The sequence below is a fragment of the Arvicola amphibius genome, chromosome 6 (assembly GCF_903992535.2).
Source record: "Arvicola amphibius chromosome 6, mArvAmp1.2, whole genome shotgun sequence".
Classification (NCBI taxonomy): domain Eukaryota; kingdom Metazoa; phylum Chordata; class Mammalia; order Rodentia; family Cricetidae; genus Arvicola; species Arvicola amphibius.
Window position 1 is genome coordinate 147,872,424 of NC_052052.2, and position 250,947 is coordinate 148,123,370.

The 250,947-nt window shown below is 45.7% G+C and overlaps 4 protein-coding genes and 1 non-coding gene across 10 annotated transcripts; 4 read left to right on the forward strand and 1 right to left on the reverse strand.

Moving 5' to 3' along the window:
• Positions 1-16,812: 16,812 nt before the first annotated feature.
• On the forward strand, positions 16,813-29,365 carry S1pr3 (sphingosine-1-phosphate receptor 3). Its single transcript, XM_038333997.1, has 2 exons — positions 16,813-16,982; positions 26,437-29,365. The coding sequence occupies exon 2, from the start codon at positions 26,580-26,582 to the stop codon at positions 27,708-27,710; it is 1,131 nt and encodes a 376-aa protein (XP_038189925.1). The 5' UTR covers positions 16,813-16,982; positions 26,437-26,579; the 3' UTR covers positions 27,711-29,365.
• Positions 29,366-38,370: 9,005 nt separating this feature from the next.
• Positions 38,371-161,328, reverse strand: Shc3 (SHC adaptor protein 3). Its single transcript, XM_038334321.1, has 12 exons — positions 160,852-161,328; positions 109,940-110,010; positions 85,204-85,267; positions 82,283-82,402; positions 78,441-78,494; positions 73,250-73,301; positions 69,727-69,853; positions 62,714-62,864; positions 61,623-61,710; positions 60,612-60,770; positions 56,571-56,866; positions 38,371-38,499 (listed from the first exon to the last, which is right to left on the reverse strand). Exons 1-12 carry the CDS (start codon positions 161,326-161,328, stop codon positions 38,371-38,373), a joined length of 1,788 nt encoding a protein of 595 aa, XP_038190249.1.
• A 57,428-nt stretch (positions 161,329-218,756) lies between these two features.
• Cks2 (CDC28 protein kinase regulatory subunit 2) lies at positions 218,757-224,821 on the forward strand. The gene is made up of 3 exons (XM_038334068.2): positions 218,757-218,913; positions 222,929-223,056; positions 224,496-224,821. The coding sequence occupies exons 1-3, from the start codon at positions 218,855-218,857 to the stop codon at positions 224,546-224,548; spliced, it is 240 nt and encodes a 79-aa protein (XP_038189996.1). The 5' UTR covers positions 218,757-218,854; the 3' UTR covers positions 224,549-224,821.
• LOC119818142 lies at positions 221,722-221,858 on the forward strand. Its single transcript, XR_005286051.1, has one exon. It is a non-coding gene; the product is annotated as a small nucleolar RNA SNORA2/SNORA34 family (small nucleolar RNA).
• Positions 224,822-226,089: 1,268 nt separating the features above from the next.
• Secisbp2 (SECIS binding protein 2) lies at positions 226,090-249,799 on the forward strand. Of its 6 annotated transcripts, none has more exons than XM_038333915.1 (17): positions 226,103-226,210; positions 226,999-227,147; positions 228,609-228,855; positions 229,115-229,256; positions 231,443-231,672; positions 233,672-233,747; positions 235,535-235,737; positions 239,280-239,402; positions 240,715-240,804; positions 241,705-241,837; positions 242,236-242,402; positions 243,257-243,395; positions 244,499-244,655; positions 245,472-245,692; positions 247,706-247,860; positions 248,373-248,562; positions 249,033-249,799. In XM_038333915.1, exons 1-17 carry the CDS (start codon positions 226,175-226,177, stop codon positions 249,134-249,136), a joined length of 2,562 nt encoding a protein of 853 aa, XP_038189843.1. In that variant the 5' UTR covers positions 226,103-226,174; the 3' UTR covers positions 249,137-249,799. The 6 variants fall into 6 exon arrangements, with proteins under 6 accessions (XP_038189846.1, XP_038189843.1, XP_038189844.1 ...); XM_038333916.1 differs by having other exon boundaries at positions 235,538-235,737; XM_038333917.1 differs by lacking the exon at positions 226,103-226,210 and adding an exon at positions 226,264-226,492.
• Positions 249,800-250,947: the final 1,148 nt, after the last annotated feature.

Consider the following 250,947-nt stretch of genomic DNA (forward strand, 5'->3'; position numbering starts at 1 on the left):
AAGAAAGAAAGAAAGAAAGAAAGAAAGATGTAAATAGAGAAGCCAAAGAAAAGAAATTAAATTAAAAGAGAATGTGTTGAGTGGTGTGTGTGCTCAGGTACCTCTCCCCCCAAATATCAAATAGATAGGCAAGCAGACAGATGGCAGAGACCTATGTGTCGTATATATGCAAACATGGACATTAGATTGATGAAGTTTTAAGAACACTTTGGATGGAAATATTTACTTTTTTATTTTAGTTTTATTTTATTAATTTATTTATTTTTGAGACAGGATCTCACTCTGTAGACCAGACTGGCCTAGAACTCACTCTGTAGCTCATATTGGCCTGGAATGCAGATTGGCCAAACTTGTAGTGATCTTACAGCCTAAGTCTCCCCAAGTGCTGGGCTAGGGGTGTGGATCACTCCACGTACCAGTTACTCTAAGATAAGGCCACACACACACACACACACACACACACACACACGTCTAAGGGGGCCTCGGAGTCTGTACAGGATGCCACCAGACACCAATTCTCAGCACAAAGGAGATTTATTACCCAAGGGGACAAGCAACCAGCACCTCTAGATAGGACAGAGGCAGACCAAAAAAAAAAAAAAAAAAAGCAGCAGGTAATTTTTTGCTTTTTGGTTTTTCTGTTTTGTTTTTTGTTGTTGTTGTTGTTGTTTTGTTTTGTTTTTGTTTTCCAGGAGTAGACTTTAAAGGAAAAACAGGGAAGTCTGTGCTAGGATGAGTTGGTAAGTCCTGATTGGACAGGTTAGCCAGTGTAGCCAAATAATGAATTTTGATTATTGGACCTTGGTGTCTAGTCTCAGGAATTAGTCAGTGACCAAATAAGGGAATAGACCTTGGGGCCTAGCTTTAGGAATGTAATCGAAAGGTTTGAGCAAGGGGGAGAGAAGGGGGTGAGCAAAACTTTTCTGCAATGCTTGGGTCTCTCAAAGATCTCTTCATGGAATATCTCACACAGATCCCCTGCCTCTGCCTCTCAAGTGCTGGAATTAAAGGCATGTGCCACCACTGTCAGGTTCAGATATAAAATATTTTATAGACACAGAGATATCCTAGAAACTAAATTTAAAAGGCAAAGAGAGGTTAATTAAATAAGCAATAAAGGAAAACAAAATTATAGAATAAATATGGAAACTCAACATTCTGGAAGGAAACAGAGGGGGAGGAATTGGGCCTGACCAAAATACTGACAAAATCTCACAGTTGACATCAGAGCATCTCTTAGGGACCGAATGAGGAAAGACCTGAACGGCTTTCAACAAGAGTATGCTCAAGGGCAGGAACATGGCTCAGTTCACAAGGCACGGCCTCGAAAGCACGGATTGCCTTTGATCCCCAGCACCCACGAGCAAAGCCAGCCACGCCTCCACACACCTGTAATTCAAGAGCTAGAGAGGTGGAGACAGGAGGATCCTCAGGGCTCACTGAGCTGCCAGTCTAGTCTAATCCATGAGCTTCAGGTACAATGACAAACTCTGTCTCAAGAACAACTAAGGAAGACACTTGATGCCATCCTCTGGCCTCTACATGCACCAGAAACACACACACACACACACACAGAGAGAGAGAGAGAGAGAGAGAGAGAGAGAGAGAGAGAGAGAGAGAGAGAGAGAGAGAGAGAGAGAGAGAGAGAGAGAGAGAGAGAGAGAATGTAAAACTCATGACTTGTGCCAAATCTGAGGAAAATGGATTTTACTCTGGAATTTGACACCCAGTCAAATGGTCAGCCAGGTCTGAGGGGATTATAAAGATGACCTTGAACCACACAAGAATTCCGTGAATTTCCCTTGGAGGTCACTGTCCTGGAAAGTCACTTATGAAGGAGTAACAGAAAGTGAGGGAATAGCCATGGGCAGGAGAGGTGAGAAAGCCAAGCCTGATGCCCAGGTGGGTCACCCGAGAAGGATTCCTAAGGACGCTGGGCTATGTGAGACGTGCACAGATGACCGTTTCTTCCTCCTCCTCTTGACAACACTGGAAAACTTGAAGGGTTCGCGCCATCAGCTTCCTGTCTGGGCTGTTCCCACTGAGTCTACAGGGCCACATTTACAAACCACATCAAATACCACTGTCTCCTGGGAACGGGATAAACATTGTGGTTAGCCGGGTGGAAGAACCAGAGAATGGAGGCCTGGTGAAGAGGAAGGGTGTGGGGACAGAAGAGTCACTGGTGCCCTGGCTGGAGAAAGGGCTCTGGGGTAAAGGTCTCGTATTCCGGAGAGATGCTAGATTGAAACATGTGAGATGACCCCCCCCACACACACACACACACCATCCTTAATCATTAAAATGATCATTTTGCATGATTAATGATAATGAAAGTATTGCTAAGTAACCCGAGATGGCCTCTGTTTGAGCATGCTCAGTCACAGCCCCTCCCCACTTCCTGCCTGCCTCCAGCTTCTTCACCCTTGCCCACTTGGGAAAGACAGTGAGTGAGTGACAGAGCTACTCGAAGGCTCCGGAAATCTGCTGCAGGATGAAAGCTCAGTCTGAGTAAAGCCAATCACAGATTCCTAGACACCTGCTCCACAGGCTGTGGTAGCCTTGGAATCTTACAGTCAACTAACAGCAGGCATTACGTCATAAGCTAGAAAACAACTCAGGCCCACAAAGTGTTAACTGTTGTCCAAAGCCGCACAAGTAGTGGACTCCTCTCTGTCAGTCACTTGACAAGATTCTTGGGCATTCGAGGAACTCAACCTTGATTCAGAGCGGGGCAGATTCCATTCAACCAAGGCAGGAAGAGTGAGCACACACGGACTCCACATCTCCCAGGGCGTACCCGGACACTTCAAGATGAATTAGCAACCTTATCAGCATTTTGCTTCTCAACTTTGATGCTTAGGCTAAGCAAGAGGAAATGAGTGGATAAGCCCAGGTGGAGGCATGCCAGGTGGGAGCCCTGCCTGCGTCTCAAGGTGGAGTCACAGACCTCCCTCCGTTCCTCTAGCAAAACATGGCCATGTGCCTTCTGCTTGGAGCACTGCCTTTGGGGTACCAAGAATCTGATGCCCACACCTTTCTTCTGGCTTCCTGGGAGACTCTGGGATCCTGCGTTTTGCTATATGATTGCATTATGAGCTGTCCCGCATGGTTTGCAAAGAGGTTATTTAGAGTTCAAAATTTTCTCGAGACCACAAGTGGCAACAACAGCAACTCGCTTCCAGAACAAGTCCCTGGGATATGCACGCGCGTTTTTTGCCACCCACCAGCCTCATAAGAAACGCCAACACTGCGCTACTCACTGGAATGTGTACACACCATCTGCCGAGATGCCAGTAGGGTGGAGCATCTCCTCAGACTCCCAGTGGGACAGAGGACTGTCCCTTGTGAAGTCTCTTGCCAGAAGGAAAGGTGGCTTTCCTGATTTTTTTTAAATGGGTTAAAAATTCTAACTCTCTTGAAACAAGTGTAAGTTCACAGGAGTTTACAGAGATAAGAACACAGTGGAAAAGATCTGTCTGCCTTTCACATTCTACGTAATTTTAGTACAACACCACCCCCAAATCAGGAAGCTGACAAGATAAAGCACATGTATGTGTGTGTGTGTGTGTGTGTGTGTGAATATGTGCATATGCACGCATGTGTGTATGCATGTATGTGTGACTGTATGTGTGTGTACAGTGTGTGTGTGTCGTTCCTAGACTCTCACCACATGTGTAGACTCTGGTCACACTACAATGAAGACACAGAACTTGGACTGATGAGATAGTTCAAAATGACAAAATGCTTCCCTTGGAAGGACGAGGGCCTGAATTTTATCCCCTGAAACCAAGTTTTAAAACACTGGATTCGGTACCATGTACTTACGATCTTAGCGCTGGGGGCAGGGTGGTGGTAGGGATGAGCTGGTCCTTGGGGGGGGGTCACTGGTCATCCAGCTTAGCCTAAGCAAGAAATTCTAGACCAATAAAAGACCTTGTAACAAACATAGAGGTGGAGGATGCCTGAGGAACGACACTTGCGAATGACTGCTTGCCTCTGCACACATGAACATACACATACAGTGAGGCAGAACTATCTCCAGGTGCTCACCCTTCATGGCCACACCCACTCCTCCCACCATCAGACCCCAGTTCCAGGCCCTGGAAATCCAACATTTCTTCTCCCCACAATATAAAACTAGAAATGCATATTACAGTGAGTGCCGGTTAGAGACAGGCTTTTCCACATGACATGACAGTCTAGTGCTCCATTCTTGTGGTATGTGGCGAGCCCATCCTCACAGCCTGGAGACCAGCATTCATTTAATGGTTCTCCACTGGGAATGTCTTAGCTGTTTCCAGTGTTGGGTTTCTGTGCGACCAATCATTTACAGGGCTTCAGGTGGGCATTCCATGAATTCCCCTGGGGCGAGATTGATTTTTTTTTTTTTTTTTTTTTTTTTAGCTCCAAGTTGCCTGCTCCAGAGTTCAGTGGCTAGGTTGCCTGGCATCAAAACTATGTTTTTATATTTATTATGTTTTTAGGAAACTGACCAGCTGTTTTCCAAAGAGTCTGTACCACTTGCCATTCCCACTGGAGAAAACCAGGCCCTCTGCTCTCTCTCCTGCAGCTGCCAGGCCGTGTTCTGTGCTAGCCGGCCTCACAGTTCACTGCAAAGGCGCGTCTCTCATGACTAGTCATGAATCCATTTCCATCCATGTGACCCCTCTGCATATCCTGCCCACATGTGATTTGAATCTTCTTGATTTTTTTTAATGAGTTCCTTATATATCCTAGAGAGGCGTGCCTCATTAGAGTTGTGGTTTGCAAATATTTTCCTCCAGGCTGTAGCCCAGCTGTTTGCCCTCCCAAGCAGGGGTTTTTCTGCTGAGCAAACCTTTCCATTTTGATGAGTTTTGGTTCATTGATACACACACACACACACACACACACACACACACCTTTATCTTATCACTCTGCTCCCAGATCTAGACCATTAAGACACTGTCCAATGTTATCTCATAAATGTTTTAAAGCTTTATGCTGTACTTAAATCTATGATCTTCTTTGTGTTGGCTTTTGTAGAAGATGTAAGGTTTAGGTGAAGGTTTTCCTGGGGTGGGGGCTGTGGATCAACTGGTAGAATGTTTTCACCTTGCATGCTGAAGCCCTGGGTTCAGTCCCCAGTGGTGGTGCATGCAAGTATGCACACACACACACACACACACACACACACATACATGCACACACACATATGGTATGTGGCACATACTTGAAATCTCAGCACTCTAGAAGCACTCTAGAAGGCTGTCTACACAGTGAGTTTGAAACTAGCCTGGGTTACGTAAGACACTGTCCCAAAAACAAGCAAAAATAAATAAACAAACAAAAACAAGAATGCTTGTGTCTGTATTTATAAGAACTTTTCTGTTTTGTTTTTGTTTTTCGAGACAGGGTTTCTCTGCAGCTTTGGAACCTGTCCTGGAACTAACTCTTGTAGACCAGGCTGGCCTCAAACTCACAAATATCTCCCTGCCTCTGCCTCCCGAGTTTGGAGATTAAAGGTGTGTGCCACCACCTCCCGGCTTGTGTCTGTATTTATGAGGGGAGTTGAGTGGCATTTGTTCACTCTGTATTTGTGTGATTCTGGAGTAAAGATAGGCATTTTTTCATTAAGAAATATCCCTTTCTCTTTTATAGAATTGCTGTGAATTCTTTGTTTGGTATAGTGTTTTAGATTAAACACTTCCGGACCTCAAGATTCCCATTTCTGTTTTTTGGATGTTTGTAAATTATTAATTCCATTTCCTTGATAGTTGTAAAGACTGTTCACTGTGTTGTTTCCTGTTGAGAGAGAGGCAGCCACCCGGTAGTCTTCACTTGTTAATAGACTGCCCATCTCGCCAAAGCTATACCAGGGTGGCTGTTCCAGGAGTCCGTCCTCTCTCATCTCTCTTTTCTCAGCTAATCAATATTTCCATTCTATTGTGTTTCTCACTTTTCATAATTTCTGTCTCTTTATTGGCTCTGGTTTTTTTTTTTTTTTTTTTTTTTTTTTTTTTTTTTTTTTTTTTTTTTGGTCTATGGTCTCTGCTGTCATTCATTTTCTGTTCTTCTTAAAGTGGTGATTTAGATTACTAAACTGGTTTGAGATTCTGCCCCCCCCCCGCCCCATTTTCCTCAGTTTCTTTAAGGGGTTGTTGTTGTTTAGAGTAAATCCGTGTGTGATTTCCAAACAGCTAACACTGAAGGGAAATTTCCTCACACATGTTTCTGTATAAGGTTTTGGAGTTTCCATGACACTAATTAAATGCCCAGGTACCTAACTTGGCATTCACGCTGGCAGAGGATGCTGACCCACAGAGCTTAAAGACTTGGAGTGTCAGTCAAGAGTGATGCAGACAGGATGCCAGGGCTCTCCTCCCTGCAGCAGCTCAGCCTGCCCTACCACCCTCAGGGTCAGGGTTCCATCTAGAATCTCCTAAGCCAGCCTATGCTTGTCAGAGCTCAGAGGCGTAGGAAATGCCAAGATCCAGGGTCTACCGTGCCCCCCCCTCCTCCTGTTCTCCCCACCTCTGCCCTCCAGGGAACCAGCTACTGTCCTTATAGCTTTGACAAAATACCTGGCGCTTAAGAAAAGAAGGGTTTCGTCCATCATGGTGGAGAAAACATGGAGGCAGAAGCGTGAGGAGGCTGGTCACACCGTCCTATAGTCTGGAAGAGGGGAGGGGCGAGTCCTGGCGCTCAGTTCTCCTCTCTGTTTTATTCATTCTATACCCCCAGCCCAAGAGGTGCTCCCTACATTTAGAGGAATTTTCCCACTTTAAGTAGCCCAAACTAGAAACTACCTCACAGACTTATCCAAAGGTGGTTCTAGATCCAGTCAATTTGGCAACGTTGTTCATCATACCAGGTACTGGTCATTCATGGAGAAGGATCAGTTCATGTGTTGCAAGGAGGTTACAATTCACAAATATAGTTAAAATAGATCCAACAACAGCAACTGGACCAGAAAGGAACTGTAGCGCAGTTTTAAGGGCCAACAAGGAAACAGCTGCGCAACTCTAGCAAAATCGATGATTCTCTCTGGGTCTCCTTTCTTAACCTGAAGCTAGGGGTGCGTGCGTGCGTGCGTGCGTGCGTGCGTGCGTGTGTGTGTGTGTGTGTGTGTGTGTGTGTGTGTGTGTGTAACTCATTAGAAAGGCCCTGCCTACACAGGCACCAGGTTGGCCTTGGCTGGTGCTGGCTCCTGTTGCCTCATCAAACCCCCTTGTCCTTCAGTTTGTCATCCACAGCCTTTGATGTTGGAAGAGGGAGGAAGCTGACAACTGCTACTCAATTAGTCTCCACCCTCCCGGTCCCACCACCACCACAAACCAAACCATTTGGTGGCCAAGAATAAGCAAACTTATTCCAAAGCCTTGCAGACACTTGTTCAGAAGCCCAAGGGCGCAGTGGGAGCGTACACCAAACTAGTCTCAGCAGGAGACAGGCAGGTTCGCTCCTGACCAACCTATCCACCTTCGGTTGCTCAGCTCAGAAGCACCACCGGGCATTTCCGTTGAATGACGCAGTTTACCTCCTCTGGGAACTGTCTGGAAATGAAGCGTCCTGCGCCAGCCAGCCCCCATCACGATTTCCCAGGTGTAGCATCCACAGAGACACTTTGGGAGGATTAATTTGACAGAAAGCACGCAGGCTGCTGAAGTCTGTACTGCTTAGTGACGGCATTCACAAGCAAGGGCTCCAGGTGTGGGGTGGAGGGTGGGAATCCAGGCCACCCCCAACCAAAGCAGGGTTTTCCAGTCAGCATCCGGAAACATGCGCATGCGCACAGTTCTTGGCTGGCTTCTCGGTTCTCTATCCGCTGCCAACCCGCCTCTGAAAGCCTGAACACACTGCCGGCTGAAAGTCCCACTTCGGGTGTCAGAGAAGTTAACTGTTTCCCCCTAGCCCTAAGGTTTCGCTGCAGCCGGCATAGCCGGGCACCCCTTGTCCCGAGGATGCAGGGACGCTGAATCTCCGAGTTAATGCCCCAGGCTATTGCTTGTTGAGACAGTTTAAACCTGCCTTTCTCCTGAGCCTTTCCTGTGCTAGTTAAAAAGCTCCTTCCCAGCAGGATCGCTGGGAAAGGGCTGTCCCCAGAGGAACAACCAGGGCGGAAGCGAGGTTATGGTTATGTGATAGTCTGTTGGCTCTCCCACTATGCCTGCGTGGCTCTGAGTTCCCCTTTCTGAGCCTTGTTTTCACACTTCGAAACCACTGTGATGTTTCTGTCTCTCACAAAAGGATGTCTGAAGCCATTCAGCTGTCCCCAGCACCCCAGCCCACGGAGTGGGTGGCAAGTCTTCCTCTCTGCGCTAGCATATCTGGGTCTTTCTCTTAGTGCATCTATGCTTAAAAGAGCTATTGTTTCCTGGGCCTTGGAGTCCTATCTAGAAAGCATTTCCTGAACCAACACCTTGAAGCGTTTTTCCCATGATGCCAAATGTATTTTAAACGTTCAATATCTTTAGTCACCAGAGGAATGGAAAACAAAACCTCCAGATTCCATCCCACCCAGGTCACAGTGGCTTTCATCACAAACAAACAAACAAAAAGTGGAGCAAATGCTTGCTGTGCACGCACAGGGAACTAAGCGGACGCTTGGAAATCCCTTAAAAAGCCTGGTGTGAGAGTGAGCATTTATAATTCCAGGGTTGCAGAGGAGGAGACTGCAGGAGTTCCTGAGCCCACTGACCTGCTCCCCCCACCACACACACACAGCTGACTCTCCAAGACACAGGTGAAAATGGAAGACAAACAAGTTATAGAGAGAATGAGAAAGACCTGAGGGTGTGAAAACAGAACCACACACACACAGGCCTGCATGCTGGTCCACGTAACACACAGGAAGGAGGGAGAGGGAGACAGACTGGGGAGACGGTTCAGTTAGCAAAGGGCTTGCAATGCAAACAGGAGGATCTGAATTCAGATCCTCACACCCACATTGAAAAACAGTTGCAACTGAAGCAGCTAAAACATTGGTCAGCTACCTTAGCCCAATGGAAGAGGCGATGGGTTGAGTGTGAGACCCTGTCTAAATATATGTGTGTAATATTATATATATATATATATATATGTATATATATATACATACATATATATGGTGTAAATTTAGAGGACAGTTTAATATTAGGTCAATTTGGAAAAATAACAGCAGTAGGTTCACCCCTAGGGCCTGTGAGCACCTTAACCACAGGTTCTTGACCAGGTTTGCAGCACCATGCATGTGTGTTTCCTCCTGCAGAGTGGGTCTGAAATTGAAACAAGAAGTATTTGGTTACTCCATAAACAGTTAATGCCACTATTTTATCCATGGGCCTATCTGGCCATGCCAGACATTGTTACAGTTCACAGGGTTCATGGCAGAGCTATCAATGACATCGCAACACACACACACACACACACACACACCCCTCACAAAAATAACATAAATGAATAAATAAATGTTTGTGAGATATGGGGTGTGGTGATTTGCATAAGTATGGCCCCTATAGGCGCATATATTTAAATCTTTAGTCATCAGGGAGCGGTACTGTTTGACAGGATTGGAAGGACTGGGAAGTGTGCCTTGTTGGAGCAAGTGCATCATTTGGAGGATTTGGAGGTAGGCTTGAGGTGTCAGAAGCCCATGCCAAGCCCAGTGCCTCCCTCTCTGCCTGCAAACCAGGATGTAGCTTTCAACTACTTCCCCAGCACCAGCCTGCCAGACCTGCTGCCATGCTCCCTTCAACGATGATAATGGACCAAGTCTCTGGACCTGCAAGGAAGCCCCCACTTAAAGTGCTCTCTGTTGTAGAAGTTGCCCGGGTCATGGTGTCTCTTCACGGCAGCATTTCGGCAGGAATGTGAAGAAGTGCAGATGCTATGGAAAAGAACTGGAAATAGAAATAGCCTATGATTCAGCTGTCCTACTTCTGGAACTACAGCCAAAGAAATCCCTGCATGGCATCATGTGCAATAGGAAAGGCAATCAGTTCCGATGCCCAACAGCAAACGGACAAAAAGAAAATGTGGAGGCCTAGGCCATGACCTCCCTTTCTCTTTCCTCGGCCTCTTGAGAGCTGAATTACAGCTGTGCCCACCAAATTCAGTCTGCGCAGTGTTGGGAATGGAATCCAGGGCCTTGTGCACGCTAGGCAAGCACTCTACCGACTGAGCCACATGCCCAGCCCTGCCCTCTTCTTTAGATCCCCATAAAGGCACTGAGGCACAGCTGCAGACTGACTGGGTGCTGGGTGGGGGGGGGAGGGGTGATGAGTACAGCACAGCAGAGAACATGGGGGAAGTTCTGTCATATCCGGCAGAGCAAACTCCAAGCCCAGCCAGCTCCGCCCACAGGCTGCTGGCACACAGCTGTGCGCCATTACTGTAGGATAAGGACTTCAAGTTTAGGTTTCGCTAAATGAAGCTAATGTGTGTGCATTTCAAACAACTCAAATTCGAAACAAGGAATAGAAAGAGAAGGCACCTGTCCACACCAATAATAGTGTTCCACCAAATATGCCGTTTTCTAGAAATACCCTACTCAGACTTACTGGGCCATTTTAATAACTTTAATGAAATACAGTTCAGACCACTCACTCCTCAGAGAAATGGGTACAACCTAATGGGTTTTTGCACATTCACGGGATGGTATAGCTATCACACTCTATTTTAAACTCTTCTCATTGGTCCTCAAAGAAACCCCATGTTGGGGCTGAGGAATGGCTCAGCAGTTAGAGCAGGCAAGTACTGCCCTTGCAGAGGACCTGAGTTTGGTCCTCAGCACCACCTCATGAAATTCACATACACCTGTAAATCCAGCTTCAGGGAATCAAGGATTCCAGTGCCCTCTTCTCTGGTCTCTGCAAGCACATGTAAGTACACACACACATACACACACACATACACACACACACACACGTACACACCTTTGGGCAGCCATTTCCCATTTCCTCCCAACCTACTTACTTCTCAACCCCAGGTCACTGCTCATCTTCCTGCTATTTCATCTTACTTCCTACACTAGACATTTAATACGCATTCAGCCCTCCATATCCAAGGGGGCTGCAATCACAGATTTAAGTAGTTACGGATTTAAATGTTAAAGAAAAAAAACCTGAGCCCATGCTGAAAATGTACACATGATTTCTTGTTATTCTTCCCTGAATCTTAGAGCATATGAACTATTTCATAGCACTTACACCATACAAAGTATCATGCAGAGATGCCCAAAAGACTAGGGGATAGAGAAATGACTCAGTGGATAAAGTGCCTGTCACATATGTGTGATGGCCTGATTTTTGGATTCCCAGCACCCATATAGAAGCCAAACATGTTGATCTACTATGGTCCCAGAGCTGGGAAAGCAGAGTCATCAGGATCCCTGGAGCTCTGGCCAGCTGGTTTAGCCAATTAGCGAGCATCAAATTCAGTGAGGGACCCTGTCTCAAAATAAAAAAGAAAGAAAGAAAGAAAGAAAGAAAGAAAGAAAGAAAGAAAGAAAGAAAGAAAGAAAGGAAAGAGAAAGTAAAAAGAAAAAGAAAAAAGAAAACCCATGGTGGTAGCAGAAGACACCTCAATGTCTGTCACTGGCCTTCAAATGTGCACACACAGGGGCATACCCACTCATACACACATTCACTTGCACACATACTGTGCACACATGTATTCACAAAACAACAACAAACGCAAAGCCTGTGGGAGACCAATTACAGGCTGAATGCAAGTTCATTTTGACTTGAACACTTGCCGGTGTAGGCATCTGAGGGGCTTCTGGAACCATCTATGTGGCTTCTGAGGATGACTAGATGGGGAATCACTGTGTGACAGGCTCACACAAATTTACAAAAACGGACAGGCGCCTTCCCTGCCATCTTCAAATGAAGGACTGGCAAAGTGTCTTATCACAAGAGTGCTAACACACCCACAGACACGCCCCGTTCCTACTCACAGTGCTCAGGCTCAGACTCAGACTTTTCCCTCTTGAATTTTGGGCAATTCTATGACAGTATACATCTTGTTGAATTTCTCCAATATAAGCACAGGGTAACTGTCTATGATAAAACGCGGAGGGGGCTATGAACTGTGGACGCTGAGATGATTACCCTGCAGACACAGACATGGGGAAGCCCTAGAGCCTGGAGGAAATGAGAACCTGCAAAGCACAGACATGTTAACCTGGGAGAGGACTCACTAAGCTCTGCTCCCAGCCAGACTCTCTGGGGCTTGGGTGATTGACAGCATGAGAAAGCTGCAGAACGTGGGAGAGGATCCTGGAGGAGGTGAGGGTGACAAACATCCTGGTGACAGAAAGCAGGATGCTCACTTCCTCCTTGGACATGGGCTCCTTCAGCTGACTACGAGGGACACTGGGGGAAGCCCTACCTTGGCAGCGGACCCTGGCGCCAGAAGGCAGGGAGCAGCGACTGTTTCTAATCAGGGTCTCGGTAGCTGTTTCCACCAAGGAATGCATCATTCCAGCGCCGATCCGCTCTTTGTTTCTCTAAAGCCCATAGTGCCCTGCTGTTCCATGCCTAGAGCTAGCGAGGATGATGTGGGTTCTGACCCCCCCCCCCCACACTGTAGGCAGTGGTTCACGTTTCCACCCTCGATTTCAGAGTTCCTCAGAATAACTCCCCGAGTCAGGAACGCTTTTTGTTCACTAGAATAATGGCTTGTCGCAGAGGACACAACTCAGGACCAGCCAGATGAAGAGCTGTGGCAGGGGGCAAGCAAGGTTGGCAGAGCATGTGGAGCCCCTGCCCCTCCTCCACCTGCTCACCCTTCTGGAGCTCTCTGACTCTGGTGCAGGTCTTTGATGGAGCCTACAGTGATGCAGTCAACGCCATCACTGGCTTCTGACCCCAGCGATGCAGTCAACGCCATCACTGGCTTCTGTCCCCAGCGATGCAGTCAACGCCATCACTGGCTGCTGTCCCCAGCGATGCAGTCAACGCCATCACTGGCTGCTGTCCCCAGCGATGCAGTCAACGCCATCACTGGCTGCTGTCCCCAGTGGTGCAGTCAACGCCATCACTGGCTGCTGTCCCCAGTGGTGCAGTCAACGCCATCACTGGCTGCTGTCCCCAGTGGTGCAGTCAACGCCATCACTGGCTGCTGTCCCCAGTGGTGCAGTCAATGCCATCACTGGCTTCTGTCCCCAGTGGTGCAGTCAACACCATCACTGGCTTCCGTTCCCAGCGATGCAGTCAATGCCATCACTGGCTTCTGTCCCCAGTGGTGCAGTCAATGCCATCACTGGCTTCTGTCCACAGCGATGCAGTCAACGCCATCACTGGCTATTGTTGACAGGACTGTTCCAGCCCTCCCTGCTGTGGAGATCAGGGGAGAGGTTGAAGGCTTCACACCTCTAACCCCACGGTTGACTGTTTTATATTTGGACTCCACCCTCACACTAACCCTCTAGTCATCTTGCTAGCATAAAAAGGAGAGTCAGTCTCAGGAGTTGGAAGCTCTGTCACGGGAGCCCCACAGGCTAAATGTCAATCTCCTTTTAAACTTCAGGGCACTTGTAATTATCTTCCATAAAGATTTAACACATTTCCCTAAGCATGCACCCCCACACCCCAATACATACCACGTCTATTACAAATATCACACACATAAACACACAATATGCAGTATACCTATGTCATATACAAACTCACACTGTATACTCACATATCACTACAGATACACCACACAAACATGTACATCACACACCTCAGAAACATACGCATATACACCATACAAACACACAATCACATACAAGTTCACACTAGCACACACATATCACATACTACATGAATCACCACACTCACACACAGAGACACTACTCATTACAGATACACTGCACAAACACACACTATTCAGGCATGCCCAAGTACAGCACATTACACACTGCACAAACACCACATCTCACACACACTTTCTCCCAGCGCTCACACCACAAGGACATGGTGTATATGAGTTATGTCTCTGAAGGCCATTAACTTCTTTCTAAAACATGAACTGTGAGAGGAATGGTTCCCGGAACTCCTGGCTGACCTCAAGGATGACGACAGGGGACGGAGTAGGAGGGTGGTGATGGGGACAAGGTGCTGTAGTCACTTGGCGTTGGCAGATGGCTGTCATGAAATAAACTCCCCCCTGAAGGATGTGGCAGTGAGTCAAAGGCTCACCGTGGGTCCAAATAGGGTTGTGACATGCAGGGCCATGTCCCTTTCTGCAAGCAAGCCCACATCCAGGTCTGAACATAAAGCCACCTCTCGCAAAATCTGTGCGGTGCAAGTCAGCAGAGAGGAAGTGGTTTGAGGTTGTCTATCAAGTTGCCGAGTGACCGTAAGAGCCACGTCCCCAACACAGCCTCAAGAGAACTTTTTCTCCAAGGGTATCTATCTGTAAAGAATTCATCTTTTTTTTCTCTGGGACCATGATTCCAGTAGTCAGCGTTCTCCAGAAAAACAATCCAATGGAATATATACATGTATGCACACACATGTAACACTAACACACCTGCCAGGAGAGACTGACTCATTCACGAAAGTAACAAACGCAAACTCTGTGGTGCTCATGTGCCAACTCAAGCCTGAAGCCATGCGCACTGTTGTGGACAAGTCAAAGGCTATCAGCGGGGGCTGCTCTCTAGCTGGTGGGGAGGGAGATTGGCCTTTGTCTTCGGGACGGTTAGTCATGCCCGAGGGATTGGGCAAAGCTCACCCCCCACCGACCAGTCCTCTGCTGTGGCAGCCAGGTGTTCTTCTCACCTAAACACCCTCACAAGCGCCTGGAGAACATGCTTGAAAAGTGTCGGGGTACCCAAGGCTCAGTCTAGAGGCCACAAAACGATCTGACATCTCCACAGAAAATGCTGCTTCCTTTTCAGCACACTGTCCCGCACACTTTCACCTAAAGGTCTCGCTTATCCAACTTTATCTTTTCAGGGATGGTCGCAGAACAAGAATTCCCTAACTCCCCCGTTCCTGCTGAGCTTGTGAGCTGGCTTTCTCTTGTCAGCCAGCAATACACAGGGAAGACTTTCAGTCAATAAACCTGACAGGAGGGCTTCTTTTCTCGGGAGACTCAGTCAGAGAAGTCTGTCTGTAGTGGGATCCATGAACCTGGAGACCCATTATGAGAACTGAGTGTCTGAGCTTTAAAGTCCGGGTACAGAACAGCAGAAGGGGTAAGTAAGGTCTTTAGCACAGTAGACAGAGAAAAGGCCTCCATCACTGCAGAGTGGGAATTCCATCAGGCCTGGACTGGGAAGACAGTTACTTCCAGCTGGGAATCTCTGGAGAAAAGACCCTTCATTGAAATACAGATGTCTGCGATGCCTCGGGGATGTTGCAGGTGAAATCACTCTTAGGAAAGCCTGTTGTTAGCAGGAAAAGCTTGGCACCTCTGAGGTTGCGGGAGACTGATTTCTGAGGCTGGTGTTGGAGGAACTGTCACAGGAACTCAGGGTCACCCTGTCCTATCAGGAACAAGCACCGCTTTCCTGGGGAATGGAAACACAGATGCTGTAAAAACCACACCTCTACCAGCCATGGCAGTGATGGTGACACAGTGGAAAACAGTCAGAGACTGGGCCTTTTGGTAGGCCAAGACACAGTGGCCAAGATGCAGCGCTCTTGCTCTGGCCGCAGGAAGTGGCTGTAGTGGCTACAGAAGCTATTCTTTAATGGGATGTTGTAGGAGTCAAACACACCGAGACACACTCATTCCCATTGCATTTGGGGGAGAGAAATAGCTTCCAAGACACGAAGCAAATTTCCAGGGCTCAGGGGAATCACGCTACCACTGTGCAGCCAAGGCAGGGCTCATGACCCTGAGGGCTTGTGTTTCTCACCAGGCAACAGAGAAGGCCAAGGCCAGCCAAGTTCTGCCTTCCCATGCCAGCTGAATACCAAGTAAGCAGTTTCCTGCTCCAAGTTCATCTTCTGTAGGCAAGAAAGCACTTGAGAGGAGGTAAGAGGGACCCTGCCTGCTCAGAATTTAGCCATGCCCTGCTTCCTCTCCTCTTTCCCTCCCTAAGCTGGTCTGGAGATCCTTTGCATTTCCTTTGTAACTGGCAACTGAGCGGTGGTTCCCTTCCAAAGATTCTCCTTTCTTCCCGCATGGCGGGGTGAGACTTGCCCAGAGCATAGGAGTAGGCTGGGGTGTGATAGAGATAAGAGCTACTAAGGGCAAGACACGGGAGCCAAGACACGCGCACAAGCAGCTCAGGGGTCCCTTCCTTAGGGCTGGTAGAGGGATGTGGTGGGGTGGGGGTGGGGGGCGCAGAGGACCAGAGGAGCTTAGCTTATGAGCTCAACTCCGTGGACTGTCAATTTCAGACTATTCAGACAATTTCCCTATCAAGGCAATGATACTCTAGTCACCTTGAGGGGAGACACAGTATTAATACCATCCGATCAAATCCTGCTGGCCACCTAGGCAGGCTACCCAAGCCCAGCTCTGCTTCCATTTCGGTGTCTGCAGCTGCTGGGTCCTGGAGCACGGAGAATTTGCGGGATAGAAGGAAGACCCTGGGTCAGGATCCAGGTTTTTTGTGTGTGAGTGTGGGGAGGGGCGGGAGAGGGAGTTGGTGGAGGAATAGGGGCACGGGGAGTCCTAAGGGGTGAAGAGACCCAGCCTCGGGTCCTGACAGCCCGGGTGCGGCTGACTGGCAGAGAGGCTGGGCGGGGACGTGGACCGGGGCGGGGACGTGGCTGGGGACGCGATGTAGCAGGGGAATAGCCGACCAAAGCTTGGGTTAGGGGCGGCAGGAGGCGGGGTGACTCTGGGCCCCGCCCCGGAGGGCCGTTGCAAAAGTTTGCCATCGGATCCTCTGAGGCAGAGTCTGGGTGAGAGAGTTTTGGGGAAGGCGACATGGTCCGGGTGCTGAGCGAGGTGGCCGGATGACCCAGAGGGAAACCTGAGACCACGAGCAACCTCCGGAGCCCCTAGACTGGAGTCTTAGCTAAGACACCGCGGGATGCCGCCAGTCCAGATGCGCTTTGCAGACTGAGGTGAGTGGAGGAATCCCGCCGGGGGTTGTACAAATTCTAGTTGCGGGCTGAGCGGCTTCGGGTCCACCCGGTCCACTTTTCAGATAAAATTCCAACTAAGTCGGGGCACGATAGTGACCCGGCTCGCGAAAGCTTCATATCGGGCCACCTCCTCCTCTTCTCCAGGTCATTCACTCCGGTGACCTAGCCGCCTCCCAGGGCTGGTGGAGGGGTATAGGATTCTTTTAAATTACAACCAGGTCTTTTAAAATGTAAACCCGGAGCGTAGGGAGCGGGCTCTCCAAGTTCCCTCGCTTTACGTGGCTAATACAGAAGTTAGATGTCCTCATGGGGAGAAAACCTGGGGATAGGGGTGGCTGTAGTTTTTCCCTGGGCGGGGGGAGGGAGGGTGCCCTTCTTTTAAGTTTTATTAGCTACAAAATTCTAGTTTTCTTAGCACTTTTCAAACTAGGCAGTTGGGGGTGTCAGTCCTGGAGCTGGGATACAAAGGTGTCTGCAATGAGATGAGCTTCCCAGGGGAAACTGGCACGCCGTTCTTACCTGAGATAGAATAGAGGGAAGGGTGGCTGTTGGCCCTATGCCTGCTTGTGATCTCTGTGTCCCCGTCTCTCTGGCCTTGGCCATTCCTGATGCCATATTCCTTATATTTTGATATAAGAGGGACTTCTTGTCAGCTGTTCAGAGGGAACTGCTTTGCTTCGAACGTCACAGTAACATCACTCTGAACGGAGGGCTCTTTCACCCTGTGCTCAGAGACCTCGGGAGTCCCTGGTCCTTCTAAAATCTGCAGTCAGATTTAAAGTCTACGATGTTGCATATCTCTATGCACAAAACTTATCTAGTCAAAGTTCCTTCCTGCATAGGTGAAAACCAGGCAGAAGGGGTTAAGAAATTTTAATTCCTAGAAAGTGGAGCCAAGGGTTACATACTGCAGGTAAATGGCTGGCAAGTGTGGCTGTGGTCAGGGCTGTTTTGCTGAGGTGATGGTGGTGGTGGTGGTGGTGGTGGTGCTTTATGTGTATGTGAGTGTATGTGTATGTATGTATATGAGAGTGTGTATGAATATGTGTATGTGTGTGAGATAGTGTGATCATGTGTATGTGTGTGCAAGTGTGTGTGAGTATGGGAATATGTGTGAGAGTCTGTATGAGTGTGCGTATGTGTGTATGTGCGTGAGTGTGTGTGCTGTTTGAAGAGCTATAGAGGTATCTGGATCTGTAAGCATCTTATGGGGCGCAGAGCTTAGTGCTGAGGTGAGCTATGTTGCCATAGAATCGCACATTGGGTCTTCCCATCTGCACACATCCGGCCAGTGTCACTCTGCCTCCAGACACACCAAAGAGTCCACCTGCAAAGCTCCTCCCCCACCCCCGGTATGGGGAGAATGCCATTATAACCACTCGGCATCTATTCAATGTCATTTATTCTCTATGATTTTTTTCATACATGACCCTCCTTGTTCTCTACCATATTTGGATGTAGGAACTCTCGTTTCCTGTGAAGGTTTATGTACTGGCCCGATGACCTGCTTCCCATGAATCAGGCACTGGTTCTTTCTCTGGAAACCATGATCCTTTGTTCCACGGATCTCTTTTTTGATGCCTACAGCTTATGAAGATATTTTTGCTGCAAGAACAATAAAGATTTGAGTGCGTCACAATTTTGAAAATGTTGGGGTTCCCTTGTGGTAGTTGAATCCCCCTTTTCTACCAAAGACTGAAGGCTACTTTTAAACAAGCTCTTTGTGTTAGCTGGGATGTGGTGCTCGGGTCCCTGAATCTTATCATCATGGCTACCCTCACGACTGCATGTTTATCAACTTTGGATCCAGGTCATAGTATTCTAAAAGATTTTCCACAGCGCTTGGAAAAAGTGTTCCTTGGCTTTGGGTGTCCCTTCCATTCTCTTGTCTTTAGAGTTATCCAAACACTCCACCAAAGCTCCCAGACTGGCATTCCAGTAGCTTCTAGCAATTGGGCTGTAAAGGCACTTTGGGGGCTCTTAGCATCTCCTAGTTAAGGGACCTATGACAAGTGACTGACTCATAAAAAGCTTATCCCTGAAGGGATGGGCGGGAACAGATGCCCTGGCATCCAGCCTGGCCAAGCTCTGTACTAAGAAGTCTTGATCCCTCCCAACCTCAGTTTCCCCAATGTCCATTCAGAAACTACACGTTATCTTGGGAACTAGATGCGTCATGGAGTGACCAGGATAGACGTCCTGGGCAGGATACCACATGTTTGTGCATGCTTTTAACCTTCTGATGAAACTTATTCCCATATATCTACGTTCATTGCCTGGAAGTTTGGTGGTAAGTTGATTCCCTGCCCTTACCGAGAACAAGCACTGTAGGGAAAATTTGAAATGACTGCTAGGCAGGCAGCAGGCAACGGAGGAAAAAAAATACAGATCTTGCATCATAATCTGATGCCATCTTACAGATGAGTCTGTTGGCTCAGGACATTCACAGGGGACCCAACGTTCTTGGGACACGACCTCCACATCTGGGATTTCTTGGCCCACATCTGCATCTGTAACACCATCTTATTTGCTAATAAGAACGCCATGTACAGCAGACAGTAGGCCCTGGAAAGCCCCAGCAGGCAGAGGGACTCGTATGTATCCGCGCTTGCGGGAAGAACAGTGGGAGCCATGGGAAGCCTTCATCTGGCTTTCATCTGTAATTCACAGGGCGCTCACTGATGAGCCTAGTGTGAGGCTGTGTGCGTGAAGCCTCCATTCTGTCCTGGGCTGACTGTCTCTGGAGGCAGAGTGAGGTCAAGGCAAAAAAAACCCACCAGAGTGAGGGACTCATTAGCAAAGGAACTTTCCAGGATTGGGAGCCCGCTGGTTATTTCAATTCTCGGTTCTTTTAAATGAAAAAGAAAGTGAAGCAAACTCCGGCTTTCCAAGAAATGTTGCTCACTGTCAAATAGTGGATGTTTTAATTCAATTTGGATGATGAGGTCATTGATGTTTCTGGAAGGATTTGTCTTTGCAAACATGGAGTCCTTCCTTTGACCAAAGGAGATTTCTTTTTCTCTGAGACGGAGGGAGAAAAGAATAAAAGAGAGGAGAAGGGAGAGAGGGAGAGAGAGGGAGAAGAAGAGGGGGGAAACACTAGACAGCAGAGATATTTCCCCCTCCTTTTCCTTCTTTTTATAGTTTGTTTACTTTATAACTGACATATGGAGAAAGTGAGTCGCTAGAGTAGAAGGCACATCTGGAATTCATCGGACCCTCTCCCAGGCTCGCTTCCCCCAGGGAATACTGCTTTTGGATTGGGGGCGGGTAGGCATGCCTAATATTGGTGGGGTCTCGTGTGGGGTCACCCACCGTGGAGCCATTTGGTCAAGGCGTCTCCTTCCTTCTTGGCAAAAGGAAACTATGTTGGTGTCAAGAGTGCTTCAAGGAAAACTGTGTGACCCCAGCGTCCTGGGGCCAAAGTGAGAAGGTTCAGGTGACCCCTGCAAGGACAGTTCAGATGTGAACAGTGGCTCCCACTAAACACAGAGTGACTGATGGCTCCAGTTCATTCCCCCATCTGATCAGAGGGGGCCGGGAGTCTGCAGGGGTCAGGGTGCTTACTAGTGCACATCTTGGGAGTGTGCTGAGGAGCATAGGCAATAGGCTGCAGGGGGATCTGCTGAGAGACCAGTGCTGCTGAGGGAGTCCTCTACCCTAGGGCTCGGTGAGACCTCCCCATCTATGGAACATGCTAACAGTTTAACAGTTTAGAAGACACACAAACTAGTCTGTGTATGGCCACAATCTCAACATCAGATTTATTTATTTCTTTCTTTCTTTCTTTCTTTCTTTCTTCTTCTTCTTCTTCTTCTTCTTCTTCTTCTTCTTCTTCTTCTTCTCCTCCTCCTCCTCCTCCTCTTCCTCCTTTTCCTTCTTCTCCTTCTCCTTCTCCTTTTTATTTGCTTTGTTTTGTTTTGCTTTGTTTTTCAAGACAGGGTTTCTCTGAGTAGCTTTGGAAGCTTTGGAGCCTGTCCTGGAACTCACTCTGTAGATCAGGCTGGCCTTGAACTCACAGAGATCCATCAGCCTCTGCCTCCTGAGTGCTGGGATTAAAGGTGTATGTCTCTACCACCTAGCTAACATTGGGTTTATTTTTTTAAAAAAAGTCCTGTGTGAAGTATGTGTGTGCGCGCGCTAATGTATGCCAGTATGTGTATGGAGGTTAGAGGACAACCACAGTGTCAATCCTTGCCTCTCCTCTTGTTTGGGAGAGAGTCTTCTTTGTTGTTCATGCCTATGTATCCCAGGCTAGCCCATCTTCTGGCAAATCTGGTATATCTGTCTTCCATCTAGTGTGGGAGTGCTGAGATTTCAGAAGTGTACCATCATGCCTGGCTTTACAGGCCACCTGGGGACTCAAACCCAGGCTCTCAGCCCTCACAGAAAGTGAAGGTGCCTTACCCTCTGAGCCATCTCCCCAGCCAAGAGCATCCCTTTGCTCCAGGGGAAAGGAATCAGCAGTCCAGTTTCCAGTGCCTTTGCTTCCCCAAAGTACAATGCAAGACTGCCTCACACATCCTCCTAGCCTGCCACAGGGGCACCTTGGGCCATTTCACAGGCCAAACTGGACAGCTATGTGCCAGAGAGATCATCACTTCCGAGTCATGGTTACAGCCCACCCTTTATGCCAGCGTGCCCCTTAGAAACCCAAGGGTGGCCAGCAGAGATGGAGGCACCTGTTCACCAAAAGAAACAGCACTTGGCTGTGGGAGAAATTGCCGATGTCTGTAAGTCAGACCTATAGAGGGTGATGGGCAGACACGCAGTGGATTGAGAGCAAGAAGGATTTGGCTCCATCCACAAGTGTGGCTCACATGAGCATCCGGGGGAGGGAAAGATACCAGATGTGGGGTATCCCGTGTGTTCATTTATATACTGGAAGAAACAGGGTAGAGGGGGTGGGAAATCCAGACAGTGTTCACTCTGGTGACAGTGATGACCAGTAGAGACCCCTGGTGGCCTGCTGCTGATATGAGTGTGGTCTCAGGGTGTTTTGGTTGTCTCTCTGTGTGTATGTGGCTTCCTGTGCACTCCTCTGCTTGGCAACTGTACTGAGACATCATGCCTAGTCCTAAGAAGAGCTTACTGGTACCCAAAGCTCAGACTTTCTTTTAGCAAAGTGGAGATCTGTGGGCGGCAGCCCTTGGGAACAGAAGGAAGAGCTCCTGGGACCTGCTTGGGCCCAGGCACAGCAATATCTAAATGTGTCCCAAATCATCTGGTATTTAGTTCAGGACTTAGCTTCCAGGATGCGGCAAGCCTTGTGAGAAAATATATGTTTAGGTCCCAAAGAAACAGATAGCTTCAAATTGCAAATGCAGAGAATCTTATTTAACAAAAGATGCTCTGTAAAATCTCAGTTGCTTAAGAGATGTGTTTTAATGAAGGGAAACGTTGTCCAGGCTTTAGTGACAAAGCGGGCTAGCCTGCAGGCCTGTGGCCTCCACAAGTCCTGGCACGTCTACTCTCATTTTTACTGCGGTTATTTAATTGCTAGGTATTTGCTTTTATTGCTCCTCTGTTTTTCTTTCACCCCTGCTCAACCTTCTCTGTGCGCTTCCTGAGATAGATCCCTGCGTTTCTTTGCCTTCTGTTCCTCCGAGAGGGAGTCCAGATTGGCCGACTTAAAGGGGCTCTTTTCCCCTCTGCTCACACTTGAGGCAAAAGCCCAGACTTTCCAGGAAGCAATGAGGTGTGTCAAGTGCTGTGGGAGGTTGGGAAAGTGAGACACAGGAGTCATGCCGAGGGCTGGGGAGATAGCTCAGTCGGTAAAGTGTTTGCCTCTCATGCATGAGGACCTGAGTTCAATTCCCAGACTGCATGTGAAAAAGATGGGCGTGGTGGTACAGGCTTGTAACCCCAGTGCTGGAGAGACAGAGACCAGAGGGATCCTGGGCTTTCTGGCCAGCCAGTCAAGCCTACTAGGCAGGTTCCAGGCCAGTGAGAGACCTTGTTTCAAAACAAACCAACAAACAGCCTCTGAGGACCACACCTGAGATTGACCCCTGGCTCCCACACATGGTGCACCCAATACATGTGTACCCACGTACACACAAAGGTTAATCTAAGTTTATTCATCTTCTCCAGAGAACGAGAAACCTGGAGCTGAATATCAGTTCCCACCTGTGCTATGATCCAGGGCTCCAGGGTTTCAGACACAGTGTCCATTCCTGGGACAGAAACCCCTGATGGCAGAGCAGATAGCCCAGGGACATTTTGAGACAAACCTGGGCGTTGTGGCATTGCCCATGGCACACACAGCTAGTCACGTGATGGGGACAGAGCATGGTGTGGGATAGTTCCCCCCGCATCTGGAGGAACTGGAGGAACTGTGACAGCCTCTATGACAGGGGTCAGCCCCCACAGGACATGTGGTTGGACACTGGTCATGATGACGACATTTCCTGCCTCTTGTGTCTAATCTTGACTATCAGCTCAATGGCATTTAGAATCGGCATGGTAACAAACTTCTGGGCAAGTCTACTTTCTAGATCAGGTTAAGTGAACTGTGCAGGCAGCCCCGTTCCATAGGATGGTCCCAGACTGAATAAGAAAGCCAGCTAAACACCAGCATTCCCCTCTCTCTGCTTTCTGTGACTGCCAGCCCTGCCCCACCACAGTGGACCGCACCCTTGAACTGCGAGCCAGATAAACCCTTCTTTTCAGAAGTGGCTTTTGTTGGGTATGCTGCCGCATCTCAGAAAATTGTGGCTGCTTAGAATTTCTCGTCTTCAAATGAGAGCTTGCAAGATTTTTCTTAAAGTGATGTCAGCCTGGAAGAAAGGGCATGGGGGCTGCCCCGACCCTCGAAGATACCAAAAGATGAGTAGGATGAGACAGACAGACAGACACACAGACAGACAGACAAGGCTTAAATAAAAATCTGGAGGTGACTGTTCACTTAGCATTCAAGAGGCTCTGAGTTCAAACCCCAGCACTGCATAAAACTGAGTATGGTAATCTCAGCACTTGAGAGGCAGAGGCGGGGGGGGGGAGGGCAGGATGGGTTTCAGAGGTTCAAGGTCATCATAGCAACTTCTAGGTCAGGCTAAGTTATATGATACCCATTGCCATAAAAGGAGGAGGAGAATCATTACCACCACCATCACCACATCAGCGGTATCACCACCATAAGAAGAACCACTAACACCACCACCACCACCACCACCAGCAGCAGCAGCAGCAACATGGCTAAGAATAGAAAGGGACTTGCAGAATTGTCCTACCTGCCTCAGGGAGAACATTTCAAAGCCCAGTGGGGAACCTGGCTGGGTAAGAGGAGGTCTCAATGGATGACAGGGGCCCTGACAGATGAGCCCTGTGTCACCGCATCTCATCCTCAGAGCTGCTCTTTGAGTTTGAACGAAGACAGCCTAAAGCGTTCTGCTAGCCAACAGGTGGCTGTCAAGCTGAGCTTGACCCATGCCCCCTGCGATCCCAGGCAGCTCTCAGCTGGACTAGGCCAAGAGCCATTCCACATAGAATGTAGACACGAACTCAGACAGTTCCTGGGGATTCCAGAATAACATGTATCTCTGAAGGCCAGGAAGCTAGATGTCTCTGCCGAGAAGCTATGGGCCTCCTCGTCCCAATGTCACCAACTCTAAGGCCTCCCAAGAGACAGAGAAAGGAAAGACTTATGCAGTACCTGCTGCTCCTAGGGGGATCACAGGGTGCAGAGCCCCTCTGGAGTTACTTTTTCTTCTCAGCCCCCCCAGCACCACCCATGGAGGGACCACTGGTATCCTTCAGGGATTAAAGTCCCTACAGACCTGTGGAAGAAACTCCTGGTGGTTGGGCGAGGACCTGCCATGTTGGTCCTTGTGTCTAGGAGCCACATTTAGGGCTGGAACTTAAACGCTGTGAATAACCCTCACTGTGTACAAAAAGTGGGCTGTGTTCAATTCACCCCACTTGGACCTAATGTTAATTTAAACTAAGTGAGTCTAGAAAGGGGGTGGGAGGAACAGAAAGAGGTTACATGCAGCTGGACAGAGGAATCCATTCTATAGTTTGGCAGCATGGTGAGTTGGCTTGGGTTCAGAACAATTAAGAATTCAAAGACAGGAGTCTCAAACTCACAAATGTTTAAGGAGGGGAGAATGCTACTGGCTCTGCTTTGTCCGTGCCCCGTGGTATACACGTATCACCACACTGCACTCACAAAGACATACAATTATGTGTGTCAACTACAAATAAAAATGAATGGTAAATCTGTGGAAATCGAGCCTTCACAGCTGACCTGCTTAGCCTCAGAACCAGAGTCGGATGGAGATGTGTCACGATCCGGGTTAATGCATCCAGGGGCCTGTGCACAGGACTGGGAGGTGTCTGTTAGGGAAGGGCTTGCTATAGGAGCATGAATAAGAACTTGAGGTCAGGGCCCCCCAGCACCCAAGTGGAAAGGAGGATCCCTCGAGCTCAGTGGTCAGCCAACATGGCTGTATGCCTGAGCTCCAGGTTCACTGACACACACATGCGTGAGCACACATGTGCATGTATTTGCATCACACACACACACACACACACACACACACACACACACACACAATTTCTTCAGGGCCTGGTTCTTGCAGTCAAGGCCTTTACAACAATCCTGTGTGTGTCCTTTCTATCCACGGGCCTTCTAAGGACACTAATTAATACTCCCAGCCCAGACCTTTGCCTTTCAAGCCACACTTAACGTTCTTGTAATTTCCCTCCCTCTCCCCTTCTGCCTTTAACCTCAGTGGCAGCTGATTCCGGGACAGTTTGCAGTCCTTCCTCTCGGGGTTCTGCTCAGTGCAGTGGCCTCAGGGTTCTTGCTCAGCCTCAGACTGCTCTTCCTGCCCTATCTGTGTGGTCAGGCCATAAGGCTCTCTGCCAGGTGGGCCAAAGGCCCATACAGACCTCAGGGGAACTGATCCAAGAAATAAGGGGTGCTTCCCATGGTGTCACTCCAAAACCCCTCAGGGAGGACTCAGAACCCCTTCTGACACCATTCCCCCTACTGAGTCCTGTTTTTCTCTACCCCTCCTTTCCTACCTCTTATCCTCCCCTCTGTCCTTCCTTCTTCTCTCTCCTCCCCTCCCTTTTTCTCATCCTGAGAAAAATCCGATTCCTCTGCAGCTGGGAGTAGTGGTTTACCAGTTCCCACATGGTGGATGAGAACTTGCTCAGTGTTTCCGGGTGCTTGGAGGTTTCCAGGTGGAAGCTTGCTCGCGTCTTCTACCTTGCTTTCCCGATTCTCAGATTGGCACATCACATCAAGGTTTCTTCTGACAGCTACGGGCCCCTAACAGCTTTCCCCGACCTCTATCTTGGAAACTTGGCCTGTGTTCCGAGCCCTCTCTGCACATCCTTCCAATGTGTTTGCGTTTTCCACACGGAGGGTCAATTAATGGCGATCACTTGATCCAAGGTTTCCTCTACTTTCATCTCTTTACAGAGCCTATTTTCAATATTCTTCATGGATCCAGGTCTGCAGCCCTTCCGGAATCCACCACCACGGTCCCAATTGTTTCCTGAAATGAACGTTCCTGGAGCGCCCTCTGGTGGACTGTTGAGATAACCATCTGTCTAGAGGAAGTCATGGCAACGCATGCGCAGAGCCACCAGCCCATCTTAGGGAATGATACTCTCCGGAAACATTACGATTATGTGGGGAAACTGGAAGGCAGGCAGGACCCCCCTGACGGTGGTACCCACACCACTACCATCCTCTTCTTGGTCACCTGTAGTTTCATCGTCTTGGAGAACCTGATGGTTTTGATTGCCATCTGGAAAAACAATAAATTTCACAACCGCATGTACTTTTTCATTGGCAATTTGGCTCTCTGCGACCTGCTGGCCGGCATAGCCTACAAAGTCAACATTCTGATGTCCGGTAGGAAGACATTCAGCCTGTCTCCCACCGTGTGGTTCCTCAGGGAGGGCAGTATGTTTGTAGCTCTCGGTGCGTCCACCTGCAGTTTATTAGCCATTGCCATTGAGCGGCACCTGACCATGATCAAGATGAGGCCCTATGACGCCAACAAGAAGCACCGCGTGTTCCTTCTGATTGGGATGTGCTGGCTGATTGCCTTCTCGCTGGGCGCCCTGCCCATCCTGGGCTGGAACTGCCTGGAGAACTTTGCCGATTGCTCTACCATCTTGCCCCTCTACTCCAAGAAGTACATCGCCTTCCTCATCAGCATCTTTACAGGCATCCTGGTGACCATCGTCATCCTGTATGCGCGCATCTACTTCCTGGTCAAGTCCAGCAGCCGAAGGGTGGCCAACCACAACTCCGAGAGATCCATGGCCCTGCTCCGGACTGTAGTGATAGTGGTGAGCGTGTTCATCGCCTGCTGGTCCCCCCTTTTCATCCTCTTCCTCATCGACGTGGCCTGCAAGGTGAAGGAGTGTTCCATCCTGTTCAAGAGTCAGTGGTTCATCATGCTGGCTGTCCTCAACTCTGCCATGAACCCTGTCATCTACACTCTGGCCAGCAAAGAGATGCGACGAGCCTTCTTCCGGCTGGTGTGTGGCTGTCTAGTCAGGGGCAAGGGGACCCAGGCCTCACCCATGCAGCCTGCTCTTGACCCAAGCAGAAGTAAATCAAGCTCCAGTAACAACAGTAGCCATTCTCCCAAGGTCAAGGAAGACCTGCCCCACGTCGCCACCTCTTCCTGTATCGCTGACAGAAACAGACCACTTCAAAATGGGGTCCTCTGCAAGTGACAAACTCCTGAGAGCCAGCTCTGCAGCCACACTTATTTATTGCATGCATTACCCACGTGGGCTCTTAGAGACCTTGACATTGGAGGTCTGCTTGGTGTGGGCACAGTGTGGGCACCTCCTGAGGAGGGGACCCAAGGAATCATCAACATTTCAGCCTTGACATGGATGTGCCTTATCTGTTGAAGGCTCCATCCTTCTGAATGTACCAAGCTGCTGACGTCATCCACTGCCTCTGGCTGCCACTTTCCCCGGTCCAGGGAGAGGGCAGGTGGGGATGTGCTATGCACAGTGCACCTTGGGATGATGTTTCATTCTTTTCACACTACAATTATTTCTATCATAGAATGGGTGCTCATGTATGTGTTTGTCCGTTCCTGTGTGGCGTAGAATGTGCACATCAGGTTTTTCCAGGTGGAACCCGCAGGAAGTATCGGTCCTCCACATATTATGTAACTGTCTCTCCAAACCTGCCCCCACTGCTGTACCAGGTTCAAGGTCACCACCAAGTGCAAAGGAGATGTGCCCCTCTAGTCCTCTTGCCCTGGTATTCTTGCGCATAGCAGTAAAACGTTACTAAGGCTCTGTATTCTCAGAAGCCTCACCCAAGAGATGCCCAGATATGTGGGTCCCTCTCTCTTGTGTCCCATGCATAAGCTTACGCACATGTGAAAGCCAAGTTATGTGATAATTTGGGTATTTCTGAAAACCACTGAAAAGCCAGCCAGAATCTTTCAGAACCACGGTAGACCACTAAAGAGTGAGCCCATAAGGGGAGGCAAAGCGCTCTCCACCGTGGGTCACCTTTCCAAGGGACTGGAGTCAGTTTGCTGCAGTACGGTTTGCAAGCCAGCCCTTCAGCTGTGCGATGCTGTTTGATTCTACATAGAAAAGCTGGATACAAACATCCCCTTTGCTGTCACTGGCAAGGAGCCGGAGCTGTCAGCAAAGCTTCTCAACTCCTGCCACGCGTGCCCTGAACAGGACCGTTCCCGCGAGAGGACTCTGCCAAGCTGGGAGGTTTGCAGTGGCCATTTGCGCTTCCTTCAGAGAACCATTGTGTTCCCATGCAATGGATGCTCCCATCACCTGGACCTGCATTTTCTTTGCCCTCCTTGTAAAGGAAGTACTCAGAAGGTACCTCTGAACTGACCTCTCCAAGGGCCCCAGCCACAGGACACACAGATAAAAAGCATCTGGGGGGTCTAGCCAGCACCCATGCTCCCAGAGAAGCCTTCAAAAGGACTCTCACCTGGGGGACCCTCATGTCAGAGCTCCCCGTGAGTTGATCAGTCTCAAAGACCATCGCCTTACGAACCCTGCCGTTACATACCAGGGACCTTTCGAAAGCTGACTTTACTCTGGATGGTTACCTGATGGCATTTGCTCTTGCTTAGGGACTTTTTTGTGGATTCTAGGTAACCATGGGCTGACTGACGAGAGAGTCTCCTTCATGTCATTCCCAGTGGCTATAGTACTGCCGAGAAGAAGATGTTCTGCTGGGGCGTTGCTCTGCTCTCTTCTCTACATCACTGAAAAAAAAAATAACTTATTTTCTTGTCACACTGTGTTGACAAAACCCAAGGCATCTCTGGTAAAGTGTGAAGGTTCTGGGTTAAGGAAACAAACAAGCAAAAAAAAAAAAAAAAAAAAAAAAAGAAAAAGAAAAAGAAAAAAAAGAAAACAGACCAGTGTGTGTGGGGGGGAGGGGGAGGCGGAAACAAAAGGGCTTGAGGACATACTCTTTCATAATTGGAATGCTTTGAGGCCGTGCACCTGGGTCACTCATATTAATAACATTTCCCACGACCCTGGCTTGTGATGTCCACCTAGGTTTGTTTTCATTCAGCAGCCCCTGGAGGGGGAGCCACGCTCACCGCCCCCACTGGGAGGCAGCATGATAGACTTTGAAGCGACTGAAATAGAAAATACACTACAACAGCTGTGTTCACTTGATATACCCAAAGCTGATTGCTGGTCACCTGTGATGCCGGTGTGTACTGCTTTCACCAGCCACCAGCATTCAGACGCCGAGTCTGCCCAAACCCTCACCCTGCCAATCAGAAACAAGTGACCCGACACCAGAGAACTTGGGGCCCACCCAGGGCTGTGAGCAACCTTTACTACTTTCAGTTTATGTTTATTAATAATAAATAAGAGACTTCATATAAAACCCATTCTTGGGGTCTGTGTGGCAGACTGTTATTGTTTCACTGTGGTGGTGAGCGCGTGTGTCTGTGGTGTATGCATGTGTGTGCACACGTGTGTTGCTGTGCACGCAGGAGTAGAGGCCAGAGGTTGAGGTTGGCTGTCTTGCTCTGCGCCTCTGCGCCTTATTTTTTGAGATGGAGCCCTCACTGAACCAGAAGCTGCCTGCTTGGTTAGATTAACCGGCCAGCAAGCCCCTGGGATCTGCCTTCCTCCTGCTGGGATTATAGACACAAACTGCTGAGTGCGGCTTTTACATAGGCACAGGGCATCCCCAGGGAGCCGTTTCCCAGCCTAGGTCCCATGTTTTTGGAGAACGGTAATAGCCCCTTTATGGGGGAGAAATTATAAAAATAAAAGCCTTGTCCATGCAGAGGGCATCAGACTGGGCGGCCTTTGTCCGTGCTATGCAAGACAGGTAAGCAAGTAAGCGCCAGCCCTTGATACTGGTTCTCTGCCTCTCAAGTTCTAACTTTCAACCTCTAACCTGAATCCTACACAAAGAGGATCCATGTTTGGCCCAATGCTCCACTGAGTACAATTGTTATATCCTGTAGTTAAAAGTCCCCTGGGCAACCTTCCCACTGTGAGCTCTGACCTGCCCAAAGCCATCTGTGTTCCAGATCACAACACTGGTGGGAATCTTTGGAAGTGTTTCTGCCAAGTCACCCTTTTTTCTTCTGAGGAAAAGCAAAACACCTGCTTTCTAGAGAAAACTTCCAATCTACCCTCCTGTCTTCTATGAAGCATTACAAGATCCATGGCCGGGGAGTTGGCTTGCCACCAAACTTGATGGCCTGAGTTAGATGCTCAGGACCCACATGCCAGGAGAGAACTGACTCCCACAGGCTGTCCTCCAACTTCTACACAGGCATGTATGGCACCGTGCAAACGTTAAGTTTCGTCATGTAGACAAGAGACACTTTTCACAGTAGCCTTTATTGCCAACAGACTCACACCTATAGTCACTGAAACAATGAACTATTTAAAAATGGTCGCTTCTCTCCATCTTTGAGCCGTGGTTATTCTGTGCTGGGAAAGAGCCGTTCACAGAAATGGAACAAGGTTGCGTTTTATAGAAAATGTCTAATTACATCACTGGTTCCATGCTTTGGAAACTGGACTGGCAAGTGCAAACTTCATCACCCAAATGATTTCAGTGTCTAGGTCAGAGGTTCAGGGGGGCTGCTATGGAAACCGAAAGGTACGGATGGCTGTCCAGATGATGAAGGCACATATCCCAGTACCTAGTGATAACAAGAAGAGCAGCATTGTCTAGAGTAGTCGGCCTGCCCCCTGCCATACCTGGACCATAAGGAGGGGATGCTATACACGGAGTCCACTTGGTTATCCCAGAAGCTTGGGTGTGGTGTGCCAGGCCCGTGGTGAAGGACATGAGACACCAGTCCCCAAAAGAGCAAAATGGAGTCCCTAGAGGTAAGGCAGTTCAAGCCAATTACCTTTGCCTGTTGTATCTTGGGATCTCCAAATGTTCACCGAATCACCTACATTTTATCATAGAAAAGTACTAGAAAGCTTGAAATTGATTTTATATTTCTGCTCCTCGCAGGTGACTTAGGAAGTCAATTCCATGCCGGTATCAAAGTAGAAGGATGTGGGTTGGCCATAAGCCCAGACAGATCACTGTTACAGTAACTGTGTCTCACAGAGGTTAACAGAAACAAAAATAATTCCAAATATTCATATATCAATATGTATGGTCATCCAAATGCTTTTGAAAAACTATTAAATACCTTGTTATACAGTACATTTATGCTGAGCTGTCTCCTAATCCGGGGTCTTTAAACATCAAATGTTTAATTCTGAATACAAAGAAACACTCATAATTTTACAATCCTCTGAAACAAGTTATATCCAAAAGTTGTTGAACAGAGAACAGTCAATTTGGCAACTCACACATAGTGTTAAAAAAAAGAAGAAGAAACTCCTCGCCCAAGCCTGGTTAGTCCACTCTTCCCTGCCTTCTGAGTTGTCACTTGACTCCAGTGTTAGTGGCTTTGGTTGTGGGAAAGTGTTGTGGGTGCAGTGTGAACCGGGGTCCAGTGTGAACTGGTACCTTGGGAGGTTCACTCCACAGGATGGTTCTCTATGCATGATTGGTAATAAAGCTGTTCAGTTCCTGTGGTTTCTCTCTTTTACCCTAAGACAAGAATCATATGAATGTTTTGGGGAAGTCTCAGGGATTCACTTACCTAGGGCATCTGAGAGAGAGGAAAAGCAGGCTCTTAGCCTGCCCTCGACATCCTGCTGACATCAGCAGTTTCCATGCAGGGTTCCATCTTGAACCTTTGCATCCTTTTCTGCTTCGCAGGCTCCACAGCGCCACTTACTGTGCAAAGCCTTCAGAGCCCCCAGCTCAGTCCTCTGACCCTTCTTGGTTCCTAACTGGGTGTGGGCCTCCCACACTCTCACACTCCCTGCTGTGTGTGTTAGAGGTGGGCTTCCTATTAAATTATAAACTGGCAGTTCCACCTGTTTCCTTCTCTGTCCCAAGAGTTCCTCCAGGGCCTGTTGCATAGGACACAATGTACAAAGATGGCCAGGAAGGCTGGCAAGCCAAGTCTGGTTGTGCCTGAGCAGCGCTGGAGCCAGGAAAGATGTGGGTCTGCAGGTGTTTCATCTGCTCTTCTTTTTTCAATCTAACATCTGCCTCTTCCTTATCTTCTGCTGACTGCTCTCCACCCTCTGTTTAGTTCTGTTGAGAGATGGCCTGATATAGCCCTGGGTGGCCCTGAATTTCTGATCCTCCAGCCTCTACCGCGCAAATGCTGGGATTCCAGACATGCATGGCTATAGCTGGCTGGCTCTCCCTCTGCCTTGGCCCACAGTGACACGCCTCCCTCGCTCTCCTTGCAACCCATTCCTCCCCTTTGTGCACCACAGTCTCACAATTCCACAGCACCCAGAACCTTGCTTGTTCCCTGGGTCTGCCGAGAGCCTATTAATCCCCGAGCTCCTGATGCCATTTTGACTTACAGTTGTGCATGTTAGAAAAGCCCAGAGGATCAGGACACCCAGTACAGGGTTGAGCTGGAGGCGCACATGCCATCTGAATTGAGGGAATTTTGTGTCTGTGTATAACACGCATGCGCAGTTCACACTCGAAAACCCTGGTATAAAGTTGCGAGCTGTGTTTTTTCCTGGCTGCTATCAGATGTGCCAGTTTTCAAACAGTGCCTTTGCCGCTCGCAAACTTATAAATATGCATAAATCCCATTATAAATGCATCTTGTCGGGCAGATGGCATTTTATCTGCCAGCCACGCTTGCAGGGGGTTACAAGTACTTATTAATTCTCCATCTTTAAATTCACAGTATGGACCTGGGATCTATGGCACGAAATGGTGTGGAAAATTCTTCATAAAGAGGTGGGGGTGGAGCAGGGGAGTGGGGGGCCACCGGTAAGAGTCAATGAAAGGTTGGAGACTCTTGCCAGTCCCTGTCAAAGCCGAGACCCCTAGCATCGGCACATCCTCAAGCTGAAAAATTCAAGCATGCACCCCACTCTAGGCCCACTGAGTGGGGAGCCCGAGGGGCAGAGCCTTGAAATCTTTGTGTGGGCTAAGCAGCCTGGTGCTTCAATATCTCTGCCTTCTGCTCTGAGACTCTTTATTGTAAACACCAGCCTCGGCCCTGCGTGTCCCAGCTTGCAGAGCTTGCGTGGGTGTACACTGGGCAGGGCAGAAATCGCTGGAGATAGCCTTCCACTCGTGTTGGCTGCGGTGGAGCTCCTCCCCGCCCTCTCCACTACTCAGGTCCAGTTCTGCTCCCAAGGCTCAGCAGCAGGTAGATGCCCCGGGTGTACACTTTGTCGAAGCATGCTCCACAATGCAACCATTCCTTATTAGCCACTTCCCTCCCGACTCCTGGGATCATTTCCAACATAAGCTATATGTACCCAGAACCCCTCTGATGGCTCCTTTTGGGAGAACACCAGCAAAGTCGCCAAGCACCAAAAGTCCTGTTTCTCGTGCGAATGGCTCAGTCCTTCATGAGTTTTTGAAATGTGAAACATGAGGCTAAATGGACGGCTTGTTGCTTCCATAGAGTGAGCTACATGTTTGAGCCTCAGGAGGCCTTAGTAAGCCCTGGGTTCTTTCCTAGATCTAGCCCTGACCACTGCCATCCACTGCCTGACTCAATTTCTTCACTTGAAAAACAAAGCCCCTCCAAGACAGCTGAGCTGCCTTGGAAACCTGCCCATCATCCCAGGCAAAGCCAAGAGTTTTAGGTTATGTTCCGGGAGTGGGGTTTATCTGAGCCTTCTTGGAAAGTGCTTCAAAGGTTTCCTAAGAACTAGCATCACACAGATTTGTCTGGGCACGTGATCTCTTTTGCAATCCTTCTAGCCTCCTCCCTACTTGAAATCTGGCTGTCACCATGCACAGAGCTGTTTATAGAAGGCATGCCGTCTCTGGCCTGCGGCGGAGAAGAGAAATGTGTCTTGTGAATGAAGAACCCCAGGAAGTCACCTTCCGTGCACTTCTCTCCATTCATACCACTCTTTGGGGGAAAGCCCTAGGGTGTGGCAGGAGCTACAGCTCAGGGAAGCCACCCAGCAGCCAAAGCTACACTGTTCTAGCTGTACTGGCCCTGAGCTTCGCCGATGTGGCCCCTGCTGCGTCATTCTCGCAGCAAAGCTGGGTTTCTACTCAATTTACTCCCTCAAGAAGAAGACGTGATACTGGCTCTAACATGGAAACGAGATGTCCACTCTATGGCCGCTCCCCTAAGGAAGCCTCCTGGCTGTCTGATGCTGCCAAGGGGAAAGCTTCCTTTTGGAAAAGTGGGCATTTTCAGGACACCAGGGTGGACATGGAGCCTGGACACCTGGCAACTGTGACCTGAAGCCTACGGGCTTTGGGGAAGTCATTCTCCCTTGTCCTTTCCTCCTCCCCAAGCTAGACTTTCCCCTCCACTCATGGTTCACCACAGCCTTCGCTCACAAGTGCCTCTGTTGCCAGGAGAACCTCCCAGTTGCCACACGTGGCCTATTTGGCATCAATCCATCTGAGACGGCCTGTAACAGAAAGCTGCTCATCAAGGCTGAGCAGGCACCCAGCTCTTGGTCCTTTAAATACAAAAAGGACATGTGGAAACGTTAAGTGTAGATTTCAGATTGAGCTATTTAAATACGGCATTAGCAGACTGCCCACCTTAGGGTGGAGGGAGAAGTTCAAGACTCAGAGCCAACCTAGACCATGATGAGCAGCCCCATGGGAGGCCCAACAAGCCTTGACAGTGTGGAGAGGTTATTTGAAGCACAGCTGACTCTCCTAGGAGAGCATGGGAAGGGGGAACTAGGCGGAGGCTCCAGGGCTGCTGTGTAAGAGCAGACACACTGCTTTAAGGCTGCCGAGCTCCATCATGCACCACTAATAATAGATGCAGAGTTTTGTGTGGCGTGGCAGGATGCCCGTAGAAGGAGCACAGGATCCTGGCACACTGTGCATGTTCACACCTGGTATAGGCTCAGCCAGTGAGCCTGGGAGTCAAAGGCCTGAGCGCACAATACAGTGCTGTTCTGCCTGGAGTTGCTGCTGTGTAGCCTGTAACCCTGCCCAGGCAGATATGGGCTAGAAACCAAGGGAAGAGGAGCCCCAGCTCAAAAAAGAGGCTCTTTTGGGTTTGACTCCAAGCTCTGGCCTTGAAGCACAGGCTAGCAGACAGCTGTGCACAGAAAATGCTGAGTGAGCAGAATGGTTCTGCTGTTAGCTGACCAAGGCACCTGAAGTGAGCCTCAGTTTCCCCGTGTGTAAGTGATGTTTGAGGGAATGTCCCATCACATACACCATGTTTGTAGAAGGAAATAATAAGCCTGTGTGACTTCTGGCATGCTTCACATGGAATACAGGTCAGACTATGGCTGCCATGTATACCCTCTACAGCCTGCCCTGTGTCTGAAAGACTTCCCTAAGCATACGTACATCCAGTTCTGTAATCTGAGATCGAAATTACATATTTTGAATTAAAGTGGAAAAGAAAAACACTGGTCCCAATACTTTAAATTTTCTAAATGGATTCCTATAAATCCTATCACCCTGACTTCAGAGAAAGCAAATGTAACTTCTGAGTGCAGCTTTTTAACTTCCCTGGAGAGGGGAATAAAACAGTGGAGGTGCCTCGCGGTCTGGAATACTTTACAGGTGACTTGAACACAGGCATTTCAGCCTTGCACAAAGTGGAATTCAAGAATGGGGGGAAAGGGCAATTATACATATTTTTGTATGTAGTATATATTCATACACAGGAGCAGCAAGACCTGTATGGAGGTGCACAAGGCATAGCCTCCTGAGAGGCAGAGTGCAGGGTGACTCTTAGGAGTACCCCAAAGCCTATGTGTATGGTAACAGGGCAAGAGCCTGAGCCAGGGGCTACCTGTATATCTTCTCATCTCCAGGGCTTCATCCACATTCAGGTCTCAGTAGGATGGTGAGTATTAAAGCCAGGTTCCCCAGAATTCTAGTTCTAGAATATTCTACTGCCAACTCAGATTCAGTGGGCCCTCAAAGGGTAAAAACTGAAAAGAAGTTTTTGTGTACAGAGCCTGGGATCTTCTCCACCCAGACTAACCCGTTAGCACCTGACTACACAGCAGCAAAAGCAGGGTTCACATGCTTAGCATTAGAGCCATGCAGAACCCTGGTTTGCCTCCTGATTAAGTTTCCCCTTAACTACTTTTTAAAAAATATTTTTACATGTATGGGATTTTTTTTTTGCTTGCAAGTGTGTATATGTACCATGTGCCTACTTGGTACCTATGGAGGCCAGAAGAGATAGATACCTCAGGATGCAAGTTACAGTTGTGAGCTGCCATGTGAGTGCTGGGAATTGAACTTGAGTCCTCTAGAAGAGTAGTCAGTGTTCTTAAACACTAGACATCCCTCTCTCTCCACCCACCCACCCATACAAAATTCTTCTTAAATCAACCAGTTTATGACATCCAACCCTAAAATGTACAGAGTCCTAGTTTTCTGGCTAAGGGTGCCACACACATGGGATCTCACGGGGACCAGGGGCCAGGCTGTAGTCTTATGAGGAGGTACCAACCAGCAAATGTATCATCTACCTGTGTTTGCTAAGTCACAGACTGATCACACACACACACACACACACACACACACACACACCTTTTTTTAAGTCATTGACATAGCCAACTTTGAAACGTGAAATTACCCATCATGAATCAACAGCTTCTGAGCTGGTAGAAAGAGGGTCAAGACAGAGGGCCATGGGCGTGGGTACTTTTCATTGGGCTACTGAGAAAATGTGGAGAGGAGAGGAGATGGCTTACCATCCCTCACTCCATCTAGTACCAAAGGCTTTGGAGCATGGTGCCGAGCACACACGGAATCGGGGAAACAGACAGTGGGTGTGTCTCCAAGGTTCAGTTCTGGGCAGCAGCTGGTACCTGTCTTGCAGGGTTCTTACCCATGCCTTTTGTTCTACTGAATACAAGAGGTAGGTGGGAGGCCATCCTACAGGCACCTTCCATGCACAGTCTGTGGCGAGCACACTGGCTTGAAGGACATGCAGACCTGGAATACATTCTATACCCTGCCTTCCACAGACTTTCATTACATCACTACGCTGATGAAAGCAAAGGAAGCATCTGTCAACCAGAGATCTTAAGTCTTATTGTGTACCATATTGGACCTCAAATAAATGAGCCAAATACACACACACACACACACACACACACAAAACCAGGGTCAAAAGTGACAGGTCCCCATGACCCAAACAACATGGGTCAAACATGACCTAAAACATGACCCAGAAAAAGAGGCAGAGTACCACTTGCTTTGGAGTGGGACTTCAATGGGTCATCATGTGACAGAAAACTCACTTTCATGGCATCTATCTGGGGCATGGAAGGCAGCACCCAGCAAGCCAGAACTGGAGGAGGCACCTCCATCTATGAGCAGAGCTGCAGCCTGGAATCAGCACTCACATGGAGCTGTAGGGCAGGGGCAGATGTTGGGCAGCATGCTGTCATATTTTATCACAAGTCTGCGTGTCCTGGAGCTGCCAGCTCACCTGCATTCACCTTGTGTTGTGCTTATTATATAGAACTGCAGCTACACCTTCCTAGCATGGCTTCCCAGTAGGCCAGTTGAATTCAAATTTTTGCCTGAACAACTATAGTCAAAATTTGCCTCTCGCTAAAAACATACAGCATAGAGCATTCATCTCACATCTTTCTTAGTCTTAAAAAATATAAATATAGGGGCCATTTGTACAGGATGTGTGGGTATATACACCTCTAATACGCATCTGGGATGTGTGGAACATGTTTATGAAATTTGAACTCCGTTGGGGGGAGGCTTTTTAAAGGGTGATGAGCCCACAGACGGCTGCCCCAGTTCCCATAGGCTGAGAGCAGTGGAGCCCAGGTCCCCTGACCTGGCACAGCATGGGGAGGGCTCTGGGCGAGGTCAGTGCTTCCTCTCCACAGGTTGCTGGAGGCAAAGCTCACTCCCCGCAGAGATGATGGGCAGGCTGCTCTCCAGATGGTAGTGGATGAGGTGACTGATGCTGTCAAAGACCCTGTCCTTTGTCCGGATCTGTGAGGAAGAAATAAGCAGAGCTTGAGCAGGTGTCACGAGAAGAGAAGAACACATTGTGGTAGAGGTATCTGGACTTCTGACTCTACCCAGGAAGGCAAGGGGAGGAGCAGGCTTCTTGGACCCGAGGACTCCCCATGCTTCAGAGATGATTTCTGTACAGACCCTGGTCACTGACAACAGCTGGTCAGACAACAGCTGGGCATACAACAGCTGGTCAGCAACAACAGCTGGTCAGACAACAGCTGGGCAGACAACAGCTGGTCAGCAACAACAGCTGGTCAGACAACAGCTGGGCAGCAACAACAGCTGGTCAGACAACAGCTGGTCAGCGACAACAGCTGGTCAGCAACAACAGCTGGGCAGACAACAGCTGGTCAGCAACAACAGCTGGTCAGACAACAGCTGGGCAGCAACAACAGCTGGTCAGCGACTACAGCTGGTCAGCGACAACAGCTGGTCAGCGACTACAGCTGGTCAGCGACAACAGCTGGTCAGCGACTACAGCCGGTCAGCGACTACAGCTGGTCAGTGACAACAGCTGGTCAGTGATAACAGCTGGTCACCAACAACAGCTAGCCAGCGACAACAGCTGGTCAGTTTAGTGTGCCTCATCTACCTGTCCTTCTGAGGCAATTTTTGAACATTTCAATCCACTGCCCTGTGGACACTGCCTACCTCATTCCTGCTCTCCTTGGCCTCACTGGGACAACAGAAAGGGAGTCCCAAATAATAAAAACAAGAAAATATAATAAAATGTAGTTTAGGAAGGAAACCAAAACTGCCTTTGCTTACATACTCCTGCATGGCTATGATATGGAAACACCAACGGTGAAAACTATTCTTGATCTAATACACCATTAAAGTAAATTTCCAAGATCTGAAGTTAATATGCAAAAGTCCATCAAAGGCCAGTGAGATGACTCAGTAGGTAAAGGTGACCTGAGTTCAAACCCTGAAACTCTTGTGAAGGTGGAGGAAGAGAACCAACTCCACAGAGCTGTCCTCTGAGCTCCACACACACACTATAGAACACGTGCCCTCTTACACACACACACACACACACACACACACACACGCATACACACACACACCACCTAAAAACAAAAAGTAAATAAAAAAATTTAAGTCAATCACTTTCTTATATTACTAGCAATGACTACATAAAATTTGAAATTTAAAACAGACTATCAATTACATTAACATAAAAAGGTTGGCTACTCAGGCATTCAATGAAATATTTAGGTATAAATTCAATCAAAGAAAGCCACAAAAGCCTGATGAAAAAAAAACAAACAAAAAATTCAATGAAAAGAGAAATATTCCTTGTACATGGATAGCCAGACTATACATCAAAATCTCGGTTATTTCCAATCCAGTCTTTAGATCCCATACAATTTTAGTCAATGCCTTTGCAAACTAAGTTGTTGCTACAAATAATTTTTTTCCCAAAGTTTATGTGAAGAAGAAAAAGATCCGGTCAGCAAAATATGGAAGAAAAGAACAAGATTAGTTTCATGGTCTAACGGCTGGTGCTCTGGACCCTGAAAGAAAGGAGTAAATATGGAAAACTGTCACAGCTTCAGGACTTTCTGTAAAGCTATAGGAATCAAGACAAGGAGGGGTCAGTGGAGAGACGGACAAACGCCTCCATGGAACAGAATAGGGAGCTCAGAATGGACCCACCAGATAACAACAACTAAATTTCAATGAGAGATAAAGTCATACATTGAAGAAAAATGTCAGGTCTAGCCGATGGTCCTAGAACAGTCAGACATCCATGTGAAGAAAATGACCTTCTATCCATTCAAACATTAACTCAAACGTATTAAACAGAAAATCATAAAACTCTTAGAAGATGATATAGGAATAAAAATGTAGACAACTAGGATGTTAGATAAGAGAGAATAATGGCAGGTTCACAGAGAGGATGCAGGAGCTCACCCTTCAGAGGGGTTTATTAGGAGGACGGCTCAAGGCCACAGGCAGCCATGATGAAGCCTTAGAGAGGCAAAGTATTAGGACACAAAAGACATTGAACTGCCTGCAATTCTGTCTGACAGAATTCTGACTCATAGGCCCTCCCTTCCGAGGGGGCGCAAGGGAGGTTCAGTGTGACCAAGCCAATGTCAAGAAGGTACTGGTAAAGATCATCTACTTAACAATAGATAGATAGATAGATAGATAGATAGATAGATAGATAGATAGATAGATAGATGATAGACAGGTAGATAGATACATGATAGATAAATAGATAGATGATAGATACGTACATAAATAGATATATAGGTAGATAGGTAGGTAGATAGATAGATAGATAGATAGATAGATAGATAGATAGATAGATAGATAGATAGAGATAAATAGATACGGGAAGTATAGCAGTCTCTTGGTATCTAAAGAAAATTGGTCCCAAGGTGGTAGTTTGAATGTAATTTTCCCTGTAGGCTCATAGGCAGAGGTACTATTAGGAGGTGTGGGCTTGTTAGAGTAGGCGTGGCATTGCTGGAGGAAGTATGTCTCAGTTTACCTCCTGCTGCCTGTGGAGCAAGACACAGAACTCTCAGTTCCTTCTCCAGCACCATGTTTGCATGCATGTGTCCGTGTTTCCCACCATGACGATAATGGACTAGACCTCTGAAACTGTAAGCCAGCCCCAGTGACATGTTTCGCTTATAAGAGTTGTCGTGGTCACAGTGTCTCTTCACAGCAAGAGAAACCTAAGACAACTATAGTCATCAAAATCTGTGGAAGTTCAAGTCGTTTATATAGAAAATGGTTTATTTACCATTTACACGGTGTACACACATCCCACCATAGTCTCGAAACTTACCTCCAGATCTCTTGTTGGATCATGGGCCAGAGGCTATCCCTCCCCGCTCAGGCTGTATGCCATCCCCCACCCCCACCCCACCCCCATAGCTCTCTTTCTGGGACAGAAGGTGATAAAATTGCAGCCCTCACAGGGAATTCATTTCTCTCCCTTCCACTTGCAGCTGTGAACAAGTCTAGCCTCTAATCTCTGGACCAAGGACAACCTTGAATTATAGCCTCCTTCTTATCTAGTGCTTTCTTGACTTCTCATGCCTGGCATGTAGACCAGGCCAGGCTAGGACATAATACGGAGCTAGCCTCTGGGCCCCACACTGAAATCCTATGAGATTCAGAAACCCCCAATGTCCTTAGGGATGGAAGGGCCCTTCCTTCATGCTCTATGTAGTATCTTGTCTCTTTTGATGCAGCTCCCTTAAGGGCTTTGAAGGTGCCCTCTCCCCACTCAGGGCCTCATCCTGATGCCTCTGGACCAATGCTCTCTCTCCTGATGCTCTATTCTCCCATGTCAAGGTCCAGTTATGGCTGCCCATGGTCCTGAGTCTCTCTCTCTCCTAACAAAAGGGAATCCCATCTCAGCTTCCCTTTTCTACAAAACCTGCTGTTCTCCCTAATATTTATAAAGCCATAGGCATAGTTGTGCCCCTGCTGTCTGATTCTAAGCTCTGAGTACAAACAGTTTTCTTCTGAAGTCACAGATAGCCATAGAAGATCCTGTCACAGACAGCTCCACCTTGAAATGGTATCCCAGGGGCTCTGTAGTTGGAGACAACACCAGTCTCTCACCCCAAGAAGATAACTGCCTTCATTCTGTGTCCCCCACAAAACCCTACGGCAGACCTTACCCCACCTATTGGAGCCCAGAAGACCTTAGAAGTACCCTGTCTCTGTGAGGCCTCTGGAGTTGGGGTGTCATCTGACCAGTGGCAGAAGAAACCACAGGGTTTTTTCTGTGACCAGTGGGGAAGTTGAAACCACTAGCCACAATGTCTCCAAAGCTGTCTCCCACCACATTCTCTGTCATCAAAGACAGTATCAGATCCACACACACAAAAGGGAGGCCGCCCACAGGGAACACAACTGTTCCTATACCTTTGGGAAACTCCTTAAGCTCAGAGTCCCACTGAAGAAGAGGAAGTGGCCACTCCCTGTAGCCAGGCTTGCCTAAGGAAGATTCAAGACAGGATGCTAGCCTGTCTAAAAATGCTCCTTGGTGAAGCACCTCCAGAAATTGTGCCTTTATTGCCCCCTTGTGGCCACAAGTACACAAAGTTAAGGAACTAGAAATTTTCTAAGGGAAAGGGTTTCTTCACCACAGTGTGGTGTCTGGAAAAGAGTTTGCTCCTGGACAGCAGCTCTGTCACTCAGAACTCTATATGGATGTCACACTGTGCAGCCCAGGAAGAAGCTGAGGGGCAGGCCCATAGCACGCCAGGAGCTCCATGGGTTTTTTTTCCCAAAGAGGGACTGTTAAATGGTCCTTCTCACCCAGGACCTTCACTGACAGGGAAGTCACACCAGTCCAGGGCCAGAAGTGACTTGCATAATCATGGTGGGTGGCACCTTCATTTCTGTATTTCTGTACAGTGATCTAAGGATTGTCCCCATCACCCAGAAAACTGAGCTAAGCCTTGAGCCATTGTATCCAGCAGAGATACCAGTCTCTGCCACTCTCAGCAAGGATAGTCAGTACTGGGCCTCCAAAGGAATATCTAGGCAGGAACTTGGCTAATGTTGGTCAAGCACCTGACAGCGTCTGTGGAGGTCAGAAGCTGGGAAGAAGATGCCCCACAGCACGCTGACGGGACACACAGCCTGGAACACCTGGTAGGGGGACAGAGACCCCAGCAACCATGGCCTTCATACAGCTTTACTTGTGGTTTGGTGGCATGTCCCAGTGACAGACAAGTGTAGAAGCCATCCCTGGCCCGGGCTTTGCAGCATCAGGACCTGCACTGACTTTCCCAGTGTGATGGGATTGTTGCCGGGGGAACTCAACTCAGAACCTCAGAACTTTCTCTGGTCTGTATGGAGGCCTCTGTTGACCTTCAGTCCAGTCTGCCCTTCCTTCTAGACCTAGCTTCCCTTCCATTGCTGGTTCCAAGGGAAGGGACAGTTGGGCTGTAGACTGGGAACACACAGCCCCCATCGGCACCCACGAAGAAAGGAAACACACCCTCTGTAGAGAACAACAGAGGTAATAACTCAGGACCGTCTGAGAGGCACTGACATTTCAAATCTCTTCTCCCTCCCTGGGTCAGACACTCTACTCCATGGGCTTCCATCCTCTCAGCCTGATGTCCATCTCCCTACCCCAGATGTCAGGGATAGATATCAGGAAGGAGAACTGAGCTATCGTGATGAGGACACCAACCAGCACAGCCCTAGATACCGCCATGAGCACATCCTGAAAACACCACATCACAAAAAGAACAGACCAATTCCACCTCAGAAGATAAACCAGATACCAGGAAAAAATTTAACTCACATCTATAACATAAAAAACAAAAGAATCACTACATCCATTAAAACAAAATATATGAAAAATAACTCAGGGGATAATAACTCTCTTAGAAATTGAATATACAATTTGTAAAAGCGTATAAACATATGTTTGTATGCCATGGAGAGACAATGTTGAAAGGTTAAGAAATGCTCCAAAGAAGCAGAACCTTGAGGGAAACATAAGGTTTTACTCCTGCAGCTTTCCAGAAAGTTCCCCTTTAACGTACTTAATGGCAGAGGTGCAGCCTGATGGCATTTATAAGCAAAATGACAAGGGGTCAAACAGAAATACGCTGCAAAATATTTAAAATGCTTCTCCCTTCCCTTAGTTCCTATTCTTTTTCCTTCCTGGAAAATCAATACAAAAGACAAAAAAGGTACCATGTCAGAGGGAGTGGGGGGTAACCACAGAGACCCAACTGGGGTCTCAGCACCTGGGCTGCAGGGGGAGAACGCGCACACAATGGTGATCTAGTACAGGTGTCAGAGTGATGTGTGAGAGTCTTCTGTTTGAGTTGATTTCATTGGCTAATAAAGAAACTGCCTGGCCCATTTGATAGACCGCCCCTTAGGTGGGTGGAGTAGACAGAACAGGAAGAGGAAGTGAGGTAGAAGGATCAGTCAGATGCCACACCTCTCCTAAGTTAGTCAGACCGCCGTGCCTCTCCTCAGAGAGAGAAGCCAGATGCGATGGAGCCAGCCGCCAGTTCAGACATGCTGAATCTTTCCCGGTAAGACACCATTCGTGGTGTTGCAAAGATTATTAGATATGGGTTAATCAAGATGTGAGTAAGAGGCTGAAACTAATGGGTCAGGCAGTGTTTAAAAGAATACAGTTTCTGTGTAATTATTTTGGGGCATAAGCTAGTCAGGAGGCCGAAAGCAGGGCGGTGGGAATGCAGCCCACAGCTCATCACTACAGAATGGCACCCAACGTGGATAACTGAATCCACAGAAAGCTTGAGAAAGCTTGGGAAAGAATAGAGTAAAGCATGTTTTCTTGGTAGCAGCAATTTCTCAGGTCTGCTCTGCTTGCTAGAGGCAAGCGAGCACTCTCATCTAAGCGAGGCTTCCTGACTCAGCTTTAGCTGCAAAACCGTGCAGCTCTTTTAAGAGGTCCTGCCACAAAAACTTAAATGGTATTGATGAAAAGCTGAACGTGTGTTTTTCGGTTTTCAGACATAGCAAAAAAAAAAAAAAAAAAAAAAAAAAGCTGTGCTGTTTTAAAATGCCGGCTTTCTGGGCCGTCCTGTCAGGGCAAACTCTGACTCTTTCAAGCAGGCGGTCCTGACTATGGAACTTTTGATTGTTGTTTAATACTGTTGCAGCTTGCTTGCTAGCAAGGACCTTGAAACGCCACAGAGTTGTGGTAATAAAAATGGCTCTAGTAAGTACCTCTGCCATGAGGCTGGAAAGCTAGGGAATGGGCTGGATCTAGCCGCCAAAGTCACGGCTTTAGTCCTACTGATATTGTTTGGTAAATTAAAGACTCATGTAGTCAGAAAAAGAGATATACAGTAAAAGAAAGATTCAAAGTTGAAGAAAACGTCAAAATGGTTTACAATGTGTTGAAAATATATGTAGACTAAAGTTAAAGTTCTTAAAAGTAAAAATAGAAAGAGTAGTTTGTTGTTGTGGTACACACCTTTAATCCCAACACTTGGGAGGCAGAGGTAGATTGACCTCTGTGACTTCAAGGTGTGGCAGCACACACCTTTAATCCCAATGCCTGGGAGGCAGAGACAGACAGATCTCTGTGAGTTCAAGGTGTGGTAGCATACGCCTTTAATCCCAGCACTTGGGAAGCAGAGGCAAGTGGATCTCTGAGAGTTCAAGGACAGCCTGGTCTATAGAGTTATTCCAGGACAAAGATATACAGAAAACCTGTCTCAAAAAATAAAAGTAAAAATAAACGAAATAGAGGTTAAAATAAAGCCGTACAAAGATGGAAAATATACGGAGAATCTTGATACTGTATACTATTATACTCTCTTTGAATTGTTTGAATGCTGAGGAAGAAGCAATAGCTGCTAAAAGATATTTGTTTACAAATGCTGCTGAACTAATCCAAGATAGATATTTTGAAAATACCTTGACTTCAGAATTTAGATCTAAGGATATGATGCTTTGGAAAGGAGTTTCTTTTGTTTTTACAGAAAATGAGACCGTGTGGATTGCTTCTATCCCAATATGGTATGATAGACCACGCCCTCCTGAAAGGTTGCTGTGAACACCTTCAGAAAATTACTTCACCCAACTGATGACTGAGATGAACCTGGCACACAGGTTACACCATGAAATATCTGATTAACAGCGTCCCCATTCAGCAGGAAGCAGTTTGGAGAGAAATAACTACGTCCATGTTCCCAAATATTGTTTATAAGTGTTCTTTTACATTTAAAGGGGGATATGATATAGATATGAATAATTTGCATTGGTAAGGATTTTAAGGTCAATTTTGTTATATGTATATGTATTTCTAATCTTGATTAAGGTATTGTGATTGTGTAGTTCATTTTAAGAATATAATGTATAATTAGGAAATATAGGTTGCTAATGGATAATCATTGATAATAGTAAAGCTTATAGTCATGTTAGTTAGATTTTCTAGATATATAGAGATATATTTAAGTTAAAAAGGCATTCTTCATATCTTTCAAAGACTACAGAATATTGCATTTTAAATGTTTTAATAAGTTAGGACTGTTCATGACAATGAGACATGTCTGCTCCTGGCAGCACCAATCTACTTCAAGAGGAAGATGGCCATCAAAGAGGCTCCTTATGGAGTTTGATAACCATTGGGCAAGAAACTGCTCTTGCTTGGACTGTTGCATAAACTGGACACAGAGAACCCACAGAGAGGACTGCTGAACTTGCCTAAATGTGAGATGATTCTTTGTGGTTCCTGACTCATGAAAGGGTCTGTGAGACATTCTGCAGGACACAGCAGAAAGTGACTGAACTGCCTTCGAAATTTCCTGCTTCGTGAAAATGTCTGCTGGAAACTACGGACCTGAAGGCTGAAGATGGATGCCCCAATGGTACAAAAGAACTTTGGGTGACTGTCCAGGTAGCAAGATGTCTCTGTGATTTCTAGAGTTTTGGAAGTAGCTTACTTCTTGTTCACCTAGGTAATATTATATCCTTCTGGAGTCTTTGATGGAGTTGAAGAATAAATAGATAGTTATAGTTTTCCTTAGTTATGATAAAAGATAAAGTGGATATAAATATTGTAACTGTAATTCTTACTTGATAACTGTTTTGTTATATGTAATTTTACTATGTTAAAGTTAAAGCCTTTCTTTTTTGTTTAAACAGAAAAAGGGGAAATGATGGAGGGCTCCCATTGGCTAATAAAGAAACTGCCTGGCCCATTTGATTGGCCAGCCTTTAGGTGGGCGGAGTAGACAGAACAGGAAGAAGGAAGTGAGGTAGATGGCTCAGTCAGATGCCACGCCTCTCCTAAGTTAGTCAGACCACCATGCCTCTCCTCAGGGAAACAGACGCAATGAAGCTCCAGCCCAAGATGGATGTACGCTAGAAACTTCCCGGTAAGGCACCACTTTGTGGTGCTACACAGATTATTAGATATGGGTTAATCAAGATGTGAGTAAGAGGCAGAAAATAATGGGCCAGGCAGTATTTAAAAGAATACAATTTGTGTGTTGTTATTTCGGGGTAAAAGCTAACCATGTGGGAGCCGGGCAGGATGAAAAGCAGGCCTGCCCGCAGCTCCACACTACATCAGAGAACAGTTGGGGACCCAGAAAGCCCCAGTGACTGCGGAAGTATGCCATAGTAGAGCAACTTGGTATGTAAAAGCCCTTGTGTGTACTTTGAAACATGCTAGTGGCTACCTGAGTCAAGCCTACAGAGGACCTGGACACGGGAGCCATAGTGGTTTCTCCTAACGCAAGCACGGTGTTCACCCCACCTTGCTGGCCCTGCTTGGCCAAAAGGATGAATCAACTGCGAGTGACTCGGGATAATTTTAGACACACACGGACTGACGGAATGATTCAGGTGCCGATTCAGGTGCCGAGAGCTCCGTCTCTCCCACCACCTCTGTCACCAGCTCTCGTCCATGCTATTTTAGAGTCCCCTTCTTCAACACCCCACCACAGAGACTCAGAGCTGTGCTGGGTGCCCTCCTCTTCGGCTTCCCAGTGACCTCAGTGCACAGCGAGAGAGCTCAGAGGCTGCTAGACGCCGGAGTAAATTTAGACTCAGACCGCTTTTCGCATCCTCCTTTCTCCGAGTAATCTAACTTGCCAAGCTTCCCCCTTTATAGTCAGGGACCAGCCAATTACCATGAAAATCAGATGAATAAATATTGAAGAGAACGTGTTCAGTGTCTATTTCAGTGTGCTCACAGCGAGGAGGAACTTTACATTTTTAATTAAGTCTTTCATTTCCATCTCCTTTTCAGCTAAAGCTATCCTCTGTAGGATCAATTAAACCGGATAATCAGATCCAGCTAAAAGCCCCCCAAAAGAATAGTCATCAGTGGGTATGACTTAACAAGCGTTCTTGATGGTCCCGTGAATTCCGCTCCAGAATTGAAACTATATGATAGCACAGCCCCGGGAATCAGCTCCCATGAAAACCTTATCACAATTCTATCTCCTCGTTTTCTGCACACCTTGATACTGGCTTGTGAAAATGTAATAAAGTATTGTTAGCAGGGTGTAATGATTGGTTTCGACTGTTAACCTGACACAATCGCAGTCACCTGGGAAAAGAGTTTCAATAAGGAATTGTCTAGATCAGATTAGCCTGTGGGCATGTCTGTAGGTGATTATCTTGATTATGATAATTGATGTGGGGGGGGGCACCCACCCACTGTGGGCAGCACTATTTCCTAGGCAGGGAATTCTAGGTTGGATAGGAGTAGAGACAGAGAGTGGGGCCCAAGAATAAATGCACTGATTCATTACTCTCTGCTCTTGCCTGTGGATGTCTTTTAAAACAATTTGGAGGGGTATAAAGACTTAGAAAATACATTTAACTGTCTTTGTTCTATGTGATGACGTACTCAGCTAGGCTTTTTTTTTAAAAAAAAAATCATGTTTTTAAGTACCAATTTTTCCACGTGAAATATTTATAGTCTCCCAAAATTTTTGAAGGTTTTTCTCTGCTATTTTCTCTTTGATAACCACAACTGAATTGCTGCAAGGCCTATGAAGGAAGAAAGGACTCCAGGATGCTTCTACTTAGGAAGTCTTGCTTGTGGTTCTACACCTGTAAAAATTCACCATAGGTCCAAATTAATAGTGTTATATTTGCACACTTACATACCTATTGAGGGCCGAGGTCTTCATGCTTACAGATAAACACTAAGGAAGCCAAAGGAAGGCTAAGTCTACCTGTTTTCCTCCCAGAAAGCTGGAAATGGATATAGCTTCTAACCCGGTCATCTCTGCTGTATGTAGCGCCAGACCTCACCTGAGTCCACCAGATTATTATGCTTGTCTATCCAAGACTTGTCCCCTCTAGATCTTGAGCATTACTTCCCACTCAGTCAGACCCACCCTTATGGGAGATGTCACTTGTACTTTACGACATCCTAGGTAATTTCTGAGTTATCTGTAGGGTCAGGCCAATCCTGACTCCCACAGGGTATCTTCTACAAGAAGCATACTGAATGCCAAATGGACTAGACCAGAAAATAAATTCCCCATAACACACAGTAATCAAAACACTAAACATACAGAACAAAGAAAGAATATTAAAAGCTGCAAGAGAAGAAGACCAAGTAATACATAGGGCAGACATATTAGAAGAATACTTGACTTTTCAATGGAGACTCTAAATGCCAGAAGGGCCTGGATAGATGTTCTATAGGTTAGAGACCACAGATGCCAGCCCAGAGTACTACATCCAGCAAAACTTCTTTCATAATAGAGGGAGAAAAAAAGACATTCCATAATAAAACCAAATTTAAGTAGTATTCATCTGCAAATCCAGCTCTACAGATAGCACAAATGAAAACTTCAACCACATCCAAGAAAACACAAGGAATAAATAACATCAGACCAGCAAATTGAAAGATGGGGAAAGCCCACACCACTAAAATACAGTAAGAGAAATCAATGAAGAGTACTCATTGACAACTCTCAACATCAATGGTTTCAATCCCCCAATAAAAAGACACAGACTAACAGATTAGTTACAAAAACAGGATCCATCCTTCTGCTGCATCCATGAAACATTCTGTGATGGTTTGAAAAAAATGGCCACCATAGGCTCTCAGGGGAGTGGCACTACTAGGGGGTGTGGTCTTCCTAGAGTGGGTGTGGCTTTGTTGGAGCAAGTGTGTTACTGGAGGCAGACTTTGAGGTCTCAGATGCTCAGGTCAAGCCCAGTGTGGACTATTTCTTCCTGCTGTCTGCAGATCCAGATCTCAGCTCTTTCTCCAGCACCATGTCTACCTGTGCACCACCATGCTTCCCCCCACTCCATGATGATAATGGACTAAGCCTCTAACACTGTAACCCAGCCCAAATTAAATGTTTTCCTTTATAAGGTCACCATGGTCATGGTGTCTCTTCACAATAATAGAAACCCTAAGACACACACCTTACCACCAAGGATAGACGTCACCTCAGAGTAAAAGGTTGGGAAAAGATATTCCAAGCAAATGGATGAAAGAAACAAGCTGATGTAGCCATTTTTATAACTGAAAAAATAGATTTCAAACCAAAACTAACCTAAAGAGACAGGGAAGAAGTCTAAAAACTCATCAAAGGAAAACTCCACCAAGAGACTATTGCAGTTCTGGACATAATACACCAAATACAAGGGCATCCATGTTCATAAAAGAAACACTGTTTCAGCTAAAATCATGTGCCCCTCACATGGTGATAGTGAGTGACTTCAATACCCCACTCTTGCCAATAAACAGGTCATCCAGACAAAAACTAAACAGAGAAACAATGGAGCTAAATGATGTCACAAATCATTTTATGGACCTGACAGATAAATTTAGAACATTTCACCCAGACACAAAAGAAGATACCTTCTTCTCAGCACCTCATGGAACTATCTCCAGAACTGACCACAAAACCAAAAATCAAGTCTCAACAGATATAAGAAAACTGAGATAACACCCTGCACCCTATGTGACCCCTACAGATTAAAGCTGGATATGGGAAACAACAGAAAGCTTACAAATTCATGGAAACTCAACAACTCACTATTGAATTAAAAATAGGTCAAATCAGACATTAAGAAAGAAATTAAAAACTTTTTAGAATGGAATGAAAATAAAAATATAACATAACATATCCAGAAGTTTGGACACAATGAAGGCAGCTCTAGGAGGAAAGTTCACAGTGCTAAGCGCCTCCATTAAAAAAAAAAAAAAAAGACTGGAGAGATCTCAAAAACTTAACAACACAACTGAAAGCTCTAGAGCATAAAGGAGAAATAAGGAAATAATGCCCAAATTGAGTAGGAGACAGGGAATAATCAAACTGAGGGCTACAACCAAAACAATAGAACAAAGACAGAAACACTAACAATCAATGAAACAATAGCTCTTTGAGAAAATCAGTAAGCTTGACAAACCCTTAGCCAAATTAGCTAAAAGGTAGAGTGAGAAGATCAACAAATTAGAGGTGAAAGGAGAGACATAACAACAGACACAGAGGAAATCCAGAGAATCATCAGGACATACTCTAAAAACCTGTACCCTAACAAGTTGAAAATTTAAAAGAAAAAGATGATTTTCTTGATATACGCCACCCACCAAATTAAACCAAGATCAAATATGCAATTTAACACTCCTGGCTTCCTCATGGCACAAGTGCACACATAATAAATAGATGTAATAAAAAGAAATGTTACTAACAAATGTCGTATCATTTATAAAATAAAATACAAATCAAAAATAGCAAAGATGATTTGTATAAAGGAAAATGAAAGGGGCAGAAATCACAGCACCAGATATTGGGACAGCTTCAAAGCCATCCTGTCTAAGACAAGGCAGTATTTACACATGGATGAATGAGCAGTCAGTCTGAACATAACCACAGTCTGGAAAGAGAGCCCCAAACAGAAAGCACACATGTTGTAGGAGGCGGCTCACTGTGGCACAGAACACACAAAACATATAATAAACGGTTACATGGAAACATGCTCGCTTGTTTTAGAGACTTAAAGATATTGGTCCTCAACTTCCTATTGCATCTAAAAGTCCCTCCAGAGAGAATTTAAATAATTGTGACATATAAAACTATGGGGCAAACTAAAGAAAATATTTTTAAAAAGAGCGGGTTTGTAATTTGTGGGTGAAGAAAAGCAGAAAACTCAAAACCATGACTCTAGTTGGAAAAAAAGTCCAGATGAATCATTCTGAAGAAAGAGACTTCTACCTGTTGAGAAAAATCACAGATCAAACTGTCAGATAAGGAAGGATAAGTAAAAGAATACATTTGAAGATTCCATGTCTGAAGAACAAAGCACAAAGGCCAGGTAAGAAAGTCAGGCTCACCCACAGGCGATGTGGAATTCCCCTCTGTATGCTATGAGCATGTTTTTATTACCATTAGTTAATAAAGAAGCTGTTTTGTCCTATGACAGGGCAGAATATAGGTAAGTGGGAAAACTAAACTGAATGCAGGGAGAAAGAAGGTGGAATCAGGCAGATGCCATTTAAATGCAGAAGGAGAAAGATGCCAGAACCTTATCAGTAAGCCACAGCCTTGTGGCAAAACACAGATTAATAGAAATAAGTTAATAAAAGATGCAAGAGCTAGCTAGAAATATGCCTAAGCCATTGGCCAAACAACGTTGTAGTTAATATAGTTTTTGTGTGATTATTCGGGTCTGGGTAGCCAGGAAATGAAAATGCAGTTTCAGCTTACACACAGGTAAGCCAAGAGCATCAGACTTAGAAGAAATGCCTGGTCATCTGCTAGTGACATTTACTTAAAGAAGTGAGAACCAGATAACAAATATCCCCTGATGTCACCCCACAGATCAGCCAAGGCAGACAGACACTATACAGAAAGAACAGGAAGGAGAGTCCTTTGGGCTGCTAACCAGGAACCAAACATCAGTTTTAGTGAACTCAGATATACAGATTTTCTCTGACCCCAAATCTCCCATTCCTACCACCAGTCCCATACGTACTGCCCCCTGTACAGAGAAAACCATGCATCAGGGACCGTGACAGCATAGGCACCCAACTTCTCCAGAGGGCTTAGTAAGCGGCTCTCAGAGTGTGTGCATGGCAGATACTGGATAACCAAGTAGGAAGCTGTCCCATCTCAAAAGCACACCTTTGGAGCTGGAGAGAGGGCTCAGTAGATGAAGTGCTTGCTGTGCAAGTGTGAGGACCCGAATTTGAATCCCCAGAACCCACTTTCAGCCAGAGATGCTGCACACCCCTGGAACCCAGTGTTCTTAAGGCAAGACGGGAGGTGGAGGCAAGGGAATTTCTGAAAGCTCATGGATCTGCTAGCTTGGTGTTCACAGAGGTAAGCAACCAGTGACCCTTCTCAAACAAAGTGGAAGGTGAGGACTGGCACCTGAGGTTGACCTCTGACCTCTACACATACTTGCCATGTATGTGCCCACACTCACAGTTGAATACATCCACACTACATGCATATACACATCAAGTCTGCAAACTTCTAAAAACCACAACTACATAATATGTGTTTTCTCAGAGGTGGTGTATGTTTCAAAGAAAAAATAACCTTCACAGGAGACAAGCAAAGGAGTCGCTATGCTCACTATGTTACATACTTGGGGCCGTGGCTGCCCCATAGTGACAGGTGCTTTAAACATGCTAAGGGCTCTGTGTGGGGGCATCTCAGTTCAGGTCCCTGAATCACATCAGGTGACCCCTACCTTCATCTGTCTCCAAATACACAATCCAACCAAACACTCTGCTCTCATTCCTACCCACCCGTCGCTTATCTAATTCTGTTAAGTAATTCTACCTTGCCTTTCAGTTTTCAGTGGAGAAGAGGTTTTAAAACAACAGTCTTGGCATTTGTTCAATGCTTAAGTTGATTAAATTGCACTTACTGAACTTGGCAATTATTGGACTATGCCCAGGGTAGAGTCAAATACACTTATTGATTGGCAGACTGATGGACAAGTCAGACAAACCCACAGAATTACTCGGGCAGAATTGGACTACCACCCCGGCGTCAGAGAGGCTGTACCTCTCTGACCAGGAAAACACAAGGCTAATTAATGGGGGTTGCCTACTGCCCAGGACATTTTCTAACCTACAGAAAAGCCTGGGGGTGTTCCAGTTTGGGAATTATTTGGGATAAATATGAAAAATCCGGTAGACTTTAACTTCCATGTTCACTGAGAATATTGTAGGAAGGAATGGCGCTGTTGTTATTGCTGTAGCGTGTGTGTGCGTGTGTGTGGGTGTTTGCACTCATGTGTACAGGTGCCTTTGGAGGTCAGAAGAGGGCATCAGATCCTCTGAAACTAGATGACAGGCAGTTATAAGACACCTGATGTAGGTGCCAAGAATGGAACTCAGGACCTCTGTAAGAGCAACAAGCTCTCTGAACCTCCGAGTCATCTCTCCAGTCTCCAAAAATGTTACTTTGCTAAGTCTTTCCTTCGTAGTTATCTTTGTATTTTATATTCTACGTTTCAGATCCAAATGGCGGTCCTTTCCCATAGAATATAAAACAGGGATAATGTTTTAAGTGTGTCCACACAGTAAGCTCTTATTGTGTGTGTGTATGTGTGTGTGTGAGAGAGAGAGAGAGAGAGAGAGAGAGAGAGAGAGAGAGAGAGAGAGAGAGGGAGGGAGAGAGAGGGAGGGAGAGAGAGAGAGGCATGCCATCGTGTGCAGGTAGCCTCAGGTGTCCATCCTCATCTACCTTGTCTGAGGCTTGTTGAGGTCTCTCATTGTTCACAGCTCCCTGAGTCAAACTAGCTGCAGAGAAGTTTCTGGTCTCTGCCTCTGTGTGGCATTGCTTTAATGTCAACCTCCCACAAGATAAAGTCATCTGAGAGGAGGGGACCTTAATCAAGAAAATACTTCCCATATGATCAGGCTGTAGGCAAACCTGTTTAGGTCATTTCCTTAACTAGTGATTGATGGGGAGGGTCCAACCCATCACTGGGCTGGTGGTCCTGGGTTCTATGAGAAAGCAGGCCAAGAAAGTCATAAGGGGCCCGTAAGCAGCACTCTTCCATAGCCTCTGCATCAGTTCCTGCCTCCAGGTTCCTGTGCTGTTTGAGTTCCTGTCCTGACTTCCTTTGAGGATGGACGGTGCTGTGTAAGTCAAATAAATGCTTTCCTTCCCAAGTTGCTTTGGCCGTGGTGTTTCGTCACGGCGAGAACTACGTAACTAAGGCAGTCTCCCATTTCACTGTGAGAGCATTAGATGTATGATGCTACTATGCCTGGCCTTCATGTGGATTCTAGAGATTCACACTCAGGGCTGCATGCTTGTATGGTGTAGGAGTTTGAAAATGCCCTCCATAGGGCTCATTTGGTGATGCTGCTTGCGGGGGTGGGTGGGGTCATGGGACCTTGGGGAGTGCAGCCTTACTGAGGAAGTACGTCACTGGGAGTAGGCTTTTGAGAGTCTTCAGTCTCACCCCACTTCCAGTTCACTCCCCCGTGTCCGTCATGTGGACAAAATGTGACCAGCCGGCTTCCCACTCCAGTTGCCATGCCATCTCTGTGGTGAGATTTTGTTTGTGCTTTAGAAGCAGAGCAGCTAGCCACAAGTTCTTACCTCTACCTACTCCTCAGACCGAATGGTCGATCCTGTCTCTACAAGTCCTCAGACTGAATGCCATCTCTACGAAACCTCAGACTGAATCCTGAGCTCTTGTCTCCTCCTGCCTTACATTCCTCTCTCTGCCCAGCCACATCACTTCCTGTCTCCACCTCCCTAGTGCTTTGATTAAAGGTGTGAGCCACCACCACTTGGCTCTGTTTCTCTTTTAGACTGACTCAATCCCGTATAGCCCAGGGTGGCCTTGAACTCACAGAGTTCAAGAGTTGCCTTCTGAGTGATGGGATTAAGGGTGTGTGCCACCACTGCCTGGCCTTGATGGCTAACTAGTGGCTTGACTTTGCACTCTGATCTTCAGACAAGCTTTGTTATAATAAAAACAAAATATCACCACACATCTCCACCATTACGAATTTCTTCCTCCTGAACTGTAAGCCCAAATAAGCCTCCCTTAAGCTGACTGTGGCCGTGGTATTTTAGCATAGCAACAGAAAAGCAACTAATATATACAGCAAGCTCTTTACACATGGAGCCATTTCCATAGCTGCTATTTTATTGCCTTTTCATAAAAGATTGGTCCTTAAATTTTTAATTATCAGTGTGTATGTATACACATGAGCATGGGTGCCCATGGAGGCTAGAAAAGAGCACTGGATTCCTCAAGGCTGGTGTTAGAGGGGCTTGTGAACCCCCAAGTGTGGGTGCTGGGAACCAAACTTAGGTCCTCCGCAAGGGCAGTAGTACCGAAGCCACTGAGCCATCATTCCAGGCCACATTTCTTTATCTTAAAGGGCATGGTGGGTGACCAAAGCTTTTATCCTGGGCTATGATCATTTTCCAAGTTTTATAACTCGCTCAGATCACTACCACTTTCCACAAAAGTCTCCTGTCCCTGGCAGGCACATACGGATAGAGAAGGCAGTGTGGACGTGGTCCTATGCAAGGTCTAGTAAATAGACGTGGTTAAAGGTAGTCATGATACCAGTGGAAGGTGCTCACCGTGCCTTCCGGGTCCACCAGCAGCAGGTGCTTGGCCTGGCCATTGTGCATGCCCGTGAGGACAAAGGAACCAGGATTGGTAGTACTCTTTCTGACTAGGAAGTCTCCATCTTCCTGCAACAGTGCCTCTGCCTCCTTCCTGCTCATCTCTCCTTGGTACCAGGGTTCAGCATCAAGCTCCTCCAGCATCTTGGCATCTGGGGCTCTGGGTGAAACAGGGCTAATGCACTCCACAGACGCTGCTTTGCTCAACATGGGCCCCAGGTGCTGGTTCTTGAGAGCATCTTCAAAAGGCTCTGTCAACAACATACGACAGCAACAAATCAATCCCCGGAAGAGAGCAATAAAAATAGAGTGAGAGATGAGAATTAAAATGTAACTCTTGACGGAGGCTGGCAGCAGAGATGGATAGTCGGAACTAGAATTTAAATGCACCGCCCAAATGTTGGCATGACTCGCTGGTGAGTCTACTTTCCAGACAGCTGGGGGTTGTGCCTGGTTCTGCAGATATGAGCACATACTTTATCTAGCAGGATAGGACTTCAATGCTGCGCACTGCAAGAAGGCAGGTACAGCTTGCCATTTTGCACCACCTCCCTTCTCTGAACCATTAGTCAGCCTCCTTAAGACACCTTGTCCATTCCCACCTCACCCCTCACCAGCTGCAGCATTTGGGAGAGCAGGCCCTACACCTCACCTGGGCAGCACAGTAGAGCTGAACCTGTTGACAGGGGCACTGGTGAGCAGCCAAAAATGTGAGCATAGGGGACCTGGTCCTGTCCCTCATCTGCTATAATTTGGAGTGGGCGGGGGAGAGATGCCACCTTCCCCATCCTTTGACACCTGTGGCAGGTAGGAGAGCTGGCCCTGAGGCCATGAGAACAGGAGAGCTGTCCCTGCCCCTCACCAGCTGCAGCACTCAGGAGAGTGACCCCTGCACATCACCAGGCAACACAGTAGAGCTGGCCCTGAAGGCATAAATGTGGGTGAGCCAACCCTGAGGTCATGAAAGCAGGAGAACTGGCCCTGCCCCTCACTCCTTGCTATATAGGGTGAGCTAACTGGAGCGATGCTGGAGTTCACCCTGGTGGTGAGCACAAGAGATAACTGGCAGGCTGACCAACCCTGCAACCACCCAGGCTCAGAAGCAGGGCTACAAGTTGGCCCACCCCAGCATCCACCCCATCTGTGATCTGTTGGAGCACATGAAGAGGCCAGTCCTGCAGACCCAAAGCTGCAGAATCTCCATGACACAGTGTAACAACAGTGTAACTCCAAGAGGAGTCCCAGTGAGGGCCCAGCATTGATAACATAGCAGAAACCAGAGGCCTAAAGCCAGACCAATGGCTCTTGGCTGTAAACAGTCTTTGCAAGTAAAGACATATGAACTAAAGGATTTACTGTGTGATTCATTGGGTTGCACTACAGTTTCCACAATGAGATTTCTCCTTTCCTTTTTACTTTCTTTTCTCTCTCTCTCTCTCTCTCTCTTTTTCTCTTAAATCTTATTTTATTTTGGGAGAAGGATACAAGGGCAGAGGGTAGATATGAAAGGATGGGGAGATGACTGGGATTGAGATGTGTGATGTGTAAGACACAAGGAATAAAAAGTAAAAAGAAGGAGGAGGAGGAGGAGGAGGAGCAGGAGGAGGAGGAAGAGGAGGAGGAGGAGGAGGAGAAGAAGGAGGAGAAGAAGAAGAAGAAGAAGAAGAAGAAGAAGAAGAAGAAGAAGAAGAAGAAGAAGAAGAAGAAGAAGAAGAAAAGAAAAGAATACAAACTTGTCAATATGAAAGGGAAAGACAAGCCACAGAACTCTGCTAACACACCACAGATTTCTTTCAAAATCCCTGGCCTCTTGTGGACTTGCTCCAAGGCAGAAATTCTGCTTTGCCTTGACCTTCACTGCTATCTGAGTATTGTCATCACACTTGGTTTACTCTGCTCCGGAACAGACTTCTTACTGTATAGCTTATCAGTGAGTGCTCAGTCGGCTGTCAGTAACAACACAGATCAGTGGCAAAGGAACTCACTAAGAGCATCCAATTAAACTTCAGTATGTGATCTTCCAGTATGATGGGCACTGGAAAGGGGTACATGGTGCTGGGTACCTGCATGACACTGTGTGAGAACAAGAAAAACTAGAGTATTCTCTCTGGAACAAAGCTCCCCACATTATTTCTGGGATACCCACTGGACCTCTACTCAAGGAATGGTGCAAAATAAGCTGAATCTGGTAAAATTTAGGAAAGGATGGGAAAAAGAGAGGAGAGCATGTCAAAGTAAAATTAAATCATTTTGAGAATCACTAAATCTTTTACAAATGTGGGGCAGAAAAGTGGTTTAAAAATCATTAGATAAAAGCTAAAATGATAACTCTGGTTCTCTCTCTCTTTCTCTCTCTCTCTCTCTCTCTCTCTCTCTCTCTCTCTCTCTGTGTGTGTGTGTGTGTGTGTGTGTTTGTGTGGGTGCGTAATGCGTGCATGCTTGCTTGCATGTACACGTGTGTGTTTACATATGCATGTGCGTCCTTGCACGTGCAGACCCAAGAGTGGTGCTGGGTGTCTTTTTCAGTTGCTCTCCACCTTATTCTTTGAGACAGAGTTTCTCAGGACCCTAGAGCTCCTTTGGGTTGGCCACCTAGTCTCAGGCATCCTCCTGTCTCTGCCTTCCCCAGGGCTGAGATTACAGACATGTGCTGCCACACCTGGCATTTTCACATGGGTTCTAGAGGACCAAACTCAGGTCACTGTACTTAGGCAACATGCACATTACTGATAGAATTACACTTTCTTGCCCCCAGTTCCTGGACTTTCCTTTTACCCTACTTTTATTTTTTATTTTTTATTTTTTTTAAATATTTATTTATTATGTATACAATATTCTGTCTGTGTGTATGCCTGAAGGCCAGAAGAGGGCGCCAGACCTCTTTACAGATGGTTGTGAGCCACCATGTGGTTGCTGGGAATTGAACTCAGGACCTTTGGAAGAGCAGGCAATGCTCTTAACCGCTGAGCCATCTCTCCAGCCCCTTTACCCTACTTTTAAAAGTCTAACTATCTGGAGTACTAGAAATCTGTACTCTGCTGTTTCTGTATCATCACCACCTTGCTATCTCCACCATCAGTCGTCATCACTGCCGTTACCAACACTAGCACGCCCCATCATCACCATAGACACCAGCATCACCACCACCATAATCAGCAGCAGCAGCATGACCCTCATGGCTAACATAGCCATAATAACTAAGATCAGCAGCAGCATCACTAAGACTACCAACGTCATCCATTACTGATATGCCCAGCATCCCTATCTCCATCATCACTAACAAAACCAGCATCCCCACTTCCCTAATCATGTACATCACCAGCAGCATCACCCTCATCACTAACATCCCCAGCATCAGCACCACTATCATCAATAACATTGCCACCAATACTGCCCTTTAGGAGCAGTGTTTTGGGATATACAGACTCAACGGCCACACTTCTAAATGACGATGATGTTTTGACCTGTTGTCTACTTTCTATCGTCATTTCCCTTGTTCTGAGACCAAGAATAGAAATTAATGAATGAGAGTAAATGGATAGGGTGGGGAGGGAAGGGCAAGCAGAGAGGGAGAGGGGAGAGGAGAGGAAAATTGGTGGGAGGGAGGGAAAGAGGGAGGGGGAAGGGACGAAGGGAGGGAGTGGTGGCAGAGGGAGGACACTGTAAACAAGGTACATAGCCATTTCTCATCCCAATATTCTTACTGACAGGCTGAGATCGCTGACTATGGCCAAACTATCTCTGTACCCTCTGAAATCGTACAGCAGCTAGCACAGCATCGTCAATTAATATTCAAATGAGCACACATATTTGTTTACGTTGTTGGTCTTCAAGAGGAAAACTAGTTTCCCCAAAAGAAAGTCATGTAACCCCAATATGTCACTTGAATCCAAAGTCCAGCAGAAAATCCAGTAGTAATATGGATATCAGATAAAAGAGAGAGCAATGGGCACTGTTCATGTCAAAGACATCATAGGGAGGGCAACGGGCACCTACTCATGTCAAAGAGGTCCTTCCGTGGGCTGCTCTCGGTGCTGCTGCTTGCTGCTGGCCAAACCTGTAGAGGGACTGGCTGGGTGTTGACATAGGTTGGTGTCTCTCCTACCAAAGCCATGTGCCCTTTCCCTTCCGGTGTGCTGTAGATGTCCAAGGAACCTGCACCAAAAAAGTGAGCCCTGTTACCTCTTACCATGGCAACACTCTTCCAGCCTCTGTGTCTGAAATACCTGGAATTACACAGAGCCATCCTCAAGCCTGCTGGTGAGAACATTTATTTCTGGTTAACTGTCTTCTAAGCCTGTCAATACCCAGTCCCACTTAAGACACTGCCCAGTTCTTCATGTCAAAAGAAAAATCTGCCAGTCAGGGTGAACACGGGTGGTTAAATGCCTTGCTCAATATGGCTGACCAGGTTGTTGGTGCTCCAGGACCCTAGGAGCTGAGCATTGAGTAACAATGTGACCTCCCAGTGAGCCAAAGGGGTGCTGAGGCTAGACCTGGGGGGTCTCGGCTGTTTTGTCAGAGGTAATACGGAAAGTGCTACCCAAGAGCACCTGCTTGGGTCACTCTTCCTGTGTGTGACCATCTCTGCTCGCTTGTAGAACAGAAGCCTTGTTAATATTCACTAGGAAGGATGGTTACTGGCAAATAGATGGATAAATTCTCATTTGTTCTGGAGAGAGCATATCTACCAGTTTCAATAAGGTCTTGAAGCTGGGTGAGTTGACTCATGCCTGTCATCCCAGCTCTCAGAAGGCTACAGCAAGAAGATCACAGCAAGTTCAAGGCCAGTCTGAGCTATAACTTTGCATCTCCAAACACTAAAACAAACTTAAAAACTATAAGAAAAATCACATAAGAGCTTAAAACATACTGAGCTGTGGAGTCTTGGGTGCCTGCCGAATTTTCATGCTCCTGATATCTCCAGGGACTCTTGCTCCTACTCACGGGAACCAGAGAAACCCACGGTCAGTGCATCAGCTGTGTAGAGCAGGCTCTGCCACTTACCCTGCCTGGTGGGTGCTCGCTGCCAGTCCTCACCAAAGACATCTCCTAAGTGTCTTCCCTGGTAGTAAGTTTGCTCTTTCCCTGCAAACTGGAGACAGATGCAGATACTCAGAAAGAGGGAAGTGTCTTCTCATTCCTCATCTTTGTGAGCCACGGGTGGTAAAAGGGGCTTTGGGGGGTTGATTCACCCTCTCTGACACCACCTTCCCCATGCCTGCCTCACAATAGCCTTGTATTCGACAGATAAGCTTGCATGGTTGTTAAAAAAAAATTCACAATCTCATTAATGTTACAACACTTTCTCCTTGTTTTTGTGATCCCAATAATCCCTCCCAAAGGCGACAACAGAGAGATCTTGGGCCAGCAGCTGTCCACTCTCTGAGGAGCACACTCCTGAGAAGCAGGAAGCTGCAGTGCCACAGCCTCCATGTTGGTGCTGTCCTGGCATTTTTATGGGTACCAATAACCTTATTATCTCCAGGGTTGGAAACATAGCTCAGCTCACCAAGCATATGACCCCGGATTTCATCCCTAAGCACCACAAAAAAAAGAGGGGAAAAAATCTCTTAAGCTCCCATAAAAGATGAAATATAATAGTTTTAGAAAGCAGGGTTGAGGTGAAGGTTGTTTGAGCTGGAGGATGTGATAGTTCACTCTAAGTGACAACTTAATGCAACCTAGAAGAGATAGACCTGGGAAGAGGGTCTCACTGAGGGACTGCTACATTCGGTTGATCTGTGGGAATGTTAACAGGGGGGATTTGGCCTTTGAAGTAAGTTGGAAAAACCGAGACCACTGTGTGTTGCACCACTGCCTAAGCAGGGAGACCTGAGCTGAACTGGAGTGGAGGAAGTGAGCTGAGCACAAGCGAGCACGGCAGCATTCACGCACACCTCTTTGCTCTTGACTGTGGTTAATTCACGCACACCTCAAACCGAACCCCTCCCTTCCATGTTCTTTGTGATACTGGTGGAAGAAAGCCTGCGAGGGATCGTGTCCAAAGCTAAGTGGAATATTAGCCAAAAACAACACCTAGGAAGATAAATGCAAATGGGGTCATCTTTAATCCAAGGAGAGAACCCCAAACTTACCTGGGCTGCGTCAGGAGCGTGGGGTCTGGCTTTCAATCGAGCATCAAGAAATCCCCCTGGAGGGGGCATCTTGCTGGGAACGCTGTTATAGTATGGGTGATCAGGAGCATCTCCCTCCTCTTCAGTCCACGGCTCATCTAGACTCTGCATCCTGTTAAAAGATTGTCAGTGACCTCACCCAGAATTGAGCATACAGGCAGACCTAACGACTCTGACATCAGTGCTGTCTATAGAAACCAAACACTGAGTATGGCTTAAGTGTGGCCTCAAACACACACAGGCTCACAGGCTCATGTTTTGAAGATTTGGTCCCCAGGGTGGTAGTGTTAAAAGGTGATGGGATCTTTAAGAAGTGGAGCCGCTCAGTCACAAATGAGACATCTACATCAGTCCGTCAGTCACTACCCTCCCCAGCCCTCCAGTACGTAGGGGTCATGCAGAAGAGCAGGGTAGAAATATTGTAAGCCCCGAAGGTTGGGGAGGTGCAGAGCAAAACACTGTCTCCTGGACAAGATGGGGCCACTATACTCATGAACTCACCTGCAGAAGATCAAGCCAGTAAACATTTTAACATGAGGGGGCACTGAACAGCTACTGACAGTTAATGGCTTATGGGGAGGAGCTGTCAGGTTTTTTATGGGTGTAGTCCCTAGTAGATCTCCTGTGTTCTAGTGGATGGCCCCATACCTATGAGCTCATGGTCAGCACACACTGGAATCATCAGGTTGTTTTAAAAGATAAAACAGAGTGTAGGAAGTTGGGAGGGGTGGGAAGTAGATCTGGGAGGAGGCAGGAGAGTAAGCAGGTGAATATCACAAAATATATTGTGTGAGATTCTCAATGAGTTAATAAAATATTATATTAAAAATATGTTATTAAAAAAGAAGTGGAACCTCGTAGAAGAACGATAAGCCATTGAGAACTGCCCTTAAGAAGACTCACACACCTGCTCTTCTGCAATGGCCCCTAAGTACTGGAGGGATGGGGAGGGTAGACTGATGGGTTGATGTAGATGTCTCATCTGTGACTGACAGACTCCAGTCCTTAAAGATCTCACCACCTTTTAACCAAGGCCTCAGTACAGCTGAACGTATGCCAGCACTGTGTACTTGGCTTCACAAGGAATGAGTTACATAAACCTCTTTTCCTCATAAAGTCAGCCAGTTGCAGGTATTTTGTTATTATCCTATATTTCTGTATATCCATTTCTACATATTGAGACAGGGTTTCATGTATCCCAGGATTCTCCTGAGCTCCATATGTAGCCAAGGAGGACCTCGAACTTCTGATTCTTTGGCTTCTACCTCCCAGTGCCTAAATTACAAGCATAGGAAACCATGCCCAGTTTATATGGTGCTGGGTATGGAACCTGGGGTGTCCTAGGCAAACACTTTACCAATGAGGCTACATCCAAGCTCTCGCTATAATACTGAGAAATGGTGAACACTACACTTATTACCAAGAAAGAAATTCTGTTCCCTCAGCCACCTACATCTTGGGCATCTGTGACAATGAGGTGACTGGTTGGGCTAAACCTGTCTTATTCAGAGATCTACTCTTGAAATATGCCAGCCACAATTATTAATAGAAAAATAAATAATTTATACCTAAAGAGCACCAATACGCATGTATGCATTTCGGCAAGCCATGAAACTTAAATAAAATCATATAAAAATAAAGATTGCCTCACAAAACATAGCAGAGTGTAGACCTCTGAGATTATCTTCCATACCAAAACTGGCCAGAGATTTTTGGTTGGTCTGACTCAACTTTTTCAGAACTCTGGAATTAACCAGCAGCGTGCAGCATCCCAGAAGGTATTAAAAACAAAAACAAAGAAATAACAAAAAAAAAAAAACCCTATGAAGACTGGGAAGAGAGCTCGGTGGATAGGAGTTCTACTACATAAGAAGGAGGAATGAGTTCAGATCCTGAGTACCCATCTAAAAAACTGTTACTGCATGTTCCTGAGACTCCAATAGTGAAAATAGTGATCTCCAGATTCAGTGAGAGACCCTGCTTCAAGGGAATAGAGAATGATAGAAGATAACCTATGAAGTCTTCCTCTAGGCTATTGCACTTATTAGTACACATACACACACACACACATACACACACACACACACACACACACACACACACACACACACACACAATGAGGTTAATGTTAACTGTCAAGTTGACAGAACCCACGATCTTCTCAGAGATGATCCCTTGGGAATTTGCATTGGGCATCATTTTGATTGTGGTTTGATTAAGGCAAGATGACCTGCCCACTTGTGCGTAGTACCATTCCCTTGGCAGAAGGACATTGGACTGCGTAGGATGGAAAAAGCAACCTGAGCACTGGCATCTGTGAATTGCTCTCTTATTGTTGTATGTGACAAGCTGCATCAGCTTCCCTGCCATGGTGAACTGCACCTTGAGTTGAGAACCAGAATAAACCTTTCTTCCTTAAGTTGCTTTTCTTAGGGCATTTCATGAAAGAAACAGAAAAGAAACCAAGAAAAACACCTACACTTATCACACACCGATAGCACACACAACTAAAAAATAAACATTTTCCAACAATGAAATAAACTGTAAGATCAGTACTGTTGCGGTATTTTAAATAGCCCTTTTTGTATCCCTGTGGTAGCCTTATAAGCTACCAGCTATCAATCAATGATAAACATCACCCAAGTAGTCACGGATGGGACAGGACAGTTCTGAGCCTCCTTCAAAAGATGGTTCCCAAAAAAATTATCATTATTTTCCTTGTCTGTGGTGGTATGAAAGAAAATGGTCCCCAAAAGGAGTGGCACTATTAGGAGGTATGACCTTGTTGGAGGAAGCATGTCATTGTGGGGGATGGGCTTTGAGATCTCTTTTGCTCAAGCTTCCCTCAGTGTGACTATCAGTTGACTTCCTGTTGTCTGAAAGATGTAGGACTCTCAGCTACCAGCTGGACATTTGCCTGCATGCAACTGTGCTCTCCACCATGATGATAATGGACTGAACCTCTAAAATTGTGGGTGAGCCACACCAATTAAATGTTTTAATTTGTAAGAGTTACTGTGGTCATGGTGCCTCTTCACAGCAATAAAAAACCCAAGACACTGAGTGTTCCTTTGAGCACTCAGTTCCCCAAGCTGTCTTTTAAAAAATTTACTTTTAATTATCACATAGTAATTTTGCACATTTATTATGGGGTGCTGTGTGCTAACTTGATACATTTATACAACACACAGTGACCAAATTAGAGTAATTAGCATTCCCATCTCCTTAAGCATTTATCATCTGTTTGTGTTTGCCAAAGCCGTCTTTATTTAACCTGATGCAGAGCTTGCCTGGGGCATCTGTCAAAGATATTCAGAGGCAAATGTTTATCATGTGGCCCACATGAAGCTGGGAATAACATTTGGGTCAAAGAATTTTTATTAGTGGAAGTGAGTGAGAAAGAATATAGAGTTTATGGAGTTAGAGGGGGAAAAGCCAACAAAGAAAATAGCCACAACCAATGATAATCACAAGCCTAAAATAAGAAGCTGGGGTGTTGATAAACTCCCACACATTTATCTAGAAAGCTACACACATTTGCAGGATTCAGCTTGTGCTCATGCCACAGGGTGTGACGTGGCCCTAAATTCGCACTTCTGACCTAAACACCTCACAAATAGAAGGTGAGAACAAAAAAAATAATCAACTGATTCACCATATGTTGAAGGAGTATACCAACACACACATACACACAGATATACATATACACACATATATAATACACATATACATAGAAGGCATATGCATACAGATACATACATAGGACACACACAAACACACATACATATACACACGCACACATATAACATATACATGTGTATAAATATACACGGATTCATATGCACACATACATGTTCATATATACATGCACACACATGTAGCCCTTCAGTAAAGACTGAGAGGCTAAATTGTTCAACATTCAAGGAAACCTCTGCAATTGTTAGTGAAGGAATGTAGCTAACCAAGTGGAGACACCAGTGGACATAAATGACAAGTGTAGATTATAGAATTTATAGAATTAATTAAGTAAAGTCACTAAAGCCACCACAAACATTAATAATATATATCCTGGAAAGAGAAAATATATGAGTTTCGGTCTTGCAACCTTCTATTACTTATATTTTTAGTGTCAGCAAAAAAATTATAAACTATAAAAAAAGAAAGGATAGCTCATATACAGGAAATAGAAGTCAGTAGACAATGTCACAAAGAGATCTCAGACTTAAGGATAAATAAAAACTAAATATGTTCAATCGGTTAAAAGAAATTACTCTAAGACACTAAATATGAAAATTGTGTCTCACAAAGTGGGGCTTACCAGCATTCATAAAGAAATAAAAATAACAGTAAGTTCTAGGATTGAAAAATTTTACCATCACTGCAAACAGTTCACTTAAGCAAATAACAGGTTTGGGAGGTGGAAGAAGAAAGATAATATTTTAAAATAACTCAGCTGAGATGAACCAGTCTGAGGAACAGAGAAGAAACTACTAAAAGTGCACAGAGCCCAAGAGAGCTGTAGAATACCAAGAATGCCAACATGTATGTAGTAGTCCCTGACACAGAGCCTGAGAGACCTGTACCAAGAATGCCAACATGTATGTAGTAGTCCCTGACACAGAGCCTGAGAGACCTGTACCAAGAATGCCAACATGTATGTAGTAGTCCCTGAAGGAGAGCAGACTGAGGAAGGCAGGGAAAATACTGGCCTCATTATGGTACAAATCTTCCCAAATTAGCTAAAAAAAAATGTTGTTCTATAAAACCAAGAGGCTAGCTAAGAAGCTCAGTTTAGATAAACTCAGAGAGTCTTAGGCACCCTAATCTAACTATTTAAAGTCAAAGAGGGCATCTGAGGCCATCCAAGGGAGCTGCTCAAGAAAACAAGGGATCCTCATGGTATTAATAGCTGATTTCTTCCCAGACACAAAGGAGGCCAAAGGCATGGGAAAGGAAGGTTTCCTGCCATGAAGTCCACATTTGGCAATGCTGCCAAAATGAGGCAGAAAGCATTCCAAGGGCAATAAAAGCAGGAGAAATCCACTATAGAAAATATTCTCCTTAGGAAATACTATAGCAAGTATTTTAAGCTGAAATTAAGTGAATAATCAGTAGAAATTTACAATCAAAGGAAACAGCAGAAAATAATGGCAAGTCTATCTACACAAAACTATAAATTCAGTGTTGTCTAAAATTTCCTTATTCTTCCCTTCTCATTTAAAAATACATGAAGCAATGTGACTGTACTGATGAACACACAATGAATAAAGATTGAGTTTGCACGACAATAACAGCAGAATGGAAGAACTGGAGAGATGTCACAGTGGTTAAGAGCACACCGGGCTCAAAACACAAACAATCCATACCCTTTTGTGACTCAGTCTCTCCACACCATTATAAATTCTGAGATTGTGACCTCTGATGTCTGCGCCCTGTGTGGCTCCTGGAAACCAACATCTTCAGGCACATTAAAAATGAAGAACTATGCTGACTCATTCTCAGGTCAGAGGTATCAGGGCTGTGACCACTTCCTTCACACCTCCTCCAGCCCCATCCTGCCGAATTCATCAGCCTGGACAAAGTGAGTCCTTACAGGAACAATGGATGCCTTAAAGGGAATTTGCCAAGGAATGACGAGGGAACAGAGCAGATGCCAGCTCCACAATGCCACAGAAGGTGGCTTTGTGGGTTTGAAGTGAGTAAGAAGTAAACCTAAAGGAACAATGTTTGTTTACAGTGAGTACACCGATAGAAAGATTTTCCTGTGTACACATGTATATGTGGGCACACCTACATAGGTGTCCTACATTTGTTTATGTGTAGGCCAGAGGTCAACCTCAGGGCTATTTACATTGCTTTTAAGAAAGGGTCTCTCACTAGCCTGGAACTCACCAAGAAGACAGGCTGACTGGCCAGTGAACCCCAGAGACCCTTCTGTTTCCACTTCCCCAACCTCTGTACCTGGCTGGTTTTGTTTTTAAACATAGGCTCTAGAGGTAAAACTCAGGATCTATGCCCACAAAACAAGTACATTACTGGCCAAGCCACCTCCCAGCCTATAACAGCTTTTCATTATGAAGTTCGTCAAGGACAGAATGTACTCAAGTTCAAGGACAGAAGACCACTGAATGCCTCACATGCCCATAGTGCTTTCCCGCTTTCTACATCACAGAATATTCTTGCATCCTAAGGAAACTCAATAGCAGACTCTCCATTTATTTATTTATTTATTTGGTTTTTCGAGACAGGGTTTCCCTGTAGTTTCTAGAGCCTATCCTGGATCTAACTCTTGTAGACCAGGCTGACTTCGAACTAAGAGATCCGCCTGCCTCTGCCTCCCGAGTGCTGGGATTAAAGGTGTGCGCCACCACCACCCGGCTTCTCCATTTCTTTTTAATTATCACCTAAGTAGCCTACATTTGGTGTTAACAATTGTTCTCCATTTAATAGTAACAAAACTCTCCAGCGATTCTTATCCCTATTTTCCAGATGAAGCCATGGTGACTCAGACAGTTTAAGGATCTTGCCCAGAGCCATATGGCAGATGAACAAGCCCCTAAGTTATTAGGCCATGGAAGCTGTTAAACAAAAATGATGCTGGCAGCAGGTGGCTTTGGCTAACTGTGACAACAGAAAGATGAGGAACAGACCTGTGTGGACACTGACCCAGGGAGGGGAACTATGGAAGAATCAAAGGGCTGAAGAAGACACAATGTGACCTAAAAAGATTACAATGAAGCTGTTTTTGGTAACCTTGTCTACTGTCACTATAACTTCCAGAAATGTTTCCTGCCCATTCAGAGCCATATGTGAGCTCCCATCTGCTGGTGTTCCCCACCAGCCAGGTGTCTGTGAGTTCTGGGAAACCCCGCAATGATCTGGGTCTGCCTGGAGCACAGTGCTGGGAGCTGGTTTTAAAGGAAAGTTTACAGACTCTGCCTAAATCACTGAGAAAAGCAAGCACAGCTACTCACCGGTCCTGCAGAGCAGGAATCTTGGAAGGACACTGCAAATACTGTTTGAATCGGAGCTCAAAGGCTTGTCCGATGGAGCCAATGACATCTTGGGCTAGCCCATCACAGCATTCTAGAATGTGGCAAGCTTGGAGAGAAGGGGACACACACTCATTAGACAGTGCCAGAGCTCTCTGGACCCCTTGACAAAGATTCCCATCTGAAGTGCAGAGAAAAAATGTCACACACCTCCCTCCTGACATGTCTCTACCAACCCACAGTCTCATCTCTGTGGGCATAGATAACTCCTACAGTGGTTATAGACATGTGAAATTCTTAGAAGGCTTGTCTGCAAAGGTGAAGGTCTTATTTCTAATACTCCAAGCACATCTTTCATTTTATGTGTGTGTGTGTGTTGCCTTCATGTGTGTCCATACATCTCATACATGGAGTACCTGAAGAGGGTAGAAGATTCCACTGGACTGGAGTTACAGGTGGTTGTAAGATACCCTGTGGTTGCTGAAAACCCAACCTGGGTCCTCTACAAGAGCAGCAAGTACTCTTAACCACTGAGTCACTTCTCCAGCCATTGGTCGTTCTGATACTCTCACAATCTATAGACCAATGGTTCTGACCTCCATAGGGAAGCAGTGTTTAGAAAGAAAACTCAGCTCAAACTGGATCTTTCACAGCCAGTACTCAGGAGACAGAATCAGGAGGATCCCTAGAGTTTGTTGGCCAGCTATAAGTCTCCTCAACAAGGTCCATGTTACAGTGAGAGAGGCTGCTTTAAAATCCGGTGGAGAGAGTGACTTTTGCCTTCCCTTTGCTGTGATAAAAACATCCTAACAAAAGCAACTTAAAGGAGAAAGGTCTTTGGCTCACAGTTCCAGGATGCAGTTCACAACAGTTGGGGGTCAAGTGGCAGAAGCTTGAAGTGTGAGCTGAAGCGAGATACTCCGACTTGGCTATTGCACGTAGTCTGTACCTCACACTGCTCCTCATAAATAAATATAGTTACATGTTGATTAAACAAAAACTAGGAAGACCACTCACTGGCTAAGTGCTTGCCCTGAGAGCATGAGGACCTGAGTTCAGATCCCCAGGACCCTGTGTGCAGGGATGCATATCTGTAAATCTAGTGCCGGGGAGGAGAGACAGGGATGGGCCCGGTGCTTAGTGGCTAGCTACATTAGTCAAATGAATGAGCTCGTGGTTCAGGGGGGATCCTGTCTCAAAAAATAAGATAAAGAGCAGACAATAGAGTCATATAAACTATGACCATGTTGCATGTGGGTGCATGTCGCATGTCTGTATGTGTATGTGGAGGCCCAAGGACAACCTCAGGTGCCATTCCTCAGTGGACACTCATTTTGTGTTATAAGAGAGGGTTTCTCATTGTCCTGAAACTTACCAACTAGGCTAGGCAGGCTGGCCAGCAAGCCCCCGGATCCTCCTGCCTCCACCATTCAGTGCTAGGGTTACAGGTTTTGTCAGCACACCTGACTTTTCAGGAGGACTCTGGGAAATAATCTCAGCCTCTAAGCCTGCACAGCAAGCACTTTGCCAACTAAGCTGTTTCCCCAGGCCCCAAAGAGCTAGCTATTTAACCACATTGTTGCCTGGATCCCATTCTCTCAGACCTGAGTGCTAAGATGTTTTCATAAGGCTCCTAAGTAACTCTCGAGTGTAGCTTATTTTGAGGACCATTGACCTGGACCTACTAAAGAAGTCTGAAAAACAAGATTGCCTAAATCACTTGCCATTAATTTGAAACAAACTGAAATGGAGACATGAACTCCAGCTGCTCCTGCTTCTAACCCAGATAGAGCTTGGGGGAGGGAGGCAGTGCCTGCAGAGGGATAGCCTATGCCTCCCCTCCCCTATAACCCTCCTTGATTTCAGGGGAAGCTAGGATAGTTAAAGGGGATGGTTTATGCTCTGGGCTCAATTATGCCCCTGTTTTTGTTTTTTGTTTTGTTTTGGTTTGTTTTTGTTTTTGTTTTTGTTTTTTTTAAGTTATGCCAAAAATCCAGGACCTCAGAAGGTGTCCTTATTTGGAAAATGGCAGTTTTAGATGTAACTAGTTAAAATGAGGTCACAGTAGGATAGGAGGGGCCCTGAATCACCATGAATTGTCATCTCTAAAAGCACCCATGAGCAGTCACAGACACGGGGAGTACACCCACCTCCAGAACTGTGAGGCAACATGTCCTTCTTGTTTTAAACAACTTGATCCATGTTCGTTGCCTTAGACACTAAGCTGAGTTTCTAAGCCTGCACCAAGAGCTTTTGCTCACATCTCTGGGTGGCAGTCCCGACTGCAGCAGATATAACCCTGCTCACCTGGGGCCAACCCTGGCTTTATACAGTCACCCGAGATGACAGGCGAGTGTTAATGGATGTGCAGAGAGATGAATGCTGGTACTCAGCTCACTTTCTCCTTTCCTTTATTTCAGAATTCCAGCCCATGGAGGGGGCCACTCTCAGTTAGGGTAGGCCTTCCCATTTCAATTAATCCAACCCAGGAACTCCCTTACAGCTTGTACAGAGGTTTATCTGCTACGTGGCTCTAGGTGTTGTCAAGCTGACAATTAGTATTTAACCATCACATATGGTATCCACTCAAGAAAGACAGCAATGAAGAAGGGTCTGCAGAAGCCTCTGCAGCTAAGGCAGAGCGCCCCAGCCTCAATTAATCTGCCCTTGTTGGTTGTCCTGAACGTATATCCAAAGTGCAGGTTTGGGAAGAGGGTGGCAAAATTGAGTGTTGGGTATCATGTGCATTGAGAGGTTTTGGTTGTTGCTGTTGTTTGTTTGCTTTTTATAAGAGAAAAAAACATGTCTGAGTACGCAAGCAAAGTTTAAAAACCAGCTGCTGGCACATAGCACAAAGGCCAAGAGGAAGAATGGAACCAGTCTGCAGCGGAGGGAAGTGCCACTCTGCATGGTGACAAATTCCACTGTTGTTTTTGCCAGTGACTTTTCATGTGTAACTGTGGCTGGAGTCTTCGGGAGCTGCCTAGTGTCCAAAGGTAGTCACTCTGAGCCCACCTTCCAGAGTGTATTATTATCCACTCTGGTTTTGTACATGACACCCCCTCCTCAGCCTCTGTCTGTGTTCTCAGACGCTCCAAAGGGACACGAGAAAACACCACACCCTGAGCTTAGGTGCTGGGCCCAGAGCAGGAGACAGGACAGTGTGCACACACGGGGTGATGCTGGTCAGGAGGATGAACAGGTATAGAGTTTCCCAGGCATAGCTGAGGCTGTTACCAGAGCACGGGGTGAGACAGGTGATGTGTGAGTGGGGTACACCGAATGGCAGCCATCCTGACCCAGGTGCGAGTTTGGCACTCAGCATCCAGTAGGTTCTCTCTCAGCCAGGTGACAAGCTACCCTTGCAGGCCTCAATTATCCTTAATCACGTCACGTGACATGAGCTCATTTGCTAAGGGAGCTGAGATAATGAGGAACATCTGGTTCACAGCATCAAGCCTGGCTTCACACGAGTGAGTGATTAAATGGGTCGAGCATTGCTTACCTCTGCGATTAACAGGGTCCTTAGCGACATAGGCAACATAGTCTGTTGTGTCCTGTGGAAGGAAAAGGAGACGTTTGTACTACCCATCGCAGCAAGAGGGAAGACCAGAGGGATGCAGGGCCCAGTGGGGTGAGCATCCATCACACAGCCAAGAATCCGCTCGGAAGGAAAGTTCATGGACCAGTGCTTTCCCCGTGTGGGAGGCCCTGGGTCTCCTCAGTCCTGGGAGAAGAAAAGAAGGGAAGGAGGAAGGGAAGCAGAGAGGAAGGGCCAGATAGATACTTTGTACAAAATGGTACAAAATGGGCATGGTTTGAGGCATGTCCTCAAACTTGGATGGGGCTGGAAATCCCTGGAGATCTGAGTGCAGACTGAGCAGAACCTGAGGAATCATGAGTGGCTGGTGCACATGTCACTAACCAGTTGCCCTGGGCGTGTATGCTACCAGTCCGTGACCATACTCGGAGCAGCCAGTGTGACAAACACCTGACCTTCCCATGGTGGTTCTTCTGGGAGGCTTTCAAAGCTGGTTCTTGTGTACCGTTGGTTCACCTGACTTAGCGGGTTTGGACTTGAGACTTGACCATGAAGACCTTTCAAAAGCCCGTAGACACACTGGTGTGAACCAAAGTCCTGTTTCTTAACAGGACTGTCAGTAAATGCACGTGTGTGAACTGTCCTCAAATTTGAATTCCTGTGAAAATCCTGTAAAGGCTTAAGACGAATAGTTGGCCTGTACCTCAGTTTTCCATCTGGACCCCCAAACCAGATTGCTGACAAGTTCCAGCTCCCATAGGGTTAAAGACCATACTTTGAGAACTGATTGCTGGGGGAAATACTAGGGTAGGAGTTTAAGGACTGGATCCTCACAATAGGCAAGATTCGCAATTAGCCCGGCTATCCTCCACCAAAGGAGGGACTAGAGAAAGCACGGTGTAAGCTACACAGTGGAGTTTTATGTAGCTTATAATTAATTCCAGGTTACAGTTATCGCCGGGAGTCAAGGCAAGCTTTACATCCACAGTCAAGAGGAGTGAGAATAAGTGTGTGGCTCCTTCCTTGTTTCCTTCTGCTCAGCTTGACTTCTCTCTTAAGCTGTTCAGGAAGCTTGCCTAAGGAATGTGCCACCCACAGTGGTCTGCCTCTTCCTATCTCACGGGCTAATCTGTCAAGAGAGACTCACTATCCAAGTGATTCTGGGTGGTGGCGAGCTGAGGGTTAAGATGAACCCAAACCCACAAGCACCATGCCTCAGAGAGCAGCTTGAAAGGTCAGCCCGTCTTTGCGGTTATTTTCCAGAGTTATGCTCCAAAGGCCTTCACGCTCATCCACTGCTCCTGTCTGTGTGGCAGTGGTCTGTGCTGGCCTGTCTGCTCCGTCCCTGAGGAAGTGTCCTCTCCTTCTTAGCAGAGATCCAGCAAATACAGCTGGGAGAGTGGAGGGGAGGGGTGTGGGCGCGGGGAGGGGTGAGTGGGCATGGTGCCCTTCAAGACTTCCGGAGAACAGAGGCATGGGGACTTTTCCAGCGGTGGAGACAAAAGAACCCTTGTCTCTAAGGCTCATCTGAGCAGAGTCCATTTCCTGGTCTTTAATATTTCACAGGCCGGCGAGAGAAAGGACAGGAAGACTATAAAATGGCCTCTATTCACTTCCGCAGAGGCGAATCTTCTGAGGATTTGAAGCTGTTGGCAAAAATATTACAGTTCTTCACTTTCCTCCCAGACTCATGGGATGTGGGAGTCGCAACTGTCCTTCAGAAACGTCAGGAGCGTCTTAGCCAACAGACGGGAGCCCTGGGGCTTTAGAGCCCTGGAGCTTTGGAGCCCCGGAGCTTTGGAGCCCCGGAGCTTTGGAGCCCCAGAGCTTTGGAGCCCCCGGAGCTTTGGAGCCCCCAGAGCTTTGGAGCTCTGGAGCGTGCTCTCGAGCACTTGTGTTTTCTTTCCACAGCTTTACACAGCTAGCCTGAGAACCTGGGATGGTCTAGAAAGCCACCATGACCTTAAGTGGGTTCTGGGTGCAGTTACAGGGTCAAGACTGAGATTCGCAGACAGCTTTCCCATATTATAGGAACCGGGGTATTCAAGAAGCCGAGCGGATGGTGCCTTTGCCCCAGTTGACCCAAACTGCTGTCACTTTTGTGCCTAAGGATGCGTGCTGAAGGTTGCGCTTGAATAGAAGAAATGAGCAGAACTGAATCACCTGGGAACCGTAGTAGCCGATCCCCAAAAGACACTAGCCGCTCTGGCATCCAGCTCAAAGATGCAAGGGGGGGGGGGGATGAGAGTTGCTTTTAGTTTGACAAACTGTCTTTGTGGTACATTAATATAAACCTGTATGTGATCAGCTTTCCAGCTTTCCTTTGTAATTTCCAAATTTGAGGGGCATTTAGAGTTAAGGAAACCAACCGTACAAATATGAGGAGTCTATTGTTTGATTTTTGCACATAACCAGATAGCAAAATTAACCCTAGTTAGCCCTGGTGGTTCATTCAATAAAGTCCTTTTTTTCCCCCTAGGGGAATAGTTCTTTTTATAGTCTAAGAAACTACATTGTGACTGGGGAAGGAAGGCCCGGGAAGATATGATATCCATCTCTCAGATGGCTCATAGCCAAGCTAAGAAATAACCATTCTGTTGTCAGTCCTGATCTTTACCTGGCATCCTTTCCTAGTGTATCAGGATTCAGAACAGTGCTCCAGGCAGTGTCCAGGTCTGCAGTGGACACACTAAGTTCCAGAGAAGAGGCAGTGGGATCTTATTCTGTAGTAAATCCATCTCTGTTCTCAGTCACCAAGACCCCTCTGGGACAGGCCTATGTTCTGGCATCCTCTTGGGTTCTTATGTATGTGTGCAGGGAGGTGGGGGTGATGACAACCTCCTCAGGTGTCAGGGGAGGTGGGGGACAAGCTCAGGTGTCAGGGAGGTAGGAGACAACCTCAGGTGTCAGGGGAGGTAGGAGACAACCTCAGGTATCAGGGAGGTAGGAGACAACATCAGGTATCAGGGAGGTAGGAGACAACCTCAGGTGTCAGGAGAGGTAGGGGACAACCTCGGGTATCAGGGGAGGTAGGAGACAACCTCAGGTGTCAGGGGAGTGGGGGACAACCTCAGATGTCAGGGGAAGTGGGGGGACAACCTCAGGTGTCAGGGGAAGTGGGGAGACAACTTCAGGTTTCAGGGGAGGTGGGGGACAACCTCGGGTATCATTCTTCAGGCCTTTATTTTGAGACAGGGTCCTTGCTGAAATCTGGAACTCACCAATAGCCTGGCTGGGATTCCGCCACACCCCCCTCCCCTGCTGCCCCCAGATCTACCTCCCCTGGGGTCCCTCTGTCTCTGCCTCTCAGTGCCAGGATCACAAGTGTACATCTTTTCACATGGGTTCTAGAGATCTGAACTCAGGTCCTCATGCTTGTATTTACTTTTGGTAATCTCTCAACATGAGGAATCAGGGTACACATTATCATCGTCGACATGTTCCTCTTTGGAGAAATTGTCAGTTAAAATAAGCCTTTTCCCCTTTAAGTGGCTTTTTCAGGACATTTTATCCTAGCAGCCGAAATGAACCTAGGACCGATGGCATCATTGGAAGGTGGTGGGACTAGGAGGTACAGTGAGAGGGAGCAGGTCACTGGGGCAGGCCTTCAAAGGGTCTGCCTTGCCTCCATCCCATTCTGTTTCTGCTCCCTGGCTGTCATGAAGTGAACAGCTCTTGCTCACATAGCCTCTCTGGGATACCGCCCCCTGCCTCACCTCACTCACAAAACAACAGACCCAGACAGTGGCAGGCTGGCACTTGGAAGCCAAAATGATTCTTTCCTCCATTTAAATTGATTTTCTCACATATGTCTGACAGTGACGGGAAAAAAGAAATCTGTCAAATATAGATATGATCTTGAGAAATGGGTGAACACACAGGAAGATTTTCACCTTCTAAATCTACATCTCACTGAGAGAGTTTATGTTTCAATGAGATGTAAAACTCAACACTAGGAAGAATAGAAAGGCATAGCCAGGGAAGGATGGAGCAAAAGGAAAAGCATTGTGGGAGGCTTTGGAAACAATATTCTACGTGTGAAAAGGGCCCAAACCACTGGCACCAAGTAAAAAGGGTATCTTAAGTTACAGAATTTGCTTTTTGTCGTGTGAATGAACTTAGGTTTAAAAATATCCCTCATCTTATTACCCCACTTTTAATTTTTTGGCCTTTAACCACTTAACCACAATAAAAATTATTGTGATAACATTTGGAAGGAGCCGGGCCCATTTCCTCTCCTCCCTAGGTGTCTTGCTCCCTGGCGTGGTTGTCTGCCTGTTTTTGAGGTGGTTTTGGAGATGTCGCAGGGAACAACCGAGGAAAGCAAGCCTGGCAAGATGGTCAGACATGGGGGCTATCACGGAGGCCATGCTTCCCGAACTCCTGATAATTTATGGCTGAAAATGAATGGTGGGACCTGGTCACAGGTTACCCTCCCTCACCAAAAGCAGCTCAAATGACAGTTGAGAGGGCTGTGATGTAAGCAATACCTTGCCAGAAGAGTGCTTGCTGACCCTTAGCCCCCTGCTCGGTCTCTAATACAGAGAAATGAAAGGAGAGGAGAAGAAGAGAGGGAGGGAAGGGAAGGGGGGCTTGGGGAGGGAAGACTTTTGCAACCAAGAGGGATAAATAGTTGGGATCACAGCTTCAAGAGCTGCAACTACTTTACTTGCAAATTTTTTTGTTTGTTTTTTTGAGACAGGGTTTCCCTGTAGTTTCTAGAGCCTGACCTGGAACTAGCTCTTGTAGACCAGGCTGGCCTCGAACTCAGAGATCCGCCTGCCTCTGCCTCCCGAGTGCTGGGATTAAAGGCGTGCGCCACCACTGCCCGGCTTTTTACTTGCAAATTTTTATTGATGACTATTTTATCTTACAATTTACTTCAGAGAAATTCCCCCTTAGGGTATAAAACCTGTTTTTCTGGGTGCCCTACAGCTGTTTCTGAGCACATGCACTGTATCAGAACAGAATTTCCAGACTGAAATTGCCCTGATCCTAAAACAGCTGGACTGCTATCAGAATAGTAAATTGGGGTTTCAGTAAAATCAGCATAAAACACTCTTGTGTCGCCTCTTCAAGGGGCACATCTTTAAAGCAAGGGCTTTGTCTCAGAAATTTCCAGCAAGAACGAGAGAAACAAGCTGAGGCCACTCACCGGGTCTCCCCCCGAGGCGAAGGAGATGGACTGCATGTGATGGTTCGCTATGATCTGCCAGGGTGGAGACAAGAAACGAGAGGAGCCGTTAGTGCTGTGCCACATCCTGCAGAGCCCACATGCTAGCAGGTGAACTGACCAGACGCCCTGAAAACTGCCCCCAAGGAAGATGACAACTGCCACACGCTGAGGAGGTAGGTCACCTGCCCTCACTGTGCACAGCCTGATAGCTGCCATCTTTTTGGTTGGCTACTCGAATGCCTCATTAAGCCTCCCAGCAGCTGAGGAGTGGGAACTGGGGGCAACCCATTTTATAGGCACAGAGCATGAGCCCAGAGGGGCCACGAGGCTTATCCAAAGAAAGAAGTGAAGTAAGCTCAGTCCTGTGAAATCAAGGCTCCACCTGAGGCCAGGGTCTCAACAACTGGACTTTACCAGGAAGGAAAAGGTGGATCTGGGGAGATGGCTCAGTTGGCAAAGAGCTTGCCTTACAAGCAGGGAGACCTGAGTTCAATGCCCCAAACCCATGTGAAAAAGCACTGGGTGCGGGGGGAGGGAGGGGGGGCTACAATCCCAGCACTGAAGAAGAGACAGGTATATCCCTGGGGCTAGCTGGACCAGCAGCCTCGCAGAATCAGCAGGTTTCTGACCAATGAGAGAGCCTGGATCAATCAGCAGACACAGCCTGATGAACGATAGCTGAGGTCACCCTGTGGCCTTCACACATCTGCACACATACGTGCATATACACACATGCACATATGTACATGTCCTCCACACAAACATATACAACACACATATACACACACGCACACACACACACAGAGAGAAAAAAATACATTGCACCACAACATTACAACTTGTATTCTCTGCTTCCCCAAACACCAGAGCCAGGACGGGAGAGTGTGGCCTGTTTCACTCACATAAGAAGGCCAGCATCCAAGAACTGCAGCCCTCTCTTAATCCCCTGGCTTAAATACCAGGGGCCCTTCCACATTTGTCCTAAAAATGGAAGCTTTTCATCAGGTTTATAAGCTGTGGCATCCGTGGAATTCAGTAGACACAGAGTGAATTAGAAGCTGCCCTAAATTCTAAAAGCTACGCAAGTCCCCTCCCTGCTATTTTTATCTTTTTAAAGACAATGGAACAACATTGAAGAAAAGTTCCTGTGTGGAAAGGAGCTCCCAGCTCCATCCTAACCCAGCCAGGTTCATTACTGAGCTGTGCCCTCCAGCCTTGTCCCAGGCAGACAATGGTTCACAGAACAGCATAGAGTATATACTCCTGAAACCTCGAAATAAAATCTCACTGTAGGATAAATTTTTAAATATTTTTAAATGCTGGCTTTGGTTGTTGATATTTGCAAAACCTCATTCTAGATAAACCCGAGGGTTTGAGAGAACACTGGACGGCGAGACTGTTGTTAGCCTATGCCTAAGCCCCAGGCGACTAAGAATAGTTGCCCTAGGATCCTGCTACCTGTGGACAAGCAGATCCTGAATGAATGAGAAGGCAACGAAATTCCCAACAGTAAACTAGAACTTCCGTGTCTTGTAGCCTGGCAGTGGTTCTCAATCTGTGGATGAGACCCCTAGAAGGGTCGCATATCAGATAACCTGCATTTCAGATATTTACATTACAATTCATAGCAGTAGCAAAATTACAGTTATGAAATAGCAATGAAATAATTGTATGGTTTGGGGTCACCACATCATGAGGAACTGTATTAAAGGGTTGCAGCATTAGGAAGGTTGAGAACCACTGGTGTAGCGTGTTTCTCCTCTGAGGGATTTGGCTCTGTTCCTCTACTTAGATGTCAGCATCATGGGGTGCGTGCTGTTTGTCTGCTCCCTGAGTGGAGGAGGAAGGGGCTTTTGCTTTCTCAGTTTGCCACAGTGGGGAATCTAAACTCAGGAGACAGGAAAGGCACAGCCATATGCTCTACCTATGTTGTGGACTATCCTGTATCACCCTAGCTGAGAGTCCCTGGGTGTCGGGAAAACTGCACTTACCAGACATGGCAGGGGAATGAGAACTAGACAGCTAACTAGACCCAACCCAGACCATAGCAAGGTAGAACAGGACAACAGAGCCTCAAGACAAGCTGTCCTAGAATTATCCTTCCTGGGCTTTCTTTTTAAGAAGCGAATGACCTCATCAAAAGTATTCAGCCAGACGGTGGTGGCACACGCCTTTAATCCCAGCACTCGGGAGGTAGAGGCAGGGGGATCTCTGTGAGTTTGGGGCCAGCCAGGTCTACAAGAGCTAGTTCCAGGACATGTTCCAAGGCTACGGAGAAATCCTGTCTCAAAAAAAAAAAAAAAAAAAAGTATCAAATTCTTGTATCTGGAGGTTTGATTGTATAAAAATGTTTGATTTTAAAATCTGCTGTTTGAGTTGCTGACTTGAGTTTTTAATTTTAATAAAAATTGTTAAATGAATTTTGGCTTAAGACCAGGACAGAATTTTCAACCATTTCTGAGATGGCCTTAAACATACTACAAAATGGCACTCTGAGCATTGGCAGTTTCAAAACTAAAGTATATATCAACTCTGAAAACCATTGGCAGTATTCTGTGTTCTTCAGTATTACTAAATGCTTAGCCAGGATTTAACTCTTTATGTAATATTTCCTCTCATTGGCATGCAATTTTTCTTCCATTGTTAATAAATTATAAAATCATATGTTTTAAAAAAAGAAGAGAATGAGCAAGGAGGATGGAGAGTTACAGCCTCGGGACCCCTAGAAATGAACGGTCCATGTGCACAGAGGACAGATTTCAGTTTGCACTCCTGTCTAGAGCCTAGTGTGCCAGCCTCTATGAGCAACTAGGGCTCAGCTTAAGACAGCCTGGGCAAGGCAAGGCTGACTAGACATCCCAGATCCACAGTCTCAAGGACTGCTAAGTCCTTAGAAAATAATAGAAAAGGACAAGAAGATCTCGGTCTCTGGAAGACAGAAGGATGGAATAAGATGTAGTCAGTTATGTCTCAACAAAGCCTTGAGTTATTTCTCATTTATACATTAAATCTAATTTGTCTCTACATCTTAGGGATTGATGATAGACAGACAGACAGACAGACAGACAGACAGACATGATAGTTGGACAGATAGACAGACAGACAAACAGATAGACATGATAGATGATAGATAGGCTGGACCAAAACATAGTCAGCACACAGAAATGCGGTCATCCTGCCTAGAATTTGCTTTTCTAATGTGTCCGTGCTGCCTTGGTCACGCCACTGTCGTTGTCTACACTGTAGATATACACAGCTCGTCGGCCCTGAGGTAGAATGGACTATAAGAGGCTCCAATATAAGAAGCCATAAGTAAGCCGGGCGGTGGTAGCCCACGCCTTTAATCCCAGCACTTGGGAGGCAGAGGCAGGCGGATCTCTGTGAGTTCGAGGCCAGCCTGGTCTACAAGAGCTAGTTCCAGGACAGGCTCTAAAAAAGCTGCAGAGAAACCCTGTCTCGAAAAACCAAAAAAAAAAAAAAAAAGCTCCTGTCTATTAAACCCCAGCACATTGTGCCTTCCAAGCAGGATAAGATTAAAATGTGACCCACAAGACCAATAAAACATGGGCTGTAAAACAAGGGCAGACACCAAGACATTTGCACAGACATCACCATTTCTTTATATCACAAACAGACCAACAAAACAGACAGCATTTAGAGCAGAGTTCCAGAGAACCATTTATCCATCTGTGGCTGGACTCTCAACATGGCCCAAGTCCAAGGTCCAGCCAAGCAGGTTCTGCATGGGCTCGGTAAACTCTGAGGAGGTAGCCCCAGGGATGTCCACCCTCGGGCCCAGGGAGGCCTGGGCAACCTCACACCTGTTTGGAGTCGGGAGTGCGCAGATTCAGGCTGGCGGTGGAGATGGTCAGGGAGATGCTCATCCCTGCGAACTGGAGGTTGCTCTTCCCCAGAATGTTGGACAGCATTTTATTCGGAGGCTGTGAAATCCAAGGGGGGGATAGATTAGCTTTAGATCCAGACTCTGGCTGAAAGGGTCGAGGCAGAGATGTCAGTATACCCCCACAGACACTCACTGACTGCTCCTACCCCACTGGGGTGCCAGAAGACAGACAAATGTAAAATGGGGGAGCTGGGAAGATAAGAGCTCTTGCCAATATGCACTCTCAGTAAGTAATATGAGGTATGGTTTCATAAGTGCCTAATATGTCAGTTCTGGGGAGAATTGCTGGTCTTCCTGGCTGCCTTGACCATATGCTGGTGTCTCCTGGCTCGTAGATGCAAACTTACAGAGACCTCACAGCTTTGCAGACATGCAAACCTTGTCTCAGCACACCAGTGCTCAGACTTTCACTTACAGGAGTGAAAAACTGGATGGCACCTAGGCTCAGGAGCAACTTCAGAGGGTCCTGAGGCTCTCTCCCGAAGGGAATCTCTGTTAAGTGCTCACATGGACAGTCCTATTAGAATCTGACTGCCTAGAGCCTGGGCAGGGTGGGAGAGAGGCTGCTGTGGCCAGTGTCTCCCTCACCTGTCAACGAAGTCCTTACAGAGATATGGAAGAGCTTCAGTGTCCAGCCAGGCACTGTCAGACCCCTGGGCACACACCGAACCCCTCTCCTGCTCACTCTTTCTGTTTGGTTACAACATCCTCTGATCACTCTGCCAAATAGCCCCTGAGCAGAGGCACAGTTCTTTAATCCACTAGGAGAGAAAATGCAGCAGCTAAGGCTGTCTAAAGTGGAGCCAGGAAACAGGGAAGGTCACATCCCTCTGCTGAAGCTCATACCACAGGATGTTCCTGTGGCTCAGATAAGAAGCCAAATCCAGACCTGCCGGCCTTGCACACCAACCTCTCAGTGGGGAGTAGCCTAGTTAATGGACCAATCAGAATAGATTTGCAGTTTAGGGTGTCTGCCTAGCCAATGAACTGTCTTCAAAGACAACATTTAATGGAAATTCTCTATTTTAAAAGAATAAATCTCTGCTGAACTTACCTCCAGGGGTTGCCCTGGTTTGGCATGCCCAAACTGCACACTTTGTTTCCCAGATAGATGCTATTTCCTTTAGGATCCCTGCCATGACATTTTTCCTTTTTCTTTTTATTTAATACTTCAAACGAGCCCTTTAGAGAACCGATCTCCCCTGTGTGAGAGTCAGGTCAAGTGCATCTGGGCACAGCCTAGAAAGTTCTCATTACTTCCATCCCTTCCCACCAAGAGAAACATTAGGGGATCACAGACCTGGTAGGACCACTTGTTCTGAGAGACGATAGTCCTCCTTGCTGTTCCCAAGGGACACCTGGCCTCCTGTATTCACGATCTGGGAGCTTTACTTGGTTCCCAGGACTCCCAGAGGACTGGCCATCACATAACTTGAGCTGCAAAGTTCTGTTCCCCAGACCCAATTGCCCTATAGGTTTACAAATGTCCCCAATTCTGAAGACAGAAGTGACTTAGAGGCAAAACCATCTGGAACCTGAAAGCTCAGCCTGGAGCAGATACAGGGCCCTCTGTGGTATGTTTTCCCACAAATCCCTTCTAGGTAGATAAAAGTCATGATTGTAGGTGCTGGGTTATTTATACTGTGTGTGTGTGTGTGTGTGTGTGTGTGTGTGTGTGTGTGTATGTGTGTGTAGATGTGTGCACACATGTAGAGATGGAAGGTCATCAGGAGTGTTCCCTAAAACTCTCTTCCTTATATTTGAAAACAGAGTGTCACAAAGAACATGGAACATAGCAATTCTGCAACCCTGGCTAGCCAGTGAGGCGCCAGGATCGGCCTGTCAGTTTCTCCAGCACTGGGGTTGCAGGCATGTGCTGCCATGCCAGGCTTTTTACATGGATGCTGGAGATACAGACTCAAGTCTTCATGTTTATGCAACAAGCACTTTGCCAGCTGAGCTATCTCCCTAGCCCCCAGGTATTCCCCCTCCTAACCATATACAGGATGGAAGACTCCAGAAATGTAGTTGAACACCCAGTCTCTGAAACAGGTTGACCATGGCCCCAGCTCCTATTCACATTGTGACTTCTCAGCCCAAAGCCTCAATTGTTGTCATCTATAACATGGGGCTTTCCAGTGACATGGCTGAACCAACTCAGGAAAGCCATTTGTCATGCCTTTCGAAATGTTATGAGCTGACGCCTAAGCACAGCTATTACTGAGAGTTAACTTATACGAACTCACAACTACATAGATGGTATCTACAGATGGTGAAATACGTCTTGACTCCTGGCTGTTTTACCACCTGGTCCCATACTATGTGAACCTGCGCCGTCAGGTCCCATCTGCTGCCCCTGGAGGAAATGCGACGTGATGACGAACTGCTGTGTGTCTTCCTCGCTCTTTCCAGGGACCTTGTGTTGAAAGTTTGAACCACATGGATGTATCTACACCATAGTAACCGGCATCCTTACAAATGCAAGGTCCTGCTTCTCCCTTCCAACCCCAGAATCCAGTTCTTAAGCATTAGCTAGCGTGTACTACTGGGGTAGCTGCTACATGAGCTGTTCGGGGCAGATGAATTCATGTTATGTAATGGGCTTAAAGGGATGCTTGGTCAGGTGTTGATTGTTATCCCTGTCTCCAGGGTTTATCTACAGCATTGCTTGAGAGAGACAGGGCAGGGATGTTTTGGCCTTAGCTAGGTACTTTCCCTTAAGAAAGACAAGATCCAGGTCCTGTAAGAAGACAGGGGACAATTATGTGGGTGAAGACCTGGAGTGTGCCCTGAAAGGACATGAAGGTGGAGGCAGACACACAGCGAGAGCCACAGTACCTTTCTCTTCTTGAAGGCTCCTTTGGCACCTGGCACAGCTTCGCAGACACGACTGATGGCTTCCCTGAGGGCAGGGAGAGATTCATTTTATTACATGCCAGTCAGAGTTATGCAACTCAGAAAGTCTGCACTCAAAGGTCCAGAGGAAATAACCGCCTGCTTATTTTAGCATAGAAAATTGGCCCTCCAAGTACCTCTCCTCCAACAAGCAGAATTAAGCCAAGCACCGGCAGGTTATCTTAAAACTTTTTGCCATATCCTACCTCTTTCTTAGTGTGGTGGCATCATGATCAATGCCACATTTCCTTTTTCTCTTACAATTAACTAAGATTTCATATTCAAAATCAGCACCAGATATGCACTCTCCCCAATGTGCTTTTCATTAGGTCAATCACTGTGCCTTTAGAAATGTCCTAACATGGTTAGAGCACCAGGATCAAGCCTATCCAGCCACCGCAGCTCACGGAGATCCTTCTGAAGCAGGTTCGAAGGTCATTGGAGGAAGCATGATGCTCATTCTTTGACTCCTAGCTTCTGCAGTTTTAAACACAGCCAGCAAGCTGGGGCTATAGCTCACCGGTGGAGTGCTTGGCCAACCCTTCTAAAGCCCCAGCCCCACATACAACCAGGCTTGGTAGTACATACCAATAATCCTAGCACTCTGGAGGTAGGGAGAGGAAGGCCAGAGGTTCAAGGTCATCCTCACCTAAATGGTGAGTGTGAGACCAGCCTGGGCTACATGATACTATGTCTCAAAACATAAAACTAAATAAATAATATATCACTCAACTTAGGGTTTTCTGGCTTTTTGGTAGTATGTAGGTGATTCATATTCAGTAGAAATCATACTTTGAATTTTTTATTCTAATTTTTTTCAAAGTTCCAAGTTCTAAAATATCTTATTTTTGGTAAATATGCATTTATATCATGGTATGTAATCAACATATATCCCATAACATGCACATATCAAGTCCAGCCTTCCTTGATCCATCTTCATGTATCCTACACCCCCCCCCACACACATACACACATCTTCCCTGACGCCTGGTAATCACTATTCTATACACAAGTCCACTGTTTTCAGCTTCTGCATATGAGAAAGATAGTACATGGTGCTTGTCTTTCTGAGTCTGGCTCACTTTGTTTACCATAATTCCCTGATTCCATCCATAGGACCTTCTCTGAGTGCTGAGCATCTGCAGCAACCCTCAGCTCCAAGCCAGCACCGTGACCAGCAGCAGAAACCACCGACACTAAAGTCCTCTGCTGCTAAACTAGCATGTTCTAGCACATTCTACAAGTTCAGGATTTTCCACAATCCTTTTGTTTGCAGTAGGTTTAAACGTCAAGGAACTGCTGTATTTAAAAAATCCAGAAAATTGAAGAGGAGTTAAGGAACTTCATGACACGAGGGTGAGACTGTGCACAGGGCAGATGCACAAGACACTGTCGGTTGAGCAGTTCTACATGCCAGGCTTTGTCCTGAGTCAAGGGATGGGGGACACTCATAGGGTCCATCCAGTTGGGCAGGAGTCCTATGCACTGGTCTTAAGCTATGGGGGCTGGAGAATTTGAAATAAAGAAGAGTCCAGACAAGGAGGCTATTGCAGGTTCAGATGCAGGTATGGCAAGCTATGAAGGCAACTCCAATGACCTTGAAGGCACCCACAGCTCAACACTGCAACTCACTGTCTATGAAAACCACTGGGAGAAGGGCTCAAGTTAGGAATGCCTAAAGGAGCTGGGAAAACTTCTCAACTCCCACATAAAGAGGGAGAAAATATTGCAAGAACATGGAAAAAAACAAACGGCCAAGAGATGGGCTGGGTGAGCATGAAGACAATGGCTCTGTAGAGACAGACAGACAGCTTCCCCAGTGGACTACTCCTCACGGTTAATGAAAAATTAATAGTTGAAAAATAATCACAATCACAATGCCACTGCATTGTGTTAGATGTCCTTGTCAAATTAGGGCAGCGACCACGGAGGCCAGCTTCACGTTTGCCATTCAATGCATTGTGGAGAGAGGGGAGGAAAATGGGTTTCTGACGGTTCAGGCGCCAGGAAGCCTGCACAGAATGAGTCATCCTGACCTGGAAAACTGAAGCCAGAGCAGATGTTTGGGATGACAACGCTGCTCCGATTTATTGTATAATAGCCATCTAACAGTGCTTCTACCAAAACGATCAAATACGTACCATCTAAAATCTGCTAAAAGCAAAGCCCTCGTTTGCTTTCAGAACATGAATGTGCTGTCCTTTTGAACTAATGAGTTAATCTGTGTGTGTGTGTGTGTGTGTGTGTGTGTGTGTGTGTACATGTATATGAATGCACACACTCCTGTGTACATGCAGAGGCCTGTTCTATAACTCTTCCCCTAATTCCTTTGATGCAGAGCCTCTTACTGAATCTGCAACTAGGCTGGCAGCCATTAAGACCCAGCAATCCTCCTTCCTCCACACTTCCCCCTACAGCAAAGGTGTTATAGGCATATGCAAACAAGCCTGGTTTTGTTTAACAAGTGCTGAGGATTTGAACTCAGGTCCTCGTGTCTGCACAGCAAATGCTTTATCTGCTGAGTCATTTCCCCAGCACCTACGTTGTCTTTTATAGAAGTCTCAGTATCTGTTTTACCTGTTTAATATTTTAAGGCATGTTTTATTTTTAACTATGTGTATATAGGTGATGGGAATATGCGCCTATGTGAGTGCAGGTACCCTCAATGGCCAGAAGAGGGCAATTGAATCCTCAAGAGCTGGAGAAGGAGGTGGTTGTGAGCTACCCAGTGTGAGTTCTGGGAACCAAACTTGTGACCTCTGCAAGAGAAAGATGTGCTCTTACCTGCTGAGCCATCTCCCCAGAACCGTTCCTAGTCGATTTTGCATGATTATGTGGATGCATATGGAGGCCTGAAGTTAGCCTTTGGGTGTTGTTACTCAAGATACTGCCTACCTTGTTTTCTGGGACAGGGTCTCTCACTGGCCTGAAATGTACTAATTCTGAAGACTGGTTAATGAACCCCAGACACGCTCCTGTCTTCACCTCCCCAGCACCAAGACTACAAACATAGGTCACCATGCCTAATTGTTTTTATTTAGTTTCAATTTTATGTGAGCATATGTTTATATGAGTGTGTGTATGTGTAACACATGTGTGTAGGCACCCACAGAGGCCAGAAAAAGCTGTCAAATCACCTAGAAGTTCTGCATTATATTTGTTAAGTCAAGAGATGGTCTTAGCCCAACAAAGTAGTTAAATCTTTGATGGTCTCAACAAGCTAAAGAGATGATATGTACAGAACACCTTACCTTGGTCATTCTTTTAACAACCTCAGTGATTCCTAGATTTTTGTGCCCACCAACATAGAACAACATAGGAAGTCAAGAGTTTTACAAACAGTTCTCCAAAAGGACTCCCATTATGAGAAATCTAACCTAGTCAGCTACAAGCCATTTGCAAGTGGTTTCTACTCCAGGGAGAGACAAGAGGAGCTCAGTATTCAGAAGACAAGGAACAGCCTGACACATTACAGACAAAAAGTCCTCTCGGGGAGACCCGTGATGTTCCTAGAGCACAGTCACAAGCACAGTAGTCACAATATAACTTCCTGAGCTCACACACTCAGAGTGAGCCCCAAGGATACCCCTGTGAGCTCTCAGAATTTCTGAGATCTTCAAATCAACATGATTTTCAGAAAAATATGTGATGCCATAGAATAGCCACAGATCTGTTTCTAATGTTCATGTGATCACATGTGACAAGTCCTTACTTCAACCAGAGATGGTGTGTATTTCTGCTTGAAACAGAAATGACACACCATTAAAAAACAGCAATATTTAGATGTCTGCAATTACTTGCTTTAACTCCAAGGTCTAATTTTAAATGTTGCTATTCTCAATTTCCTTCCTGGATGTTTTAGTGAGGAGTACTGTCTCAATTTGCTCATTTAGCAATAACTTAGTTTGGTATAATTTCATTTAATTCCTTTTTGGAACCCAGGTACCAATTTTGCTATTTTTTAATAATAGAGATTGCTTCTTAGCATTCCACTCAGTACAACTCCATTTCGAGAAGCTAAATCCTGACCTCAGCGCTCCACTAATATGAAAATGGAGCATTTGGCAAACACAGCAGTCATCTGAAAGCAACCAGGGACAGCCCTGCCAAAATGCTAACCTTGGGTTTACGATGGCGCTGTACTCCTCCACCCAGGCCTGCATCCTCATCCATAGGGCAGATATCTCTCACAACTGAAGCTTATTCTTGCCAGTGCAGAACTTTAGGACTAGACTTTGCACAAACACTCACAGCAGGTGTGCATATTTGCACCCACATGTGTAACAGGCACGTGTGCATGCTTGCACAGACACTTTTCAGAGTGAAACAATTAAAAAAAACAGTAGAACAGTAAGATAATTTATTCCCGCTTCAAATTATACTTACATAGGGGGAAGAACAACAAAAATGAAATATATAGAGCAGTAAGTTTAAGTTCACACACACAAAGTGATAAATAGCTACTCAGAGGGAAACTTAGTTTCTAGTGCATGCCTCAAATGTAAATTAATTCTTGGTGTGTCACAAACAGAAGCTGTTGTGATTTTAAATAAGAAAAGTATTCAAGAAACTCAGGAAGAATTATTTTTAATGATCTTTGAATGGAAGGTTGATATGAGAGGGATATATCATAAAGGAAATACTAATGCAAACAGTAGCATCAAAACAAAAATGTAGGCAAGTCAAGAGACAATCATCTCAAAATAAGTCAAAAAGAAAACCATCAAAAGCCCAGTGGACAAAGATAAGACTACAGACAGAGGGATTTCAGGCAAGGAATGACAAATGGGTCCTGAAAACATGGGAAGCTTCTCAACCTGATCTCTTTGGTTGGGCATGTGCCAGGTCAGCAAGTTCCACAAGTAGGGCAGGAGGTGGGTGTCATAGCTGTGAATGATGTGAGTGGTCACAGCAGGAACCTAAACTCAGAGAGCCATGGATGCATCTACATAAAAAACCTCCCGGGTGAGAAAGAAGAGGGGCCATAAACAGGTTTGTGGATATCCCATCAAAAGGAGGAGAAAGGTAAGGCTGTCCTGACCGAGCAGAGGATAGGAGATACTTGACAGTCGTGGGACAGGCAATGGTACTCACTGACGGGTGTGCAGACAATATCCTACCAAAAATGTCCTAAGAATATTTTCAGTTAATTTTGAATGCAACAGCATAGGGGCATAAAATAAGGAAGAGCTATGTGGAGACAGGACGGGGATGGGAGGCACAGGAGGATTCCAGAGGCAAGAAGAGGCTGTTAAGGCTCAGAGGCAGAGGGCGGGATCACTGGGGTTCAGGCTGAAAGTGTGGACCCTGGGTGGTGGACATGGTGTGTGTGAAACATGAAGTTCCGTGGCACTGTGGGTTGAAGGCAGCCTGGAAAGAAGAGAGCTGTCCGGGGAGGCTCTGTCCAGGGTGCTGACAATCTTCTGCCGGCTGTCAATGCCAGTCCTTATCAGACAACGAAACCCCCTTTTGCTGGCACCTGACTAAACACAGAATCTTCTCCCCTGTGTTCACTCTTCTATGCAATGTGGCAGCTAAATGATGCTGGAGACCTCCAGGAGCCAGGGTAATTGAGACACCCCCACTGTCTCTCCCTTCCTGCCTTTGTCCACAGCAAGTCTACCAATGGGTTTCCTTTTTTCATTTCTGTATAGAAACACACAAAAATAGGCAGAGGTCAGAGATGAGGGCAGAGCCAGACCATACAGCACAGAATATACCTAGCCCTAGTTTTATTTCTGTTGCTGTGATAAAACTCCCTTACAAAAGCAGCTTAGGGGAGAAAAGGTTAATTTTAGCCCACAACTCCAGGCTACACTCCATCATAACAGGGAAGTTAAGACAAGCAGGAACGTAAGACGGCTCATCCCATCACATCCACAGTGAAGACAGAGAGATGAAAGCATGTGTGTTTACTCTTCAGCTCACACTTCCCACTCTTACACAGTGGAGGACCCAAGCCCAGGGAATGGTGCCACCCACAGTGGGCTGAGTCTTCTCATGTAAGTTAGCATAATCAATTAATATATTCAAGATAATCCTTTAGAGACACACTCACAGACCAATGTATCTAGACAATCCCCCACTGAGACCGTCTTCCTAGGTGGTCTAGATTGTGTCAAGTTGGCAATTAAACCAACCATCGCATATATGGAAGGGGGGATAAATTATAAACTGTAAAGTTCTGGTATCTGATTCTGGCTCCAGACATCACATATACTCATAACAATTATAATTTGTTAGATTACAGAATATTATCCCAAAAGATATAATCTCAAAAAAATCATAGGAAGATAGTAGTAGATCCACGTGCAGGCATAAGTTACTGAAAGAGACTACACTGATAATTATTATTTTCCTATATTAGTTATGTGACTCAAAGCTGCAACCTAACACTTGAGAAGACACAACTCAAGGAGAGAAGGGCTTATTCTGACTCATAGATTGAAGAAGGGATACAGTCCATCAACGTAGGAAAGGCATGGTGGTCAGAGTCTGAGGCTGGTGGGCCACAGTGTATCCACAGTCAGGAAACAGAGAGTAGATAGGAAGTGGAGACTGATTATAAAACCTCAAGGTAGCCCAGAGCGACCTACTTTCTCCCACCAGGCTCTGTCCCTCTAGGACAACAGAAGCAACTGGATGCCACAAAGTGCTCAAAAGCAGGAGCCTGGGGGTAGGGAGATTATATATTAGTTATATATAAAGAGCAATTATATAAAACAGCACTGGAGATGCTGTAGAAAGGTTTTGGGGTGACCCTGAAGCTCCTCACGGCTCCACTGTAAACCTACACTTTTCCAGGAACAGGGACACATGCCGGTACACCAGTGGTTCCAGACATCCTTATCTTAGCTGTACAAACCCTCAGATAGTCAAGGACAGAACCAGAATTAGAACTCAGTTTTCTCAGGCTGGAGAAATAACTTGGCAGATATGTGAAAGTACTGCTCTCATAGAGGATCTGAGTTTAGTTTCAAGGACCTGTGTCAAGGTGACTCACAACCACCTGTAACTCCAGCTTCAGGGAACCCAGGGCCCCTGACCTCCACAAGCACACCTGCTCATGTGTACATACCCCCCCCACACACACACCAATTAAAAATAAAATCAATCTTGAAAACAAAAACAAAAATCCTACCTTCAATAAATATCATGACCAAGGCAACTTGGGAAGGAAAGGGTTTATTTTAGCTAACTGGTTCTAACTCCTCATGGAAGCCAAGAAAGGAATTCAAGGTGGGAAATTGAGGCAGAAACTATGGAGAAATGCTGCTGACTGGCTTGCTCCCAGGCTCCCATTCAACTGTGTCTTTTATGTAACCGAAGCCCACTTTCCTAGGGATGGCACTGCCCACAGTGTGATGGGCCCTTCTGCATCAATTAGCAGTCAAGAAGATACCCCCACAGAGATGCCCACGGGACAGTCTGCTGGAGGCAATTCTTTAACTGAGTTCCCTTTCTGCAGATATGTCAAGTTGACAACCAAGGTTAGCCATCACATTCAATAACAACAACAACAACAACAAAATCTTTAATATAAGAAAATGAGGCATGGTACAGTCAGCAGAGAGTTATGCATCCAGTAACGTCAGAAATGATAAGTGGGGAAGGGGACCAGAGAAGGTGGAAATCAAGGAGATGCAGGGACCATGTCACAACCAAGGTGTGGGACAAAAAGCACCGAGACAATTCTGAGGGCACCTGAAGTCCACAGATTCCAGGTGTGGACCCAGCAAGGGCCTCTGGAGGCAGCCAGCATCTGCAAGACAAGAGATAAAGTGCTGATTTATTCATTATTCATACACAGCATCAGCAAGTCTCCCAACCATCTAAGCCTGGTGGCATTTATTTGGACAACACTATTAACAATGTGGAAAGTTCTAGAGCCCTTTCACTACAGTACCTGTCTATCATACCAGGGTGTGCCTCCGGTGAGGGGTGTGGCAAAGTCCTGTGTGCCCCCCTCCTCACCTCTGACCTTTCTGTCCATATTTGTGCATCTCTATGTGAACATGTAAGGGAAGTGCCACTAGCTGAGTTGGGGAAGAAAGGGACAAAGGGAACCTTAAAGGAAGCTTAAATGGAATTCTAGAAAATGTCAAATAAACTTTCCAGGAAGCTCACTAGAGAGGGTGACCTGTGAAGCCGAGTTGTGGGGGGGAATGGACATCCCCATAGTGAGACGCTACCCTGACACTACATCCTGGCTGGACCTCTATCCAGTACTGCAGGGTGGAGGAAAGCTGGGAGCAGGGACTCAGAGAGAGCCTGCATTTATACATCATGTCCCTGACCCTCAGGCCTAGAATACCCAGGACACAAAGCATTTCAATCAGGAAAAATAAACTCAAAAGGACTGAAACACAAGGAAGGTTCTTCACTCTTTCTCTAACCACGCAATGTTGATGGAGTCAAACTAAATGTAGACCCATCCTCCAGGACTCAGCTTTTCTCGGTCCTGAAGATTCTTAAGAAGTATGGGGAAAGGTCAGACCCTGGAGGAAGTGACCCTCCTGGTTCACGCATCCACATGGTGGCCAAGGAGATTACCCCATGACCAGCCTCTCCTTTAGTGAGGAAGCAAACAGTCCATCTTACCCCAGGTCCACGGCAAATGGGAGGGCAGCCTGGTCCAACACCCAATGCCCATTTGGGATCTTGTCCAGGCACTGCAGTGTGCAACTGACCAGGGTAAGCAGCGTGCTGAGAATGCACTCAGCGAGCTTCCCCACTCTCCCCAGCTCTTGAGGCAATACTGAACACCCACGCCTTGCCTTTAATCTAAAAGCCTTTCTCAAGTGCGAGGAAGGCAGCTGGGCTGGTAGAGCCCTTGCTAAGGATGCACAAAGCCCTAGGTTCCGTCTGCAGCACCACATAAAACTGACTGTGGGCGGTATGTGCCTGCCAGCTGACACTGAGAGGATGAGGCAGGAGGATGGAGAGTTATATTCCTGCTGCATAGTGAGTTGGAGGATAGCTTGTGTCCCTGTAGGGAAGTGAAAAGAGAGTTGAAGCTACTATCTATCTATCTATCTATCTATCTATCTATCTATCTACCTACCTACCTACCTATCTATCTATATCACACAAACCACACACACACAAACACCCCACAACACACACGGACCCTGAGCATCCTCCTAAGGACCAGCAGGCAGCATCTCTTTTCACATCTCTGATGGTACCAGGTGCAGAACTTACCCCATCTCGAGGTGCATATCTATCTATTGCAGTCTATTCCACTTTGCCCTGAAGGCACAAGGAGGTCCAGTCCTTTGGCCAAGACCAAAGAGCCAGCTCTTACACTAGTGTCAGCCTACACCCGGCCATCCACAGCCATCCAGAGTACCTTAGAACTTTTCAAACAACATGAAGACATTTTGAAAAATAGCAAGAAAGAAAATCAAGGGGGAGTGCATTCTTCCAGACAATACACATGGCTGCACAGTGCCAGAACTGGGCGTCACTTTGTATGAGAGACAGATGCATGGGTGGATGGAAATAAAGGGTGCAGAAATGCAGCCAGATATGCATGGAGTCTGGTAGATGAGAAGGTCTCCTTTAGAGACAGTAGGGGATTTGAGTCTCTGATTGGCTGATTACAGATAATTAAAAATCCCAGTGTGGGCCTGGGAACAGCTCAGTTGATAAGATGCTTTTGGCAGAACCAGAGGCCCTGAGATCGATGCCCAGAACCCATATATAAGCTGGATCTGGTGGCATGTGCCTGCCATCCCAGTGCTGGGGAGACAGAAACAGGAGGACACAAAACAAGGTGTAAGGCTGGCTGTGGTAGCACATGCCTTAAATCCCCAAACTCAGGAGGCAGGGGCAGGTGGATCTTTGTGAGTTCTAGGCCAGCCAGGTTAGCCAGGGCTACATTGTGAGACCCTGTTTCAAATTAATAATAATGTGGAGAGAGACAGGGAAGACACTTACCTCTGGTCTCTACCTGTATGTATATACACATGCTTGTGTATATATACACATTAAATAAATAAGCAAAATATAATAAAAATTTAAAAGAATTGACATTAGTAATGGTGGTACTGCAAGGCTGAAAACAGGTTGAACAAAAGCCATCCGTGAGCTTCCCAGAATGGAGGGCAGGCTCAGGCTCACTGTTCAACCAACACTGTGTCTCTCTCTGATCATCGCTTCAGTATTAAGGTGCATTTAACTAAATTATAGGACATTGCAAATTGGCTAATTGAATAAAATTATCAGTGTGCAAGGATTTTCCTTCGGAAAAAAGGTCATTAATGTCTTGCATTTCTTCAAAGTTGGAAAAACTTGAGGGAAAGGGTATTCTACCAAAATACCAAAAGCTGAGTTTCCTAAAGGTATTCACTTCCATACTGCCAAACACGAGTGGTCTCCTATATTCATTTTTAAAATGACCCTGAGGCAGAATAGAAGGGAAAATAATTTAATGTAAAATCTGGTCTCTTAGCCAATTGTTTTCTCTTGATTTTGAGTCATTACCATAAAAGCCTGAAAACTTAAGATTTTGCTGTGTGCTTCACTGTGGGTCCTTGTGAAGGTGAGGATCAACTGGGCACACTTGTGAGGGACCATCTGGATTACAGCTAGCATCTGGGGATTCTGGGAGGGATTTGTCTTCATCACCTTATCAACATAAGAAGGTCTAATTTAAGTGTAATAGGACCTGGAGTGGAGAAGGTGAGCTGGATACTAGCACACACACACGCACACACACACACACACACACACACATGCACGCACACAGGCATGCACCCACCGCTCTCCTAGTCTGATTGTGGTTGTCACGTGACCAGCCCCCTCAGGCTCCTGCCACTAAGCATCCCAAGCTATGATGGGAACTGAGAACTGTGAGCCCAAACAGACACATTCTCCTTAAGTTGCTTATATTCTGGTATTTCATCACCGCAACAGGGGAAGAAACTAAGGCATTTCTGGGACATTCCTATCACCAAGTCTAGTCCATGAAGGAAACCCAAACCCTCAAATTAAAAAGCTCACTGGGCTAAGACTGATTTATACTTTAAGGGCTATCAATGAGAAAATGCCGTGATTTCCTAGGCAGCACAGATGAGTTCAGCATTTTATATAGTATAAATATAAATGTGCCAACAGTGAATGCAGAAAATATGCAGTCTTAGCTGGCAAGATGGCAGGCAGTAAGGCACTTGTTGTCAAGCCTGACTGCTAGAGTTTGATCCCCGGAACCCACACGGTGGAAGGAGAGAAGTAACTCCTACAAGTTGTGCTCTGAGCCCCACATATGTGTAGTGGCATGTGCATGCATGCCCCCTAATAAATATGGCTTTAAATTATTTTTTGTTTCTAAATTGACCTTTGTCAGCCTAACAAATACAGTGGATTTATGTAGTTTTTCTAAACTGCTATTCTTGGATCTTCTGTGTAGCCTCTTCAGGATTGTAACATAGAGGTGAAGACGGTTTATTTTACTTTGTCCCGTTGGTATGGTCTTTTTCTTTCTTGTTGTATTGCACTGACTGAGAACTCTCTGACTGTTAAATAACTGTGGTGAAAGCAGTGTTGCCCTGCCCCCAGTTCTTGGAGGGCAATGTTCCCACCACGCACGGATGCTGGCGGTTCCCACCACGCACGGATGCTGGCGGTTCCCACCACGCACGGATGCTGGCTGTGGGCTTTCGGATGCCCCATCACTGCTCTGAGAGGTTTTTCTCTTCCCAATGTTTTCAGGTTTTTGTTGGGCACCTTTCCTGCTTCTGTCAAGCTGTTCATATAATTTTTCTTTTCTAGTTTGACAATATGCAGAATTGTCATTTTAAGTATTAACCCCATTGTATAATCCTTGTGAAATACCTTCAGAGTGTGATATGTTATCTTTCTGAGGCATCTTGGATCCCATTTGAAGTTTCCTGTAGAGCTTTGTGTCTGTGAGGTGTTCTGTTTGGTTGCTTTCTCTGATGGTCTCTGTCTGGTTTTAGTTTCAAGATAACATTGGACTCATAAAACGAATTGGAAAGTATCCCTTCTGTTTGCTGGAACAGATTGTGGAAGCTGGTGCTACCTCTCCCTAAAGTGTTTGGAGCCATCTGGCCTTAGAGTTTTCTCTATGGGGAGGTCTTTAGTGATGAGTTTCATTCAATAGATACAGCCTATATAGGTCACCTACTCTTCATTCAGGGAACTTGGATAGTTGTACCTTCCAGAAAATCGTCCATTTGGTCTAAGTTATCACATCTGCTGGCATAGCTGCCTCATTCTTATTATGCCCTCAGTATGCAGAGTCCAGTAGAGAAGGCATCCAGCCTTCATTCCTGATGTTGGCTCTGTATTTTGTATCTCTCTTCTCTTTGTTCCTTCCTTTCATTCCCTTCCCTTTTCTCCCCATCTTCTTTCTTCTATCTCTCCATCCCTTCCTCTCCCTATTTATCATCTTTAGAGACCTTTTGTGCTACAGTATTATTGTTGTTGTTGTGTGTGTGATGCAATATGTGTGTGTGTGTGTGTAGGCACATGCACACTATAGCACAGGACAGCTTTTAAGGACCAGTCCTTTCTTCCTACTGCAAGTCGCTGAGATCAAACTCAGATTATCAGACTTAACACCACTTAGTCATCTCTCCATTCCTAATGATTTTTTTTGGAAGTCACTGTTGCTTTCTAATTTTTATGCTTGTTCTGAGTCCACTTTGATCATTCCCAGTGCTCCTGAAACTCTGTAAAGGATGAGGGCACCTGAGAAGAACCTGGCAACAAGAACTATTAATCAAGAAGTGACTCGGTGCACTCGGGATCTAAGTGTGACATTTCCAAGAACATTTTCAATCATTTCTTTTTTCTTTAAGCAAGGTCTTGCGATTGCTCAGGCTGTCGATTCTGCACTCTGTATTGTGTGTCTGTTCTCTGCTCTCTGCTCCTTATGCTCCTCCTACCTCATCCCTCTGGGTGCTGGGCTTACAGGCGTGTGCTATTTCACTCACAGGAACACTTTTTAGTATTGCTGTATGTTCCTCAACTGTTATTTTAATACCAAACTTGTCTACAATAATCCAAAATACAGTTTTCACCATGTGTTCCCAGACTCTAAGTGACACAGGACATTGTGTCTTGTTTAACGGGGTGGGAGGGGGGTTAGCTAGTGTTTATGAAGAAACAAAGTTTCAGAGTAGACCCAAGAGAAGGGGAGCAGGTTTGGGAGGTGAACAGAGGAGATGGGGAACTCGGCCCAGGCAGGGCAAAACTCTGAAAGTTGATAATGTTCCCCCTGCATCCTGCAGGTGGCACAAACATGGTGGGGTGGACCAGGAAGTCCTGTTTCAGTATGTTGATCCCTTAGCAGGAGCACAGAACTGAGGAGATGGAGAGAAGGCTCCGGGGGTAAAGTACAAGTGTGAGGAGCTAAGCTGGATCCCCAGACATGGCAGTTCACAGCTGTAATACCGACTCTCCTACCTCGAGATGAGAAGTAGAGAGGAGAGAATGCCCGGAAGCTTGAGAGACAGCTAGCCGGCTGTACTCACGGAAAAATACTAAGAGACCCTGTCTTCAACAAGGTGGAAGGTGAGGACAGACAACTCAGGCTGTCTCCAACCTTCACATACAGGCCATGGCATATGTGCACTGGCGCGCGCACACAGACACACACACACACACAGACACACACACACAAATAAATAAAATGCTTTAGAAAGAGAAGAAAATAGATTCTGAACCAAGCTAACTGAGCTTTTTTCTGTGTTAGAAGATAACTAAATGCTTTTCAGACCTCAGCTCAATGGATTCCCGATCCTACATAGGAAGGGATACTATCACACTGCAGTGCTGAGGGACCTCATGAAATAAATGAACTAACACCAAGAGCACAGGGTCACTCTGCTGAGCCCAGACTTCCTGGCTCCTAAACATGCTCGAAAGGCTGCCTTTGACAAGAGCTGAGAGATCCTTCTGGAATCATCTATTTGGGAGATTCTTACACTCAAAGACAGAAAATGAGCAGTAAGAGAGGTACATCATGACACAAATGTGCTTCTGGCATGCGGATTATAAATACACACCATGCCAGATGGTCCTGACAGAGAGCACGGGGAGGGATGCCACGGATCTGTGCTATGGATGCTATTTAAACCAGGTTCAGCCACCAAGTCCTCTGTGATCTCCATTTTTAAAATCCCTGGATGAGTGGGCTCCGTTGGGGGAAAATGGATTCATTTCCAAAGCTGTGGATTCATGGACAGTCACTGCAAATGGTTCTGAAGTTAAAAACACACTTCCCAAAGAATTAACAAAAATAGTTTTCCATAGACTATAGAATAGTACTTCCCAAAGTATGTTCCTGAACATTATCAGGACCTCGAAACACGTTAGAAGCTGAAGTTCATGTGGTCTACCTCATTCCTTCCATTACACATATGACTGCAATGTGGGCCTGAATTTGAAAAAGAGTGTTCTAGAGACAGAGGGGGTCTGTGAGGTCTCAGTCCCAAGCAGAGAGCCTACAGCCTCTGTGGCCCTGCTCTGTCCAGACTGCTTCCATTGATTTATTTACTTGTTCTCTCTCTCTCTCTCTCTCTCTCTCTCTCTCTCTCTCTCTCCTCTCCCTCCCTCCCTCCCTCCCTCCCTCCCTCCCTCCCTCCCCCTCCCTCCCTCTCTCCCTCCCTCTCTCTCTCTCTCTCTCTCTCTCTCTCTCTTTGTGTGTGTGTGTGTGTGTGTGTGTGTGTGTGTATGTGTGTGTGTGAATGTGCCAGAACACATATGCCACAATGCACATGCGGAGGTCAGAGAACAACTTTGGGAGTCAGTTCTGGCTTTCCAACTTAGAGTTTCTGAAGCCCTCTCCATTCCAGGCTAGCCTCATACCTGTGTTTGCTATGTGGCTGGAGTAACGCTGATATTGCCCACTACTACATCCCTGTTTGTGGCTTCTGGGGACCCACACTCCACTCGTCAGGCTTGTGAGACAAGCAGTTTTCTTCACTGAGTCATCCCCACACCCCCAATTCCTCCTTAAACTGGGTCAGGAGTCCCATCCTTCTGGTGCCCTTCAGCAGAAAGCAGGAGTCCCATGGTACCTTGCCTTCATCTGGAGCTAAGGCACAGAGGCCCTTGGGCACAACCTGACACCAACCCATTGCTACTGTTTGCATCTCGAAGTCCCCCAAGGCACTGTGCTTGGTTCTATCCAACCTGGTGTCAGTCATTAGGAGGTGGGCTTCTCAGAGGGCCTTAGGCCAGTAGGAGCATGCCTTGTCCCCCCCCCTCTCTCTCTCACACACACACACACACACACACACACACACACACACACACACACACGAAAAACACTCTGCAGTCCATTATAACAGAGATGACCTGAGAAAAACTCATGGTATCAGGAGTGTATGCCAGAGATTCTTCGCAATGCTGCCAAGGCAACAGGCCAGAACCAGGAATGGGTACAACCTTCAAAGTCTAGATGCTCTGATGGGCTTCACCCTTTCTCTGCATGAACATGCCCCAGCCAGCCACTCTTCCTCTTCTGGTCTAGCAGCGCAAGCTCACTCAGGTGCCAACACTCAGGTCAGTCCAGGGATCCTGTTCCACCCACACATGTACATCATAGAACTGCTCTGGAGGTGGGAGGGAGGCTCACAAGGATCAGGAAGTAAACAACACTTACCCACCCTTAGGTTATATAAGCAGTAAGTGTTGCTAGGGAAAGGATCCTCTAGTCAGCCAAGCTGCCTGGACATTGTATGGGAACTCCACGACTCGGCTTCCGTGGGGCTGTTGGCCATTCTCCTAAGAGCCTTGCCATACTATATCTTGGAATCTTTTGGTGATTTGAGGGAAGTATACCTATTATAAACACAGGCAGCTTCTGGTCCAATCAAGGTAACATCTTGTGGGTCCTCACTATCTGCCATGATTCTACTGGACTTTGCCACACAATATAATACCCAACTTTCACAAATAAGAAGAATTCGGTAGCAAACATCAAGGCATAGGGCACACCGGATGCAGTGTACCCTGGTCTCTGGGGCTGACTCACATCCTCACTGGGTACCAACTGGAAGTTCTGCCTGGTATGGATTAGCACAATCCTGTGTGGCCAATGAGGGTGGTTTGATGAGTGAACCTGTCCCCATCCAGCCACCATGTTCTCTCTTTAGTGAGACTGGAGGAGAAATTTGCCAGTGTTCACAGCTCCTTCTTCTAAGAAGTGCTCCTGGACTCAACCCCAACAAGGAGAAACTCTCTTCCATAATTCCCAAATTAGCATCCTCTCATATACAGCCCATTGTCCTGAACCCTGGACCCCAGAGTCCCTCCACCACACTCCCTGGACTCGACACACGCTTCAGTGCAAATACTGATTAAATGGGAGACCAGGGAAGCCTGCTGAGGACCAGTGCACCAGTGCCAACTGAGTTTTATTCCAAAGGTAGAGCACACACACGCACAGGGGACTTGGAGAATCACACTGAGCATGAAAACAACCAGGTCCTCCCTGTGTCTTCTTGCCCTCGGGAGTGTTGTGAGACACACAGGCTGGAAGCACATCTTGGAACAATCACATATAGAATGAGCAGGTAGGGCTCAAATTCAAGGACAGCCATTCTGAGCTGCCTGAGTATCCGGAGGCAGAGAGGACCAGTTCACACTGGTGTTCGCTCTCCTCATTCTGAATTTCAGAGAAGCTGTAAAAGTAGACTCGCTCCTTTCTCTGGTTCATCTAACTGAAGTCAACATGGGACCTGTTTGTTTCATAGTGAAAGGGAGATCTGGGATACAGGAACAGACTAGCGTACTTGTTAGGGTCAAGTATGAGTTTTTCTCAGACCTAAGGGAGCAGGTGAACAGGGGTCTCCTCCATCAGCTGCACCGTGATGGGCATCCAAGTACATATCATAACATGCTTTGTGCGATGTGTTTATGAAGACAAGACTCCCTAGCATTTCCTCACCCAGGGTTTCTCAAATGAGAAAGTCACCCTAACCCAGTTAAGGCCCCGTCACCATGGCTTTGGGGGCATGAAGCCCCTGTGGAAATTCCTGCCCACTTAACCGAGTTGGTGTCATTCACCTCCAAGAGAAAATAATTCACAGGAGGCCTGAATAAACAATGGTCACCACCTCCCAGAGGTGTCATGGACCCACAAAAGCTCCAAGGTTCCCACAGGTCTGGGCCTTACCTGCTCTTCTTCTTGTCCTCTGTCTTCCACTCACAAACCTACTCCTGGTGAGGACGACACTTGAGGAGAGCAAACCCACTGCAAACAACATAAATCTCCTGTTAGTAAATGTGACCCTCTCCTAAAACACACCGCACTGTTTGGGACCCAAATGAGTCTGTGAGTTGATGTCCATGAGACACAAATAATGAGAGGCAGCTGGCAGGTAGCAGAGCACATCACGAGTTGGGTGAGCCCTCAGGTCGGGACGGCTGCTGTGCAGCCGGCCCCGATCCTGCCCCCCAGGTGTGCAGTGATGAGAAGGGGCAGAGTGAGGGTGGAGAGGTGGGGTGGGTTATGGGGATGAGAATGCCCAGACTCACAGATCTGAAGTGAATGGAGTAACAGTTTTACCTGGAGTCAGAGAAGGTGAGCACCCAGAGCCTGAGCTTTCCAGGTGACATCTTGGAAGATGGAGTGGCAGCACCACGCTGGGATCTGGTCCAGCACTTCCTCCTTCAGCTGGAGAGGAACGGCCCCATGTAGGCAAATGCAAAGAAGGCACACCCACACAGGGGCAGGTGTGAGGAAGCCACGCCCACAACAGGGACGGGTTGAGGAAGCCACGCCCAAGTAGGAGCAAGTGTGAGAAGGCCACGCCCACACAGGGGCCGGTGTGAAGAAAGTATGTGCATAAAGGGGCAGATAGAAGTGGCTATGCCCCACCCCCTACACACACACACACACACACACACACACACACACACACACACAGAACGGCCATTCTTCAAAACACCATCCAGGCCTCTGTTCCCTTTTCACAGGGCCATGGCTTCCTTGCTCTTTGCACATTCAAATCCCTGTAACTAGCAAGGGTGTATCTTTCGGATCAACACCATGTGTTCTAAGCCATGACCCTCACATGAGAAGACTCTACGGCCCACCTTGTCACCAGATCTGTCAATCATGGCTGACCGTGTACCTTTGGCTGGCTTTACTGCATGTTTTTTGGTACCACACCCAGGGACAGTACTTCATACACCCATCGACATACATTAGCACCCAGAGGAACGTCTCTGAGACCCCAGCCAGTACCCTGAGCAAGGACAGAAAGAAAAAAAAGAAAGATACTTTGCTTCTACAGTTTTTACCAGAGTGGAGATTCTCTGAATCTTCCCATTCCAAAGCAAAATTCCTGTATGCACAGGACTGGGGCATCACAAAGCCCATGTGATGTAGTATGTCCTTCTGAATGTGTGTTGTTACTTTTATTGTTTAATGAATAAAGCTGCTTTGGCCAGTGGCTTACTTAGCAGAGTAAAGTCAGGTGGGAAATCTGGACAGAGACAGAGAGAGACACTAGGCAGAGTCAAAGGAGATGCCATATAGCTGCCTAAGAAGTAATATACTATACCTATTAGCCACAGCCTCATGACAATAGACAGATTAATAAAAACAAGTTAATTTAATAGTTAGAGCTAGCCAGTAAGAAGCCAAACAGAGTAGCCAAACAATTGTAACTGATATTAAACCTCCAAATGATTATTTTATAAGTGGCTTCAGGAACAGGCGGGTGGAGAAAAACAGGTCCAGGGACCAGTAAGATGGAAATACATCTAGCTACATCTGGCACCCAACATGGAGCTACAACACATATCCAGAAGGACATCCTACATCATCACGTGTGTTATCTGTTGATAGCCACATGCAAAACTCTGGACCTGACGGGAGTCTGTGGGCCCATTTAAATAAGGGACACAAAGAAGCTAAAATGCATCCAATGGTTTCCCTTTCCAGAGTTCAGAGATGCAGGCTCCTCCTGGGCCCCGAGCAACGTTTCACCAGTCACCTGCAACTCATCCAAGACTTCAACAAGCTGCACATGACTGAGTGCGAAAGTGCACAGGGTCCAGAAAGGAAGCAAACTGGACAGCTAAGATTCATCCCAGCCTTGCAGGGAGTGGACTGGGATCCTTCGTGACCAGAAAACCATGTGTGACTTCTGTGAATATTCTTGAGAAGATAGGCCATCATTGCTCTAACCAAACACCTAACTAGAACCAATTTTAGGAAGTGAGATTTGTTTGGGCTTGTGGTTTAGGAAGGGGTACAGCACAGTCCACTGCGGTGAAGATAGCACGGCAGCAGGCGTGTGCAATAGCTGGTCACACCGCAGCCACAGCCGAGAAGCAGAGAGAGAAGAACACCGGTGCTCATCTCAATCTCCTTTTCATTCAGCCTGGGACCACAAGTCATGGAATAGTGCTGCCCATGTTCAGGGTAGGTCTTCCCTGCTCAGTTAAACCTACCTGGAAATGTTCTCATTGTCTCCTCCAGAGATGTGTTTCCATGGTGATTCTAAATCCCATCGATTTGAAAATGAAAATGAACCATCACACCCTGGATGCATGAGAGGAATGAGGGAAGAAGGGAGACGCTTGCTTCAGGCGAGTGACCACCCCTCTATCTGCTGTCCTGTGTATCTGGCTCAGGGCCTAAACAGACACCCTTGGCATGTTGTGCATCTAGGGTATGATTTTGAGCAACAACTGAAGCTGAAAATCGAGATTAAATAGCATTAGGACCTTTGTACTTTGACTGGGGAAGTGCTGCCTCTCTGGGAACTCCGGATTTAATTGTACAGTGTAGATATTCATAGATTTCCACTGTCCAAAAATTGGCATTGGTGGGGACCTCCAGTGACAGACAGAGTTGAACACAATCATGACTGAGGACATTTCTCATCTCCTTATAGATTTCAGCCAGCAGGGCTAATCTAAGAAGACTCACAGCTATGCCATGCATGAGCTCAAGCCCAGACTCCATAGCACCCGCCTAAGGAGTCCTCACCAGACGAGGTCAGGGTCCCCTGACCCAGGAAATACTGTTATGCAGTTCTAGACTTATAGATGGGGTAATCATAGCTTTGACATCAGCCTTGAGGACAGGGCCAGTGCCCCATCTTTGTGGTCACGGTGATGCCAGTGTGAAAAACCTAACAGCCTCACTTAGATAAATGTGGAGGCCTCCGATGGACCAGGTGACATCAGTCCTAGTTCCCATCCTAGGTCCTTGAGTTCTTTGAGGGTCCTGCAGAGCAGGCAGAGATCATATCACAGCTGTTGGGAGTGGAAGGAAGTGAGTCATCCGCTTGCTGAGCTAGTTTTATAAACCTAGAAACAAAGTTTCACTGCCCGCTACAGTGGAGCTTCCGTGTTGCCCCTTTGACACTGCAAAATGCACTTCTCATCCACAAATACAGTGAGTGAGGGAACCTGCCTCATTCTAAGCTGCACTGGACACGGTGACTTTTAGAGAAGGGTGCAGGGCTTGTGCTCTCTGAGCCTGCTGAGAAGGAGCCCTGTGGGAAGCAGTGGCCTCAGCAGAATCTCCCACAAACTTCCACAAGCCCTGAGGTCCTTAGCTCCGCTGTGCGTCCCATCCACACGGGGTCTGGGGGAAACAACACCTCCTGCAGCTTTGCTGCCTCTCACACTGTTGGCGGTCTCTTGTAGTCCTTTGTCCACTGTGATGAAAAAACTCTTAGCAATCAGACTAAATAAACTCCAACAGGAGCCCCTATGACCAGGCTTTGTCCTGTATAATATACAGACATTATTCTGGTCCCCTTCTTACTTGGTGTCCAAATCCAAAACAAGCTCACTGTTTCAGGTAAGAATTGGCCTGGCAGAGATAGGCCCTGCAACCAGGCCATGTTCTCAGCACAGTGGGCAGAGATTAGATTGAACATATCACCAAGTCCCCTAAACCAAGATATCAGGAGTATAGGATTTTTGACAGTCTGAGCCACTAAGTCTAGAAGCAATTAAATGTACATTTTGAAAGTTATGTTTTAATTGGAAAATAGTTAAAAGTTATCTTTTGGTTGGAAATCCATGCCTACTATTACTGAAAAGCAAACAATAAACAAGCTCACTTGCCATGAAACAGAACAAAACTAAACCTATCTTGAAAAACCATGTGATACCACTGTCAGTGCCTCCAGACAATTTATGGGTAAGAATTTTAAGTTATATTTTAAAATAAAATAAAAACAAATTCTTAGAGGTTATTGCTTACAAAAAAAGGATTTAATTAACTAAATATCATGACTGAAATACTTTTAGAAACAAGTTCACCTAATATCTGCATAATCTGACCATACTATGTTTCCCTACAACCTCCCATGAATATCTTTGCTATATATAAGTTCTGGAGGAAGCATTTCATTAGAAAGGCAGGCACGTCTAACACCTAGTTACTAGTGAGGCCTTTAAAGCCCCACACTGTGCGGAATCTACAAGGCAGGGCAGAGTATTCCTCTGGACGCACACAGCTTCTTTTTTGTGTTGATGTGTCAAGTTGTTTCGTGTGAGTGTGTTCCAGGAACTAACTTTAGTAAGAAACATGTCACATAATAGAGATGATGCAGGGATAGAGAGTGTCACAGAGAGCAACAACGTAACTTTCAGGAGTCTAACGAAACCTAAGGCAATGCTGCTGCAATAAGAATGTAGCCCCACCTTTTCTGAGTCCAGGATTGACAGTCCTCTTGCCCTATCACACTGAAACATTTTTATACAGTGAAATGGGACTGGAGAAAGACATTCAACCTCTGTCCCCACCAGTGCTGGCTACACCTGCTTTCTTTTGTGGTGTGAGGGCTTCTGTCCTTTTAGATTCCATCCACAGGTTCCTAAGAGAAAATCCACACTCGAGAGAAAATAATAATCATTTACTTGTGCCCCTCTAGGTCCCCTTACTACCACCCCAGAGAAGCAGGGCTCAGTCTATGTCCCTTAAATAACCCTCAGACATTTATGTCATCTGACTCAACACTGGGCAGCTGGGCAGAGCGGAGAGCCCACATTGCCCAGCAGCACAGCAGATGGCAGAACTTAACAAATACGTCCATGGCACAAAAGTGCCTCAGCAGTCCGAAGAGAAGACACAGTGGAAATGATTGTAGTCGACTTTATCCCTTTAAAAACAACCGCCACACCAGAGAATGTGAGACTCGAACACGGTTCCCATGCCCATCGGCAGTGGCACTCACTCTGCACTAGATGCGACAGTGTATACCTTGTCGGTGAGAGAAAGTGAACATGGCCATTGTGGTTTGCATAGGAATGGCCCCCATAGGTTCATATACTTGACTGCTTGGTCATTAGAGAGTGGTACTACTTGAGAGGGATTAGGAGGTGTGGCCTTGTTGGAAGAGGTATGGCCTTGTTGGAGGAGGTATGTCACTCAGGTGGGCTCTGGGATTTCAAATGCCAGGCCCAGTCTCTCTCTTCCTGCTGCCTGTGGATCATGATGTAGGACTCTCAGCTCCTCCTCCAGCGCATGCCTGCCTGCATGCTGCCATGCTTCCTGCCATGACAACAGTGGACTAACCTCTGAAATTGTAAGGCAGCCCCAATTAAGTATCTTTCTTTACAAGCCTTACCACAGCCATGGTGTCTCTTCAGGGCAATAGAACACTGACTAAGACGCCCGTGTCTTTTGTCTTGAAGGCAGCCCCACTCCAGCCTGAATGGGTCTCTCCTTCCTCTGATTGTTTCCCCAAAGTCACCACAGATACTGTTCCCGCCCCTCCTGGCTTAACCATTGATACTATCCACCCTAACCCACACTTCTGAAAAGTCCCCAGCCCCATGACCAAGTCCCTCAGAAGCTCTAGTAAGAACCGTAGCCTGTAAGTGAAGCTCATTCTGCCTCTCTCGCCTTCTCTCTCAGCCTGATAAAAGCCCCTTCACCCTTCTATTGCCCTTGCAGTTGTCAGCAGTGAATGAATGAGTGACCAAGGAAACAGGCTTCCCTTCAATAAATGAGCACTTTCTTTAGAACGTAATCCCTCCTTCTTTGGTTCAGAACACCAATGCTGCTGTGTTCCCACCATGTGTCTTGAGTTGCTTTAGGGAGAAGAGAAATGCCAACTCTTGACCACAGATGGCTTCGGGGAGGAGGAAATGGCATCACCACAGAACTTAGGACAGCAACACGGACATGACAGCTAACGCCTCCACGTGAGGACTTACGCCTTCAGACTTGGTTTCCTGACTCTGAGAAGCACAACACGGTGATCTGGATGAAGCAACCAGGCATCATTTTCTGAGGAGGGTGTTTGAGCAATTTCACAACTATCAGTGCAACAGATACCCTCCCCACCCCACCCCACCCCATCCCAGCTACAGAGGCTCTACTGTGTCACAGCCTCTGTCCTCCTCTGCAGCACAACTGGAAATCAGCATTTTTCTGAAAACTCGACTCTTCCAGGAACTATATTTTGCTACACTGTTTCATGGAAAAGTGCTTCAGTCCTGCTCCCTGGGACACTTAGAATGTTGGAAACACATATAAAATATTTTAAATTATGTCATTTGTAGGGAAAAATATGGAACCAGAGATCACTGTGTTAAGTGAAATAAGCCAGGCTAACAGAAGAGAGAGAGAGAGAGAGAGAGAGAGAGAGAGAGAGAGAGAGAGAGAGAGAGAGAGAGAGAGAGAGAGGTGTGGTGTGTCTATGTGTCTGTGTGTGTCTGTGTGTGTGTCTGTGTCTCTGTGTGTGTGTCTGTCTGTGTGTGACTCTGTGTGTGTGTCTATGTGTCTCTGTGTATGTGTCTGTGTGTGTCTGTGTGTGTGTGTGTCTGTATGTATGTGAGTATGTATGATGAAAATGGAAGGGAGTATTATACCAGGGGAGGGGGTAAGTGGAACAAGAAAGGGCAATTGGGGAGAAAACAAAAATTGTATGCTTTCTCTCATGTAGAATAAAGATCTAAATATATGCAACATGAAAGTAGAAAAAACTATTTGGGGAGAGAAGAGGACAAGAGGAAGGGAAAGAGGGAGAAAAGAATGGCAGGAGGTGAATGTGAACACAGTAAACTAGCATGCGTGTGTGAAAGTATAGTGAAGTCCAGTATTTTATACTAAAATACTAATAAAATCAAATCATATGTCATAATGAAACCCAATATTCTGTATACTACCTAAAATATTAATTGAAAATAAAATATTTTTAAAAAATCAACCTCCTTCCTAAATGATTTTCCCCATGAATCTCATGAAATTTGTTCTCTCTATGCACTGTTGGAAACTCACTCTAGATATCTACATCTAATCTCATGAAATTTGTTCTCTCTATGCACTGTTGGAAACTCACTCTAGATATCTCAATATTTGTTTTTCAGAAAGAATACAGTTTGGTAATTTTAGTATTGATCTTGAATTAGGGGCTCCTACATTGAGGAAACAAACATGAACACACAAGTTATCCCTTCATTATGATTATGTTTGCAGCTTAGTTATAAAAAGACCCCCAGAAGGGTCAAGGGTTCATCAGGGTGCTCCTGATGGGAGACATATCTCTCCACACATAGACAGGTACAACTATCTTTTAACACACTGTGAGTTCTGCCTCCATTACCAGCCTCCAGTGTCAGAAGGGCCAGGCTTTCTTCTAGAAACTCCTAGGATATAAGCTTTTGTGACCCTTTCCTCTCAGAGATACAACCCCAGGAGTCTACTTTCAAGAGAGCTTACCTGGTAATCTGAGTTCTTGTACTGAAGTCCAGAGACCTCATTGAGCGCAGAACTTCAATGCATCCCAAGTACTGCAAAGGGAGAAAATAGTTCATGAGTCCTGGGAGGGGAGACAAGAGAAAAGCACTAAAGAGATGTGTCAGGGGCTGGGGAAGCCATACACATCCTTACATCACATTGTGCCTTTAAGGTGAAGGGAAGGGGCTGGTGACACGGCTTAGTGGTTAGAGGTGTCTGCCGCCAAGCCCTGTGCCCTGAGTTTAGTCCCCGGGAGCCACAGGATACAAGTAGAGGCAGAGCTCCCGCAAGCTGTCCTCTGACTTTCATATGCACACTGCTAAGCTCTTGCTCTCTCTACCCTCCCTATCTCTCTCTTTCAGAGACAGAGAATAATTTTAAATATAAAATGATTTAAATTCTAGGTATGACATGTTTTTATTAAAACCCTAAACCTAGACATTTCTCTATTAGAAAATGTCCCAAGTGCCTAGATTGACAGAACCCTTGACTTTTATAAAACCTGTGAGCATTGCCATTTTCTTTAGATGTGTGTTTTTCAAAGTTTTTATTAAATTCTTTAATATACCTTATATAATATATAACCTTATATACTGTAAGATGTGAAAATCTTAAATGTTTATGTTAATGCTATTAAAGCATATTTTCAATAATAACGCTCCCCCTCCACCCAAACATCATATTCCTGGGTCTGTACAAGACTTCTAAAGGTTCTTAAATAATAATATTTTGGTTTTTTGAGACATGATTTCTCTGTGTAGCTTTGACTATCCTGGAACTCTATAGACCAGACTGGCCTTGAACTCAAAGATCCACCTGCCTCTGCCCTCTGAGTGCTGGCATCAAAGGCATACACCACCACTTGCCCAGCTAGGTTTAAGAAGAAGAAGAGGAGGAGGAAGAGGAGGAGGAGGAGGAGGAAGAGGAGGAGGAGGAGGAGGAGGAGGTAAAGAAAGAAGGAAGGAAGGAAGGAAGGAAGGAAGGAAGGAAGGAAGGAAGGAAGAAAGAAAGAAAGAAAGAACACTTTCACTAATGCTAAACCTCTGTCTTAGTTAAGTTTCTATTACTGTGATAAAACACCATGACCAAGTAGCTTGTGGAGGAAAGGGTTTCTTTCACCTGACAGTTCTATGGGGGGGTGCTGTTTATGGTCTTGCTCAGCCTGTTTTCTTATACACCGAAGGACCACCTGCCCAGGGGTGGTACTGCCCATAACAGGTTGGGCCCTCACTCATCAATCACTAATTAAGAAAATGCCCTTCAGACTTGCCTGCAAGCCAATCATATAGAGGCATTTTTTCACAATTGAGAGTCCCTCTTCCCAAACATCTCGAGCTTGTGTAAAGTTGACATAAAACTAACCAGGACACCTACACTGTCTAATAGATACATTTTCGGGGTTGTGAGTAAGCTACAGAGCACTGCAGTTTAGCAGAAAGCCTTCTTCACTGTTTACCTCACATCTCCAGAAACTCAAGGGCACACATTGCAGTGTGGAACTTAGGTCAGTCCCTCTCATAAGCAAGAGCAGGTGGACAGTCATGGCAAGGGAGGCAGTGTCTGCTCTAAGCCCTGGGAGAGCTAGAAGACACAGGCGCCTTCAAACTAGACTGCATGAGTCTTGTGAAGTCTCATAATGTGATGCAAATAGCAGTTTGTTTGCATTGTACAGAAAACCCAAGCCTGGGCCTGGCTTTGCCCTCTATTGTTATGCAACTTTATGTAACACTTGACCCACTTCTCGAAACTGAAAGTCTCTGCACCTACAAATGTGGTTGTTCCTCCCTCCACCGCACCAAGGCCAGCGTCAAGGTGGCGGAATACTGCTAGCCCCATCTGAACCGTGTGAGTTCTAAGGGCAATGATAGAACTCTATTCTGCTAGACAACCCTGCTGATGGATCATTTGGTCTCCACCACAAACACAGCTCTCTGGGCTGGGAGATGGCTCAATCATTAGAGTGAAAGCCTTCTAAGTACGAGGATCTGAGTTTGGTTCCCCAGATCCATGCACGATAAGCCAAGCATGGCAGAATGAAATTTAATCCCAGTTCTGAGAATGCAGAGACACAGGATCTCTGAGGCTTGCTGGACAGCCAACACAGCTGGATTTATGAGCTCCAGGTTCAATGAGAGACCCTCTCTCAAAAACTGGGGTAGAGAGTGACTGAGGAAGACACCCCAATCAACAAGTTTTCTGCACACATATGTATGTGTACATGCACCTGCAGACACACAAGAGTAAGTATACACATATGCATACTCACATCTGCACACCTACTTCCACACACAATAACTCTCATCCATGAGTAAAGCATCCTGAATTCCTAGATTGGCACCACATTTGACTTTTCTAAAACCTATTAGCATCATCATTTTATTTAGATGTACATTTTTCAAAGTACTACAGAATTATATAATGACAGAATCCGACGTTCCTGTGATGAATGGGCCAAATGTCACACGCTTATGTGATAACCACCATTATCAAAGTCAACACATCCTACACTGCATTTCAGAGTTCTGTGAAAAGCATGCCCAGTATCCAAAAGTTAGATGAACACAGTCCACTACCCAAGGCCACTGTGAATGCCAACTTCACGGATGCCCTGAGACCGAGGGAACATAGTGACCACCACTGTGGTGACGTTAATACCAGGTCTAACACGGAGGAGCTGTGAGGATGTCACAGGAAGCAATGCAGCACAGGTGCAGAACACTGACTATCACTTCTGTTACCATGGGAATCCCAGCTAGTTCAGAGGCTGAGGCAGGGGAATCACAGGCCTGCCCAGCAACACATGCCTGGCCAGACTGTGCCACAGGGAAAGCCTTCCTCAAAAGAACGATTGAACGGGGGCTGGGGCTGTAGCTCACAGACAGAACACCTGCCTAGCATGTGTGAGTAAGGCCTAGGCTCAACCTCCAACACCATAAAAAATTAATTTATTAATTAATGAAATAAAATGTTTGGTGATAGAGACAGACCATGATGTTGGTATTTTCTCAAAGGAAATATGAAGAAACATTCATTCACAAGTACGTGGTACTAATAGGTTCACCTCAGGAGAAAGAGCTTCCAAGAGAAGCATCCTAAGAGCTTGTGGACAGCATCGTGTGGAGTGTCAGAGGTGGTCTCATGCCCACTAAGGTCTGGGGAGAGGTGAAGATGTGCACTTTAACCACTGCTGTCCAACAGAGAGGTAGAAGTCCCAGTCAGGGCAACCAGCAAGACAAAGAAATACAACACACTGGGGTTAGAAAGGAAGAAATCAAATTGCCATGTCTGCATGTGTGCGTGTGTGTGCGCACACACCTATTAGAATAACAAATTAAGAATAATTAATATCAATAACAAAATCAGCAAAGCGGCAGGATGCAAAATCAATGTAATAAAATCAGTATCTTTTCTCCATGCCAATAACAAATTACCTGAAAAAGAAATCAAGAAAGCAAATGTATTTATAAGTTACCAAAAATAAAATTCAAAAAAAAATGTTAAAGAGATGAAAAAAATGGCTACACTGAAAAGGATAAAATGCTTACGAAAGAAAGGGAAGAAGATACAGAAAGGCTGAAAGCCAGCCCCTGTCTGTAGACAGGAGAGAAAAGTATTAAATGTCAATACTGTCCACAGCAATCTTCAGCTTCAGCGAAGTCCATATGAAACCAGTTGCATTCCCACAGAAGAACATCCTAAAATTCATAAGGAACTATCAAAACAAACAAACAAACAAACAAACAAACAAACAAATAAATAAAACAGCAACGTCGTCATCATCAGTGAAAAGAAAACAGCTGTAAACATCACCATATTGGACTACTTCAAAGTATACTACAAAGTTAAAACTGTTCTGGCTAGTTTTATGTCAACTTGATACAAGCTAGCATCATCAGTTAAGAGGGAACCTCAATTAAGTGCCTTCCCAAGATCAGGCTGTAGGCAAGCTTGCCAGGCATTTTCTTAATTAGTGATTGATGAGGGAGGGCCCATTGTGGGTGGTGCCATCCCTAGGCTGATGGTCCTTGGTTTTATAAAACATAAGCAAATAAATAAATAACTAAACAGGCTGAGCAAGCCATGTGAAGCAAGCCAGTAAGCAGCACCCCTCCATGGCCTCGACTTCAACTCCTGCCTCCAGGTTCCTACCCTGATTGAGTGCCTGCCCTCACTGCTTTTGATAATAAACTGTTATATGGAACTGTGACTAAACTCTTTCCTTCTCAAATTACTTTGGCCATGGTGTATTGCTATGGCTGCAGGATTATTCAGCCATCATTTCATGAGGTCAACCCATCAGAATCAAGGACTCTCTTAGAGGATTAAAACAAGACATAAGGTGTATTAGAGTTATTGCCTTATGAATGAACTGGCTGTTGCTGGCTGCAGATTTCTCCCATAGCTCACTCCCATCTGTTAGAAATTTGGGATATATCTCCCATAGTTCAGCACTTTTTGATCATTCATTGGACACGATTTCCCCTATGCATTTGGGATATATTGATTAACATCTCCTAGGTATGTGTAAGAACAGTCACACAGTCAAAAAACCTGTTTCCCATAGCCAGGTGCCTTGCTAATTGGATTTTAAGATAAACTATCACCAAAAGAATACAACCTTATTTACTAGGACATGTAGCCAGATGTAAGATTTGTTGAGCCAAGGTAAACAGTGCAAAGTACCAAGCTGCAGTAGCAGGGACAATAATTAACTCTGCACAGATTCCTAACCTCAGTGTTATGGCCTTTGTTCAGAGACACCATGGGATAAGTTCCCTGACTGGCTAGGATTACCTACAAAATATAAACTAACGTTACAGCCCCCCAAAAGGCATTACAAGCTTCTCTTTCTGTGGTAGGGTTACACACTGGACAGGAAAAGATATCTTAAGATTTGAGATGCTTCTAATGTCACTGAGCCTTGGGGAGTGCTGTATGGGCTCCTCTGCCCCTCGCCCCTGCAGCTCCAGCTGCTGCTGCACTCTCTCTGGGGACACACTTGTAAACCAACCAGTCTCCAGCAGAGAAAACCCGGCCTTTACATCCACTATCCACAAAATGTTAAAGATGTTTTATGCCCTCAAAAGAATAGACTGTAATACACGATCTCCTTATTTCTCTTATTAGTTTAGTTGGACAAGGCTCCCTCTATTGATGAGGTGACAAAGAAGACTTCTTTCACATCGCGGTTTGCAGCCCACGAGTTCGAAGCCAACTGGAAGAAAGTGCTCTTTCCTCCCTATCTGGGTTTACTGCACTGTGAGTCGCTGGAATGATGCTGTTTCTTATCATTTACTTAAGACACGGTATGTGACCTTTAGGTGAATGCCTGAAAGGTTCTGTGGGTCCGTATAGCTGAGTAGAACAAAGAGAGTAAGGAGAAGCTGGCAGAAGTGAGCAGAAGTAGGAAAAAGAAGAAGAGGAAGAAGAAGGTGGTGGGAACAGAGACTCAGAATTAGAACTGAGGCAGAGAATTAGAGCTAATAAATTAGACAGTTAGGACTGAAGAATTAGAATAGAGGCAGAAGAAAAGGGAGAGAACAAAGAGACGTGCTGAGGAGAAATCACGTGTGAGTAGATTTGTTTCTTTACCCTTGGAATTTTTCCCTCGCTGGCTGTGACACCTTAGCTGGACCCTGAAGGGGCCTGAGGGGCGAGTACCCCAAAAGATCCTGTTTGTGTTTCACCACGGGAATAGCAGCCCCAACGAAGATAACAGTCATCAAAACAGTAGACAGAGGAACAGATCAGAGACAGTGGAACAAAACCCAGACGCCTACAGCACACCAATCTTCAACAAAGATGCGAAGCACACATGGGAGAAGGAGAACTTTCCTCAATCAATGGTGAGGGCAAACTGCAGAATGAAACCAGAATCCCATCTCCCGCCATACACAAAAACCAACTCAAAATAATTAAACTGAGACTGTGAGGCTAGTATTAGAAAACCCAGGTGTAGAATGTTTTGTATCTCAGTGGTGGGGGTTTGATAAGACACCAACTACAGGACACAGACGCAAAACATAGGAATGGAATTCTTTCTATTTTTTTTCTGGTTTTTGTTTCTTGGGACAGCGTTTCTCTGTGTAACAGCTTTGGCTGTCCTGAAACTTGTTTCGTAGACCAGGCTGGCATCAAATTCACAGAGATCCACCTGCCTCTGCCTCTCAAGTGCTGATATTAAAGGTGCGCCCCACAACTGGGATTATTTCAAACTGAAAGGCTTTTACAAAGAAACAGGAACACTCAGCAGAAAGAGGAGACAGCCCACCGAATGGGAGAAAACATCTAGAGACTGTACATCTGATGACGGCTGATAACCTAAAACACATGGGAACTCAAACAATTTCATGAACAGGAAGTCAATAAAAAAAAATATGATTTTAAAATGGGCAATGTACCTAAACAGACATTTCTCAGAAGCATGCACATAGTCCACGGGTATATAAGCAAATGTTCAATGTGAATAATCATCAGAGAGATGCAGATCAAGACCCCAGTGAGATCATTTTATTATTGGAGAAACAATGCCGGGGCTAGTTTTGTGTCAACCTGACACAAGCTAGAACCAAATGCCCCCACCAGATTGGCTTGCAGAAAAGCCTATAGTTCATTTTCTTGATCAATGATTCATATAGAAGTGAATCATGAGGCCCATGCTCACTGTGGGCAGTACCACCCCTGGGCTGGAAGAAACTAGGCTGAGCAAACCATGAGCAACAGGTCAGTAAGCAGCACCCCTCCCTGGCCTCTACTTCAGTTTCTGCCTCCAAGTTCCTGCCCTGAATTCCTGACCTGGCTTCCCTCGTGATGGACTTAAAAGCAGTAAGGTAAAATAAATCCTATCTTCCCCAGGTTGCTTTTAGTCATGGGGTTTCATCTGAACAATGGCTGGATAGATGGCTCATTGGCTAAGAGCACTTGTTGATCTTACAAAGGATTTGAGTTCAGTTCCCAGCACCTACATCTAGTGGCTCACAAACATGTGTGACTCCTGCTCCAGGGGATCCAATGCCCTTTTCGGGACTCCACAGGAAACTGCACTCTGTGCACACACACACACACTCACTCACACACACACAAACACACACACACTCACTCACACACACACATACACACACACACACACACACACACACGCCCGCACAATTAAAAATAAAATCTTTTTAAATGTTCAGCCTCACGAATCATCAAAATGGAAATCAAAGGCCAAACAAGATATCACTTCATCCCAGTTACAGTGACTATTATCAAAAATAATGAAAAGCAACAAATGTGGGCACAGATGTAGAGAAAAGAGAAGCACTTATATGTAGTTAGTGGGAATCTAAATGAATTTAGATGTTGTTTTTAAAGGCTACATGGAGATTTCCCCCAAAATAAAACTGCTATATGGTCTAGTAATCTGGCCTATAAATATACATGAAATTAAATCAATATGCCAAAGAGACATCTCCCATGTGTTTATGCCACGATTCTCTGTAGCCACAGAATAGAATGTCAGCCCAAAGGCCTGTCAAGTGATGAGCAGTTACAGAAAATCTGGGATGTGTACATAATAAAACATTATTCCACCATGAAAAGTACGAAAACCTGGGATTTGCAGCCTGGACCTGGAGATGCTGTGTTACATGAAATAATCCACATGCAGAGCAGCCAGCGCCATGGGATCCATTCATGGAGACTGAAAATGTCGGGTTTGGAAGTACTGAGCAGAACTAGTTACCAAGGCTGGGGAGAGCAGTGGGAAGGGGCGTGAGACAAGAATGGTCTGTGGGTACTAAGGTATATTTAGTAGGGATAAATCTTAGTGTTGCTTTGAGCAGTCGTGGTAAGTACTGAGTTTTAAGAAGCTGTCAAGATGATGATACACTCCTGTAATCCCAGAACTTGGGAGGTGGAGGAGGGAGGATTAGATGTTCAAGGTCATCCTTGGCTACTTAGTGAGTTAAGGTCAGCCTAGGTTCAATGAGAGCCTGTGGATCAGTTGGCAGAGGGCTCGTCCAGCATGCACAAAGCCCTGGGTTCCATCCCCAGCACTGCATATACCAGGTGTGACAATGGCACGCTCCTGAAATCCCAGCACTCAGGAGGCAAAGGCAGGGGCACCAGAAGCTCCAGGTCAAACTCGGCTACATAGCAAGTGCAAGACCTTGGATTCAGGAGACCCTGTCCAAAATTGCAAACACCCAAACAGAAGAAGTTAGAAGAAAGAATTCTAAATGCTTTCAGCACTGAGAAAACCGTTTGAGGCAATGAAGGCATTTGTCTTCACTGCAACACTGTGTGCATCTCATGCCCCCCGCAACTCGTGCAGTTTCTGTGGATCAAACTATAATTTTCTTCTGAAAAGGTATTTCATGAGGAGGAGGAAAGAGCTAAGTTTCTTACAAAGAGATAAAGCCTGGCAGAGCATTGAAATTCTTCCAACACCAAACACAAGAAGACACACCGTAGCAGCATCATAAGCCTGAAGATGAGAAGTACCCAGCCAGAACATGGTTTCCGCCCAGACTACCACTCAAGTGGGAGGGGGAAAGGGAAGACTCCAAGAGAACCACCCACAGACACTTGCTGTAAGGAAGAGTCCAGAAACTTCATGAATACAATGAAGAGGAACGTGTGGGCCATGACAAGATGAGGGGAAGAAAAAGCGACAGAAACACAGGTAGAGCGTGTGCCTTGATAATTACACACAACTTTAAATATGAGTTTTGATCATCATGAAATGGATGCAGATAGAGCAGAATGGGTATGTTTAGGATACGGCTGTTATCTTGATTATCTTAATTTAAGAAAGGTGCGAAGGTAGGCAGAAGTGCCCTGTGTTTGGGGTTCCAGGCTGGGTAGAAACAAGGAAGGAGCTGATCTCTCCCATTGTCTGTCTCTGCTTCCTGGCTGTGGATACAGTGTGACCAGTTGCTGCAAGTGCCTGCTGCCCACGTCTTTACCATGATGGACGGTACACTGAACCTGATGGATGTACACTGAACCTATGAGTCAACATAAGTCCTTCTCCCTCAAGTTGCTTCTGTGAGGGTATTTTATCTCAGAGATGAGACACAGAGCTAATGGAGCCCATTTGCTTTATTGTTCCATCGGACAGCTTCCCCAGGTAGGGCTACTTAACTCTCAGGCTGGCGTGGTAAATTCTAATGAGAAGACGAGAATAGACCAACTCCATTTCTCTGCATCGGAGCATCCTTGCGGATGTAGAAATATGCTTTTAAATTGGTAACATGAGTGCTGTAAAAATTCCTACATGTACTTATTAAATAGATACAGATATTGTCAGTAACTATAATTTCATGATTGCTTTGATATTTTCAGTTCTTTCTTGGGTGCAGAGATTGAGCTGGTGTCCTCTCTAGCTCAGACTGGCCTGGCACTCGCTGTATGGCATAGGCTGGGTTCGAAACCCCAGTTCTCCCATACTGGATTGCATGTGCACACCTCCATGCTCAGCCTTTGATGGGGGCTTTGGGGATTAAGTCGCGTTCTTCTGCTTGCCCAGACAGCACATTACTCACTGACTTTTCTTCCTGTCCCTAACCATATTTTTTATTCACAGTCTAGAAACGAGCACTTCCGGGCTAGCCTCTGTAGTGTGGAGCTGCGGGCGGCTTCCCACCGCCCGGCTCCCAGCCACCGGCTAGCTTTACCCGAAATAACAACACACAAATTGTATTCTTTTAAACACTGCCTGGCCCATTAATTCCAACCTCTTACTCACGTCTTGACTAACCCATATCTAATAATCTGTGTAACACCACGAAGTGGTGCCTTACCGGGAAGTTTCTAGCTTACGTCCATCGTGGGCTGGAGCTTCATTGCATCTGTCTCTCTGAGGAGAGGCATGGCGGTCTGTCTAACTTAGGAGAGGCGTAGCATCTGACTGAGCCATCTACCTCACTTCCTTCTTCCTGTTTGTCTATTCCGCCCACCTAAGGGCTGGCCAATCAAATGGGCCAGGCAGTTTCTTTATTAGCCAATGAGAGTCCTCCATCAAGCCTCCATAAAACACAGCCATTGTGGGACTATGGGTCAGGTTCACGTGCTGATAGGCAGCTGCTTTACTGACTGAGCCACCATCCCTGTTCTCGCGGGGATTTTTAAGAGCTCCAGGCCTCTGTAAGTCCTCCAAAGCCCAGAGGGTTCAGTCATTACTCACATCTGACACTTGTCTACGTGGAGACCAATCTGAAGTCCCAAGTTTTCTTTTCTTTGGTATGCCCTGGCTACAGAAGTCGACATCTCCCACGTGTTTGTTTCAACCTTACTTCCTTTAGGATGTCTGTCACATTAATCCTCTTTGAGATTCTGTTTAGTTAGATGAGAACCAGGGAGGAAGGGGTCAGAGAAATGGCTCAGCAGTTAAGAGCACATCCTGCTCTTACAGAGGACCTGAGCTGGTTCTCAGTACCCTTGTCCAGAAGCTCACAGCTACCTGTTACTCCAGCTCCAGGAGATCCAATGTCTTCTTCTGGCCTGTGAGTTCATGTCCACAAACCACCTTCAGACAGACAGACACACAGACACACATAATTTAAAATAAAAATAAAATTTTCTTTAAAAAATTAATTGAGGGACTGGAGAGAGAGAGCTCTGTGGATAAATGCGTGTGGTGCTCCCGCAGAGGACCCGAGTTCAGTTCCTAGCACTCAGGTTAGGTGGCTCACAACGGGTAACTCCAGCTACAGGGAGGACTATCTGATGCCCTCTTCCGGCTTCACAGGCGCTGCACCCCCCCTTCCACAAACACACACAGCTACACCCCCAATCCAGCTACTGAGAGCTTTTGCTAGGAAATAGAAGGAATATGGGCAAATGGCACTGCTATTAAAAATAACAATTCAAGGGCACCAGATGAAATTGGCTTTCTGAATAAAAACCATTAAAGGGAAGAACACAAAGAGGCGGGGACGGTTCCTGCAGCAGAAGCAGGTTGACAGAATACAGCGAGCTAGCTTGCTAAAGCAACAAAGTAACAAGGGAGGTGTGGAGGCAAAATAAAATGAGAGCCATCAAGGAGAGGGGATGCTGTGGTTTGCAGAGATTCTAAAAGAAAAACTCGATTTATGGGGAGCGAGAGGAGAAGGAAAAAGAAATACTGCTCAGAAGGCAGGGTTAACAGCCAAGAACTGAGACACTCGGGCTTGGGAGAGTCCAGCTCTAGACCCAGAGCTGCAGCTGTGAGCCTGGGAAGGGCAGAGAGCCAAGCCAGTGCTGGGAAGGATGACTCACTGTGGCACTGTCTGCAGACTCCAAGGACTCTTGCCTGGTCTGGGTAGCCCTGTGCTGACCCAGAGGTCAGCTGTCACTGTGAGCAACCTAATGGTAAGGGTTACCACAGCAAATCTGTCCTACCATCCCAAAACCCCCAAGGATGAGAATTATAGAAGCTATTGTCAGACTTGAGAAGTTAGGGAGGAAAGGACCAGGGTCTAAGAACAAAAGAAAGGATTTTTGTGTTCATGAGTTATGGCAAAGCCAAAAGTTCAGAGGTTTCTTTGGTGTCCAAAACAAATATCTCAAGGTTAAGACTGAGTTCACTTTTCCTGTTGCTTGGCACCTCCAGAGACCCAAGTCACGGAGGCCCTTCTGCATTAGTGCGACAAACTGATCTGTAAACCACAACACACCACTCAAATTATAATTATGTTCCTCCCGCCCCCAAGAGTGGGGTAGCTCTGCATACTCAGGCTAATGGGGCATGTCCAGTCCCAACAATATCCCGCACTGTCCCTGAGGTGATATTAGTGATATTGTTTATAGCGGTAACAAAATACCCGAGACAGGCTAACTTGAGAGAGAGAGACAAAGACAGAGACACACAGAGAAAAATCAGAGACAGAGAAAGAAAGGAGAGAGAGAGAGAGAGAGAGAGAGAGAGAGAGAGAGAGAGAGAGAGAGAGAGAGAGAGAGAGAGAGAGAGAGACTGGAGAGCTGGGCATGGGGCAGCTGCTCCTGACGATCCTACATTCCGGTGTCATCTCACGGCAGATGGCAAAGCTGGGAGAACAGGTAGGGAAATCAGCTCATTTTAGAGCAGGGTGCCAGAGAGGCTGGGATTCCTTTACCCTTTTTAAAAGCACGCCCCCTAAGAACTCCCATCGGGGCCCACTTTTTTTTCCTTTTCTTCTTTTCAGAAGTGTGTGCAGTGAGCATGCATGTTCTCATGTGTATGAGTACATGTGTGGAATGGGCACATGCTCATGTGTGCATGCAGTTTGCGGCACCCGACACTGATGTCAGGAATCTTCCTGTTTCACTCCATCGTATTCTTGCCATGAGGAAAGTCTCACATTCAAACCGAGAGCTTGCCTATAAGGATAGTGTTACTAGCCAGCCTGTTTGGGGGAGGAAGGAGGAGGTAGTGAGGAATTGCCTGGCTCTACCCTCTATGGTTGGATTTACAAGTGAGTCACCATGACCATCCAGCATTTTTTTAAAAATTTATTTATTTATTATGTATACAGTGATCTATCTGCATATATGCCTGCAGGTCAAAAGAGGGCGCCAGATCTTACTACAGATGGTTGGGAGCCACCTTGTGGTTGCTGGGAATTGAACTCAGGACCTCTGAAGAGCAGGCAGTGCTCTTAACCACAGAGCCATCTCTCCGGGCCCCTAACCAACATTTGCACAGTTCTGGGAATCTAAAATCGGGTCTTGCTTGTATGGCAAGTGCTTTGGCCACTGAGCCATCTTCACAGCCCTAGGACTCCCCTTTAAACGTCTTGTCTTTGGGGCACAGACACATTGAAAACAAAACTCTCAATGCGCCAACTTTTTTTTTTTTTTTTTTGATTTTTTTCGAGACAGAGTTTCTCTGCAGCTTTAGAGCCTCTCCTGGAGCTAGCTCTTGTAGACCAGGCTGGTCTCTAACTCACAGAGATCCGCCTGCCTCTGCCTCCCGAGTGCTGGGATTAAAGGCATGCGCCACCATCGCCCGGCTCAATGCGCCAACTTTTGAGGGACACGGTAAATCAGCACTATAGCAAGTGCTCGGAAGTGACACTATGGTCTCTTGAGCCCTTGTGTTTAACCTTCAAGAACTTATCACAAAAAAAAAAAAACCTTACCACAAGTTTTCAAGATGAAGTTCCAGCCACAACACATCATATTTAAAGAAAGAGAAGTCGCTGGGCGGTGGTGCACGCTTTTAATCCCAGCACTCGGAAGGCAGAGACAGGTGGCTCTCTGTGAGTTGAAGGCCAGCCTGGTCTCAGAGTGAGTTCCAGGAAAGGCTCCAAAGCTACACAGAGAAACCCATCTCGAAAAACCAGAGAGAGAGAGAGAGAGAGAGAGAGAGAGAGAGAGAGAGAGAGAGAGAGAGATCATAGCACGTTACAGTACAGTTGTGTGGTTAGACAGGCGTCCAGCTGGAGCTGCACACACCACTGAGAGGGGCTCCAGAAGCACAGGGCGAAGGGAGACTGTGACTTTTTGACTATTTCTCTGTCTTTTACCATTAAAATTTTACACCCTGAGTGTATGTGTGCATCACACATACAATCACAAATAACAGCAAAATTAAAGTGTAAATAAAATCAACTGATGTCTAACACTGTGGCTCTCAAACGTGAACATGGCTCAGAATCCTCTGGAGGGCTTGCTTCACAGTTCCTCCCAGAGCTTAAGTCCTAGGCCTGGGCGTGGGGGTTGGGAGAGTCTGGTCAGAGGCCACACCAGGCGGTTGTAGGAAATGGTTCAGTGAGGCAACCAGAGCAGGATGGGAGAAAGAAACAGGCACCACCATGAGAGCAACAGGTTAATATAAGCACCCAGACGAGAACTGTCTCCTGCTGAGCAGCCTCATCCTGGCTCCTCTGCCAACCATTTGTCCATGAAGGGTATGGAATGGCAAGGGCTCAGCAGAATCAAGAGCATCCCACTAGGTGGTACACAGTTCCCCGAGGACAGCCTTGCAACACAACACGGAGGAAGAACCTGGGCCATGTGGGATTTTCCAGACAGCATACACGGAGTGTAAGATTATTCCACAAAATGGAAACAGAAGGAGCATTGCCTAATACATATAATGAGGTCACAGTTACCCTGATACCCAAACCACTTACAGACCCAACAAAGAAAATTTCAGACAAATTTCTCTTATGAACATAGATGTAAAAATATTTAATAGAATACATGAAAACCAAATCCAAGAACACATCAAAAAAAAATCATCTATGATGATCAAGTAGGCTTCATCCCAGAGATGCAGGATGGTTCAATAAACAAAAAAAAATAAAAATAAATGTTATCCACCATATAGGCAAACTGAAAGACAAAAATCACATGATCATCTCATTAGATGCAGAAAAGGCCCTTTACAAAATCTGACATGCCTTCATGATAAGCGTCCTTCAGAGATTAGGGATACAAGGGACATATCTGTCTTAGTTGGGCTTTTCTATTGCTACAACTAAACACCATGACTGAAATAAAGCTGGGGAGGAAAGGGTTTGTTCAGCTCACACTTCCACATTGCTGTTCATCACCAAGGGAAGTCAGGACAGGAACTCAAGCAGGGTCAGAACCTGGAGGTGGGAGCCGATGCAGAGGCCATGGAGGGTGCTGATTACTGGCTTGCTTCGCATGGCTTACTCAGCCTACTTTCTTATAGAATACAGGACCACCAGTCCAAGGACAACACCACCCGCCATGGGTTCAGCCCTGCCCCATTGAGAAAATGCCTTACAGCTGGATCTCGTGGAGACATTTCCTCAACTGAGGCTCCTTCCTCTCTGATGACTCTAACTTGTGTCAAGTGGACACACAAAACCAGCCAGCACAATACCTAAACATAATAAAGGCAATTTACAGCAAACCTATAGCCAACATCAAATTAAGTGGATAGAAACTTGAAGCAATTCCACTAAAATCAGGAACGAGACAAGGTTGTCCACTGTCTCCATACTAATCCAATATAGTAGCTGAAGTCTTAGCTGGAGCAATAAGACAACTGAAGGAGATCAAGGGAATTCAAATAGGAAAGGAAAAAAGTCAAAGTTCGTTATTTGCAGATGATATGTTAGTATACATAAGTGACCAAAAATTCAGGGTGGGGGGCCTCCTACAAGCTGATAAACACTTCAGCAATGTAGCAGGACACAAAATTAATTCACAAAACTCAGCATCCCTCCTATATACAATGGCAAATGAACTAAGAAAGAAATTAGGGAAGCAATATCTTTCATAATAGCCTCAAAAATATAAAATATATTGAGGTGACTCTAATGAAGCAGGAGAAATACTTATATGACACAAACTTCAAAAATTTGCAAAAAGCAATTGAAGGAGACCTCAGAAGATGGAGAGATCACCATACTCATGGATTAGTAGGAGTAACATAGTAAAAATGGTAGTGTTACTGAAAGCAATCTACAAATTCAGCATAATCCCCATCAAAAGTTCAATACAATTCTTTACAGACCTTGAAAGGACAATTCTCAATTTCATAAGGAAAAAACAGGCTAATTAAAACAATCCTGAACAATGAAAGAACTGCTGGAGGTCTCAGCATCCCTGATTTCAAGCTCTACTACAGAACTACAGTAATAAAAACCACATGGTTTTGGCATAAAACAAGATGCACTGATCAATGAAAACAAATTGAAGACCCAGACATAAATCCACACACATGTGAACACCTGATTTTTGATAAAGAAGCCAGAAACACACTGGAAAAAAAGACAGCATCTTCAACAAATGGTGCCGGTCTAACTGGATGTCTGCATGTAGAAGAATGCAAATAGATTCATAATTAATACCCTGTGCAAACTTCAAGTCCAGGCCAGGCAATGGTGGCACACACCTTTAATCCCAGCACTTGGGAGGCAGAGGCAGGTGGATCAGTGTGAATTGAAGGCCAGCCTGGTCTCGGAGTGGGTTCCAGGAAAGGCTCCAAAGCTACACAGAGAAATCCTATTTTGAGAAAAAAAAGCCTCAGGTCCAAGTGGATCAAAGACCTCAACATAAATCCAGATACACTAAACCTATAGAAGAGAAAGTTGCCTTGAACTCATTGACACGGGAGAAGACTTTCTGAACAGAATGTTGATATATTGATAGCATAGGACTAAGATCAATAATTAATAAATGGGACTTCATGAAACTGGAAAACTTCTATAAGGCAAAGGATACCATCATTTGGACAAAGGGATAGGAAAAGATTTTAAAGATTTTTTTTTTACTAATTGCACACCTGATAGAGAACTAATATCCAAAATACATAAAGAACTCAAAAAAACTAGATATCAAGAAAGAAAATAACCCAACTAAAAGAACTGGGATAAAGATCTAAACAGAGAATTCCCAAAAGAAGAAGAAACTCAAGTGGCAGAGAAAGACTTAAGCAAATATTCAACATCTTCAGTCATCAAGGAAATGAAAGTCAAAACAACTCTGAGATTCCATCTTACACCTGTCAGAATGGCTAAGATCAAAAACGCAAGGGATGGCTCATGCTGGAGAGAATGGAGAATAAAGGGAACTCTCCTCCATTGCTGGTAGGAGTGCAAACTTGGACAGCCACTATGGAAATCAATATGTCAGTTCTTCAGGAAGCTGGGAATCGATCTACCTCAAGACCCAGTTATACCACTCTTGGGAATATACTCAAAGGATGTTCAAGCCTACCACAGGGACACTTGCTCAATCACATTCATTGTTGTTCTGTTTACAAAAGCTAGAAACTAGAAACAATCTAGAGTCCCTAACAGAAGAAAGGATACAGAAAATGTGGAACATTTACACAATGGAGTATTACTCAACTGTTTAAAAACTGACATCACCAAATTTTCAGGCAAATGGATGGAACTAGAAAAAGTCATTCTGAGTGAGATGATATAGACACAGAAAAATAAATATGGTATGATTTACTTACTATATGTAGACATTAGCCATTAAATGGTCTAAGGAGACACATGGATCTCCCTGGGAGGGAGAAATAGAATAGATTTTACAGGTGGGCTGGGTGTGGGTGGGGATGGGAATAGGAGAGTCAGGTAGGGAGGGGGAGAGGATGAGAGATAGGGTAGAGGGAGAGAGTGTAGGCTGAGACAGCTGGAATTGAGGGGTATTTGAGGAATGATGTGGAAACCTAGTGTAGTGGAAACTCCCTTAAATGTGTAAAGGTGATCCTAATGAGGTCCCCTAATAAAGAGGGAGACAGAGTCTCAACTGGCTATCTCTTGCCGTCAAACGAGACTTCCAGTAGCAGGACCGGGTTGTATTCAGTTGAGTTGTTGGTCAAGGGGGTCTGATGAAAATCCACAAACAACCCATGCTGTTGCCAAGACAATGGAGTCCTCTCTGCAAATGGACAATAGCTAACATTGCTAAAGACAACACCCACACGACTCACTGAATGTGGAGAAGTTGAACCAATGCCTACATGGAGCCTTCATCCCTACATTCTAGTGTCTTCAGTGCAGGAAGTTACCCCTTCAGGCTGCCAAAGAGAAATATAAATGCTAACTCAGTCCCCAAAACCTTTGACTTACTATCTGTTCTGCCTGCAAGATATGCAAAGACAATGGTGGCACAGAACAGCTAACCAATGTCTCATTTGGCTTAAGGTCCACTACATGAGGAGCCCATACCTGACACTGCTTGGGTATCCAAGAACCATAGACTAGATAGTCCAGAGACACAGGGTAAAACCAGAAACTATTGGTTTAAAAAATAAAATCAATAAAATGATTTCTAATGATATTCTTCTATACCCATAGGTCAGTGCCTTTTTCATCCATCATCAAAGAAGCTTCCCCCTGCAGCAAACAGGAACAGATGCAGAGACCCACAGCCTACACAGAGAGAAAATCCTTGGAACACACATCTCTAAATAGGATGTCTCCATCAAATCCCTCCTCTCAGAGCTCATGGAACACCATGGAAGAGGAGGTAGAAACAGGATTAGAACCAGGGGGGATGGAGGACACCAGGACAACAAGGCCCTCTGAATCAACTAAGCAAGGCTCATATGAACTCAGAGAATGAAGCAGCAAGCACAGGACCAACCCAGCTCTGCACCAAGCCCTCTGCATATATATTATAACTTTTATGTTTATAAAAACATAAACTTTATAAAAGTACTAACTTTCAGTTTAGTACTTTTATGGGACTCTTGAGTGTGTGGTTGAGTGGGTCTCTGATTATTTTGCCTTCTCTTGGGGCTTTTTTCCTTCTGCTGGGTTGCCTTGCCCAGCCTCACTGTGAAGGTTTTATCTTGTTATATTTTATTTCGTCCTGTTTAGTTGTTATCTCTTAGAAGCCTGTTCTTTTCTAATGAGAGACAGAAAGGGAGTAGATACAGAAGGGAGGGAGTGGGGATAACTTGGGAGGAGAAGAGGGAGAGGAAACTACAATCAGGATATAACATATGAGAAAAGAATCTGTTTTCAATAAAGATAGTATGGGAAAAGGAAATGTAAGATACATGGAGGAGAGAGCCAATTATTGCCCCCAAATAAACATGGGTTACAGAAGTCAGACTACCCATGAAATTAATAAAGAAAAACTCTTGCAGAACTGAAGATCCAAGTCTTCATTTGAAAATTTATACCAGATGAGAAAGACAGTTAAAAGGATGGAGGAAGCCTTTAATCCCAGCACTCGGGAGGCAGAGGCAGGCGGATCTCTGAGTTCGAGACCAGCCTGGTCTACAAGAGCTAGATCCAGGACAGGCTCTAGAAACTACAGGGAAACCCTGTCTCGAAAAACCAAAAAAAAAAAAAAAAAAAAAAAAAAAAAAAGGATGGGGGAACAACAAAAAATACCCTATGTTTTGACACACTATCAGAAAAACCATAAAGAGAAAATCATGAGCAGTTTGGAGAGGGGGTATTAGACTATTTTTGAAAGAATACGAAGCAACTGGGTGATTGGAGACTTGGGGATCACTTAATAAAAGTGGACTAGCTGCGAAAAAAATGGTTTAAATAGTACTGTATATTTTACCACTGTATGTGTGCATGTGTATATTAATTTTTTTTAAAAAAAGAATGAGTATTTGGCTAACAAACTTAGCAACAACTTCAGACTGAAAGGAAAACAGCAACAACTTGTGATTCCCAAAGGAAAACAGACTTTGGATCTAGACTTCAATGTTCTCAAAGCTGCTGTATGGTTGAGAAGTATAAACCTAGGCAAAGTTTTCACAGATGCAAACTCGGAAAGATGCCAGGAGCTCTCTCCAAACAAACTCTCAGTCTCTACGCAAGCAAAGATTGATATAAATTCAAACTATAAAAGATAGGGAGAGAAAAAGAGGGAATAAAGGAAGGAAAAAAGCAGAACAATAAGAAGCTGGGCACAATAGTGCATATCTATAATCCCAGATAGGGCTGAGGTAGAAGGATCACTAACTAGTTCAACACTAATTCAAGCCCTGGCTGGACTACTTCACAAACACAAGGCCAGACTGCACAACATAGCAAGAGTTAATAGGTGGTTATCCAATACCAAATGGTCAGCTCTAAAAATATATGCATTCAAGTAATAAAGAAATAGAATGGGTTGTATTTATGTATTTAGGAATCTGTGTGTATGTGTGTGTATATATACACACCTATATATGTAACAAAAATTAAAGAAAAAAGAAGCTATAAATAACAACATAGCAAACAAAATTCCTACAGAGACCATACTCCACACCCAGCAGATGGCAAAGGAGAAATAGAGCACCAAGCATGAGGTAAGGGCACGGAGCATGGTGGCTCATTGACGGCTGGAATACAAAATGAGAAAAGCTCTGGAAAATGGCTTGGCATTTTCTCCCGAAGTGAAACACAGACATGACTCAGCAATTCCATTCCAGAAGCGAGGAACCCAATGTCCACTGAAAGAAACGTACAAAGATGTTCAGAGTAGCACAACCCATCAAAGCCTCAAGCTGGAAACCAGAAACCGTCCGTCAGCAGGGTCTGAGTAAGCACACTGTGGCACATTCATGCGAAGCCCAATCACACAGCAACTGGACGGAAGGACCTCACCTACACATGACAGCTTTTGTTCTTCTTGAGCCAAGTCCCTGCCCATATTCCTGCGAAACCGAATGTCTCACGCCAGTCCTGGCCCTCACTTCTGCATATTGAGTTTTCCTCCTGGAGTCTTCTCCTCCTCGCTCCATCTCTCAAATCCTTCCTGTAACTCCTAAGAACCACATCGAACATCACATTGCCAACAATATCCCTGGTCCCTGAACTAGCCACCTACCCTTTCTGGGAACACAACCCTCAGTGTTCTGTTAACCTGGTCCTCTCTGCAGCTCACATGAGGTCCTGCTATTTTTTTTTTTAATCATGCCATAGCACTTGACACAGACCATGTAAGATAGTCACATTGCCATCATTCAAAATAAAAGAATTATTAAACTATCTCTCCATGCCTGCCAGTATTCTGCCAGCCCAGCTCATCTCCCAGACGCCAAGCCAGAGGCCTGCCCTCAGCAGCAGTAGCCAGCCCAGGCCACTGTTTCCCATGCACGCACCTCATCACGATTGCTGCAGAGTTTATCTCGGTCCTTCAGTTCATTCCTAAGGACTCCCCACCCCCATGTAAAGCAGACAAAACAAGTGAACCTAAAGATGCTGCTGGCAGCCCCTCAGCAATGTAGAGTCACAAATCATAATTTTTCATAACCTTTTATTTCGCTTAAAAGCATCAATGTATATTAGTTTTCCTGAAGTTATTCTGAGATCTGGTCATATTGTCACTAAATAAACAGGACAGGCCTTTCCCCTTCCACCAATGAAGTAGTCTGTCTGACTGAGAGGCTGATGAGGTTAAAGAGCAATAAGGGAAGGGGAGCAGCTGAGTTTAGCAAAGGAAGAAGAGGGAGATGGAGACGGGCTTTATATTTGTAAGTTGCCGGGACTCGGTGATAATCCTGAACTAGAAAGGATGTTAAAACTGGACTGGGGGTGTAGATCAGCATAAAGTGTTTCCCTAGCATGCAGTAGACCTTGCATATGAACCTTAGCCCCTTGGGGACAGGAAGAAGACACGTAGCCTAGAGCACGACTGTGATGAACACCAGCATTTCCCTCAGCTCATCCAGGGGTCCCTTTATCCCTGTCTAGCGCAGCCTCCCAAAAACAAATGTGGGTGGCGTTAAACCTTGCCTGCAGGTGCGCTTCCTGCAATACCAGTAAATCCACATTCTCCAAACTGAATCACATACTTAGAGTTTCCCAATGATTAATGATAATGCTAAGGTGGATTTATAGCCTCTGAGCTAATGAACAGATCTCTGGGTATGTATGTGCATTACTGGCGTGTGAACTCACAAGCTGAGTGTGCCACAGTTATATTGCTTGACATCTGTTAAACACTTCCATATCCTGAGCACTCAAGAATGGAAAAAAGAGGGCCGAGAAGGGGTGTGTGTGTGTGTGTGTGTGAGAGAGTGAAGTTTTTCTGTGGGAGAGTGAAGGTCTGAGCTAGGATCCCCAGCTGATGTAGGTGTGTCTTCTATCTGATGATTTCATTGGATAATTAATAAAGAAACTGCCTGGCCCATCTGATAGACCGGCCCTTAGGTGGGTGGAGTAGACAGAACAGGAAGAAGGAAGTGAGGTAGATGGCACAGTCAGATGCTACGCCTCTCCTAAATTAGACAGACCACCGTGCCTCTCCTCAGAGAGAAGCCAGACGCGATGAAGCTCCAGCCCAAGATGGACGTATGCTAGAAACTTCCCGGTAAGACACCGCTCATGGTGTTACACAGATTATTAGATATGGGTTAGTCAAGATGTGAGTAAGAGGCTGGAAGTAATGGGCCAGGCAGTATTTAAAAGAATACAGTTTCCGTGTAATTATTTTGGGTGTAAAGCTAAGCATGTGGGAGCTGGGCGGGACGAAAAACAGGCCTGCCCGCTGCTCGCCACACTACAGAATGGCGCCCACGTGGATAACTGAATCCACAGAAAGCTTGAGAAAGCTTGGGAAAGAATAAAGAATGTTTTCTTGGTTGCAGCAATTTCTCGGGTTTGGCTCTGCTTGCTCGAGGCTAGCAAGCGCTCTCATCTAAGAGAGGTTTCCTGACTCAGCTTTAGCTGCAAAACCGTGCAGCTCTTTTAAGAGGTCCTGCTACGAAACACTTAAACGGTGTTGATGAAAATTAACTGCGTGCTTTTCGGTTTTCAGCCACAGCAGGAAAAAAGCTGTGCCGTTTTAAAATGCCAGCTTTCTTGGCCGTCCCACCAGGGCAAACTCTGACTCTTTCAAGCAGGCGGTCCTGACTATGGAGCTTTTGAGTGTTGTTTAACACTGTTGCAGCTTGCTTGCTGGCAGGGACCTTGAACCGCCACAGAGTTGTGGTGATAAACAAGGCTATAGCCGGTACCTCTACCATGAGGCTGGAAAGCTAAGGAATGGGCTGGATCTAGCTGTCAAAGCCACGGCTTCAGTCTTACCGATATTGTTTGGTAAATTAAAGACTCATGTGGTCACAAAAAGAGAGATATACAGTAAAAGAAAGATTCAAAGTCGAAGAAAACATCAAAATGGTTTACAATGTGTTGAAAATATATGCAGGCTAAAGGTGACAGTTCTTAAAATTAAAAAGAAGGAAGTAGTTTTTTTGTGGTGGTACACACCTTTAATCCCAACACTTGGGAGACAGAGATTGACCTCTGTGACTTCAAGGTGTGGTAGCACACACCTTTAATCCGAATGCCTGGGAGGCAGAGACAGACAGATCTCTGTGAGTTCAAGGTGTTGTAACACACACCTTTAATCCCAGCACTTGGGAAGCAGAGACAGTGGATCTCTGAGAGTTCAAGGACAGCCTGGTCTAAAGAGTTATCCCAGGCCAAGATATATAGAGAACCTGTCTCAAAAAAGTAAAAGTAAAAATAAATGAAATAGAGGTTAAAATAAAGCCACACAAAGATGGAAAATACACAGAAAATCTTGATACTGTATGCTATTATGCTCTCGTTGAATTGTTTAAATGCTGAGGAAGGAGCAACAGCTGCTAAAAGATATTTGTTTATAAATGCTGCTGAACTAATCCAACATAGATATTTTGAAAATACCTTGACTTTAAAATTTGGATCTAAGGACATGATGCTTTGGAAAGGAGTTTCTTTTGTTTTTACAGAAAATGAGACCCATTGGATTGCTTCTATCCCAATATGGTATGGTAGACCACGCCCTCCTGAAAAGTTGCTGTGAACGCCTTCAGAAAATTACTTCACCCAACTGATGACTGAGATGAACCTGGCACACAGGTTACACCATGAAAGATCTGATTAACAGCATCCCCATTCAGCAGGAAGCAGTTTGGAGAGAAATAACTACGTCCATATTCCCAAATACTGTTTATAAATGTTCTTTTACATTTAAAGGGGGAGATTATATAGATATGAATAAATTTACATTGGTATAAATTTTGCCTTATTGATAGAAATTTAAGGTCTATTTTGTTATATGTATATGTATTTCTAATAACGATTAAGGTATTGTGATTGTGTAGTTCATTTAAAAATGTAATGTATAATTAGGAAATATAGGTTGCTAATGAATAATCATTGATAATAGTTAAGCTTGTAGTCATGTTAGTTAGATTTTCTAGATATATAGAGATATATTTCAGTTAGATAGGCATACTTCATATCTTCCAAAGACTACAGAATATTGCATTTTAAATGTCTTAATAACTTAGGGTTTTTCATGACAATGAGACATGTCTGCTCCTGGCAGCACCAATCTACTTCAAGAGGAAGATGGGCATCGAAGAGGCTCCTTATGGAGTTTGATAGCCATTTGGGCAAGAAACTGCTCTTGCCTGGACTATTGCATAAACTGGACACAGAGAACCCTCAGAGAGAGGACTGCTGAACTTGCCTAGAGGTGAGATGATCTCTTTGGGTTCCTGATTCATGAAAGAGTCTGCGAGACATTCTGCAGGACACAGCAGATAGTGACTGAACTGTCTTTGAAATTTCCTGCTTCATGGGAAACTCTGCTGGATACTGTGGGCCTATAGGCCGAAGATAGATGCCCCAACAATACAAAAGAACTTTGGGTGACTGTCCAGGCAGCGAGATGTCTCTACCATTTCTAGAGTTATATGGAAATTGCTTAGTTCTTATTTACTTAGGTAATATTGTGTTCTTCTGGAGTATTTGATGGAGCTGAAGAATAGATAGATAGTTATAGCTGTTTTCCTTTGTTATGATAAAAGATAAAGTAGATATAAATATTGTAACTGTAATTTTTGCATGATAACTGTTTTGTTATATGTAATTTTACTATGTTAAAGTGAAAGCTTTTCTTTTTTGTTTAAACAGAAAAAGGGGAAATGATGTAGGTGTGTCTTCTATCTGATGATTTCATTGGATAATTAATAAAGAAACTGCCTGGCCCATCTGATAGACCGGCCCTTAGGTGGGTGGAGTAGACAGAACAGGAAGAAGGAAGTGAGGTAGATGGCACAGTCAGATGCTACGCCTCTCCTAAATTAGACAGACCACCGTGCCTCTCCTCAGAGAGAAGCCAGACGCGATGAAGCTCCAGCCCAAGATGGACGTATGCTAGAAACTAAACGGTAAGGCACCACTTCATGGTGCTACACAGATTATTAGATATGGGTTAAAGCAAGAGATGTGAGAATTAGACAATAAGAGGCTAGAAATAATGGGCCAGGCAGTGTTTAAAAGAATACAATTTGTGTGTTATTATTTCGGGGCATAAGCTAGCCGGCGATCAGGAGCAGGGCGGCAGGAAGCTGGCCCGCAGCCCCTCACTACACCCAGCAGCCATGTAAATGGGAGGTATTGGTAAGCCCGGTGCTGGGGAGGCAGAGACAGGAGAAACCACCGGTGCTTGCTGGTTTACCAGCTTACCTGTGAGCTTCAGGCTCAGGGAGAGAGCCTGTCTCAAAATGCAAGGTGGAGAAGCAATCTGGAAAGACACCATCATTGACTTCTGACCTCTACATACATATTGTATACACAAACACATGCACGCACACATGTGTCCATACACACACAGGATAAAAGAACAAAGGCAATGATATCAAACTTCACTCTGCTTTGTATTCTTTCTAAAGTGTGGGACTTCACATGCAAAGTATGTGTCTTTTCCCCTTGGGCCACCAAATGATGAAACCCTATGGAATTTGCATGGATTTTTGTGTAAGACAGGAGCAGACCCTGGAATCCTGCAGGGATTCCTGCTCTCCACTTCCTCCCCCCCCCCCCCGCATCAAAGATTCACTCCATGGCTAGTACACCTGTGTGGGCTTTAGTAAACACTGACCTTGTTGCTTCTCCCTCTGCAGCATGCAGAGGAGTGAGGACCTCCTGAGATGGCGTGAATCTCCGACACAGGACCTTACTCTGAGTGTGAGGAAAGCGTATAGGGGCCCAGGAGGCGTCTGAGCTGGTAAATTGCTGGCTATGCAAGCATAAACACCCAAGTGTGGTCCTCAGAACCCAGCTAAAAAATCCAGGTTATGTGCCTATAATCTTGATGCTGTGGGGAGGCAGAGAAAGGGGTGTCCCTGGGGCTTGCTAGTCAGTCCAGCCTACTGGGTAAGCTCTGTGTTCAGGGAGAGACTCTGTGTTTATAAAGAAGGGGGGCTACACCTGATGGAGAATGACACCCAATATCATCCTCTGGCCTCTATACACATGTGCATGTGCTGGCATCCATGTACACACACACACACACACACCAAAGCAAACTGTTAAAGTAAGTGCTAACTCCATCATAAAGTCTCTGCTTTCATGATCCATCACTCCCCCAAGGCCCACACCTGCTAAAGCCATTGGTATCAGATTTGAGAGAATAGATTTTAGACAGAGAGACAAACATTAAAACCACAGCAAAAAGCCAAATGGAAATACCAAAGCATGCATGGCATGCGGACAGTCAGTGTAAGAATTCAGAATGGATAATTTGTTTTGGGGGGTGTGTGTGTGTGTGTGTGTGTGTGTGTGTGTGTGTGTTCATATTTGTAACTTTTGGGGCATTCTGTAGTTTGAATGTGTCCTCCAGAAGCCCCTGTGTTGAAAACACACTCACACTTTTTAAAGAGGAAATAATTTATAAGAAAGCCACTGAGAACACCTTGGTCTTGTAATACATGTTGGGTGAAGCCTTGTTTAAAAGGCTGTGTGCGAGGTAATCTCTTCATTCACCCTCAACCCAACACTCACATGAGACGCTTCAGCTCCCAGACACCAACCCACAGTCACCATGTCCACAGCTGCAGAGCTGCCTTGGGTTACCATCTTGTCCTTTGTTACCCATGATAGGTATCATGTGCTGTCCCTGCTTTGACTCATTTTCAGGACCTGTGAGGGAAGGAATTGAAGTCCCAGGACAGAGACAAGTCTGGGACTTTCAGCTTCCTCCCAGTGAGTCTCAACCTCCTGTCCACCTTGGTAGGCTGTACTGTACTGGCTAATTTTATGTCAGCTTGACACAGCTGAAGCCATCTGAAAGGAGGGAGCCTCAATTAAGAAAATGCCTCCATAAGATCAGACTGCAGACAAACCTGGAGGGCATTTTCTTACAAGTGATGGGTGGAGAAGGGTCTGGCCTATTGTGGGTGGGGCCACTCCAGGCTGGTGGTCCTGCATTCTATAAGAAAGCAGGCTGAGCAAATCAGTAAGCAGCACTCCTCCACGGGCTCTGCATCAGCTTTGTCTCCAGGTTCCAGTTGTTTGGGTTCCTGTCCTGACTTCCTTTGATGAGGAACAGTGCTGTGGAAGTGTGAGCGGAATAAACCCTTTCCTCCCCACCTTGCTGTTGGTCATGGTGCTTCATCGCAGCTAGGCACCCTGACTAAGACAGTGTCCATTGGAAGAACTAGAAGCCTCCATGAAAGTGAGCTGGGGAGTGTGTCATCCTCATTACAGTGAGGAAGCTGAGTCACGGGGAGGAAGTATGACTGGCTAAGAGGAACTGCTGTGCCGAGCCTAATCTGAAAATTAGCGCAATGAACATCTGCTCTCCGAAGTCAAAGGCAGGGACGCAGAAGGTTCCAATGGAGGAGAGCTAAGCACCGACACTTGCTCTAAGCAGCCAAGTTTGTTCTAGTATCTTCTGTTGACCAGCCTAGACCTCCCACTAACCTGGGGCTTAAGGTTAGAAAATCCATTGTCTTCCTGAAGAGTGTTTTTCTCCGTTCTTCCTCTAAGTATGATTACTGCCTGAAAGGGCCCCAATATAACCAGTTCAGTTGCTCTCCACAGCTGAGGAGAAACCCCAGTCAGCACCTCAGTCCTCTCTCTGGTCAGAGTAAACAGCTTGCCTTGGCTTTTCTATGAGCCTCTTACCCTGAGACCACTCTCTTAATACTGACCCCTGGGACACTGGTTTTGGCTCATTTTGAAGCCTGGCTCACATTATACCTTGAGGTGTGGCCCTTGGGCTCTCAGCCATCTTCTCTCACCTTGCTCCTGAGGGACAACCGTTCACACAGGATCTGGTGCGGTGACAAAACAGAGCCAGCAACCTCTGAAGAGCCACGGTACTGACCTGGTTCTCTCACTAGTCTCAGTCTGGTCTGTGATCCCCCAGGGCATGATTTTTAAAAACCTCACCTTGGCAGGGTGGTGGCGGCACATGCCTTAATCCCAGGACTGGGGAGGCAGAAGCAGGCAGATCTCTGTGAGTTTGGAACCGGCCTGGTCTACAAAGTGAGTTCCAGGGCAGCTCGGTCTCGAAAAAAAGAAGGAAAGCAGGGGGTGAAGAGGGAGTGAAGGAGGGAAGAAAAGTAAGAAAAGAAAGAAAAACCCCACCTGACACCCAAACCTCATGGAACTGCTCAGTAACTCTCCTCTGGGGAAGTCATAGTGGCCTTGCCACCAGCCACTGTGTCTGAACTGCTGCTGAATCCAACAGGGCCACACCAGATAGCCACACTGGGAAAGAGATACAAGTTGCTGGCTCAGGTCTACAGTGTGGACCCTGAACCACAACAGGCTTCCAACCCATCTACCTGTTCATCCCCAAGCTCTCACATGTACACACACACACACACACACACACACACACACACACACACCCCAGTCCCTCTTGAATGGAGCCAGCTCTGGGTAACTTGACCTGGCATCTGAATGAGACTTGTCCGCTGTGGCTGTACAAAATGTTCAGCCTGGCTCAGGCAGCCCATGCTCCATTGTCATAAAACTCTGCATTCCATCTTCTCGGCTCAGTGGAAATGCGACTCTCTTTCAGGGGCTGGTCCTTCCCAGTCTACAGCCTATGACAGCATGTATGTATCTGAGGTTCCCTGGCAGCCCTGCACTTACAGAATCCTTCCGTGGCTGACACGCATGACTAATGGAAATGAGGGAGAATAACATGTGACTTCCAGGGGTAAGATGACAAAGATAACACTGCTTTGATGACAAAGTCTCCCACGGGGGACTTCCTGTCTGCAGCCAGTGCCATTGCCCTGTGAATGCTAGCCTAAAGTAGATCCTTCAGGGACTGGAGAGATGGCTGAGCAGTTAAGAGTGGTTATGGCTCTTCCACAGGATCCATGTTCGGTCCAGCACCCACACTGGGTGGTTCACAACCACTTGGAAATCCAGCTGCAGAGGATCTACTTTGGGGAGGTGCCATTTTCTGGCCTCCATGGACAATCACATATACATGCACACGTGTGCACGCGCACGTACACACACACAAAATTAAAAGCAAAAGTAAAATGGCTCTTCCAATCTTATGCAACCTAGCACCTAGTAATCTCTTGAGACACCCCAGACTGGAACTAAGCCAAGCCATTCCTGGAGGGGAGAATCAAAGTTTTAAAACTCTACATGTGACCTTCCACCTCAGCCATAGGTGCCTAAAGAGTATGTCTGTTTTTCTCCAAACTCTTGTGTTAGCTACCCATATCTTTGCTGTGACAAAATACCTGAGAAGAAGCAGTCTGATAGAATGAGAGTTTACTTGGGCTCACAGTTCCAGAAGATACAGCCCAGCATGGGGAGTAGGGGTGGAGGGGGATAGTCATGGTTGCAGGAGTAGAAGGTCACATGACATCTACATTTGGGAAGCAAAGAGAAGCACGCTAGTATATGGCTCACCTTTTCCCTTTTTTCCAGTCTAGCATGGTGTCCAGTTCATGAAATGGTGCCACCTCCATTTACGGTGGGTTTTCCCACATCAATTAATCCAATCTAGAAACTGCCTTACAGACATGTTCAGAGGCTTGTTTCCATGGTGATTCTAAATCATCTCAAGTTGGCAATTAAGATGAACCTCACACTGTGTTTTGTTCTGGGGTGTCATGGAGCCCAGTGATGCCACCCTAAATACCTATATTGTTTCCAATGTAGCTCTGTCTGCTAAAACTGTGGAGTCCCTAAGACTCTGCCAACATCTACTGTGGTTATGATTTTTAGCTTTCTATTAAGACTATCCTATTCTGATAAGCAACTTAAGGAAGTGTATTGATTGATTTTTCTGTTGCTATCATAAAACCCCATGACCAAGGCAACTTCTAGAAGATATTTGGGGGCTTACGGTTCCAGAGCAAAAAGAGTTCATCTAATGGGGAGGCATGAGAACACGCAATAAACGTGAAAACAGGACTAGGAAGCTAAGCGCTCACATCTTCCAACACAAGCACAACGCAGAGAAAGCAAACTGGAATTTCGGCAAAGTTAGACTCTCTCAAAGCCTGCCCTCAGTGACCTATTTCCTCTAGCAAAACCGTGTTTCCCCAACCTCCTCAAACAGTGCCGTCAACTAGGGCTCCGGTGTTCAAATACCAGAGCCTATAGGGAATATTCTCAAACAAACCAGGAATAAAAGAGTTTATTCAAATTACAATTCCATATTATAACCCACCATTTCAGGGCGGTCAAGGCAGGAACTCAAGCAACTAGTGACATCATATCCACAGCTACAGCAAAGGGAAATGAACGTGTGCGTTCTACCAGCTTGCTAGATTATTCTCACCTAGCTTTCTCCTATCTGTGTAGTTCAGGATCACTTACCTAGGGAATGGTGCTGCTCACCATGGGCTGGGTCAGCCTACAACAATTAACAATCAAGACAGTCCCCAACAGGCATTCTCATGGACCAGAATGATCTAAATAATCCCTCAGTTGAACCCAGGTATTCTAGGTTGTGGCAAGTAGACATTTAGAAATACCCAGGCCTGGACCAATGGACCACTGTGTCATCAATTCCTATTTCCCCTATGATTAAGCATGTTAACAATCTCGTGGGTTTGTCTGCTTTTTGATGAAATAACTTGAATGCTTTTGTTCATTTCCTGACTAGACTTTTTTTCTCTTATTATTCTTTTTCTGCTTATTTCTTATTACTTGTTATTTGACAGCTTATGACTTCAAAGTTGTCTTCCTAGCCACATAACAGGTCCCTGAAGAACATGTCTTTAATTTGATACAATCCAATTTATTACATTTTTCTCTTATACAGTGTACATTGGTATCAAGTCAAAGGATTCTATGGCTGACCCGAATCTCAAATATATCCTCTTTGTTGTGAATTATTATTTTAACGAGGCAAAGATGTGTTACATTTGTTTCTGCTGCCTTTGCTAACAATGTAAAGATGTGTTACATTTGTTTCTGCTGCATTTGTTTAATTATGCAAAGATAGGTGGCATTTGTTTCACCTTGCCTGCCTGAGGCACCTGATTGGTCTAATAAAAAGCTAAACAGCCAATAGCTAGGCTAGAGAGGGATAGGCAGGGCTCGTCAGCAGAGAGAATAAGTAGGAGAAATCTAGGCTTGAGAGAGAAGGAGAGAATGAGGAAGAAAGAGAAGGACACACCTGGGACCAGAAGCCAGGAAGCTGCCAGCTGCCAGATAGACATCAGGAAAGTAAGATATACAGAAAGAAAGAAAAGTAAAAAGCCTGAGGCAAAATGTTGATAAAAAGAAATAGATTAAAATAAGGGCTAAGATAAGGCTGAGCATTCGTAACTAATAATAAGTCTCTGTGTAATGATTTGGGAACTGATTGGTGGCCCAAAAGAAAATCTGTTAACACCTCTTTTTTTCTGTTTTATAATTTACATTTCTACTCAAGTCTATGGTTTATTTTGAGCTATTTTTTGTGTAGTCAGGAGGTTCAGGTCAAAACTTATAGTTTTAGTTACAGATGTTCAATTGCTCCTGGGACACTCATTGATGATGCTCCCCCTCATTCTTTTTTTTTAATATTTATTTATTATGTATACAATATTCTCTCTGTGTGTATGCCTGCAGGCCAGAAGAGGGCACCAGACCCCATTTCAGATGTTTGTGAGCCACCATGTGGTTGTGGGAATTGAACTCAGAACCTTTGGAAGAGCAGGCAATGCTCTTAACCTCTGAGCCATCTCTCCAGCCCCTCCCCTTCATTCTTTGAACGGCTTTGATGTCTTTATAAAAAAAATGGAGGTTCCTTCAATGTCTGATTGTTCTGTATTTCCCGTCCTTGCCTTACCACACAAACTAGCTTTAGTTTTTCAAGTTTTAAATTATGTTTTTTGTACATGCACCCATGCACATACACAAGCTTCATGTTACAAATGTGTCAGTCAGAGAACAGTTACCATGTGGGGTGCATGGATTGAACTCAGGACGTCAGACTTGGTGGCAAGCACCTTTACTCACTGAGCCATATTTCCTGCCCTCTAGCTTTAGAATAAGTCATAGTATCCAGCAAAGTTACTCTTCCCACTTTGTTTTTTCATTTTAAAGATATCTTAGGTATTTGGGAATCTGTGGCTTCTGTATATATTTTATCATATATAAGCTGTGTCTATTCGAGGCTTTATGGGAGTTTTGATGTGATTGCATTAAAACTACTGCCTAATTCAAAAAGAATTTAAGAGTTACTATTTTAAGTCTTATTCTTGGAACATGATGGGCATCTTCGCTTACCTGAATCTTTTTTTATGTATTTTATTAAATTTTTAAAAATATTTATCTTATTTTTAATCATGTGGGAGAGGGGTATGAATGACATGAATGCAGGCGCCCACTGAAGCCAGAAGAGAATTTGGATTCCTTGGAACTGGAGTGAGAGACAGTTATGAGCTGCCCAATGTTAGTTGTAAGAACTGAGCTCAGGTCCTCTGCAAGAGCAGCAAATGCTCTTAGCCACTTCTCTGTCTCCCCAACCCCTATATTGTGTCTCAGTCTTACGTGTTTATTTGGGTCTTCTTTTATTTATTACATCAACATTTTAAAATATTTTACTCATGTTGTGGCGGGTTCATACCTAGAGATTTTATTTCCCTGGTGGAATTGCAATAGGTATGTGATAATTTCAGTTTTTATATGTTGCTTTTAGTTTTTAGAAGTTAGATTCGCTTTTGTGTACATTTGTTTTGTCCTATAACCTAGCTGAACTAACTTATTTATTCTAATAATTTTCTACAGAGTCTCTAGAATTTTCTACTAGATGATTGTATTATTTATATCTTAATGTTCAGCCTCTCTCTGCTTCCTGACTGTAGATGCATTGTGACCAGCCAGCCTCCTGTTCCTGCCCCCATGCCTTCCCTGCCTCCCCTACCCCTCGTGAAATGTATTTCCTCAAACTGTGAGCCAAAGATCATCCTTCTCCCTTTAAGCTGCTTCTCTTGGGGGTGTTTGGTCACAACAAAGAGAAAAGTAACTGATGGGAGGCCTTTCCTGATAATCCCAGCTCTCCACTGACCTCTTACCAACACATTTTATAGCATTTTTTTCTTGTTATAACTGAGGTGCTTACCTTATCCAAAAGGAACATATGTCTAAGAACTATACCACTGTGGTCTGTTTGCAGTATGGGGTGCACTTAGAGCTCATATAAGAATCACAGATGACAGGCAACACGAGGCTCCTGTCTTCCCTCGCTAGCAGCTGGCACCTGCTTGCCTGGGCATTTTTTGTTGTTGCTGTTTGTCTGAGAATTTAAAAGTTATAGGCAGTCTGCTACATAACTGAGCCCAAAGACCAGAAAAGCAAGAAATTTTCAACCCCAAGGTGGATGGGGAGTTAGGAGAGTTGGGCTACTGAAAATATTATACTTCCCTGAAGAACTGAGCAAGTGAGACATCCAGGAGGCAGGGCAGTGAACGCGGGAATATAAAGACAACAGCCTTGAACCAAATGGAGCACACCAGCCATCTCTGCCTGTTCTCTGGGTTGATGCCCAACTTGGCAAATTCGTGAAGTCAACTGCCCTGCTTTCACTACTCTGACTCTCCAGCACTTTCGATATAAAGCGAAGATAATTGGTTCCTGCAATTAGCCCCTTAGGAAGTCACCCTGTGCCAGCTTTACCACCTACCACATTCTCCACAGGACCCAAAGCATAACCGAGCCATCAAAAATAAAAAGATACTTGTTGATCCATTCACTGCCCTCCCCTTTTCCTTTTCGTGAACCTGTGTGTTTTAATCAGAGGTGGGTGCACACAGAAGGGTTAGAGGATTTAGCTTTCTGTTTGGGAAACATTCTGTCTGTGCAACATTTTCACTTAATAATGGTCTCATGAGGCTCTCCTTAAAGCTCTCCTTACACTGAAGCCCTCCTGTGGCTCGCTGCAAGAAAGAAGGGGAATGGAATTCATGGGTGATGGCGTAAATCACAAACAATCCCACACCAGTTTAGAATTATGATTAATAGAATGGTTATTTATTTAAAGGGGAAAAACTTACAGATCACCATCCCAGACAACAGCCCTCTGCGCAACCAGGAAGGGAGCCTAGTAGTCAGAAGCAGAGCCCGAAGCCAGAGAGCGAGCGGAGGGAAGTGGCCGCATTTTTAAAAAGAGAGACCACGCCCCAATGGGCTGGTATCTCAGCGGCTATTGGCTGAAGGAGCAGAAGGAGCTCCCGCAACACATGGGTGTGCTCATATGCTTCACATCTATATGAAGCCCTATGAAGGCGTGGGGCAGACTGTGACATGCATGTCTTCCAGCTCAAAGAGGGAACACGGGTGGAGACCAAATAGAGCCAAGTTCTAAGTGTGCTCTTTGGAATTACCTTCATAATTGTGTGGTGTTTGTGCCATGTGTGTGAGTGTAGTCTGTGTGTGTGTGTCTGTCTGTCTGTCTGTGTGATACACACACAATGGGTGTGGAGATGACTGTATCTGTGTCATGAGGACCAGAGGATGATGTCAGATATCCTCCTGTTTGTCTTTGCCTTATGGCTTTGAGACAAGGTCCCTCACTGAACCTATAGTTAGGTAATCGGCCAACAAAATCCAGCGATCTTTCTGTCTCTGTCCCCAGCAGCATTAGGGCTATAGGTGCCCATGGCCATGCTCAGCTTTTTATGCGAGTTCTAGGTTTCAAACACAGATCCTCATGCTTGAACAACTGCTCTTGGCCACTGAACCATCTCCCCAACCCTCGGAGTTACTTCTTTCTTTACTTTATTTTTTAAAGATTTTAGTAGTTGTGTGGATGTGTGTGTAGGGAGGGTTGTCTGCATTGTCTCTGTATGTATGTATATGTATATACATGTAAGTATGAATGTCCATGGAGGCTAGAAAGGGGTATTATATCCCCTGGAGGTGAAATTACCAAGTTATAAGCCACCCAACGTTGGGTGTTGGCAACGGAACTCAGGACCTCATATGCACTGTGAACCAGAGCAGTCTCTCTAGCCCCTGGCATTGCCTTCCTAATGCCCTTCTCCATCAACCTCTCAAACAATTGCTTTTGCCCTCTCTCTCACACACACACACTACTGCAACCTCTGTCACTCTGTCCTTTCATGTTAGCTGCCCTTTGCCTGTGAGAGGCATGGGAGACGATGGATGTTGCAGTTTGTGTATGGATCGTCCCCTCTGAAACTCAGATCAGGTGTTCTTTGGTGATGGCCCTGTTGAGAGACATGGTGGGCCAAGGGACAGAGCACTCTGGAATGGAGCAGAACCAGCCAACAATAAGGAGAACATCCTCACTGCCGCAGGGCTGCTGTGATGTCGAGAGACTGCATTCCTCTGGAGGATGATGGCATTGCGTTTTGCTTCTTTTGAGCATGCCCGTTTACCCTGCGGCTTCCATCCATCCCAGCTTGGTCTCTCAAGTCTCCAGACTATGAGCAAAGATAAACTTTCATTTGTAAATTACCCAGTCTCAGCTGTTCAAAACAGAGACAATGGCACCTGGATGACCCCTTTCCCACAATCCATGGCTTCCTGCATCCCTTACCTAGCCAAGGTAGCTAGGACAAACACCCCAGACTACAACCTGGTGTCTTAAACAGCAAATGTGTTTCTCGTGGCTACAGAGGCTGGTATCCCAGGGTAACGTGTCGGGGGAGCCAATATCTGGTGCAGAAATGACTGTGATGGTCAAGGAACTCTCTGGTGTCCTTTCAGGAAGACACCAGTGCCATTTACACACTCAGGATCTAATTACCTCTGAAAGCCCCTGCCTCCTTCTGTCGTTGTCCTAAGATTTCTACATAGAAATTTTAGAGAACACAAGCACATAACTCTAGCACATCACGTAAGCCATGGCCTCATATCATGCACGGAACAGTCCTCTCTAGATGACCATTTCCTTACAAGTGGTCATTGTTTAATCCACTGGGGATTCTCGGGGACCCTGGACTAAGCACTGGGTACAGTCCCCGTATGGTCTGAAATGGCAGGTGCAAGGATAAAGACTTAGAGCTGTAGACACCCAGACAATGAGCGCCAGCTGCTGGCACGAGGGGCCAGGGAGAGCGCTCGTTAATTTGAGCAGAGTCTCGGAAGCTTTAAGGGCATTCTCTCAAGTTGAGATGAGACGGAGTGGAGGCCCTCAGAAGGGAGCAGTCTGAGATCAGCCCAGAGAGACCAAGGGAAAGGAGGTTGTTCTGTGTAGATGGGGTTCAGGGAGGCAGGGGATAGGAGGTAGGGCTCAGGCTAAACTGAGCCAAACTGAAATTTTTGTTCTCATATAAGGAATTTTAATTGAATTCTGTAACCAAGGGGAAAATAAAGAGCTTTTGTTTTAATTAGGGCAATGAGAAGATAGGCAGGAGTTTCAGAAAGATGGATGATGTGTCGCATTAGCTGAAAGTGATTTTTAAAACTTGTGCTTTACCTTTTATTAGATGCTGAGGGGGAAGGCACGGGTGAAACTCAAGAACCATTCCAGATCGTGTTTGTCAACAGACAACTAGGGAAATCCCCGCACTTGTGAAAGTGGCCTCTTGCATTGGAACACAGCCAGATTCGTGGTGTAGGCTGGGGCACAGTTGTGGCCCCCATCTGATCACCACAGCCAAAACCCCCACAGTGGTGAGAACAGGAAAGAACGTGCCACACACATGGGCAAAATGCTTCTGAGGGCTAGGCAGGGGTGGGGAGATGACTCCGCAGGTAAAGTGCCTGCCACACAAGCTTGAGGACCTGAGTTCATGCCTCAGAGGTGCCTACCTGGAACCCCAACACTCAGGTAGCGGAGCAGGAAGATCATAGAGCTTGCCGGACAGTCTACTTAGCCAAACTACAGTGAGAGAAAGGTACCAAAAGTCAGCTTCTCTGGCCTTCATATGTGTCTGCACAGGCGGCAAGTGCACACACACACACACACACACACACACACGAGAGAGAGAGAGAGAGAGAGAGAGAGAGAGAGAGAGAGAGAGAGAGAGAGAGAGAGAGAGAATATCAGATCAGTCAGGCAGGGCAGGGAAACTTGGACTTTTTGCTCTGTGGATCTGGCTGCTATGCACACTGGGAAACAGTCACACTTTCCTTTAATGAGGATAATGGCTCCCAGAGCAATTGTTAGCCACGCCCAGGAGTGTTTGCAATAACCAAGGCATGATGAGCACATGAATCAGGATGAAAGCAAAGGACAGGAAGAACATTTGAAGCATCGTTAGGCAGAAATAACAACCGTGTGCCTGAACAGATGTTGTGAGCTTGGGGCAGGAAGTATTTGGGGATGACTCGGAAGTTTCTGATTTGGAAGTGGGGTTATCGTTGGCACACTGACAAAGAATAGAACTGGAGCGAAAGGCTGTCGTTCAGTTTGAAACACTGCTGCTCTTAAGAAGCCCATTAGATAGCAGATGGCATGCTGCTCCCACAGCGCCCAACACACACCGAGGCTGCACCTCCACCTTTAGCCTATGGTCCAAGTTGCCCTAGCTTTCTTGAGGATGGGGTGGGGTGCATATACACATGTGTGCACATGCTTGTGGAGGCCAGAGGTCAGTCTCAATGTTATTCCTCAAGAGCTGTCCATCTTATTTTTTTAGACAAGTGTTTTCATTGTCCAAGGTCTCTTACTGACTTGGAACACAAGTGGACTAGCCTGGCCCGACAACGAGTCGAGTCCCAGGGGAATCTCTCTCTCTCTCTCTCTCTCTCTCTCTCTCTCTCTCTCTCTCTCTCTCTCTCTCTCTCTCTCTCTCTCCAGCTCTGCCATCACAAGAGCACACTGCCACAAGCAGCCTTTTCTGTGCATGTTGGAGATTCAACTTAGGTCCTTAGACTTGCACAGCAAATACTTTACCACCACATCCATCCCCCGGTCCTCCCCAGCTACCTCTCCACCTGCCTCTTCTTTCATTCCCACCTTTCAATCAGTTCTCCACGCACAGGATGGAATCGACTTTCGGTCTCCAGTGGTTTTGTGCTACACTTACCGAGGCCTAGAGAGTTCCAGGCCTGGCTCAGCCCCATCAGCCCATCATTCCCCTACATGCCACAGCCAGGAGACCGTGCTCTGATTCTGTCTCCTTCCTTGTATTGCACATGCACTCTTTCTTCTACTCCCCTCTCTTCCTCCTCTTCCCTCTCCACTCCCCCATGTACCGGCTCCTATGCGCACATACCCCATCATCTTCTAGATTGTTTCTACAACATCCCTCAGAAGAACCATTCCTTTTTTTTTTAAGGCAGAGTTTCTCTGTGTAACGGCCATGGTTGTCCTGGAACTTGCTTTGTAAACCAGGCTGGCTTCGAACTCAAAGAGATCTGCCAGCCTCTGCCTCCTAAGTGCTGGGATTAAAGGTGTGCACCGCCGCCACCCGACAGGAAAGCCCTCCTTGATCTCAGCATTTCCGGGGCCAGTATAGGCCCCTGGCATTTCATTTCCTCTCTCCACTTGATATGACAGAACAGAGAGCAACTCTAATTCATCAGCTTATACCTAACTCCTAGCACTGCCTCCCCACAGAGCGGGAGCTGTTTAAGTATCCACTGAAGTGAAAAACTAATTTATACATTGACAGAGCAACACAGTGATGGGTAGAAAGAGAAAACTGATAAAGGAAAACTACAACCCCAAAAATGAAACAGAAGGAAGCCGACCACTGCACATGGATGTGAACAAGAGAAGAGGTGGGGGTGAGGGACCCAGGAGGTGGATCAGCACAAGGACTCCTGCTCTACAAGCCTGAGGACCTGAGTTCAAATCCCCAGCACCCACACAAAAAGCCAGGTATGGGTGCCTATGCCTATAACATCAGCATTGAAAGGGGCAGAGACAAGTGAATCCCAAGAACTCACAGTGAGCCTAGCTCAAAGGGCAAACTTCCAGTCCAGTGAGAAACCCTGTCTCAGGGCCATAGAGAGTAATGAAGAAGACATCTGCTCTCCTGCCCAGGAGTGTGCACGCTCACATCCCGATGCACTGGGATGACTGAGCTTGGTTATCAACTTGACCAGATCTGGACTCCACTAAGGGATAAGCTGTTGGACACTCTCGTGAGAAATTTTCTTGATAAGGTTGTTTGAAGTGGGAAGAGTCTCCATAAATGGGGTCACACCCTGGTGGCAGTCAGATAGAAAGGTGCAGAAGGAAGCTTTGCTTCTCGTCTACCTGCCAGTTCAGCTACCCTGCTCATGAGCTACCTTGCCTCTGCTGCCACCACCGCTGCTGCCACCACCGCTGCTGCCACTGACGCTGCCGCTTTCCTTCACCCATATCAGAACCCAGCAACCCTCCAGGAATGTTCCAGGACTTCAGTGCCAGATAAGGACTACTAAAGCACCCAGCATCATGGACTGAACAGCTACCATGTTCTCAGCCTTTCCAGAATGAAAATAGCCATTACTGGACTACTTGGACAACACCGTATAAGCTGATCCTTAAAATGTTCTTTTAATATATTTTATTTTAAGAATCCTTAATACATGCATGCACCACATACATACAACACACAATACAAACATACTCAAGTCCATACATTCATATACACTCACATATGCCACACATAATACACACAACCACACACAACATACAAGCATACACAAGCCCATACACACATACACACATGCACACCACACAGAATACAAACATACACAAGCACACACATGCATACACACACATACAATACATTAATTAACACAAAGCACAATAGAGCATATACAAGCACATACATGCATACACACATACAATACACACAACACACAATACAAGCATACACAAGCACACACAAACAATACACACAACACACAATACAAGCATACACAAGCACACACATACAATACACACAACACACAATACAAGCACACACAAACACACACATGTATACACACATAGACCATACACAACACAACAAATAATACAAACATACACAAGCATATACATGAATACACACACATAGACTACACACAACACACAGTACAAGCATACACAAAGCACACCACACACACATACACAGGAATGGGAAAAATACAAATAATAACGGTGGCTTAAAGGGAGAAAGGGCTTAAAGGGACTAGAGGAAGGACAGGGTGTTTAGAACAGACTGACAGAGGAAACCAGCACATCTGTATGGTGACATGAAAAGCAAAAGCGATTGATAGTGGACACCCATCATTTCCCGGCCACTGCAGTGCATCCTCCTGCACCTCGGGGTGAACCTATCATGGCTGACTCTTCCCATCTCTCCACACAGCTGCTCACGCAACAGAAACAGAAGTCAACCATGGCAGCTTTGTTCTTCTTACTAGCAAACCTGTCTCCAGACTCCTAACCAGAGACAGCAGGAGGATGATCAGGACAGCAAAGGGTTCGGTGATCTACAAAGGGACATCAGAATTCTCCCAGATGGGCCAGTTCCACAGGAGGGATTCAGGCCTAGTACCATAAATCTGACTGTGATGGCTCTTCTTTCCAACTGGCTAACATCCGGAATGAGCTACAACCCAAGCTACTGTGCACACCTGTGAGGGATTTTTGCTGATTGGATCATCTGAGGTGGGAAGACCTACTTTAAATCTGGGCCACAGCCTATATAAGGGACATGGAAGAAGGAAGAGCTTGCTCTTTGACTCCTTGCCCCAGCTCTCACTGGCAAGTCCATTCATTCACTGCCACTAGAGCCTACTTCTTCAAGATTCTGGTGCATACTGAAGACCAGCTGAGACATCCAGCCTCGTGGACTGAACAACTATTTGGTACTTGGACTTTTCATTGTTGGATTAGCTAGACCACAGCCTGTAAGATTCTCTAATAAATCCATAGATAGTTAGGTGGATGGATGGATAGATAGATAGATAGATAGATAGATAGATAGATAGATAGATAGATAGATGATAGTCATTTATCAGTTCTATTTCTCTAAAGAATCCTATCTACTAATACTCTGGTCAAAAGTTCATGGTTCGGGAGGCTCTAGGCTCCAGAGGGAACCTACCCCTACTGTTTTGTTATTTACGTTTATACTTGTAGAACAGTGCCACTCTCAACCTTGGCCAGAGAAACTTCTTTTTACACGGGGCAACAGTTGATACAGAGACTCATAACTAGTTAAGGTTTGGAGAATAAATGACTATCAAGTTCTTGGACCTGAGTGGGACATTTGTCTCGCTCCACCCAAGGTCCCTGGAAATGTTACAGAAGAAAGGGAAGAAATCTTTGTAAATGCCAGAAGATGGGAAGCAGTGTTGTGAACGCTGTCCTCCGGACGTGGTCATGGTAGTCACAACCCACAGCAGCTCTGCTGCTCTGCACCCGAATGCATCCACATCCCGGTGTGAATGGGGGAGGGCTGTGTGGCTCCGGCCCTCCCCGAGGGACACCTGGCAGTTTGCCTCGCTGGGAAATGGTAGTCATTTTCTTCACTTCTCTTACACTGCCCTGGCTCCAGCAGCTCACCCGCATCCGTAAGGAAAACAATCCTCCCACCTGAGTTAATATGTCACTGTGCAAAAAAAGGTTACACTCATTACAGGAGGTGTGACTTCCGATGAAAAGAACCACAGCTTGGTTCTTCAGAGAGAGCCGCCAGCACCTTCTCGTACAGAGGAGTCCTTAACCACAGCAGTCCTTCCACCTCTGAGACCCGTGAGGACCCAAATCCCCTGGCCTTAGGAGAGGGTGGAGAGGGCAGAGCAGGCAATGGGCCACCAACTTCCCTCCTACGGATGGGCATAGACAGTGGGAGGTAGGTAGACATTTCAGCATCCAGGACCCTGGCCCCCCTCTGACTAGTCCCACTTTCTGCTAGTGCTTACTATCTGTTGTTTAATTTGGTTAAAGTCAAATAAGAACACCCATCAAAACCCATATTGAACATTCCATAAGAGCACATCATGTGTGCGTGCATGTGTGTGTGCACGCACACGCACGCGCGTATGTGCATGCATGTGTAAGTGTGCTTATGTGTTTGCAGGAACATGGTAGGGAGTTGTATGAAGACCAGAGCTCGGGTGTTCTTCCTCAGGCACCATCCAGCCCTGTTTCTGGTGTTGTTTGTTTGTTTGTTTTAGGTCAGGTCTTCCACTGGCTGGGAAATCACTGAAAAGTCTAGGCAGTCTGGCCAGCAAGCCTCAGGGATCCCTCTATCTCTGCCTCCCTTGCACTGGAGATTACTAGCACATGCCCCCATGCTTGGCTTTTTTAGTGAATTCTGGGTCAAATTCGGGTCTCTGTGCTTATCAGGAGAGATACTTTAGCAACTGAGTCATCTCCAGAGTGCCACTAGCGCGAATCTTAAAATGCAACTTCATCTATAAAGTATCGTTCTTATGACTATTTGAAATTCGAGGGAAAGGCCATAGTATTTCCATTTTAGTGGTCACACACCTTGGCAGAGAAACATTCCTCTTTCCTGGGTGCCTAGGGCAACCCTGTCCCTCTGACACATGTGATGTCATGTATCCTGCTGCTACACTTGCTACTCCTTGTGTGGCGATGCCAGGAGGGACATGCAGGCTGCTCCAGGTGTCAATAGCCATCTGAACCTTGACACATTCAGGAACTGAGGACCCAGGCCTCTGGTTCTGTAAAGACCTTAGAACAGTGGACTGGGGAGACAACACTTGATAAAGTGTTGGCCATGCGAGCATGAGGAATGAAGACCCGAGGCCAATACCCCAGATCCACATAAAGAGTGGGTACAGGAGAATGTACCTGTAATTCTATCATTGTGGGGGTGGACTCAGGAGAACCTAGGGCTTTCCTGAAGAATTGGCAAGCTCCAGGTTCATTGAGAAATCCTGTCTCAAAAACTAAAGTGGAGAGCAATTGAAGAAAATATCTGACATTAACTTCTGGCCTCCATGCGTATGTGCAAACATGCACATACACACTCACGCACGTACACACACACACACACACACACCACACCTATTCACAGTTTCCTTTGCATGTTAGCCAGTTTCCCCTTACTATGACAGAACACCTAAGCGAATCTACTGAAAAGAAAGATGTCACTCACAGTCTCGGCAGCTTTTCCATTCATGGTCACTCAGTCCTATCACTGCGAATCTACCGTGAGGCAGCAAACACATCAGAGTTATTCTGATATTTAACGTATTTTCTTTAATAGGAGCCTTCTATTTGGGATAGTGGCAGTAGGAATATTTAATGTTTGCAAAGTAAAAGGCGATAGTATTAAAGTTATCCTCAGTAGGTACCTCTAGACTGTTAAGCAACTGCAGGCTCTGTGCCAATGGAGTTCCTCAGAATGACCCCAGCAGAGTGTGGCTGACGTGAGGCCAGGTGTGGCTGACGTGAGGCCAGATGTGGCTGACGTGAGGCCAGGTGAAGGCCAAGCTACAGAGACTGTGCAAACCTGGGGCAGAATAAACTTCACACCTGGAATGAGGACCAGGATACTGCTCAGATGGTAAAGTGCTTGCTCACAAGCACAAAGACCAGAAGTTGATTCCAGCACACACAGTAAAATAAAAACCATGTAAGGCAGCATATACCTGTAATCTCTGGGACTGGGGAGACAGACACAGGTGGATGTGGGGCTCACTGGCCAGCTGGTCTAGTGGTGTTAATGATCTCCAGGTTCAGGGAGAGACCCTATCTCAGAAACTAAAGTGGAGAGCAACCGAGGAAGACATCCATATCTCTCTCTCTCTCTGTCTCTCTCTCTGTCTCTCTCTCTCTCTCTCTCTCTCTCTCTCTCTCTCTCTCTCTCTCTCTCTCTCTCTCACACACACACACACACACACACACACACACACAAAAAAAAATTTTTGAATGGATTCTTTGCTTCTTTTCTACCACCTTAACAGGAAGAAGAGAACATAGACTCTGTAGTGTAGGTTTCCTCTTTGGAACAAGAACACACTTCAGAAGAGACCTTTGTGTGACTTCACATCTGAAGCCTCAGCACAAGAACAATGAGTTATCTAAATTTTTTTTCCTCAAAACATCTTGGCTTTGAGTGGTTTCCATTGTATTCACGTGGCTACCAGGTGATCAGAAACCCAGAAGCTCTCATGGATACTGCAGGGCCCCTTCTCAAGCTAGCTCTTTGAAATGCTTCTTCTGAAGGTTTGGGGTGTGGGGGCAGTTTCTCATAAGATCTGCAAGTCACAGCTAGAAACCCAGACCTCAGTACCTATGGCACCCCACCCCAGAGTAGCATATTACATCCCTACGCCTGGAATCCTGGGAACAACGTACCGATGAATCTGATAAGCGTACTGATGAATCTGACAAGCTGCTGCTTTCAACACAGCAAGTTCTGAATATTGATCCCTTGAAGAGGCACCAGCTCGGAACCAGGAAGATGTGAGCTTCCAGAGAACAGCAGCAGCCGTCTTCTGTGGGTGGGCAGGAGGGTCAAGAAGCCCCCAGACGCCCCTAGTAAGCATGAAGATACGCTATGCAGAAAGTCAGATTTCAGTCCTTGAAACATTGCTTGCAGTCAAGTGATCCAAAGGAGATCCTTAGTCCCCCCACTCTGGCTTGATTAGCACCATTCATAATTATTCCAAAACTCAGAAGAAAATGTGAACACAGGTAGATGTACCTAACAGGGGTCTTTGTTGGTGTTGTGGCTTTGGTGGGAAGAAGGTGATAAGAAATCAAAGTAGAACAAAATGAGTTGTTTTCTGCCACTATAGGAAAGCAATAATTATAACCTGGAACCAGTAATTACCAGAATCACATGGGAAGTCATGTGCATTCACCACACATGTACAAATGCCAAACATATTAACAAACAGTCATATTTCATGGTCAGCATCTATCCTTAGAGTACAGCCATACACACTCCAGGGTAATTATCTATCCTATAGTACAGCCATACATACTCCAGGGTCATTGTCTACCCTAGAGTACAGTCACACACTCCAGGGTCATTATCTACCCTAGAGTACAATCTCTCTCTCTCTCTCTCTCTCTCTCTCTCTCTCTCTCTCTCTCTCTCTCTCCCTCTCCCTCTCCCTCTCCCTCTCCCTCTCCCTCTCCCTTTCTCTCTTTCACACACACACACATACACACACGCACACACAGCATTCAGTCTTGAGTAGAGTAACAAACATTCATTCTAGTACACAGTTACACACACCCCATGGTCAACATCCATTTAGTGCACACACACACACACACACACACACACACACACACACACACACTGTGGGCAACATCCTCCCACTCTGTAGTCCTGTTTTCAGTGTCTCCTACCTGACCAGTATTCTTTATCGAGCACATGTCAAAGGTTTTATGTGGTAATACGTTTTATCCTCCTCTTCAGATAGTATGTACACCCGGCCATTTCATTATGAATTAAATGATTCCACATTTTCCTTATCCACTTTTCATGAGTGTGCTGGCTCCTCCTTTCCCCTCTCATCCCTACCATACTTCTTCATCCACGCTGGCACTGGTGTCTGCTCTGGCACAGCAGTCCAGCCCTCTTCCTCCCAGGCCAGTGCCCTTCTGAAGGTACAGTGCCTGTCACAGATCCATCTTTCCAATTAGGCTAGCTAGCGGAGCCAGAACCCTCCCAGTCATGACGTCAACATTTCTACCAGTCCAGCCTCCTGGCTTTAAAGACCACCAATGATATAACTTCCAAAAGCAGGCACGGTAATATCCAGAGAGATGAACTACCATGCAAGCCCATACCAAGCAGTCCTGCCTCTCACCAGCTAGCCTCAGACTCTGATGCACTATAACCCAAGCCAAGGCCACAGTTCAGCACAGCTTGTGAGACTACCCATCTTCCCTGTCACCAGGGCTTTGCTTAAAGGGTATTTAACATAGAACCTTTCAAAATGAGGCATCTGAGTAAAGGTAAAACCCGGTGCAGGGGACTGCCTTGTACAAGACAAAGTCTTGCTGATAGCTTATTGTTCAGGGTGACTTTGTTCTTAAGCCTGAATACAAATGAAACATATGAGGTCATTGGGCATTTCTAGAAATGAGATGTTTGCTACTTTCTAACGAGAATGAAAATAGCACCAATTTAAATACCATTGGTTGCTCAGCTATGGGTTGCAGAGGCAGAAAGGGGTTTGTATGTGTGTGAGAATATGATACAAGGGGGTAGGGGTATGTATGTATGTGAAGTCTGCAAGTAGGGATATGAATTTGAGTATATGATGTGTGATGTGTTGGACTGTGCAGTGTATTTGTGTATGTATGGAGGGTGTCATGTGTCTGTGTGTGTGTGTGTGGTATATAGCATGTGTGTATCTATGCAGGATGAGGGTTATATGTTTGTGACATGTGCTGTATGTATGATTAAGATGTGGAATTTGTGCATATGCAGTGTGTGTATATGATATGTGCTATGTGTGTATGTGTGCAATGTGCAGCATGTATATATCTATGCAGTGGGAGGGGCATGGCATAGTGATGTGAGATATGAGTCTGCATGTAGTGCATGACATGTGTGTATATTTATATGGTGTGTGTGGTGTGTGAGATGTGTATTTATGTATGTGGTGTATATATGTGTGTAGTGAAGTATGTGTGTATTTCTCTGCAATGTGTGTGTGAGAGAGTATTATGGAACATGGTGTGTGTGATGTGTACTTGTGGCATGTATGTATAGCTCTGCAGTGTATGAGAGAATGGAGATATGTGGACATAAAGTGGTATGTGTGTGGTATGTGGCATCTGTGTCTATCTGTGCATTGTGTATGTAAGATATACAGATGTTTTATATATGATATGTGGTGTGTATGTGTGTATGTGGTAATTGGTTATAATAATGTGCGAGTTTGTAATTATATGGGGCGTGGGGTTATACTCTGTATGTGTGGTGTGGTGTGTATGAGTATGTGTGGTATGAGTATATATCTATGTAGTGTGTGTATGTATGTGTGGGGGGGGATGTAGAGTATATATGTATGTGATATGTGTGGTGTATGGCATGTGGATATATCTTTGCAGTGGGGTGTTAGCTATGGATATGTGGCAGGGTGTGTTCAGTTTACACATCGACACCTACATCACATGAGAGAGGACACATTTTCCAGATGAAATTAAGAACTTAACCAGTAATGCCATGAGAATTTCTAAAGATATTGTTCAAATGTTTTAGGCAATGTTTTCGTGCAAGCTATACATTACAAGGTTATTAAGAGACTTTAAGAGAAAACAACTTTTAAAGTTCAACCCATCTAGAACTAAAACAAAATTCGATTGATTCCACTGCCTAAGGCATCATGGACACACTTAAACGGACTTGCAGTGACTGTTTGCTATGAACTTCAGTCACAGTTACTAAAAAGGAGCTGGAAGAAAGGAAGTCTTTATAGATGAGTCCAATCAAAATTTAAGAACAAATTTCGGGATAAAATTAGTTTATAAAAATATCCATAATGATAAATAGAAGATTAATGAATAAAGCAGATGGCTCACACACCCCAGATGTCATCAGATTCATTAATCAGAGAAATAGAATTGTTTTAAAAGAGTTTATAAAAAAATAAAAAAACAAGCCCTTTTTCCAGAAGAAAACCAGTCCCAAATACCAGGGAATGACTCCTCCTTCTCGGTCGGTAAAACCTCCTCTAGTCCTGGAGATTCCATGGTAGAACTCTAGCTGAGCATGTGTTGGGCCCTGGGTTCAATGTCCAATACTGGGGGAAGAAATTTCCAGGCAGCTCATCATCTTCATTCCAGTAAAGGGGTAATACTCACAGACTGAAATACGGCTATCAGCAGGACCTATGAATAGCTTAAGTGCCAGCTCCCTGAGTGGCAATCACAGTATGCCCAGCTCTGCACAGGAGCCTTAAGCTTTAGTTCACCAGTTGGATTGTATTATTTTGGCCGTTGGCACTTGGGCCTGCCCTAAATGTGTTCACTGCTCAGCACATCAGCCCCTCTTGGCCTTTTAAAGTCTACATTCTAAACATCCCTTCTTGTGAGGACCACACTGGAGTCGCAGACTGGCCTGGCCCACAGTCTCACACCCAAGGACTGTAGTCTCAGCCTCTGCCAAGCAGTTCCAAAACCGGACCTGAGACCTGCTTGTCTTCAGAGGTTCTTCAGGGCCAGGCTCAGACTGACTTTCCTTCCTAAAGTCTCCTTAGAACCAGGGAGGAGAAGGAGGAGCAAGCAGCCTGAACGATCCACAGGGCAGTCATACCACACGCAGGTGAGCCTCTGCTGAGCAACCCTCCTTCATCCCCAGCATGTTACAGACCGTCACATCCAAACAGAAAGCAAACTTTAGACAGACGTGTAATGACACTGTTCATGGTTCTTTGCTGTTAGGATGTTCTGCTCTGTCTATCTGGGATGTGGTTTCTTGTTCTTTCTCTTTTATGTTACCACAATTGGAACAAATGCCTGGGCTACTTCGAGGGCTACAGTGTTGGCAGTGAAGCCTGGCTCACGCTAGCCTAAACCTGAGCCCTCCTGAGTACATAAGCACTTGCCCTTGTTTAACAGCAGGCTGGGGCTGTGACTAAGTTGACAGAGTGCTTACCTAGGGTGCTGGAAGCCCCAAGTTTGATCCCCAACCCCAGGGGATCTCCATGAACCAGGCAGGGCTATGTACACCTGTAACTTCCATGCAGAATTAGAGGTAGTAGGATCAGAAGTTCACGGTCATCATTGACTATATAGTAAGTTCAAATCTAGCTTGGAATACTAAGACCCTGTCTCAAGAAAGGAAAAAAAACTTTTTTTAAAAAAAATGGAGGGTAAACTAACAGCAGGCAGGGATAGTTGAAAATACAGGTTAAATGTGCTGTTAGCTTGGAATTCCGCTGGTCGAGAACTTTCTCAGTTTCATTTTTCCATCCTTCACTGGAAATGTCAGCAACTGCTGAAGAAATGCTTTGATGTTGCGTCAACAGCCAACACCCATCAGGCTGCGGTATCTACAGTACCCCTGTCCTGTGGCCGAAGTATCTGAGTCTTACCACTGCTGTGTACAGCATCCCGTGACCACCTACCCTTAGGTACCTCTTGCAGAAAACCTGTGATGTTGCCGTGTAGGAATCGTCCAGAAAGCTGGAAAGCATCTGGAACTGCCTTTAACTTGGAAAGCAGAATTTTATCAAATGGAATTAAGCAGTTTTGCAAACTACAAACCTTCAGATTTTAGAACTGAGTTCCTGTTATAAAATGCAGGCTTTTGAAGGCATCAGAAGAATCCTTCACTCCTCAGTAACACTAAATTAAGAGATTTTCAGTTTTTCAAGAAAACAAGTCATTTTAAAATTCAGCATGGCAATGTGGGGAATCTGCTTGCATGTGCCAACAGAGGGTCATCCGATCAGTTGAAGGCGACATGCACACAGAACTGCACTTTCCCTTTAATGTCTATGTTTCTTGCTGTATGATCTTAGACTTCTTCAGGGATGCGGGGACCACCTCTGGGCTTATGTTCACATGACACCACTGTTCACAGACACTAAACAACAGGGACAATAGAGGACAGTACAGGTCACTAATGACTGGTACCATGCACCTCCACGTGCCTGCTCCCTTAGGGACACAGGTAGCCTCAGAGTAGGCCCATCAGCTTTCCGACCTTCAATGCACTGCAGCTGGCTCTGAGATAACTCAAAACTGTTCCCACAGAAAGAATCTAGGCTAAACCACTATCTTCCTATGTCCCTCATTTGGCCCATACCTTAGGGAAAGTGGTTTTTCTACCTAAAATGCCATTTTAATTTGTCTGGCTGAATATCCAAATTCCAGATTCGATGACCTGCTTCTTGGGAACGGATACAGCTGACGTCAAGCAAAGTGGTTCTTTCAAAGCATGAGTTTGAGAATTGCCCCTCATTTTGGAAACAGCCTCTGTGTTCTGCCTAGAACACACCAACAGCTTTGCCCAGCTCCATGTGCCTGTTTTAAATGCTTCACAAACAGAAGCATAAGATGCAATTATGAAGCTAACAGAGATAACGAATATGTTCTAGTCATGGTTTAGCCTCCAGGTAGTCATGGTTTGGCTTCTGTTTGGTTTCTGGCTCTTTGGACCCTGGACATATCATTTAAATAAGCAATAGTCATCCCTTTAAAGATTAAACAACCAAATGTGTCCCTTTTGCTAAAACATGATGCTAAATATGATCTGCATTCAGTAGCCGAGAGGGCAAATTCAAGTGCAGGCTGGGCAGGGGGGGGGGGGAGGGGGGTGTTCTGGTGGCCACATTCTCCTTATGTGTTCTATACAGTCAAAGATAGCACACATTCCTTTGGGGATTTGGTTCCAACCTGCCAAGATACTGCATATTTACCTGAAGATGCGCCCTGTGGGTTTTTTTTTTTTTAATTGGATCTGTGACTAGTGCTTACAGACCAGACTGTTCTACAGGTCTGTCAACGCAGGTGGCAGGTGGGGGAGAGCTTCTGTCTCCTCAGAAAAGCCAGCCTGAGGTAAGCTCTCTCCTGGCCCTCACCTGGGAGAAGCAGGGCATGGCTGCTTCAGCTGGTCAGACTGGAGGAAATAGGTTGGTAGATTACCTGAGCTGTACTGAGTACCTTAAACACCGTGGGATGTTTGTGAACTGCAGGAATTCTACCTGTTACATTGTGAATTTTTGAAAGACGATTAACATTATTTGTGTTGCAAGAAAAACTCCTTTCCAGCCTAGGGGAGCAAGAGCCCCAGCCTCATCCCCTCTTAGCTCATTTGAAGGAAAGACTACTATTACCCAACAGATAGTCCCAACTACTCCTTGAACCAAAACAGTTCAGGGCCGAGGAGTATCTTTCCAGGTAAGACACGAGAACCCATCTTACAGGAGGCAAGGCTGCCTCTGCCCTGACCGCCAGAAGTTGGGCATTCTTGCTCTGGAGGGAAAATATGGCCCACTCCGCCGCCACGGAAGGACACGGAAGTTGTGGCATTGGGGTACATACATCCCTCATCCGGGCTTGTGGGAGGAGGCTGCCACGTCTGACTAGTGTACTTCTGGTAGGCCAGACCATGATCTCAGGATAGACACCTAGAGCAAGAGGGGACATTGGCAGGACTCCTGGTGAAGTCAGGTGGCAGGAGTATGTCTCAACACCAGTGCTCTGGGGAAAGCAGGCCCCATGCGAGGTGACCAGACAGTTCAACCTTTACCCCATGTACCAGCAAAAGGCACATTTGTAGTTCACTCCTTGCCCTGTCGAGCAAGAGGATGGCTAAGGAGGGCGCATTTCCTCACATCCAACCGTCGTCTGTGTTCCCCGCACCTTGGGGCTTCAGAGGACATTTGTCCCCAGGCGTCCCGACTCCCCCATGCACCCTGGCCCAGGACCTTCGCCCAGCTGTGTGGGTTACCCACCTTGACCACATAGGTGACTCCCGGCCCCAACACCTGGTCGCTGGCGTGAGGAGCGCCCCTCGGGGGCCTGGGCAGCGGCTCGTCGCCGGCCCGGCTCTTCCTGGTGGCGCTCATGCTGGCGGCCTGGGCGCGAGCCCCGGGGGTCGCGCTGCCACCGTCCGGGGCCGCCAGGCTGGGCGCGCTGCAGCTGCCCGAAAGCCGCGCGCCCGCCCGCTCCCGGGCAGCGGACGACAGGCCGCGCAGGCCGGAGCTGGAGAGTTTCAGGTGGGACACCTTGTGGAGCAGGTGGCCCAGGCTGCCGGGCCCATCGTCCGGCGCCTTGCGCAGCGCCTCGCCTGACACCTGGTAGGGGGTCGCCGCGGGCGCCGCCGCCGAGACCTTGCCGCCGCTGCCGCTCACCGACAGATTGTGGAGAAGGTCATCGACCGATGTCACCGAGTCATTCCTGAAGCGGTTGTACTTGGTGCGTGGAAGCATGCCCCTCCGTGAGCTCGCCGCATCCGCCCGGGCGCTGCTGGTGCCGGCCCCGGCGCGGGCTGCCGCGCATAGCACACGAGCCGCGGGCCCCGGAGCGGGACAAGGAGCTGGGGTCCCAGGACAGCCTTTCTGGAGAGGGACAGCCGAGGCCGACGACCAAGCCCTCACACCGTTACAAGGCAGCAGAACAGCCGACACGCAGCGCGGGCCCGGGAGACCACGGGTTGGGGTGGAACGCTTGCCTTGCAAAAGTCATAGTTGCCGCTGATGGAGCGCCCAGCTGCACGGGGCTGCTCCCAGCAAAAGCGTGACTCACTCTGAGGAGACCCTTCTCAACAAAGGCTCGGTGAGCTCCGCAAACCACTTCCTGTAGCAAAAAAGACAGAGAGGGAGAGAAGAAAACGACATCCACCCGCTGACAGCAACTACAGCCAATCAGTTCTCAAATTTCCTTTTTCTACCTTCGCAGATATTTCCTTCCAATCTTTGCTTTTTCACCTACCCCTGCCCCATCCTGCATTTGTGCCAAAGGTAAATCCAGTTCCTTTAAATGATCTCTTGAACTTTCCAAAACCCATTATTCCATGCTAGGGTTCGTTCTTCCCCTGCCAAGCTCATGAGGATGAGCCCCAGAAGTGTCTGACAGCGAGCGATGCGTTAAAATGTGACGAAGGCTTTTTAAGAAGTCTTCAGGCAAATCCTGATGAATCCTGATTTGGGAAGCAGCAACAATTTTTCAACACAAAAGAAAGGAAAAGAGGGGACCCTTCACCATCAGGTGAAAATGTAAAAAAAAAAAAAAAAGGCTTCTGTTTCCTGTGGTTTGCTTTTCTTGTTCACATCCACAGAGCAGCCATGAGTGTGTCTGCTGGCGAATGTCTGTGGCGATGCAATTCCTCAGACAACACACGAAAAAAAAAAAACCAAATCTGCACATGAACTTCTCAGTACAGCTCAGGGGGTCTTGCCTGATCATTTACAGCACCAGCAGCCTTTCTCAGTCGGGATTAAGTTGAAAATCTACTTCCAAAAAAGAATGGTGCTTCTCTGATGAGCGGCAACAGGCTCCAGAAATCCATGCCAAGAAAGAAAAAGGGAAAAAGAGGGTTGAGCTTTGAGCTTTATTCCAACTGAATGTGTCTATGCCCTGGAAAGCACGCCTTAGTTACACCACCAATCCGTGTCAACGTCCCATTCAGCTGCTGCTTTGCAGCCCTGCAGTCAGGCAGAAAAAAAAAAAAAATGTGGCTGCTCTAACTGCCCATCAAATCCACAGGAAGAACGGCCTCATCCTTGGGAGTCAGGCTCAGGCTTGCAATGACACACACAGGCCTTCTTCCTAGCGTTTAGGAGAGCAGGACATCGACAGCCTCCCCGAAGGTCTGTCCAAGATTCTGAGACCCACTGACCCCTTCCTCGGTGGACTTGCCAGGTGGCCTCATGACGTTAAGATAGATAAACCTGCATCACAGGGAAGTCAACCGCTGTCAAAGTTTCCCGGGTAACTTCTGTGCCAGCGAATGCTTTTGCCTTCTAGCACACTAGCAGGTCACCCTGAGTCTTCTCACGCCCAGGCTGATCTCAGGTGGCTGCGAGGTTCCCGGCTTTCTGGGAGCCCCGGATACGGAGCTTAGGAGCGTCACCCATGGCGGGCGCACGGGTGAGGCCGGCTCCAGAGGACGAAGGAGCCTTGAGCAGCCAGGCCCGCCCTGTCGCAGCAAACGCGTCCCCACCGCTCTCCAACCCGCGCCGCAGCCCTAGCCAGCAGCCACCCCGCATCTTCTTTTTTCCCTTCCCCTAGCTTGCATAGCAACAGCAGATTGCGCACCCCACGGACGATTCGATGGTGATTAGAGTCCCCCTCCAATCTGAAGCAAGTCAGCCCCACCATTCCCAAACCGTGGTCTTCATTAGAAGCAGACAAAAAACGACAGAATGTGAATGAGATGCTGTTTGTGTGAATGAAAGGGCCAGCGAGCGAGCCAGCGTTTCTGTTGGAATGGAGCGGGGCCTTGCAGCCGGTGCCAGGCAATCCCCTGGGCTCAGGCGGCCTCAGCCAATGAGCGGCTGCCTCGATGACTCATTCAACAAAGGCTCGCTCAATAGTGAAGATTCCATTTCAATCAAGGGCGGGATCTTTATCCAACAGCAATGTGGGAAAAAAAAAGAGCAAGAAAAAAAATACCACCACCCAGATTGATCACAAAAATGCCGGGAGGAAGAGAAGAGACAAGCCTGTGTAGAGAGAGGGGAGAAAATTAGCGTTATAAGGATGTTGGGAGACCAGTCGGGTCAGGTCCCGGTGAAGCAGGACCACTCTCTTGGAGGTGAGCTGTACCCAAACTTTCATTCACTGGTTCTTGTACATCATGGAGCAGCCATGAATGTAGCAGCTTTTATTATGAATGCACACAGAAGGCACAGTCAAAGGCTAGCCTCTTCCCCCTGAAGTCTTTCCTAATAAAGAAATCAAACATCTATGCAAGCTAAGCCTCCAGAGAGGTGGAGGGGGATCCCAAAGCTGCATCATTAACCCTTTAGCCAACAGGAGACATTCAATTCTATTATGAGGCCAACGGAGGAAATGAGTGAGAAAATATGAATGGCAGTGTAAATTTTCATACAAAAATATGCTCGTTGCTGTGTGCTGTTAATATTCCAAGAATATAATACAATACAGTAAGACTGCAGTTAACTGGAAAATGGTATGAATATTTTGGTATGCAAGAAAGAAAGAAAAAGAAATTTTTAAAAGCCCAAATTGCGTCAGATGGAGTTCCACAGCCCCTGCAAGGGAGCTCCGCTCACGTGCTGAGCCCAGGAGAGCCCTTGTTCCCCCTGGGGAGCCCTGCCTTGCTTATTTTCGGCACTATCTCCAAAACCCAAGCTCCTGGGCTACCAACCTGCAACCCACCAAACAGCGATGAGAAAGGGGGGCGCCTGGATAGATAAATCTGGATGCCATGTTCGTAGTCCGCGCTGTGCTTTGAATATCACGTGTTATCTGAATGCTCGTGTTGACATCTAATCCTGGCAACCATTCCGAGGGTGAAAACTTAAATCTGAGTCATTTAGCGGAAGGGCTACTGGGACGCGGACTGGGACTGGGTGATCAGCGTGGAGCCTCGGTGGCTGAATACTGGTGGCTTTGTGGAAACGGAGGAGGCTCAAGGGACAGCCCAGTCAGTCAAAGGCTTACCTTGCAAGCACGAGGACCTGAATCCAATCATCAAAAACTCATATCAAAAACTAAAAACACACACACAAAAAGATCTCGGGCTGGTGATCCAGTGCTGCATAGGCCAAAACAGGCAGATTCCTGGAGCACTGGAGTCAGCCAGCATTTTCTACTCAACCAGTTCTAGTCCAAGATGAGACCACTCCTCAAAAACCAAGATGGGGCCAGAAAGGTTGCTGTCAACCTTGATGACCTGAGTTCAATCCCCAGGACCCCCATGGTGGAAAGAGACTCTTGAAGTTGTCCTCTGACCTCTACATACATGCTGTAACATGCATGTCCCCCCCCAGCAATCTAGTGAAAAGTTGTTTTTAAAGAAAATATGACTGTCCTCTAAAGAATGAAAGTAGAAGCTCTTCTCTGTCCTTGACATGCATGCACACAAGCACACAAGCACACCAGCACACACATACAACCGCAACACACATGCTCACACAAAAGGGAAAGAACAAAGCGTGCAATGCCTCTCTCTCTCTCTCTCTCTCTCTCTCTCTCTCTCTCTCTCTCTCTCTCCTCTCGCCCCCTCACTCACACACACACACACATGTGCAACGTGCACACACATGCACATACACATGCATGCAATGTTCCCTTTCTCTCACCATGTGAATGCTGAGCCACTTCAGACTCTGCTGACAAGAAGCCATCACCCATTCTGGTCTCTCAACTGTACCAGACCCAGGAACCAAGTAAATATCTTTGTTCATAATTCACCTAGTCTTGGGGGACTGTTATTAACGAGGGAGATGGATTAAAAACACCATAACAGCACAAAAAAGCACCCCTGCCGGAACAGCGGATAGTGAAGGCTGCTTGTCCTTACCCCTCTGCAGCCCAGTGTCCTCCACTGAAGGAAGGCACATTTCCTACCTGCAGGATTCTCTGTTCATCAGGATGAAGAGTCTACAGTCAGGTGAAGTAATAAAATGCATGGGGGTGTTAGGAGTCTTCCATGTAGAGACCTCCAGTGCAAGAGTTGAAACCGGGGAATTTCAAATTCTCTAATGAGATATTAAAAACAGGCGGGTCAGATATTGGCTCAGCTGTCCATGTTTATCATTCCAGCATTTGGATGGTGCGGCCTCTAGTGGGACAGCCCGGGCTGCATGGTGAGATCCTGTCTCAAGAACAAATGAAATAGTCAGAAATTGTAGGATAAGCATAAAACCCAGTTTGAAGGATGCCGTGGAAGAATGGGTACAGTGATGAATACCATCACAGCCTGAAGGAAATGTCCTCACAATGAGCAATGCATGCCCATTGCAAGTGCTGTTTACAGCCCATTTTGCACAAATGGAAGTCACAGGGTCATTGGGGCTACACAAATGTGCCAAACCACAGCTTCTGTCTTCACGGCCACACAGAGAAGTGTGCCTCAGAAAGGTGTGCTGTCTGCTGTCCAATGAGCCTTTTCCCTGTGGGTACTGGTTATCTGTCATTAGCTAGCATAGAACAATGGTGCCAATGGCATGAGAGTCAGAAAAGGAGTGAAAGTTCAGACTTTCGGAAGATAGATGGAATTTTTAAAAAATTCCTACTACAAAGAGGGGCTAGGGAGATGGCCAGTCAGTGAAATGTCTGACACACAAGCACAACTTGAGTTCAGAACCCACATAAAAAGTCCGGTATGGCAGTGTGCACCTGAAATCCTACTGCTGGGAACAAAGAGACAGGAAGATCCCAGAAGCTCCATGACCTATGCAGCTAATGAGCTCCTAATTCTGTCCTATCTAGTTAGTGAGCTATACATTCAGTGAAAGACTCTGTCTCAGAAATTAAGGTGGGGAGTTGGAGAGATAGCTCAGGGATTAAGAGCACTGGCTGTTCTTCTAGAGGACCATAGTTTGATCACCAACACCCACATGGTGGCCCACAACTGTCAGTAATGCCAGTTCCAGGGAAGTTGATGCCCATTTCTGGGTTCCTCGAGCACTAGGCTCACACATGGTACACAAATATAAATGCAGACAAAGCATCAATACACATAAAATAAAAATAAGTATAGTGGAGAGTGATAGACAGTCCCCTGCCTTCACATGCACATGCACGCACACACACACATGTACACACACACATACACACACACAAACACATAAACATTACAAAAACATAAACACAAATGTTAAGATATAATAGCATACAACAGAGTCAGTATGTGTAATAGAATAAAGGGGTAGTATAGAAGGGAGGGAGGGAGGAAGGGAGGGAGGGAGGGAGGGAGGGATGGAGGGAGGGAGGGAGTGGAGGGAGGGATAGCACACAACAGTGAGACCCTCTAGGAATTGCAGGCTTCAGTACTTTGGGTTGGATTTCCTGGTTGATTTCTATCAGACCAGAAAAAGAAATGGTGGGGGGGGGGGCAAAAATGGTGGGTTGAGGAGTTAGATGGGTTTCTAGGAGTGGGTGGGGGGAAAGACTGTCCTTAGTGTCACCTGAGTGTTCCTCCCAGGCATTCAGTGTTGGAAGAGCAGCTGACAATAATCTGTGAGGAGGTCTCCTGAGCAAACACCCAGTGATGCCTGAGCGGCTGAGGTACAGTAGTCTCCAGTGTGCACACACACATCCCCATCTGGGGCCTATCAAGCTGCCAGGTAATAAACTTAGCTGTGGTCATATGCTGGCTTTACCCTCTATTCCCTCCCCTGATCAGACTGTCGCTCTTGGGTTGGTGACCCTGGAGAAGATAACAACACTACACGGTGTTGCCTAACATCCACACAGTGGAAACAGACAGGAACATTCGCTCTATAGATGTGAGTGCCTGGGGTGGTGTTTTAGGACAGACTAGGTTAACTGGGACAACATCTGCATCGGCTCGTTGGCTGCTCTTACACACACACACACACACACAGCACACACACCACACAAACACACACACACACACACAGGGCTCTGATGTCTGCTGTCTGCTCTTGGGAATGTGACGGCAGTAAGCACTCCAATCTGAGACTCTGAGACAACGGGTATTCAGGCAAGAAGAGCCTAGCATTGTTTTTTACAGTGCTGCAAGTCTCCTCCCAGGAAGTGCCAGGAAATGAGCCACCTTTGTAGAAGGTTGTTAGGCCCCTTATGAGATGCTAGTGGCAGGTTTTTTTTCTATACTGAGCTGTTGCCGGGCCATCTCTGGGCTTGTGGACAGTGTGGTGGGTGTGTTGCTAGGAAACAGCCAATTGAGTGGAGTCCGTAGGAGGCCTTCCTACGGAATCATGTGATCTGTGGATGGCCGCCACATCCTGTGGTCAGCAAGGCTCTGCCAGGTTGGCATGAGAGGTAAATGGCCAGCTGCCGTGCTGTAGTTACATAGGCAGCTCAAGTACATGTGTCAAAGAAAAACAAAATAACCCAGTAAGTTAGACTCTGCCACCGCATGTTCTGTATACATGTGGGCTTTTGCTTATTAATTTACTGTTAGAAAGCTTTCAGACTCGCAAAACTGCAGGACCCCCCATGTTCCTATCATTAAGCCTTCCACCTTAACAGTATTTTTTTCCAACTCCACTTCTTGTATACAACCCGAAAGATGTCTGTGCCCTCACAGAAGAGAAAGACAGGAAGCCCAATCTTGTAGTTTCATCCTCCAAAACTATGAACCAAATAAACTTACTTTCTTTACAAAGTTCCCAGTATGCCATTATAGCAACAAAAATTGGACTTAACATTTTGTATTTGAATTTCTGCAGTGAGCTCAGAACTATTCTCGAGAACTTTTCCATTTTCCTGTGGAAATAAAGCATCCAAATTGGATGGAAGTCTGAATTCTTCCAGTTTGACTAAGTTAGTAGTATAAACTTGAATAGACTCACTGTTTTTCAGCAATTTCAGCTAGAAATTTTCTTTTAAAAATGAGTTTCATTTTGACCTTTACATACATATAGACATACATGCATACGTACATGCATACATATCATTATACTTTGTCCTCATCCCCATCCCACATAGCTCCACTCTGCTGGTCTGCTTTCTCTTTCTAAATACCACCCCCCAGTTTCATATGATTATATTCCGGCTTCCCCTCTCTTGTCCCTTTTCAGCCTTCATCATCTATATATGCGTAAATGCACATCTAAATCTGAGTTCTGTGTGCAAGAGAAAATGGTGGAATACTTGACTCTCTGCGTCTGGATTTTTATGTTTAATGTAATGGCCTCAGATCCATCTGTCTGGTGAATGCCACAGCTTCTTACTTCTTCGCAGATGAGTGGCATTCCATTGAGTACCACCCTTCCTTTATCCTTTCAGGTATTGATGAACATCCAGGTTGGTTCCATGTCTTGATGGAGAGATGGCTCAGCGGTTACCAGTGTGTTCTGCTCTTACAAAGGACCTGGGACTCAGTGCCAAGGACCCACATATTAGCCCGCAATTGTCTGTGTAACTCTGAACTCTTCTGGCCGCCACACATGCAGTGCACACAAACCCATACAAGCTTACACAAATATATCTTAAAATGAATACGCAAACAATGCTAAGTAACTATCAGTAGACTGGATAGGCATCTCTTTTTGGTAAACTGCTTGTCCTGCAAGCCTGGGGACCTGAGCTGGATGCCCAAAGTCTATGAGAGTGAGTCAGCTATGGTGGTGCACGCGAGTAGCCCCAGCGCTGGGGCGACAGATAGAAGCGGCTCTTGAAGCTGATGAGCCAGTATGAGCCATTTGGTGGCTGAAGACCATCACCTCTGACTTCCAAATGCAAGTTCATCCAAGAATACAAATGCACCAGCACACACATGTATACATAGGGATGTGCATGTCCATGCATGTATATCCAGAAAGAGAGAGAGAGAGAGAGAGAGAGAGAGAGAGAACAAAAATAAATGCGTAGATAACAATCTAGTCCTCACTGCAGAGATCTGGGGGAATCTACTAAATGCCATTTTCTCTTTTCAATCCCTTTCAGACATTGTCTAAGTACAACAAACAAAACCTTTTACAACAGACCCAAATATCATAAATAACCAAATATTTAAAAGTTACAGCACAAATATGATCTACTTTGCTGTGATATATAAAGTTTTTTTAATTATTTTATCATTATACATGGAATTTGAACCAAGCACAAACTCTATCAATTCTTTAGGGTTTGCATACCATCCTACGGCGCTCCCATCCCTCTCTCTCTCCTCTCTCTCTCCTCTCTCTCTCTTCTCTCCTTCTCTTCCTCTCTCTCTCTCCAAACCTCGGCAGGGTTTTCTTCACTGGACAAATGTTTAAATTCACATGACTGCTCCATACTAGGGGAAAAAAAACGCTAATTGGCCACCAAGTTCTCGTGATGTGCTTTTTTCAAAAAAACACAATATATCTCTCGGTTTAGAATAGCAAGCACTCATGGCCAGCCTTCGGGCGTGGGGCTGTCACCCAAACATGCATTGAAAGGGAATTCGGGAAACGAGTCATGGTGCATTCTCTCCCCAGCACACAGGAGTGCTACTGTAATTATTTCAATGAGAAATTCCTGCAGGACTCCTCCTGCCTGCTTCCTCTCAGCAGTCACAATGCGTTTCCATGGAAACTCTGTTGCTAAGGGGGTACCCCATAAGTACATCAGTGTGGTGTCTGCAGCCTGGAGAGCGTGTTTAGCCTGAGAGGGCCCGTGTTGGCAGGCAATTTTGCGGTTCATTTAAGCCCCTTTCCTCCATCTCAAATCCATCCTCGATTGACCAGCGAGAGGACCGTCCCCCATTAACCACTGTGGTTTTTGTCCCCCTGGCAATGGCAGTAACTTCCTTTCAAGGTCCTTCGTCATCCTCTTACATCTTAGACACTAGAATCCCGAGACAAACCAACAACTGCAATTACAAACACACCAAAATGCCACATGAGACCCGTTTTGTTGAACATTTATAATGGCAAGGAGAATGCCAAACATAAGTCGTTGCAACAAACAGCATTTTGAATCATTAATCTGAAAGATTTTAAATAGTAAATGTTTAGAAAGCCCCAAATGAAGCAAATCAAAATATTTTTGAAGTCTCCCTTTCAATGTCTCTGAAATCATATCCTGGCAGGCAGATTGTAACATTCCATCAGAAATCCTGATTGCAGTCCAGAACCTTCCACCAAGCCAACTTTCACTAACTGTTTGATTTGTTGTTGGTAATTCCTTTAAGTGGCCTATGTCCAGATCCCTGTTTCTTCAGCTCCTGGTGCCACATAAAGAAAAAAGGACCCTCCTGACAGTGCCAAGGCAGCTGTCCTTGGCCCAGGGGGAGAGGGCGGCTGTCGGGGAGGAGAGAAAGAGGGAGAAGAGAGGCGAGAGCAGAGAATGCTCAGGGAGCGAAGTACCTGAGTTTAGATCCCCAGCATCCCTGTAAAAACCGGGTGTGGTAGTACAGACCACAATAACCTCAGCATGGGAAGACAGGAGGCAGAGACCCCTAAAATTCCTCCTACACAGGTTCATCACAGCCCAGATCGGGGAGTGCTGTCTTGGAATCACATTTCTGGCCACCCCCTCAGTAACAGGAGATGACTATAGTATCCAGCACCAGAGTACATCTCCCCTATAGATCCTGCTTTGTGTCCCATGGTGCAACTTGAGAAAATAGGCTGTATATGACCAGAAGAGGTTAAAGCCTCTGAGGCAAGCCCAGGCACCCTGGGTATGTCAAGGTAGGTGCCAAGATTAGCCCTCATTTGGACCAGAAAGAACACTGGCTCAGCCGGGCTGTGGTGGCTTTAATCCCAGCACTCGGGAGGCAGAGGCAGGTGGATCTCTGCGAGTTCGAGACCAGCCTGGTCTACAAGAGCTAGTTTCCAGGACAGGCTCCAAAGCTGCAGAGGAACCCTGTCTCGGGCTCTTGGGGCCTTGCTCCTCCCGCCTCCTTCTCTGTCGCTCTGGGGAACTGTCACTTCACCCCCAACCTACCAGGACTCTGGAAAGCGTAAAAATACAACAGTGAGCTAACATGGCAGGCCCTTTGTTCTTGTGGACACCAACCATCCAAGAAAGCTTCAAAAACTTCAAAAACTTCACTGCAGAGACTCCCAGAATTCTGAAAGAGTCTCTGAGTATCACACTGGAAATTGAATCTGTACTTGGTAGGATTTCATGAGCCCTGGCCTTTCTTTCTGGCTAAGTCTTGGCTATTCCTGTGTTGTTTCTCCTCCATGTCACCCACACGACTGCAAAGTGAAGGAGAACAGGGCGAAAGGGTCTACACGGAAGCCCTTTTAACCACCTCGCTCTTCTGTGTTTCCAGAGGAAAGTATTCAGTGTACCACCGTAGGAAGTCCATCCTGTGGAACAGCCCCTGCTCTGTGCATCATGCCTGGTCACACTTCAGTGCCAATTACTTAAGCGTATTGCTAGCTAGCTCTTACATCTAGAATTAACCCATCTCCATTATTTTATATTTTACCACGAACCTCGTGGCCTACAGGCAAGGTTATGGTGTGTCTGTCTCTGGTAGCAGCTCCATGGCTTCTCCCTGACTCTGCCCTTCTGTCTACCAGCATTCAGTTTAGTTTTCCCCACCTAGCTCTGTTCTGCCCTGCTCTGCTATAGGCTCAAGACAGTTTCTTTATTAACCAATGGTATTCACAGCATACAGAGGGGAATCCCACGTCACCTATACTACACACAGACCTCGTATCAAACACATCACACACACAACATATACATATTTACATTTCATACATATTTATACATTTATGCATACTACATATACTATGTACTTTACATATAATACTCACATGTGTACATTCCACATGTATATACACAGATACATAGCCACATACCATATATGCCCATACACACCCCACACATACATACATACAACACACACATATTACATATACTCTGGTAGTACCTAATGGCTAATCTATTCACACAGGCAGCTTTAGAGCCCCCAGGGAGTGCTCAGACCAGTTCCACAGCCAGGACACAAGCAATTGGGATAATACACTCACAGGGCCAAAAATGGTGAAGCCTACATCTCCTTTCTTTCCAGCCAGAGTTAGAAATGACGTGGGCTCAGGGACATCCACTCTGACCCGAGAATCCCCAGGTTGTTGCAAAGGAAGCTTCTTCTCCTACAGATGGCATGAGTGGAGGCCATGGTGGAAGCCCAAAAACCAGACTATCACTTTGAGTTTCCAAAAACAGCCCTAGGAACTGCAGCCCACAAAAGCTGATCAGACCTAAACAAGATGGCTGTCCAGTGAAAGAAGGGCTTGACAAGGGTCAGGAGAAAGACAAGACTGAACATGTCTCCACACAATACAAAAATGAAAACCACTGGGCAAACCAAGAGCCATTATCAACCAAGGCAAATTATCTTGAAGCCTAATTTTTCCATAGAAAATCTCAACCAAGAAATAAAAGCTATACAAAGAGTCAAAGGTACTTATATAAAAAACATGACTCAAGAAAACTATGACTCACTGAAACAATGTTAACTCACCAGTAGGATCTCGGTAATAAATAGAATAATGATAACAAGATAAAAATCAACGAACATGAAGACAGATTAACAAAATGTGGTCAGCCTGAATGGCAGAGATAAAAACAGACTGAGAAATGGAAAGAGCTTCAGGCATCTGTGAGGTAGCAACAAAAATTCTAGCATCAACACTGCTGGGGTCACGTGGGAAGAGGGTTGAAATGATATGCAAAGAATTAATACCCAGGTTCCTGAATTCAGGAGAAGAAGCTAAAATCCGAATTTGATAAATTATTTTTTTAAAAATCTAGGTGTTTAAAAAATATAGGTGCTGGAAATAAGGCTCGCTCAATGGTTTAAGGGCACTTGGTGATCTTGCAGAGGACCGGAGGTCAGGTCCCATGACCCACATTTGGCAGCTGACAACAACTGTAACTCCAGCTCCAGAGGATCTGTACCCTCTTCTGGCCTCCAGACATCTGTACACACATGCACAGATTCACACACAAGGTGTGGTCCAGCTATTCCCACAATGACTGTCCACCAGTGGAAGGGCCAAGAACCCAGTAGTTCAGTGCCAAGTGGCTGGATGTCTCAGCTTGTCTTCAGTGTACTTCAGAATCCCAAAGAAATGGACACTAATGCCAGTGAAGGAGTGGACTTTCTAGCAAGAGCAAGCAAGGTGAAAAAAGAGCAAGCTCCCTTCTTCCACGTCCTTTATATAGGCTGCCCAGAGAAAGTGTGGTTCACAGTAAAAGTGGATCTCCCCACCTCAGAGATCCAAATTAGAAGTGGATCTCCCCACCTCAAATGATTCAGTTAAGAAAACTATCTCCCACAGGTGTGCCAGTCACTTGGGTTTAAGTTAACTCCAAATGGAATCAAGTTGAATTCTATCACCCTGAGACCAAAACAGACCAAAGCAGTAGAGAAAAGCTACACCCAGCTTTTCTCATCTTATGAACACCTCATGAGTATAGCCCCTCAATAAACTAGTCCATTGGCTCCAGCAATGTGTCAAAAGAACTGTGTAATACTACCGAGTGGGATCTATCACAGGGATGTAAGACTGAATCAGTATTTGAAAAAGCAATTTAGCCCACCATATCAATAGGCTACAGGAGAAAACACATGGATTAAACCTCACGTTTGTTAGTAATGTCTTCTATTTGTTCTTTGGCAGTTCTGTACATGCAAATAATGCATCTTGATCTTATCTACCTACAATTTTCTCCTCCCAATCCCCCAGGAACACCAAAACTACATGGTGTGTGTCTATGTATGTGTGTGTGTGTGTGTGTGTGTATGTGTTTCTGTGTGTGTATATCTGTATGTCTGTGTGTGTGTCTGTGTATGTATATCTATTGTCTGTGTGTGTCTGTATGTCTGTGTCTGTGTGTGTCTGTGTGTGTCTGTGTGTGTATCTGTATGTCTGAGTCTGTGTGTGTGTCTGTGTGTCTCTGTGTGTGTTTGTCTGTGTCTCTGTGTGTATGTGTCTGTGTGTCTGTGTGTGTTTTTATGTGTGTTTCTGTGTGTGTGTCTCTGTGTGTGTCTGTGAATGTTGTGTCTATGTGTATCTGTATGTTGTGTCTATGTGTGTGTCTGTGTGTATGTCTATGTGTGTCTGTGTGTGCTTTGTGTGTGTCTCTCTGTGTGTGTCTATGTATGTGTGAGTCTGTGTGTGTGTGTCTGTGTCTATGTATGTGTACTAGTATGTGGATAGTTTGACAACACGTTGTTTAGCAAAACCTCAGCAGTAGGTTTCTGCCTAGAACCTGCGACCTCCTGAGCCATGGGCTTTTGGTCAGGCTTACAGGACCAGGCCTGAACGCGGCTGCGACACAGGCCTCAAATCTAGTCGGAAAGCAGGTGGTTACCTCCTTAACCTTAGTGCCACTATTTTATCAGTGGACACATCTTGCAGGGCAGGTAGACTACACCTCTTAATATGTTATTTGGGTTTTAATATTGTATATTCAATTTTAAGTAGAATTATCTGTGTTTTACTCATTTTCTTCTTACCCAAACCAACAGACTAACCTCAAGATCACAATGAAAAAAAATTTGGAAGTATAAATAATTCAAAAAGCTATGTATAGTACTAAATTCTAACACTGTTTACATTAGGCAGACAATTTAAAATACGTTTTGAAAGTTAGTCTATTTTTAAATTGTTGAAAAGGGTTTCACCAGCCACCTCATTAAAAGAAAGAAGAAATAATAAACTCGAGAATGCAAAACAGTGTATATTGTCGCAAGACATTTGGACTCTTCTCTCCTGATAATTAATAACAGTGCTGTGGCTTTAGTTTGTGAAAGGCAGAGATTGTTTTCGTTTCTACACTGAGCTCTTTCTTCGTTCAGGCCGAAGCCCACAAGTCTGACTCATTCCCCCTTCTCTCCTGATTTAAATTCTAGCAAAGTGAGACTCCAATCACCACCGGGGCCAGTTTTGGGTTGCTCCAACCCCACCCTCCAATTCCTCATCAGCAGGAGCCAAAGATTCTTTTGTAATTCCGTGGGATAAGCACAAGGGTTCTGACCTGGCTCCCTCTGGCTTGGTGTTGAGAGATACAGGCTCCGCCCACCGCAGTCCCCCACCCACACCATAGTTCAGGAAATGCTAAACCTCGGCATCATGAGTATTGCAGACTATGGCATCCTCTCCGTGGCACCTCAGTAACAAGGCTGGGCTCATGTTAGGTAGGTGCTGCCGGTGAGTGGGTGATGTAGGAGTGTGTGGGTGCTGCAGGTGCCCGTGGGTGTTCCTGGTGAGTGGCTGGTGTATGAGGCATGGGGACTGCTGGCGTGTGGCTACTGTAGGACCCTGGGTGTTGCAGGGCAGTGGGTGTTACAGGCTCATATCGCTGGTGCCGGAGAATGTCTGCGTAGGCGCATGGGTGTTGCATGCAGACCCGGGCAGATCAAGGAGTTCCAACACAAGAAAAAGGAGGCAGTATGCTTCCTGTCCCCAAAGCACAGAAACCCCTGGAGCACCAGGAAACATTCCCATTACTGCCTGTGAGGTTCGGGGAGTCAAAACAGGAACGGGATTGCTACTGAAGCCCCAGAGCAAGAACTGTAGCCTTGGAAAACGCCCAGCGCCTCTCCACAGAGGCCTCAGGCCCGTTCAGCGAGTCCCCTACCCCACATCAAAGCTCCCAGTAGTCCCTGTTCTCATCACCCTCACCCAAAGAAAAAGACAACTGGACTTTCTCTAAGAAATGAAAAGTGAGGACAATCCGTGTGTCCAATGCTGAGGTCGGACCCCGTCATGGTCCTTTTCAGCTGCCTCGATTATGTTTTTGTGTGTTTACGCAAATATGCATTAAATAGACTGCAATTACTAGAGTAAAACTTGCCCAACACAGCAGCTCACTACCTAGAGGTACACCTAGTCCCAGAAGAACGGGCAAGGCCATGGTGGTGAGCTTCAGGAATCCCCCTGTCTCCGTTAACTAACATTCTTCTCTGGGTCCCACACGAGTCCAGGCACTACATCTAATCCCCAGCCCCTTCAGTCCCATAAGCCCCCGCGGCAGTGACATTGAAACGGTCCAACACTGTCCCAGGAATCTCTGTATCCGTGGATTTCTTTTTGCTGCTTTTGTTATTTTGGTTGGCTATTTTTTTAAGATGATGGGGTAGGGCTGGAGAGATGGCTCAGTGGTTAAGAGCACCGCCTGCTCTTCCAAAGGTCCTGAGTTCAACTCCCAGCAACCACATGGTGGCTCACAACCATCTGTAATGAGATCTGGTGCCCTCTTCTGACCTGCAGGCAGAGTACTGAGAATACTGTATACATAATAAATAAATAAATCTTTAAAAAAAAGATGATGGGGTAGTGGTGGTCTCAACCCAGGTTAGTCTCTAACTTACTATGTAACCAAAGCTAGCCTTCAACTTCTTATCTTCCATCCTCTCCCTGGTATTACAGACAGATGGGCCCACAACGCCTGTTCATCTTAGGCACCTCAGGCGCCTGAAAGACAAATGCCCAGACAGACAGAAGCACAGCCTTTCCAGCAGTATTATATCACAAAATCACGTGCGTGGAGACTGAGGAAAAAGCTTTTTTTTTTTCTCCTGAAACTCCTAAAGTTCAAAATTAGATCCTATAAGGATAGGAACATGCCAGCCGTGTGGATGGACAGCTCTCCTCCCTGGCTCTTGAACTCTGTCACTTAGAACAGATGCTCTCCCAGAACCTGTGTCCAGGCTCCAGACCCTAAGGAAGATGCCCTGGAGATCTGCCGACTGCTGGCTCTCTCTGGCTTGCTCTTTGACATTTGCAGAGGCCTCCTACAAAGTGCTTGCACCAACCCCAAAGACATGCTTAAGACAGACATGCTCTCCTCTAGGATCCCTCTAGGATCCACATGCCCCACACTCCATACATGTCCTCCCCATGAGAAATGGCCACAGGGTCATTTAAGCTGCCTGAAGAAACAAACCTTGGAGCCTGTAGACATTCAAACATTGAACACAGGTGGAGAAGGTGCTGTGCTCATAACTGGGTTACTAGAGTTAGGTGGTATTAACATTTCCTATCTTGAAGTAGTGAGGACTTATAATCCGTATAGGTTGAAGGGTAAACATTAAGAGTCAAAGCATCCTGTGCAAACAGCACTCTGCTTCGTTCAGCATGGAGTCTCAGCTCTTCCTGAAAAACCACCAGGAAGCACTCTGCAGGGACCTGGCTTGAGGACACTGGGGTTTGGAAGACCCAGGGAAACTTAAAGGAATTCTTGGCTTTAGATTTATTTAGAGAGAGAGAGAGAGAGAGAAAGAGAGAGAGAGAGAGAGAGAGAGAGAGAGAGAGAGAGAGAGTGTTCACAAATGTATGTATGTGTACACGCATGCTGGTGATATGGGATGTCCTTCTGTATATGTGTTGCTTTTATTGGTTGATGAATAAAGCTATTTTGGCCAATGGCTTAGCAGAGCAAAGCCAGGCAGGAAATACGATAAATCCCAACAGAGATATAGGGGGAAAGTAGGTGGGAGTCAAAAAGACGCCATGTAGCTGCTGAAGGAGAAGGATGCCCAAAATCTTTTTTTGGTAGGCCACAACCTTGTGGCGATACACAGATTAATAGAAATGGGTTAATTTAAAATGTAGGGGTTAGCCAAAAATATGTTTGAGTTATTAGCCAAACAGTGTTGTAACTAATATAGTTTCTGTGTGATTATTCAGGTCTCCACTATCGGAAGACTAAAGGTGCAGTCTCCTTTTACATAATGGTACCCAACATGGGGCTAACTCACATGGCCAAACACACTCTTCGGGTCTGGATACTTGTATGCCCACTCAGGGTTAGGAGAAAAGTAGCTGAGAACCTGCCTGCCACTTGGCACCTCCACCTGGGCAAGCAGTTGGATCGGGTCTGCTAGGTGTACACAGGCACGAAAGCATGGCAGATTCCCGCTACCATATGCGGAGACTTTTCCAGGTTGCACAGCATGTTGCATGATGGACTTAGGTTGTTGTTTTTGCTTTTGTTTTTCAAGACAGGGTTTCTCTGTAGCTTTGGAGCCTGTCCTGGAGCTAGCTCTTGTAGACCAGACTGGCCTGGAATTTGCAGAGATCCGTCCACCTCTGCCTCCTAAGTGCTGGGATTAAAGGCATGAATGTTTTTGAGAAAATAAATAATAGTATGTTTTCTTTAATTTTGCAAGATATAAATAAACTAAATATTATAGCCATAATTCTTGCTTAAACCTGTTTTGTTATATGTCATTTTACTATGTTAAAGTTAAAACCTTACTTTTTATTTAGACAAAAAAAAGGAGAGATGATGTAGAATGTCCTTCTGTATATGTGTTGCTTTATTGGTTGATAAATAAAACTGTTTCAGCCAATGTTTTAGCAGAGTAAAACCATGCAGAAAGTCCAAAAAAAAAAAAAAAAAAAGATGTACAGAGAGAGTAGGCAGAGTCAAAAAGATGCCATGTAGCTGACAAAGGAGACAGATGCCCAAAACCTTTACCCATAAGTCACAGTCTGGTGGCAATACACAGATTAATAAAAAATGGGTTAATTTAAAATATAAGAGTTAGCCAAAAATATGCTTGAGCTATTGGCCAAACAGTGTTGTAATTAAAATAATTTTGTGTGATTATTCAGGTCTGAGTGGTCAAAAAACTAAAGGCACAGTCTTCTTTTATGTGTAGGTGCTCTCAGAGGCCAAAGGTGTCAGATCTTCTCGAGTTGGAGTTGCAGATGATTGTGAAAGCTGCTCAGTGTGGGTGCGAGGAATTGAATTCAGGTCTGCAGGAGCAATGTGTGCTCCAGCCCCTGAAGACTCATGCTTGCAAAGATATTCTCCTCCTTCTCTGGGCAGCTAGGTGGCTTTTGTCAAGCACAAGGATTGAGTAAGACATTAAAGGAAGATGAGGAAGGGTGCCGGGTTGGGGGAGGAATCTGAACCCTCATCTCGCACACAGCTTCCATGGGTTAGGTATTTCTCTCCTCCCTGTGGCCTGGTACCTGACAAAGCAACTTAAGGGAGGAAAAATATCGGCTCACAGTCTCAGGACATCGGGTCCAACACAGCAAAAAGTTGGCTTAGTGAGAGTTTCTATTGCTGTAATGAACACCATAACCAAAAGCAGCACTTGGCGGGGAGAGAGCTTCTTTCAGCTTACAACTATCAGGTCACACTCCATCAAGGAGGGAAGCCAGGGCAGGACACTTTGGGAGGCCACAAATCCAAAGAGCACAGTACTGGCTTTGGCAAAGAATCCAGTCTCATTGGAGCATGGCAGGAGTGCTCACCAGACAGTGAGATCATGTGATTAGATGTGATTCCCATGTGACCAAGAAAAGGCCAGCCTTGTTCTTTTATAGCTCTCACCAGAGAACTAATCTAGGTCCCACAAAAATCCCACTAATTCTTCAGAGAGTAACGCCCCTAATGACAGAATCCTCTGCTATGAGGCCCTACCTCCTCCCAGTCTCAGCACCGCCCCTCAGCACACTAAGGACCACACTTCTAGTGCAGTACCCTGTGGAGGAACCAAAACAGCACACGTGTGAATCCACTGGTCAAGGGACACTTAGGGGAGGTGGCGGAGCAAGATGAAGGGACCATTTAAAAAGAGTACAGGGTGAGAAAGACCAGACTGGAACTTTAAACGCTAATAGTGAAGATGAGAATTTGCTGCACAGAGCAGGTAGTGGGGTGCAGGGTTGGGGGGCGGGGTGCCAGTGAATATAACATTTATAAGAGGAAACCCCAGGGGAACTCGATTCTGGCTAAACCCACTAACAGGATTCTTGCTGAAGGCAGGCAGGGTGACTGGGCATTAACTAGGGGTAGGACATGGAGGATGAGGTCATCTCTCAGATGCTGAAGCTGCACATGCGTTCCAGAGAAACCAAGAAATCAAAGCCTTGCTGAAAGGAGTCCCCCCCCCACCCAAGAACCTGCCTAGGGTGGCCAGCGTGGGACTCTAACACAGGATACATCTTAGAAAAGGACATTTTCTTTTCAATTTCCTAATTTTCCAGGTGCTACATAAATAGGTCACCTCATTGGCCTCCTTCACCCAGGATTGGCTGGCCTTCCTGCTAACACACCCCAACCTTCTCTCAAAATAGATGGGATCACTTCCCTGTGATGCAGCAAAGGAGCGCTTGGAAACAAGTTGGGTTTGACAGATTCCATCAGAAAAAAAAAAAATCCGTCTTTAGTCTTCACTCTGTGTGACCAGTTACCTCTATTTTAAACACTGCTTTAAACGCTCCTCATTTGGAAGCTACTTCACACCATTCATGCCATTGAATTCTGTTCCTTGTTCTCCCAGATTAGACCTATTCTAAATTTGCTTCCTGTTTTCAGAATTAAGGAGGAGGGGAAAGGGTGTCTGTAAAACAATGAAGCCTCTAATCGGGGACCTCAATCACACAGATGTCTTCAGAGAAACACTTCAGGCAGGGACGGGGACATGCAAGCACCAGGAACAGAGTTCAAGCCCTAGAACCTATGTTGAAGAAAGCAGGTGTGACAGCATGCGCTTGGGATCCTGGCAGGGCAGGCAGACCTAGGATACCTAGGGGTCACTGGCCAGTTAGCCTAGCCATTGGGGGAGTTCCAGGTCACAGTGAGAGATCCTGCCTTAAAAAACAAGGTGGGAGGCTCCCAAGGAATGATACTGAAGACTGACCGCTAGCCTCCGAATGCACGCACAGGCAACATGACTGGCAAAGAAGGGGACATGATCTGAATTGAGTCTATCCTGACATAGCCTGGCAAGAAAGCATGTAGGGTGAAGGTAGCTGAAGCACAATTAATAAAAACCCAGAGACAGAAACTGGGGTTCAACCTGAAGACCAGAAAAGCAAAGCAGCCAGCCACTAGCTCTTACCGCAACCTCAGTCTGAAAATGGCGACCCTGCTTCCAGGAATCTCGGAATGAGGCTGTGACTGAGAGCTGTCTCCTCCCGTTTTATATTCCTCTCTAGGGTTGGGATTAAAGGCATGCACTACCCGGTTTCTGTGACAAACTAGTATGGCTATTGGGAATAAAAGTGTGTGTCACCACTGCCTGTGTCTGTAAGGCTGACCAGTGTGACTGTTTTACTCTCTGATCTTCAGGCAAGCTTTACTTATTAAAACACAAATGAAATGCCACTAAAGGCAGCTGGGACTCCCTGGCTCTCTGGACTTGGAGGCAGACGTTCCTCACTGCATAAGCCAAGCCCGAATCTCTTTTCACCAGGCCCTGAGTTCTGAGGAGACACCTGTAGTCAATCAGCTTATTCTCAGACAGCTGAACACCTCATAAAACAAGTGTGGACAACTTCTGAATCTCTACCAGCTCACCTGTGACTCTGATGGTGGGGTGTCCCTACCAGCTCACCTGTGACTCTGATGGTGGGGTGTCTCTACCGGCTCACCTGTGACTCTGATGGTGGGGTGTCTCTACCGGCTCACCTGTGACTCTGATGGTGGGGTGTCTCTACCAGCTCACCTGTGACTCTGATGGTGGGGTGTCTCTACCAGCTCACCTGTGACTCTGATGGTGGGGTGTCTCTACCAGCTCACCTGTGACTCTGATGGTGGGGTGTCTCTACCAGCTCACCTGTGACTCTGATGGTGGGGTGTCCCTACCAGCTCATCTGTGACTCTGATAGTGGGGTGTCCCTACCAGCTCATCTGTGACTCTGATGGTGGGGTGTCCCTACCAGCTCACCTGTGACTCTGATGGTGGGGTGTCCCTACCAGCTCACCTGTGACTCTGATGGCCTTGCTTCTCTCACGTTGGAAAACTACTACTTTTGTTGCTGTGATAAACACCATGATCAAAGAGACTTAGAGAAGAAAGTTCACTTTGGCTTCCCGTTCCAGAGGGCAAGTCTGTAATGGCAGGGAAGGCACGGCAGCAGGTGGCAGAAGGAAGAAGCTGGCTGACCACATGCCTTTCCACACACAGGAAGCAGAGAAAGAGTGAATGGGAAGTGACAAGAAACCATAAACCCTTAAAGCCTGTCCCCAGTCTTATAACCTCCTCTAGCGAGGCTCCATCATATAGCAGTTCCATAACTTCCCAAATGACACTGTCAACTAGAGACCAAGTGCTCACATACATGAGCCTATGGGACCCAACCTGCATTTAAACCACCACAGTCATCAAACACATGGAGGTCTAAGGTGACTTTCTAGTGTCATTTACCAAGATAACCCCAGGTGCCAGGCAGCCCTCAGTCCATGCAAACAGAAACAACTGCTTCCAGCTTAAGTCCAGTGGATGTTTGATTAAAGCCAATGACTTAAGTCACAGCTGTAGAAAGCACACTAGGACGAATAGCTAGACAAGAAATGACCAATAATTGATGGATGACAGGTGAGAGATATAGGTTAGGCAGATAGATAGATGATAGATAGATGATAGATAGATAGATAGATAGATAGATAGATAGATAGATAGATAGATAGATGATAGATAGATAGATGATAGATAGATAGATAGATAGATGATAGATAGATAGATAGATAGATAGATAGATAGATAGATAGATAGATGATAGATAGATAGATAGATAGATAGATAGATAGATAGATAGATAGAGCCGGGCGGTGGTGGCGCACGCCTTTAATCCCAGCACTCGGGAGGCAGAGGCAGGCGGATCTCTGAGTTCGAGGCCATCCTGGTCTACAAGAGCTAGTTCCAGGACAGGCTCTAGAAACTACAGGGAAACCCTGTCTCGAAAAACCAAAAAAAAAAAAAAAAAAAAAAAAAAAAAAAAAGATAAAAAAGATAGATAGATAGATAGATAGATAGATAGATAGATAGATAGATGATAGATAGATTGATAGATAGATAGATAGGATAGAAAGACCAATAATAAATGCATAGGTGGATAGTAGATGGATTAATAGATGATATAGAGGATAATGGATAGATGATAAAATACAATCTAGATAATTTATAGGTAGATGAGAGAGAAATAAATAATAGGTAGATCACAGATGACTAATATAAGTCAATGAGAGATGATGGATTAGATAGAATATTTTGCAGCCTTGTTCTTTCAATCATTAAATTGATTAACGTGTATCTGCTGTGTGTCTAATGGGGCCAGTACCACGCTGCCTAGAAATCAAAGGGGAAATGGAGCAGTCTGGTTCTCAGAAGTTCTTGGTTAGGGAACTGTCCTTCATTAGATCAGTGTGTGCCTTGTATTCAATGACACCACCGGGCTTAGCAATTACAGGGACATCTGTTTCACAGAAATGGGGGCTGGGCAGTATTTTGAAGCCACATTCAGTGGTGATCCACATCTCCAAAGACTCCTCCTGGTGTCCGTGTGTATCAGAATGCTGAGGTGAGGAATGGTATGTGATGTGTGCCTAGCTCTGTTCCCGCCCAGGGCAGCGGGAGTTAAAGCCTAGCACGACAGCTGAGCACACTACTCCTGTGTAGCTCCTCAGAATCATACATGATGAGGGTGATTGGGTTCTAATGTTGGTATCATCCTAGCCTTTCCAAATGTATCCCTCAACATGAGTTAAGAACCTGGCTCTGGACTGGGAGGTGGTACCATGTACCTTTAATCCCAGCACTCGGGAAGTATAGGCAGGCAGTTATCTGTGAGTCTGAGGCCAGCCTGGTCTACAGAACGAGTCCCACGATAGGCTCCAAAGCTACACAGAGAAACCCTGTCTCAAAAACCAAAAGAATAAAATAAAATAAACCTGGCTCAGACTGAGTTCCAAGAAGAGAAAGCAAAAATGACCCCAGCCTGTGATAGTCAAAGCTTGCCAGTGACTAGACAAGGACTAGAGCACACTGTAGGAAGAGTTGATAACTCCTAAAAATAATAAACAGAAGGGTTTACTAGAAGTCTGCAGAGTCCCAGAGGCTGAGGTTCCACACTGGACATCCGCAGGCTGGAGAACTAGAGATGACAATATCAGCTCAGTCCAAAAAGCCGGCAGCCTCAAACACAGCTCCAAGACAGAGGCTGGTGCTTGAGCCCCTTGAGAGTCTTGGGGTCCAAAGGCAGCAGAACCTAGAAGTCTGGTGCCCAAGGGCATCAGCTAAGAGAAGTGCACCATTCCAAGAAGCAGAGGGAGGAAGAGAAGGCAGGTTGACATCACAATTAACTACAATATACACCTCTCTGAAAGCTTAACAGTGTAACCAGACCCCACTAGAAGGGACTGGGCAGACTCCCTGAGATGTGGGAACTGAATCCTGTAAGTTCTGAAACTAAGGAAGGAGAAAGTGGATGTTTCTGGGTGACAGAGCGGAATGTACAAAGGCCCTGGCATATAGAAGGAACCGAAAAGGTCAGAGTGACTGAAGAGCAGACCAGGAGGAAAGAGCTGAGGAGCTCCAGAGAGGTCAGAAGAACAAGCTGTGCAAGAACTCTTGGACACCGAGGAGTTTAGGACTTGATGGAGAGTGGGTACCTTCTGAGCAGTAAGCAGCACGGTCACTGTGCCTCATGACAGGTCATAGATGGACAAGAGTGGGTACAAGGAACCTGTCAGAAGGCAGAGGAGCATGGACTCTGGGGAGTCATGCTGTGAGAAGGGGCGTTTGTGGGTGACGCCTGGGCGTCCGCACTGCGCTGGCTGGAGGACACTGGCAAGGACTCTCGGAGAAGAGAGATGCCTTGGATTGAGGGTGTCGGAAGCCCCAGATGGGGCGCTGCAGCCAAGTGAAGACTCTGCTAAGTAACAGGAGGGGGATGTCAGAGGACTCTGGCACCGTGAGAGAATCCTTCCCAGGGCGGGAGCTAATTGCTTCCTGCACAGCTCTGTCCTGTGATCCACAGTTCATTCCTTCCCTTCCTAGTGCTTGTCTGAAATGGCCGGAGAACAGCATTCGTGTTAATGAACTCAAAGATCCAACTTGACCAAGCTGTCTTGAATTGTAACAACCAGACTGCTGGAAGGTAACCCTAGACTATCTCTCCACCCCACCATCCCATCTTCCAGCACCCAATCAATAAACAAAACAATCAGAATACGTGCTGGACCCTGCCTCATACTCTGAAGGCTAACCTGAAATAAGCTACACTCTAGTTCCAGCCTGGATTAAAGTCGCCTTTGAATCTCTTTCCCTACGGCTCAGATCACATACTTCTGGCAGTAAGACCCCAGTAAGTTGCGTTTCACCATCCTAAAGGTCAAGATCCGGCTGCCTCCTGTGAATCTCGAAGTGCCCTGGGACTGTTTTTAAAAACGTTGGGACTGGATTTCTCCAGAACACTGTGAACCAGGAATGTGAAATACCAGTTTCACTAGTTTCACTGCTGACACTTGTAATTGTGATAGTTAACTGTGTTTTTCTGTAACAATTCCAACTTCTCTCTCTCTCTCTCTCTCTCTCTCTCTCTCTCTCTCTCTCTCTCTCTCTCTCTCTCTCTCTCGTGTGTGTGTGTGTTTGTGTGTAGCCAAAGGTCAATCTCAGATGTGGTTCCTCCAGATCCATCTATCATGTTATCATGTATATTTAAAGACAGGATTTCTTGCTGTCCTAGGACTTGGCAATTAGGCCAAGGTGGCTGGCCAGCAAGCCCTGGGATCTGCCTGTTCCCACCATATGCAGGGATTACAAGTCTGAACCACTACATCTAGCTTTTTAACATGGGTTCTAGGGATCAAAGCCAGGTGCTCGTGCTTGTAGGATGAGCACTTACCAAGAGAGTCACCCCCACAACCATTTCCCCCGCCCTGAGAACTTGTAACAGCTAGAGTTAGGATTCTCTGCAAATGGCAAGCAAACTCCAAGCAATTTTCACTCACTCTAGAGAGCAGTGGGTTTTTCTCACACAGAAACCAAACCCAGAAGTTTGAGCAGCACCCATTTCCCAGGAACCAAACAGGAGACAAAAACAAAGAAGATAGCCAGGAATGCAGGCTGCCAGAGCTTAAGGACTGCTTCAGGGAGAAAAAGGAGATAGGGAAGATGATACAGGCCTGTAATTCCAGCGCTCTGGGGGCTGAGGCAGAAAGATCACAAATCCAAAGCCAGTTTAGGCTGTCTAGAGAGATCCTTTCTCAAGCAAAACAGGGGTTAGGGGGGTGGCTCAACAGAAAGTGCTTGTTACATAATCATGAAGTCCCAAGTTTGAGTTCCAGAATCTATATTAAAAATAATAACTGCTGGGTGGGGTGGGGTGTGATGGTCTACAGGGAGGTTGAGACTGGAGAATCCCACAGACTTGATGCTCAGTCAGTCTAGCCCAATCAGTAAGTTCCAGGTGCAGTGGGAGAGTCTATTGAGGTGGAAAGCCAGGCATGGTGGCACATTCCTTTAATCCCAGCACTTGGTGTTCTTTTTTTTTTTTTTTTTTTTTTTTTTTTGGTTTTTCAAGACAGGGTTTCTCTGCAGTTTTTTTTTAGAGCCTGTCCTGTCCTGGAACTAGCTCTTGTAGACCAGGCTGGCCTCGAACTCACAGAGATCCGCCTGCCTCTGCCTCCCGAGTGCTGGGATTAAAGGCGTGCGCCACCACCGCCCGGCAATCCCAGCACTTGGAAGGCAGAGGCAGGTGGATCTCTGTGAGTTTGAGGCCAGCCTGATCTCCAAAGAGAGTTCCAGGACAGCTAGGACTACATGATAGACAGACCCTGTCTCAAAAAGCCATTAATTAATTAGTTAGTTAAGGTGGAAAGTGATAAGAGATACTAGATGTTGACTTCTGGCCTCTACACACGGATGCACATATACCACACACATGTACACAAAAAGAAATACATACACAAATATACAATACACACACACAGTGTAAAAAAATACCAAGGTGAACTAGCCTGACCTGCACTGTGACCACATACAGCTGCGAAGGATGCAGGGAAACACAGTCCTCCCTCCGCATGGGTCACTGGAAGTAAATCACACTGAAGCAGACAGTGTGGGTGATAATGGGCTACCGACTTTCTTTCTCACTTCGTGACTTCTGAATATTCCAAGTTCTTTCCCGAAGTAACAATTCAGATGCTACTGGTGACTTAGTCTCCATCGATTTATTTCAACATTTCAAAACGCTTCCCTAGTTCATCAGCATTCACAGTGAAGTCTAAATTGATCCCCTCGTTCCATCTATGCCTATCCAACATTCACTAAGTTTAAAAATATTACTGACTAAAATAAAGCATATTGTACACTAAACGTTGGTACTGAATTTGCTAATTTTTATGAGATATATATCAATTAAGAATGTTTAACACAATAATTAGCACACCGCCATACTGTTGGCAGCAATTCAGTGTAATTCTACATGGCAGGACTTCTTGAAATGCATCTATTTTAGCTTGAGTTCTGCTCCCTATTTCTACACCAATGAGACACTCTCCCCTCAGCCACTCCATCTGCTCACTGGAATTTTGTTTTCAGAAACCATGGTAACACGTGTTTTGCCATAACACAGAGTGAACGAATCCATTCCAGTTTCTCTGGGCAGCATGAAGCCTTCTGCAAAACACAAAAGCAGTAAAATTACTGGAAGAAGTACATTGTAAGAAAATCACGGACATTTTGGGATTGATGGGCTACTTCAAACAACACCTAGCGGGTCTTTATAAAGCGTGCATTTTGAGTTTCCAGAAGTGAGTTCAGTTCTCTGTACTCTCCGGTGTCGGGGTATAATTAGAGTCCGTCTGGGAGGAAGCAGTTCCTGTCTTATGTTGCTATTACCCTTCAGAGCCACCTGCCTTTCTATCCCCTCCTCCCTCGTCTATCTCAAGTCCCTCCACAGGGGGTGCGACAGGCTTAGAAGTGCCTGCTCTGTTGAAGTGTTGCCATGTGTGTGCTTATATGTAGAAACCCATGTGTGTAGTCATGTTCATTGATATAACAGTTCTCTTCTTTCTTCTTTGAGTGCATGTTTTTGGTACTGCCCATGTGTTACATACAGAACATGATCATCCCATTCTTTCTCTCTCCCTCTCTCTCTCTCCATGTGTGTGTGTGTGTGTGTGTGTGTGTGTGTGTGTATATATATATATATATATATATATCTTGCTCTGTGTGTGTGGTGTATGCATGTGTGAACATATGTATACAGGTGTGCTTGTCCGTACAAATGTGTGTGAAAGTCAGAGGCCGATGCCAAAATGTTCTCCTTTTGTGTGTGCAAGGGGTGCATATGGTGTTTCCGCATGTATGAGGCACAAGTGTTCGTAAGTGTGGTTGTGCATTAGTGCCTATATGCGGAAGATGAAGATTGACATCTAACATCTTCTTCAATCACCCTGCACTTTATATAGTGAGTCGTGGTCCAACCACTTTACTCCCAAATCACCAATTTGGCTAATTTAGCCAACCATCTTGCCACAGGGATGTCCTGTCTCTGCACTATGAGTGCTAGGATTTGCAGATGGACCACTGTAGTGTTGATGCGGACTAGCACCCGATCTCCAGTCATCCAGCTTACACAGCAAGTGATTTACCCACCGAACCATGTCCCCAAATCCTGCACCATCTCATTCTAATTACCCATCTGAACTAATGTTAGTACACAAGCCGTCTCAACTCCCTACCACACAGCAGCACCATGACAATTTTGTGCGTGTCCTTTCTTCAGTCTGTGGGTGTCAGAGAAAAAGGTCACCCCCAGCCTTCCCTTCAGCTGGCCTGCTGGTCAGAGCCCTAGAAGAAAGAGGATGAGATCTTCCACTGCAGTGACGAGAGGAGTTTAAAACAAAGATTCTGCAAGGGATGGCCTGGTGACCCCAGAAGCTGGCACAGTGCTCTGGGGCTGGTGGCATGGCCGCTGTGACAGCCCTGGACCCTTGAATTCCCCAAGAATGCCCCCTTTATTGTGTTCAGGGGCAGATTATATAGAGATAGCCACGCCCCAGCCAAACCCACCAGAAACCACTCTCCTGCCATCAGGAACTCCTGAAGGTCTCGTGCTCAGAGCAGCTGTAGGCACTTAGATCAGGGGATTACAAGAAATTCAGATCTGGGGTCTCACTGCTCCCAACAAAAGCATATCTCAAAAAGTGAAAAAGCATCCGTCACTTGTGTGTCTGATGAAGGACACATAGAAACTTCTACAACACACTCCCACAACTCAGCAACACAACACAATTAAAACTGGGAAGGTCTTGGCAGACGTCTCCACAAAAGCAATAAATACCTGAAAATAAATTCAGCATCACTAACAATTAGGAGTTTGTCTATCAAAACCACATAAGGTAATACTTCATAGCAACAAGAATGGTCAAAACCAGCATAACAGCCAAAGAGCCTGATCTTACACAGATGGAATTCCAGGATAGTCAGGGATATACAGAGAAACCCTGTCTTAGAAAAACAGCAACTACACACACACACTCACACACATCAAATGAAATTACTTATTGCAATGAATTTAACTCCACTTCTGGGTACATACCCAGGACTACTGAAAGCAGGGGTCTAAAAAGATTCTCACATTCATGTCCATAGCCATATTGTTTGCAACTGCCTATGGGTGGACATACCCCAGTGTTCACTGACAGAAGAGATAAACCAGCAAGATGAGGCACCTCCACAAAACAAAATGTCAGGTTAGTCAGCCTTAATGGGTAGTTCAGCTGTGGTGGCACATGCCTTTTGTCCCAGTACTCTGGAGGCCAAGGAAGATGGATCTCTGAGTTCAAGGCCAGCCTGCTCTACAAGACAAGTTCCAGAACAGCCAGGACTATACAGAGAAATGCTATCCTGGAAAAAAAAAATAACAACAGAAAACAAACAAAAAAATACCTCCCACAAATTAGCATGGAATATTTTTTTAAAAAAATATTTTCCCTGAAAACTGTCGTTTATAATGTTGTAGTAACTAAGAGACAGAGCCAGGAAAACATTTTAGCACATCTGCAAGTTGGCACCACCTGAACCTTTCTTGGTAACCATGGTAACCACTGGTATGTGGGTAAAAATGAAACAAAGGCATTAACTTTTAATGCTTGTATAAGCTAGTTTAATCAGTCTTTGCCTGAGCCCAGACATTTCTGCAAAAAGAAAAAAAATTAAAGAAAGACGTGAATTGAAGAATTTAAATGAGGACCCTATGGGGGGAAAAACACGGAAGTTCTGGATAACCAGAACTAATCTGCTTCAACCTTAAAACCACCAGTAGTGTGGCATCTGAAGATTTTAGGGAAGTTTCATCTGTGTGGCATGTGGAACACAGATGAAGACACACAAGGATGCAAGAACACTTGGGACAGATCAAAGCTATGCTTCAACCTGGAAATGGTTTAATTCTAACTGATACTGTGGGCTCTTATTTACAAAGCAAGACTTTTTTGTGTGTATGGGTGTTTTGTCTGCATGTATGTCTGTGCACTACACACATGCAGTGCCTGAGGGGCCAGCGAGGATATCAGATTCCCCTGAGGCTGGAGTTGCAGGTGGTTTGTGAGCCATCATGTGTGTGCCAGACCCTCTGCAAGAGCAACTAGTGCTCTTAACTGCTGAGCCCTCTCACCCAGAACGGAGATTTTGTAAAATATCTCACTGCCCAGTGGCCTCTATCCCTAAGACGATGTAATAGGCAGCTCTGACACCCAGGACCATCCAGATTCCTAAGCTGGGTGCAGGGAACACATGTAGATTGATGCTCTTCCCTCTTTAATTGTATATCTACATTAAATCCCTTTCGTAACTGAGGTTTATCCCAGATGAAATTCTATTTTAAAAGAACATATATTTCCCCGTTCCAAACACAAGGAATGAGCTTAGGACAACAGAGCAGGAAAGACGTTCTGTTGTGTTCTTAGCGATGATTCTCAGACCACTCCTGCTCCCATGGAGGCTTGCAGGGTGTTGCCATGGAGTTCCTGCATCTTGAGAACCTCGTGACTTCACGATGCTGCTGCTGCTGCTCTGAGAGCATACTTCAGGAGCCTGTGCTCTGAGCCGTTCACAATGACTGGCATCATCTCTGCCATCTTTATTTGTTCTACTCTTTCATTACAGGGTCACATTGAGTAGACACTGCACTGGGCTAGCTCCTATTTTCCAAGACAGTGTGCTTTTGAGGTTCATGTAAATGTAACTGACAGATATGTATATATTTAAGCTATACGGTATTGTATTTCGATTGGTATATGTACATTTTTGAAATAATTGCCACAATGAAACCATTAACACATCCATGATTCACACAGCTGCTGTTTCTTTGTATGTGGTAAGAACGCCTGAGATATCCTCCCTCAGTCAAGTTCAAGTGCACAGTCTAGCAGCACCAGCTACAGACAGCCATTTGGACGTTCGGTGTTCAGAATGTGTTCATCTTGCATACCTGAAACTGGATCACCTTCAGTGCCAACTTTATCCCTCCTCCTCCAATCCCTGACAGCTACCACTCTACCTCTGCTTTCTTGAGCCTAATATATTTGATTCTACATATAACCAAGGTCATGCGTCCTTTCTGTGTTTGGCTTCTTTTACTTAGCGCAATGCCCTCCACATTCACTCATGCCTTAATACATGGAACATCACCTCCGTTTTCAAGGCTGCATAATATTCCACAAACTATTTTCTCAGTCATCTATTCACACATTGTCACACAAGCCCATACCACAGTTACCATGAATAGCCCTGCAGTGAACACAGGTTGCAGGGATCCAATCCCCAATTTCATTCTCTTGAAGTTCTCTGGGTCACAAAGCAACTTCTTTTTTAATTTTTTAAGGACACTTCATACTGTTTTCTACAATAGTATACACCTTCCCACCAACAGTGCACAAAAGTTGATTTCCTCGCCAACACTTGGCATCTGCCGTGGTTTGTCCCTGTCAGGTTTAGTTCCTCTGTGGCTATGAGGGGATAAAAATTCTAAGAAAGTGGTGGGCAGAGGGGGAAGTGAGTAGATTACTGGAATTCTACCCTTGTAATGGTGGATCTGGACTCACAGAGTTGGCGAAGTCTCCCAGGAGGAGCTATGGGTCCTTAAAAGTGGAAGCCCGGCCTCGCCCTACCCCATTGCTTCCTGCCTTGCTTTCACCATTAGAGGGCCACCTCCCAGGATGACATTTCAGGTCAGGCAGATGTCAGCATCATGTTCTTGAACCACCAGAGCTGTGAGTTAATGCTTCTTTCTTTATATTTACTTGATAACTATTATTCTTCATCTTATTGGTCAACGTTGTTCTACTATGTGTAGTTTTGTGTGCATTTTCTGGTTAGTGCTATTGATCACCTTTTCAGACGCATGTCTTTGGGGGAAATGTATTGTCAAATTCTGTCCCCTTTTAGTTACTTTGTGTGGGGTTTGAGATCAAGCTGGGTTCTTATTGTGTTTAGACATTACCCACTGTTCGGGTGTCTAGCTTGTGCTTTTCTCTTTCCATGGGTTGTCTTCTGTTTTATTTTTCCTTTGCCACACAGTGAATTTTTAGTTTAATGCAATCCCGTTTGTCATTTTTGTTTTTACTGCCTGCAGTTTGGGAATTATATTTTTAAAATATTGCCCAGGCCAATGGCATGAAACATTTTCTCTGTTTTCTTTGACTAGTTTTACAGTGTTGAGTCTTGTGTTTTTATTAATCCAATGTCTGGTTATTTTTTGCATCAATGTGAGATTAGCTTCACCCAGGAATTGGGGTTTTCCACTTTGCCCATACCATTCACTGCAGAGACTCTGCTTTCTCTGTGCATGGTCTTGCCACTGCTGTTGAGAATCCCTTGACTGTAAGTGTGAGCATTTCCATCTGGCTCTCCCTTCTTTCCCACTGAACGAGTTAACTGTTTCTATTACTATGACTTATTTCTAAGCAGAAATACGTTATTCTTACTTGAGATTTCTATGACCACACAGAGTATTTTATGGCTGTGTGCAGTTTTAGGATGATTATTTGCTTTTATTTTTGTGAGAAATGTCTTTGAAATGTTGGCATGTTGCATTGACCAGAGCCAATGCCAGCACCAGTTAACACAGATGCTAGCTAGCCCTTTGGACAGTATTGATGTTCTAATGATATTAATCCTGCCAATCTGTAAGCGCAAGATGTCTTTCCCTTAGGTGAGCCTTCAGTGACCCTCGCTGAAGTGTCTTCTAGTTTCCAGAGAGCAGACATCTCCCCTCCCCAGGTAGGTTCATTCCTAGGTGTCTTGTTCTTTTTGATGTTATTGCAAATGGAATTTCTCAAATTTTCTTTTTTTGAATAGTTCATTGCTACTGTATGGAAATACAACTAGCTTTTGTATTTTGATTTTTTTATCATACAACTTTACCAAATTCACTTATTGGTTCTATGTATTTTTCTTGTGGTGTCTTTAATGTTATAATTCATGTCTTCTGAAAAAGAATTTTGCTTCTTTCTAATGGGGATGTCTTTTATTTCATCACACAGTTGCTCTAGCTAGAACTTCTTGTGCCATGTTGAATACAAAGCTAAGGAGACACTCTTATCTTACGTCAGATCACAAAGGAAAGAAAGACTTTCAGCCCTTTATCATTGAGCACAGTGTTGGCCATGAGTTAGGATTCAAGATCCATGCTAAAATACATTTCTTTCTCACTGTATCTCCTCTTTTTGTCTCTATCTCTCCACTTACTTATCTTTTTAGTCAGTCTCTCTACATTGTGTAGTCTAGCCTTGAATTTGTGGGCTAGAGAATTTCTTCTATTTCTGCCTCCCCAGGAGGTAGGACCCCAGGCATGATACACCATAATTGGCTAGTTCGTTGAATTTTTGTCCTTTTATTTTATTTTATTATTTTATATTTTTTTAAAATGTTGTATTTAGTTGGGCATGGTGGCATGTGCCTATAACTCCAGCACTTAGAAAGCTAGGTAGCTGTATAGTAAGTTTGAGGTCAATCTGGGCTTCAAAGAGGGACCTTGCATCAAAAAGAGAAAGAAAGAAAGAAAGAAAGAAAGAAAGAAAGAAAGAAAGAAAGAAAGAAAGAAAGAAAGAAAGAAAGAAAGAGAGAGGGGGGAGGAAAAGAAAAAAATCTTATTATATGTGGTGCGTTGTGTTTCTTGATTGGTGTATATTGACTGTCTTTGTGTTCCAGCGACAAGTTCCATTCAGTCATGACAATGATCCTTTTAATGTGCTATTCAATTCTGTTTGCTAGTATTTTGTTGTAGATTTTTGCATCCATGTTCATCAAAGAGATAGGCCTTTAGCTTCTTTTCTTGTGATGTCTTTGTCTACTTTAGTATCAGGATAATGCTGGCCTTATAAAATTTAGAAATGCTTCTGTCCTTCAAGTTTTTGAAGAGTCTAGTAAGAATTGAAATTATCTCTTTAAACATTTGTTGGTTTGACCAGTGAAGTATCTTGCCCTGGGTCACTCTTTGTTAAGGAGTTTTTAATTAGTAATTCAATCTCTTTATTCATTTTGTTCTGTTAATATTTTTTCATATCTTTATAATTCAGTTTGATAGGCTGCATTTCTAGGAAATTATCTGCTTTGTGAATATTATCTAATTTGTTGATTCATAACTGTAGTAATGTTGTATGGTGATTGGTGGCACTTCTGTTATATTGGTAGTTTATAATTATATTTATGTGAGTCCTCCCACTCCCCTGCCTTCAATATCAACCCCTTTTTAAATATTTTCTCAATTTTATCTGCCTAAAAAATGAACTTTGGAATGGAGAGGCAGCTCAGCTATTAAGAATGTTGCTACACCTATAGAAGAGAGGTCTGCAATTTGGTTCCTAGCATCCAGACCAGGCAACTCACACCCATCTGAACTCCATTTCTAGGGGATCTGACACTCTTCTGGCCTCCAAGGGCATCCCTACACATGTGATATACACAAGTGTGTGTGTGTGTGTGTGTGTGTGTGTGTGTGTGTGTCTGCATCCATGATTAACATTTTCTTCCTTTTCTTCTGTGTGTGATGGTATGGTTTGATTCCTTTCTCTTTCTCTTTAGTCTAACCACTGGCAGATTTTCTTAAGTTTGCCATGAGGCTTAAACACAACATTTCACAGTTAACAACAATGTTGTTTAAGCTCATAACTCAATTTCAATTACATATAAAAAGTCTACATTTTCCTTCTCTTGCTGCAGTTTCTTTATGTCACAATTTAAATTTTTTATATGCCATGACTAGGTTTTTGCTTTGTCCTTTTTTTTTTTTGTTGAGACAAGATTATGATATACAGTATATGTTGGTTTCAAACAAGATACTCTTATCTCAGCTACCAGATACTGGGGTGGGTGGCCATTATGTTCACCTACCTATAGCTGGTTTTTTCCCTTTTTTTCCCCCTGGTGTTTCAAGACAGGGTTTCTCTGTAGCACTGGAGCCTGTCCTACAACTAGCTCTTGTAGACCAGGTTGGCCTCGAACTCACAGAGATCTGTGTACCTCTGTCTCCCAAGTGCTGGAATGCTGGGATTAATGGTGTGCACTACCACCACCCAGCAGGATTCTTTTTTTTTTTTGTAATTTCTAAATTCTGTCTCTAACTTTTAATAACTATATATATAAAATAAGATTATATGTATGTATATATAAGAGCTTTGTATTTATAAGCCTGGATGCCCAAGACTTTCTTCAAGATTTGAGGATTTATCAGTTTGGGGCTATTATCTCTTCAAATGTGCTTTCTTCTGACTTCTCTTTCTCTTTTCCTTGTGGAACTCCCAGAAGGCACATACTGGCTCACACAGGGATATCTCAGAAATCCTATACACTCTCTGCACTCTTTTTGATTCTGCTTGTCTTTCTCTCTCTGACTGAAGGGATAACGTCAAGTGGCCTTTTTCGAGATTAGAGTCACTCTCCTGTTTAATCAAGCCTGCTGTTGGAACTCTCCACTACATGTCTAAGCTTCTTGCCTTCTTCAGCTCCACAAGGTCTAGCTAGTTCTTTTTTTTTTTTTTTTTTTTTTTGAAGAAGTCTATCTCTTTGCTGAACTTCTCGTTTTGTGCAGGGACTGATTTCATCACATTTTCTGTGCATCCCTATCTGAGTTAGGGTTCTATTGTTGCAAAAAGGCACCATGAGGCCGGGCGGTGGTGGTGCACACCTTTAATCCCAGCACTCGGGAGGCAGAGGCAGGCGGATCTCTGTGAGTTCAAGACCAGCCTGGTCTACAAGAGCTAGCTCCAGGACAGGCACTAAAGCTGCAGAGAAACCCTGTCTCGAAAAACCAAAAAAATATTAAAAAAAAAAAAAGGCACCATGACCATGGCAACTCTTACAAATGAAAACATTCCGTTGGAATTGGCTTTAAGTTCCGAGGTTTCCTATACTATGATCATGGCAGGAAGTGTGGTGGCATGCAGGCAGACATGGTGCTGGAGAGTGAGTTAGCTGAGAGTTCTACATCTGGATCTGCTGGCAGCAGGAAGTGACAGTGACACCGTGGCCAGGACTGAGCTTCTAAGACCTCAAAGTGACACACTTCCTCCAACAAAGCCACACCTACTCCAGCAAGGCCATACCTCCTAATAGTGCCACTCCCTTTGGGCCTATGGGAGCCATTTTTATCCAAACCACCTCAGTTCACTAATGTTTCCTATTTACCATGTTCTTAAAACCTTGTGTTGCTACCTTCACATCTGGAAAAGCAGGCATCTCCAGTCATTACTGACAGGCCTTGGAAGAGACAGACTTACTTAAGCTAGGGATTCTGGGAGTTCCTCTAGTCTTTTCTGTGGATTGGGTAAATCCACATTTACCCCTTGGATTCATGACTGGGAAGTGTCTTGGGAATGTATGCCTCCTCTGAGGCTCACAAAGCTAAGTCAAGTCCTGAACTGTTTCTTTTCTCTACCTCAGTGCCCTGACTGTTCAAGGTTAGCTGCCTGTTCTCAGTTCTGCAGAGTTGAGCAGTTACCTGCAAGTGCTGTGGACAATCCACAGAAGCCATGCACACTGCACCGGGTACCTAGTACACAGAAGCCATGCACACTGCACCGGGTACCTAGTACACAGAAGCCATGCACACTGCACCGGGTACCTAGTACACAGAAGCCATGCACACTGCACCGGGTACCTAGTACACAGAAGCCATGCACACTGCACCGGGTACCTAGTACACAGAAGCCATGCACACTGCACCGGGTACCTAGTACACAGAAGCCATGCACACTGCACCGGGTACCTAGTACACAGAAGCCATGCACACTGCACTGGGTACCTAATCCACAGAAGCCATGCACACTGCACGAGGTACCTAATACACAGAAGCCATGAACACTGCACTGGGTACCTAATCCACAGAAGACATGCACACTGCACTGGGTACCTAGCTCATTGATGGGATACAATACCTGGCAAAAGCAATGGAAAGAGGAAATATTGTGGGAGATTTTGATCATACTCCCGAGACTTGTCAGTAAAAGCTAAACCTTGAATCAGGAGGTGGAGCCAGTGACTAACTGGTTGGAATTGGCCAGAGAGAAGTCAGCAATTTGGATAGAGAAGATGCACAGGAAGGAAAGGGCAGGGTCTCAAATTTGGCTTTTTTTTTCTTGTTTCTGGAACAAGAGAAGACACTCATCTCTTGCAGTGTCTCTGACCAAAAACCAAGGCCAGCTAGTTGCTCCTCAACCTCTCTGAGACAAGTTTTTCACCCCAGCCTTTGAAAGAAGCCCTGTCATTCTGTAGCCCGGGTGGCCAGCGGGGCACTGACTGTGGGGTTGTGAGGCCGCAGACAACAATTAGACTATCGGTAGATTCATGTGCAGCCGCGAAGCTGGCAGAAAAATATCAAGGAAGGGTTTACTCTGACTCACAGTTTGGTCCATCATGGTGCAGAAAGCATAGAGGCAGAGAGTGTGAGGCAGCTGGCCACACAACAGCCACCATCAGGAAGCAAAGAGAGAAAGGAATGCTGGTCTCTCCTCATTGTTTCTTCTTCAAGGCTAGAATCCTGGCCAGTGGGATGATGTCACATTCAGGCTGGGTCTTCTTACCTCTGTTAACCTAATCTAGGTAACGCCTCAAAGATACACCCAGAGGATAACCTAATGTGCATAGCACCTCATGGGCATGCCAGGAGCTCACCTTCTAGGTGACGCTAGGGCCCATCAAGTTGACTTCAGTCTTAGTTTACGAGAGTACAGAGAACAGCAGCTATTGAGTGCACGCTGAGCTGCCAGAGCCCACACAGGCTTTGAGCAGGAGCACCTGCAGGTGATGCAACCTAGCATGTGCGCGCCTGGGTCTCTTGGCAGAGCTTCCACGGTAAGACCCATCATCTTCTGCTGAGCTCCAGGACCCAGTTGCTATGAACCCCACCCCTTTTCCCTGCGCCTAGCTAATCCCAGACTATTTATTCATGACAAATCCTCAGTGTTTGAATAGGCAAAAAAAGAACTGGGTCTCTTGGACTCACACATGGTTGGGAAACCAGGCACTCATTATGTTCTTATTTTCCTTGTGGGAGAAGTCATGACTGGAGGAGGCTCTTCTTGCTGAGCTGTGCAGCTGGGGGCAGGCCTATGAGACAGTGAACCTGCTTGTTTTACTCCCTTTGATATGCGTGTTCCTTTTTTTTTCTTCTTACTCTGATGAGGAGGTGGAGCCTCTCTGCTGAACTCCCTGCCTCCCACAAAAGCACCCATACCCATGGGTGGTTGCCAAAAGCAGTGTGTCTGTGGGATGCTAAGGGCTACAGTGCCTGCTCTGCCCACGCTGGCAGAACTTAGCCCTGTGTTGGTTTGCGAGTCACGAAGTGAATGACAGCGTTTTACTTTTGCATTGATAGTCTTCCGAACTCTCGTTGCTTTTGTTTTAAATTTCACACATCCATAATTTATAGGATCTGATTGTTAAAAAATAAAATCAGTCTCCTGAATAAACTGGGAGCACGGGGAGGGGGTAAAGGGGAGGGTGGAGGAGAACAAGAGGAAACGGGATGGTTGAGTTCGGGGGAGGGACAGAAGAGTAGGAAAGTAGAGAAAGAGGTATCTTGAGAGAGGGTGCCATGATGGGGTTAGGGAGAAATTTGGTGCTAAGGAAACTCCCAGGAATCCACAAGAATGACCCCTATAGTCAGATGGATGACTATTCTAGCTGTCATCATAGAACTTTCTGTCAGTAACTGATGGAAGCAAATGCAGAGAGATCTATAGCTAAGCACTGGTCAAGCTCCCGGAGTCCAGCTGAAGACAGGGAGGAGAGATTATATGAGCAAAGGGGTCAAGATCATGATGGGGAAACCCACAGAAACAGTTGACCCAAGCTAGTGTGAGCCCATGGGCTCTGGACTGATAGTTGGGGAACATGCATAGAACCAAACTAGGCCCTAAGAAAGTGGGTGACAGCTCTGTGCCTTGAGCAGTCTGTGGTCCACTGGCAGTGGGACCAGGATTTATTCCTATTGCATGAACTGGCTTTGGAGCCCGTTCCCTATGGAGGGATGCCTTACTCAGCCTTGATGGGGGGGTGGGGAGGGCTTGGTCCTGCCTCAACTTGGTACGTCAAACTTTGCTGACTCCCCATGGGAGGCCTTACCCTTTATGAGGAGCAGATGGGGGTTGGAGGGGATAAGGAAGGAGGAACGGGAGTGGGGAGGAAGGGGGAACTGTGATTAGTATGTAAAATGAAAAAAGAAACTTTTAAATAAAAATTATAAAAAAAAAAAAAACAAACAGGGAGATTTTTCTTAGTGAGAAGTGGCAGTACATGCCTACCACAAGGCCAGCACTTCAGCAGCTAAGGCAGGAGGTTCATGAGTTCAAGACCAGTCTGGACCACACAAACAGTTCCAGGCTAGTTTGGGTTAGAGTGAGACTGAATCTCCAACAAAATGAAACAAAAATGATTCCTTTTCTTTTGCCTAGGAAACTAAAGACTTTATACTTATTCTGAGATCACAAGCATGAACACACATGTGTAAACACACACACTCACGCATCATTAGCTGAAGCCCTGTAGATTAGCTGCTTACTGAGCCACTCAAAATCTGGAATACATCTAATTATGATGTATTAACAAGTCAAAACTATGTTAAGCTTTGTTAGATATTGATATTAAATGCACATAATTCAATGTTTTAATAGCATTTATTCTGAGGAAACACACACAATTCCCTCGTATCGCTAATGCTGTGTAAGAAAACATACCTTCTTATTCTTCTGCCTTTTGGCTATGTGGTCAGTATTTTATTTGCTACTTTAAAAGCTGTTAGAGAGACAAGCCAACGCACACGCAACTCGCTATGATCCTCTGCTGCCTGCCTGGCAGAATCTGGTTATCTTCTACCAGCCAGCATCCTTAGCCTGTGATGCCAGAGCTGGCTCGGGTCAGCAGGTTTTCCTCGTGTCTAAGCCATTAGGAATCTTGTGAGTTTATCGCTATGCATGTGGGAGGTTGGAACCTGATGCGGAGAGGAAATGCTACTAGGGGTTAATCCTTGCTTCAGAGGAAGGAGGGAGGGGAGGGGGAGAGAAAAGGGAGGGAGAGGGAGGAGGGGGAGAGAAGGAGGGTTGTCCTATTTCTGGAGTTGGCTGCTGACAAACATTAGGAGCACTACACCCTCTGGTGGCTATTTTCAGGCTTGCCCAAGATGGGTGGCTAAAGATCAATATTTCATCCCAAATACACTTTATGTAAGGCATTAGGACAGTGCTGCTGCTTTTGTCGTTAAGTGTCCTCTGACTCTGACTAGGCTTTTCTCAAAGGAGCGAAGGAACATGATTTAAATGCTATTACCAAAAATTGTAAACATCCAATAGTAAATTTTGTTTTTCCTTTTTTATTAATAATTTTTTCATTTATTTTCCATACAACCAGTTTTCCCCCCTTCCTCTTCCTCTTCTCCCATTCTCTCCCCCCTCCTCCTTTCTAAATGCCCTCCCAATCTACTCCTCTATCTCCATTCAGAAAAGGGCAGGCCTCTCGTGGGAATCAACAAAGCATGGCACAAGTTGAAGCAGGACCAAGCTCCTCCCACTGCATCAAGGTTGGGCAAGGCAACCCTGCTTGGGGATTGGGTTTCCAAAAGCCAGCTGAAGCACCAAGGACAGATCCTGATCCCATTGCTAGGAACCCCACAAACAGACCAAGCTACACAACTGTCACACAGAGGGTCTAGGTTGGTCTCATGCAGGCTCCGTAGCTGTTGGTCCAGAGTTGGTGAGTTCCCACAAGCTCAGCTCAGCCGTCTCTGTGGGTTCCCCTGTCATGACCTTGCCCCCCCCCCCCCCCCCACCCCCCCGCTGCTTGTACAGTCCTTTCTCTGTCTCTTCAGCAGGATTCCCAGAGTTAGCCTCAGTGCTTGGCTATGGATCTCTGCATTTGCTTCCATCAGCTACTGGATGAATGCTCTCTGATGAGTGAAGGTGTAAATCATAAAACAATCCCACACCAGTTTGGAATTATGATTAATAAAAGAGTTATTTATTTAAAGGAAAAACTTACAGATCACGATCCTAGACAACAGCCCTCTTTACGACCAGGAAAGGAGTCTAGTAGCTGGAACCGCAGTCTGAAGCAAGAGAGAGCACGCAGGCAGCTACCTGGCTACCACTGCTTTTTAAAACAAAAGTGACCACGCCCACATGGGGGCTGGTATCTTAAACGCAATTGGCTGAAGGAGCGGAAGTAGATCCCGCAGCAGATGACAATTAGGATAGTCACCAATCTGATTACAGGAGATGGCCTGTATTCTCGCCACTACAGCTCGGAGTCTGAGCTGAGGTCATCCTTGTGGATTCCTGGGAGTTTCCCTGGCACCAAGTTTCTCCCTAAGCCCAAAATGCCCCCCATAAAGATATCTCTTTCATTACCCCCCCATCATCCATCCTGCCCCCAACCTGCCCAACCTGGTTCCTCATGCTCCCATACCTCCATCTTCCCTCCTCCATATTTTGTTTTTCTGGTAAAGATTGTTATTTATTTTTAAGATTGTGGATTTTCTATGCTTTGCTATGGCATGTCAAAGGCCAAAGTATGACCCAATGTCATCTGTGTCCCCTCATGTATACAGTGGTGCCACAGAGAAACAAAAGCCACTCGGCTCTGTACATTACTGACATCAAGCCACCCGACTGGGTCACACCCGTGACAGCTTCTTACTGTTTCAGAACTCAAATCCTTCCCCAAATACCCTGGGCCTGGTAACCAGGCTCCCGTTCTTCATTCCTGGACACTCCTTGCTGGTATATGGGTAACAGTTCAAATGCCACACAGCAGCAGAGCCTCTGCTTCATGAGAAAGTTGATCTTATCAAGTTGACAGGACCTAGAATCACTAAGGAAACATCTAGAAGTGAGTTTCTAGGCTGGGTTAACTGAGGTGGGAAATCCCAATAGAAACATGGGTAGCAACACACACACACGCACACACACACACACACACAGGCTGAGGTCTTGGACTGAATAAAAAGAACATGAGCTTAGCACCAGCCTTTCTTCTGATCTCTACTTCCTGATTGTGGCTACAATGTGACCAGACGCTTCACACTCCTCCCATGGCGACCTCCCCACTGTACTCCTGTGAACCAAATAAACCTTCTTCCCTTAACTGCTTGTGTCAGGCGTTCTGTCATAGCATCAAGAGAAGCAAAGCAATGAACACACTGGGCAGTTGCTCTCACCAGTGCTCAGCCACACACCTGCCCATTGGCCACATGTGGAGAGGAGCAGGAAAAGAACACATCCTTCGGGAAACTATCCAGTCCCAGCAGAGCAAGGACTCACACAGGAAGGCATCCACCAGGCTGGAGAGATGGCTCAGCAGTTAAGAGCATAGACTGGTCTGGTAGAGGACCTGAGTTCAGTTCCCTGAACCCACATCAGACGCCTGACAATGCAAGCTCTGAGGACTCTGACACCCTCTTTTCAGCCTCTATCAGGACACACACACACATACACACACACACACACACACACACACACATTCATATATGATTAAAAATAAAAGGTTTTTAGCTGGGCGGTGGTGGCACACACCTTTAATCCCAGCACTCGGGAGGCAGAGGCAGGCGGATCTCTGTGAGTTCGAGGCCAGCCTGGTCTACAAGAGCTAGTTCCGAGACAGGTTCCAAAGCTACAGAGAAACCATGTCTTGAAAAACCAAATAGATAGATAGATAGATAGATAGATAGATAGATAGATAGATAGATATCTAGATAGATAGATGATAGATGATAGATAGATAGATAGATAGATATCTAGATAGATAGATAGATAGATTGATAGATGATAGATAGATAGATAGATAGATAGATAGATAGATAGATAGATAGACAAACAAATAAGGTTTTTAAAGAATGAGGAGAAGGAGAAAGAGAAGAAGATAAAAGGAAGAAAAGCAAGAGGTGCATTAATCTGTTCACGCTGTGATGGAGGTGATGTGGGATTCCCCTCTATACGCTATGAGTATATTTTATTACCATTGGTAATGAATAAGTTGCTTTGGCCTATGGCAGGGCAAGATATAGGTAGGCGGGAAAGCTAAATTGAATGCAGGGAGAAAGAAGGCAGAGTCAGGCAGACACCATGTAGCTGCCAAGAAGCAAGAGGTAACAAACCATGAGTCTCGTGGTAAAATATAAAATAATAGAGATGGATTAATTTAAAAGATGTACAAGCTAGCTAGGAGTATGCCTGAGCCATTGGCCAGACAGTGTTGTAATTAATATAGTTTTTGTGTGATTATTTGGGTCCAGGCAGCTGGGAAATAAAAGCACAGACTCTAGTTACATGGAGGGGTAATCCACACTGTCCACGTGACTGGACTTAGAGTCACCTAGGAAACTGAAATCACATCTCTCAATGGCCCTGTGAAGGGGGCTTCAGAGAGTAGTGTGGGAAAGGCCCACACTACCCCGTGTGGGACCCAAGGCTGGAGCCACAGATGGAATAAAAGAAGGAAGAGAAACTGAACTAAGGATCATGATCCCTCCCTCCAAAAAAAGAATCTTTCCTCCCTCCCTCAAGTTGCTTCTTGTCAGGTATCTGGTATCTGGTCACAGCCAGAAGAAAAGTAACTAACTGGGTGGTGGTGGTGCATGCCTTTAATCCCAGCACTTGGGAGGCAGAGGCAGGCAGATCTCTGTGAGTTCCAGGTCAGCCTGGTCTACAGAGCTAGTTCCGGGACAGCTAGGGCCACACAGAGAAACCCTGTCTTGAAAAACAAAACAAACAAGTAACCAATTCAACCCCTTAAACTCAAATTTCTCCTACTAGGCCTCACCCTCAACAGGTCTTACATCAAGGCAGTTGGTCAAATTACCATTAACTTTTATACATTATCTAGAATTCCCTTATGGGATAATTGTGAAGCGGGTAATTAAAACTTGAAAATTGTTCTTTGTCTTTCTGAAGAAAAAATAATGAGAACTCACAGAATAAACCTATCATAGTGCATACATTGGTATTTGCAACACATTGTTTGAAAGGAAGGATTATGCCTTTAATTCCAGCACACTCGAGAGGCAGATGGATCGCTGTGAGTTCAAGGCTAACAGAGCTACACAGAGAGACCTTATCTGATGGGACTCTGGCCAGCTTGAGCTTGGCAAACATGGCTCCGTAGGCTTTCCCTTCTCCCCACTTCCCTCTGCCTTGCTAAAAACCGTTAGATTACATTCCTGAAGGTAGCCACCAAGGTCTTTTTCATCATTAGGCCACTTCCTCCTCCTGGGGCTGACTACCAGGGTCCAGCTGTGGAAGCACTGAAGCTCAACCAGCAGAAACCATCCCCTTGGTAGCATCCCCAATTACTAAACACCTCATCCTAACATGGGGTTTCCCATTTCACTTTTATTAACAGCCATTTGCCCACATACCATATCTGTCTCCCCTATATCCAAAAACAGCCCTTTTTCCCTCCCAAACAAATGCCACTTCCCTTTTCCTTTGCTCCTGTCCCTCCATCCCTATCTCCTTTACCACCACATCCTAGTCCATTCTAAAGCAATCCTCCCCTTTTCCTCCCCTTAAAAATCACACCTGTGAGGTCAGTAGCTGCTGTTTTCTGCCCGAGTCAGAAAGCAGCCACTTTAACTTTTTTTTCCCTGCTAAATAAAGGATCTCCCCGTGAAAACAGGTGTTTGGGTGTGGTTTGTGCCTAACCCACCAGTCCAGGAGAGACCCCTCCCCACTGTGTGGGTGTCCCCTTCATTATCTAAATACATTTTTAAAGAAAGAAAGATTGTATTGCTTCACGGGTAATGTTTCAATTCTAAATGTCGTTACAGAAATAATGTGTTACAAATACCACACTCATGATTCATTGATGGTAGGGTTAGAAACTTCCTACGTGAAGTCACTTGAATTCCTAAAAATAAGTTTGTTTCTTTTACATCTTCCTAATTTAAAAAAAAAATTGAACTTTTCTTGCTCTATCTTCAAAAGATTTTTTAGCATTTTAATTTCTTCTTGGAGTTGGAGGAAAACCATTCACAAGTCACTGCAGCAACACTGGCGAAGCGTATTGCTGGTTTGCCACCTGCTATCTGGGCTCACCGAGAAGCTAGCTCTGCAAATATGTCGGGTCCATTGGGTTTATAAAGTCAGTTATCCAGCATTTCTCTGCCTAGTTCTTGCCTGGATGGCCTGTCTCTTGACAACAGTGGGGTACTGACATTTCCCACTACCACTGTGTGAGGGTCAATGTGTGGTTTAAGCTGTAGAAGTGTTTATTTTACAAACATTGGTGCCCTTGTGTTTGGAGTATAGATGTTAGTAATTACAATGTCCTCTTGGTAAATTTTTTTTCTTTGCTTTGCTATCTTTTTTGATTAGCTTTGGTTTACAGCCTATTTTGTCAGATATTAAAATGGCTACACCAGCTTATTTCTTAGGTCCACTTGTTTGGAATATTTTTTCAATACTTTAACCTGAGGTGATGTCTATCCTTGATGTTTAACATCCATTAATGTTTGATGGATGCAGCAGAAGGAAGGATCCTGTTCCCCATCCATTCTGTTAGTCTGTATCATTATATTTGGAAATTGAGACTGTTGATATTGAGTAATACCAATGACCAATGATTTTTATTCCTGTTATTTTTGGTTGGTGGTGTTGGTATTGGTGGGTGGGTGTGCATCCACCCTTGTTTTTTTACTTTGATAGTGTGGAATTATTTAGTCCCTGTATTTTCTTAGATGTAGTTAACCTCTTTAGGTTGGCATTTATCTTCTAGTACCTTCTATAGGGCTGAATTTGTAGATAGATATTGTTTACATTTGGTTTAATTATGGAATGTCTTATTTTCTCCATCTATGGTTTTTGAAAGTTTTACTGGGTATTGTTAAGTAGTCTGGGCTGGAATTTATGGTCTCAGAGTCTGCAGGATATCTGTCCAGGCCCTATCTGGCTTTTAGGGTCTCCATTGAGAAATCAGGTGCAATTTTAATAGATATGCTTTTATATAATACTTGTTCTTTTTCAGTTGCAGCTTTTAATATTCTTTCTTTGCTTTATATTTAGTATTTTGATTATTATGTGCCAACAGGACTTTCTTTTGTGGTTCAGTCTATTTGGTCTTCTGCATGCTTCTTATATTTTGACAGGCATCTCCTTCTTTTGGTTAGGAAAAGTTTCTTCTATAATTTGTTTGTTTTTTGAGACAGTGTTTATCTTTGTAACCCTGGCTGCCTTGGAACTTGCTCTGTAGACCAGGCTGGTCTTGAACTATAGAGCTCTGCCTGCCTCTGCCTCCGGAGTGCTAGGATCAAAGGCGTGCACCACCACCACCCAGCTTCTTGTATGAATTTGTTGAAAGTGTTTTCTGTACCTTTAACCTGTGTTTCTTCTTCTTCCTGTATCCCTATATCCCTATTATTCTTAGACTTGGTCTTTTTATAGTGTCCTAGATTTCCTGATTATTTTGTGCCAGGAATTTTTTTTTTTTTTTTTGGTTTTTTGAGACAGGGTTTCCCTGTAGTTTCTAGAGCCTGTCCTGGAACTAGCTCTTGTAGACCAGGCTGGTCTCGAACTCACAGAGATCCGCCTGCCTCTGCCTCCCGAGTGCTGGGATTAAAGGCGTGCGCCACCACTGCCCGGCTAAAATATTTATTTATTTATTTTAAGTATACAATATTCTGTCTGCATATATGCCTGCAGGCCAGAAGATCTGCACCAGATCTCATTACAAGATGGTTGTGAGCCACCATGTGGTTGCTGGGAATTGAACTCAGGACCTTCGGAAGAGCAGGCAATGCTCTTAACCGCTGAGCCATCTTGCCAGCCCATGCCAGGAGTTTTTAGAGTTAACTTTTTTTCTTTGCTAAGGAATCTTTTTTTATCATGTCTTTGATACCTAAAATTTTCTCTTCTATCTCTTGTATTCTGTTGGTAAAGCTTGCCTCTGTGGTCCTATTTGAGTTCCTATATTTTTCTTTCCAGATTTCCCTCAGTTTGGATTTTCTTTATTGATTATATTTCCACTTTCAGGTCTTGAATGGTTTCATTTATTTCCTTTCACTGTTTGTGTTTTCATAGATTTCTTTAAGATATTTATTCATGGGCTGGAGAGATGGCTCAGCAATTAAGAGCATTGCCTGCTCTTCCAAAGGTCCTGAGTTCAATTCCCAGCAACCACATGGTGGCTCACAACCATCTGTAATGAGGTCTGGTACCCTCTTCTGGCCTGCAGACATACACACAGACAGAATATTGTATACATAATAAATAAATATTTTTTTAAAAGATATTTATTCATTTCCTCTTTAAGGACCTCTATCATATGAATAAAGGTTGTTTTATGGTCTTTTTATTTTTTTATAATTTTCAAAAATGAATGAATGAATGAAAACCTAGCCACTAGTATACAGGCTAACAACTGAACTGTCACTTATACCTGTTGGGAGAGGGATAATCAGTTTTCTCCATCAGAGTATACTGGATATATAATCCACTCCAGGACAGCCCTCATGCTCAGGAGTAGTTGACCAACATTTAATGGACTCCACAGATTTTATTTTATAATAGTTTGGTTGTTTGCCGTTGTTGCTTTCCTCTTCCTTGTTGGGAGTGGTTTTAGCTTGTTTTCTTGGTTTGGGGGGTTTGACTGTTGTATTGGGTTTTTGTTTTCTGAGAATGAACTTAAAGTTGGGTGGGTAGGGAGGAGAAGAGGATCCGGGAGGTCTTAGGGGAGAGGAAGAATATAATTAAAATATATTTAAATTTAAAATGGTTTAAAACTTTAAAAATTAATATAAATAACTCTAAGCAATTATAAATTTTGTATATAATAAAATCTCATGGCTTATTACCTTATTTTTCTACTAGTCTGGCTTCCTTGCCATCTAGCTGGCACTTCCCTGACCACAGGCATCTCCCTGACCCTGCCCTTTTTCTTCCCATCATCCTCCTAGTTTGGTTGTCCTGCCTACAATTTCTGCCTGGCTACCGGCCAATCAGCGTTTATTAAACCCATCTGACTGACAAACCTTCACAGTGTACAAAAGGATTATTCCACAACAAGTGCCTATGGCAGAACAGGAACTGGAAGTTCAACCATGGAGTAAAAGCTCAATTGGGAATTCCAAGAAATGGCCTCAGCCCCCTCACCCAGTGTCATGCAGTGTTGACTAGATGTTCTGACGATGTTATCCTTACCAGCTGCTATTTGTTCTTTTACTTGGAAGCCTTTCCCTAAAAATCACTCTGCTCTGGTACTCTGTTGGGAACTCCAGTCAGCTGCCTTAAGGACCCCAGGTGGTTCCTGTGGGTCATTTTGAATGCCTGAGTTGATGATGATTTATCTACCTGTCTGTCTATTACTTGCTGTTTATTATTTTATATACTTGCTATATACTTAATAAACTCACTGATTCAAAACCAGAAATTTGGCTATTGAAGATCATTCTCTGGACCAAAAATTTCTAAATTGGAAAAAGAGACCAAGTAAGTAGTCACTAGCCTGCATTTATCAGAATGAGAATGCAAGGGATTCAACATTTTAAAAGATATATTTTAAATCTCTATTTAGTGAAGTCAAATGCAACCACAAATTATTGGAAATCACCCTCCAACGAGGAGCACTTGTGTTCTCTAAGTGTTGCTGAAGATGTGTTGGAGGCCAGCCAACCTGTCCCCACCAGCAGGACATGAACAGAGTGTCCCTGATAAACCTGGAGGAGGAAGAGGAATGAAGGGGCAAGAGGCACGAGAAATGACAGCAAGTCAGGCTTTCTGATCAAGCTGCAAACTGTAAATGGAGCGGCGGGCAGGCTGTGTCCTGCCACCCAGCTCCCGCATGGCTAGCTTTATACCCGAAATAACAACACACAAATTGTATTCTTTTAAATACTGCCTGGCCCATTAGTTTCAGCCTCTTATTGGCTAATTTTCACATCTTGCTTTAACCCGTGTTTAGTAATCTGTGTAGCACCACGAGGTGGTTGCTTACCGGGAGAGATCTTAACCTGTGTCTGTCTGGAAGAGGAGAGGCATGGCGACTGCCTGAGGTGTCTGCCTCACTCTGCTTTCTTTCTCCCACGATTCTGTTCTGTCTACTCCGCCTGCCTAATTTTCTGTGCTATTAAAGGGCCAAGGCAGTTTCTTTATTAACCAATGAAAGTAACATAGACAGACGACTCTCCTCCATCAGCAAACTTTATTTTTTCTCAGGAGGATTTTATAGCAAAGGGGTAGGGGGAAAGGCAAAGTACTGAAAAGTCAGATCTGCTGGAATGTCATTGATCTAACTGCGAAGTCAGCTAGAGACATGCTTAGCTGATAAGGAAATACTGAGGTCTGTGACTGTTAACTAACAAAGGAAATGGCAATTGCCTCTAAAGCCTGGGGCCTGCAGGTCTCACTAGGAGATAAGATACCAGGTTAATTTCCTAGGTCCCGAACTTGCCCTGCAAAAGTGGGTATCTTAACTTGTGAATTTAAGACGGCAAAATACAGGTCTCAAAATACAGGTCTCTGTTTCCAGCACCAACCATTTCTGACATGCTTGACAAAGACCCTGAGGCCAAGGACAGTGATGACAATCAGTTTTACTGCCTTTCTTCCTGCCTTGATTTATTTTCTTTTCATATGAGGAATGAGCCTAGGTCTGAAATTCTGGCCATCATGGTTTTCAGTCTGAGAAATTCCATTCAAATCAGTCTTACATGAAGATATTTTCACCTTCTGTACTATTCATTGTCTTACTTAGGATTCTATTGCTGTGAAGAGACCACGACCACGGCCACTCTTATAAAGGAAAACATTTCATTGGGGCTGACTTAGCGTCTCAGAGGTTTAGTCCATCATCTCCAAGGCAGAAAACAAGGTGGCACGTAGGTAGACATGGTGCTGAGGAGGCAGCTGAAGGTGCTACATCTTGATCCCCAGGCAGCAAGGAAAGAACTGGCTTGAGCTTCTGAGACCTCAAAGCCTGCCCAACAGTGGCACACTTCCTCCAGCAAAGCCACAGCTCCTCATAGTGTCCCTCCCTGTGGGCCAAGCATTCAAACACATGAGTCTTTCTAGGGGCCATCCCTATTCAGACCACCACACCCATCAAAACCACCTAAGATGGATGGGCTACCTCAACTGTTTACGTCTTTTAAATGACTCTATATTCGCCCAGGCTCTTTTGGTTTTCTTTTTAAACATTCAGTTGATCGTAGGGTTCTCCTCCTGGAGCTCTGTTGGGAGGAGAGCCCTGACAACATCTGTCAGCACTGATTCTGATGGACGTGTCTCCCTTCCTTTTGCCTCCAGGGTTTATTGTGCCCCTGACAGCCAATTTGCCACAGCACTGGTCAGGCTCAAAACCCAAAGGGCTACGAGTTATGATCCCTGGGGGTAGCTCCCTGAACACAGAGGCTACCCATCTGGCAGCACACAGAAGGGCAGCTGTGGCCGTGTTTGAGCTCCTGTCCTGACTTCTTCAATGATGCACAGTGCTGGGGAGGTGTAAGCCAAGTTAACCCTTTCCTCCCCATCTTGCTTGCTATTTGGTCATGGTGTTTCCATTCAGCAATAGAAGCCCTGTCTAAGACAGTGAGTCTTAAAGAAACTCTGAGAAGACATCAGGTGACAGAGACACTGTAACAGCCACTCTGCTGTGCACCATGAGGAAGGAGAGAGTCAACACTTACAGGCTCCAAAGATTTTAATAAACCACGACCTAAGTACATTACTGATGGATCGGTGCTGCAGAACACGGGAGCCTTGTTTCTCCTGACAGGCCAGGGCAAGGGCAGAAGTGGGTGAAGGGGTTAAACTCTCCCACTTGCTACAACTGAATTTAAGTTTCAATTCTCTGAGAAGGACACACAGGAGTCTTTTCCAGCACAGGGCCATTTATCTACAAGGCCTTTGCATCCAGGGTCGAGGGAGAGAACAAACACAGAGGGCCTAAGTCAGCCTCTCAAGGGCAAACCCAGCAGTCCCCTTCTTAGCCATGTCCAAGCTTGTGCAGATGTGCCCCAAAATGATAAGACTAAACCTCAGCCAATTAGAAATACACTTGAGTGAACACCCCTAACTATGCTTAAAAGGAGCCTGCATGCTTTTTTTTTTTTTGGTACTGCCATTTTGTACCGGTGAACGACCCCACATGTACGCTGGTATAATAAACACTCTTTGCCTCCTAGGTGGGCGGTGGTGGCACACGCCTTTAGTCCTAGCACTCAGGAGGCAGAGGCAGGTAGATCGCTGTGAGTTCGAGGCCAGCCTGGTCTCTGGTCTACAAGAGCTAGTTTCAGGACAGGCTCCAAAACTACAGAGAAATCCTGTCCCAAAAAACCAAACATAAATAAATAAATAAAAAATAAACACTCTTTGCTGTTACATACTATTTGAGCCTGGGGTCGTCCTTCAGCATTTCCTTGGACCCTAGAGTAGGGTTTATAAGCACCTGGGAGTCTGAGGAGGCAAGAAGATCCCAAGTTCCAGGCTAGCTAAAACTAGGAAGTCTGAACCAAAAAAGGATGGGGTGGGAAGCTTGGAAAAGCATACTAATCCTGGATCCATAAGCAAGGCCCTGGAGATAGCACTCAGAAGGAGTTGTGTGGCAGATGCACCCACGTGTGTATGCCCACTCACTGATGGACATGGGTCTTAAGCACAGATGGCATTCCCAGTCAGCCTTGGTTCCAGTTGCCTGTCACAGTAGTCACTTGACAGGGCCACAGTGTCCTCCTAAACTCCTTGGGCATTGGCTGAAGGGCTGTATGTGTGTGCAGAGTCCATCCTGGGACCCAGGGAGTTTCAAAGTACTAGCTGAGTGGGAGTGGGGGAAGGAAAGCTGAGAGTCATATTTTATTTTTAAATTCTTACCTGACATCACTTAAAAATTGTATTCTAGGGCGGTGGTGGAGCACGCCTTTAACCCCAGCACGCGGGAGGCAGAGGCAGGTGGATCTCTGTGAGTTCGAGACCAGCCTGGTCTACAGAGCTAGTTCCAGGACAGGCTCAAAAACTGCAGAGAAACCCTGTCTTGAAAAAAAATGTTTGTATCTGTTTATTTTGTGTGTGTTTTACACACACACACACACATACACGCACATACGCGTGCACACACACGTTTGCTGCCTGTAGAAAGAGCATTGGATCCTCTAAAACCGGAGCTATGAATGGCTGTGAACCACCATGTGGGTTCTAGAAATCAAGCCTGGGTCCTCTGCAAGAGCTCTTAAACACCAAGTCATCTCTCCAGCCCCAAACCATTTTACAAATTAATTTATTTTCATGTAGATGAGATTTCTCAGAGTGGCTTACAGGCTGTAGTCTGGGTAGTCCAGCAATGGCTGTCTCATAATGGAAAGGCCAAGGAGCCAGTAGGCGTTTAGTCCACAAGACTGCATGTTTCAGAGCACTCACCTGGCTCTGGAGGCCTGAGGAATCCCTAGAGAGCTGCCAGTCTTCAGGCTACGTTGAGATCCTGAACAAGTAGGTTCTAATATCAGCAAAGGAATGTCTCAGCAACAGGACTGGTGAACAAGGCAATGAGAATGAAGACAAGCAGGAAAGAAGCAGTCTCCTCCCTCCATTGCCTCTGGGCAGCCACCGGAAGATGTGGTACCCTAATGGTCATATGAGCCTAAGAGTAATAATTTGAAGATGGATGATTTCTGCTTTGCACCCACAGTTCCTGTCATCTGACCAGAATGAGAAGGACGTGCTTTGTTAGTTTTGGCATTGGCCTCTGCCTCCTTCGGTGACCCCAGGACAAAGTGAAGGTCACAATGACAAACTGTTTAGGTCAATGAGGTGAGTTCCAGAAAACTCCAATGAAACCATGGATGGGGGTGAGTAGTGTACAAAAACTACGCCCCCTAAATACCTAACAGTATCAGGACGAGGAACTCAGCTTAGTGATAGTGTGCCTGGGTATCATGTACCAGGCCCTGGGTTCAATATCCAGATTTTCCCCCATACACACACATGCCACACACACACACACACACACACACACACACACACACAAACTCACTCAAACTCTGAGACAGAAAAAAATGACGCCTACATTGAAGATTCTACAAGGCTAACTGGGCTAACTGATTAGAATTTTGTGATTGTACAGGGCTGTTGTGTTGCTGATCCAGAGCCAAATTATTCTGGGATACCTTTAGTCCCCTTGATGGATATTCATTGCCTACCTACTTCCTTCATCAGTTTCTGGGGTGCTGGGATTATAGGCATGCGCCTCTATAACCCTTTGAGAAATGATTTTCATTTTTTAATTTAGCATACCAAATAAGGGGTATCATTTTGATATTTTCACAATGTGTAGAGTGTAATTTCTTCCTTTCAATTCCTCATTACTTTTCTTGTGCCCCTAAGTCCTCCTCTTCCTCCCAAGCAGTTTCTTTTCTACTTTCATATTTCATGTGTGTGTTCATATCTTTTAAAGACGTCTAAATTCCAACTAAGAGAAAATAATGGGCTTGCGTCTTTCTGGCTCTGCCTCATTTTGATTAATGTGGTCTTGAGTTCCATCCATTTCCTGGTAAATAACATAGTTTCATTGCTTATAGTGAGTAAACACACACACACACACTTTGGACACCTAGTCTGGTTCCACACCTAGGTTGTTGTGAATGGTACCACAGAATGTGAGGTGTCTCTGCCATGTGCTCAATTAGTCCATCAGGTATATAGCCAGCAGGATTTAGCTGCATCATAGACCAATTCTAATTTTAGTTTTTTTTTGAGGAACTACCATATTGATTTCCACAGAGGCTCACTAATTTATATTACTAGCATCTGTGTATATAACCCTGGCAAGCCATGCCCCCATTTGACTGGCGTTTATTATTTTGGCTTTTTCTCATAGGGATGAGACTCTCGATGTAGCTGGGTGTGGCGGTGCACGCCTTTAATTCAAACACTTAGGAGATTCATTCACAAAGTTCCAGGAAGGCAACAGCTACATAGAGAGACCCTGTCTCAAAAAAAATCAAAAAAGAAAAAAAAATGAACTACATATTAACATAAAACTAAAGTAAATCGCATTCTAAGCAAGTTGGTCTGAATACTAAAAAAAGAGGAAAAACAGTGTAATTCATTTTATGAGGCCAGCATAGACTTATGCCAGAGTTAGAGAAGGGGGAAGTACAAAAAAGCAAAAGTAAGTCTGTTTGAAGTTAAATGGTATGAATTTATCCAAGTTAAACCTACCATGTATCTTAAATTGTGTCTTGCTGAGGCTGGGTCTCACAAGCATAGGCAACAGGAAGGCAAGCCAAGCAGCAGGCGCGAGGCACAGGTAGGAAAAGATGACAAAGCCGTCACTTTGTGTAACTAACAACCCACAAACCAAACAACAGCAGTCAACTCCATGGTAACGAGTCAGCTAACTGTCACACTGATGATCCGAAGGTAAGAGAACTCTGTAACAGCGCACACAGCAAGAGCTTTAATGGTTTTTATTTATTTACATTTGCCTATCGGGAGGGAAATTATGTGTCATGGCCTAAGGGAAGGGCAGAGAACACCTTCGTGGAATTGATATCTCCTTCCACCGTTTGGGTTCTTTGGTCTGAACGCAGGTTGTGGGGTTTAGGGACACACAACTTAACCCAGGGGGCTGTCTTTCCAGTCTTAAAAAATGTGTGTATGTGTGCAAGCGTGTGTATGCGTGTGTTGGGGGGTAATGTTTACATGGGGACCAAAGGAGAATGCTGAGTGTCTTGCTCAATTATTCTTGACCTTATTCCTTTGAGACAAGGTCTCTCTATGAACCTGGTACTAGATTGGAGGCAAGCAAGCCTCAGCAATCCTCCTGCCTCCACTCCTCCCTTCCTCCTACAGTGCTGGGCTACAGCTGTGCGCAGCCACACCTGGTTTTTATCCGGGTGGAGATTGAACTCAGGCTCTCAAAGAATTGGGCCATTGCTTCATGTCTCTTGGTTTGTGCTGTGTACCAATCAAAGACTAGTCAAACTAGTTCCGTGTGTGTCTTCCAGATGAAAGCCCTCCAAGAGGAAAAAGATAGAAGCTGGCATACCTCTAGGGGCTGGCCTCAGAAGCCAAGTGTTATTTTAGACCACTCTGCTGGGTAAAGGCAGCCGCACCCACACGTGACTCTCTTCAGGTGCATGTTCTCATCCTGAAATGCGTTACTGTGGTGGATCTCAAGGACACAGAAAGAGGTCCCCCCGATTGCTCTGAAAGGGACTGAGAATACGCTGTCTACAGTGTCCAGCTGCACTTTCTGCTGCTAACAACGCTAATAAAAAAATTTAAGGGAATACTTCTCCGTAAGAATTACGATAATATTTTTATGGATATTCTTGGCAGTTAACAAGCTTTCCCCCTTCTTCAAATTTCTGAATAGTATTAATCAGTGCCTTGCAGACTTGTTCGAATTATAAGTATGTGAATTTTATTATTTGTTTCACCTATTAAGATATTTCCTTTTTGCTTTATAGTATTTATGTGGTAAATTACATGGTGATATTGTTAAAATATATTTGCTGTCCCTGATTTTTAGCATATAATACTTAAACATTCCAAATCTTTTAAGTGATAATGGGGTGTGTGTGTGTGTGTGTGTGTGTGTTTCTTAAAACAGGGCACAGTGGTACTTGACTTTAATTCCAGAACTGGTCAGGAGAAACACGAGTTCAAGGCCAATCTGGACTACATAGTTAGACTCTGTTCCAAAAGGGGTTGGGGGGGAGAGAGGAGGGGATTAGGAAGGAGGGGTTGGATGAAATATTAGTAAAATATTAATTGCTAAGCCTGAGTCATTGGTATAAAGGAGTGGATCACACTACTTTGTATTTCAAAAATACATCATTTGTTTCTTGAGAACACAATCTCATTAAATAATCATGCCTGACTGGTACTATGTAATCCAGGGAGACTTGAACTCTCAGCAATCCCTTTGCCTCAGCCTCTTGAGCTCTGGAATACAGGGTGAGCCACCATGCCCGGCTACTTTCCTTCGACATACATCCCTTATAAAGCCTCTCTTTCCCAGATTCTATTGACTTCATTGCCTTGAGTAGCTTGTTCGCATCTTTATCATCGGGGTACATTATTATGCCTACTTAGGAATATATACCTATGCTGGCGGTTTATTTAAAGTTTATTCTTTATTTTCCTCTCTCTCTCTCTTTAGAGACAGGGTTTCTCTGTGTAATAGTCCTGACTGTCCTGGAACTCACTTTGTAGACCAGGCTGGTCTCAAACTCAAAGAGATCCACCTGCCTTTGCCGCCCGAATTTTTTTTAATAGTTCATTATTCATATTCACCATGCACAAGGTGTTATGTTAGGCTCTATGTTGTGTTATGTCTGTTACGCTCTAGACATGGGTAAGGGATACAATAAATATGCTATCTACTTTCGTTGCACGGAGAGTAAATAGTGCAGACAGGGAAACGAGGAAACAAGTAGGCAAATGTACAGTAAATGATGGGCAGGAAACCCAAAGGACTCAGTCAATAGAGACTACCTGGGAAAGCAAGTTACTTCCAGATAGTAATTAAGACCTCTCAGAACAAGACACTCAGACCTCAAGGATATTTGCCTTACAAGAAAGTGTATGCTTACATCCTCATCTTTTTCTTTTTTGTTTTAAATTATGTATGTATGTATGTATGTATGTATGTATGTATGTATGTATGTATGTATGTATGTATGTATTGGGGTTTTCTCTGTAGCTTTGGAGTCTATCCGGAAACTAGCTCTCGTAGACCAGGCTGGCCTTGAACTCAGAGACCCGCCAGCCTCTGCCTCCCAAGTGGTGGGATTAAAGGCGTGCGCCGCCACCACCCGCCCCGTGTTGAAATTTTAATCCGCCTGTCATCCCTTGTGATAGCGTAGGGAGGTAATTAGCACCTTTATTATTATAGTGCCAACAGTAACTTATTTGTTTTGGCTTTGAACTCACAGAGATCCTCCTGCCTCTACCTCCCAAGGGCTGGGACTAAAGGCGTGCGCCACGACCCGGCCCAACAGTAACTTCTAAGTAGTGTAAGAAGTCAGAAGCCCTTGTGTTCTTTTTAAGTGGGGCCCAAGTGAAGTAAGGAAAACTGGTTACAGTGGCTACAGAGGCACCTGAACATCCTTCAACACCGTAATCAATTTGCAATCACAAGGCTACCTATCCTAGGTTGACTTCCGGGTTTGTTTTTGACGGGGTCACACTTTGGAGCCCTAAAACCCGTTAAAGACTTTAGGTTGGCCTTGGAGATAGCAGGGATTAAAGGCGTGGACCACCACGCCCAGCTGCCAAGGATAGGATTGTTCACCCTGCAGCCTCACCAGAGCAACTCGGAGAGGTCAGGGGGCTCGGGACGCCCCGCAAGGTGCTGCAACAATTCGCATAAAAATGAACAGAAAAATCGACACGTGCTCGTTGCAGAAAATGATGGTTTGTTCGTAACCTGCTTCGTCAAATAAATCTCTCCGTACATCTTGGCTCGTTTTCTCCCGGTCACTTTTACACGAGTACATCTTTTCAAGCTGGGACTAGCTAGCACCCGCCAGTAATTAGCTACGAGGGGCGGCGGAGGGCACCTTCCGCCCAGAACCCTCCACACCTGGGCTCTCCCTGCGTGGGGCAGCAGCCGAGGCGGGGGACCGAGTGTGCCCGCTCACTTCCGCGCGCGAGGCAGGGCGAGCAGGGGTGGCCTCTTTGTCGATACCTTCCTCCCTGCCCGACGACCCCACGACCGCAGTCCCGGCCGCCGCGCGTGTGGCGCTCCAGCCCCGCCTCGAGCCCCAAACCCGCGGAACCTCGCCCCCAACTCCTCACCCCCCGCCCAACGGCCTGGTCTAAACCACTGCGCACGCGCCGTGCGGGCTCTAACGACTCGGCTCCGCCCTTCTTTCGTAACTCTAGAGCTCGCCCGGGCTCGTCACCACGGCGCCGTCCAATCCTTACTCCCGCCCCCGTAGCCCCGAGCAGGTCTCTGATTGGCTACGTGTCCTCGCGGCCTGCGTGGAGCGTGATTGGTCGGTGACTCCGTCCAATCGACGGCGGGCTGTCGGATTCAAATCCAGAGCGTTGGGCCTGCGGTCGTTGGCCTCATTCGAGTCGTTGCGCCGGTCGTAGGCGGACGTGGAGCTCCTTGCGCCCCGTTTTCTGCTCCCTTTCTCTTCTCCGCGCGCCGGCAGGATGGCCCACAAGCAGATCTACTATTCGGACAAGTACTTCGACGAGCACTACGAGTACCGGTGAGCAGCGCCTGCGGAGAAGGGCAGGCCGGGAGGTCAGACCCGGTGGTCGGGACTCGGGGTCCCGTCCGTCCGGGCAAGCCGCGCTTTGTGTAGCGTTCTTCGGGGTTCGCAGGAGCTGGGGAGTTGGGTGGCTCGGCAGTGCATCAACCGGGAGCTGACGACCGTACACAGCGCCCGCCCGGCCTGGCCCGGAGGGGAAGTCCCGGGAGGTGCCCCGATGGGAATTCGCGAGGGTCTGTTGGGGTGACGCTCGGGGCGTTATCAAAGAGCTTCGGATTGAAGTTGAAAACTCGAGGTTGCCCTGGGAAGGTGTGTGGGTTTTTTTCCCCTCCCTTCAATTGTGCTCAACTGCTAGTGTACTTTAGCCTGGTTCGGGACTTTTGAAGGGGTTTTGAGGGTTTTAACCCTGAGGTGCTCTAGGAAGTAGTGCCTACGTTAGTGCAGTAAGCAAATGGGTTATGGAAAGTAGCATGGCTACAGTTAGCGTTCTAGTCTTCCTGCTGCCCAGGGGTGTGGTTTCGAAGGCCTTTCCGCCGCCGGCCCCGGGGTTGGGACTGGAGCGTTGCATTCTGGGACACGGTCAAGCTATCCAAGATGGTAAAGCCTATGCGGCCCCTGGCCAAACAGTGACCATATTTTCTGTTTGCTGCTCTTTTCTGATAGTCTTCTGCATGCTGTTTAAGGAATAAGACACCTTTTTAGAGAGTAGATCCCGCCCCACCCCCAAATTCTCACGCCTTTAGTGTAGAAATCTTGACAGCTGGAAATCTTTCTCTAGTCTGTTTTACAATTTAGTAATGCTTGAACTTGAATGTTTAACTAGGAAATCTTGTGGGTTTTTTTTTAATTATAAAATAAAATTAATATATAAGTTGGCATAATGTTCGGTGGTTATAGTAACACCGAGTCCAGCTTGGGGATATGCAACAATCAGCAGAAAATGATTCCAAGTGTTTAGCATAAATATTTATGGGCTTGTGTACTTTTCTTTTTTTTGTTTTTTTTTTGTTTGTTTTTTTTTTAATTTATTTATTTATTTTTATTTATTTATTATGTATACAATATTCTCTCTGCATGTATGCCTGAAGGCCAGAAGAGGGCACCAGACCTCATTACAGATGGTTGTGAGCCACCATGTGGTTGCTGGGAATTGAACTCAGGACCTTTGGAAGAGCAGGCAGCGCTCTTAACCTCTGAGCCATCTCTCCAGCCCCTTGTGTACTTTTCTTTAGGACGTATTGCCAGAGCGAGATAGTTTTTAAACTTGGGCACTCGGTTGTATGTGTTGTTTGAAAGCAGCTGCTGGCTTGTCTGAAGTAATTTGTTACCATATAAATAAGGAGCTAGTCTGCTAGCCAATGCTGTATTAGAAATGGGATCAAGAGCTCAGAGATTTTATTTTGAAACCAGGTCCTCACTAAGGGGCTTTTCAAGGTTGCCCTTCTGCCTCAGACTTCCCGGTAGCACACCTGGTCTGAGCTTAGTTCACCACTCTGGGGGGGGGGGGGGATTAGAGATTAGAGGTGTGAGTCTAGGGCAGCTGGTGTATAGGACTGTGTCGAGCAGAGACTTGTTTTTGTCATGGATGGTTACTATGAACAGACAGTAGGCTGCACCTCCTTCCCTGATATCTGGGAGCTATCCCCTCCCCGCATAGTCTCTAAAACCTCACTTATCCTGGAAATCGCTGTGTTAACAGATCTGGCTGCATCTGCCTCCCAAGTCCTAGGAGTAAAGGTGTATACCACCATTCCCAGCATGGGAGTCTGTCTTTACAGAAGGAAAATTGAAGATTTCTCTGGGTACTCTTTATAAAGTGGTAGTATGTGACACCTTTTGTATTCAAACTAAAACTGGGTTTTGGAAATAGTTTGCCCTACATGTGGTCAGTAGTAATACAGGTAGAGTCAGTCATCATGTGGGTTTGACACTACAAAAATTTACATTATGCCAGGTGGTAGCACATGCCTTTAATCCCAGCATTTCAGAGGCAGGTGGATCTGTATTCAAGGTTAGCTTGGTCTACAGAACTAGTTTCAGGAAAGCCTCCAAAGCTACACAGAGAAACCCTGTCTTCAAAAACAAACAAAAAAAAAAAGAAAGAAAAGGAAAAATTTACATTACAGTGATCCCCTGGTGAAGTGCAACCTGTTGGCATGACATAGGAGAAGTTAAGTACATTACTGTAGTGCTTGTGAAACAAAATAGCATCACATTTGCCTTTTGAAACGACCAATGGAAATATAAGATCATGTGGTATTTTGTACGGTCTTAAAAATAGCTACAAGGTGCTCTGAAATTTGGCGACCCTTGCTTCCACTATGATCTGTAGCATCTAATAACAATAACAAATATTAAGCAGTATTTCAAGAGTGAGTGGTAACTGGTATGACTTAAGAATATTTACAAAGTTGCCTGGAAATGTTTGGGGGAGCGTGCAGAAGCATAATTTTGTAGTCATTTATGTCAAAGTGGTTTCCGGGATTATTTGCATTCAAATAATAAGCCACAGCCTAAAATCTATGTTATGGACAATTTGGTGCTTAGAAAGGGTTGTGAGTTGTGCGGTCTCATGTCCAAAAATACAGGAACTGAATTTGCATTTCTTGCATCTCTGTCATCTCACAGACTTACCTTGGTCAAAGAATTGCTAATTGCTTACTTTGTATAAATTAACTACACAAAAGGGTAAAATGAGGCTAACGCTTAGGGTTTTAGAAAGAGATGCTTTGTGATAATTAAATGCTCTATTCAGGCAAAGGTACAGATTTGTTTGTACATATATTTGTTAAAATTGTATTTGTTTTGGCCCTGAATCAAGGCCATCAGTTTGCTGGAACTGTTGGTTTCAAGCAGGAGCCTAAAGAAATGTCTTTCTATGGTCTGTTGGCCATTTCAGAAATTTGGAAATCTAATGGTCAATTCATTAGAAAGAAACAAACTGGTTAGATGTTGTATGCAGTTCTGTGATTGTAGTACTTGGAAGCCTAAGGAAAAAGATGGGGGGTTTTGGAGGCCAACCTGCTCAATAGTAGAATGCAAACCCACCTTCCACCCCCATGAAATAGCTGGTGGTAGATGTGGTGACTGATAAGTCTTAATCATATTCCAAGTATAATACTTCTACATTACTGATTAAGATTAGCTTATTGTTCATTAAATTATATGTTAAATCTATTAACAAGAAAAAAGATTGTGAGTTTTCCACATAAGGAAAAATTGGCTATGTGTTCATAATGGTTTGGTATTAAAAAGACTTTTACATGCCTACCCAATGTTTTTACTGGGAAACTAAAGGTCTATATGAAGTTCCACAGTCATGAGTATTTGCAGTTAGAATTTTTGCTTTTAATTCTGAAGCATAAAGCAAACTATGGAATATATACAAGAATTTGTATCTACTATAGATCTAGTATTGAATAACACAAAACACATTAACTATATCTTAGTTTGTACATTTTTCTCTCTCCTTTATTAAAAGTTTAGTAATCCCAGGTTGAGGTGGCAACTAATCCAGGTCCTAGGCTCCTTCCTCACTCATTCCTGTGCAACTCACTTTTATAATTGCCTCTGTCTTTACCATCAGTCTATATCAAACAGGAGAGTGGGTATATTCTTTACATTGGTATGATCTTCCTCTTTGAGTATACTTTTGGGTACTTGAATATTTTCTGCCTATATTTTTTAGACCAAGAATTGTTTCATGACCAAAAGAAGCTGTAGGAGAGAGTGACTCTATTCCTGGTATATGACTCAATAGCAAATACGCTGTTAGCCCTAAAGAATAAAACGCCTTTCATTTCTGTGCAGCTTACTATTAGCCTAATACTTGAATGTAATCCCCCAAAAGCCAGAAGTATAGATGGTGGATTGATACCAAATATCTAGGGTTGCTTTAGAGAAATAAGTTTGTTTTGAGGACAAACCCTAAATTTTATGTATCTCAAAAGGTATAAAGTAATAATGGTAGGAAAGACACCATACTAATCTTTGGCTGAATTGTTTTTAACAGGCATGTCATGTTACCTAGAGAACTCTCCAAACAAGTACCGAAAACTCACCTGATGTCTGAAGAGGAGTGGAGGAGACTTGGTGTCCAACAGAGTCTTGGTTGGGTGCATTACATGATCCATGAGCCAGGTAAGCTTTGCTCTAAAGTACCAGCTAAAGACAACTAGTTGTCGAGGGTCAACTTTAAAAACTCAAACATTAGCCAAAAGTAACTGAGCTCAACTATTTTTATAAATGACTGCTTCCTTATTCCCTGGGTAATGCTGTTTTGTCTACCTGTAAAAGTGATTTATTCGTCATAAAACAAGTGTTTAACTTCTGTGCACATACAGAAATTGATACAATTACATATGATTTGTAGCCCTTTTAAGGGAATTATCTACAATATTAAGTTTAAATGAGATAGGCATATAAACACATTCTCCCTGTATCGTACATATAAGGATCTTATTCCAGTATATGGTATTAACTGAAAGTTTTCTAGGCGTTAAGTAGTAAACTAGACTGAAGCTTTGTGATGTCAAATTCTAGTTTGGAAGTAACAAGGACTAATGCTGTGAACAAGATTTGAAGACATTACTAAAACCAATAAAACTAAAACTATCTTTTTGTGTCGTAAAGAAAAATAGTTTTGTTAAACTTTTGAATCCATGTTAAAAAAAACTGTAAGAATTATGGCACATATTTAAGAGTTCAAAGATTCTCCATTACAAAAGCAGTGGAGGGACTTAACTATAGATTCCTGGCCTTCCTCACACTGAAATGGGAAGTGTGGACTCCTGGTTTAATTATCTTTAGAGATTAAACTTTCCTATATAAGTTCAAGCTTGGACTAGAACTCTCCAGCCTTTCTAAGCTAAATGCAGGGATTACAGGTATATACCACCACACCTAGATTTTGTTGTTTTGGGTTTTTGTTTTGTTTTTCAAGACAGGGTTTCTCTGTAGTTTTGAGGCCTGACCTGGAACTAGCTCTTGTAGACCAGGCCAGCCTCTCTGCCTCCCAAGTGCTGGGATTAAGGGCGTGCGCTACCACTGCTTGACCATACCTTGTTTTCTCTGGTGGTTTGTTTTCTTTTTCTTTCTTTCTTTTTTTTTTTTTTTTTTTTTTTCTTTTTGGTTTTTCGAGACAGGGTTTCTCTGCAGCTTTAGAGCCTGTCCTGGAGCTAGCTCTTGTAGACCAGGCTGGTCTCGAACTCACAGAGATCCGCCTGCCTCTGCCTCCCAAGTGCTGGGATTAAAGGCGTGCGCCACCACCGCCCGGCTGGTGGTATGTTTTGTGTGATGAAATTGGATCTTTGTACTTGGATCACATTAGCATGAGATCCAGTAGTCACTTTGAATGAGATGTCCTTTTCCCAAAGAGATAACATTTCTCTTTTCGCTGGAAATGACACTTTACAGGTAGAAACCATTCTCCCCAGAGTGGGCTAAAGATTAAAATAGTGGAGCAATGCTAGTATAAGATAGTTTGCCTGTGTTTATAAATATTACGATTCATTTTAAACACTTCAAATAGTGACTGGTTGTTGGCATGCAACTTAATGATAAATATTTCCTTTCCACAGAACCGCATATTCTTCTCTTTAGACGACCTCTTCCAAAAGAACAACAAAAATGAAGTACAGCTGGGATCACCTAATCTTTTTGAAATTAAATGTATATGTGTATATAAGGTAGTATTCAGTGAATACTTGAAAATGTACAAATCTCTCATCCATACCTGCGCATGAGCTGTATTCTTCACAGCAACAGAGCTCAGTTAAATGCAACTGCAAGTAGGTTATTTTAAGTTGTTAAAGATAAATTTTCTTGTAGTTTTTTTCTTAATATAAGTAGCGCCTGTTTTACTTTATCTGTTACTTTGTTAAATAAAGTTTGTATGTTGCATTTACCACTTGTTGAAATTAATTTGACTTGACTTTTCAATAATTTTACCCCTGGAAGAAATAAACATACTTGAAAAAGAAATATTAAGCTCCAAATGATGGGATTCCTGGCGATATTTAATCTAGGGTCAAAGTAGATTTTCAGCTTTATTGCTATTCTGTTTTTCCCAGACAATTGTCTGGATTCTTCAAGTGAACCTCTACTTAATACTACAATACTACTTTGTTGTGTCCACAATGTCTACAAAACACTAGTGGTTTCAGAGAAAACTTGGTTTTCCGAGGCAGGGCTTCTGTAGCTTTGGAGCCTGTCCTGGAACTACTAGCTCTTGTAGAGCAGGCTGGCCTCGAACTCGCAGAGATCTGCCTGCCTCTGCCTCCCAAATGCTGGGATTAAAGGCTTGCACTGGCAGAGAAAACTGTTTAAGAAGCATTGAAGGGCTGGAGAGATGGCTCAGTGGTTAAGAGCATTGCCTGCTCTTCCAGAGGTCTTGAGTTCAATTCCCAGCAACCACATGGTGGCTCACAACCATCTGTAATGGGGTCTGGTGCCCTCTTCTGGCCTGCAGGTGTACATGAAGACAGAATATTGCATACACAATAAATAAATAATTTTAAAAAAAAAGAAGAAGAAGCATTGAAACACCATACATATGCTTGTGTTTGGGTTGTCTTTTTGTCAGGCAAGAAACTAAGTACAGACACATTACTGGGTTGCCATGAGAAATGTATAAATGAATGGCCAGTAACATAAGACTCTGGTTATATTAACAAGGGTGACTTCACACTCACTGAGCCACAGCCTTTGGTGTGTGCTGTACGGTAACCCTGTGGGACAACAGATCTGGCTGTCCTGGAACTCTTCTTAGACCACCTTGGCCTCAAACTCCGAGATCAGCCTGCCTCTGCGTCCCGGGGCTGGGATTAAAGGCGTGTGCCACCACCACCCTGCTAGTTTTAGTCTCTTGAACTATCGGCTAGCACCACACTTTGACACCCTATCTTGTCCTAGGAAGTCCACACTGCCAATGTTCCTGGCCTCCCTCTCTCCTCCATGAGCCTGCATCACCGCAGTGAGGGTCTAGCTAGGGCACTCAGAGAGCCAGGCCTCCCGCCCGGCCCACATAAGCAGAGCTCAGCCGCACCTTAGAGGCTGCCAGAAGCCACCTCCAAAAGCAGCTGCCCCGGGTCTGTTCCCACGTGCTGCCCGCAGACCCGGACGCCAAGCACTTCCGCCATAAGAAGACTTCCGTCGCCTTTCGGTGACGTATATCCTGTCGCTGCCGCGCCGATAGGCGGAAACGTCGAGTCGTTGGCCCCGCCGCCTGCTTCACTGCGCGGGCTCTTCCGTGGCCGCCATGGCGTCGGAGCGGCCGCGGGAGCCCGAAGGCGAGGTAAGGGACGGGCTGCGGCCATTGGTACACGCGCGGGGCCACCAGGGCTGAGGTCTGGGGCGTGGCGGCTTGGCCCTCCCACGGCTCGGCCCACGGAGTGATGCCACAGAGGCCGCCTACGGCCCGCGGCTCCGCAGACCCGCGTCCGCACCCTGCGTGGCCGCTAGATGGCGCACCCAGAAGCCCACTCTAAATCGGCCAAACACGGTGATGAAGTTGTCAGAATAACTGCGTAATAACTGCAAGACAAAGCTCAATTTTGAATTCCAGGGACTCATGGCCGTGAGATGATTTTTTTTCGCAAAGGTTATATGTGGTTTACTAAGTACAAATCAAATATTTGGTGCTTTTTGTTGAAATACTCAATGGCAATAAATTTCAGCAGTGTATTTTATAAACTAGAGTTTTGATCGTTCCCTGGGTGTATTTGGCTACAGTAGGTCCAGGATTCTTATGTATCTCATGCATAAAGATGAGAAAGGTTAAAAAAAAAACTCTCCGAGTTTAAATCCTCAGAATTGTCCTAAGTTGTGATTGTTATTACATAACAATGTTGGATTTGCTTCGATTTTAATTCAGGGTCAAAATTTCACTTTTGAGGTCCAGTAAATTGTCTTTTCCTAATAAAAAATCATTAAGGAGATATTGATGCTAAAGGAATTTCTGTCTTTGCTGTGCACCTTTTAGTCAGAATTGGACCTGTTAGAATAGAGCAGCTTTCTTTTGATTTTTGTCTGCATTTGGCAAATCTCAGCGTGTTATAGCCCAACCCACCCTTTCTTCCTCAGGATAGCATCAAGTTGTCAGCTGATGTCAAACCATTTGTCCCTAAGTTTGCTGGGCTCAATGTGGCATGGTCAGAGTCCTCAGAAGCGTGTGTCTTCCCTGGCTGCGCAGCCACTTACTATCCATTTGTGCAGGAATCACCGGCAACTGAGTATGTATTTTCTAAAAGCCTTGCTTTACGTAGAGGACTATTTCCTAGAGACACTGGTAATCACTTACCCCCACATACTCTGAAACACTGATACTATCCTATTGCAGGGGAGGAAAGGAGGTTCCTCGACCAGGAGGAACTGGATCTTAGCTTAACTCTTTTGTGCTAAAAATTCAGTCAAGGACAGAGAGTACTGGACTCTTAGAAAGCGCAGTTGAAGGGTTCATTTGTTCACCATTAAACCTGTTTCACACATTTAGGGACCAAGGATGCCCCTCAGCAGTCGAGTGCCTGCTTGCTGTTTGGCAGGCCCTGGGCCTGATCCTAAGAGCCATCAGAGCAAAACCGAACCAACAAATGCATTTGTATTGGAGAAAGAAATGGCAATAAGGAAGGGTAAATGGGAAGGGGACAAAGGAAAGGTCAGATAGCTACCAGATGCCAGACTGGGCAACTTAGCAAGAGCCTGTCTCAAAACAAAGTAAAAAGTATGCTGGAGTTCTATAGCTCTATAGAGAGCTCTGTCATACACAAGGCCTCAGGTTAAACCCCTAGTCTACTGAATAATGATTAAGGCGCCCATCTTGTGTGACTCCTGGCCTCTGCTGTGTTGTATCCACTTGGGGGGGGTCACAGCAGTGCAGCATTTGGTGGAGGGGTTGAAGCAGGAAGGATCCTGAGGTCCAGGAAAGAGGCTGAGCAGGCAGTAGGGCAACTCCTCAGCAAAGGGAATGGCCAAGAGCTATTGAATCCAGAGCCTCCAAACGGCCGTGTCAGGTACTTGACCAACAGTAAGGACAAACTGTTGGCAAAGGTTCTTACTGTGCTGACATCCATCTGAACTTTTTTCACTTCAGATTACTTTTGTGGCGATATGCATTAAACCCATGGCCTTGAGCATTTTATGAAAGCTGTGTGCCATTGAGCTCTATTGCCCAGCTGCCTAGTTCATTAGTTTTAAACAAAAGGTCTGCAGCGGCCTTTGCAGGAAGAAAAAGAGGGTCTGTTTGGTTGTATGTATGTACATGTGTGTTGTACATGTGAGTGCATGTGCACATGGGTGCACATGCATGTGGACGCCCATGGTTGATGTTGATCCCTGGTTGTTCTCTTGTTACATTTTTTTGAGAAAGAGCCGCACTAAGCTTCGTCAGTCGGCTGGACCAGTTGGCCAGTGAGCCCAAGGGTTTGCTCTTCCCCACTCGGGGCTGGAGTTCTAGAGACACTGCCACACACTGCTTTCCCAGGCCCTGAAGCCCAAATTCAGGTTGTTGGCTTCTGCTGCAGGTATTTTACTGACTGAGCCATCTCTCTAGCCTACATTCCATTGTTGGTAGGGGACTTTCCGGTGTTAGAATAAATGACCCTAAAAAAATAAAAAGTTTAAACTATTGTCTTACAAAAAAATTAATGTCCTTGGTTTGTGTTATGAAATCTGCAACTGAAATTTACACTTTTTAGACAAAAAGTTTATCCTGAAGACATGGCCTTTGGAGCCCCTGCATTTCCAGCGCAGTATGTATCTTCTGAGCTCTCCCTGCATCCATTTGCCTGTTCCACTTATGCCCTTGAGTCTGCACAGAGTGCTTGCTCAGTGCCAGCCCTGCAGTGTGATTACAGCCAAGCACAGTGCCACCCGGGCTTTCGGACAGCAAAGCCCCAAAATGAGCACATGTGCCCTCCTCAGGACACAAAAGGTGTATTGAAGGTGAGGAAATGCTGTGGTTTTGTAGTGTCCTGACCCTGATCGTTTGAGTGTTTAAAATGTAAGAAATTAGTGTGCTGAGTGACATTTAAGTGTTGCTTACCTTTTTGTGATAAGCAACCTTTTTTACCAATGGTTTGATCTATTCTTTCCTTAAATGCTTAAATTGTGAATGCTTGCTGGTTTGCTGGACTAAAGTTTCTTTCTCAGTGTGGTAGTAGGTTTTTTATTTCGTACTATTTTCTTAAAATCTCTTTTGCAGAAAAAATCCTCTGATGAGAGAAGAACATGTGATGCGCAAAAGTCAAACAGCAGAAGGGCTGATGGCGCGGTGCCATCCGAGATGAGACCAGCTAGAGGTTCCTGTCACCTTTCCGCTCGCACCGAGGGTGGTTTGAAATCAGGTAAAACTAACGACCTTGTCTAGTGCCAGTCTGACACCTTCCTGAAACAGTACTATCCCTGAGGGCTGCTTATCATGACTTCTCCAAGAAGTGTGCCCTGGAGCCTGGCCTAACTGAGGCCAAAAGACTTACTGTGGTTTCTAGACATCGCTTCTCTCAAGCAATAGTAGGGCTGGAAGGGGTCTATACAGCATGGGATGTGTTACATTGTATACTCAGAAGGTTCCATAGCCTGTTAGGACCACCACATAGCGTGCTGGTGATGACCCCAAGGTTCAGAACATGTCCTTAGTTCAGATCACAACCGTAGTCTTTACACTGTGTGTGTCTGTGCTCAGTCCTAAACTCGCATCTCCATTCTGAAGGCTCACTTTAAGTCGTAGGATTTGACCATAGTTAAAATGCCATGGTAAATAGTATCAAACCTGGGCACTCTGGTTACTGGAGATTACACGTGCATCTCCCAGCTGGAAAATTTCTGTTCCCACCTGGCTGAAAAGTAGGGCGTCTACCTGGTACCTATATTGTTTTTTTAGTTTCAAGACCAGGCAGACCTTACTGTATATACCAGAGACTGACCTTGAACTTTCTCGATCCTCCTACCTCAGCCTCCTAAGTGGTGGGATTATTAACATGGACCACTATGCTTAGGAAAAGCTATTTTTAAGTTTTCCTATGCCTGAGTCTTTAGAGTGTTCCCAGCTGCATCAGTTCTTTCTATAAATCATCTACTAGTACTGTTTGACCGTAGACACAACAATTTCAGTTTTCCTTTCTTATAATTATTTGTTTATTTGTTTGTTTTCTTTGGTTTTTCGAGACAGCCTGACGAAGAGCTAAGATTTTTTTTCTTCTTCAGAGCTAAGAACCAAACCCAGGGCCTTGTGCTTGCTAGGAAATCACTACTGAGCTAAATTCCCCAACTTATTTTTATTTGGTGTGTGCTGGTCTTCTGCCTGCATACATGTATGTGTGAAGGTGTCAGACTTCCTGGAGCTGGAGTCACAGACAGTGGCAAGCTGCCGTGTGGGTGCTGGGAATTGAACCCAGGTCCCCTGGAAGAACAGTCAGTGGTCTTAACTGCTGAGCCAGATCTCCAGCCCCACAATTATTTCTATAATGATTTACAGCTTTTGATTTTTTGTTGTTGTTTGGTTGGTTTTTCATTTGGTTTAGATTTGTTTTGAGACAGGGTCTTACTGTGTAGCTCTTGTTGTCCTGGAACTCACTATATAGACCAGTCTGGCCTCGAACTCAGAAATGAGTTCTCTGCCTCCCAAATGGATTAAAGGTGTGTACCACTTCACCTGGTTTATAGCTTTTTTTTTTTTGTTTCGTTTTGCTTGTTTTTTTTTTTTAAAGATTTATTTGTTTATTATGTACACAGTGTTCTGCCTGTATGTATCCCTGCAGGCCAGAAAAAGGCACTAGATCTCATTACAGATGTTTGTGAGCCACCATGTGGTTGCTGAAATTGAATTCAGGTCTTCTGGAAGAACAGCCAGTGCTTTTAACCTCTGAGCTATCTCTCCAGCCCCCCCCCCCCCCCAGCTTTTGTTTGGTTTGGTTTGGTTTTTTGTTTTGTTTTGTTTTTGCTTTTGTCACTTAACCAGGGCTATGAACTTACATGTGTAATTCTATCACTTGGTTTAATAAGTTTTTCTATTCTCATCAACTCTACTTATGAACCACCTGGCACATGGAAGTGTGGCAATGTCAGTGTTAAATGTACTAACTTTGGGCTTATAATTTGCTGAGGGGCTTCATGGAGCTGTGGCCATCTCACTATTCTGGCACTGAAGTATGGGAAAGAGGCTCACAGCTTCCTACAACAGTCCCCATCCACTTTGTTCCAGCAGATGGAAAGGGGGGCGTTGAGTACTTATAGGAAATCTGTGAGGCTTCCCCTAAGTTTGCCCAACTCCGGAACATGAGGAATTAGGATGCTCAGCTGTGCAGTCAGGCTTGACTATCTCACAGCTTTAGAGTTAGTCCTGACCTGTGCATTCCGGTGGATGGCTCTTGTCATTTGTATCTAGCGCTGTTGTAAAGAGGGTTAGCTGTAGACGAGCTGTGTGTTCACGTCAGCCTGCTGTATCCACACACTTCTCTGAAGTTCAAGTTTGAGTGCTAATGAGCAAGCTGTATCCTAACCTTTATCCCAGCTTTTCATCCTCTAATTACAGAGGGTTGCCACAAACGAACAGACCGGAAGTCCAGAGTCCTTGAAAAAACTACGTCTGCCTCCAAACCTGAATTTGAATTTAGCAGGTTGGACTTTCCTGAACTGCAGAGTCCAAAGAACAGTAACGTGCCAGAGACACAGAAGCAGCCCAGGTGGGGGCCTCTTGGCTCAGCTGCCAGTAATATGCCTCTCCTGGGAGAAGTAGGCAAGCCAGCTGCGGAGATGGTAGAGGTGAGTGGAAGGGCTTGTCTCTCTGTTTTCTCTGTCCTCTGCAAACGCCCTTGTGTTCTGTCACTTGAAACACTTTGTATGTTAAATCACACCAGATTGCTAGGGAAAGGTACTAGGGAGAGGCCTTGGCTTTGCACTTGGCCAGCCTGATGATAACAAGATTGTAATGTCTGGAGCTGCTGTCTCCAACAGGATCACCTGGTATGCGCCCTTGAAACCTGGTAGCGCAAAGCGTGGCACCTCAGAAGGGGAAGGTTCTGGTAGAGTCCGTTTAAAGCACCCCTTCCAGCACCATAGTCTCACAGCCTTTGAAGAGATAGTCAAGTGTGGTGACTCAGATGATATCCACTGACCTCCAAGCATGCCCTGTGGCCCTTGAAAACCACCTCCCCGACACACAAAGAAGTAAAAATGGATTTAAAAACTGAAATACTTAAGTTTAAAACTTAGCTGAGACAGCTTCTGAAGTGGCTAGGCTTTTTACCTCTAACTCAGTCTCTTTAATAACAGTAAGTTCAGTGGTTACTGCAATGGTCTCAAAGATTTAGTCCACCAAATTAAACCATTTTGTTTTCCACAGACTGACTCATAATTCTAGGGACTGAAAAGTGGTGGATTATTTTGTTAGTTACTTTTACTTGCTATGACCAAGATACCCAACATAGAAGGTGACGGGAGATGAGCTTGGTTCTAGCTTCAGAGGGTACAATACATCATAATGAGAAAGCGTGGTGGGCAAGTGAGGAGGTGACTTGTTCATATTATATGGACAGGAGCCTGCGCATCTGAACCAGAGCAGGTTATAACCTTCAGAAAAGGTGACCCTACTTCCAGCCTTCAGTTTCTGTGTCCTGAAGGTTCCACAGTCTCCTAAAACAGGACCGCCAGCTCAGGGAACAGTGCTCCAGCACATGAGCCTCTGGGATGACATCAAGATCCCAGCCATAAGTTAACTTGTGGCAGAGTCCTAACCAAGGGAGAGGAGTACCAGATAGTATGGAAACAAAGAAGAAAGATAAAACTGTGCATCTATTTCCATCTTGAAAAACCAAAGATAGATAAATAAATAAAATATTTTGGAGCTTTTTTTCACATTTTATTAAATATTTGACAACAACTGTTTCTTTTGGATCTATCCTATTACTAGTTACAATTCATTTAAACCATCTTGATTAAATTGTTTATAGTTTTCATTGTTTTTTTTTTAAGATTTATTTATTTATTATGTATAAAACATTCCTTCCATGTATGCTTGCATGCCAGATGAGGGCACTAGATCTCATTATAGATGGCTGTGAGCCACCATGTGGTTGCTGGGAATTGAACTCAGGACCTCTGGAAGAGCAGTCAGTGGTCTTAACCTCTGAGCCATCTCTCCAGCCCCCGTTTTTATTTGTCTTTGTGAGCTGACAGTTGTATTTATGAAAAGCACAGATGTGTGTGTGTGTGTGTGTGTGTGTGTGTGTGTGTGTGTGTGTGTGTGTGTGTGTGGCTGAGGATAAGCACAGGTACTGACAAGTGATAGGCGGATGCTCACTTGCTGAGCGATATCACGAATCTAGGCTATGTTTTCATAATTGTAATCTAGGCTACTGACCATACTGAAATAATAAAACGGCAAATGGATAAATTTGTAAAGTATATAATCCTAAAAATCATCTAAACTTTAAGGGTTAGAGCAATGGCTAGTGATTATCAGCACTGGCTCCTCTTTCAGAGGACCCGGGGTCAACACCCACATGGCAGCTCATTTCCATGTACATTTACAATGAATCTATCTGCTTATGCAGGGGTTGCAGTTACTCTGGGGTGTGTTGCGATGTCCTTGCTTCAGCTCAGATGTGGGCTATTGCCTTCTTTCCTCAGTGGCCTCCAGTGAGTGAGCAGCCTGCATCCCCACCCCAGAGTGTCACTCTTGTGTAACCTGGCCATTCTAAAAGCCTGTTCAATTCTGTATTGTTGTAAATGACTCACCTAATACTGGCTGGGCTCTTTGTAGGGTGAGATGGTGACGAGCAGTCCCACAGATGGAGCTGCAGCTGACAACGCTGCCACCAGTTCCCCATGTGCACGAGGTAAGAGGGACCACAAAATGGCTGTTTTATAAGCACATTTAATGCCAAAGTCATTAATGTTGTTAGTTTTGAAGCTCTAAGACAGCTAATGAGTTTTTGAAAACTAGCATCAGCGTTAGTTTAGAATATTGGCGCCCATATTCATGGCAGTCAGTGTAAAATGAGAAACCATACTCTAAATGAACAAAAGTCTTTGTAAATGGGAATTTTATTAACCCAAGAATGAGGCCTTCTTTCAGTACTGTAGGGTGTAGTATACCTTTAAAATGTCAGAGTCCCAGGGCATCTATTTATTTAAGTGATAACTATTAATATTGGCATTATTCAAAGTTAAATCAGATTTTAAAACAAATACTACTTTATGGCCAGGTCTATAACCCCAGATTTTGTGAGACTGGCAAGACACGATTCAAGCGCAGCCTGGTCAGTAGTTCTGGGATAACCTAGTCTTTACAGTGAGACTCTGTCTCATGAAACAACAGACTCTCCTCTTAAAAATAATAGACAGTTTGTTTTTATAAAAAATAACCTTTCCCATAATTAAAAGACTGTGGCTAGAGTAGCCTTGTTTTGTACTTTTTTTATCATGTAGCTCTGTGGTCCAATTTGGTGTTTGCCTCTTCTGCTGCTACAGCCAGGCAGCCTTCGGCGCACCACAGAGTGCACTCCTTAGAGCAAGGAATGGGGGAGGCTACTGGGCATTTCTCCTGCCAGGAAGTTGATTGTAACTTGGTGGGCTTTCAGGAGCCTGTCCAGGAAGCCAGGTATTTAGAAAGCATTGAGGGAATTTTACTTCTGAGATGGTTACAGAAACTTATCCTAGCAAAAAGTCCAAACCATTCCTTGGTATATGGGCTCTTGTGTTCTTGGATTCAGTATGGTGCATCCCAGGACAGTTCTTCACTGCCAAGGCTGTCTCAGTTGCTCTGTAGTGTGAGTCATGTGACTATCAGGCATTTGTCATCCCTGTGGTGAGGGATGTCTTTTTGTTTGGTGTCTATGTAGAGCTTCCTGGGCAGCTGAGGGGTAGCTTTAGTGTGCTCACATTTGTTGTAATGAAGTTAGTTGCCAGCACAGGTCTACAGATCCTTGACTTCTGCTGTTACAGACACAGAGCAAGATCAGTAGGCCCAAAGTGGATCTTCACTCTAAATCTGTGTATGCCACACGAGTATTTTGTGGGTTGTTGTTGTTTAATCAAAACTTATTTGCCTACCAATCTGTGGTCTCCAAGTTAAGAAATCTAGGCAAATAATTAATTTATAAGTTGGAGGGGAAGAGACTGAACATGCATGCATGCACTCTTCTATAAGAAAAACCAGTAGAGTAGATACTGTAGTTCTCAGAGTGTTCTGGACAGTCGGTGGATACTGTAGTCCTATGGTGTTCTTGATAGTCAGTGGGTACTGTAGTTCTAGGGGTGTTCTGGACAGTCAGTGGATATTGTAGTTCTAAGGTAATATTCTGGACAGTCAGTGGATGCTGTAGTCCTTGGTGTGTTCTAGACAGTTGGTGGATACTGTAGTCTTGTGGTCTTCTTGATAGTCAGTAGATACTGTAGTCCTAGGGTGTTCTGGACAGCCAGTGGGTACTGTAGTTCTGAGGTAGTATTCTGGACAGTCAGCAAGTGCTATGATTCTAGGGGTAAATACTGCAGTCTCCCAGGATGGTATTCTAGACTCTATCCTGTTTGTTATGTTGTGGGTAATTGATTATTACACAGTGCATTTTTGAATAATCAAGAAACTCGTGTTTACTGTTGATTAGTAATTGCGGTTATCTTTAAGCAGAGTTATCTTGGACACCAATGGGTTATATTGTTCGGCAGACAGTGTCTTCAGGATCAGCAGCAGCAACTGGAAACATTGCTTCTGTAATAAGCCTGAAGAAGACTGCTTCATCACCGGATGCTAAGCATGTTAGTGTGACATCTGAGGCTTTGTCAGATCCTTCCTACAGCAGGGAGAAGTGTGTTCATCCTACTGCAGAGGTACGCATCACTAGAGACAGGGTGGGACTGCGGTGGTGGCACGTGGGAGGCTGAGGCGGGAGGATTATAAATTCAAGGGCAATCTAGGCTATATAGCAAATCCATGTTAAGTGTCATGGGCTGGGAAAAGAGTGGGCAGTTAGTGCTTATTGGTGACACACTTGGAGAAAGCTCTGGAGTTGCCTGCTTACAGTAATGTGTACCTGGGTGTAGTACCACTGACCTGTGCACTTAAGCATGGTTGGGTGGTAGAGTTTATGTTGCATGTAGTACACAGTAGGAAGAAGGGACAATGAGGCGTGTCTCACGGCGGAGTCTGTGGGTCTGCTGTGGCCCCAGCTAGGTACCTTCTTTCCTGATTCCTCACTGAGAGTGCTGCAGTCCATCCCATAGTGGCCAGCATGAGCTTCTTGTACTTGAGCCTTGACAAGAATGGGATATTTGTCAGGAAATAAGAGAGCTTTTATATGTGAGAGGAGGCGTCTTAAAACACTTCAACCACATGAGACCGACCTAGGCCCTCTGCATTTGATCTGTTTGTGGGGCCCTTAGCTGTGGGACCAAGATCTGTCCCTGGTGCATGAACTGACTTTTTGGAACCTATTCCCTATGGAGGTGGAGGGATGACTTGCTCAGCCTTGATGGGAGGGGGGGGGGGCAAGGGAGATGCGCTTGGTCCTGCCTCAGCTTGATATGCCAGGCTGTGTTGGCTGTCATGGGAGGCCTTACTCTTTCTGAGGACTGGGAGGGGGGAGGGTAGGAAGGAGCTGGGGAGAGGGGACAGGAGGAAGGAGGGAGGGAAACTGTGGTTGGTATGTAAAATTAATAGAACTGCAAACATGTGGAGTGTTTATATTTTTATTTGTTGAGAGAGGGAGAGAGAGACTGTGCACCTTATACATGCTAGCACTCTACCACAGCCATTTTCGCAGCTCTCGAATTCTACTAAGAAATGACGCTGCCATAAGTTTATGCTCGTGTGTGTGTGTGTGTGTGTGTGTGTGTGTGTGTGTGTGTGTTGATGCAGCTTTTTCCTTTAGCTTTTTTCAATTGCATTTAAAGAACATTATATATACTAAAACTAAAACAATAGTAAATAATAGAATTTTAGATTTTGTGATCACCTGGCACATATTTAATTTCACTTTACCTGTTATGAGATTTCAGAATAGATAGAATATGTTCCCCCTCCCCCCACTTAAACTAATGCATTTCTTTTTAAAGAGTCTTTTGTTTTGAAGTGGGGTCCCACATGGTATGGTAGCCCAGGCTGGCATAGATCTGGCAATAGTCTCCAAGAGCTGGGTTTGCAAGTGTGAACCCTTTGTCCCCCTTCCTTTTTCTTCCTTCTCCAGTGACCGAGTACAGGTGCACAGCAGCCTTCTGTCTGGTTATTGGTTGTAGCTTCCAGATTGCCATCCAAGCCAGTTTTCTCATACATAGTGGGCCTTATCTGTTAGCAGGTTTTTATTGAGATTTTTGTTTTTGTTTTGGAAGAAGAGTCTGCTTTGACTCAGAGTTTGAGGTTATCATGGCAGGAAGGGCATGGTGGCAGGAGTGATTAGGTGGTTGGTCATGGTGCACTCAGTGAGGAAATAGGGAGGAATGAATCTGTTTCAGAATTTTTTTAAAATAATTGGTTTTTGCTTCATTGTTTAAGCCTTTAATCCCAACACTTAGGACAAAAGTAGTCGGATCTCTGTGAGTTTGAGGCCAGCCTGGTCTACAAAGTAAGTTCCAGGATAGCCAAGAGTTACATAGTGAGACCCTGCCTCAAAAATCTAAAATTAAAAAGAAACCAAACAGGGCTGGAGAGATCGCTCAGAGGTTAAGAGCATTGCCTGCTCCTCCAAAGGTCCTGAGTTCAATTCCCAGCAACCACATGGTGGCTCACAATCATCTATAATGGGGTCTGGTGCCCTCTTCTGGCCTGCAGGCATACACACAGACAGAATATTGTATACATAATAAGTAAATAAATATTTTAAAAATAAATAAATATATTTAAAAAAAAGAAACCAAACAGAAAATTCTGCTGTTAAGAGCACCAGCTGCTCTTCCAAAGGTCCTGAGTTAATTCCCAGCAGCCACATGGTGGCTCACAGCCATCTATAGTTGGATCTAATGCCCTCTTCTCGCTTGCAGGTGTATGTACAAGTAGAGCACTCATAAACATAAATAAATCTGAGAGAGAGAGAGAGAGAGAGAGAGAGAGAGAGAGAGAGAGAGAGAGAGAGAGAGAGAGAGAGAGAGAGAGTGTTAGGATCTTGTTTGACAAAATATGACAGCTGACACAATCTCAACACTTGGGAGGCAGAGGCAGGAAGATTGTCACAGGTTTGAAGCCAATGGGGTATATACCTAGTTTCAGGTCAGCGTGGGCCACAGAGTGTGGAGCCAGGCCCTGTCTAGGGGTTTGGGAACACGGGGGGACTTTGCCTCTTAAGGAGTGGAACAGTAGTGATTTGGATGATAAACTTTTTTCCTCTGGAACCTTCTTTGTTGTGAGCTCTTTTATGCAAATGCCAATTGTTACTACAAGAGTTTAGTCATCTGAACATTGTTCTCTTCCATACCTCTTTGAATTTTTTAAAAGTACATGTGACTTTTCAGTTTGGTTCTGGGATTGAACCCTGTGTCCAGGCCCTGGTCTGTGATTCTTAATTTCTGCCCCTTAGGGAAGCCCACACTAGTAGGTTATTGTATAGCCCGCTGTAGGCATCAAAACACAAACATGTTAAGAGGAGATTTTGTTTTCCTGAGTTTCATTTTATATTTGTATCCTCCCTTCTTTGGGAACTGGAAATCAATCCCAGCGCTTAGCATATGTACTCCCATGAAGCTACATCCCAAATTTGTATCTAATTTAAAAATAAAACATAATTGGCATTTATACAATCCCTTAAAAGTGGTCTTTTAAACATAACAGGCTAGGTTGGTAAGAGTGCTCATTCTGCTGAGCCTTTTCTCCTGATGGGCGAATGCTCCTGGGCTAGAGGAGTTCTAGAAACATCGCTGTGCTGATGAGTTCAGTCTCATGGAAAAAGCTGAAAGTTTGCAGATACAGAACTCAGCAGAAGGGTTAGTGCTCTCAACAGAAAACCCAGCAAGTCACCAGACAGATGGAGAAGCCAGCCAGAAATGAGCTGGGTCAAACACAATCACCAATCCAAGCATGGGCAGGAAGTATAAGAGCCCCCAAAGCCAGGGCACAGCAGCCTCAGGCAGAAGCAGCAGGTTGTTGGTCCTATGGAAGTGGGGGTCAGCCTAACAGGCATGGGGCCAGGCTTTGCTGTGTTCAGAGACTCCTAGGAATCTGACACCCATGCAGATGACAGAAACCTGCCTTGCCGGCAGGAATGACACACCTAAATATGAGCAGCTCTCTAATAGCCTGACTTCAGGGTGAGCAGTCAGTCATGTCCAGGGCTGCAAGTCTCCAGAAAAGCGGTACACTCTGTTTTAATTTTGTTCTGGAACAGGTCAAAGATTCTATTAAATACCCTTATATTCCACAGTTTTTTCTTTGTATTTTTTTCTAGGCCAGAGCATCACAAGGAGGTGAACGTGAACAAAATGAAACCTCAAGAAAGAATAAGAAAAAGAAAGACAAGTCTAAATCAAGCTATGAAGTCCTGGCAGTTCAGGAGCCCCCAAGGATTGAAGTATGTATTTACTCCGAGCTTGGTGTGGTGCATGTGCGGTTTTCTCAGACACGGGCTCACACTGGCTTCTGAATCGAAGATTTCTGTTGCCTCCGTTAGCAATTCTTTTCCTGCTTCGAAAGAATTTTAACAGTCTTCCAGGATGGTAGTGTATGCCCATGATTCCAGCAATTGGAAGGCAGAGACAGGAGGATCGGGGGTTGAAAGTCATCCTCAGCTACTACACACAGAGTTCGAGGAGAAAGGATAGCCAGGGCTACTTAAGAAGCTGTCAACAAAAAGAGAAAAGAATAGTGTTCGCTGTCCGCCACCTTTTCTGCCTGTTCCAGGCTGTCTCCTCACATGACAGAGAGAGCTGGCTGGAGCCTAGTAGCTGCTGTCCCGTGCTGCTCATGTTCCCCTCCATTCTCGTTGCTGGGTTACTTCCTTTGCAGAGCCAGCTTTTATAGGCTTCCTTTTCCTGTCATGTATCTAGTGAAGTGCCTCACTATCGAAGGGAAGTGTAGAATGCCATAGGTTCCTTGTAGACCCCGGTCAGGAGAATCCCATGAACTAGCTTACAGGAATATTAATTGTTGCCCCAGGATCCCTGCATTCATGTTCACACACACTAAAGAGCCAGCTCAGTGCTCACTGCATTTCACTCTGGCCCCTTTGTCTTTTTCACATCCCCTACCAGATCAGGGTCTCCCAGGGCTACTGCCGAGGACATTCCCACAGAACTGGAAAGGTCATTCACAGAAGTCTTGGAACACTCCAGAATAGTAGTTAGGTGTAGGGCAGAGAGTTGTGTTTAGGCCAGTCAACTGGGCATGCTTCTTCCTTTTAATTCCCACATGACTTTATCAGAGCACCCAAAATGCTGACAGAATTGCAACAAAATATGATTTTTAATTGTTCTTAGAAAGCTTATTGCCTCTGTCTGTTTACTGCCTTGTTTGCCATAAGCCCCAAACTATTTAAATCTGCTGATTTGGATTTCTGAGTTTCTCTGCTGAAAAACATGAGTCTTTTAAAGAACAGGTGTTTTGATAGACTCATGTTAAGGCAGTATGGTCAGTTCTGGGGACTCCTGCAGTACCTAGGTCTTTGGCAGCAATCCCTCTGGACCTGGGCAAGAGTGTTAGAGCTGTGATCTCAAAACGTGCTCTAAGAGTAAGATAAAGTTGAAACTTCCGTGGTAGCGATGTGGAGATGTGTGTAATCACCTTTGGGAACTGTTGTGGGTCTTAGAGAAAGTGTTGTGAGTCAGGGAGAGCTTGTGTGCAGCTGCTCACCCCCGTGTAGGAGGCTGATGGTTTGCTTTCCCCAGGATGCTGAGGAATTCCCCAACCTGTCAGCTGCGTCTGAGAGAAGACACCGAGTCGAGTCCCCGAAACTTCAGAGTAAACAGCAGACGCAGGTGAGTGTTAGATTGCTGCCACTGTCGCTTCCTTCCGATGTAACTGTCTGTCCCGCTACGGGAACTGTTGAGAGAACCTGCTCGCCGAATGTCCTCACAGAGGCCTGCCTTCTGATGGATCTCCAAGGAAGACAACTGGACCACTATGAAGCCGAAGCAGACTGCCCTTTTTGTAATAAGATTTGGTGACTACAGTTGCTGTCAGAAGCGGGGACACACTGCTTAGAAACTGAAGAGGGAACACTTTTCTATCCAGCCCAGTCCATACTGAGCCAAAGGGGGTCATTCCTTCTTTTACCCTATCCAGTCAGTACTGAGCTGGGGAAATCATAATTCCAACCAGGTAGCCTCACACAAAAACTTTAGGGTTTTTAAGAGTCTTTTTGAGACAAGGTCTCACACGAGAACTCAGGCTGGCTTTGAACTTGCAGCAGTCCTGCCTCAGCCTCTCAAGGGCTGGGATTACTGGGATATGCCTCCATTCCCATCTTCACAGACTACTGTAGCCAAAGATTTCACATAAGCTTTCAGTATATGCTATTAATCCACAGTGCAGATAGAGATAGAAATGGACAGTAATAACCAAGCACAGTAATGATAGCAGGTAATGTGAATTTTATAATCTCTTAATCTCTTTGTTTTATCTTTTTATTTTTGCAAAGTATAAATCATAGTGTGCAAAATCCTGTATTAGGGCCGGGCGGTGGTGGCGCACGCCTTTAATCCCAGCACTCGGGAGGCAGAGGCAGGCGGATCTCTGTGAGTTCGAGACCAGCCTGGTCTACAAGAGCTAGTTCCAGGACAGGCTCCAAAGCCGCAGAGAAACCCTGTCTCGAAAAACCCAAAAAAAAAAAAAAAAATCCTGTATTAGGAGTAAACTTGTAAATTTGTGCTTTGTAGAATGATTTTAAAACTGGTGGAAAGAAGAGCCAGATTCCAGTGCAGCTGGACCTGGGAGGCATGCTGGCAGCGCTGGAGAAGCAGCAGCATGCCCCACATGCCAAGCCGTCCTCCAGACCTGTGGTGTTCTCAGGTAGGCACCTTTGCACCAGGAATCTCAAGAACCAACTAGAAGCATGGCTAGAATTTTATAAGAGCCATGTAATATAGCTAGACAAATGGTGTCACTAAGATACCAGTAAGCAACTTTTACAGGAGGCAGTGCACCTGAGAGAGTGGTGATGAGCAGTTTCCCAGGATCCATCAGTATTAACTGCAAACTACCTCAAATAGCCCAAGTCAGTAGTGTGATCCTTGTAGTTTTAGACAGACCTTCCAGACGTGATCCCAGGTAAAGAGTAAATACTGTTAGAACCCATGCCCGTGAGAAGGAGTAAAAGGTGGTTTGACAGAGGCCAGAAAGGCTGTGTGTCAGATGGTGCGTGGGCGGGGCCTCCAGCAGGACCATGTGGCATCCCCACTCTATTGTAGTTGGAGCAGTGCCGGTCCTTTCCAAGGACGCCTCCTCAGGTGAGAGGGGCCGCCGCTCCAGTCAGGTGAAGACCCCACACAACCCCTTGGACTCCAGTGCCCCCCTGATAAAGAAGGGGAAGCAGAGGGAGATCCCTAAGGCCAAGAAGCCCACCTCGCTGAAGAAGGTATGTGGACTGTTTCCATGGAAGCAAAGTGCTGGAAGACTGATGGACTCTGCACTGTATGCCTGACTCTTAGCCCTTCTGCTTTTCGGTTGTTCTGGAGATTGAACCCAGAGCATTGCTTACATAGGCAAGCATTCCACCACTGAGCCATAAACTGAGCCCACATCTTTGGCTTTTAAGGCTTACATTATAGACTAGCATTAGACCAAACTGTGTCAAGTTTTCTCAGGCAAATAACCCTTCACCCTCTCCTTGTAACAAGACGGAGAGTGCGGGCAAAGGAAATCTCTTATTACTCCTTTGTGGCAGTACAGAAACCTAGACGGGGTGGGGGTGGGTGTCACATTTCCTTCCTTGCACTCTGCTTCTCCCCTGGTGCTCTCCAGACTGTGGAGGCTTCTCTGCAGGCCTTTTGTCCACCAGCTGACCCTGTGCTGTGTGCTCTGGGTCCATTTAAATGTCCGTGGTGGCTGGGCAGTGGTGCTGCACGCCTTTAATCCCAGCACTTGGGAAGCAGAGCAGGTGAATCACTGCAAATTCAGGCCAGCCTGGTCTACAGAGCAAGTTCCAGGACAAGCCAGGGCTACCCAGAGAAATCCTGTCTTGAAAAGAAAAAGTCTGGTGGATGGCTCTTGTGCCACACAACTGGCATCAGAGCCTTGTGTCTCCAGAGAGAACTGTGCATTGCTCATGTCAGATGTGGTGTGAAGGGTCATCATCACTCCAGAGCCATGACCAGGTGTATTCAGCAAGCTGAACTTGGGCGTTTCTTGGGCAGAAGAGCTAATCTTTTAGGTACAGATACTTAGGTGTTTTAATTGGTTTTTTTCTTTAATTTGTTTTTGAATTTTAAGATAATTTTAAAAGAACGGCAAGAGAGACTGCAGCAGCGACTCCAGGAAAGTGCGGTGAGCCTGGCTGTGGCCAGTGATGATGCACAGAATATAGAGAATGGCGCCAGTGACCAAGCTGCCAAGCAGCTTCACCCTGCAGGTACCAGTTTCTGTGTGTGCATCCGAAATAGTCCTTCAGGTGGGAGCTCCCATGAGAATGGTGATCTGTGGCAGAAATTGTGGTGCTGCCAGCCTCACGTGCACGTTACCATGGAACCAGGAGGATATGGTTTCCATAACCTAGTTTTACAGGCAGAGGAGCCCCTTCCTGAAGTTTGGTCTTGTGTGATGCTGGGAGCTCCAAGGTTATTTATATTTACCAAGTGTGTGAAACCTGGTGTCAAAAAAAATTCATGTGTATGATTTTCCAGAGACTTTGTACGGAGTTGTATGTTCAGGGAGTGTGCATAGTGCAAACGTGTGTACATAGTGCAAATGTGTGCAGATAAAGGACTTTTCACAGCATGAGAAAACTACAGGGACCCTCTCCAGGTCATCTAGTTAGAGGCCTCCTACAGGGATACTGCCCCAGCATGGTGCCAGCCACAGGGCTATGACCTGGCACAGTGCAGCTGTGGTGTGTGCCATGCTGACTCCACCTCCTTTCCTGGCATGTGTCCCACACTAGCCTCAAACTGACTATAGCTTAGGCCTTTCTTGAGCCTGGCCATAGCAGTCCTCCTGCCTCAGCCTCTTACATGCTGCTAACCCTGGGGTCTTTTTGTTTGAAGCATGGTCTCGCTATGTAACCCTAGCTAGCCTGGAATTTAGTGTGTAGACCAGTAGGCCCTGAACACACAGAGATTGCCTGCCTCTGCCTCCTGAGTGCTTAGCAGCTAACCCTGCTTTATAAAATTTTCTAGTATGTTATTCTTTAGTTTCCAAACATAAAAGGTAGATTTTTACCACTGAACTGTACACTTAATGGTAACTTTTCTGTATTTTAACACAGTGAAAATTAGTGAGTGGACAGACTTGGGAAGGGGAGAGGGTGTAGGAAAGAACAGAAAGCTGCTCTGGCAGTCCACATGTCTTCCTGCCCCCTCTGAGGCTGTGTTGTTCTTCCTGGCTGGCTCTGCAGGATGACGATTGTTGCTGTGTCACTGGCACCAAGAGCCTTCTGCCCTGCAGGCTGCTCTCAGTGTGCAAGGCCCTGAAGCGGTGCACAGTAATTGCTCCTTTTTTCTTTTTCCCTCTCTGAAGGTTCAGAAAAAACAGAAGAATCAGTATCTTCTACACCTGTGATTGAGGGTGAGTCAGAAGAGCCAACTGCCACGGAGTTCCAGAGGGACCCAGAGGCCTGCCAGCCCGCCCCTGGCAGTGCCACCTTCCCCAAGATCCACAGCCGGAGGTTCCGGGAGTGAGTGAGCATTGGCTGCTGGGCTCGGGTTGGGGCTGACTCTGACTTCTCCTGCCTGCGCTGGTGTAGGAGCACAGGCTGCAGTGTCTGCCACAGTATGTTGTAATCCTGTGCTTGAAATCGACTACGAAACTAGTTCTGCAGTAGGGGTGGGATATAGGCATCCTATCCTGTGTGTCTCTGCTAATGGTTGAAGAGAAGTGTCCTAGTCTGTCGTTGAAGCTGGAGTGGGGTGAGGTAGCGGTGACAGTGGCTGGGCCTCCCATTCCATGTTTCACTCTCACGGACGTTTCTTTCCCTCCCTATTCCCCTCCATTCTTTTTCTTTTTCCTTTCTTTCTTCCTTATGTATTTACTCTGTGTGTGTGTGTGTGTGTGTGTGTGTGTGTGTGTGTGTGTGTGTGTGTGTGATGGACTTACTGTGTGTGGCCCAGGCTAGTCTTGAACTTGAACTCAATTCTTACTTCTGCAGCCTCTGAATCTCTGAATACTGGGGTTGCAGGTATGGCCACCACACCTGGCTTCAGTTTAGATCCCTAGGGTATGATGCATTCAGCATTGCCCATACGTCCTCTTTCACAGGGTTCCTCATCTACCTAGATGAGTGTTCAGAGCAGGGTGACACAGAAGAGAAGCCAGATAGGGCCTGCGTAAGGCATGCAGGGCTGGGCCTTCATAGCATCTCCCTGTAGTAGAGGGCTGCATCCAGCCTTTGTGTCGCAGGCTTATCGGGAGTTGCATGTTCCTGGTGAGTACTGCTGTCTCCATGGCTTCTGTCTGATGCTGTCTGCATCTTTTGTGCCTCGGCTCCTTTCAGCTACTGCAGCCAGATGCTTAGTAAAGAAGTAGATGCTTGTGTCACGGGGCTGCTCAAGGAACTGGTACGCTTCCAAGACCGGATGTACCAGAAAGATCCTGTCAAGGCCAAGACCAAACGCCGGCTCGTTTTGGGACTGAGGGAAGTCCTGAAGCACCTGAAGCTCAGGAAGCTGAAGTGCATCATCATCTCTCCCAACTGTGAGAAGACACAGTCCAAAGGTGACGGCACCCCGCAAAGGCTCCTCTGCCAGTGCCCAGTGTTCTGCGCTCACAGTCACACATAGTCGGTGGGCACATTGGCAGCTTGTAGTCAGTCCCAGTGTACTGTGAACTGAGCCCCTGTCCAGCACTGGTTCTAGCCCTCCTTCTGACCAAGGGCCTTCATTTGAGGCCAGCCAGCAGGCTGTCCTCTGACACGTCGCAGGGTGGAGTGAGCCTCTGCCATGCCAGCTGCTGCTCCAGAGCTCAGTGGGGTTGCTGGAGACCTTGGAGGGGTCTTTGGTCCTGCTTGCATTTGTTCTGCCTGTATTTAGCATCTCTGCTCACTCATAGGAAGTGGAGGGAACATCTTAGAACACATGAACTGTCTCCCTGTCCCACCCATTCCTTTCTCTTGTGTGTAACCTTTAACTCAGCCAGAGTCACACTGAGGTAACAGGTGTAGATCCGGTGCCAAGTCCTGAGCCATGATCTCAGGTCACCATTTTACAACCGGGCCTTGGAGCAGCAACAGATAGACACCTACATGTGCGGCCCAGCAGCTCCCCTCTGTGCTGACTCAGCGCTGTTCCCACCATGACCACCAGCCAGAATACGGCAGGGCTTTGTGACTTGTCTGGCTGGGGGTGTGTCTGGTAGTGCTAGATCATGGGAGAGAAGGAGTGGACTGTTTTCTGGCTCTTGTCTACAGTGTACATCTACACACACCAAACTGAAGTGGTCACACAAAGCCTGCTAATGGGAAAGGCAAGCCTGGGCTTCCTGCCCTAGCAACCTCAGTTGATCCTTAGGCAAACCTTGGAGTATTTCCTTCCACAGCTCCAAGTAAGTGGTTTGGGTACCACTGCCTGGTGTGTTTTTAGCTTCCTAATACCTTCCCAGTAGACGCTAATCATACGCCCCTGGAAAGCTCTTTCTGCCTCCTGCTCTCCCTCTCAGCTCTTTCTTACGCTGCTGTCAGGGGTCTAGCATGGGGGTCCTGCATGCCTAGCCCTGCCTTCGCAGAGGGCTGCAGTGAGAGCTGGGTGTCTCTGTGCTTCTCTAGTTTCTTGAGGTAAAGGCAGTAGAGCAGTGGCAGTGTGAGAACAGACGTGGGGAGCTTGCAAGCCCAGGACCACACTTGCAGCTGTCAGGGTAGAGCTGCAGAAAGCAGGACATGCAGCTTGTCTCCTGCATCCCTTCCTTCCCCATACTATTTTCAAAATTTCTCACATCCCAGTTGTAGGAAGCCATGATTTTTTAAAATTTAAGGTTAATGTAAAGTGAACATTTGATCTCTTTAGATCATCAGGTACCAAGAACAGGTCGGGTTCAAGTGGAGTTGACATTTAGCCACTTTAGATAAGCATGGAAAGGGGCAGGGGTCAAGGTGTTCCACTCTGTTAGTATGTTCTTTCTGAAAATTGTTCGTGGGCTTTGTGAGCCTACCCCTGTGGTCTTCTATTTCTGAGGTAAATAGGTCATTTCTTCATTTCTTCTTGTGAAATGTTGGAACATAGCGGTGTGTGCCACCAGCACCCTGACGGATCTTCCTTCTGTTGGGGTGATCCTTGGTGCTATTGGGCACCCAGTGACAAGGTATGTCACCTGTGTAAAGTGCTCCTTCATCTCCTCCCTGTGTTGGCCTTGCTGGTACCTCATCAGAAGCAGGCCCAAGGTAGTAAGGAGCCAGGAGCCCATGCACACCAGACACCTGGGCCTGCACAGTGTGGTAGGCCCCCAGCCCCTTTGCACCTCTGGGTTTCAGTCTGCGAGTGGGACGTGTGGTCAGTGGCCTGTCAGAGTACTGTTAGCTGATTCTTAGTTTCCCTGAGCACGATGGGAATTTTGCAGCTTACATTTTGGAGGTGTCTGACTGAGAATTGATTCTTCCTTGTGGTTGGGACCTGCTCTCTCCGGGTGGCATTAGCATGGGCAGGCGGCCTACCTTATTGTGATAATAGGTGGGGTACGTCGTTATCTACAGAGTCAGCATCAACCCCATGTCCTGTGGACCTGTGCTTATTTGACCAGGTGGACTGGACGACACGCTGCACACTATCATAGATTGCGCCTGTGAGCAAAACATCCCCTTTGTGTTTGCACTTAACCGCAAGGCTCTAGGACGTAGTCTGAACAAAGCAGTTCCTGTCAGCATCGTGGGGATCTTCAGCTACGATGGGGCCCAGGTGAGTTGAGCCCCAGCCTCCTAGCTCCTTGTCCATGGGAAGAAGTTGGGGTCGTGACCTATAATGTAAGCCTACCAACAGGCAGACCATAGCCTCTGTTGGGTTGACCCTACAGAGAATTTATCCCAAAACAGAATCTTCTCAGAAAGCAGTAGCCTTTGTCTCCATAATAGGACCGAGTGGAGGTCCTGAATTTAACTCTAGGTTTATTACCAACCGAGAGGTACCACATGCCTAAAAATTTGGCCAGTGGTGGTGCACACCTTACTCCCAGCACTCAGAAGGCAGAGGCAGGTGGATTTCTGTGAGTTCGAGGCCAGCCTGGTCTACAAAGTGAGTTTCAGGACAGGCACCAAAACTACACAAAGAAACCCTGTCTCAGAAACAAAAACAAAACAAAACAAAACAAAAAATTTGGCTAGTCTCCTCATCTGGCAGTACTCCATGGTAAAGACTCTACAACCCTTGTTACCCCTACCTTGCTGTCCTGCAATGTGCTCTCTTGTGCTCAGGACCAGTTCCACAAGATGGTTGAGCTGACCATGGCGGCCCGGCAAGCATACAAGACCATGTTGGAGACGGTGCGGCAGGAACTGGCAGGACAGCCTGGGCCTCAGACCCCTCCTAACCCACCCATACAGGACCCCATCCAGTCCACTGATGAAGGCGCCCTCGCCTCCACTGGAAAAGAACCACACTATAGTAAGTGCTGTGGGGAGGGGACCTCTGCGTTCATTGTTAGTCAGAACCTCAGGCGGTTCGAGAACAGCCTGGCACTGAGTCCTTAAGACTAGCTGCCACAGTGGACTGTGGTAGGTCCAGGCAGTCCTGAATCCGTCTCTTGCCCATTGCTTCTGAGATCTTAGTCATCAGAAGCTGCAAGGTCTTACATTTGATGATCTTAACATTTGAGCTAAATGCCACCTAAACAGAGGTGGCTTAAGGGCAATTATACCCAAGACCAACTTGGGAGGGCAAGTGACTTGCCAGGGTCACTGTTCATTGATGCTGTTGGGGGCTGTGATTGATGCTGCTCACTAAGGGAGATCCAGCCTAGCAAGTGTGGAAGAGTGAGTAGAGCTGACTGTGCACAGCTAGCAACATCTCACCCTGCCTCTGTGGAGTTTTGTGACCTGTCAGTGTCTGTCACTTGGGCTGTTTTCCTGTTGCAGTTGAGATCTGGAGAAAGCATCTGGAAGCATACAGTCAGCGTGCCCTGGAGCTGGAAGACTCCCTGGAGGCCTCAACCTCTCAGATGATGAACTTGAATTTATAAGAAGAGTTCTTGCCTGTGTGTCTGTGTATTGGGTAAGGATGGGGGAGGCAGGAGAAAGACGTCCTTCTCAATTCTTTACTGACCCAGTGTAGTTTATGTGACTGTAGGGTTGGAAATTCACTGGCCTAAGGGCAGAGGAAGCAGCTGGTGTAGCTCTTTGAGTCCAGCAGGTGGACACAGATACACTCGAGAGCCTTGCCTAAGAGCCGGTGATTCAGCTTTGGTTCCCTCTTCACACTGGACCTGGAAAATGCTGGAGACCGTGGTCCTGGGTACTGTGGCTGCCTAGGAAACACTCCATTACAGAGCCACTGAACAGTGACGGGGAGGTGGAACAGGGGCTGTGCTCCTGTGGGGACTATGGAGAGCCCTTCTCAGGGGTCGGAGCCCTGCCACTTTGTGCTGCCAAGGATTTGCTAAAATGAGCCTCAGAAGAAATTAGTTTCTAACATGACTTTTTGACATAAATTAATCCTTTTAGTTTTTATTTTCCAAAGAAGCAGTATATATGAAATTTGTAGATTTCAGTTTGGATTCTACAGATCTTTTTAATGACCGTATGATGAATGTGGTTTCTGTCTTAAAGGACAGAGCTTGCTTGCATATTTTCTCTGCAAGTGAGAGGGCTATTTATTTTGAATAAAGAGTGATTATTTAATTTCACCTCAGACTCTGGTGATCTTAGGTCCGTGCGTCAGTCTTGCTGGTTATCCCACTGGGATTCCTTACCAGGTTGTTCCTCTTCCACACTGCTGATACGGCCACCATGCGCAGCCACAGAAGCGGGGACTGCCGAATCCTCCACCTGCGCTTGCATCTCTTTCGCCAAGTCTGCCCCGTGTCAGGAAAGAATTTTACTCTTTGCCTGCCAAGTAAACATGGCCTGGCTTTGGGAATTGTGTTAGCTGAATTCAGTTGTGCTCAGCATTGTCTCCGAGAAGTGAAAGTAGGCTGAGTCAGAAATGGCACTTAATGCAGGGCTGGCCGTGTGGCCTGAGCTTGCTGTGGCAAGCACCACCTGCTGTCTGGAGCTTGTGGTTGGTTTGGCCCCGTGTTGTCACTGTAATGAGTTTGGAGTCCAGGTCAGCAGGACGGGGTGCTCTGTCGTCTCGCATCCCTGTCAGCGGGTAGCAAGTGGATTGGAGGACGTCTGGGACTAGATTGTTTGAGGGGAAAGCTCTGAAATTAGCTTATGAAGACTTTTTAAAGTACCATGCCAGTTACGCTCAGCAGTAGAATTCTGAAATTTGATAAGAAAATGATCTGCAATGTCTCCTGATTGAGGACCTTCTGCCCTGAGGTTGCCTTGTCCATGGTGTCTGCTAGTCTAGGCTCCTGGCCCATGCAGGCGCCCATGAGTAGGTTTCTGACTCCTCATTCTGTCTCTAGAAGTCCTTCACCAGGTCCCCTCCTGTGGTCCCATGGTTGTGTCATCTCTTTGCTAACAGTAGGGGACTCCTGCTGAAGCCGGTGCTTTAGATGAAGTCAGCTAGTCTCCCCTGGCCTCCAGTGTGCCAGTGTGTGTGGGGGAACGAGGGTCACAGGAGCGAACACCAAGCTGGATGAACACAAGTGCAGTGTGGCGCCCACTCCTGGTGCACCAAACAGGGATTTTTTTTTTTTTTTTTTTATGGTTTTTCGAGACAGTTTCTCTGTAGCTTTGGAGCCTGTCCTGGAGCTAGCTAGTTGTAGACCAGATTGGCCTTGAACTCACAGAGATCTGCCTGCCTCTGCCTCCTGAGTGCTGGGACTAAAGGTGTGGTTTTTGAGACAGGGTTTTTCTGTATAACCCTGGCTGCTCTGTAGATAGA

Excerpts from the sequence above, each read along its gene's own strand:
- Shc3 (XM_038334321.1), bottom strand. The coding sequence starts at position 161,328 with ATGCTTCCACGCACCAAGTACAACCGCTTCAGGAATGACTCGGTGACA. Across the intron at positions 85,268-109,939 it reads ACAAGAACTCAGATTACCAG|GGAAGCCATCAGTCGTGTCT; the intron begins GTAAGCTCTCTT and ends CCCTGCCCTCAG. Across the intron at positions 78,495-82,282 it reads GCACTCCCGACTCCAAACAG|ATCATAGCGAACCATCACAT; the intron begins GTGTGAGGTTGC and ends CCACCCTGGCAG.
- Secisbp2 (XM_038333915.1), top strand. The coding sequence starts at position 226,175 with ATGGCGTCGGAGCGGCCGCGGGAGCCCGAAGGCGAG. Across the intron at positions 231,673-233,671 it reads CAGCTGCGGAGATGGTAGAG|GGTGAGATGGTGACGAGCAG; the intron begins GTGAGTGGAAGG and ends GGCTCTTTGTAG. Across the intron at positions 247,861-248,372 it reads TCAGCTACGATGGGGCCCAG|GACCAGTTCCACAAGATGGT; the intron begins GTGAGTTGAGCC and ends TCTTGTGCTCAG.
- S1pr3 (XM_038333997.1), top strand. The coding sequence starts at position 26,580 with ATGGCAACGCATGCGCAGAGCCACCAGCCCATCTTAGGGAATGATACT.
- Cks2 (XM_038334068.2), top strand. The coding sequence starts at position 218,855 with ATGGCCCACAAGCAGATCTACTATTCGGACAAGTACTTCGACGAGCAC. Across the intron at positions 218,914-222,928 it reads GACGAGCACTACGAGTACCG|GCATGTCATGTTACCTAGAG; the intron begins GTGAGCAGCGCC and ends TGTTTTTAACAG. Across the intron at positions 223,057-224,495 it reads TTACATGATCCATGAGCCAG|AACCGCATATTCTTCTCTTT; the intron begins GTAAGCTTTGCT and ends TCCTTTCCACAG.